Raw genomic sequence first — 288,358 nt, forward strand, 5'->3', positions numbered from 1 at the left:
ACTTGGAAGAAAATTCTTCATTTAGTTAATACATCTTCAATGTGTGCCAGACACTCATTGATACAGTTTAAGGTAGTTCACAGGACCCATATGTCAAATGATAAACTAGCTCGTTTTTATCACCATATAAATCCTATATGTGACAGATGTAAATCGAATGTGGCTTCTTTAACACATATGTTTTGGTCCTGTCCTCTTTTGGAAAAATATTGGAAAGACATTTTTAACATTATCTCAACAATATTGAATATTGATTTACAACCTCACCCTATCACTGCAATTTTTGGATTACCAAGGATAGAGTCTGGCCATTTATCTGCTTCCACTTACCGTATGATTGCCTTTGTTACATTAATGGCCAAATGATCCATTTTGCTTAAATGGAAGGATCCAATACCCCCTACTACTTTTCAATGGTTCTCTCAAACTATAGCATGTTTAAACTTGGAAAAAATTAGGAGTGGTACTGTTGATCCTTTGCTTAAATTCGAAGATATTTGGAGTCCATTTATCCAATATTTTCACATTATATAGATCCCCTTTCAATAACTTTCTAATTTAAAGGAACGGAGTTGACGACATAATATTGCTCTGTTTTTACTGAGAAATTTCAGTCCAGTCTTTTTTTTCTTTTTTGAAATGTTTCTGTTTAGTTTGGTTTGATATATTGTTTATAATTTCTCTTACTGATTTGGGGATTTTATTTTTTTCTTTCTTTTATATACATAATAAATCTTTTTCTTTTCTTTCTTTTATATTATATTCATTTACTAAGAGAACGTGGGATCTACAGTTTTTTTATATTTTATTGTTCTTTATGATTATCTATGCTATGATTGTTCTCCTGATCTCTTTGTATTACATGTACAAACATTGATGTTATATATTAATCTGTATTAATTTGAAAACGAATAAAAAGATTGAAAAAGAGTCTCTTAAATTTCCCTAATGTATCTGCCCCCACAACCTTTGCTTGCAGTGCGTTCCAAGCACCCACCACTCTCTGTGTAAAAAACTTACCTCTGACATCCCCCTTATACCTTCCTCCAATCACCTTAAAATTATGCCCCCTCGTGTTAGCCATTGTCACCCTGGGAAAAAGTCTCTGACTGTACACTCGATCTATGCCTCTTAGCATCTTGTACACCTCTATCAAGTCACCTCTCATCCTCCTTCTCTCCAAAGAGAAAAGCCTCAACCCATCCTCATAAGACATGCTCTCCAATCCAGGCAGCATCCTGGTAAATCTCCTCTGCACCCCTTCCAAAGCTTCCACATCCTTCCTTCCTTTGTCCTTTCCAACCCCCCTTCACTACCACATAAAACATGTTTGATTCCTAAATTTTCTCACTGCCAGTGGAAGATTAACTCTGTTCCCCTCTCCACAGAAGCTGCCCGACCTGCTGGGTATATCCAGAATTTTCTCTTTTTATTGTTGTTGGTGCAGAGGGTGGAAGGGATTGGGCAGGAGAAGCAGAAAACTTGAAGCTGGGGAGAGGAGACAAAGATGAAAGACCTGGAAGAGGTTCTCCTGGGATAGGATCTCTCACCTCCTCTCCATCACCCGGGCCTTGGCATTGAGTGTGGAATGCCTTTCAACCATTTGCTTCTTCAGTTATGTTTCTTCCTCTCTGTGACCAAAGTGTTTCTCAGTTTTAAGTACCTCTCCTTTAAGTGGCACCAATAAAGCTGAATTTCCCAGACAGACGTATGGGTGTAAAGTATAGTGGTGCAGGCTGAACACCTGATTCACTTCAGTGAGCTCAGGACCACACACCTAGTGATGTGGACTCCACTCCTATCCGACCCTCCTGTCCACTATTGACAGCAGTCGCTCAGATCTGACAGAGGTCCACACATGTCATGTTTAGCACGGGCACGTTTGGGTCCACATGATCTTGGTGGTTGATACTGCGTTTCAGAGGTGGACCATGACCATTTCCCCCTTGCACCCTGGGTTTTGCCCAAAACATCTCACTGCCCTGTTGCACTATTGATGACTATTTTGGATTGGTTTTTGTCCAGGTGCTCTCCCTTGACCTGATTCACCCTACCAATGGTACAAATTCCAGAAGCTGTCACTCTCAGTGGTCTTTGCCTCTCCAACATGGCATGTGAGTTTCTAGGTTCACTCATAAGGTCTGGATTGCACTTGCCTTTCACCAACAGTTCCATAGAAAACCAGTGGCTTTCAGAGGCTGCAGAGGGTTGTAGACTGAGCCAGCTCCATCATGGGCACCATCCTCCCCACCACTGAGGACATCTTCAAGAGGCGGTGCCTCAAGAAGGCAACATCCCCCATTAAGGACCATCCCCACCCGGGACATGCCCTCTTCACGTTACTTCCATCAGGGAGGAGGCACAGGAGCCTGAAGACCCACACTCAATGTTTGAGGAACAGCTTCTTCCCTTTCGTGATCAGATTTCTGAATGGTCCATGAACCCATGAACACTACCTCATTATTCCTCTTTTGCACTATTTATTTAATTTTGTAACTTATTGTAATTTTTATGTCTTGCACTGTACTGCTGCCACAAAACAACAACTTTTACGACATATGTCAATGATAATAAACCTGATTCTGATTCTTCACTTCAGCTTATCTCTGACACGGAAGTCGTAGTTGGGCTGGAAGTCTGATCCCTGCACAGCTGGCTTCCCAGTGCACTCCAGCTGTCATGGACTGGTGAACTCAGGAGAAGGGCTGGGTGCATCTCACATCCAGCTCTGTCTGGTGAGAAGAACACAATCCCCAGCCAAGGAGGCTTGCCAATGAATTAGTAGCAGGAAACAACAAACAATCCGCTGGAGGAACTCAGCAGGTCGAGCAGCATCTGCAGAGAGAAATGAATTGTCGGTTTCGGGTCAAAACCCTGCACCTGGATTGAGAATGGGGAGGGGACACGGTCAGTATAAAGAGGAGGAGGGAGTGTTGATACAGGATCCAGAGGTGCGGAGAGCAGTAGACATCACAGAGGGGAAGCAGTGAGAGAGGGACTCACAGAACTCCCATCAGAGAGAGGAGGAAAACTTCTTCAATGTTGCCATACCTTGAAGGGACTTCACAGTGGAGTAGTAAAATGGAGACACAGGAGACTGCAGATGTTGGAATCTGGAGCAACAAACAGTCTGCTGGAGAAACTCAGCGGATCGAGCAGCATCTGTGGGGGGATAGGAATTGTCAATGTTTCAGGTCAAAACCCTGCATCAGGACTGAGAGGGAGGATACGGGAATTTGTGCTTCTTACTGTTCTGTGTAGTGTGAGTGATGAGGTCTTAAGTGGTTGTGGCAGGAAATTTCCTTACCCAGCAAGCTGGTAAATGCATTCATGGTTGTTAGAAATGGTGATCCAGATTAGGATTCTGTGGTTGTAGTGTTGGAATCCACTCCATGTTTTGTAAGTAACAGTCTAATCAATGGATGATTGGCAATGGGCAGCAAGAAATGCACTATGCAAATTAAGATCAAAGGTCAGAAATAGAGATGATTCAGTAGCGCAAGCTGTGTTGATGAGAGTTGGTGAAGCAATGTGCTTAAACTACTCTAAATTGCGTGCAATCTAAAGTGTATTTATTTACTAATGACCTAAAAAAGCAGTTTACTCCTTGAATTAATACCTTGGGATGGATTTTCCATTTGGTTACACTAATACTTTCAGTGCCATTTGCTTAAGAATTTGAGGAATTTCAAGGGAAGATTATGCCCAGTGGGAATTAAATTTCCACAAGCTTTCAAATTGCTTTAGAAAGTCCCACTGGAATATAGCCCCAGCCTCAAACCCAGCCATGGCACCAGATAGAATTAATCACTCGAGCAAGTTTTCACTAATTCTGCCCATCTATGACTCTGCAAGGTGGTTTTTAAAATTAAGCTTTTTTTAGGTTCAAGAAGAATAATGATCACATTTTGAAAGGTTTCATTTTTTTCTTTAAATTACTAAGAAACTGCCTCCCGCATCTCAAAATAATGTCCTTCGTAGTCTGTGAAAGCAAATTTCAGATATTTAAAATAGCCTTACCTGCAGGCAGCAGACTAGACACCCAGAATGAACCAAACATTTCTGTTTGAGGCAAGCCCATTTTCAGTTATTCTGATCAAACTGCACTAGGTTAATATTCTGTAAAGTATCAAGGAGTATGCTTAAATGCAAGATGTTTTAATTAAATTATTATTGTCCAGAAGCAAATTCCTGTTTGGTAATAATGTCAGCATATTTGGAATGGATTTTGGAGACAGGAAACAGTTTATCACTTCAACTGTATAATATTTTTAGTGCTACCTACCCATTGCTGAACTACTTCTCAGGAATGTAAAGGCCAGGCAGCTGAAAATAAGGATGCAAATGGTCATCAAATAGAGGAGAGAGGCACAAGAAAGAAGAATTGCTCTGGCTGGTAGGTAATGCCTTTTGGGGTAGCACATGGTCAAGGACTTTAACAGGTATCTCAGTGTTTCAGGCATAATATCAACATTAAGTTACTAATGTGTTTTCATGAGCTACATGTTGAATGTGAGATTCACATTGAGTATGTTTTCTGTTTGGGTAAGTGATCATTATATTTGAGTGAGCCACAAAAACATAAGATGCTGAAAGACTCAGCCAGTCAGGCAGCTTCTGTGGGAAGAGAAACAGTCCATGTTTTGTGTCTGTGACCCTTTGTCAGAATTGGGAAAAAGAGAAATCCAAGTGGGTCTTCAGTAGGAGAGAAGGCGAGGGAGGGATATGTAGAAAAATGAGAACGTCTGTGATAGGATGAGGCAAAGTGGCTTAATAGGAATAGTCATCAGCACATTAAACTTCTAGGTCTTCGTAATGAGTTGTTAATGGAAAGGTGGAGGGACTTACCCCGCAAGTGAGACTTATCCATCTGGGATAAAAAAAAGGAAAATGCTGGAAAACAGTTCAGGCAGCATCTGTGGAAAGAGAAACAGTCAATGTTTCAGATGAAGGACGCTTATAGTTTCAGATCTCCTGCGTCTACAATATTTTGATTATCATACATTTTAGTCAAGGCTTCCCCTTATTCTGTACTAGCATTTATATATGGGAAGCTTGTCTAGAGAGTGATCCAGAGCAGCAACCCTGGATAATTCTCATTCTTGTAGTTTAGGGTTGTCAGTGTCAAATTTAGGATCTCTTGTAACACTCCAATGAAGACCAACTAATTTAATGCTCACTTAAAAAAGAGGAATCTTCCAAATCCTCTTTTCTCTGCAATGTGCTGTCTAAATTGGTCGAGCTATTGGACAATCCACTGGAATCAACCATTTCACCAAATTTTCATATATTTTTGGGTCATAAAGTAATCTGCAATACTATATTCTGCATTCTGTTTTCTTTTTATTACCTCGATGTAATTACGATGGAAAGATCTGTCTGGATGGCACACAAGCGGAACCTTTTCACTATATCTCGGTACATGTGAAAATAATAAACCGATACCAATACTAAATAGTAAACTGACTGTATGGAGATTTTCAATGAGTTTTGAACGTTATCTTCTTCCTGTGGCATATAAAAGCACAGTCCACTAGAGGGAGCTGGCATTATCTTAGTGAAGTTTTTATATCTTAGAACACTTCATTACACTCGCTCCCAAAATGACCCTGAGGCTTCCTTTAAAAAATGTCTAAATTTTCTGGCATTTCTAACTCGTTGATCATTATAGTTCAGTTGGAACTAAAGCCAGGAAATTAGGATTTTGTAACATGAATATTATCAAGATCCTATTTATTTCCATTTAAATATAGACATGATCCCTTTTATGAAAAGATTAATGTTTCCTCTTAAGTATAAATGCCATTGACTTCTGTTTCCACTCTCCTACCACTGTTTCTGTCTTTGCCCTTAAAACATTTTCCAGCTCTATGCCAAACTGTTCACAAAATGGTTGACCCTTTTTGAGTCCTGATGCAGGGTTTCGACCCGAAACGTTTACATTCCTTTCCTTTCACAGATGCTGCTTAACCTGCTGAGTTCTTCCAGCAGATTGTTTGTTAACCCTTTCTCACCCCAGCTTGAACATTGTGACTGTGTCCACAATGTGCCCTCCTCTACAATGGAGAAACCAAACACTGATTGGCTGATAACTTTGCGGAGTGCCTGCGCTCAGTCCTCGGGAGATCCTGAGCTTCCTGTTGTCTGCCACTTTAATTCTCAGTCCCACTCTCATTACAATGTGTCTGCCTGTGGCCTCCTCCACAGCCACAGTGAGGTCCAACATAAACTGGAGGAACAACATCTTATCTTCCATCTGTGCATTTCCAACCTTCTGGAATGAACATTGAATTCTCCAGCTTCAGACAAACTGCTCTCTCATTGTCTCCAGTCATCAACCTAATGTTCCCTTCTCACCCCAGTTCCATAAAGTGCCTTGCTAACAGTCAGTACTCATGCTCCTTATCATCCGATCCGTCTTAACCAATTTCCATAGAGTCTTTTGTCTTACACCTCTCTCCTCTCACCAACCCACCCTTTGAAAACTATAACTCCTCCTCTCTCCCCCAAGTGCTGAGGAAGAGTCTCTGACCCAAAACATTTCTAGTTTCTCTTTCCACAGATGCTGCTTGACTGGTTGAGTTCTTCCAGCACTTCCTATTTCTGTTCAATCCATGTGGGGTTCCTACTCTCTTCATCTCAGGCTAAGGGCTTTTTATCCATGGAGTGTAAGAGGCAGAGGGGTGATCTTATGGAGGTTTATAAAATCATGAGGGGCATAGATAAGCTGAATGATCACAGCCTTTTTCCCAGGGTAGGGGAGTCTCATACTAGAAGACATTTATTTAAGGTGAGATGGGAAAGATTTAGAGGGGATCTGAAGGGCAACTGCTTCACACAAAGAGTGGTGGGTATATGGAACGAGCTGCCAGAGGAAGCTGCAGAGGTGGGTACAATTACAATGTTTAAAAGACACTTGAACAGGTACACGGATCAGAAAGATTTAGAGGGATATGGGCCAAACATAGGGAAATGGTTTAGGTGGGCAACTTGGTTGGCATGGACGATTCGGGCTGAAGATCCTCTTTAAATCTTTCCCCTCAAACTTTAAACCTATACCCTCTTGTATTAGACTCCCCTACCCTTGGAAATTAGGTGACCACTCACCTAATCTATGCCACTCATTATTTTATAACTCAATGACTGTATGTATGAATCTAAATGCTGCCAGCTTCCAGTTCCATTCACTCTGTATATTTTTTCCTTCATTTTATGTTGCCTGCAACTGAAAGCCTTGGACATTTCTTTTTCACCTCCACATTAGAATATCCCAATGCTCTCCTTTTTAGTTCACCTTCTCCAACCTTAATAACTGAAGCTTGTCCAAACCTTTTCTGCAAACATCTTAATCACATCAGACCTTACTCACCCAGCAACCCTGCCTCCCAGTCCTCTTATGCCTCAAATTTAGAATGTTTACTTTTGTTCATAAATCTATCCGTGGCTTTAACCCTTTCATCTCCACCATCATCTTGAAGTCATACAATCCTCCCCTGACCAGATGGTGCTGGAGTGTGGTGACTCGTTGAAAACTGTTGTCTACAGATCCACTCATTACCTCTATTATAATCGTTCTACTCTTTTAAATCTAAATTCTATGTCTCTAGGAATTACCCCTAGTATGATAAAATGGACTCTTGACCTCACAATCTACCTCATTATGACCTTGCACCTTATTGTCTATGTGCTCTGCACTTACTCTGTAGCTGTGATACTTTATTCTGCATTCTGTTATTGTTTTACCTTGTACTACCTCAATGCACTATGTAATGAATTGATCTGTATGGATGGTATGCAAAACAAGTTTTTCACTGTACCTCAGTACATGTGACAACAATAAACCAATTCCAATTCCAATTCTCCTCCTTCAACACTTGGGATTGTCCCTCCATACTATTGATGCTCCTGACAGATTTACTCAAAACCATAATATTCATGCAATTGCCCACATTATAAGAAAACTTCTATGTTTATATGGAATTTAATTAAAGGTTCCCTGCATCCTCATTTATTGTTGCATTCAAGGTGTTTCTGGCTTTGGACAGTAGAATGTAAATTTTAGTTTCCAAGTTTGATGTTAATGGCCGCTATAGATTTTGCCATGCCTGCTAAGCCAGTAGCTAACAAATGGACACTTCAGAAACTAAGCAAATACTATTTGAAATTTGTTCATGAACTGCAAGCAAGTCATGCAAATTCACCAAGTCACTGCTTGACCAAACTTGCAGGTTTTCATCTCACACACTGACATTCAATAAGTCCTAATATTAAAGTAGGATAACTACTCAAATGTCAAACCAGCTTGGTTTCTGTGATATTATCCATAAATTACAGAAGCAAATCTTTTAATGCTACAAATAGTAACATATTTTGATAATACTCATCCCATGGCTAATTTTTTCCAAAATGATTTTTACATTTACTCTTTTTTTCATTTTAATTTAACTTTTTAGTCTAAACTCAATTAATGTCACCTGGCTTCCAAAGCTGCTGTCTGTCATGTGGTTGTCACCTAGAAACCCATAGCACTAAATGGACCACATAACAATGACTGTGACGTTTCCACTGCTTTTCAAATTTAGTGCCAGTGAAATCAACGGATGCAAGAGACGACAGATGCTGGGATCTGGAGCAAAAAACAAACTGCTGGAGGATCTCTCTCCCTGTATCCCTGGTTCATTCATCCCTCCCCACCCATCCCTCCCCATCCCCAGGCACTGTCCCCCATAACCGTAGGAGGTGTATCACCTGTCCCCACACCTCCGACCTCACCACCATCCAGGGACCTAAACAGCCCTTCCAGGTGAGGCAGAGATTCATATGCCTCCCTCTAACCTTGCTGACTGCATTCGGTGTTCCTGATGTGGCCATCGGCGAGACCAAGCACAAAGGCATGTGCTTTGCTGAGCACCTGCGCTCTGTCCACAATGGCCACCTTGAGCTCCCAGTTGCAACTCATTTCAGCTCCCCTCCCCATTCCTACATCGACCTGTCTGTTCTCTACCTCCTCCACTGTCAGGGTGTGGCCAGACACAAACTAAAGGAACAACAGCTCACATTCTGCCTGTGTAGTCTACAACCCAATGGCATGAAAATTGAATTCTCCAATTTAAGGTAACCTGCACCCCCTCTGTTCCTTCCCATTTCCTTCCCATCCACCCAGGCCCTCTTGCACACCTCCTTCTTTTCAAACCCCCATCCCCCTGTTACCCAGTTTCTTTCCCCTTCCCCAGCTGGTTCCATCTGCCTATCACCCACACACTCTACCCTCTCAGTCCCCTATCCCCTCCCTCCACTGTTCCCATCTGCCCAATGTCCCTCCCTTACCAGGTTTTAATCATCACCATCCTTCCTTATCAGACTGCATAACCTGCAGCCCTTGGGCATAGGATGAACTTAATTCAAAGCACGGTAGTGCAGTGGTTAGCGTAACGCTATTACAGCACCAGCAACCCTGGTTCAATTCCTGCCGCTGTCTGTAAGGAATTTGTATGTTCTCCCCGTGTCTGCGTGGGTTTCCTCCGGGTGCTCCGGTTTCCTCCCGCATTCCAAAAGACATACAGGTTAGGAAGCTGTGGGCACGCTATGTTGGCGCCAGAAGTGTGGCGACGTGAGGGCTTCCCCCCAGCACATTCTCAGTAACACAAACAAGACACCAATGCCACAGAGTTCAGAAGTGCAAAGGCTGCACCTCATTATAAAGATACCTCTGCCTCTTTCCCATCTCCTTCTTCCAATCTATGACTCCTTCCTAACTCATCAAATATCTTCTAGAGCTAGACTGACCTGAATTACATTCTTGTAGGGAGATACTCTTTCCACACACCCCCCACCCAACCATGCTTCTCCTTATCTTCCTTTTCCCAGCCTATCTCTTTTTTCCTTTCTCTCCTTACCCTTGACCCACACCCCAGTGGATCTGCTCTCCCCACCTCCCCAGTTGTTTGACAACCTAAGCAGAACAGGAAAGGTGAGTACTTCAAAGTGTAGGTACTTTTACTTACATCTTGATTTGTATTTCATCCCAACCTCATCACTCTACCTTCTAAAACTATTCCACCACATGAGTCTTCATACTAACTCATTTTGCAGGATTGCCCATGCACACCCCATCCATTTATCCATCACCAATACTCCCCTTCCCCAGTATGCCACGTCTTTCCCCTCTCTCAATGGATGCTGACCCACACATCTACCGTTCTTGCTCATAGGCACGGTAGTGTAGTGGTTAGCGTAACACTATTACAGAGCCAGCGACCCAGGTTCAATTCCGGCCACTGTCTGTAAGGAGTTTGTACATTCTCCCCATGATTACCTGGGTTTCCCTTGGGTTCTCCGGTTTCCTCCCACATTCCAAAAAGACATACGGGTTAGGAAGTTGTAGGCATGCTATGTTGGTGCTGGAAGCATGGCGACACTTGCGGGCTGCCCCCAGAACACTCTATGCAAAAAATGTATTTCACTGTGTGTTTCGATGTACATGTGACTAATAAAGATATCTTAATCTTAGGTCTCTTTTTCCCTGTAAGGGTATAGGACTTGAGGGAGAAGCAACTTTCTAAGCCATGACATAATTAAAGCCAGCAGAAAGGAAAACTCTGGATATCATCGGAGTCTTAACATGCTTTAGCATTAGAGATGGAGCTCTCTAACTACCTGGTGACAGGCCACCTAATGTTCAACCACGTGGCATACAGCTGTTGTTGACTTGATGTCCGCAGCATGTGAAATAAGATCACATAGATGATGATCATTTAAAACATTCTTAAATCAAAGAGACTGGATCTTGAAAGTGGTGTTTAATACCCTGCCATTACTACACTGTACAAATTGCGCATTTCTATCCCATAGTTTCTGTATTCAGTGTTTTGTGTTCTCAGTTCTCACTCTTTGACTTTATGATGTTGGAAGCTGCTTCATAGAGATCGTCATGATTTTTAGTGATGCCCCAATGATTTTTTTTTCAAACCTGCTGCATAGTACTTGGAAATGGTACAAGAATAAAGATTTGTAATTTTCTTTCAGCTTATGTATATCAGTTCTATCTTCTTTCTTTTCCTTAACTCTGCTTCCTCTCCTCCTGTCCAATTCTACCTTCCCCACCACATGTCCCATCCCTCTTCCCTGTTCGCCTCATCCTTTCTTCCTCATCCCCTCAAATTTCTCACACCTTCCCCTGTGTTGCCTTCCCTTCCTCTGTCCCACCTCTTTCCTATCTTCCTATTACCCTGTCCTAACTTATTAAATAATTTCAGGCACTAAGTACAGTCTTAGTCTTCATTCCCTACGTAAAAAATGGATTATTCATCTGATGTCTCCACGTTGCTCTGTAATTATTCTTCAGCTTGCAAGGAGAGTTCTGTCCAAAAACAAATCTGAGAAAAATGCAGCTAAGCAAATCCAGAATGAATTAATACTCAGATGGAAATATAGATTTGGAAGATGTGTTTGCTCAAAAAAAAACAGATAGTAAGCAACATAAAGAGTACAATCTCCAACACCTGGAATTGTAGAACATGCAAAACAATTTATCTGCTTTCATTTACCCATGCATAATTTATCAAGTAGCATCAACAAATAAACCAACAAAATTTTGCCTCAGTCAGCTTTTTTGGTAGTTTTCCGAACAGTAAGAATAACACCTGAAATATAAACATTTCCCCTCTGATCTAAATGCAGAAGGACTGCAAACTAAGCCAATGTGACAGTAGGATAAAAGTGACTGGCAGAGTGCCTTCGGCCAATGCCTTTCCCCTGCAAGACTTTATTTCAAAGTCAATGTGATAAATCAGATGAAAATTGAGTCTTGCCAAGTTTGCAATGTGAGTCTCAAACCACTTGTTTTATTCTTTGGTTCCTTGGAGTTTATTGCTCATATGATCCATCATGATTTAATCTCAAAGAGTCCTAAGTATGATCAGGTTACCCAAATCCAGATAGACATCCACACAATAGAACTACCCATTACATGGTGATAAACTGCATTGCACTAAGTATTCCTTTCATAGGGATATCAGGAAGACCGATGGGGAAGAAAAGTGCTGAGATGTGGTCTAATTAAGGTGTAGTTTTGTATTGCAGGATGATTTACAGACGGCAGAAGATACCACAAAAGTTTTAACTTTTATCTTTGATTCATTTCTATGTGGTATCAAATGCATTTTTCATTACTGCTTTCTTATTTCCTGTCTCAGCTGACCTTTTTTTTACCCATTTATTTTCCTTTGCTAATCCCTCTGAATAAAACTCCCAACTCCCATCCAATGATGAGCCCCAGATATGACAACTACAAACCATATCCAACATAGGCAACCCATAATGGGAATGTCCTCTGCTACCTCCCTGAGAAGTGATTATCATACTCAACTCCTCCTTTGATATCCATGGTGAACTGCAGCTGTGCACACTAACCCAACACAACACTACTAGTGCTAAGGCAATGCTGCACTGTTAGAGGTACAACTATTCAGTTGAGACATTAAACCTGGAGCTTTGTCATTGAAAAAGAGCAAACCACTTTCCCTGGCATGCCATAACCAACACTTATAAGATAAGATAAGATAAGAACTTTATTAGTCACATGTACATTGAAATACACAGTGAAATGCATTTTTTGCGTAGTGTTCTGGGGGGCAGCCCACAAGTGTCGCCACGCTTCCGGCGCCAACATAGCATGCCCGCAACTTCCTAACCTGTACGTCTTTGGAATGTGGGAGGAAACCGGAGCACCCAGAGGAAACCCAGGCAGACACGGGGAGAACGTACAAACTCCTTACATACAGCGGCAGGAATTGAACCTGGGTCACTGGCGCTGCAAAGCGTTACGCTAACCACTACACTACCGTGCCTGCTATCAATATCTAATCAGCAGGTTTTTTCTGTATATCATTTTGCTATTTGTTACAATTCCACAGATATTGGTGAGGCCACACCTGGAGTACTGCACACAGATTTGGTCCCCTTACCTAAGAAAGGGTATAATAACATTGGAGGCAGTCCAAAGGAAATTCACCAGGTTAAATCTTGGAATGAGAGGAGTGCCCTATCAAGAGAGGCTAACTAGGTTGGTAAGATCATAAGATCTTTATTAGTCACGTGTACATCAAAACACACAGTGAAATGCATCCTTTTGCATTGTGTTCTGGGGGCAGCCCGCAAGTGTCGCCACACTTCCGGTGCCAACATAGCATGCCCACAACTTTCCTAACCCGTACGTCTTTGAAATGTGGGAAGAAACTGGAGCACCCGGAGGAAACCCATGCAGACACGGGGAGAACGTACAAACTCCTTACAGACAGCGGCGGGAATTGAACTTGGGTCGCTGGCGCTGTAAAGCATTACGCTAACTGCTACTCTTTTAGAGTTAAGAAGAATGAGGGATGATCTTGTTGAAAGATATAAGCTCTCAATAGTTCAGGACAGGGAAGATGTCAAAATTTTCCATTGGTGGTAAGTTTCCAATGAGGGGTCACAGTTTCAAGATAATGGGCCTGTTATTTAAAACTGGGGTACAATAAAACACCAATAATCTGGCACACTCAGGACTTTGATGCTGGATTAGCAGATTTTCTGGACTATTGGATGTTATCTTTATTATTTCAACACTTTCAATTCAATTTTTTTAAAAAAGTAAAAATGTGATTTTAAATTATCAGTGAACCAAGTAAGTTGAAAGGGAGTGTGGGAACCAGGCCTCCAGCAAATGGAAAGGTAGCAAGATAAATATTACCTGGTTAACCAGATGCCAAACCATTGCAATATTAGGTAGCAGATCATCTGAGTTTTATTGTACATTGAAATTTCTTCTTGCAGGTGGTGAATCTCTGGAATCTTCTACCCCAGGAGAGTTGTTGAGCCTGGATCATTAAAAGTATTTAAAATTGAGGTAGATACATTTTTGAAAGATCAGGGAATTGAGGGCTTTGGGGATCTGGCACAGAGGAGCAGTTGAAGCCTGTGGTAAATGAACCATGATCATACTGAATAGTAGGGCAGACTCAAGGAGGCATACTCCTGCTCCTGTTTTCTTGTGTTTGTGACATCTTGTGTGAATAACCACCATTTTACCACAGTCAGCATTTTTGGTAATTTTACAAACAATAAGATCAACACCTGAAATACAAATTCTCACACTTGGAAAAAGTTCCTTCACTGTCGCTAGGTGAAAATCCTAGAACTCCCTCCCTAAAAGCACTGTGGGCATTCCTACACCTCAAGGACTGCAGCAGTTCAAGAAGGCAGCTCACCTCCACCTTCACAAGGGCAACTAGAGATGGGCAATTAAACGCTGGCTCAGCCTGTGAAGCCCACATCCCTTGAATGAAAATATATAAAAAATAAACTGGCTACCACTTTTCCTGCATTATAACAGTATCTAAACTTCAAAATTACTTCATTGCCTGAAGCTCATAGAAATTCAATTTCTTTCTTGCCATCAGAGCACTTTTAGTTTGATTGCTTTGATCAAGGATTTTACACAGAGCCACCTGAAGTAATAGCAGTTGATCAATAAAATCATTCAAAAAGCAGTTAACCTACTTTATAGCAATTCTAAGGTGAAATCCAAGCACCATAAATATTTTTGTAAATTGTGAAATTGATATTGGTGAAAGTCCAATGAAATATCAATCATGATGAAGCAGAAAGAGGTTCAGTGGTTATTGTTTCCACATGTCACAGTTAGTTTGTGTTGAGGTTCCAACACAGTTGACTGACCCAGTGTATAGGTTAAAGCATGTTTAATGACAGTGAGTTACTTCCAAAGCAACATCAGCTCACGTTCCATGCAGTCATTTATTCCAATCGAAGATTCAATTCAGATGGTTCAGCCTCTGGCCTCAAAACTGGCCAGAGCCTCAGACACTGACACATTTAGAAGAGCTGCTGCCTCACAGCTCCAGAAACTAGGTTCAATCTTAACCTCCGGTGTTGTCTGTGTGGACTTTGCATGTTCTCCCTGTGACCATGTGGGTTACCTCTTGGTGTCATAGAGTCATAGTAATACAGCATGGAAATAGATCCTGTGGCCCAGCTGGTCCATGCCAACAAAGATGCCCCATCCAAGCTAGTCCCATTTGCCAACATTTGGCCCATAACCTCCTAAACCTTTCCTATCCATGTACCTGCCCAACTGTCTTTTAAAAGTTGGTGATGTAACTGCCTCAACCACTTCCTCTGGCAGCTCATTCCACATACATAGCACCCTTTGTGTAAAAAAATTGACCCTCAAGTTCCTGTTAAATCTTTCCCCTCTCATCTTAAACCTATGCCGTCTAGTTCTTGGTTCCTCAACCCTGGGAAAAAGACATTCACCCTATCTATGCCCCTCATGATTTTATACATCTCAATAAATTCATTCCTCAGTCTCCTATGCTCCAAGAAATAAAATCCTTGCCTGTCCAACCTCTCCTAATAACTCAGTCCCTCAAGTCCTGCCAACAATCTTGTAATTTTTTTTCTGTTCTCTTTCCAGTTAAATAACATCTTTCCTGTAGCAGGGTGACCAAAACTGAACACAATTCTCCAAGTGGGGTCTTACTAGCATCCTGTACAACTGCACCATGACTTCCCAAATTTTATACTCAATGCCCTGATTGATGAAGTCAACATGCCAAAAGCCTTCTTCACCACCCTGTCTACCTGTGACTCCACTTTCAGGGAGCCATGAACTTGAACTCCAAGGTTTCTCTGTTCTACACTGAGTGCTTTGGTTTCATCCCACATTCCAAAGATGGGTGGGTTAATTTGACACTGTCAATAGCCTCTACTGTGTATGTGACTGGTAGAATCTGGGGGGAGTTGATAAGAATGTGGGGAGAATAAAAAATGGGATTTATGTAGGATTGGTGTGAGTGGATGGTTGATGGTCGGGAAGGGTCTTTTTCTGTGTGCTTAGATGACTCAGTGACTTTAAGATTCCTGCTATTCAGTGGCAAGTCCAGAATTTCAGCCTGAAATGTTTCCCTAATCATTCCAGGGAATTAGCACCGTGGGGAGTCCAGCAATGGGGTGTAGTCAGCTGGCAGACTGTGAATCACATGTGCATGCATTGAAGTTGCTGACACTTGTCTGAGGTGATGCAGGTGATTTTGCCACATTAGCAAGGTCAGTAAAATTGCATTGGGTTACAATGCTTGCAAGTGGGAGGTAACACTTTTACCTGCGGGTGAGGAGGTTGGGATTTCAATTCCCACAACAGATGTCGAAGTGCAAAAACCACAGCAGGTCCTCCAGTTGGACCTTTAATGTTGCTGCTGATTCGGCAATTAACAGAGGTGGAGCTATCAACAAAGCATCCTTTGTTGAAGGCAGTTCTCTTAACTAAACAGCAGTATCTACTACAACCATGTTTAAAAACCGTACACAATTCTTAAAGGTACCTTTGCACTATGTGCACTACACTGCTTCCTCTTTGGAAAGGAATTAAATCTATAAAACTGTCAATTCTTTACACATATAAATTAATTGATTAGATTAAATACTCACTAATGAGTACACCATCACCAATCCTCCTGATCCATCTCCTGCCCCATAGTTGAAATCCATGGGCTCTGTAGCGCAATGTGCAGCGTGCTGGACTACTAATGACATGTGACCAAGTAACTTGAAGGTTTTGGGTTCAAATCCCACCAGAGTTGATATTTCTTTTGGGCAGGCACGATAGTGTAGCAGTTAGCGTAACACTATTACAGTGCCAGTGACCCGGGTTCAATTCCCGTCTCTGTCTGTAAGGAGTTTGTACGTTCTCTCCATGTGTGCGTGGGTTTCTTCCAGATGGTCCGGTTTCCTTCCACATTCCAAAGACGTACAGGTTAGGAAGTTGTGGGCATGCTATGTCGGCACTGGAAGAGTGGCGACACTTGCGGGCTGCCCCCAGAACACTCAGTGCAAAGATGCATTTCATTATGTGTTTTGATGTACATGTGACTAATAAAGATATCTTGTTTTATGTACTTGATCAACTTTTCCTTGGGTATCATGTGCATGTACCAATTGATCTACTTGAGTCTTTTGTTTTCTGTTGTCTATCTTCCCCATATAGTTCCTGACCCCCACCACTTCTATAGTCTTCCACTTTTCCATTTGTCTATTCCCTTTGTCTAGGAGGCCAGAATACTCAAACAGTGTCTCCCGTTTAAAAATATCTCTCTCAGCTTTCTGGCTGTCGGCTTCTCTTCCTTTCCTCCACCTCTCCTTTCAAGTTAGGGCGCCATATTCTAAATTAGCAACTGACTCATTATAATGCAGACATGATGACAAAGCCACTGTTTTAATGTGCAGTATTCAATGGAATTGACCAGATGTAATAAAATACACTGCCCAAGGCAATACGGAATTGCAGAGTTGTGAATGCAGCCCAGTCTAAGGAAAATCAGCATGTCCCTGTTGACCCTCACAAATCTTGTAGATGCACCATAGAAAGCACCCTATCTGGATCTATCAAGGCTTGGTATGGCAACCGTTCTGCCCAAGACCACAAAAAACTGTGAGAGTTGTGAACACAGCTCAGCACATCATGAAAACCAGCCTTCCCTCCATAAAGCAACAAACAATCTGCTGGAGGAACTCAGCAGGTTGAACAGCATCTGTGGGAAGAAAGAAACTGTCGACTTTTTGGGTCAAAACCCTGCAGCAGGACATCCACAGACACTGCTCGACCTGCTGAGTTCCTCCAGCAGATTGTTTGTTGCTCCAGATTCCTCCATCTGCAGTCTCTTGTGTCTTCCCTCCATAGGCTCTGTCTACATTTCTCACTGCCTTGGAAAAGCAGCCAACATAATCAAAGATCCCTCCCACCCTGGACATTCTCTCTTCTCTCCCCTCCTATCCGGCAGAAGATACAAAAGTCTGAAAGCACATACCACCAGGCTCAAGGACAGCTTCTATCCCGCTGTTATAAGCCTATTGAATGGACCTCCTATACAATAAGTTGGACTCTTGACCTCACAATCTACCTCATCATGGCCCTTGCACCTTATTGTTTACCTGCACTGCACTTTCTCTGCGACTGTAACACTTTATTCAGCATTCTGTTATTACTTTTTCCAAAAGCCATGGAGCAAATAAAGGATGTTATAAATTACTTTACAAATTTAGCAACTTGTAAATATCTACAGTTTAGCATGAAGTGCAGATGATAAAATAAAGTTAATTTATTAATCTTGTCAAAACACCAGCCCTGACAGATCTAACTACCATCAGAAAGTTATTGGAACACTGAAAGTGTACTCGATAGATCAAGGTTAGGGCTTGAGAATGGAAGTCTGGCCAACTGCCACTTAAATTCTTGGTGGACTGTTATTTGAAAGCTTTATTGTTCTTGGATTGCCTTCATGGGGTTTTCATTTTGATGTAGGGATCAAGCCAATGAATTCTGACCACACCATATGGTTGTTTTTGCTAAACTGGAGCAGCTGCTTCAGGGAGTCTGGGCGATGATTTATTTATTCTATCAGCAGCATGCATAAAGGCCAGGCACTGGCATACCTGTGTTCTTAAGGTGCTGCTGCACCCACACCACTGTGCTCATGCATATTGTAGTCACTGAGCAAACCCAAGAGTTGCCCTGGAAACAAAAGATAAGGTAATGGAGTGGGGAGAGGATTCTGAGTGACTAAGATTTCAAGCACAGGTTTGTCGGGAGACCTCAACAGATTGAATGCATCCAGGCAAATGAGTGTGGGTGTGGAGAAGGAAGGGGTTGATTTGCACAGCTCATTTCAGTTTGGTTGTACCTTTGATTCGGAGAGAATACAATGGGCTAATTACTCATCCACAAAGCGTCCCTGCTGTTTTACTGCTCTTCTATTTAGCAAGGCTCCAGGCTACACGTCAAGGATTAAGACTATAGTTTCTCATCCAAAGTTACATGGACTTCATGTAATTTTCAACAAGGCTGTGATTCATAGAGGTTTGACCGATTATAAAAATGAGGAAAAAATTACAAATCCAAGAAGTTACTCAAAGGCCTATTTGAGCAATTAGTATGATGATATTTGTTAATTTTTAAAAAGTAGCTCCAGACTCCATTCAGCTGCAGTGAGATTTCCCTTTATTCTTTCTCTTTTTATTTTATTATCACGGACACATCAAAGATAAAATTATAATGATGTTGAAAGCTAAACAGCTTCAAAAGAAGTGAATGGGTTTACATGCAGGAAGTATCCTATCAGTAGACAGAGAGAAGGCTTTCTCTGTTCACCACAGCACGATGCATCAAATAGGACACAGTCATGATTTGCTGCAAACTGGAAAGGAATTGTTCCCATTGATAAAGGCTCTGGCTAAATAGTGGGATGAACTTCAAAAAATTGTGGCAGAGTTGCAGACAAGAGAAAGCCAAAATTGCGGATGAGTTATATTTACTTTTACTAACTGGTAATCTGCAAATGCCTTGGCATATTTGTTTTTAACAAAAGCAATATTTTTTACACTTTGTTAAAACATTTAAAGCATGGCATGAATTTATGTCTGTGGAGGGTTTTATCTTTGAAGCTACCATTACTTTCCAGTACACATCCAGTACACATTGATAATTCCAATTATCAATTACCAATCAATTCACTGCTCCAATCCCAGATGTGATTGGTTTGGCTCATGAGTTCTGCTGTGAGGTCTATGGTTGGTGAGCACTTGGGGGGTGGCTGAGAAGGAGGTCAAAGGTCCCTGAGGTGGCTGAGAGAGAGGTCGGAGAATCTGAGAGTAGTTAGGTCAAGAACCACTGAAAGAGCCAAAAGGGAGGTCAGCGACCCTGGTAGTGGCTGAGAGGAAGGTTAGAGACCCAGAATTTATGTAATATTGCAATTTTGTATAAAATTTTGATGATTATTTTAGGAATATTTAATGTTAATATTTCCAATATAATGTCCTCCTGGAGGCAGTCATTCTGAGTGTGTGAGAACAATGCACTCTTCAATTCCCTAAAACATTAAGGGAAAGATCTACATCAATCAGTGAAATATATCGGAGGCTGTGTCCTTCAGTTGGAAGAGCTCTGGTAAGTTTCCAAGTTTCAGGTCCCTGTTTAGACATTGTCTTTAAATCATATGGGCAGATCTTTATCTGCTCTGAGATTGCAAGTTGTTTGCGTATTAACCCATTGCTGTTTTTCCTAGAGTGGTCTTCCAGGCCAGCAGGGGGCCTCTTCCAGGGTCACTGGCTGGGTGTGCTAAGAAAGTGCTTTGATCACTGATAGAGCTCCACTCCTGCTCCTGCACCCAGAACTATCATTGTCTTTGATATACACAAATAAACTACAGAGGACATGTTTAAAAAAACTGTTAAAAAGTTAAGATCATTAAAAAATTAAAGACTAAAAACACATAAACATGCATTTATATTAAAGATATTTAAGCTGAATTAATGAAATCAAATTAAAACATTTTTACCAATCTTCCCCCAGGTAACTGATTTCTCCCATTTATATCTCCCATTTCTAACGAAAGAGAATCTAATCACCTATTCAGTAACATTACCCATGGCTGAGTTTGCCGGTATCAACATCCTGGGGGTCACCAAGGACATAAACTCAACTGGACCAAGCATATAAGCACTGTGGATACAAGAACAGGTCAGAGGCTAGGTATCCTGTGGCAAGTGATTCATCACCACACAGCCTTTCCATTCCAAATAGGGTTGGTAATGCAAGGTACAGTATGAAACAGGAAATTAGAAGTACATGTAACAAAGATAATACAATAATCATGAGGACTTTAAACTACATAAAGACTGGGCATACCAAAGAAGATTGAGGGGTGACCTTATAGAGAAGAATAAAATCATGAGAGACATAGATAGGGTGAAGACACATAGCCCTTTTTCCCAGAGGACATGGGTCTAAGCTGAGAGGAGAAAGGTTTAACAAGAACGTGAAGAGCAACTTCTTCACACGGAGGGTGGTTCTTATATGGAATGAGCTGCCAGATGAAGTGGTTGAGGCAAGTACAATAACAACATTCAAAAGATATTTGGATAAGTACATGGATAGGAGGGGTTTAGAGGGATATGAGCCAAATGTGGGCAAATAAGACTAGCTAGGTGGGTACCACAGTTGGCATGGAAATTGGGTGGTAGGGCCTGTATTCATGCTGTATTACTCTATGGGCACCCATATTGTGATGGATCAACTCATTGAGTGTGTGAGAGATGGTTTTCAAAATCTGTATGTGAAGGAACCTCTGAGGGAACAGGCTATTTTGGATTGACTCTTCCGTATTAAGAGAGAATTAATTGGTGTTCTGGTAATTAAAAGGTCTTTAGGGAACAGTGATCATAATATGACAGAGTTTTGTGTAAACATTGAAAGTGATTTAGAAGCTAGAATCTGAATAAAACAAAAGCTTTCCCTTGGGCATTGAAAACAATTCTAAGTCTGTTAAAAAAAATCACAAGTGAAGAACATGGGTGGTGAAGCAGATCAAACATGATCCAACCCCATAGACTCACTGGTGAAAGAACTGGAGGAGAGACCAGCACTACTGCATTCGCCCAGAGAATTGACAAGGCCCAGAGCACTCCAGCTGAGGCAACAGAAACCAATGCCATAAATCATTCGAAAAGGAATTTCTAAACACTAAGAGACAAGAAAGTTTTGCCATTTGAAAAATACAGTTCTGTTTGTTGGAAATGGATTAAAAAGGATTATGACATCTTTAAAAAGATACATACTCCAAGGATACGGTTTATTCAAATTCACTGTGTTTTTATTTTGCATTATCTGCTATTCTGCTGTTCCTCACTTACCAAATTGCATGTTGCTTTTTGTAAATGTTATAATGGACAGTTATAACATTGTGAAAATTTTCAAATGTTTTATCTGAGCATTGGATTGACAATAGAATGGGGAACTTTCAACAATAAACATTGACATTTACTGTCAAAACTCCGGGCGATTAATTCTGCCTGGAATGAAAAGCCAGAATGGAGCTGAGATTTTAGTATGTTGGGGGGGTTCCATAGGTGAGATACAGAGAAAGTATTTCATCTGGAGAAGGAATCAAGGGGAGATTTAGAGCAAGACCAGCCTTGTGGAATGAGCATAAGACTGACGGGCAGGTGATGTGATCCCTCTGGAGAACAAATGGGAAGAATGTGTGATTGGAAGGCAGAGCACAAAGGAGCATAGCAACAGAGCATCATCATTACAAAGTAAAGTATGAGGTCAGAAAATTCTTTGAAAGAACATGAAAACTGTCAGGTAGAAGCAGGTCCTGAGCCACAGTGTGTTGAGGGCTAGTTGGCAGTCCCATAGAGAAATAATGGCTAACTGCAGTGCACACATCAGTGCGTTCCTGGCTTACTAACCTGCACACTTTAGTGTAGAAGTGCAGAATGTACTGGAGGTCAGATCCTAGTTCATCTGACTTCCCACCTTGTCCCAAAACTCACCACTGAGACCGGGCAGTTCCCAATTTTGTTGAGATCAGGTGACAGATTCACTCTGCATCTGGCACTTAAGTTTTATGCCAGCAAAAACTGTGTCCCCATTCATTGGAAAGGGATTTCCAACATTTTGTTTTATTTTCTTTTAACTGGTATTAGCTTTCAGTTAATTTAATGCAATTGTGTTTAAAAAATATATATGTATTTGTGTGTTTATATTGTTTCAGTGACTTTTATTGTTTAAGATAATTTGAATGTATTTTCATTGCTTACCTCTGTTGATACCTCTTCCATTGATAGTTCTGATCATCAGAAATATTTGGAGATGGTGGAAAAGGTTTTCTGACAGAGGATGGTGGACCAGGTCTTCTGGTCCTCCGTAGGTGTTAACAGAAGCTTAGTCACTCTCTGCAGATGGCTATGCCTTACAGAATGTTTGCTGGTGCATGAGATATGTGCAACTCTAGGGATCTAATGGGAATTGAATGCAAGGCGTGGGTCTTATCAAGGATGATCCAGTCCAGTGCAGGAAAGCTCAGCAAAAAAAAAATCAGCTGGTAGAGGGAGTGGACTTTGAATGTAGATTTTGTGTATCTACATAACTCACTCTTCAGTCTTTATGTTCATCACAACCATTGAATGCATGAAAATAGAAGTATTGGAATTGGTTTATTATTGTCACTTGTAACAAGGTACAGTGAAAAACTTGTCTTGCATACCGTTCATGCACATCATTTCATTACAGAGTATATTGAGGTAGCACAGGGTAAAAACAATAACGGAATACAGAGTAAAGTGTCACAGCTACAGAGGAAGTGCAGTGCAGGCAGACAATAAGGCACAAGGTAGATTGTGAGGACAAGAGTCCATCTCATTGTATAAGGGAACCATTCAATAGTCTTATCACAGTGAGATAGAAGCTGTCCTTGAGCCTGGTGGTATGTGCCCTCAGGCTCCTGTATATTCTGCTTGATAGAAGAGGGGAGAAGAGAGAATGACCTGGGTGGGTGGGTTCTTTGATTTACGCTGGCTGCTTCACCAATGCAGCGAGAAGTATAGATAAAGTCCATGGAGGGCAGGCTGGTTTCCGTGGTGCTGGGCTGTGTCCATAACTCTCTACAGTTTTGTGCAGTCCTGGGTAGAGCAGTTGCCATACCAAGCCATGATGCATCCAGATAGGATGCTTTCTATGGTGCATCGACAAAAGTTGATGAGTGTCAAAGGGGACATGCCAAATTTCTTTAGCCTCCTGAGGAAGTAGAGACACTGGTGAGCTTTCTTGTCCGTGGCGTCTATGTGGTTGGACCAGGACAGGCTACTGGTGATGTTCACCCCTAGGAACTTGAAGCTCTCAACCCTCTCGACCTCAGCACCATTGATGTAGACAGGTGAATGTACACCGCCCCCTTTCCTGAAGTCAATGACCAGCTCCCTTGTTTTGTTGATGTTGAGGGAAAGGATGTTGTCATGACACCATGTAACTAAGCTCTCTATCTCCTTCCTGTACTCCAAATCAGTGTTATTTGAGATACGGCCCACTACGGTGATATCATCTGCAAACCTGTAGATGGGGTTAGAGCAGAATTTGGCCATGTATAGGGAGTAGAGTAGAGGGCTGAGGACGCAGCCTTGTGGGGCACCAGTGTTGAGGATGATTGTGCTGGAGGTGTTGCTGCCTATCCTCACTGATTGTGGTCAGTTGGTGAGAAAGTCAAGGATCCATTTGCAGAGGAAGGTGTTGTAGTGCAATAATTGTTCTGCTGGTGCTTGTGCTACTGTCGCTGTTGTTACCGTATGGCTACCTACATCTATTTTTCTCCCTTTAAGTATAACGCCAATGTTTTGCCTTAGCATCCCAGGTGTGTGTGACTGCATCTGACCATAGGACCACAAGAAGTAAGAATAGTCAGCCACTCAAACCTTCTGGTCTGCTCTGCTATTTAACAGAATCATGGTTGATCTGACATCTCTCATACCTAGTTTCCTGCTCTTTCCCTATTTCCCTAACTGATTAGAATTCTATCTACCTCAGTCTTAAACATACGGAAGGATTCTGCTGTCTGTGACAAGGAGTTACACAGGATATATCCAAAGGATCAAGATGGACACATTATTTGTAAGATATGGTTCTGTTACCACAACTATGTCAGCTTATTGCTTGACTAGTGCATGAGACAGTTTTCCCACTTCAGCCCCTATATGTTCCTGGGGAGGATTTTGCAAGGTTGACTGTGCTGGGATCAACTTTGCCGTGACTGAATTCTATGCCTAAATCCCTTTGGTAGTTTGTCTTGTTTTGATTTTTCTCCCTTTAACGTAACAATAATGGTACAACTGAATGACTTTCTAGTCCATACCAGAGGGCATTTAGTTATATATGAGATTGATCAGACTGTGTGGTAACCAATTAATTGCTCTACTTTCATTCCTGAAGGTTCTCTCAGCCGTCGTTGGCAGACTTTTGGATTGTAAAATCTTATGTAGTAAGCTTAGGTGCCCATTAACACCATGGGTGATGCATATTCACTGAAGCTACACCTACAGCCCAGGGTCCATGTAATTTGTGAGTGATTGATCCATGTACTATCTCCCCAAAGCCTTTCTGGGACAAACAAGGGTATGATGAGATAACCTCAACTGATTGTAATGATGTAGGATTCACGGTAAAGGCAACTGAGACACCATTAACTGCAAGCATTTCGTTGACGTTGGATGTCCGAAACATGCAGAGAGAAGGGTTTTTGTGGGATTCATTGAAGCTGGTTGTAGGGCCCTTATGGCAACATAAGAAATAGAAATAATAGAAGGCCATTTGGCCTCTTGAACATGTTCACCATCTAAAAAGCTGTTGGAGGACCTCAAGTGCAGATTTCACCTGATTGCCATCTCTTCTGATTCTTTTAAATGTCCAAAGTTCTGTTTACACCATCTTTGGAACTATTTGTCACCTGAGCACCATCAGATTGCTGAACAGAAGTAAGAGTATTCACAACCCTCTGAATGAGGAAATTTCTCCTCACCTCAGTCCTACATTGCTGACTCACTACCTCAAGTGTGTGGCCCCCAGTTGCAGATGGCTTATTCTAAGGAAACAAGTTTCAGAACCCACTCTTAAATACAATGAAATCATCACTTAATCTTCTAAACAATGATTACAAGTCAACCTTACTCAAACATTCCTCATATAGCAATCCCAGCCTGTCAAGAATTGACCTTCAGTGTACTCATCCAAAGGCAAGATTGGAGACTAAACCAGCACTTGGTTCTCCAGCTTTGATCTCATCAAAGTCCTGTTTCTTTGTGGAATGTCAACAACCAAGAAGGAGAACCACCAGAGGAAGTAGTATCATTGGCAGGGTACCATCTTTGCTGGGAAAATGACAAAATCAGGAACAATGCATCACTGCAGAAAGTGATGTCATTTGACCAACCACAAACCACTCCCCCAGACATTTATAGAGGGTGCTGCAGGATTTGATTTGAAGACTTTATCTAAATCACAGCAATACATATTAAAAATACAGCTTTGAAATATGACTGACCCCTCCTGTGCCACAGGGATGTCAGAAAGAAGCCCTTATGAAAAAGACTTTTTTTCTCCTAAGATCATATAGGTGGCATTTGTTTTGCTTCGAACTGATTCATTTCAATCTTTCCGAACTTCACAACGTTAAATCCCAGCTTCATTTCGAGGAATTACACATAAGATTCAATAAAGTTCACTTTCACAGTTATTTGTGGCCCAATTTTCTTTAATGTTGTCTGAATCAGATACCAGTATTCATTCAGCACATCTTCAGGACAGCACAATGAAAACAAACGCTCCTCTTATAATATCCAGGGAGTTATTATTGTAAACAATATTTTTACTGGAATATATTTGAATGCTTGCCTCAGCAATCTCACCAATGTATAAATAATATTCCTAATGACTGCTGAGTTAGCCAACAATCTGACCATTATCTGAACTACATTTACCATTGTATCATTGAATAAATACTTAAAAGAGGCAGAATCTGAAGGGCTCTGGTGAAAGAGTAGGGTAGTGCTGCTAACGGATTGTAGTTTCAAAGAGCTAATAAGGGCACATTTGGCTCCAGTGGCCTCCTTCTGTGCTATAGTGCCATGATAGACCTGAATCCCATAATTCCATAAATGTGGAAAATTGTAACTAATCATGTCTTATTTTGAAACAGCTGTTTGAAACATCAATTATCAGTAAAGCTCTAAATGATTGAGTTTAATTAGCCAGAAAACATTTCTTTTAAATAGATTGGGATTGTTGTCTTAAATTTGTTAAAAAAAATTGCATCACCAGGAAATGAAGTTGAATATAATAGCCTAAGCAGGAGATAAAGCTTTATGTATGTTACCCTGAACCTGCAGTTTTGTTACTCTGTGTTTTCATTAATAAAGTCCACACTCCCAAATAATTCTTAACTGCTTTATTAACCTGTACTCTCTACAACGATTTGTTCACAGATACTTACAGGTCCCTTTGTTTAATTTGTATACCCTTCCACACATTCTTATCAAAATAGTGAGCCTGTAAATGTGTTCCAAATTTACTGATTATACAAACTCTTCCTCATTTGTTTCTTTAGATGAGTTCTATATGACACTTTGCAATATCCACTCATGGAGACTTAGATGAAATAAAGGCCCTCCACTGACGAATGTTGTGACAGCAGTGCCATTTGAGATGTGACACTTGTTCGACTGTTATTCTTAAGTCTGTTTTACTCTCTCCTTATAAAGAGCTGGATAGTGCTATTGAGAAATGTAAATTAAGAACCATCATGGCAGCAGACAGGATGCAAATTGCTTTCAAACCCTACTTTCAATCCCTGATTATATTTTCTAAATATGTTAAGTAGGGAGAAAAAAAAAGTTTGAGAGCTATCATGCTGAAGCAGCAGTGATTCAATATCCCATGGTTAAAATTGTCAATCAACTTCCAGAAGATGTTGCATTAAGGAGCAAACCCTTTTTCACAAATCTACTCTAGCTAGAAAGAAAGCAGTTCCTGTCACTACTTCCCTTTAAAACATGAATGATACTTCACACATTTCAGCTGCAGCTACCAATGTAATCAATATGACAGATCGTCAAAATCTCTGCAACTTATTAATGCTCAGGATGTTCATGTTTTGGTCTGTCAGTCAGCCAGTCTTTATTCTGAGATCTGCCTGAAGCTATACTTTGTGTCATCCATTGAAACAATCTCAAATATTCAGACAGTAAAGGAAATTTGGATGGTGCAGTGTATGCCTGCAACTGACATTGAGTCCCAGACTTCATGCTTACAATTTCCTGGCAATGCATTTCTGATTTTGGGAGTTCAAGGTACCACGAGGTTCCCTCTGAGTAATTCTTCACCAGGGAGGAAAAAAACTGGATGTGAAGATGCTCTGGCAATTCAGATGCACGTCTGAGAGTCAATTCTACAGAAACATTGATTCAGGATAAATGGAAGATTACCTGCCAAATTCTTTTACCCTTAAGAGACATTTGAGCTATGGAATAAGGTAATGGAAAGAATATGTTCTTATATAACATCAGTCATGTCTTCAGAGCATTTAAAACCATTTTACAGTCTGCAAAGAAACTCTGTGAGGTGTATTCTACATTACAACAGTGACTACCCTTCATCACTAGTGCAAAAAAAAGATAAGTTTTCTCCAGGTTTTGGTCAATAGTTATTCATCGTATAAAAGAGAGAAAAAAAACATGTTTACATGGCATCTTTGACATCTTCTTCAGAATATACAGGGTGTCTCTACACAAATGGTACTTTTCAAATGATGAGAACCAATTTTAAGACAGCAAGTTCCCACAAATAGCAAAGTGATAATGATCATCTGTTTTAGATATACTGAATGAGGTAGAGAGGTAGAGCTAAGAAAAACTCCACTGATCTTCTTTGAAGAAGTCCACCAAAGAGGCTAGACAATCTCGTTGATAGGTGGCATCTCCAACAGTGCAGCACTTCCCCAATACCAAACCAGAAAGTCAACTCAGATTTTTAGGCACCAGTGTTTGGGATGGGATTTGAACCACCTTCGATTTGGAGACAAGAATGTTACCAGCTGAACCACATCTGATTAGATCAAGGAGAGGATCTTGTCATTTTTTGTTTGTGGGAATTTACGATATGGAAGTTGGTTGCTACATTTCTCTCATTAAAAATGATTCCATTTCAAAAATCCTTCAGGGATTCATAGAAATTTGTGGTATTGAAGGAGGAAATCTGGCCAGTTGTGTTGGCCAATCTGGGTACAGAGTTCACTGGGTGTAAAGTACCAAAGGGTAAATGGAAGTCAAGAAATTTCCTATAAAAGTGGCTACTTTTTCTCTTCCCTCCTTTTGACTGAGGCTAGAGTGGGACTAAGAGATTTGTGGGTCATATTAAACAGGTTCTCATTAAACTAGTTTCTTCATTTTTAAAAATCAACTTAATGGTATAAATATTGGCCTGGATGCTACAGATAACTCCCCTGCTCTTTGAAAATTGTCCTGGAATCTTTTATTTCCAGTGACATTTTGAATTAAAGTTGCTTTTTGCAATTTGCTTAGAATTGTGCTAAAAATTAGTTGAATGATATAATTTGCAATACGGTGCCTAACAGTTGTATAAACATATAGTTAATTACATTGAAGCCAATAAATCAAAGTTTATGGATGTGAACTTGCTCAGTGGCTGCTATATTTGTGCACATTTTACATTTGCAATTAGAGTCACATTTTTTGTCCGTCATCCTTAACAATGACATTGCTGGTTGTGAAATCTTATTGTGAATGAGCTGGTCACGCTGCTTTTTACATTACCTAAGACCATATAGTAAAGAAGCAGGAGTAGGCCACTTGGCCATATGTATCTGCTTTTCCAGTTAAAGGATCACAGTTGATAAGTTACCTCAGAACCTATTTCTACACTAAATCTATTTCCCCAACATCTAAAAATCTATCAATCACTGTCTCGAACGTCCACAGGCCTTTTGTGGAGAGAATTGCAAAGACTGACTACTCTCTGGAAGAAGAAATTTCTTCTTATCTCTTCCTGAATAGCCAATCCCTTATTTTCAGACTGTAATCTCTCATCCTAGACCACCCATCCAGGGGAAGCATCAACTCAAATTTGTCAAGCCTAATAAGAATTTTGTACATAACAATGAGATCACCTTGCATTCTTGCATGAATAAAGACCTTTCAAAACCATCTCATTGACTGAAAGTGTTTTGGAATATCCTGAGATCAGGAAGAGTCATTTATACATAGTCTCTTTCTTTCAGTTATGCAGGTAAAGACAGGTTTCAGTTAACATCTCACATTTTTAACATATCTCTCTTAGTCTTGCACCAGACTATACCCCATTTCCATCGCCCAGCTGTTACCAGGAATGATCTACCAATTGAGTGATGATGAGAAGAGAAGATGGCTCTTTGGATCCTTTGTATTCACAGAGGAGTAAGGCATAAATTAAGGTCTGTCGACCAATTGTTCTAATATTAGGAAAGGGAAAACTGATGTTTTGGGAGGGGATTAGCAATACTCATCTAAGTTAAGACTTCATGAAAGATATTCATTACAGTTTTAGAAGCAGCAAGCATTAGCATTCAAAATTCCTCCTTTAGGAATTCTGAATTACTCTTTAAATTCATTATGCTTGCGCTCTTCCGATAAGGTTCTACAGCTGAGACTTTTATAGAAGGTAGATTATATAAAACTTAATAGCAAATTAGTTAGCTAGATTGAAAATCCGCTTGACAATAGAAACCACAAGGTGATGATAAGTGGACGAGGCAATGAGTGAGCACAATGATTAGTGGAGTTCAGTAGTAGTCTGAAGAGTATTGGGAAGATTGATCACATTCAAAGGGATCTGGACACATTAAGTAGCTGGACGAAGAAAGGGAAGATGAAATTTAATCTGGAAAATGCTAAGTATTACACCTAGTTATTTCACTTGAACTGTGATTGCAGTACAAGAGCATGAAATTAGTAGACCTCAAACAAGACCGATGGCAAGAAGGCTGGAATAGATTGCCATTAAAAATCATTAATTCAGTGTCCATGAATTCCTTTTAAAATTATCATTATTAAAGAGAATAAAGGTCATCGGAATAAATAGAACTGTAGATGATTAAGTACTTCCTAGAGTACTCAGATTCTGGTCACATCGGACCAAGGGGAATATCAACTGTAAAATGCAAGCGCTTAGCCTTGAGTAGGAGAGACTGAAGATTTTCATTCACTTACCTTTGGGAGTTGAGGATGAATTTCACATGATGTTACCTTCATCAGAACTGTACTTTTCGATGACTTATGCTGAAATAATAGGAACTGGCGAGTCCACAATGACAGAAACTGTTATTGTCCGTTAGAAGGAACAGGCACAGTGGTGCAGCTAGTGGAGCTGCCATCTCACAGCTCTAACAACCCAGGTTTGATCCCAGCCTCCGGTGCTGTGTGGAGTTTGCACATTCTCTCTGTCACCGCGTGGGTTTTCCTTGCATTCCCCAGTTTCCTCCCATATCTCAAAGACATGTGGATCAGTAGGTTATCGGGTCACTGTAAATTACCCATAGTGTCTAGGTGAGTGATTAAACTTGTGGGGAGTTGATGAGAGTGTGGGGAAAATAAAATGGAATTAATGTAGAATCAGTGTAAATAGATGTTCAATGGTTGTAGATTTGATGTGCAAAAGGTCTATTTTCATGCTGTGTCACTATGACTGGCCTTGGGGAAGGGTGGGGCAGGGGGGAAGGGGTGGGTAAAATAGCCCTATACTTCACTTCAAACTTTATACCAACTTTTTAAAATTCATTGACAGACTGTGGGCATTAAAGAAAGTGCCAACATTTATGCCTATAGATGTTATATTGTTAAGTATGTGCTATATCATCCTAACTGCATTGCTCATGGTGCACCATATTCCGCACAAAGATGACACACAGTGTAATTCGCAGAGCCTATAGCATGAAGTTGCAAGAACAAACAAGTTTTTGAGCCACAGACCTTACTCTGGAAATCTAATTAACAAACAGTGCTTTGGGAAGCAAGCAAGACGTAGCAGTCATCACCAGCTGCTCTTGTGACGACATCAGCTCTTGAAACTTCCAGTGAAGATTCTCTTGCAATGCTATTGGACAGGGAGTTCCAATATTTAAACTAGTTTCAGTAATGGAACAATGATTTATTTTCACATCAATATGGTATGTGATAAGAAAAGAAACTTGCAGGTGGATGTAATCATAAGCTTATGCTGTCCTTGTCCTCCTAAGTGGTAGAGCTTGTAGGATTGAGGGTGTTGATAAATTCTTACTGAGTTGTCACAAAGCACTTTGTGGAGATTTCACATTGCAGTGGGTCAATATTGGGAGGAGTGAATGTTTAGGGGTATGGATCAGTTGCCAATAAAGCAACCAGTTTTGTCTATATGGTCCCCAGATCATTAGTTTAGGTCTCTGGATTATTTATCCAGTTACAAAACATGTAGGCAATATTTCACATTTATCCATCATATCTATGTCTGGGATAAAGGAAGTATTGGTATGTTTCAGATGAAGCAATCAATGCCTGAAGGCAACAAATGTTGGAATACACAACATATTCACCTGTATGTTATTGTCTCTCTTAACAATATCAAGGGAACTGGCTGAAAAAAAAATCCCCTGAAAATGCTTAAACTCATAGTTCAGAAGATCAAGACAAGATTATGAACTAATAAGTGGCAAGTAATATACACACCTGGCAATCAGATAACAATCTTCAACAAGGAAGAATCTAACGATCACTGCCATCAGTGAGTCTCCTACCTCAGGGTCACTATTGATCAGTTATGTAAATATTGTGACTACCCAAGCCAGTCAGAGACAGACATCTCTCCAATCACTTATGAAAAGCCTGTGCCAATGGCTTACAGTGGATTGTTTACACTCAGTTCAATTTTAGCAAATAACCATTGCAAATTCTCAAAAAGAAATTAATTTGAAGTTTGTTTTTGCCAGAACTAGTTACTTTGGGAGCACAATTGATCACAGCAAAAATCATTGTGAGCAATGCATTTTTAAGAGTCAAAATAAATGAAAGAACAGCTTTGCAGAATATTGCTATTTGTATTTCTTAGCGGTGTTAAAATTCTATTGATTTCTTGAAGAATTATTACTGAAAGAATGAGGAGGTGACTTAGATCAATACAGTAAAGTTTGGCTGATATATTTTTCTCAGGACTATTTTGTTCAAAATGCTTTTAAATGGCACAAAAAAAATTGGAGGTTCTTTCCATGTGTGAGAATTGATAGCACATAATGAATGACAATTCAGTGAAAATTTGATTCAAAATTGGTGTTTTTTATTTGAGAAGACCACAAAATGACCCTTATGAGAGAGGAAATGTCATATTTGTGCACTAGATGCTCTTTTCTCAAATATGTTAAGAAAAATTGAGAAGGATTTAATGGAGCCTTACCTAATATCTATTTATCATCAAACACCAACATGTTTTATACTAATACTAAGAGAAAAAAAATGCCCTGTTGGTCAGTACCTGAACTATCCTAACAACTATGAACTCATTGATGTTTGTCTCCTGCTTAAGTATCATCACAAACTGCTTAAGCTGATTGACCTTCACTTGCCCAGGTCTCAAAATCTGGAATTCCTTCCATAAACCTCTCCCCCTTTACACCTCACTCTTCACTTTTAAGAGACTCCTTAAAACACGCATTTTTGACCAAGTCTTTTCTCATCTTTCTTAATATCACTTTATACGGTTTGGTGTACAATTTTGCTTGAGATGTTTTACTACATTAAAGATATTGCATGAGGCAGTTTCTATGTGATTCTTTCTTGAATATTAAGGTTCCAAGGGCTAGGCATTGTCACTGTCATTGTTAAATTACTGGTATCACTTCCAGTACAAAAAGCCATGGGCATCGTAGGCCATTTGGCCTATCAAGTCTGTGCCAGTTCACAGATCAAGCCTATTCCCATACATCCTTCCATTCCCATTAGCTTCCTCCTCCTCTCCCCCAGATTCTACCAGTTACCTATGCACTAGGGGCAATTTACAGTGACCAATTAACTCACCAATCCTTGCGTATTTGGGATGTGGGAGGAAACCGGAGCACTTGCAGGAAATCCACATGGTCAGGGGGAGAGAATGTGCAATCTTCGTACAGACAGCACCTGAGGTCAAGATTGAACCCGGATTACTGGCATCGTGAGGCAGCAGTTTTGCTGTCTGTGCCACCCATCGAAGATAAAGGTTCTAATAATAAAAAGAATCCCTTTTGGATTGCTTCCTCAACATTCAGTCCTTTGGACACTTTAGATGCAGGTTGTATCCCAATCTATATAGAGGAACATATGGAGTTTAGTTGCTTTACTTTTAGTCCCATGGGTTGCAGAATAATAATCTATGACCCTTCAATTGTACTTTTCAATGAAGCGAAAGGAGGAATGACCAGCAAATCCATGTGACATTGCCAGAATACTTCAGATACTTGGATACAGGCACCTGCAGAACTCTTTATGCCAATAAGTTATACAGCTGCTAACTGAGAAAGGCAAACTCAGTCTATTGAATGCAACAGACTGCAAGGAGGTCTACTCAATCTGTTAGGATGAATGCTTTTGTGAAACTTTGCAGGTACAACAAAAAAACCAAGCAATTGAAAATCTATTGTGCATTGCGAATCACCATGTTGCTCATATTTATTTTATATTTTTTGGGGGATCTGGGTGGCATTGGCAAGACCAGCATTTGTTTCACATCCCTAATTTCTCTTGAGAAGGTGTTGGTGAGTTGCCTTCCAGAACCACTGCCCAGCTGATGAAGATGCTTCCAGAATATTGTTGGGTTGGGAGTTTCAGGATACAAAACCAGCAATGACAAAGAACCAGCAATAAATCTCCAAATCAGGACATTTTTGACTTGGAAGGGAACTTGAAGGTAGTGGTGTTCCCATGCACTTGCTGCCCTTGTCCTACTTGGCGGTAGAGGTCATGGGTTTAGAGATGCTGTCAGGATAGTTTAAAGAAGTAACTTCAGTGCATTTTATAGATGGTACACATTGCAACTACCGTGTCCTGGTGCTGGAGGAAATGAATGTTCATGATAGTGCTTGGGCTAACAGTCAAGGTGGTTGCTTCGTCCTAGATGGTATCAAGCTTATTGAGAGTGGTTGCCTGGAACTTTTGTTGTGCAAATACTACTTGCCACTTATCATCCCAAGATGGAGTGTTGTCTAAGTCTTGTGGAATGTAGGCATGGACAGTTTCATTTGCTGAGGAGTTTCAAATGGAATTTAACAACACACCATCATTAGTGATCTTCCCTATTTTTGACCTTGTCCTTGATTAAGCAGCTAAATATAATTGGGCTCAGGAAATTTCCCTGAGGAACTCCTGCAGTGATGTTGTGGGGCTGGGATGATTGACCATCAACAGTTACAACTATAACTTACTTAGTGTAAGGTATTACTCCAATCACTGGAGTGCTGATGCCCATTTTACCAGTTCTGTCTTGATATCAAGCACAATCACTTCCACTTTACCTCTTGGTTCAACTTTTTGGTCCATGTGTGACCCAAGGCTATGATGAGGTCAGGAGCAGTGTAATCCTGGCCATATCCAAAGTGAGCATCATTACTGGGGAGTGAGTGCTGCTTGATAGTGCTTTCAATGACATCTCTCACCACCCTGCTGAATATTGAGTTATGTGGATTAGATATGTCTTGATTTGGACCTTTTATGTTTTCACCTATCTCAGGGAAGCTCTGCTGCAAAGACTGAGGCACAACAAGAACTCAGCAACAGAATTTTATTTCCTCCGGAGGTGTTGAATTGCCAGAGCTGCCTCCATAGCCAGGAGCAGGAGTATGCCATTTGAACCCTTGACTTTACTCTGCCATTCTGTAAGATCTGATCTGATCTGATCTGATCTGATTGTAACCTGAACTCTACATTCTTATCTACCCATAGTAATTTTTTGCCACCTTCCCTATCAAGAACCTACCTAGTTGTGGCTTAAAAGTATTCAGAGATTCTGTTTCCATCATCTTTTGAGGAAGAGAGTTCCAAAGATTCATCATCCTCCAGGAGAAAAATTATGACTCATCTTTGTCTTAAATGGGGGGATCTCTTGTTTTTAAACAGTGACCAATAGAACAACAACACAGGAACAAGCTCTGTGGCCCACAATGTTGGGCTGAATTAATTAAGCTAATGACACCTAATCCCTTTTGCCTGCATGTATTCCATATCCCTCCATTCCCTGCATACTCATGTGCCTATCTAAGAGCCTCTTAAATACCTCTATTGCATCTGCCTCCACCACCACCCCTGGCAGCGCATTCCATGCACCCACCGCTCTCTGTGTAAGAAAGAACTTGCCCAGCACATCTCCTTTGAACTTTCCCCCTCTCATCCTCATTCCAGACTCTCTCACAAGAGGAAACTTCCTCTCCACATCCACTCTTTGAAGACCCCTCAGGATCTTATACATAGAACACAGTACAGGCCCTTTGGCCCACGATGTTGTGCCAACCAATATAAACCTCAACCCCATTCGATCTATTCCCCCTCTCTACTTCACCTCCCATAACCCTCCATTTTTCTTTCGTCCATGTGTCTATCTAATAGTCTCTTAAATGACCCTATTGTATTGGCCCCTACCATATTGATTTAACCAAGTTACACTTCTCTAAACTCTAGTGGATACAAGCCTAGCCTGTGCAACCTTTACTTGTAAAATAACCAGATCATTTCAGCTATTAGTTGAGTAAAACTTCTCTGAGCTGCTTCCAATGCACATTGGTTATCTCCCTTCTACCTTTCAGTCCAGATGAAGGGTCTTGACCTGAAATGTCGACTGACCATTTCCCTCCACAGATGCTGCCTGGCCTGCTGAGTTCCTCCAGCAGTCTCTTTATTGCTCTGAATTCCAGCATCTGCAGTCTCTTGTGTCTGCACTTAGAGCCTTCCTCAGATAAAGAAACCAATTCTGTACACAATACTCCAGATAAGATATCAATAGCCATATGTAATTGAGGTATGACTTCCCTATTTTTGTGTTGAATCCTCCAAGTAATAAATACAACATTCTGTTAGTTTTGCTAATTAGCTGCTCTATAGGCACGGTACTGTAGCGGTTAGCGTGACACTGTTACAGTGCCAACGACCCAGGTTCAATTCCGGCCATTGTCTGTAAGGAGTTTATACATTCTCCCCGTGTCTGCAGGGGTTTCCTCCGGGTGCTCCAATTTCCTCCCACATTCCAAAGACGTATGGGTTAGGAAGTTGTGGGCATGCTATGTTGGTGCCAGAAATGTGGCGACACTTGCAGGCTGCCCCCAGAACATTCTACACAAAAGATGTATTTCACTGTGTGTTTTGACGTACATGTGACTAATGAAGATATCTTATCTAACTTTTGTTAATTGTGCTCTACAACACCTAGATCCTTCTGCATCTCTAAGCTCTGTAATGTCTCACCATTTTTTTAATGTTCCTGGCAAACTGTACAATTTCACATTTTCCCACATTAAACTCTATTTGTTACACTGTAGTAACAAAAGTGATGATGACAATTAAATTTTACATCCCTGCCCTTATCCAAGATAAGCCAAAAAGTTACAGCTGATCTCAGCTTGAAAGCAGCAAATTAAATTGGTAAATTGGTTTATTATTGTTATGTATACCAAGGTGCAGTGAAAAACTTTGTTTTACATGCCATCAGTACAGATCATTTCATCACATTAGTGCACTGAAGTAGTACAAGGGAAACAGAATGAAGAATAAAGTGTTACAGTTACAGAGAAAGTGCAGTACAGGCAGACACTAAGGTGCAAGACCATAACGAGGTAGATTGTAAAGTCAAGAGTCCATATTATCGTACTAGGGGACCATTCAATAGTCTTATAACAGCGGGATAGAAGCTGTCTTTGAACCTACTGGTACATACTTTTAGGTTTTTGCATGGGAGGGGGGAGAAGAGAGAATGTCCAGGGTGGGTGGGGTCTTTGATTATGTTGGCTACTTTACCGAGGCAGCGAGAAGTGTAGACAGAGTCCATGGAGGGGAGGCTGGTTTCTGTGATGAGCTGTGCCCACAGCTCTCTGTAGTTTCTTGTGGTCTTGGGCAGAGTAGTTGCCATACCAAGCCGTGATGCATCCAGATAAAATGCTTTCTGTGGTGCATCTATAAAAATTGGTGAGGGTCAAAGGGGACATGCAAAATTTCTTTAGCTTCCTGAGGCAGTAGAGGTTTTATTGGCCATGATGTCTATGTGGTTGGACCAGGACAGGCTTTTGATGATGTTCACTCCTAGGAACTTGAAGCTCTCCACCCGCTCAACCTCAATGCCATTGATGTAAACAGTAGCATGTGAACTGCTCCCCTTCCTGAAGCCAATTGCAACATTAGGGAGAATACAATCCTGATCCTAATTTTATCAAAAATCAACAATGTTAGAAGATATTCTCAATCTTTTTGCTGTGCCCCACCCAGAGTACAAGATCTGGGGTCCTGCATTTACATAGTTATCCGAACAACCATATCATGAAATGGATGACATTGATGTAATCCAGCAGAAGACTCCAAGATATATCGCAGAGAAAAATCAGCACTGAACCATTGAAAGAGGTGACTTAAAACATAGCCAAGAGGTAAATTGCAAAGAAGATCTTAAAGGAGAATTGAAGTGGACAGAGAGAGTTTCATGGAGGAGGCTAAGGGCCTAGATTGGTGAAGACACAGTTGCCAATGGTGGGATTTGGTAAGGATGCCATGTTTTGGACCAGACACTAGAGGTATTGGAATGTCAACTTCTCAAAGGGTTAGACAGCTGGAGAAGCTATAGAGATGGAGGGATTTGAACTTGAGAGTGAGCATGCAGGAACCAGGTGCCGCAGGTCAGAGAGCACGAGTGGGCTGAGTGAACAATGTGCTTTGATAGAAAGAGCCCAGTTTAAATGATGCACTTCCTAGCATCGCTTGTTAACCTTACAAATTACACAAGGCAGGCTGCCGGAAACAATTTGGAGAGGACTTTGGAAATCTAGCACTCATTATGTCCACTAGAACAGTCATTTTTGGTCTCTGTGAGTCTCTGTAGAACCTTAAAATGAACATTAAGATGAAGATTTTGCTGACTTGAAGCAAAGGTGAAAGTAAGGCAATACTTCTGGAACCAATGCAATCAGTGCAAATGTGTTAAACTGACTCCGCTGGTGATATGACCACTGATAAGAAATGTAAGTTACTTTCACCCTGCCTCAAGTTGACTCCTTGAGCGGCATTGGCAAATGCTAAAATGTAGAATTTGGTTGATATCTGAAAAAAAAACAGATGGAAGTGCATAGCAGGTCAGTCAGATAGTTTTGGGTACCTTAGTTCAGTGCTGACAAAAAGACGTAGAGCTTTTTAATACATTTAGCAAAAATGAAGCAATATGAAGAAGACAAACCCAGATGGGAAGCATTATTAGAACATTGCAACAGATCACCCTTGACAAGCAGTAGACAGAATTACTGAAGAAATTAAAGGCAATGGTCCAGCAAAGGGCATTTAACAGCTAAAGAAATGAGGAAAATGGAGGAAAATTGGAGAAGGATCAGTTACTTAATGAAACCTTGCTTGAAAATGATAATTTACTTTAAGTCCAGAGACACAGAAATTAATGTTGTTAAAACTTGGATTGATTTGTGAGGGAATTGTGTGCAAATGAAGCAATATTAAAGTGGCAGACAACAGGAGGCTCAGGATAAAACTTATAGGTGGAAGAAAGATGTTAACTATAGAGTAATGGTCTCCCCAATTACTTGCTCAAACCATTTGCTAGGTTGAATCTTTTACAGTATCCAAAATATATTGGGCAGAATAACTGTCATGTGTTTTATGATTCCACTTCCTATCATTTGGCAGAGTTAACAACTTTTATATTTATACTGAGACTTTGGAGCCATCTTGTGGTGGCTGACATGGCTGTGTGACTATTGGCTGTTGGGAAAAGATCAGAAAGGGTATTGTTTGATGAGATGGTCCATCGTTTGATTTTGGTTACTGCAGTCACAATGAAGGCTTTTGATTTGAGTTTCCATTGGCATAAAAGATGTTCACATCTTCCTTGTATCCAATGCAGGCTGTCCATACGTTGCACAGGAGGTCCAGTTCAAGAACTGGCTCTGTGACATCAATGATAAGGTCTTGGTTCAGGATTTTATTGCTGTTCCATTGAGACCTTCATTGTTCCTGACTATTGCACCGAGCATATTGTTAGAGCCTCTTCCACAACAGTTTCCCTATTTTGAGCTGTAGTATTGGCACACCTTGCATCTAGCTGTGGATCAATTTCTGGGTTGGCAGAGATGCATTGAAAGCAGTCTAATCATGTCCATCAAAGGCAAACAGCCATGGTACACAGAAAAAGTGAATCTCTGGAAACTGAAAGAGAACAAACATAAAAATGTGACAAATATGACCAGATGTCGGCCCCTTAAACCTACTCCATCGTTTGAAAAGACCTCAACTCCACTTTCCTGCTCATTCACACTATGCACTGATGCTCCTTTAGACCAAAAATCTATCTCAGCTTTAAATATATTCAATGGGGTAAAGAATTCCAAAGATTCATGTTGCTCTGATAAAAGAAATTCTTCCTCATCTCCATCTTAGGTGACCCATCACTGTGAAGTTTTGCCCCCTACTTCCAAATTCGCTCATGAAAGGAAACGTTCTCTCAGCATCTGCCCCCTCAGAACCTTATACGTTTCAACAAAGTCCCTCTCATTCTACTAAAGCCCAATGACTGTAGCCTCAAACTTCTCAACTTTCCTCAAAAGCAAAGCTCTTCTTCCCAGGATTCAATTTAAGAGACTCTTAGATAGACATATGAATGACAGAAAAATAGGGGGTTATGTGGGAGGGAAGGGTTAGACAGATCTTAGAGCAGGATGTTGGCACAACATTGTGGGCCGAAGGGCCTGTACTGTGCTGTAGTGTTCTATGTTCTATGTAACCCAACAAACCTTCCCTAAACTGTTCCAATAAAAGGATAGCCTTCCTTAAATAAAACTGCATGCAGTACTCTAAGTGTGGTCTCAGTGCCTTGTTCAGTTGTAGCAAGGTTATCCTACTTTTACAAAACAAAACCAGAAAATGCTGGAGATACTCAGCAGGTCCATCTGCATCTCTGGGAAGGGAAACAGAGTCAATGTTTCTCAGGTTGCAGACCCTTCGTTTGCACTGATGACTTTCTGATTTCCCTACTTTTATACTCAATCCCCTTTGCAATAAAGGCCAATGTTTTATTTGGTTTCCGAAATACTTGCTGCACCTGCAAGTGAACTTTCTCTTTCCCATTTATGAGGACACCGAGCTCCCTGTACCACAGCATTTTGTAGTCTCTCTCTATTTAACTAAAATTCTGCTTTTCTTTTGTCTTACCAAAATAGATAATCTCACATTTCCCAACATCATACTCCATCTGCCAATATTTTTCCCACTCACTTAACCTATCTATACCCCTTTGCAGCCTCTTCACAATTTAATTTCTCACCTATCTTTGTATCGTCAGCAAATCTGGTTCCAAACAGGTGCTGAACCAGACCGTAAAAGCACTGAGGAGATCCTCTGAATTCTATTAGTGTGACTCTGAACATATCTGTATTAAAGGACTTAGAAAGCCTAAATCCATGGATATATTCAAGATTTTTTATCTTTGTATTTGTTCACATGACAATAAAACAGCTTAATTTAGAGGGAATATTAATGTCATATAAGCACAGAGAATGTTTATGAAGAATAAATGTAAGCCTGTTTTGGAAAATAAAACCGTCAATGGGACAAAAACAAAGGAGGAAAGAATTAAAACAGCAAATTAAATCTGAACCATTTTCTGATCCTCAACTTTAAACTTCAAAACACAGCTGGAGAGAAGGGGATTAATATTAAAAGGATTAGTATATATCATACAGTCTTTGTTGTCTTTGAGTTTATATGGGACCCTGATATATCTCACCTTGATAGTGAATGATAAAATTACATTGAAAAAGTGGATTTACATCATAAGAATAGGCTTTACACATCAATCAGAACAACAAGCATTCAGTGAGAAGAATAATCTGCCTTTAATGCCTTAGAAGTAACTAATTCATTTCTTTCACACAGATTTTCATTCAAATTGAAAATAGGACATAACTTTGATGAGTGATCAGTCTTCTTGACCCAGTGTGGTTCTGCAGAGAGTCGGATTTTTAAAAAAAGTGCCATAGATTGTTAACATTGAATCTCTCTCTTTTGCAGCATTTATCTTATAGGTGTTGAACAAAATACAATGTGTGCCGTAACCTGTTTCACCTCCAAGCTTGCAAAGGAAGGTAAGCCCTTTGGATAATGGTGATTGATTGCTGGCCGTGGTGGGCAATTTTTCTGAGGCAAACCGGCAGCTGGTGAGATACTTCACTGCTGGTGTGAATCCAGGTCCTTCATTCCATGGAGGAGGGGTAAGGAACAGTGAGAGAACATGGGCTAGAAATGTACTAAGTCAGCATTGTGAAGACAGAAAATGTTGAGGTTTGGTGTTTATTTGACTGGTGACGGCAAGCTGTGAGCACCATATGGGCACCCCATGGTAGTGTTGAATGGTGAGTGCAAGAAATTAGCCCACTGTCACAGTGAACACCCTGTGGATTAGAGTTGAATAATTGTCCTACTACTTGCGATATCAATGAAGCCCAGAGTGAAACCAAATGTAAAGGGTTTCTAGTCATGCATGTTCTGATATTCTCTGCTATAATACACAGCTTTACTCCATGTGCTGTCTGAATGTATTGTGAGCTGCTAAAAGCAAAACCTTGTTTTAGCAAACCTAAAAGCAAAAAATTGGTCCTGATGCAGGGTTTTTCAACCTGAAACGTCAACAATTTCTTTACTCCCATAGATGCTGCTCGACCCACTGAGTTCCTCCAGCAGATTTTTTGTTGCTAAAAGCAAACACTCAGCCAAATGAGCAGCAGCGCTTAATCAAAATAAATTATTTGTCACTGACCACTCCAACTATGAGTTAATGTGGGCAGGCAGCAGTTAGCATATTACAGCGTCGGCAACCCGGGTTCAATTCTGGCTGCTGTCTGTAAGGAGTTTGTACGTTCTCCCCGTGTCTGCGTGGGTTTCCTCCCACATTCCAAAGACGTACGGGTTAGGAAGTTGTGGGCATGTTATGTTGGTGCCGGAAGAGTGGCGACACTTGCGGGCTGCCCCCAGAACACTCTACGCAAAAGGTGCATTTCACTGTGTGTTGTGATGTACATGTGACTGATAAAGATATCTTGCCTTAATTCAGGAGAAATGTAGGCTGATCATAAATAGTATTACCACAGATCCACAAGAGATTCTGCAGATGCTGGAGTCTGCATGAAGGGCCTCAACTCAAAAAGTCGACTGTTTATTTCCCTCCATAGATGCTGCCTGACCTGCTGAGTTCCTCCAGCACTTTGTGTGTTATCACAGATCCCGTTGTGACAAGCTCCTGCTTATAGTGGGTGGCTTATTCACATCCTGACTCACTGAAACCTTTCCTCAGAAGGCACAAGTCAGGAGCCTGGACTATTGAACTAGGAAGAAAAGTTCAAAATCTGTCGAGGAATTTAAGTTCAGCTACTTAAATAAATCAAGAATGAAAGGTTAGTGTTAATAATGGTGACCACAACACCATTTCATTGCTGCTTGAAAACCTATCGGATGCACTAACATCTTAAAGGATGGAACTTGTCATCCTTAACCATTGTGGCTCCTGAGTTACTTGACTGCCATCGACTCTTGACAGCTCTCTGAAATTTTATAGCATGCCATTAAGTTCAGGGATTAATTAGGGATTGGCAATAAATGCAGTACTTGCCAGTGATGTTCACACTGCTAGACAGCCAAGGAGCCAGGACTAATTGTTTGAAACCCTTTGTGAAAGGCATGTTTCTTTTAAAAGTTTAATGATTCCCCAAATACCTACCATTCTCATGTTGCACTACACTGCAGTTGCATGTCAAACATTCTGTCTTACCTGTGATTTTTTATGCAAATGAAACTAGCAGGCATTTAGCAACCAGTGGAACTCCCGAAGTATTACCTTTTAAGGGATTCCAAACTCATTATATTAATAATTTGCATTAAATCTATAATTTCCAGGGACTAAAATTTAGTCAGTACGTTTCAGAATTAATTTTTGAATAGAATAATTAGAGTAATTAGCTGATGTACAGATGGGAATTACAGGCAAATATATTAAGAATCATCTCATTCAACCAATATAAATCCAATCCAATACTAACCCCTGAACCAACATCATCAAAACAAATCATTTGTTTAATTTATCTCATTGCGTTTTTGTGGGATCTTGTTTAAAAATGTTTAAAAGTCATTACATTAAGACAGTGACAATCCATGAGAATTAATTCACTGTTACAGTGCACATTAGAATGATGTGAAAATAGATAAACAAGTTCTTTCTTCCTTTTGTGCTCTAGTGAAATCTTCACCAAATGTAGGGGGAAAATTCATGTGCGGAGCAAAGAGAAACATCCCCAGTGGGGAACAATAGGTTATGTGCCTTAGATGTTGAAGTGGGTTATTTGTTCAGTAATGGTTTATTGTCCATAAGATATGGGAGCAGAATTAGGCCATTCGGCCCATCTCCTTCCTTCTCCTTGTAACCTTTGACACCCTTACTAATCAAGAACTTATCAATTTCAACTTTAAATATACCCAATGACTTGGCCTCCACAGCCGTCTGTGGCCATGAATTCCACAGATTCACCACCCTCTGGTGAAAGAAATTCCTCCTCATCTCTGTTCTAAAGGGACATCCTTTTATTCTGAGGCTGTGCCCTCTGGTCCTAGACTCTCCCACTGCTGGAAACATCCTCTCCACGTCCATTCTATCCAGGCCTTTCAATATTCGGTAAGTTTCAATGAGATCCCCCCCTCATCCTTCTAAACTCCAGTGAGTACAGGCCCAGAGCCTTCAAATGCTCCTCATATGTTAACTCTTTCATTCCCAGGATCATTCTTGTAAACCTCCTCTGGACCCTCTCCAATGCCAGCACATCATTCTGGGGTCCACAGCTGCTCACAATACTCCAAATGTTGTCTGACCAACACCTTATAAAGCCTCAGCATTACATCCTTGCTATTACATTCTAGTCCTCTCAAAATAAATGTTAACATTGCATTTGTCTTCCTTACTACCGACTCAACCTTCAAGTTAACCTTTAGGGAATCCTGCACTAGAACACCCAAGTTCCTTTGCACCTCTGATTTCTGAATTGGCTCCCCTTTAAGAAAATAGTTTACGCCTTTATTCCTTCTACCAAAGTGCATGACTGTACACTTCCCTACGCTGTATTCCATCTGCCACTTCTTTGCCCATTCTCCCAACCTGTCCAAGTCCTTCTGCAGACTCCCTGCTTCCCCAACACTACCTGACACTCCACCTATCTTTGTATTATCTGCAAACTTGGCCACAAAGCAATCAATTCTGTCATCTAGGTCATTAATATAGAACGTGAAAAGTAGCGGACCCAACATCGACCACTACAGAACACCACTAGTCACTGGCAGCCAGCCAGAAAAGGCCCACTTTATTCCCACTCTTTGCTTTCTACCAGTTAGCTAATCAGTAATCCATGCTAGTACCTTTCCTGTAATACCATGGGTTCCTATCTTGTTTAGCAGCCTCATGTGTGGCACCTTCTCAAAGGCCTTCTGAAAATCCAAGTAAACAACATCCACTAATTCTCCTTTGTCCATCTGCCTGTAACTTCCTCAAAGAATTCCAACAGATTTCTCAGGCAAGATGTTCCCAGAAACCATGCTGACTTTGACCTATTTTAGCATGAGTTTCCAAGTACCCTGAAACCTCATCCTTAATAATGGACTCTAACATCTTTACCAACCACTGAAGTCAGGCTAACTGGCCTATAATTTCTTGTCTTTTGCCAACCCTCCCTTCTTAAAAAGTGGAGTGAGTTTTGCAATCTTCCAGTTCTCCAGAGCCATTCCGGACTCTAGTGATTCTTGAAAGCTCACGACTAATGCCTCCACAATCTCTTCAGCTACCTCTTTCAGAACCATTGCCATGTGTCCTGTACTGGATGCATGGGTTCCAGCTCTCCTTTAAGGAGTAGATTAGACTCCATGAGCTTATTGCCACATACACCAGGGTGCAATGAAATTCCTTGCTCATGTGAAGCTTACAGAGTAAAAATATGATAGTTGTTTTGATTCTGCTATGATTGACAGGTCATGTTCTGTATTAATGGTAAGGGAACATGCTCCCCTTAATTGTCCCTAGTTAGCGAATAGCCTGCTAGACCTCAGCATATAGGCTCATGCATGATCATGAAAGGAGCTCAGCACATTGGGGATTATACTCCTACCTGAGTAAGTGTCCACTTGAGACAAAGAGTAAATAAGTAATTAGTTCCACATCTCTATCAGGACAGACCAACGCACTGTACAGCCAATGAAATACACCTAAAGTAATATCGCTGTTGTCCAGAAATGAATATTGAGATAAAGGGGCATTTTTCACCTCCTTAGACCTGTTCTGTCACATGTCAGTGCGGACCTTGTGGGCTGAAGGGCCTGTTCCTGTGCTGTAATGTTCTGTGTTTGATGAGCTGGTTTTAATGGTGCTCTGGGAATGAGCAATCTGATTCACCATGTAGAATGGGTGTTTCCTTGATTAATTTACAGTCAGCTCTTTCATAAAAGATCTCATCTGTTCCCATCCAACTTTATATCAGGTTAAATGAGTAAAGATGAGAGAGAACCTCTGGCAAAATGCAGATTTGTCGGCTCAAATATCCCGAATCATCAGTGAGAGAGATCAGGAGCTTGTCTGCCCTATGTGATTTTAATTTATTAGTTTTGCTATTCTTGGCAATTTTTGAAAACACTGAGAAAATTGTTCGTCTTTTTGCTGACTACCTGCTCCTCATTGGTACTGTTTTGACATATTGACACTTATTCGATCAGTTATTACTTTAGTTATTTTGAAGATTAGTGATTACGTGAGTCAGTGCCCATTGGTAGTAACATTTCCTCACTGACAATCAACACAGGCGCACCTCAAGGATGTGTGCTTAGCCCACTGCTCTACTCTCTCTACACTCATGACTGTGTGGTTAGGCACAGCTTAAATGCCATCCATAAATTTGCTGATCACACCACTATTGTGGGCAGAATCTCAGATGGTGATGAGGAGGCATACAGGAGTGAGATAGATCAGCTGGTGGAGTGGTGTTGCAACAATAACCTCGCAATCAATGTCAGCAAGACCAAGGAATTGATTGTGGACTTCAGGAAGGGAAGGTTGGGAGAACCCACACCAGTCTTTACTGAGGGGTCAGCAGTGGAAAGGGTGAGCAGCTTCAAGTTCCTGGGTGTCAATATCTTAGAGGATCTATCTTTGGCCCAACACATTGATGCAATCATTAAGAAGGCACACCAATGGCTCTACTTCAATAGGAGTTTGAGGAGATTTGGTATGTCACCAAAGACTTGCAAATTTCTGCAGATGTATGATGGAGAGCATTCTGACTGGTTGCATCACCACCGGGTATGGAGGCTCCAATGTGCAGGATTGAAAGAGGTTGCAGAGGGTTGTAGACTCAGCCAGCTCCATCAAGGGCACAGCCCTCCCCGCCATCGACAACATCTTCAAGAGGCGGTGTCTCAAGAAGGCGGCATCCATCATTAAGGACCCTCACCACCTGGGACATACCCTCTTCACATTACTACTATTGAAAATGAGGCACAGGAACCTGAAGATCCACACTCATCATTTCAGGAACAGCTTCTTCCTCTCTGCCATCAGATTTCTGAATGGTGCATGAACCCATGAACACCACCTCGTTATCCCTCCTTTGCACTATCTATATTTGTAACTTATAGTAATTTTTGTGTCTTGCACTGTACTGCTGCCACAAAACAACAAATTTCACGACATATGTCAGTGATACTAAACCTGATTCTCATTCTGAAATGTGGTTTATAGAGATCTGAGGTTTTGAGATAAAATGTGAATACACGTTAAAATGCGTTACCCGAGCAGCCATATTTTTAGGGATGGTGTCTTTGAATGTTGTGTGTTGTCGGACAGTGCTGGGTTCAAGATTTTAATAGAGTAAACAGGTTATTGAATATGCCTGTAGTAACAGGTGGCACAGTGGCACTTGTAAAACTGCTCCCTCACAGCACGAGGGACTTGGGTTCAATCGCAACCTCTGATTCTGTCTGTGTGTTGTTTGCACATTCTCCCTTTGATCTTGTGGGTTTCCCCGGGTACTCTGGTCTCCTTCCACAACGCAAAGGTATATGGGTTGGGAGGTTAATTAGCCAATGTAAAATTTCCTGTTATGCATCAGTGAGAGACTCTATGGGGAGTAAATGGGAATGTGGAGAGAATAAAGTGGGATTAATGTAGGATTAATGCAAATAGGTGCCTGATGGTCCGCACGGACATGTACTGTAGGACACTATGACCATGTAGCAGGTTGTATTTGGAGCTCTTCTCACTCCAGTTGCTTTCAGTATGAAAGCATCCATACAGTGCCTGATCTCTTGTAGATGTATGAAACTAATTACACTGTAGAGCAGGCTTTATTGAACTCTTTGTAATTATCTTTTAAACTTTGTGATCAAGTCGGGTTGGGAGCACCAGGGCTACATTTTCTTCCTGTTTCCTTTAAACATGTTGCCTCCTTTATTATAATGAATAACACATCAGCCAAGAATATGGATCAGATACAGCAGTTTTTAAGCACTATGTGATCCAATATTGATTTTAACATAGATTGTGCTGGAGAACATGTCTAAGTGAAATTGCTCCATTTGGACTGGGTACCTTTGTGTTTGTCTGCAGTTTTTCCAGTGGCAGCGACACACCAAATGTCTTCATTATGTACATAATTATGTCAGTGCCGACCTGAACTGGATCAGAAAATGGCACACCATATCTCTTGTGGACTAAATACAATACAGCTTGTGGCACAATGTGCTACCTTGTTGTCTTTATTATTATTTAAAGTGACCCATCTCTCACATCATGATACCTAACTGGGAACCTTCAGAACTGACTTCAGACATGGAGAAGGAGGGCCAAAAGGCAAGTTTCTGTGCTGCATGGATCTATGACTCCAGGATGTGTTCAAGAGAATTGCCACTCTTCTGGTCCAAGCAGTGGTGTGCAGATCACCTTGAGAGATCGAGCAAGCAGAGTCATTCTTTCCCCATTGCTCCATTTTGTGGTGATTGCAATTCCTTGTGGAGACATATGTGCCCATGTCTTGCCAGGTATTTCTTATAGTGTGTCTCCTGCCTGAACCCTACTCTCCCCCCTCCCTGGGACAATCATCTTCCTGGCATGTATCATGTCCTTTTAAGTGAATATGGGAGCAGTCACCCTCTCTACTGCAGCTCTATTCCCTCTCAGGACCATAATGCTACAGTGGGACTATCATGCAAAGTGTAACTTCTCTGAATGTTGCCCAACAAAGTTCTAGTCTCATCAGGAACTGCATAGATTGTGTTTAAGTCCTTGTTTCTGGGTGTAACCACTATAATGCTATTTTACACTGGATTTTCCCTACTTTAATGTTTTTTTGCAAGGAACCTGTTTAGGTGTTTACAGTAAACACACCCATACTTTACTGCATCAAAAATACTTTCTCGGCAACCATATCAATTTTCCCAATAGTATGACAAATGTTTGTTGTGTATTGGATATTTCAGAACCAGAATCAGAATCAGGTTTACTATCACTGACATGTGTCATGAAATGTGTTGTTTTGTGGCAGCAGTATAGTGCAAGACATAAAAATTACCATAAGTTTCAAAAATAAATAAATAGTGATAAATAAATAAGAGGAATAACAAGGTAGTGTTCATGGGTTCATGGACTATTCAGATATCTGATGGTGGAGGGGGACAAGCTGTTCTTGAATCATTGAAAGTGGGTCTTCAGTCTCCTGTACCTCCTCCCTGATGGTAGTAATGTGAAGAGGGCATGTCCCAGGAGGTGAGGGTCCTTGATGATGGACTTTAATGTCATTGTTCCCATAAACTATGAATAAAAGAAAACATTCCACAAACAGCAACTTGTACATAATATTTTTATATTATTTACCTCACAGTTGTCCACGTTTCACCTACGCAGAACAATTAGGCAGTAACAGAATAGACAGTTACTTTTCCAGCACCTGCTAATTTCTTCCATGGTCAAAAAATACAGGGTTGTATTTGTGTCTACATTGCAATGTTCCTCAGTTACAATGGAATCCATAAGATACTGCCTACTTGCACAAGAATCAAATATTAATCCAGGTGCAAGTGCAATGGGTTTCCATTTTAATAATAATTTACAGTTATATACAGCCCAAATTATGCAAAGGATTTCAAGAGTTACTTTTTAAGAGAGCACATTAAATGAATCTATTCAGTTGAAAGGTTGTGTGCAGCTGTTTCCTTCAGGCATAAAAGCCTTTCAACCACCATATTCTATGTGCTTAATTCCGACATTTCCTGCATTGGACTGAGTACCCTGGCCAAGTCAATCTATTATTATGATGAATTGTAGGAGTATTTCTTGAACCATCTCTTAAATCTGTGAACATTTTAGCCAATTTATTATGCTGTGGCTCATGATTCCTCGTGGAAATGGAAGATCAGCCAACAAGCTCCCTTTGGACTGCTATGCCCATCTGTCTTATGCCAAACTTCACTGCTCAGAGTATTTGTGAGAGTCCTTGTGTGAGACAGGGAGTGCCATTTTTGACAATACAAATTTTAAATTTCCAAATTGTCTTTCAGTTCTTATGTCGGTAATATAATAAATATAAAGAAACCAAGTTACTTCATTAGGTCACCTCTTTAAATATCAAGCTATTTGCTGTTCCATAACTTCAAGCTCAGTGAAATGGTTAATAAGGTCAGTGGAAAATTAAGCAGGTTTAAAATAGAAGATCTTGCCAATATCATAACAGGACAGAATGGATATTCCTGAGATGTCACTCATTCTAACCTGACCCATATGTATCTAATGAAATCTTCAGGAAAAAAAAATGGCCTTGCTATTTTTGGGACTTCCTTGGGAAGATTAAAGCCCCTCAGAATAGAAATGTAGAACAGCAAGAAAAACATTGAGGAGGCTTGCCAGATTTCTTCAGGCGTTATTTTACATTCAACCCAAGACTATTGGACTCAAATCTTAGTCAGGTTGGCTCCAGAGTAAATTAGCAACAGGCCAAACTACATCAGCAAAAAATAATTGGCAAGTCATCCTTGTCTTCATTTAACAAGAGACCCAGATGATGGCTGCGCAGCTTCTATTTTGGAGCCCCACCTGATAATTTCCTGTGGAGCATGAACCTGTGGAAATAAGGTTTTTGCGGAGCAGAGGATATTTGAAGCAGTGAACAAAATGGTTCTTTTCCAAACTGGTCAATTCCATATGGAATCAAGCCTTATCAATGCCTTCTTGTAGAAGTATTTTGGACTCACAGTGTTAATCACCACAGGGTCTTCTCAAACTTCAGCTGTGAATTTGTCAGCAGAGTCCTGAAGGGAAGGTGTGAAAGTTGTGTATTTGCAATTCTCTCTGCAAATTCTGTGGATCTTCAGCCAGAATTATGTTAAACAATCAGGAGAACCCATCCAAAACCATATGTCTCTTAAACACCTCAGTTTAACAGACTCACGTTTGGCAGCACAAGTATATTATTGTTTCAATAATTAGTTATGGAAAGCACAGCCCTTGCCTTGGGAAGGTTGTGGACCAGATTTGGAGGATATTAAAAGTCAACCTGAAAGAACAGACTGAAATCAAAGAAGGGTCAGACTAGCCAGGAGTAACTGGATACCCTCCTTGAAGCTCTAAAAGTCATTTCCTTCCCAATGTTAACTAATAAATGGATTTATTGTTGGTGAGGGTACTAGCTCATTACAAAAAGCTTCACACTATAACTAGCTATGGCTTACCTGAGACTGCATTGGATAATAACAAAAATTAATTGTGGTATGCTTGTCTGTTTTTGCCTCTCCTCTGAGATTAAAAAGGGCTGTCAGTGGAGGAAAAGGTAGGAATGGAAACATCTGGACAAAAATAGGACAAGTAAAATGCACAAACTGGAATTTGCCTGCATATCAAACTTTACAATTGATGGGTTTTGGCAGATACATCCCTAGTAGGATATGATTATTGAGAGAAAATACACAAATTTTTATTTCATTTATTCAGTGGGGTACTGATTGATTCCATTAAAAGAATTAAAACATACTTCATATATGTCCAGTCGTAGAAAATATTCAGGTATATCTATCTGTGCAAACCTTTGACATAGGATCTGACATCTTAAAATTACTGTGGGAAAGTTGCACTATCAGAGATACCATCTTACAGTTGAGACAAAAATCTGTTAGTAGCAACAATGCATTTTTAATGGTATTTCTCCCCTACCCCTCCATTCTTAATTTCAGTTTCTCTCTTTTATTATTATCTCTCTCTCTCTCGCTCTCTCTTGCTCTCTCACTCTGTCGTTCTCTCGCTCTCTCTCAATAGTTAGTGTGCTGTATAATTTCTCCCAGTGGTAAATTGGTTTATTATTTTCACATATACTGAGGTGCAGTGAAAAACTTTGTGTTGAATGGCATCCATACAGATCATTTCATGACAACAGTGCATTGAGATAGTACAAGGGAAAACAATAACAGAATGCAGAATGTGTTACAGTTACAGACTGTAAGTGATGACTTAATATAGTCATTGACCCATTGTTTAAGCTTATAAATAATACAACTGAGCACAGAAGAATTAAATCCCCATAAACAATGATACAGAATGACAATTGCTAGTGAGGTAGAAGAAAGCCAGAGATCCACGTGACATATTTTGGGAAAGAGATTGAGTTGGCCTCCTTTCAACTCTCTTCCAAGCATGCACCAACTTTTAGTTGTTCATCTCTTTCAATATACCAAATACCATAAGGTGGCTAACACAAGAAATTATAAAGAATTGGAGACACTGAGGTTGGAGAAATTAGATGTTCTATGCTCCTAATTTTTCTTTGCATCTTAAAAGATTGTGTTAAAGTTACTTCTCTATAATTTGGCCTCTCTGCATGTTTTTTGTTCTTAAAATTGTGTGGAATCACCTGTTTAAGTTTAATGGGAATGTCTGTTAAAATACATACAAAGCAATTAAGTAGAAAGAAATTATTATGCCATTCAACAAGTAGACTGCTGTTTCCACTTGCCATTATTCTGTTTCATTGTAAAATAGATCATATTGTAGTATTGGATTAGGTCCAAGTTGGAGCGTTTTCATTTGGGTAAGGTGCATGTATTGAAATCTGAGCAGATCATCTTCTCTTCTTATGCTGCAGCTTTATATTTGGAAACTTCATAAAGGTCAGGAGTATATAGAGCAAGAACTGAAGGGAGGTAGTTAATCAGATGTCTTACTGGCCTTCTTTATCACTTGCAGTTTCCACTAAGAAGATTAAAAAAGTTCTTGAATATTGGTGGGAATATAGGAAGTGTGACAAAGGTAACTAAGCCTCCGAAGGAAGAGAAGCTCAGGTTGTTTGATCTCTGTATGACTCTAGACTAAATAAGAATGCTCTAAAGAAGGAATTCTAATGGCTTTAGTTTTGCTTAAACTTTGTAGATATGATTGTTGCAATGATGAATAATGAATATAACTAACTTCTTCCGGTCTTCATCGACTTCAACTAGTGGCTGCTTTAGCTTCCGTGACACAATAGGATGGCAGTAGTGTGAAACACTCCTAATGATAGTTCTCCATGCACTTGTAATAAGAAGCCTACAACCTGTTAACCATTCACTATGACCACTACCGAGATACCCACGGGAATTAACACTCCACGGTTCACTTCCATTTGAAAATTACTTTTGCGTTGACTGAACCAGATAAAAAATGACTAAACTCATGGTGACCATTCCAGGATTATGTAAATACCACAAATATTTTGATTCTTGACAGAATTGTGATATAACCAGAGTTACCAAGGAAATCACTGAAAAGGTATGCTGTTATTGTACTTATAAAATTCTAAGATACTTATAATATATTAATGTCAGCCATGACTCTGTCATCAACACCGTCTTCTCTGAGTCATAAAGTTCTAAATTCAGGAGCCACTTCCGAGATCTGAGCACAAAATTCCTGGTTAACCCTGTCAACGGCTATAAGATTCTGAGGGGGATTGACAAGGTTATTGGTAATGGGTTTATTATTGCAACATGTGCCGTGATGCAGTGAAAAGCTTTTGTTTGAATACCATCCAGACAGATCATTCCGAACACAAACACATCAAGATAATAAAAAGGAAAACAGAATGCAGAATATAGTGGTACAGTTTCAGAAAACATACAGTGCAAGCTGAGAGGAGATTTCTCACAGTAAGGTGTTGAGAATTAGTGCTTATTTAAGATGGAGGTGGAGAGAAATTTCTTCTCTCAGGAGGTTGAGATACTTTGGAATTCTCTACCGCAGAGTCAGAGTCTTTGAATATATTCAGGGTAAAGACTGACAGACATCTGGATCAAAAGGCTGTAGGGAGAGCATGGGAAAGTGGTGTTAAGGCCAAGATTGGATCAGCTTTAATCTTAACGAATGGTGGATCAGGTTTAAGGAGCCAACTGCCTAACTGCTGCTGTAATTTTCTTTCATCCACCATTCCGATTGGCTTTCCCACGACAGGGAGTCATTGGGGAACAATTCGCAGCATTGAGTTGAAATATGACTATCATACTTGCCTTGATAACCAACTGTGGAGATATAAGAGCAGATGCTGCAATCTGGAGCAAAACACAATCTGCTGGGAGAACTCAGTGCGTCAGGCAGTATCTGTGGAGGGAAATGGACAGCCGACGTTTCAAGTCAAGACCCTTTATCTGGACTGTTAAACATTTTTTTCATGGTTGATCCTTCACCTAAAGGTTACTTCCCCACCACATTCCTGTGTCCCCTGATTCCTTCACTTCCTTCAATTCCTTCAATTCATAGACCTTAGCCACAACATACTTAATGACTGATCATCCGTAGACCTCTGGAGTATAGAGTTCTGAAGGAATAAAACTCTCTGAGTAGAATTAATCTCACTATCTCAGTCCTATATGGTCTAGCCTCTATCCTATGACTATATATCCTGATTCTATTTGTTCCATTCCAAGAAACAGCATTCACTGTCATCTCTCTTCTTTTACACCTGTGAATATTAATCCATTCCTTAAAATTGTTGGACACGTTCCTCACCTCAGTAGTTCGTCTGAAGTGGATAAGCACCTGAATGGAAAGATTTCAACCTGAAGTCGAAGTCAAGCTTATTGTTATATACACAAGTACATGTATGCACAGGCGTAATGAAAAGCTTACTTGCAGCAGCATCACAGGCACATAGCATCAGATAAGTTGCATTCACAAGAAAAACATAAATTAATCATAAATCAGACACAACTTTTACAAGAAGGAACACAATTAGAACAAAAAAAAGTCCGTTATAGTGCAAAGTGGTCATAATGTTGCTATGCTGAGGTAATGATTAGGGTTGTGCAGGTTGGTTCAAGAACCGAATGGTTGAAGGGAAGTAGCTGTTCTTGAACCTGGTGGTGTGGGACTTCAGGCTTCTCTACCTCCTGCCTGATGGTAGCTGCAAGAAGATGGCATGGCCCGGATGGTGGGGATCTTTGATGATAGATGTTGCCTTCTTGAGGCAGCGCCTCATGTAGATACTTCAGATGGTGCGTAGGGATGTGCCTGTGATGTATTGGGCTGAGTCCACTATTCTCTGCAGCTTCTTATGATTCTGTGCATTCAAATTGCCATACCAGACCACAATGCAAGTTTTTTTTTACTCCACTGATGTTCCATAGTTTGCTAAGTATCTCCACATTTTCTGTTTTTATTTTGGATAAAAATTGGGTTCTTGTCAAATAACAGATTAATTGCTAGTGTAACCATTCCACTAGCTGGAAGAAACAGTGCATAAAATCAACAATTTTAGGAGCAACACACACAAAATGCTGGAGGAACTCAGCAGGTCAGGCAACATCTACGGAGGGAAATAAACAGTCGATGTTTCAGGCCAAGACCCTTCATCAGGACTGGAAAGGAAGAGGGCAGAAGGCAGAATAAGAAAGTCGGAGGAGGGGGAGGAGCACATGTAGGCTGGTGATAGGTGAGTTCAGGTGAGAGGGGGAGGGTGGGGGTGGTGGAGGGGGGAAGAAGTAAGAAGCTGAGAGGTGATAAGTAGAAGAGGCAAAGGGCTGAAGGAGCAGGAATCCATGGAATAAAGGGAAGGATGTGAGGAATAGATGGGCAAGTCATGAAGCCGGGAGAACCAGATGCAATAAATGACACCCTCGAATTCACAGGTGAGGTGCTGAATGGGGCCCTGAATGGTGGTGAGGGAGGAGGTGTAGGGGCAGGGGTAGCACTTAGTATGGTCGCAGGCAGAAGTGGCGGGAGGGTCATCTGCGTGGAGGGACGAATAGACAAGGGGGTCGTGGAAAGCAGAGGGGGGAAGGGGAAGATGTGATAGTGGTGGCATCCTGTTAGAGGTGGCGGAAGTTGCGGAGAATGATGTGTTGGATGCGGAGGTTTGTGGGGTGGTAGGTGAGGACAAGGGGGAACCTGTCCCTGTTATGTCGGGGGGGGGGGATGTGGTGAGGGCAGATGTGCGGGAAATGGAGGAGATGCGGGTGAGAGCAGCATTGATGGTGATGGAAGGGAAACCCTGCTCACTGAAGAAGGAGGTCATCTCTGATGTCCTGGAGTGGAAAACCTCATCATGGGAACAGATGCGGCGGAGGCAGAGGAACTGGGAGAAGGGGACGGCATCCTTGCAAGTGACAGGGTGGGAAGAGGTGTAGTCAATGTAACTGTGGGAGTCAGTAGGTATGTAAAAGATGTGGTAGTTAACCTGTCTCCGGACATGGAGACAGAGAAATCCAGAAAGGGGAGAGAGGTGTTGGAGATGGACCATGTAAACTTGAGGGCAGGGTGAAAAGTTGGAGGCAAAGTTGATGAAATTGATGAGCCCAGCACAAGTGCAGGAAGCAGCCCCAATGCAGGCGTCAATGTAGCAGAGAAAGAGTTGGGGAGCATTACCAGTATAGATTTGAAACATGGACTGTTCCACTTAGCCAATGAAGAGTCAGGCATAGCTGGGACCCCTGCCAGTAGTACCCACGGCTACACCTTTAGTTTAGAGAAAGTGGGAGGAGCCGAAAGAGAAGTTGTTGATGGTGAGTACCAGTTCAGCCAGACGGAGGAGGGTGGTAGTGGAGGGGAACTGGTTGGGTCTGTTGTCCAGAAAGAAGCCGAGAGCCTTAAGGCCTTCCTGATGGAGGATGGAAGTGTACAGGGACTCAACATCCATTGTGAAAATGAGGCTGTCAGGACCGGGGAACTGGAAGTTGTTGAAGTGACGGAGAGCATGCGAAGTGTCATGGACATAGGTGGGAAGGGGCTGGACCAAGGGGGACAAAATAGAGTCAAGATATGAAGACACGAGTTCAGTGGGGCAGGAGCAGGCAGAAACAATGGGCCTACCGGGGCAGTTAGGTTTGTGGATCTTGGGTAGGAGGTAGAAACAGGCAGTATGGGGTAGGGGAACTATGAGGACGGAGGCATTAGAGGGGAGATCTCAGGAGGTGATGGGGTCAGTGATAGTGCGGGAGACAATGGCCTGATGTTCCTTTGTGGGGTCAAGGTTGAAGGATAAGTAAAAGGAGGTGTCCGAGAGTTGACATCTGGCCTCGGCAAGGTAAAGGTCAGTCTGCCAGACTACAACAGCACCACCCTTGTCCTAAAACAATTTTAGGAACTGTTTTAGAAGGATCTAGTCAATATTACACATATCCCTGTTGATAAATATTCCTCTCCCTGAAGTCAGATGTCAGCTATGCTTCAATGACACTTCCCAAGCCTCACTTGACTTTCAAATCTACAAGGTTACAATGTGATCTCACCACCAGCCACACCTTGCCCTTCCCACCCATTTCTGCTTTCTGCAGGGACCACTCTCTCTGTGACTCCCTGCTTCACTCATCCCTCCCCACCCATCCCTCCTCCTCCCAAGGCATTTTCACCTGCAAACATCTGTAGTGTAACACCGGCCCCTACACCTCCTCCCTCAATGCCATCCAGGGACCTAAAGAGCCCTTCCATCTGAGACATTCACATGCATCTCTTCCAACCTCATCTACTGCATTTGGTGCTCTCAATGTGGCCTCCTCTACATTGGTGAGACCAAGCACATACTAGGCGATCGCTTTGCCAAACACCTGTGCTCTGACATCATGTCCTTCTGGAGCTCCCAGTTGCTGGCCATTTTAATTCCCCTCCCTATTCCCACACCGACCTGTCTGTCCTGGGCCTCCTCCACAGCCAGGGTGAGGCTAAATGCAGACTGGAGGAACAGCACCTCATATTTTGCCTGGGCAGTCTACAATGAACATTGAAGTCTCCATTTTCAGGGAAGCTGCTCCCCCTTCTTCCCTTTTCTCTCTCCTCCTGATCTACCCAGTTCCTCCTACACCCACCACAGCCCTGCAGCCCCCTTCCCCACTTTAGCCTGTTTCTTTCCCCTCCTCTGTCCACTCCCATCTGCCCATCACCCCCACACTTCTCCCACTGGATCCCCTCCCCATACTGTTCCCATCTTCCCACCCCACCTCTTTTATTTAGTTCCATGCTCCATCTTCCATCATCTGCAGCCCTTTGTTACCTCCACCTATCACCTCCCAGCCTCTTGTCGGTATTTCCCTTCCCTCCTCCATCTGTCAATCACCCATCCTCATCTGGATCCACTTATCGCTTGCCAGCTCTTGCCTCACCCCTCTCTCTCACTTCTTTATACTGGCCATCTCCCCTGCACTCTTTCAGTCCAGATGAAGGGTCTCAACCCGAAACATCAACTGTTCATTTCCCTCCACAGATGTTGCCTGACCCGCTGAGCTCTTCCAGCATTTTATTTTTTGCTGAGTTTTCCACTGTCAGAGGAGCTGTCTTTCAGGTAAATCATTAAACTGAGGCCAAATCCACACTCTCATGTTGATGCACTCGATCTGCTGACACTAGTGAGAAAAAAACAAGAGCTTCTTCCCAGTGTCCTAAAGACTATTTAAATTGGTAAATTGGTTTATTATTGTCACACGTACTGCGGTTCAGTGAGAAGCTTGTCTTGCATACTGTTGATTCAGTTCAATTCATTACACGGTACTTTGAGGTAGGTCAAGGTAAAACAATAACAGAATGCAGAATAAAGTGTTACAATTACAGAGAAAGTGCAGTGCAGGCAGACAATAAGGTGCAAGGCCATAACGTGGTAGATTGTGAGGTCAAGAGTCCATCTTATTGTACTAGGAGACTGTTCATTAGTCTTATAACAGCGGGATAGAAGCTGTCCTTGAGCCTGGTGTTATCTGCTTTCAGGCTTTTGTATCTTCTGCCCGATGGGAGGGGGGAGAATGTCTGGTGTGGGTGAGGTCTCTAATTATGCTGGCTGCTTTACTGAGGCAGTGAGAAGTGTAGATAGAGTCCATGGAGGGGAGGTTGGTTTCCGTGATGTGCTGAGCTGTGTCCACAACTCTGCAGTTTCTTGTGGTCATATTTGCCTCTCATTACGAACATTACAGCATTACCTCTGAGTTCTCTGTGGAAACTTGTGGACTATAATTTGGTTGCTACATTTCCTAAATTATTCCACTGATTATACTTCAAAGATACTTCGCTGGCTGCCATGAAGTTTCAAAATTAGCCGGGTAAGTTCAAGTATTTATTTTTACTGAGACCATGATAGAAAAGAAACATTTTATTGCTTGTTATCTGCAGGCTATTTTGAAGTGTATTCTATCTATTAAAAGCTTGCTGAGATGCTCTTAGTGCAATGTAAAGAACTTGCATTTGTGAGTCACCATAACATCTGCACAATGTAAGGAAGCCAGACGTCATGGTGCTACGTTGTAAAGTAACCAAGCATGTCTCTTTTGTGAGCCTTGCAGTTGGCAGCACTGGTCCATGGTCCATGCAGGCTGCATGGTCCATGATTTGGATTTCTGAAGCTATGTGCTGGAAAAGAGGCACATTTCTACATTGTGTGTAATTGTACAGCATTGCCAAGGTCGACACACTGAAAGCTGCAACATTTTGTTTTGTACTGAAGAGCGACAGATTGCAAATCCTTTGAAATTAATTGAACTGTTGGGGCTGGATGAGTTCCATGAGACCAATAATCATGGCTTTGCAAAACATATGACTAGAACATCAATTTGAATAATACTTCATCTGGATACGAACATGTTTTTGTAGAGATTTTCATGTTCATTGTATTCAAAGTGCCCTTTATTTTGCCTCGAACATGGCGTTAGTATTGTGAACAGTAGGATGGATTGGAGTCCAAAATCCCTAATGTCCAAAGGAGCACATGATCCTAGCACACTACAGTAATGACAGAGGAGTCTAAGAGGCAAATCTCTCCTTGGGGCTCATCAGGTTAACTTGGGCAACCTATGTGTCTGAGGTCTCATGCTGCTTGGCCTGAGAAGGGTCTGATTGTACCTTCAACCGCATCATGATTGAGAGATAAGATCAGGAGATAGTGGTGAGAAGATTGAGGAGAGAGTTTGACGAGGGCATTAAGACAGCTAACAGAAACTTGTAGTTGTTTCTGTGGAGCCAGGAAGAGGAGTTCTGATCCTCCTGCTTGGATGTTTATAGTGTTATTCTTACAATAAAAACTACTGGTGATACTGCTCAAGACCTCAATGTCCCAGTTTATGCACCCCGACTGCAGCCAAACAATTTGAATTTATGTAATGCCACTAACACAGCAAAATGTTGCAAGAGCAGACAAGGTAAATAAGGTGGTGAAGAAGGCATATGGGATAGCTGGAGCACAGAGCTTAAGAGTAGGGAGATTATGGTACAATTTTACAAAACATTGGTTAGGCTACAGCTATTGGAGTTTTTTAAAGAAATCACAGGTAGGGTGGATAAGGGAGGGGATGTTTTGTATTTAGACTTTCAAAAGGCCTTCGACAAGGTGCCGCATAACAGACTGATTAATAAAATGAGAGGTCATGGGATTACAGGTAGGATAACAGAATGGGTGGAGCATTGGCTGGTTGGCAGGAAGCAAAGGGTGGGAATAAAAGGATCTCATTCTGGTTGGCTACCGGTTACTAGTGGTGTTCCGCAGGGGTCAGTGTTGGGGCCGCTTCTTTTTACCTTGTATATTAACAATTTGGATGATGGAGTAAATGGTTTTGTGGCTAAGTTTGCAGATGACACCAAGATAGGTGGAGGAGTAGAGAGTATTGAGGAGACAGGAAGGTTGCAGAGAGACCTAGATAGTTTAGGAGAATGGGCAAGGAAATGGCAGATGAGAGTCAATGTTGAGAAATGTGCTGTTGTACACTTTGGAAACAGAAATAAACGGGCAGATTATGATCTAGAAGGAGAGAAGATTCAAAGTACAGAAATACAAAGGGACTTGGGGGTACTCATGCAGGGTACCTGAAAGGTTAATCACCAGGTCGGATCAGTGGTAAAAAAAGTGAATGCTATGTTGGCATTCATTTCAAGAGGTATAGTGTATAAAAGTAAGGAAGTGTTGATGAGGCTCTACAGGGCACTAGTGAGGCCTCATCTGGAATACTGTGCACAGTTTTGGGCCCCATATCTTAGGAAGGATGTGCTGATGTTGGAAAGGGTTCAGAGGAGATTTACGAGGATGATTCCCGGAATGAAAGGGCTTACATATGAGGAGCGTTTGTCGGCTCTTGGACTGTACTCACAGGAGTACAGAAGAATGAGAGGGGACCTCATAGAAACATTTAAAATGTTGAAAGGACTAGATAGAGTAGATGTGGCCAAGCTGTTTCCCTTGGTGGGTGAGTCCAGGACCAGAGGGCACAATCTTAGAATTAGAGGGTACAGGTTTAAAACAGAGATGAGGAGAAATTTCTTTAGCCAGAGGGTGGTGAATTTGTGGAATTCCTTGCCACGTAAAGCATTGGAGGTCAGATCATTGGAGGCATTTAAGAAAGAGACATATAGATATCTAATTAGTTGGGTATCAAGGGATATGGGGATAAGACCAGAAATTGGGGTTAGAATAGATTTTTTTTGATCCCCCCCCCCCCATTTCTGATTTCTTTTTCTTTTTTCCCTTTTCTTTGGAGCAGACTAGATGGGCCGAATGGCCTTCTTCTGCTCCCTTGTCTTGTGATCTTGTGATCTGAAGTTCCGGTTGCCACTCATAGGAAGGATGTGATTCCACTGGAAACAGTGCAGAGGAGATTCACCACGACTTAGAGTCATAGAGTAACAGAGAGATATAGCAAGGAAAAAGGGCCTTCAGCCCAACAAGACCCCACCAACTCTTAACCATCCATTTACAATACATTAATTCTGCTTCATAATGCAGCATTTCAATTATGAAGAGATTCTGTAGAGGCAAGGTTTGTTTTCCTTGGACCGAAGGAGGCTGAGAAAGGACATTATAGAAGTATAGAAAATTAAGAGGGGGCATAGATAGGGTAGATAATAGGAATCTTTTCCCACAACAGAGGTATCTAAAGCTAGAGGGGATCACTTTAATCACTTTGCATTAAAATAGACTTTTTTTTGTTCTAATTGTAAAAATTGTGTTTAATTTATGTTTTTCTTGTGAATGCTGCTTATATGATGCGAAGAGTTTGTGATGCTGCTGCAAGTTAGCTCTTCATTGCTCCTGTACGTCCATGTACTTGTGCATATGACAATAAACTCGACTTTGACTTTAGGGTAAGGGGTGAAGGGTTTGGAGGCTCTCTGAGGAAGAACCTTTTCACCAGAAGGTGGTTGAAATCTGGAGCTCACAGCTTGATGAGTAGTGGAGGCAGGTACTTTCTTAACATTTAAAAAGTATCTGGATGAACACTTGAATTGCCGGGGCAAAGCAGGCTACAGACTAAGTGTTGGTAAATGGGATTAGTATGGGAGGTACTTGATGGTCAACATGGATATGGTGGGATGAAGGACCTGTTTCTATGCTGCATGACTCGATGATGCTAGGTTTAGGAGACCAGGAGGAGAAATCCTTTCATGTTACAAACACACAAAATGGAAGAGACGGCACATTGTACTCCACTTCTGAAATGCACTTCCATTGATGTGAGCCACTACTGTCCTGTACATTTAGCACAAGTAACCAAGGGTGAATTTCAACACCTATGTCTTAAATGAGTGGAATTTCAATGTTCTGAGGAGCAACTAAAGAGAGACCATTAATTCTACCTCTTCCGTTGTTGTCACTTTAGCATTGCTTTTGGCACTACTTTAGCTGGTCCTACTGTACTTTGCACCATTCCATTGTATTTACTATTACCATGTATACTGTTTACTACATGAGCTTCATGCGAGCAAGGAATTTCATTGCACCCTGGTGTATATGACAATAAACTAATCTGAATCTGTATCATTCCGAATTCTACACAGATCAGGCCTGGCTGACCTTCACAACAGAAATGGTTACTGTCACATCTGTTTCAGGCCTCTTTGCTTGGTGTTCTGATGCGGTGTTGAACAGTCTTCATAAAATATTACTCTCTCAGTAGAAGTTGCACCAAAGTCACAGAACAGTTCTCTCAGATGTTGCCTCATACCCCTGACTGCAATGCTTCCTTTGATTCTGTCGAACATAGATGAAATTGTTCCAAGTCCCACTCTACAGTAAGACAGGAGATTGTGGGTACTGACCTGGCAGCGTTTCAATACAATCTCTGTGACATGCAAGGTCCCAATATTACATAGGGAGTTTCATAAAGTCCGTGCTACTCGCCTGGATTCTGTGAATCTCAATCAGCCAACTCATGATAAATCCATACCTCATTACTGCGGACAGTTTCCACAGCTGCCACTAATCTCTTTATGAATTGTTTTTTTCAAACTTTGTTCTAGAGTGATAATAATGAGGCTTTGTAATGAATAAGATTAAAATTGAAAATGCTGGAAATACTCAACATGTGGGACCTTCTACACCGTGCGTTGCTTCAGGAAGGCGAAGAGTATTGTCGAGGATGCCTACCACCCTGGCCATTCCCTTTTCCCTCTTCTACCTTCTAGGAGAAGGTGCAGGAGCTTGAAACCTTGGACGTCCAGACTTCAGAACAGCTTCTTGCCCACTGCTATTGGATGTCTGAACTAATCATCTCTTTCACATCACCTTCCCAGTGGTGCTGCCATGTTCTCGGACTCTTAACTCTACCTCTCTTGGTTATTTTGTTATTGTTATTTCAGTATTTCTTTTTGCACTGCTTCAGACTGCACTACAATCTTTACACCATTCTGCTGTTTTGCACTTGTCATTGTATTTATTGTTGTATTTATTAATACCATGTACATTGTTTACTCTGTGAACTTCATGTGAACAAGGAATTTCATTATACTCTAGTGTATATGACAATAAACTGATCTAATCTAACCTGGTCATCTTCATAACAGAGCTAGTTACTCTCACACCCATTTCAGACCCCATTGGCCTTCATCAATGCTGAATTCTGTTGCTATGATGAACAGGCTTCATATAATGTCAAGCCATCAAGTCATAGCATTGAAAACACAATGCCCTAATAAATCACCTCACTCTCCTGACATCAATGCTTCCTTGACTTTGTCTGACCATGAGTCCCAAGCCATGGAGAGAGAAACAGAGTTATGTTTTCAGATTGATGGCCTATTATCATAACTGGACCTGTAATGAGTACATTCATTAAACAATAGCTTGGCTTAATAATGAAATGTGAGCATAACTTCAAGATAAAATGATTCACAATGCTATTTATACTTCAATTTGTACATTTCTTTTTTGCTTTAATGAAACAACTCATAGTTTATGACATAAGTAGCTTTATGCTATGAATGTTGACTTAAGATAATTATAGTTTTGTAAGAGTAATTGAACCCGTCCTTTCATTTATTTTCTGCCCATCCCACACATAAACAATTAAATTCTGTTCCACATTTTATCTTCTGGCTTCCATTTAAAGATATGGCAATTTGCCTGTGGATATTAAAACTTTAAAACTTTATTTATACAGCACGGTAACAGGCCCTTCAGGCCCAATGAGCCTGCACCGCCCAATTAAGCCCATGTTAAGCTACTAACCTGTACGACTTTGCAATGTGGGTGGAAACCAGAGCACCCAGAGGAAACCCACGCAGTCACGGGGAGATTCCCACAGTAGAGGTGTCCAAAACTAGAGACCATAAATTTAAGGTGAGAAGGAGGAGGTTTAAAGGGGATCTGAAGAGTACATTTTTCATACAAAGAGTAGTTGGTATCTGGAATGAGCTGCCAGAGGAGGTGGTGGAGGCAGGAACAGAAACAACACTTAAGAGGCATGTGGACAGGAACTTTAATAAGCAGGGCATAGAGGGGTATGGAATTAATGTAGGCAAGTGGGATTAGTAGAGATAGACATGATGGTCAGCATTGAAGTGATGGGCCAGAGGGCCTGTTTCTATGCTGTATAACTCTGTGACTCTATGACTTTAAAGGCTCCTACTCCCTTTCTTTCCATGTTTTATTGCTATAATAATAAACTGCACCACCAATGCATAAGCTAGATACAATTATAAGTTTAGAGAGTGTTACAAATCATTTTATTTTAATCTGTCACAACATCAGAGTCAATCTGTAGGCCACCATGGCTGTTACGGGATCTAAAGCAACAAATTTTGCATTATCAATGATTCTCGGGCAAGTGAGCCAGTGGCACATGGCTCCTCTCACAGCTTCTACCTGTATCCAGAGTACTAACTAGACCCAAGTCTACAATCTTGACTCTGTCTCGTCCCACCCTGCTTCCTGTAAAGACTCCATTCCATTCTCCCTGATTATCCGTCTCCATCGTATTTGCCCTGCTGTTAAAGACTTTCGACACAGGTACATCTGAGTTGTTTTTCATTTTCCTTAATCATGTCTTCCACTCTACCATAGTTGACAGAGCCTGTGACTGCATCTCACCTTTGTTCTAACCCCCTTTCCTTCTGGGAAGAGCAAAGATAGATCTCCCCTGGTCCTCATCTTCCACTCCACCAGTCTCTATATTCCTCCACAATTTCAGCTAGCTTCAGCAAGGTTCCACCACTTCTTCCCCTGCCTTACTCATTCAACATTTTTCACTCTCTGGTCCACCCTCCATCCCCACCAATGACCTCCCTTCTTACAGTGCTTTTCAATGCAGCTGCAAGAGATGCCACATCTGTCCTGAAACCGGGAAACTAGGGCTTGGGACATGTTGAGAAGAAGGGGTGTGTGTAAGAGGACCAGAGTGGATCAGGAGGAGAGAAAAAGGAACAGAGCAGGTGCAGGTTACCTGAAATTGGAGAATTCAGTGTTCATGCTGTTGGTCTGTGGACTACCCAGGTGGAATATGAGGGACTTTTCCTCCAGTTTGTGCTTGGCCTCACCCTGGCAGTGGAGGAGGCCGAGGATAGACAGGTCGGTGTGGAAGTAGGGAGAGGAGTTGAACAGGCTTGTAACTAGGAGATTAAGATGGCCATTGCAGATAGAACACGAGTGTTCCACAAAACGGTCACCTTGTCTGTGCTTGATTCGCCAATGTTGAGGAGGCCACATCTAGGGCACTGAATGCAGTGGATGAGGTTGGACGAGGTGCATGTGAATCTTTGTCTGACCTAAAGGGCTGTTTGGGTTCCTGGGTGATGGTGAGGGAGGAGAGGTAGGGACAAGTGTTGCACATGGCAGGGGAAAGTGCCAGGGGACGGGAGGGATGAGCGATCCAGGGAGTCACAGAGAGCAGGAAACAAAAAGGAGAGGGAAAAGGTTTCTCCAGCAGTTTGTTTTTTTTGTTCCAGATCTCGGCATCAGCAATATGTGGTGGCTCTGTAGCATTAGTTGAGTTTTTCTCTTTCCATTAGACCAGCCTCACCTGCTGTGCATGTCCTACAGCCCAGCATTTCACACCTTTTCATGTTCCTTTATCCCTCTCTCTCCAACTGCTCCCATTAACATATCTCACTACCACCCCCACAATAAGAGTTTTCCCAAGGCAACCCTGGCCTCACCTTTACAGAGATATTCCCTTTATTCTGTCCATTCCTTCCCCATCCCCCCTGCAAATTTAAACTAACTTCTTTTCTCTCTTTCCCAATGCTGATGAAGGGTCTTGGACTTGAAATATTGACCCTGTTTCTCTTTCCACAGATGCTGCCTGACCTGCTAAGTATTTCCAGCAGTTTCTGTTTTTATTTCAGATTTCTGGCATCTGCAGTCTTTGACTTTCATTAGCCTGAGACTGCTTAGCTTTTAGAGATCAAACAATTTCCACTTAATAGATTTTTTTAAAGATATTTATTTATTAGTCACATATACATCGAAACACACAGTGAAATACGTCTTTTTGCGTTGCTAAGAATGTGCTGCGGGCAGCCCGCAAGTGTCGCCACTCTTCCGGCACCAACATAGCGTGCCCACAGCTCCTAACCTGTACATCTTTGGAATGTGGGAGGAAACCAGAGCACCCGGAGGAAACCCACGCAGACACGGGGAGAACATACAAACTCCTTACAGGCAGCAGCAGGAATTGAACCCAGGTCGCTGGCGCTGTAATAACGTTTCGCTAACCGCTATGCTACCATACTGATAGACTTTTTCATTATGTAGACACACCACATTATAACCAAAGCTGCAACAACAAGGCTTTGTCATTGCCATCAGAAGTCAAAGCTTGGTAAAATTAATTTGTAATCAAAGTGGTAACTGCCATGTTACTTGTTAATTGAATAAATTTGCAGTAATGAGGTTTGAGTTTGTTATATTGGTGTGACATGATGTCAGATTTATAGTCACACAGAATGGAAACAGGCCTTTTGGTCCACAATGTCCACCAGTGGGCCATCATCTGCATCAATCCCATCCTCCAGCACTTGGCCTGTAGACTTCTATGCCTGGGTGATTTAAGTGCTCATTTAGAAACTTCTTAAACACCATCAGTGACTTTGCTTCCACCACTCCCTCCTGCAGTGTATTCCAGGTACTCATGCATTGGACTGGAATTCTCTGCCTGCTAGTCAGCAGTTAAACAGGGAACTGTGAGCTAGCCACAATGTATACCATGGTGTATCCCGTACTCTACTGGGAAGACGTTGCAAGTCAGGTGTGTACGCATCTGACCTATGGCTCTGCTCCAGCCAGCCCAGGGATGTTCTGTAAGTTACTGAGCTAGGAAGCTGGATACACTTCAAACTGGTTCTTCCTGACCCTATTCATTTGAATGGGGTTGTCCACCTTCATTTATAAGGTATGTTCTGGTAAATTTGTACTTTTAAAAATTTATATATTGAATGGCAGGGCAGGCTTGAGGGGCCAGGTGGCTTAGTCCCTCTGTTATTCTCTTGTGTTCATGTGTACATTAGCAGTAGAAAATGATGTCATGGAGATCTTTAAGGTTCTGCAGGGCAGGGGCACATGTATATTCAGAGCATGTGACCAAATTCCTTCCAAATTCACCCCCCCACTCCTTCCCTAACCTGCAATGATAGTCATAGACCCCCTTCTGAGCTGTCACTGACAAGGAATGGACTTATTATCATGAATGTTTCAGTGCTGTGATGATGAGCTATCACTGCGGTGAGATCCATTGGTGATTTTTTTCAATGCAAGGAGAAATCCCAACGTAGTCTGGCACAGGCAAAGCTTCAATAATAAATGCTTGTTGACTTTCTCTGTTCTTTCCTCCTTGTTTTACTGGGAGCTAAAAATGCAGAAAAGCAGAAAAGAGCATTGTGCATATCGATGACATCATAAGGTACAAAAGATGCCGAGGAGATGCCAGGGTAAAACATGCCTGGGAATGTCAAGTCCAATATTGTGATGAGTGGACTTACACTGGAAATAGGAGCAATCTGTTTAAAAACTATGCAAACCAATTTTGACATACATTTTAAGCATGTAAAATGGGATCAAATGGGACAAGTTTCCAGCAACCATATTGACATGGACAATATTTTCAGAGACTTTTCTCCTATTCTGAAATATCAGTCAACTTGAGTGCAAACAGAGAACAGGGCACAGAGACCAGTAAGCCCACTATGTAGCCTTGATGGTTTCTTTGTCATTAAACTGAATGATTGGAAGATTGAGACCATTGCAAACTGTAGAGGAAAATCTTTGCAATCAAGTCTTCAACTGGTGCTCCAGCTGAGTGAAAACCTGGGCTTAGAGATGAGTGTCTGATAATTTATAACCATTTGTCAGTAATCTTATCATCCTGGCTGAGAAAATTGTCCAAAACACTACTACCATGTTCAGCCTGAAGAGTCAAGTGGATCATCCATCTCAGCTTTCTCCTGACATCCCCACAATCACAGAAACCAGTCTTAAGCCAATTTGAATCGAGAAACAGCTGAAAGCATTGGGTATAACAAAGGCCACAGGATGAGAAGGTATCCCAATTGAAGACCTACACTCCAGATCCAGACATAATTCCAGCCAAGTTGTTCCAGTACAACACAGACATCTAACCGACAACGTGGAAACTTTCCAATAATCCTGTTCATAAAGACAAGAACAACTTTAATCTGGCTAATTACCAACCAATCAGCCTCACTCATCAGCAAAGTGATGGATGAACTCACTGACACCGTTATCGAGTGGCGTTTGCTTATCAATAACCTGCTCACTGGTGCCCAGTTGATGTTTTGCCTGGACCTCTCCTCTCCAGATCTCATCATAGCCTAGGTCCAAAATTGAACTGCAGAGCTGAATTTCAGAGGTGACATGAGAATGATGGGGTATTCTGGCAACATTTGATCAAGTGTGTCATCAGCAGCCCTAGTAATACTGAAGTCAATGGACATCAGAGAAAGGACAATCCAGTGATTGAGTCCTACTTGAACAAAGGAGAATGGTTAGTCATTAGAAGGCAATCATCCCAATCTCAGGACACCACTGCAGGAGTTACACACAGTAGTGTTGAAGTCCAACCATCTTCAGCTGTTTCATCAACGATCTTCCTTCCACCAGAAGGTCAGGTGATGATGTTTGCAAATGAATACATGACATTCACTTCCATTCACAAATGAAGTTGTCCTTGCCGGCATGCACCAAGACCTGCACATCATTCATGCATGGGCTGATAACATGAAAATAACATTTGTGCCATAGAGTAACCATCTCCAACAATGACCATCACCAACAAGAGAAAGTCCAATCACCTACCCTTGACATTCAAGGGCATTGCCATTGCTGGGTGATTCCACTATTAATATTCCTGTGGAAGTTACCATTAACTGGAAACTCAGCTGAACCAGCCATATCAATATCATGGATACAAGGGCAGGTCAGATCCTGTGCATCTTTCAGCAAGTGACTCACTGCAGAGCGTAGAAGGCACAAGTTAGGAATGTAATAAGTATAACTCCAATAACATTCATGTAGCTCAACACCACCCAGGACAAAGTAGTCCACTTGATTGGCACCCTATCTACCACCTAAACATTCATTCCCTCCAGCAAAAGTACACAGTGGCTACCGTGTGCACTATCTACAGAATGCATTGCAGTTATTTACCTGGGACATCCCGACAACATCTTGCAAATCTTCAACCTCCTTCACCAAGCAAAACAGGTACATGGGAGCACCACCACCTGCAGGTTCCCCTCCAATTTGCACACCATACTGCCCGACTCATCACTGGATCCAAATCCTGGAACACCCTACCCGATAGCATTGTAGCAGCACCTTCACCAGAGGGACAGTAGTGATTCAAGAAGGTGAATTACCACCACATCCTCAGGGGCAATTCATGACAGGCAATAAATTTTGGCCTTGCCCATGGTGCTTGGATTCCAAAAAGTAAATAAAATATTGTGACAATGTTCAATTGGAGGCACTTGCTTTAAATCAGAAGGCTTTAAGTTCAGGTCTCAGTCTGACAACATCTATGTTGACACTCCAGAATAGTATGGGGTGAGGGCTATACTATTAGTGGTGATGTATTTTGGAAGAGATATTAAACTGAAACCCTCTCTGGTAAATGTAAAAGTTCCCATGGGATTATTTCAAAGAACAGCTGAGAAGCTCCTTCATATCCTGGTAATCATTGTCTCTTAGCCAGTAACACTCAGGTTATCTGGTCACTAATGACATTTGTAGGACTTATATGGGCTGTTACTACATTACTTTAGTAAATGGAGTTCAAGAAGTAGGTTTTTGGCTGTAGCCCTCTTTAGGATGTCCTGAGGTTATGAAAGGAATTGTAGTTGCAAGTCTTTTTGCCCGTTTTCAGTTAACAAATACAATTTTGCTCAAATCTAGAGACACAAGAGACTACAGATGATGGAATCCGGAGCAAATAATGATCTGCAGGAGGAACTCAGCAGGTAGAGCAGCATCTGTGGGGGGAACAGAGTTTTGGGTCGAACCCGCTCAACAAACATCCCCGCGCCCCCCCCCCCCAATCAAGACTGAGGGTGGAACGGGGAGGTAGCTGATGCAAAGAGGAGAAGGGAAGTGATGACACAGGGGCCAGATGTGATTGGCATACTGAAGGGAGAGGGGTGAAAGATGATGGGCTGAGCGAGTCGGGAAGGGAAGGCAGAGGCAGGTGGATGAGAGATGGAGACACGATGGGGGGAGGATGGTGGAGGGAAGTCTCGAATCTACTTGCAACAAAAGCAGTGAATGAGGTTAATACAATGGATATAACTTACATTTACTGAGGACATATGATACAACTCCATCTGTGAGATTTATAAAGATGATTCAAGTTACCTGACCCATAACAACAGGCATCTATTGGTATTTTTTTTGGGATTGTTGAGGATTAGTTTCAATAGCAATTTTATTTGCTAGCATTGACAAAATGGGTCAAATGGCCATAAAGTTCACTGATTCTTTGATTCTGTGGTAAATGCTCTTTGCAGGGCAATGACTTCTGTCATTCCCCTGTTTCTGTTCTGGTTATTCTAAGCTTTAAAATAATTAATTGTAGCACTAAAGAGAATATTCATATTAATAAAAATGCATTGATGACACCGGTTTCCAGGCTAGTCATTGAGTTCTACTAAGGATTAATAGATTGATAACATTAAACTCAATGTGTATCAAACAAGCAGATTCTTTCAGATGATGGACTACAATATAGAAAAAAATTGTATGCTAATATAGACTGACAAAAGAAAATGAAAGGTTGTACCTATTTGAAAAGGAATGAATGAAAGAATCTGTCTGTGACTATTAATGTTTAACTGAAAGTTCTCAGTTATATGAAGCTGTCCTAATCAAGGCTCGTTATGTTCTATGAGGCACGTCAAGGGCATTTGATTACAAACCAAGCTAAATTGTTCTAACTTTTTGTAAATCCGCTTGGACTACAAAGGTTGATGGTGTAGTTCCTTAGTCTCAACAGGGAGAGGAATGGAGAAGTGACTGATTTCGATGGGAGGGCTCTTGAGTTGTGAAGAATGGCAAATCTGAGAAGGTGAACAGTTAGGCTCAATGGAGTGGAATTATTTCCCCTTCTGCTTCGCAACCTCTGCAAGCTACAGCATAATCCCGCCACCAACTACATCTTCCCCTCCCCTCCCCTTTCCACTTTCCACTCTCTCTGTGACTTTCTGATCTGCTCATTCCTTCCCACCCATCCCCCTCCCTCCCAAGCACTCTCCCCTGTAACCGCAAGAGGTGTAACACCTAACCCTACACCTCCTCACTCACTACCATCCACGGCCCTGAGCGGCCCTTCAAGGTGAGGCAACCTTTCACATGCAACTCACCTGGGACCATGTATTGCATCCGGTGCTCCCATTGTGGCTTCCACTACATCAGTGGGACCAGATGCAAAACTGGGCAACTGCTTCACCGAGCACTTTCGCTCCATCCGTTGTGGCTCTCTGGATCTCACTGTTGCCAGCTTTTATAATTCTTCTGGCCATTCCCACACCGACCTGTCTGTCCTCGGCCTCCCCCACTGCCAAATGGAAGTTGGACGCAAACTAGAGGAACAGCACCTCATATTCCACCCAGGTACCCTGCAACCTGGCAGCACGAACATTGAATTCTCCAGCTTCCGGTAACCACTCCTGCTCTGTCCCATTTCTCTTTTCTCTCCCCTCTTGAATTACCCAGCCCCCATCACACACCTCCCACTGGTTCCCCACCTCCTCTACTCCCCTCTGTCCTCCCCACCTCCATCCCCTTATTCCATGCTCCACCTTCCTCTCCTATCAGATCCCATCACGTTCAGCCCTTTCTCACTTCCACCTATCACCTCTCAGCTTCTGACGCTATTCCCACTCTCCCCTCCCCCATCTGCCAATCACACCCTCCCCCCCACTCCTGGATCCACCTATCACCTGCCAGCTCTTGCTGCACCCCTTCCCTCCACCTCTTTACACTGGCTATCTCCCCTCTTATACTTCAGTCCAGATAAAGGGTCTCGACCTGAAACATCCACTGCTCCTTTCCCTCCCCGGATGCTAGCTGACCCATTGAGTTTCTTCAGTGTTTTGTGTGTTGCTCCAAATTATTTCCCCTGGCTGGTAAACCTAAGTTGAGGGGCATAACCTAAAAGTTCAGGAGTGAAGTTAGGAAACATTTCCAATTGAAAAGGGTGACAGAAATTTAGAACTCTTTTCTCAAATGACAATTAATGCCTGCTCAATTGTTGATTTTAGATCTGAGGTTGACAGAATTTTGGCAACTAAAAGTATCCAGGGGTAGGAAAAAAAAACAGTATTTGAAGTTTGGTTATAGGTCTATCTTGATCTCAGTGAATGGAGAAAGAGGATCATGGGCCAGATTGTCTACACCTGGCCCTATGTTCCTAAAGGCAGCATAAATAAGTAAGAAACCATAATGGCCCTGTTTGTAATCTTCTGTCCATGATGTTAGTTGACTGATAACTAAATGGGGTTTGCACTCTAATTTGCTGCAGTTAACATTTCAGATCAAAAACCCTTCGTCTTCAACATTTTCTGATTTTATTTTAGAACCCAGTTTTGTTTTGAGTTTCAGCTCCACATTGAGTGATTGTCAGGTCAACAAAAAAACATTTGTTAGCCAAAGTAATTGGCAATAGAAAGCTATTGTTTATAATATTAAAATCACTACAATGTTAAAATTGAAACAGTGTGCTCACCAACTTTGATATGTGTTCATTTTCCCAATATTCTAGCATGCTCTATTTGAATATTCTTCACGGTTATATAATTGCTTTATTATTGTCACATGTACTGAGATACAGTGAAAAACCTTGTTTTGCATGCCATCCATACAGATCATTTCAAAACATAAGTACATTGAAGTAGAACAAAGGGAAACGCAAGAACAAAATGCAGAATATAGTGTTACGGTTACAGTTACAGAGGAAGTGTAGTGCATGTCAACAATAAGGTGTAAGGGCCATGAAGAGGTAAATTGTGAAGTCAAGACATTGTGCTGCATACACACGCAATATCCATCAAGGCACAACACATTTTCAAGATCTTTCCCAGATCTATGAATATAATGATTCAGGAGGAAGATTTTGGGTGAAATTTTAACCCCACAGAACCCTTCACTTTCCACCTCCATAACCCCTCAATGGATGGCTTGGCGAAATCCCACCCACCTGAAGTTTTATTTGAGATACAACAAAGTCTGGCCTAATAATTTAAACATGTTAATGAGGTTAAATAGCCTCTGATTAAATGTGCATTGTGAGTTTAACTGTTGGTTTCTCAACACTCGGGAAATCTGGCAGCTGAAGGGAGACATGGACAACTTCTTCGAAAGGTGAGTGACAGAAGCAGCAAAAGGCTCCCCATCCCTCCCTCCAGCTGCTCCTCATCAACACGTCCCCAGCCCATGAGACCTTCCCCATTCAAAGCTCCCTGCTAGGGATCAGACATGCAGGCTCATGAGGTTTGCTCAAGAGACCAACCGGTTGATTTGAAACCAAGTTTGTCAATGAAATATGAAACAGGAAATGCTGGAAATACTCAACTGGTCAGGCAGCATCTGTGGAAAGAGAAACAGTTAATGCTTGCAGGTTTAAAACCTGTCCAGTTAGACACAGCACAGAAACAAGCCTTCAGCCCTCACGTCCTTGCTGACCAAACTGCCCATTGAAACTAGTCCCATTTACCCATGGTTGGCCCATCTCTCTAAACCTTTCCTATCCATAGTTCTGACAAGGATCTTCAACCTAACATGTTAACTCTGCTTTTCTTTCCACAAACGCTGTGGGTATTTCCAGCATTTTCTGTTTGTATTTTAGATTTTCCAGCATCAGTAGTTTCTTTTTTATTGTCATTATCCCAACATCAAGCCTGCAGTGGACAAAAGATAAAATTAGGGAGTTTTAACTTCTGAAACTCTAGCCTTTTTGCCCCCTCACCAATGTAATCTCCCTCAGTTAAAATCCAGTTCAAATGGAGGTGTCCAATCTCCAGAGGAGATGTAACAAAGTCAGTCCAGGACTGAACCACCACAATCCTATGTTTTATCAAGAACCTTTCTCTCAGGAAAGTAGATAAGTCTTTCAGAATCAGAATCAGATTTATTATCACTGACTTATATGACGTGAAATGTGTTGTTTTGTAGAGAAAATAAAAATAAGGTTTAGCCATAGAGTGGGATGAATTAGAAGATTCTGTCAAAGAGATGGCAGAGTGTGATGAATCAAATGACCTCTTTCAACTCCACATAATTCAAAGCAATTGGACTCCAATTGCATACATATTTGATGTTCCTCCCTGAATCAGACAAACACCCAGCCAATCCAGCAGTTAAATAGCTGGGAAAGGAAGGGAAAATAACACCAAGTGATTCATTTGGATTTTAATTTCCTGAGTCTGGGAGTTAAAATTGCTCCCGTTTATCTTCCTTACTCAACAGCTATTTTTCGGCCTAGTTTTAAAGCCCTGGAAACCTTTCTCTGCATTAAAGGTTGTTCTGGGAACACAAAATGCGGTTACCAAACCACTTTAAGAAGGTATATTCTGAGTCGAGAGATTCCAGTCATGTTTGGTTTGTATTCCTTTGCAATGTTTGTTATGGAGTAATTTTACTGCTGATGTTGTATAGAGAATTGATTTTCACAGCTAAATTACATAAATTCTCACTGTGGGAAAAAATGAAAAAAATAGTATTATAGTCGCATTTCATGAAGGAATAAAGGATTGGCTTGGATTATGCAAATGATTCATTGTTGCATTTCACAGGCCTTGTACAAACATCATTCACATATTCCACCAGGGCACATTTTGAGCTCATTCTAGTTATTTTATTTTTAAGGCAGTTCAGAAGTTCTGAGGCTGAAGCACACGTTAGAAGTTGGAACTGCTAAGATATTCCATCCCCTTTCTTCATTTGCTCATTTGTCAATAGTTGCATCTTCTCCCTTGAATATTGGGTCAGTTGGGAACCACAGACTTGTACCGATGATCACTCTCGATGACGTGGAACTTGAAAACATTGGTGGCACATTTCCCTGCCCCACTGGAGAACTTGAAATCTTTTCTGGCATTGGAGAGAAGAAAATTTCAACAACATCTTCCCCCCTCCCCCTCCCCTCCCATCAACATCAGTCTGATTTCAAATCTACAATGCAGAGATGATTGGACGGAGTGCCACACTGGTCTTCTTGTCTTCATTTAAATTCTTTTGATGAAACAGATAGAGTTAACGTCCATAAACCCTATACCTAATGGTTTGCCCGGATTGAAATGTGTCACTTTACAGTAAATTGTAACACTCTGTTCAACCTTACAGAATCAGATTGTCCTCACAAACAAATTGCTTTCCATGAATAACTTTGACAAATATAAATAATTTCAATATAGGATATCTCTTTTGGAGGTGCAATTGTTGACATTAAACTGATGATTTGTCGTGTGTACAAATTGTTAGCCACAGTAGCTACACTGCAAAATAAGCTCATTGTTGGTAAACTCTTTGAGTTAGAACATAGAACATTTCAGCACAGTACAGGCCCATGATGTTGTGCCGATATTTTATCCTGCTCTAAGATCTATCTAACCCTTCCCTCCCACATAGCCCTCCATTTTTCTATCATTCGTGTGGCTCTTAAATGTCCCTAATGTATCTGCCTCCACAACCTCTGCTGGCAGTTTGTTCCATGCACCCACCACTCTCTGTGTAAAAAACTTACCTCTGCCACTCCACCTTATACCTTCCTCCAATTACCTTAAAATTATGCCCCCTCGTGTTAGCCATTTTTGCCCTGGGAAAAAGTCTCTGGCTGTCCCCTCGATCAATTCCTCTTATCTTGTACACCTCTCACCTCCACTCCAAAGAGAAAAGCCCTAACTCACTCAGCCTATCCTCATAAGACATGCTCTCCAATCCAAGCAGCATCCTGGTAAATCTCCTCTGCACCCTCTCTAAAGTTGTTCCAAGTATACGATACAGCGAGAGATAACTGCAAGTTCATACCTTCTATATCTTCTACATTTTATTATTCAATTAACTTTTGTTGGTCTGAATATTGGAAGGGGGGCCATTATTAAATACACTTGAAACTCGCCTCTAAAAGCTAACTGAAAATCAAAACAAATCTGCAGATGCTGGAAATCAGAAATAAAAAACAGAAAATGCTGGAAAAACTCAGCAGGTCAGGCCACATCTGTGGAAAGAGAAACAGATAAAGTTTCGGGATGACGACCTTTCGGGATGATGAAGGGTCTTGGGCTGAAATGTTAACTGCTTCTCTTTCCACAGGTGCTGAAGAACAGCTTTCAACAGCTGGCTTGCTGAGTTTGTCCAGCATTTTCTGTTTTTATTCCAAAACTAACTGCATTTGTCAAACCTGAAAATTCTGTTTGTCAGTGTCATGCTCCTGCATATTTTGTTTTCAAAGTGATACATGACTCACTTTTATTTCTGAGTTCAGGGATTTAATGTTCTTAAACAAGTTATTGAAATTTACAAGGGGAACATAAGGAAATAGGAACAGGAGTAGGCCACTCAGAACCTCAAGCCTGCCCCACCAATCAATATGATCCTGGCTTATTTGCCCCTGGCTTCATCTCCTCTTTTGTGCCAGTTCCCCAAAGCCCTCAACATAAGAACATAAGAAATAGAAGCAGGAGGAGGCCATCTGGCCCATGGAGCCTGCTCCGCCATTCATTAAGATCATGGCTGATCTGGCCGTGGACTCAGCTCCATCTACCTGCCTTTTCCCCATAGCCCTTAATTCCCCTATTTTGCAAAAATCTATCTAACTGTGTCTTAAATATCTTTAATGAGGTAGCCTCTACTGCTTCCCTGGGCAGAGAATTCCACAGATTCACTTCTCTCTGGGAAAAGCAGTGCCACCTCATCTCCACCCTAAATCTACTCCTCTGAATCTTGGGGCTATGTCTCCTGTTTCTAGTCTCACCTACCAGTGGAAGCAACTTTTCTGCCTCTATCTTATCTATCCCTCTCATAATTTTATATGTTTCTATAAGATCCCCTCTCATTCTTCTGAATTCCAGCGAGCATGGTCCCAGGCGACTCAATCTCTCCTCATAGGCTAACCTCCTCATCTCTGGAATCAACCCAGTGAACAAATTCCCCGATCTTCCAAAAATTTAATTACCCCCATGGATTGAGTCTGCACAACCCTCTGGGACAGAGAATTCCAATGATTCACCACCCGCTGCGAGAAGAAAATCCTATGTACCTCAGTTTTAAATGACCATCTCTTTATCTTGTAACTATGTGCCCTGACTTGAAACTCTCCCACTTCTCCATAAGAAAACATCTCAACATCTACTCTGCCATGGGCCCTTCAGATCTTATATGGCCTACACCTGCTTTTTCTTTCAAGTTACAAAGAACATCTGTCCATTAGTCATAGTGTTATACAACACTAAAATTGGCCCTTTGGCCCAACTCATCCATGCCAACCAAGGTGCCTATCTAAGCTAATCCTATTTGCCTGCATTTGGCCCATATTCCTCTAAACCTTTCCTCTGCATGTACCTGTCCAAATGATTTTTAAACATTGTAATTATACCTGCTTCTACCACTTTCTCTGGCAGCTTGTTCCATATGCCCACCAATCTCTGTGAGAAAAACTTGCCCCTCAGATTGTTTTTAAATCTTTCCCCTGTCACCTTAACCCTATGCCCTCTAGTTTTAGACTCCCTTATCCTGAGGGAAAGGCTGTGACTATCTGCCCTATCTACACCCCTCATAATTTTATAAAGCTCTATAAGGTTATCCCTCAGCCTCCTTCACTCCAGGGAAAACAGAGATTGCCTATCCAATCTCTCTTTATACATTAAGCCCTCCAGTCCAGGCAACATCCTTGTGAATCTTTTCTGCACCCTCTATAGCTGAATTGTATCCTTTCTATAGCATGGTGACCAGAATTGCACACAATTATCTAACTGTGAGCAAACCAATGTTTTGTACAACCGTAACATGATGTTCCAACTCATGTGCTCAGTGCCACAGCCAAAGAAGGCAAGCGTTCTATACGCCTTCTTTACCATCATGTCTACCTGTGTTGCCACTTTCAGGGAACTATGCACTTGTACCTCTGGGTCTCTCTGTTCAACAACACTCCCCAGGGCAATGCCATTCACTGTGTATGTTCTGACCTAATTTAACTTCCCAAAATGCATCACCTTGCACTTGTCTGAGACAAATTCCATCCACCATTCCTTTGACTATTTTCCCAATTGATTAATATCCTGTTGTAACCTTAGCCAACCTTCTTCACTGTTCACTATACCACCAATTTTGATGCCATTTGCAAACTTACTAACCATGCCACCCACATTCTCGTCCAAATCATTAACATACATGAGAAACAACAGTGGACCCAGCTCCTTGTGAACTACAATGTTTAAATGACGGACTGTTTTTTCTTCTTACCTCCACCTTGACTTGTACTAAGGTCTGGAAGATAATAGAGACTACAGATATTTCAGTGGATGAAATCAATGCTGTTCTGAATCAGCTAATGAGTTCCCAAACAACTTGACTTGCCCTTGTTGTGAGAAATGGTGTCTATTCCAAGTGCTCACTTAGAAGGGCAAAAACATTCCCACGTTCCGTTTGAATTGGAACATTGTGTGAAATGCATCCACAATTTTCTGCTACATCTGTGAGGGATTCTGTCAAAAAGGCATGCTCCAAAAACCAGTCCTGTTATACCTAATAGTATGTGCAATAAGTGAAGAAACATGCTCACAACTGTTGAGTTTATAAGGGCTGCTGTGATATCTCCAAGGTATATCATTCTTCAGAAGTTTATTCCCAGACAGAAGTGCTAAGCAGAGTACAAAGTAGCAAGAGTATGTTATATGTTGTCTTGGGGATTCAGCTACAATATAGTGTGTTTAATGCTACTGACCTTGGATGAGTTTCTAGGCACATTTGGAATCTCCTTTGTGTTAAGTTCAAACATGGCAACAGTCCTATATTGTACAGGACTTCCTGTACTGAAAGGAAAATTAGCCGTCCTGTATGGCATTAATATGGAATGCAAACTTTCCAGTAAAATCAATAGATACTGTGGAGATAGCATCAGGAATCCCCAGGAGAGCCACAGCTCCTGAAGAGGAGTAGCCAGTGATATCACTTCCTTGTTTCACCTGAAAGCCCACACCATGTGGTGACCAGGAAGAGCATTGTGGAGCAGGCAGCAGAAGACTTGAGAGAAGAACATAATGCCTAGTCCCCAGGGTCCCCAGTACCAAGAATGAGTCTATGGAGCCCATTTGATGCTGGCCAGGTTCTCAGGGCCCACTGATGCCAAATCCTTGGCACCACTCGATGTCATACTGGAGTCCTTGGGGCCCACAATGCCAGGCTTGGGGCATTAAGGTCCTGCCAGTGCTGAGTGTGAATCCTCTGGTGGTGGAGGTATTTGTTGATACCTCTCACTTGGACTACATCATGCATTCTTTTCATGGATGTTTGAAGAGACCAAGAAAAATAATGGCCATTTTTTTACTATTTGTGATTCCCACCCCAAATTGAACATTGTTAAAACTGCTATTTGAGATTGCAATTACTTATATTACCAAACAATTGCTTGTGTATTCTGTTGCCCTGATACTGATGTATGTTCCTAACCTCAGTCAGAATGACCTGGGTTACAACTGATAGCAAAAAGAGGATCAGATAGTGACGGTGCCGGGAAACCTGAACCCTATTGGGCCAGTGCTATCGAGGTTCCAGAGTCCGTATATATTTTTACACCATCTCTAGACCCAGGAATATCTAACTGGTGAGACTGTTACCTTACATAGGAACTGAGTTAATGTACACAGGTCTGTCACTTTTTTAATGCAGTTACAGGGCAGGTGGTTCAACAAGTTCCTTAAACAAAGAGTGAAATGTTTTAAATGTATAAGCCTATTTTAAAATGTTCCTGACTTGTCTTACTGTTTTAATCTTAAATGCTACACTAAAATAGTACAAGCTTGAGAAGCAAATCATGAAGATCTTGAGTCAAAACTAATGCTAACTACAAAGAATTTATTACAGCAGGACTATATTTAAACCATGCAGAATTTGAAAGTCTGTGGACTAATTTAGACTTTAATGATCTGTTGGAAGCAGGTTGTTAGCCTTGAGCAGAACAAGTACATGAAATCCACCAGGAACAAACTAACAAAGCAAAGTGCTTAAAACAAGTAGGGCCAGAACATTGATTATGAAGTAAAGAGAACAAAGGAGGGGTTGAAAATATCTAGAGGAACGTGTCACTGAAGCAAGTGACATTGTGACAGAAGTTTAGACAGCAATTAACAAGAAAGGGAAAGTGGAATTAATTGTGGACTTTAGGAAGGGGAAGTCAGGAGAACACACACCAGTCCTCATTGAGGAGTCAGTGGTAGAAAGGGTGAGAAGCTTCACGTTCCTGAGTGTCAACATCTCAAAGGATCTATTTGGGTCAACACACTGATGCAATCACGAAGAAGGCATGCCAGTGGCTCTACTTCATTAGGAATTTGAGGAGATTTGGTACGTCGCCAAAGACCCTTGCAAATTTCTGCAGATGTACGGTGGAGAGCATTCCGACTGGTTGCATCACTGCCTGGTATGGAGGATCCAATGTGCAGGATCGAAAGAGGCTGCAGTGGGTTGTAGACTCAGCCAGCTCCATCACAGACACAACCCTCCCCGCCATCAAGGACACCTTCAAGAGGCAGAGCCTCAAGAAGGCCGCATCCATCATTTAGGACCCTCACCACCCGGGACATGCCCTCTTGACGTTACTACCATCGGGAAGGAGGTACAGGAGCCTGAGGACCCGCACTCAACGTTTCAGGAACAGAGTCTTCTCCTCTGCCATCAGATTTCTGAACGGTCCATGAACCCATGAACACTACCTCGTTATTCCTCTTTTGTATTATTTATTTATTTTTGTAACTTACGGTAATTTTTATGTCTTTATGTCTTGCACTGTACTGCTGTCATAAAACAACAAATTTCATGACGTATGTCAGTGATAATAAACCTGATTCTGATACCACAATCACTCAGAGAGCAAGCCACCGAGGTTTCAAGGAACAGACTGTGTCTTTACTAAGATTTGCTTCTTCATACTGGCTGCAAATTACTTAACAAATCTGTCATGCTGATAATCAATATACCTGTACCCATAGTGGTTTGTTGTAACACAATCAACTCTCTCCAGTTCACTTAACTTAAATTCAAATTGACAAATTTTACAACAAAAAATTGCTGGAAGTACTCAGCAGGTCAGCTCACATCTGCCAGAGGAGAAACAGAGTCAACCTTTCAGCTTAGTGACTCTTTGTCAGAACCTTTCATGAGTTGTGACAAAGGGTCTTCAAACAAAAATGTTAACTCTGTTGCTCTTCCCACAGATACTGCCTGACCTGCTGAATATTTCCAGCATTTCCTGTTCTGGTTCTGTCTTAGTTTTCCAGCATCTGCAGTGTCTTTTTGATTTTGACAAATCTTACCTCAGGCACAGGTCTGCACGGGGGTAGAGTAGTAGTGGGTAAGGGTCTTTCACCACATAACACTGGGGTACAATAGATAAGATATCTTTATTAGTCACATGTACATCGAAACGCGGTGAAATGCATCTTTTGTGTAAAGTGTTCTGGGGGCAGACCGCAAGTGCCGCCACACTTCCGACACCAACATAGCATGCCCACAACTTCCTAACCTGTATGTCTTTGGAACGTGGGAGGAAACCAGAGCACCCGGAGGAAACCCATGCAGACACGGGGAGAACATACAAACTCCTTACAGACAGCAGCCGGCATTGAACCCAAGTCGCTGGCACTGTAATAGCATTATGCTAACAGCTACACTACCATGCCTGCAGTGTGTCTGAGCTAGACATGCCTGCAAGTAGCTGCACCCAGTCAACTTTTGTCATGTCATGTCTTATGATATTTAAATCAACCTTCCCCAAATTCTGGTGGGTCTGTCACTCTTTAATGTTGGGCTACAGTACTACTAGGCAGATCAACTGGTGATTACTTCATCACCATTTATAGGATTGTATGTTAATGAGTGCAATAGTTCCTGTGTTCAAAGGTGATAATACATCAAAAATACTTGACTGGCCCTCACAAGCAATGGAACAACCTGCAGTAGTAAAAGGTGCTATGTAAATGCAAGATTTCCTTTCTTTCTGATGTATCACATGAGATGAAATCTTTTGCGACGTAAGCAATTGCTGGATGAAAAGAATTATTAATCTTTTCTTCCAAGAGTGAACTATCTTAACACTGGTTGTGAGAGCCTTTAACCATATCCTCCCCAATTATCTCACTCCCTCTGTGTCAGACCTAGAAGAGGATTCCGCTGGGGCCACCTTCCAGAGTCTCCAGATTATCCTCTCCCACTTCCATCACCTGCACCTCAAGCATGCCTTCCCCTCTCCTCACCCCCCTCCCCTCTGCCTTCATCATTCCGCATGAGAAACCTTTGCCCACTCAGCAGTCACTCCCAATAACCCTTTCCCTTTCCTAAATGACACTTTCCCATTCACTTGCACATCCGTCCTTTCCAACTTCCTCTGGGCACACCTCTTATCCTTTCCTTCTCCCTTTGCCACCTCCGATCTCTCCTGTGCATTCATTGTTTTGTGTCATTTAATTTCCCTTTCCCTCTGACCTCTCACATGCCCTATCCCCTCTTACTGCAACTCTTACTTTTGTATTTATTCAAAAAATATTAGAGTTCTAATTTTTCCCAGTCCTAGCACATGATCTGAAGCATTAACCATGTTTCTCCTCTGGCAGATGCTGCCTGACCTGCTGAGTAGTTCAGTACTTTTTGTTCTTACCTCTGACTTCCAATATGCACTCTTGCTAGGGTAGTCACCATGTATATTTATTACACAACCATAAACTATAAGACAGAGGAGCAGAATTAGGCCATTCGGCTCATCGAGTCTGCTCTGACATTCGACCATGGCTGATTTATTTTTCCCTCTCAACCCCATTCTCCTGCCTTCTCCCCGTAACCTTTGACGCCCTTACTAATCAAGAACCTATCAGCCTCCGCTTTAAATATACCCAATGACTTGGCCTCCACAGCCGTCAGTGACAATGAATTCCACAGATTCACCACCCTCTGGCCAAAGAAATTCCTCCTCATCTCTGTTCTAAAGAGATGTCCTTCTATTCTGAGGCTGTGCCCTCTGATCCTAGACTCTCCCACTACTGGAAACACCCTCTCCACGTCCACTCTATCCAGGCCTTTCAATATTCGGCAGGTTTCATTGAGATCCCCCCTCATCCTTCTAAACTCCAGCAAGTACAGGCCCAGAACCATCAAATGCTCCTCATCCATAAACCTCGGGACCCCCCTCCAACGCCAGCACATCCTTCCTTAGATATGGGGCCCAAAACTGCTCACAATACTCCAAACGTGGTCTGACCAACACCTTATAAAGCCTCAGCATTACATCCTTGCTTTTATATTCTAGTCCTCTCGAAATGAATGCTAACATTGCATTTGCCTTCCTTACTACCGATTCAACCTGCAAGTTAACCTTTAGGGAATCCTGCACTAGGACTCCCAAGTCCCTTTGCACTTCCGATTTCTGAATTCTCTCCCCATTTAGAAAACCATCCTTATTAAACCATCCATATTACTTGTTTCAACAAGCTATCTTGTGTTGAGTCAAAATTCATCATTGTATCTCCTGAGATACATCACACTTTTAAAGCTATAGATTCATACAGCACAGAAATGCTCCTTTCGGCCCACCATTTCCATGCTGACCTTTATCCCCATCTACACCAATCCCATTTGCTTGCATAAGGACCAATTAAAGACAGTTCCGGACTATTTTTTTCTTTTCATTTCATTCAAGTCAATAGTTGAATTTATTGTATGTGCACAGGTGCAATTAAAAACTTGTTTGCAGTAGCATTAAAGGCACATAGCATCATTGCAGCATTCACAAGAAAAACCTAAATTAAACATAAATGATACCCTTGAGCGCCTGATTCAGTCTGCCTAAGCCCTTGTGTATACAGTTAGGATGGTTTTCTCAATTCCTGCCCTCAACAAGCATCTACCTCACTGGGCACCAATGTAGTGAAAAAAGGGGAAGAAAACTATTTCTCTCAAAGATCATCCCTTTTACGTTGTTTTAAGATTTACCAACTCTCTTCTAGTGGAGTAAAGCTGAGCCAGAGCCATACTTCTAGCTTTATTTTCCTATTGTGGTACAGTGAGGTGGGCTTCCTTCAGAGACCTTTGCTGATCAGAAGACCTTCCTGTTGATAGCTGCTTAAGCTTCAAATCCACCTGCACCCAGTCCTGCTCTCTCAAGGTCACTGACAAACCATCAGGGTCAGTCTTTTTTCAGTCCAAACTGCAGTCGACTTGATTACCTGCTCCTCCTGTAAATGCTGGGCTCCAGTTGCACAGAAACTACCCAGAGCAAACTGGAAAGGGGTCTTATTCTTATCTAAAACTAGCATTAGGCTTCAGAAGGGGTGACAAAAGTTGGTCCAGGGTGGGATGGTCAAATGTTTCTACCAACATGACCTATAATACCATTTTTAATAACTCCATTGGTTTTGCCTGCATATTCTGCTGGGTTAGCAAAGGTTGACTTTATGAACAGTATGGAATATTACTGGAAGCAGAAATCAGTGGAGCATAGGTACATTTATTGCAGTGAACATCCCATTTTTAGGTTGCTGGTTTCTCAGACAAGTTTGTCCTTATTGTACTGATTTGGCAGTAAATGTAAGCATCTCATTTATCTTTTAAATTGCCTTATTTCATTGGCACACATAGAGTTATTGGTATTAGTTTATTATTGTCATATGTAAATGAGATACTGTTAAAAACTTTTGTTTGCATGCTATCCAGACAGATCATACCATACATAAGTACATCAAGTTAGTAAAAAGAAAAACAGATGCAGACTATAGTGTTGCAGTTACAGAGAAAGTGCAGTGCAGGTAGACAAGTAAAGTGTAATGGCCACGACAAGGTAGACTGCAAGATGAAGAGCTCATCCTTTAGAATACGAGAGGTCCATTCAAGAGTCTGATGACAGCAGGATAGAACCTGTCCTTGAGCCTGGTGGTACATGCTCTCAAGCTTTTGTATCTTCTGCCCAGCAGAAGAGGGGAGAAGAGAGAATGACTGGGCTGGGAGGGGTCCTTTAGTATTTTGGCTGTTTTCCCGGGGCAGCTGGAAGTTATTTGTAAGTCATTGGAATTTTACTGGTCAAGAGTATTGAAGAATTGGGGTTGACAGGTGGATGAAGTCAGCCATGGACTTGTTATATGGCAGAACAGGTTTGAAAGATAGAGTGGTCTGTTCAATGCCCTGTGTTCATTTGTTCTCTAATTCCTCCCATTCAAATAGAACTCAAATACTTTTCCAATCTAAAATCATTATTTTTAATTCATCTCTATTAAATTCCATTTGGCATGTGTTTGTTCTCATTAGTATTGCCTTTACATTATTGATATGGACTTCCAATGCATGTTATTTAATCAGCATACAGTTTTCATGCTTAAATTTAAGATTTATTTTAAACACAGCTCACCCAGAACACATTTATCCTACCTTTGCAGCAGAATTTGGTTAAAATATCACAAGTAGGTTCAAATCAATCCTTGTCAAAAAAACAGTGAGGGTTGAAATGACAAATTCTGCAATTGGGTTTGTTAGAGTCATTTTCACTGTATTCATAACATACCAGTGGGAAATCTAAACTCTCAGAGTGCTTTACTTAATTACGTTTATTCACAAGGGTTGCTTCAAGTCTCAAGGATCGTAATAGTAGCTTTGAATTGTGAGTGCATTTAATCTTCTGGGAGCAGGAGGTGGAACTTGTTACTTTCTAACAGTCATTTTATTTAAATAACTGTTCAGCAGCAACGATAAGCCTTGCATAGCAACCAATTTAAAGAGCTACTTCTGAATCTTGTCAAATAGAGAATCTAGCCGGAAACAAATTGAGTGCCTGTGTTGTAAACTCAGACAATTGTTCTACCTACTGACAAGAGTCTTGAAGATAAAACAGGGCTAATTCTTGTAACTGAGAGGAACGGTTCTCCAAAATAAGCTGCCTTGGACTGTACCTATGACTCTGTGATTCTATACTCAGAGAATCACAGAATCATGGGAACTTACAGTACATGGGAGGTCAAATGGAACATTGTCAGCCAAAAATAGAGACATTTTATTTGCTCCCACTTCCCAGCTTTGGGTCCCCAGTCCAGCAGGTTAGCTTCCCAAAATATATCGCTTTGCACTTGTTTGAGATAAATCCCACCTGACATTCTTTGGCCCATTTCCCCAGTAGATCTAGATCCTGTTGAAATAGAATATAGAAGATAGAACAGCACAGCACAGAAACAGGATCTTCAGCACACAATGTCGGTGCTGACCATGATGCCAAATGAAACTAATCCCATCTGCCTGTACAGGATCCATATCCCTCCATTCCCTTCATGTTCATGTGTCTATCTTAGATAACCCTCTTCACTGTGCTGTTTTGTGGATCAGTCTTTGTTGTGTTAGTTCATCCAGCATGGTAATTGTTAATGAGCCTCACTTGCTCCTTCTGTGACTATCTAAAGTTCTGACTGATATTTTTCGAAAGTTTGTTTGGGTGGAGAAATGGCAGATGGAGTTTAATCCAGCCAAGTGTGAGGTGTTGCACTTTGGGAGATCACACGTAAAGGGGCAGTACACAGTAATGGCAGGACCTTTAACAGTGTTGATGTGCAGAGGGATCTTGGGGTCCAAGTCCATAGCTCCCTGAAAGTGGCCGCACAGGTCGATAGGGTGGTAAAGAAGGCAAATGGCGTGCTTGCCTTTATTAGTTGAGGCATTGATTTCAAATGTCAGGAAGTTACGTTGCAGCTTTATAATACTCTCGTTAGGCCGCGTCTAGAGTATTGCATTCAATTCTGGTCATCCCATTAGAGGAAAGATGTGAAGGCTTTGGAGAAGGTGCAGAAGAGATTTATCAGAGGTTTACCAGGCCAATTTTAAAGAGAGATTGGACAAACTTGGGTTGTTTTCTCTGGAGCGGCGGAGGCTGAAGGGAGACCTGATAGAAGTTTATAAGATTATGAGAGGCATAGATAAGGTAGACAGCCGGTATCCTTTTCCCAGGGCTGAGATCTCTAATACTAGAGGGCACTTTATTAAGGTGAGAGGGGGTGTTCAAAGGAGATGTGAGGGGCAAGTGTTTTACACAGAGAGTGGTGGGTTCCTGGAATGCGCTGCCTGGGGTGGTAGTGGAGGTAAATACGATAGAGGTATTTAAGAGTCTCTGAGATAGGCACATGAATGTGCAAAGAATGGAAGGATATGGACATTGTGTTGGCACAAAATCATGGGCCAAAGGGGCTGTTCCTGTCCTGTTCTATATTCTATTACTACATCATCTACATGGTGGATACTATCTGAGTACAAATCTTAGGACCGTAGAATCATTACAGCATGGAACAAGAACATTTGGCCAATCGAAGCCATGCCAGCTCTCTGTAAGATCATCCAGTCAATCCCATCCCTGCCTCTGAAATGCCTTCCTTCTTCCTGAATGCGGCTTCCCATCAATCACAGTGGAAAGAGCCCCTGACTGCATCTCTTCCATATCCTGCACCTCTGCCCTCATCCCCTCTCCTCCTGGACAGAGCAAGAACTGAGAACCTCGAACCTTTCCTTCCACTCCACTGGCCTCTGTATTGAAAGGATCATCCTTTGCAATTTCTGCCAGCTCCAACAAGATCTCACCATCACATGCATATTCTCCTCCCCTCTCAGCGTTTCAAAGGGATCCCCCTCCCACACTATCACTGATATGTCAGTCCTCGGCCTCCTCCACTGCCAGGAGAATTCCAAGCGCAAACTGGAGGAACAGCACCTCATGTTCCGTCTTGGAACCTTGAAGCCTAATGGCATGAATATTGAATTCTCCCACTTTAAGTAATACCCTCCCCCCACTTCCCCCCACCCTCCCCACACCATGCTTCTCTTCTTCCCTTTCCTAGCCTCTTTTTTCTACCTTTTTTCTCTCTCGCTCCTTACCTTTGACCCATCCCCCAGTGGATCTGCTCTCCCCTCCTCCCCCGCACCTGCCTATCACTATCTCTTACCTGCATCTACCTATCACCACCTAGTGCCCACCCCGCCTCCCCTCTTTTGTCTATCTATCACTGCTCTGCCTTTCCCTCCTATAAGTTGGGCTTTTCCTATCTTCAGTCCCGAAGAAGGGTCCTGATCCGAAACATTGACTGCCTGCTTTTCTCCATGGATGCTGCCTGGCCTGCCGAGTTCCGCCAGCATCATTGTGTTTTTCATCTAGATTCCAGCATCTGCAGTCCTTTGTTTCTCTTCTTTCGAAGGGATTGTTCCCTTTGTGACTTCTGGGTCCACTCATCTGTCCTCACCAACCATCCTGTGACACCTTCCCATGCAACTGCTGCAGTTGTTGTACCTGTACTCACCTGCTCCTTTCCCACCATCCAGGGACTCAAAACTTGCCCTTCTTCCAATCTGGTGTACTGCAGTCAGTGTTCACAATGTGGTCTCCTCTACACTGAAGAAACCAAATACAGATTAGACTTTGTGACTGCCTGTGTTCACCCTGCAGGAGTGACCCTGACCTTCTGGTATCCCACCACCTTAAATCCCAGTCCCACTCCTATTCTGACCTTTCCATCTGTGGCTTGCTGCACTGTTACAACAAGGCCCAACACAAGCTTCTGTCTGAGTGCTTTGCATCCTTCAGGACTCATTATTGAATTCTTCACCTTGCTCTTTTTTTTCCTCTCTGTCAGAATTGACCACTCTTGCCTCTCATCATTTCAGCTAAGTTTTTCTTTTTTTTGTTCTTTTCTATTTGTCTGCTCTGACCTGCAGGGCATGTCCCACAGTTCTAGTATTAGCAACACATTACACAGACAAAAAAAGCATAATCTAATCTTAACTCCCACATTACATGATTTTATCCTATTGGAAATATTCCCTTTGTCCTACCCACGTCCCCCACCAAACACTAACTTGTTTTCTCTGTTTTCCAGTTTTGATGAAGGGTCCTAATATGTTAATTGCTTCTCTTTCTACAAATACCACCAAGTGTTCCTAGTATTTTCTGTCTGTATTTCATTTTTCCAGCATCTATAATTTTTATTTTCATCCCATTCCTCAGCCCTGTTCAAGCAGACCAGCAAATTACTGGGCAGGAATGGTAGTGTAGTGGTTAGCGTAATGCTATTACAGCGCCAGTGACCCGGGTTCAATTCCGGCCGCTGTCTGTAAGGAGTCTGTACATTCTTCCCGTATCCGCGTGGGTTTCCTCCGGGTGCTCCCGTTTCCTCCCACATTCCAAAGACGTACGGGTTAGGAAGTTGTGGGCATGCTATGTTGGCTCTGGAAGTGTGGCGACACTTTCGGGCTGCCCCCAGAACACTCAACTCAAAAGATGTATTTCACTGTGTGTTTCGATGTACATATGACCAATAAAGAAATCTTATCTTATTTGTTTCCTCAGATATCTGTCTAATTCTCTGTTTTGATCAAAAAGGTGTAACTGCTTCCACCAGCTTTTCAGGCAGTGAGTTTGAGACCACAAATGTTCACTCGGGGTTTGTAAAAATGTTATTCCTTCTGTCACTACTGTTTTTTTCTGCAAATCACTATTCTTCCAATGCCCTCTTTAAGAGGTGATATGGACACATCAACTCCATAATATAGCATAAGAATGTCAGAAACAGTTGCAGGAGTATGCTCTTCAACCCTTTGTGGCATCTCCAGCATTAATATGTTCCTGGCTGATCGTTTTTTTCCAGTGTTACTTTCCTGCTCTAACCCCCTATCCCTTCACATCTAGAAATCTTTAGATATCAACTTTGAATGTACTAAGCCACTGAGATGCTGCAGCCCTCTTAGGTAGAGAGTGCTAAAGCTTCCCCACCCTTTGGATGAAGATATTTCTTCTCATCTCAGTCCTGAATGGCCAATGTCTTACGCTGAGACTGCGCCTCCTGCTTCTAGATACCCCAACCGTAGGAAACATCAACTCTGCATCGAACCCAACACATGTATTAAAAAACGTTTGTGGTGTCAATGTGATCATTCTTCTAAACTCAAGAGCATATAGAGCAACAAACAAACTGCAGGAGGACACAGTGGGTCAGGCAGCATTTTTGGAGGGAAATGGACAGTCGATGTTTTGGCTTCAGGCCCTTCATCTGGACTGATGAAGTGTCTCAACCCAAAGTGTTGACTGTCCATTTCCCTCCACAGCTGCTGCCTGATCTGCTGAGTTCTTCCAGCAATTTGTTTGTTTCTTCAGATTCCAGCATCTGCAGTCTCTTGTGTCTTCAGGAGAGTCTGGGCCCTGGCTGCTTAATATCTTCTTATAAGCCAAACATGCCACCTCCATACAATAATGTGGCGAACCTTCATGGCAATACCTCCTTTAAGAGTTTATCCTTCTTCAGCCAGGAAACCACAAGTTGTCAAAATATTCACAAAAGGAAAATGAGAAAAACATGCCAAAGAATTAACGCGAAGAACTATCTGAAGGTTCAGAAGTCAAATCTTTATGTCTGTGCTCACTTCTAAAAATGCATTGTGTATTTGAAGACAATAAATTGAGTGATAGATTTCATAATGAAAATCTTATGCTCAATGCATTCATGAATTAATGGGAAGTAACAACCCTTGAAGTGCAAACCACCTGCCACTACAGAAAATGGCAATATCATGCAGTGAAAGAATCAAATATTAAGTTCAGAGGAAGTAATTTATACTGAATTTCTTTTTTAGATTGATACACAGTGTCACTTGATTGTTTTTAAAGAATCCCATTCGGAATTTTAAGCACCTTTCAATTTATGTCCATTTAACTGCTGCAAAAATCCAAATGAGAAATCATTTTACAGCTCTGTGCTCCTTGGTGGATACGTGTTGGAAATTCATGTTGAAATCTGCATGCAATGGTGTTCCAAGAATTAGATTCAGCTATTAGGGAGGAATGATGATATATTTCCACATCAGTATAAAGCATGAGGTGGAAGGGAATATCAGTGGAGATGGTGGTGTTCCCGTTATTGATTGGTAATTGGTTTATTATTGCCACATGTACTGAGATACCGCAAAAAAATTTGTTTTGTATACCATTCAAAACATAAGTACATCGAGGTATACGAAGGGAAAAGCAATAACAGAATGCAGAATATAGTGTTACAGTTACAGAGAAAGTGCAGTGCAGGCAGACAATAAAGTGCAAAGGCCACGACGAGGTAGATTGGGAGATGAAGAGTTTATCTTTTAGCATATGAGAGAGTCTTATAACAGCGGGATAGAGGCTGTTCTTGAGCCTGATGGAACACCTTCCCAAGCATTTGTACCCTCTACCCTTTGTACCTTTGATTATGTTGGCTGCTTTCTTGAGGAAGCGGCAAGTGTGGACAGAGTCCGTGGAGGGAAGGCTGGTTTTACTGATGGACTGAGCAAATTAAAAGCATCTTTGGAAATTTTAAGTTTATGATCGGCTCTATATAAGTGGTAGTGCTTTTTTTTAACTTTTTCAAGATGAAGAGTTTGCACTTGTTCTCTTTTTTTATTTCACAAATGTCAAAAGTTGCAACTTGAAGTGTGATATTTGCAACAAGTGCAAGACATACAGAACAACGGGCTAATTATTTAAATAGTACTAAAACAATCAAAGAAGAACTGTCATATATTTGGAGAATATTTAGCATTCATTGAAAGAAAAGTCATAAAAACAAAAGTTAAGAAAGAAACAAACTCATTTTGAAGTTAAATGTGCTAGTGTGGCTAGTTAGCTGACCATGTAATAGAATTTACTTTGAGATCTGTGTCTCAAAGTGAAACCAGTTAACCAATTTTATTATTTGACTCTTCCGGCCATTCGATGTAAAGTAAAATAGACCTTCATTCAAAGTTCCACATTTTAAACCAATCAGTGTGATTTAGAACAAAATATAATTGATTAATACATCTTTCCATTTCATCCTGTGCAACAGTAATCAAAAAAGTAAAATTAAGCTCCATAAGTCAAGCTAAGATGAAGAAATTAAAAACTAGTGTGTTCATTCACTATCAAATCAGTGAAAATAAATTGCTTCCACAGATGATTGACTAGTTTAAATTATTCATTCATTAAACCATATTTATATAGATTATACTGATTTAGATTATGTGACTTTTATTTCGTAAGCCATGCTTGCGGTACATAAATTTAATTGGATTTAGTTTTTAAATAGTGTGGTAAAAATAGCCATAGGTTTCCTTGAATTTCGAGAAAAGTTGCATAAAACCAATACTAAGCCCTCTACATTTGGACAATAACAAATCTTTTTGAGATTAGCTCACATAATGCATTTTATTTTACCCCCAGGAACAAAACCAGCACAGATAAATAACTAAAATAGTAATTCAATATATTTCATTAAATATTTAACATTTTTATGTGATGATAGAAAGTCTCATCAAAATATTTAACATGTAAAACTGGTTTTCTGAAACCAGGCTTATGTACTAGAATAGAATAATGGAAGTTCAGAAAGTGATTAAAAGTGAGTATTCAATTAATTTCAGAATTATGTGACTTCTCTTGCATGTAAACCAGAGACCACCACGTGGTTAGGATTGCTATAATTTTATTTCAAAACGATGATTAATATTCCAGAAATAACTCAACAAGCAGAATTGAAATTGTGATGTAGCTTTATATGAAGTGTGTCAAGCAGGACAATCATTCATGCCAACAAAATCCATGACAGGCTAACTGAGAAAATGGACAAATAATTTACCTTGACTTTATGTGTAGGTCTGGTTTATATGCACAAAGGAGGTATCGTGGGAAGTGGATTTACCTTTTTGCAGACCCTTCCTTCATTTTATGTTCCCTACCTTTTGAATCAAAATCTAATCTGTGAAAAAAAACTGACATTAACTTCCCTACTATTCTATCTTAGACATTTATGTTTAATCTTTTTCATTAAATAAATAAATATAGGTCCCTTCCTCCTCATATATTGGGCCAAATAGAGAGTCTTGTCATTTTTTCTTCATTGATAGGATGTCGGCAGTATTTAATCTCCATTCCTAACTACAGTACCATTATGATAGTACCATGATGATAGTATTAGGCTTGCAAGTTACCAAGCTGAACTGACATATCTCTCCCAGTGCTTGAGAATTTTGGAATCATATCTCTAAAGCTACTTGTTCTTCCCTCAATCACTTCCAGTCTCAGGCAATATATTGAGCGGTTACTTTTGGGGCTTTTTCAAAACATTCACACTGTGGAAAGGTAAAGCAAAATCAAGAAAAGAAAACATAGATGAGCTTACCAAGCAAGGAGAGAAGTAACTTTAAGTAAAACAGTGCCTTTTGTAACTCATTTTGGGCATCACCTGCAGGTGTTGAGTGAGGATTGGTTAAGGATGGAAAACAAAGAGTAGGAATGAATGGGTCATTATTTGGGTTGGGAGGCTGTTAATAATTGTGGTGCTGCAGGGATTAGTGCTGTGTGCAGTTCTTCAAATCTACATCAGTTATTTGGATGCAGGGCAGCACTGTCATGTGAGGAGGTGTGAGGTTGACTACATTCGTAAAGCTTAGAAGAATGAGAAGGGATCTAAATGTCCTGACTGGGCTGCAGGGACTCTTGGACGGGATGTGTACAACCCAGGGTCAGTTTCCAGGGCAAGAGATTTAGGACTGACATGAGGAGAAATTTCTTCACTCAGAGGGCAGTGAGCCAGTGGAATTCATTACTACAGAGGGCTGCAGAGGCCAATTCACTGAATATATTTCAGGAGAAAGATACATTTCTAATGCCATCAAGGGGGTGGAAAGAAAGCGGGAAGGTGGATTGAGATAGATGGCCAGCCATGATCATTTGAATGGAGGAACAGGCTCAAAGGGCTACTTCTGCTTCTATGAAAGGTGCTGGTATTCAGAATTCAGGTGTCCTTATTCATGAATCACTAAAAGTTAACATGCAGATACACCAAGCATTTAGGAAGGTAAATGGTACTTTGTAAGAGGATTTGAGTACAAAAGTAGAAACATTTTAAAACTACATCAAGTACATTGTGTACAGGTTTGGTGTCCTTACCTATTGAAGGATGTACTTGTGATTGTGAGGACCTAATGAAGGTTCATCACATTGATTCCTTGGTTGGTGGGTTTGTTGTATGTGGAGAGATAAAACAGATTAGGTCTGCACTCTCTTTGGTTTAGAAGAATGGGATCTCACTGAGATGTACAGAATCCTTATGGGACTTGACACAACGGATGCAGGGATGATATTTCCCTTGGCTGAGGTGTCATTGTCTTAAACCAAAAGGGACAAAGATGAGAAGACATTTGTTCACCCAGAGAGTAGTGAGTCTTTGGAACTGTCCACCCAAGGAGGCTCGGTTACCGAGTGCACCCAAGACAGTAATCTGTTCATCTTTAGGTATTAAAGAGAACAAGAGATATGGGCTTAGTGGAGGAAAGTAGTGTTGAGGTAAAAGATCACCTTTTGAATGATGGGGAAGGCTCAAAGGCTTAATGACCTACTGCTTTTATTTCTGTTCTGGTGAGAGGAAGGTGGAACACAATCAATAGAAACTTTCAAATGCACTCTGTACTAACTCAGTGTAACTGCACTGTGTAATGAATTGACCTGTACGATCGGTATGCAAGAGAAGTTTTTCACTGTACCTCGGTACAAGTGACAATAATAAACCAATACCAAGACCAAATAGTAATGGAATAATAAGTTGGGACAAGAAGCAGATCTGAAAGGGCAGAGGGGAAAGAACAGGAGGTAGGGACCAACTCTTTCAAAGTGTTGGGGCAAACATAGTGGTCCAAACACTCTGCTCTGGTTTGCCTCTCTCAATAATTCTGTTTATGGGATCTTGCTCTGTAACCCGCAAAACTCCTTTGAGGACAATAGACCGGCCGTGAAGTAATATAAGCCTTTGAATTACAGCAATTTCTTAGGTTTTAGTGTCCAAACGACTCTCTCATTTAAATATAATACCCTATCCTACTACAGGGTCTGTGCGGAGAGGTGGTTTGATTGCAGTTGGAACTGTGTGTGTTCTGGTCTTAATCCACGTTTAAAGTGTACTTGTAACATTGAAGGGAGGAGGGGGATGAGAGTGAGAGAAAGGGAGGGAAATCACAAATAAAAAAAAGTGCCGGGTTGTGGAGCCAATCATTATTCGAGCGTCACAGCCTCTTTAAGCATTAATCAATCAGACTGGGTGGACGGGGAGACTGACGGAGGTAAGGAATAGCGCTGACATCACCGGCGACCGTCTTTACGGACAGGGTAAGGAAGTGCCGTAGGGAGAGAGGGGCTGGGGGAAGACGGTGTCAGGTTGTGTTCGCCACTGACAGGACACCCGGACCAAGAGATGTGGATTTCAGCTCTTCGTGTAATATCACTGAAGGTCGAGGGGGCAGGGTGACCGTCCAGTTTGAGCGAGGGTGCTCTTCTTGGCGTGGTTTGTCATCTTTGCCTTGCTCTTTCTTTATTATGGAGGCGAACTCTTTGTTAACCGCTGCCGGTGAGAATTCCGACTGTGTTACACAAAGGATCCTTGAAAGCACCTCTACAGTTTAATATTGCCCCTGGACAGGATTAATTATTCAGTGTGTGTGACAATTGTGGACGTTGTATTTCATTGGTTCCAGTGTGTGGAAAATCCTCTTCATGGTGGGATACTTCAGAACGTATTACAGTTTCTCTCAGGCTGTGAGTGTGTGCGTGTAAGAATGAATGACGAGGCGGAGTTTATAGTACTACGTTCCCTTTTCGTTGATGACTTCCCCCCAATCTTAGCGTCAGAGTGGGAAGGTCTGAGGGTTGAGATTTGGTTTGTGGAACCTGAATAGGATCATGTGGTTCTATGCCACCCCTTGGCTTGCTCTTTTCTCTCGGAGACAGAAGCTGACTTGTTCAGCGACAAAGCGTCTTTACAAATTATGGCCAGAACTATTTTTAAAACACATGCTTTGAATGGAAGAATTTTGTATCTGTACAATATGGAATTTAACATCCTTTGGGGATGGTAATCTTTCACGCTTGCCTCGTAAAGGCAAGTCCAGACACTCGTCCATTGAGATGCCTGAACAGACAACGTAGTGAAAAGAGACACGAGACTGATAGAACGTTTGTTGCATTTAGTAAAAGGGGAGGTTAAGGAGGGACGTTAAATGTTGGTGTCGTCAGCGACTCTTATCCTGGTATTTATTATTACGTGGTACTTACTTACCGTGGGTACTGTTCATTCTGTGAGCTTTACGTGAGCATCTAATTTCATTGTACCCTGGTGTCTCTGACAATAAACTAATCTGAATCTGTGAATAGATACATTTCGCAGTTTTCTTTTACAAATCTCCACATCCCCACCAGAAAAGGACAAACTGCACTTAGTGGTTACTACTACGAGTAGTTTTCCAGCATCACTTTTATGCCACTATTGTTTGTAAATTCTATCCTTCCTTTGAAGTATTTTTAACTGTCTTGATATTGCAGGGTGAAATGTATTTCTTCAGCTTTGCTTGTCTGCCAGACGATATTAGACTACAATAGCTAACAGCCAAAAGCACAAAATGCTGGACAGACTCCTCCAGTCAGGCCACAGCTGTGGCATTTTCCGTCTTTATTATCGATTTACACCATCTGCATTTTTTTGATTTCCATTATTTAAGAACGGCCTCTTCCCCATGAAACTGGTCCAATTCACTGGTCAAAGTTGAGACCAATTGAATGCTGAAGTGCTATTTCAGAGTCATTAAATAGGCTTGGATTACCTTGTAAATGTGAGTTGTTTTATCATGGAAGGTTCCTGCTCAGCCATCTTTATATGAAGTTCATTTTTTTAAAAAAAAGTAAACAGAAACTTTTGAGAATTCTCAGCTTGTCAGAGAGGATCAATGGAGAGAAAAGTTTCAAATCTGACTTATCATCAGAACTGGAAAACTGGAGATAAGTAAGTTTTAATCATCCTTTACTCAGTTGTAAAATATCTTTGAGCAAATCACCACAGCACATGACCATTGACTAGCAAATGGCAACTTAGTTTATGATGGAATTCTGAGTAGGTTTTCATTGATAGGAAGTTAACTGATAGAAGTGTTTTAGATGATTAGATATTGCTTCAATGATCTGGTTAGTGTTCAGTAGCCTGTGGGCAGAAGTTAATTTCTATTTTAATTTATAAATGGATAAGAACATAATCATATAAGAGAAAGAACCAATTGGAAGCATCGCATCTGCTTCCCCCATTCAATAAGATCATAGCCTCTGCACCACTTGGCTAGTCTCTCCACCTGCCTCCTAATTCTCTTGTAGTTTAAGAATCTGTCAGTATCCTCCTTGAACATATTCAATGACTCCACCTTCATAGTTATCTGGCATGAGAACTCCAAAGATTCATACTCTTTCCCCCACTGCCTGAGACACGACATTCCTCCTCATTTCCATCTGAACTGGGCAACCCCTTATTCTGAGACTATGTCCCTAGCAAAAGGTGCCCAGACTAGGGGAAACAATCTCTTAGCATCTACACCATCACCCCCCCCCCCACCTCAGAATCTTACACATTTCAATAAGATCATCTCTCGTACTTCCAAATGTCAATGAGTATCTGCTCAACTTTTCCTCGTACGTCAATCACTTGACCCCAGGAGTCAACCTTTTGAACCTTCTCTGCTTGACCTTCACTGAGCATATCCTGTCTTAAATATAGAGACCAAAACTATGCATGGTATTCCTGGTGTGGTTTCACCACTGTCTTGTAAAGTTCCATCAAAACTTCACTACTGTTAACATAGAACAGTACAGCACAGAACAGGTCCTTTGGCCCACAATGTTGTGCTGACATAGCTAATCCCTCCTACCTACAGAATGCCCATATACCTCTATTTTCCTTTCATTCATGTGCCCATCCAAGCCTCTCTTAAAAGCCCCCAATGAATTTGCCTCCACCACCCTATCAGGCAATGCATTCCAGGCATCCACCACTCTCTCAGTTAAAAAAAAAACATACCCCTCACATCTGTTCTGAACCTACCCCCTCTCACCTTAAATGCATGCTCTCTGGTATTGGATTGCTCAATAATGGGAAAAAAAATATTGCTTGTCCACCCTATCTATGCCCCTCATAATTTTATACACTTCCAACAGATCACCCCTCAGCCTCCGCCGCTCCAAAGACCCCAAGTTTGTCCAGCCTCTCCTGATAGCACATGCCCTCTAATCCAGACAGCATCCTCGTAAACCTCCTCTGCACCCTCTCTAAAGCTTCGACATCCTTCCTATAGTGAGGTGACCAGAAATGCACGCAATACTCTAAATGTGGCCTAACCAGAGTTCTATACAGATGTGTCATAACTTCTGTACTGTTATATTCCATGTCCTTGCAATAAAGGCCAACACCCCATTAGCCTTGCTGATTACTTGATGTATCTGCAGGGTAACTTTTTATATTTTGTGTGCTAGGACCCCAAATCTCCTTTCCCCACAACATTTTGTAGTCTCGCTGTGTTTAAATAATGTTTTTTCATTCTTCCATCCAAAGTGGATAACCTCACATTTCCCACATTTTAATCCATCTGCCAACTTCTACCCTACTCGCTTAACCTATCTCTTCATGGTTCCCTTGTGACCTTTTCATAACTTGCCTACCAATCTAAACTATGTATTATCAGCAAACTGGGCTACGATATACTCAGTCCCTTCAATAGCTGAGGCCAAGACACCAGTGAATGATGATCCAAAAATGACTCCTGATCCACTTATCTTGTCTCCATGATCTCTGTTAATTAAACATTACTATATGTATTGCTGCCATTCCCATGCCTTCATATCAAGTGTAGTAACATTTTATGTGGTATTGAAATGCCATTTGCAAATCCAAAAACCCAATGTCTTCTGGTGTCCCTTTATCCACTCTGTTACATTTTCCAAGAACTTGGACTAATTTCTCAAGCACGATTTACTTTTCATAAAACAATGCTTTCTGTCTCCCTTCTTCAACTGTTGTGTTACATGTGTGGTTTCCACTTCTCTGGAGCCTCTCCAGAATTACACCCAACACATCCACTATCTTTGCTGCTACCTCCTTTAAGATCCTCAGATGAAGGTCATCATTTCCAGAGGACCTGTTGGCTTTTAGCACCATTAGATTCTAGTGATAAAGATTGATTTTAATTTTTCCTCCATATAGCCCTTTGGTAACCTATCATTATTGGAACTTTTTTTATCAGCTCCTTCAATGAAGACTAATAAAAATATTTAGAATCTCTGTTATTTCTCTATTTCCAACCATCAATTCCCTGCTTTCATCCTCTAAGAGACCAATATTTACTTTTGTGGCTCTCTTCCTTTTTATATACCAACAGAAGCTCTTACTCACTGCTTGCTTGTTTACTCTCAGGCTCTATCTTCTCCCTCTTTATAATTGTTTCAGTCATCCTTACCTAGTTTCTGAAGGGTTCCCAATCCTTTAGTCTACCACCAATCTTTGCAACATTGTACCTTTTCTTCCAGTTTAATACTATCCTTAACCTCTGTAGTTAGACACCGATGACTCATCCCTCTTGGAGAGCCTTTCTTTCTCACTGGAATATCCTTCTATTTTGAGTCAAATCGCTCCTTAAATGTCAGCACTGCTGATCTACCATCTCAACCTTAATCTATTTCCCCGGTCCACTTTAGTCTACTCTGTCCCATGCCATTATAATTGCCTTTATTTATGTTTAATACACCAACTTTGGAACATTTCTTACCTTCAAACTGAAATTCCTTCATGGTATAATTCCTCTGTTGTGGGGGAACTTTTACGATGACATCATCGTCTCATATACAATAGCAGATCTAAAATAGCCTGCTCATTGGTTTGTTCCTCATTGGAAATGTTAAGAAACTGTGATTTAATGTTTTTTTTTCTTGAATAAATCATTTTATCTGATGCCTGCAGAATTTAAATGTACTTAACAGAATGAAAATAGCTGTCACAAATTTCACGCCCACTAACCAGAGGCACAATGGAAAGTTTCTTCCCACACTTTTTGGGTATCAATGCGTTTAGGGGTGAGAATTTCCTTCAGGATTTCGTTCAGTCTGGTAACTTAAATGTACTTTTATTAAAGTCACAGGCTCACATGGTGTCAGGTTCATTTTGCAGAACACTGTGTTAGCTTCTTGCATAAAAAAAATGGAAGCCTTCTCCTTAATACAGTAATGAATGGGTTCCATTTTTACAGAGGTCCATAAAGTCGATTTTTGTCTGTAAGTCAGAAAATACACACAAATCACTTGATATAACTATACCTCCACAGTATTGTAATGGATGGCATCTAACACACATTAGACTGATAAGAAAGAACAAGTATTAAAAATGGAGAGGGAGAGGAAACTAGTCCTGCCTTTCATGGGAATGAATGTGTGTATGTATTTTGGACTTCTGAATTTAATAATATTATGGGAGCTTGTTCGTACGTTGGGGTGACCATAAGTCAGGAGTTCTTAACCCGGGGATGGTCTGTATCCCCTCTCCCCTTGAATATTGTGCCTGTAGACCCCTTGGACTTCCATCAGCTATGTTTTGGAAGCTTGCAGTCCATTGCATTGCTTGAATTAGACATATGACTGGAAAGATCATTAGGAATAATAAAAAGCCCACTAAATGTTATTAATATTTAGAAACATTAAAAAAATACTAAAAATGGGAATTGCAATTTTTAAATGTTATATTTTTTATTAAAATAGATAAATTAGGTCAACTAAAACACAAAATATTTTAAAATAATTAAAAGATTGAAATCAAACACAAATAATTAAACAAATAGAATTGCCTCATTCTTGCCTTTCTTGCCTGGCGCTGCATAATCCCTGTTCAACTGAATGGTGTCACAGATTTTGTACTGGGTCAGTGTCAAAGCCGACCCGCGCTTCTGGAAAGAATCAGACAACAGCAGAACCAAAGAACTTATGATAAATGCTTTATTAGCTTTCGCTAGTGGGAGTGGGGGAATACAGAGAGAGAGTAAACCACGTAGCCCTAACTCTATACCGAAACCCACTCAAAGAGGACTCGGCTACAGCATACCTTTATACCCATTTTCGTGGGAAAGCTAGGTAAGAAGTTACTCTTACACAGGCAATTGTTTACGTAAAGTTTCGAACATAACAAGATATAGGTTTAAAAAAAACTACTTCTTCCCACTTGCACTTGCTATTAAAACTAGACATAACTAAATCACACCATAATGAGATCGTTCTTTACCTTGAGAATCCTTTCACAGTGAGAACCACACTAAAAAGCAAACTACTAACCCTTACACTGCCTGTCGTTAACCCTTGCATTCCCAGCTATCTGTTACATCAGAAACGAAAAGGTGGAAATTCTCAGCAGCTCACATAGCATCTGTGGAGGGAAGCAGAGTCAGCATTTCATGTTAATGTTAACCCTTTGCTGCCTGTTTCCAGTGCTTTCAGTTTCAGATTTCCAACATCTCACCTGTCACAGGTCCTGAAAAGCTCCGGAGATTCTCTGCAAGTTCATGTTTGTTTAAACTTATGAGGATGTTGCCAGGACTTGAGGACCTGAGTTATGAGGAAAGGTTGAATAGGTTATGACTTTATTCCCTGGAGTGCAGGAGAATGAGGGGAAATTTTAAAGGTAAACAAAATTGAGGGGTATGGATAGGGTGAATGCATACAGGCTTTTTCCCCTAAGGTTGGGTGAGAGCAGAACTAGAGGACGTAGGTTTAGGGTGAAAGGTGAAATATTTAAGGGGAATCTGAGGGGAAACTTCTTCACTCAGAGGTGGTGCGAGTGTGGAACGAGCTGCCAGCAGAAGTGGTAGATGCAGGTTCAATTGTAACATTTAAGAGAGGCTTGGATAGGTACATGGATTGGGGGGGGGATGGTTTGGAGGGATATGGTCTGGGTGCAGGTAGATGGGACTAGACAAGATCAGGTGGCATGGACTGGATGGGCTGAAGGGTCTGTTTCTGTGCTGTAGTACTCCATGACTCTATGTTCCAACCTGAACTCCGTGCAGAGGAGGAATGCAGCTAGGTAATCACTGGCGGAACTTTACTTGTAAATTCAAGGCTTTAGGGTGTCCTGAAGCCTCCAGGCAATTACACCAAGGAATGCCAGCAGTCTTGTATAGAAATGTTGTCAAAATTAGGGCAGTTTATTTTACTGATACTCATTGCTGCTATGACACTGGAGACAAATTCCCTTTCTCCTATTCAATATAATGCCATGGGGTATGAGTGAACATATAGGGCCTTTTGACTAGCTAAGCAGATGAAACATTCTAATTTCATCACTGCTGCATTTTAACAAAGATATGCTCTTTAAATATAGAAGCATCAATTCACCACGTGATTTGCACTAAGTGGGACAAAATTGAATTAGAAATGGCTAAAATATTTACATTGCAATTCAGTAAGTGATTTAGTGGTTATTTTAAAAAGCCTTCTATCAGCTGCTGTGTGCTTGATCAAACAGCCACATTGTTCACAAATAAGTGGAATAGGAAGGCTAGAAGACAAAGTTCCCCTACCAATCTGCCCCCACTGTACAACACTGCCCTCTAACAATAAAGGTTTGTGTTCAATAAAGCATTCTGACTGGTTGCATCACAGCCTGGTATGGAGGCTCCAATGAACAAGATTGCACAAGGCTGCAGACAGTTGTAGACTCAGCCAGCTCCATCACGGGTACAACCCTCCCCGCCATTGAGGACGTCTTCAAGAGACGGTGCCTCAAGAAGGTGGCATGCATCACTGAGGACCCTCACCATCCAGGACATGCCTTCACCACGTTACTACCATCGGGGCGGAGGTACAGGAGCCTGAGGGGACACAGTCGACGATTCAGGAACAACTTCTTCCCCTCTGCCATCAGATTTCTGAACGGTCCATGAACTACCTCGTTATTCCATTTTATTGCACTATTTATTTATTTTTGTAATTTATAGTAATTTTATGTCTTTTCACTGTACTGCTGCTACAAAACAACAAACCACGTTATATTTCAGTGATAATAAATCTGAAAAACATGGAACACTTGAATCTTGGGAGCTCCTCTCAGCAAAATTCACCATTGCCTTCAAGATATTTGTTAGTCACATGTACATAGAAACACGCAATGAAAAGCATCTTTTGCGTAGAGTGCTCTGGGGGCAGCCCGCAAGTGCCACCGCACTTCCGACACCAACATAGCATGCCCACAACTTTCTAACCTGTACGTCTTTGGAATGTGGGAGGAAACCCTCACAGATATGGGGAGAACATACAAACTCCCTACAGACAGTGGCTGGAATTGAACCTAGGTTGCTGACGCTGTAATATTGTTATGCTAACCACTACACTACCGTGCCTGCCTGCATGTGATAGCATAGCCTTTGATCGATTAAGGAAAAGGTATTTGAAGATCAGAATTTCAGACCTAGCACAATACTCATGGTCCACCAGGGAACAGTGGCCTCCATTATGCTTCTGAAACCTGTACCACCTACAGCGGACACCACAAGGCACTGGAAAGGTATTGTTTCTGCAAAATCCACTAATACGATGAGGGGACCGATGTCGTAAGCATGGTAACCCTGGTTACACACAGTTGGCTCAACTGGTCATTTGCAAGCCCAACAACAGACCTCTGAAACAAGCATTCCTCTCTGTTCACCTGATAATATATTTTCTGTGACAGAGTACTCAAAGCCTTCTTGAAGAAATCCTGGGAATCTCTGGCCCATAACCACCCAAAGTAAAGAAGAAACATTCAACATGATAACGAGAACCCTGAATCAATGCATCAGGAAAACACAATAGCCCTGCATAAACAGCAGAAGGAGCACACCAGCTCACAGACTATCAACCTACCTGTTTTGCCAGGCACTTCCTGCCCTATCTGTGGAAGAGCCCAGAAAGCGCCCATTGTTTTATCTGCCACCTCAGAGCCCAGAGAACCAGAGTGGAAGCAAGTCATCCCTGATCTGCCTTAGAAGAAGATATTTTAACAAAAAGAGTTACATGCTGTCCACATGAAGGCACATATATTGGTGCTCATACAGTTACCTAACCTGGAAGAGTCCCCATGAACATTGGTTGCAGATTTTATCTGTTAGGTACTATATGAAATGCAGTATTAGTTTATTATTGTCACTTGTACTGAGGTACAGTGAAAAACTTGTCTTGCATACCGTTCATACAGATCAATTCATTACACAGTGCATTAAAGTAGTACAGGGTAAAAACAATAACAGAATACAGAGTAAAGTGTCACAGCTACAGGGAAGGTAGACAATAAGGTGCAAGGTCATAACGAGGTAGATTGTGAGGTCAAGAGTCCATCTCATCGTATAAGGGAACTGTTCAATAGTCTTTTAGCAGTGGGATAGAAGCTGTCCTTGAGCCTGGTGGTACGTGCCCTCAGGCTCCTGTATCTTCTGCCTGATGGGAGAGGGGAGAAGAGAGAATGACCCGGGTGGGTGGGGTCTTTGATTATGCTGGCTGCTTCACCAAGGCAGAAAGAGGTACAGACAGAGTCCATGGAGCAGAGGCTGGTTTTTGTGATGGGCTGGGCTGTGTCCACAACTCTCTGCAGTTTCTTGCAGTTCCGGGCAGAGCAGTTGCCGTACCAAACCATGATGCATCCGGATAGGATGATTTCTATCAATCAAAGTTGGTGAGTGTCAAAGTGGATATTCCAAATTTCTTTACCCTCCTGTGGAAGTAGAGGCACTGGTGAGCTTTCTCGGCTGTGACATCTATGTGATGTATTGTACGCAAGGTGTAACTTATAAAGCAACCCCAGGGTGCCAAAAAGAACCCCACAGCCAATTAAGTACTTTGTAATGCAGTCTCTGTTATAATATAGCTGGCCAAAATACACACTGGATCCCATTAACAGCTGTGAGATAAATATCCTTATAATTAATTGACATTAATTAATTAATTGAAGAATACATGTTGGCCAGAACACTGGAACAGCTTTCTTGTTTTTCTTCAAACAGTGACATTTTTTAGGTCTGCTATAGGGCAGATTTTGTCTGAATTTTGGCACCAAAGTGATTTTATTCTTCAGTGGGGTATGATAGGACAGGAAGGACGGCACTTAATGTCCACCCCTGCTTGCCCTTGAGAATGAGCTACATTCGTGAACCACTTTGGTCTGTGTGGTGAAGGTACTGCCTTAGTGCTGAGGTAGGGAGTTCCAGGATTTGTCAAAGTCAAGTTTATTGTCATATGCACAAGTACATGTGTGCACAGGTGCAATGAAAAACTTACTTGCAGCAGCATCACAGGCACATAGCATCAGATAAGCAGCATTCAGAAGAAAAACATAAAAGAAGCATAAATTATTCATAATTTTTAAAAGAAAGGACACAATTATAACAAAGGTCCATTTTAGTCCAAAGTGATCAAAGGGGTCATTGTGTTGCTAAACTATAGTGATTAGGGCTGTGCAGGTTGGTTCAGGAACTGAATGGTTGAAGAGAAGTAACTGTTCTTGAACCTGGTGGTGTGGGACTTTAGTCTTCTGTACCTCCTGTCCGATGGCAGCTGCAAAGAGATGGCATGGCCTGGATGGTGGGGATCTTTGATGGATGTTGCCACCTTGAGGCAGTGCCTCCTGTAGATACTATCAATGGTGTGGAGGGATGTGCCTGTGATGTGCTCTGCAGCTTCTTATGTTCTTGCACATTTGAATTGCCGTACCAGGCCATGATGCAACCAGTTAGGATACTTTCAACAGTACATCTGTAAAAGTTTGTTAGAGTGTTCAGTGACAAGCCAAACCTCCTAAGAAAGTAAGGACGCTGGGATGCCTTCCTTGTGATTGCATCTATGTGCTGGGCTCAGGATAGGTCTTCTGATATGTTAACGACCAGGAATTTAAAGGTGCTGACTCTCTCCACCACTGATCTCCCAATGTAGACTGGCGCATGTTCACCCTCCTTCCCCTCCCTGAAGTCAACAATTAGTTCTTTAGTTTTACTGACAATGAGCAAGACGTTATTGTTGCGGCACCCACTCAACCATGTGTCCTATCTCGCTCCTATACGCTGAATCATCACCTGTGATTCGTCCAACAGTGGTGTCATCGGCAAATTTGTATATGGCATTGGAGCTGTGCTTAGCCACACAGTCATGTGTGTATAGAAAGTAGAGCAGGGGGGCTAAGCACGCAGCCTTGAGGTGCACCTATGTTGATGGTCAGCAAGGAGGAGATGTTGTTACCAATCCTCACTGATTGAGGTCTCCCGATGCAGAAGTTGAGTAGCCAGTTGCAGAGGGAGGTACAGAGACCCAGGTCTTGAAGCCTGCTGATGAGTTTGAATGGGATGTTTATGTTGAACGCTGAGCTGTAGTCAATGAACTGCAGCCTGACGTATGAGTTCCTGTTGTCCAGATGATCTGGAGCAGAGTGAAGAGCCAGAGAAATCACATCTCGGTATTTCATCTCCATGTTGCTGATGCAACGGTACTGTATTTTGAAGTCAACATAGGAATCTGCAAGTAGTTGCATTCACATGTGCTTGCTTCCTTTTGGTATTGGTAATGGTTTATTATTGTCACTTGTACCGAGGTACAGTGAAAAACTTGTCTTGCAAACCGTTCGTACAGATCAATTCATTACACAGTGCGTTGAGGTAGTACAGGGTAAAAACAATAACAGAATACAAAGTAAAGTGTCACAGCTACAGGGAAGTGCATTGCAGGTAGACAATAAGGTGCAAGGTCAAACAAGGTAGATTGTGAGGTCAAGAGTCCATCTAACTGTATAAGGGAACTGTTCAATAGTCTTATCACTGTGGGATAGAAGCTGTTCTTGAGCCTGGTGGTATATGCCCTCAGGCTCCTGTATCTTCTGTCTGATGGGAGAGGAGGGTGGGTGGGGTCTTTGATTATGCTGGCTGCTTCACCAAGGCAGTGAGAGGTATAGACAGAATCCATGGAGAGGAGGCTGGTTTCTTTTGACCTTTTGCTGGTTAGAATTGCTGGTTTATGAAATGTTGTTGAACAGCCCTTGGTGAGTTGCTGCAGTGCATCTTGCTGATGGTTCATACTGAATTCAAGGTGCCCCATGTCGGAAGGAGCGGTGGTGGATGTTTTTCCACTGAATGAAGGTGAATTCCTTGACTGTTGCATGAGGTGCAATCATCCAGTCAAGCAGAGAGTATTCTGTCATATCCCTGACATACCTTGCAGGTAGAGGAAAGGATATGGGGAGTAAGGAAGGAAGGAACTTGGCAAAGAACAGTGACAGATTAAAACACATGACCTCTGCCTTGGCAAGGAGAATGTTACTGCAGTGACTTGAGTGACAGCTGCTATTTACCAATCTCTCACACTGTGTTCAAAGGGAGAACAGACTAGCCAATCTGTGTTGCAGTATTGCAGCTGTCTCTGAGCTTCACACCTTTGAAGTGGATATAGTGCTCAGAATGGAGAATAGGTGAATGCACCGTTTATATTTACGGTGAAGTACAATTTATAATCCAACTGTTCAAAGAGATTGTAGGCAAGCCAATTGCAAATGGATGCAGAGTATTCAGGCAGACTCTGGCTGTGCATATTTAAACTGACTAATTTTAACTTTCCTTAGACTGATGCCAGTTTTAATGTCAATGTCACTGACCTAGCATTGACTTTGAGCTCTGTAAGCCTCTGCAATGCCCCTTGGTCTACCTCAAAGATCTCTTCATTGAGTTTCTATTGAGGGCAGGATTGTTTGAGCTAGGTCACTGCACTCACAGTGACAGGAAGGGCAGATTCATCTCCTCTTCGTTAAAGTGGCCACATTATCCATGTTGTGTTAAAGTAAGTAAGGCATTTGTGCGTAACTGTTGTTGCTTTCTGTTAGTCCATAATAAAATTCCTACTCTCTTCTGAGTTCCTGGTGTCCTTAAATTATTACTGCAGTCAGAACTCTATAGTCTCCCCAGTATTGTTTGAGGACACCCCCAAATACATTACAATTGGTGAAAATAATTTTCTTAATTGCCAGTGCAGACTGGTGCTCTGGGAAAAGTAGTCAAAAAGGAATTACTGTTGTCTCTCCAAGGGACTGCACCTCTTTGCAGTCATTTCAGGACCCTGAGAAAAAACTCAGTGGCAATGAGAAAGAACAGGCAGAAACAGCCCCAACTGGACTTCCTACAATACATGAGTCACTTCTTTTGCATGGGACTGACACACTAGCTCAGTGGGCAAGAGTGCAGAGAGCAGCAGTGGCTCTTGAAAATGGTAATGTTTGTCTGCAATATAATGAGACATATTGGGTCTGGATACCACAGGAGGCTTGAACACAGTGGCAGAATAAAGATGGTGGCTCAAGTGCAGAGAAGCATCTTAGATAGCAGGAGACTGACACAAAAGTTGCTGAATCGTTCACACCATATATGGAGAGCATTGAACTGTCTTTCCGAAATAACAACAATTTTTCAGGTGGAAGACCCTGTCAAGAATCCAAAGGCAATAATTCTTTTTGTGAGGGAATGAAAGATAGTGATTTTACTTGTGGAAGTTGGCTCACACATACCAACTCTGTAGCTATGAAGATATCTCATTTGAAGAGGTATTGCAGAGGTTGGAACAGTTCATTAACATTCAGTTCTCTGCCATCTTAAACCATAGAACCAAAGAGTTATACAGCACAGAAATGAGCCCTTTGGCCCAACAGGTCCATGCCGACCAAGATGCCCATTCAAGCCAGTCCCATTTGCCAGTGTTTGGCCCATAACCTTCTAAACTTTTCCTATCCATGTACCTGTCCAACTGTCCTTTAAAAGTTGTTATTGTACCTGCCTCAACCACTTCCTCTGGCAGCTCATTCCACATACATTACTACCCTCTGTGTGCAAAAAAAAACACACAGTTGCCCCTCAAGTTCCTATTAAATCTTTCCCTTCTCACCTCAAACCTACGCCCTCTACTTCTTGATTCTCCAACCCTGGAAAAAGACTGAGTGCATTCACCCTGTCTGTGCCCTTCATGATTTTATGTGCCTCCATAAGATCACCTTTCTCTTCCCTATGCTCCAGGGGAAAAAGTCCTAGCCTGTCCAACTTCTCTCTCTAATTCAGACCCTTGAGTCCTGGCAACATCTTTGTAATTCTTTTCAGCACTCTTTCCAATTTAGTAACATCTTTCCTATAGCAGGAACGGAACACAATACTTCAAGTGTGGCCTCACCAGCATTTTGTACAAGCCACACCGTGACCTCCCAACCTTTATACTCAATGGCTTGACTGATGAAGGCCAGCGTGCCAAAAGCCGCCTTCACCACCCTGTCAACCTGTGACTCCATTTTCAGGGAACTATATACCTGAACTCTAAGGTCCCTATAAACATGGCACATGAAGTTAGAAAATACGGGAAATCATGGGAGATTGTACTGCTGTGCTGGAAGAGTTATTAAAAGAAACTAAGTAATCTTTATGGAGACACAAGGGACTGCAGATGCTGAAATCTGGAGCAACAAACAATCTGCTGGAGGAACTAAGTGAGTCAAAGAGCATCTGTGGGGGGGGGGGGGGAAGGGACAGGAATTGTCTATGTTATGCAAGTTTTCAACCTGAAAAGTCAACAATTCCTGTCCCCCAACAGATGCTGCTCGACCTTCTGAGTTCCTCCAGCAGATTGTTTGATGAGTATGTTTTATATCATGTTCAGAGGTTCATTTGTGGTCGATTTGCCAAAATAACCCTGTATCAATCGAGGCTCAAAGGGCTTTATTTTTGATTTGGCATGTGGGATCATGACTTCAATAGAGATGTTGCCCAAGAAATGCCAAAGAATTTCTTTTCATCCTTTGCCAGCCATAGATTTAATAGTGGACGAAGGTCAAACCATCCCCCAGCCTCCCAGATTCTATCATCCTTAGTTCTGATGAGGGGTCTACAACCCAAAACGTGGGTGGTTTCTCTATCCACTGATGCTGCTTGGCTGGCTGAGTTCTTCCAGCATCTCTGTTCTTGTTTCTAATTCCAGTATTTTTATTTGTTTTCTACCCAAAAATCTATCATGGGTTTCATCCCTGCCAATTTGTCAACACATTGCAGTCTTCGCATGTAATTGTTTATTGACTACAGCTCTGCCTTCAATACAATAATTCCAAGCAAGCTTGTCACCAAACTCCGAGACCTAGGACTCGTCACCTCCCTCTGTAACTGGATCCTTGACTTTCTAACAAACAGACCGCAATCAGTGAGGATAGGCAGCAATACCTCCGGCACAATTATTCTCAACACTGGTGCCCCACAAGGCTGTGTCCTCAGCCCTCTACTCTACTCCCTATACACTCACAACTGTGTGGCCAGATTCTGCTCTAACTCCACTTACAAGTTTGCAGACGATACCACCATTGTAGGCCGTATCTCAAACAGCGATGAGTTGGAGTACAGGAAGGAGATAGAAAGCTTAGTGGAATGGTGTCATGACAACAACCTTTCCCTCAATGTCAACAAAACTTGTTGTTGACTTCAGGAAAGGGGGTGGTGTACATTGCACCCGTCTGCATCAATGGTGCTGAGGTCGAGAGGGTTGAGAGCTTCAAGTTCCTGGGAGTGAACATCACCAACAGCCTGTCCTGGTCAAATCACGTAGAAGCCACAGCCAGGAAAGCTCACCAGCATCTCTACTTCCTCAGGAGGCTAAAGAAATTTGGTTTGTCCCCTTTGACTCTCACCAACTTTTACCGATGCACCGTAGAAAGCATCCTATCTGGATGTATCACGGCTTGGTATGGTAACTGCTCTGCCCAGGACTGCAAGAAGCTGCAGAGAGTTGTGGACATAGCCCAGCGCATCACGGACACCAGCCTCCCCTCCTTGGACTCTGTCTTTACCTCTTGTTGTCTTGGTGTAGCAGCCAGCATAATCAAAGACCCCACCCACCCGGGACATTCTCTCTTCTCTCCTCTTCCATCAGGTAGAAGATACAGGTGCCTGAGGGCATGTACCACCAGAATTAAGGACAGCTTCTACCCCACTGTGATAAGACTATTATACAATGAGATGTATTATGACCTCACGTCACTTGTTGTGACCTTGCACCTTATTACACTGCACTTTCTCTGTAGCTGTGACACTTTACTCTAGTCTGTACTGTTACTGTTTTTACCTGTACTACATCAACGCACTTTGTACTAACTCAATGTAACTGCACTGTGTAATGAATTGACCTGTACGATTGGTTTGTAAGACAAGCTTTTCACTGTACCTCGGTACAAGTGACAATAATAAACTAATACCAATGTAAGTGAGTCTAGCACGACCAACTTAAAGGAGAAAGTAGAGATCATGCAATTAAAATAAGCACTGTGACAAAGCGAAAGAGTCAAAGTACAGTGATCCGTGAGCAAAAATAAGGCACAGAACTGGGACATAATCTAGAACTGGATGAAACAATCTAAGTCTGTTGTCCAAATTGATATGTAGTCTGCATTGGACATAAGATGAGAAGTATTCAGATGATCAGAGTAAGAGACACACTTGAAATAAACTGAAAGGATATATAATGGCAAATCCATTCCTAATGTAAATATAGGATGCACTACTGTTGAGGAGGTATAGAACAGCAGTGAGTTGAGCCAGGATATTCCAGTTCATGGAGCTCATGCAGCATTCAAATCCAATGCACTTTTGAGGAGATTAAAATGATGAAGGAAATCAGTCAACAGACTGAATCTGCCATGACTCTGCCTATTTGTGAAGGTTGACACACTTGTTTTCCAAGAGTGATTGCACTCTGATATATCAATGTGTGGTTTCTAAATAAGTCATGTGCGTGGATTCCATAATGAAGTCATCATGTGTGTGTATATCTGAGGTAAACATCACATGTTCTGATTAGTTGCTACTTGTCCATAATAAAGCAAATATCCTTGTTCTAAGTTCCTGGTGTCCTTAAGTTATTGCAATTAGCGCTTACAAGCATATCCAGTATAGTTCAAGGTCCACTGCCAGTACCTGTTCAGACTGGCCATGTCCTTCAAGACTCCAGGGAGTCCTGCCATTGGTTCTTGAATAAATTCCATTTTGAGCAGCTTTCAGTCCAGGATTTATTAATTCATTGTCACCATTGAAGTTGACAAGACACAGGTACCAGGTCTAGAAAGGGCATCTTAATATCAAGGAAGGATTAGGGGCTCCTTACTCAACCACTGGACATAGTTTTGTTACCTATTAATTGAAGGTGGATTGCAGAAACACTCTTTGCCCACAATTTCAAAAAAATCTGTGAATTTAACTTTCACTGTTTACCAAGACAAAGCTACAATGAAGGAGGATTTGTACTTGTATAGAACCTTATAAGAGCTACGGGCAACCTGAAGTCCTTTACAGCGAGGAGATTCCTTTGAAGTGATGCTATGTTGCAGTTATGGTGATGAATTGCTCACAGCAAATAGTGCCGTAGCATCTTCTACATCTTCCTGAGAGGGTGAATGGGGGCCCCGCATCGAAGGAAGGATGTGCTGGCCCTGGAGAGGGTCCAGAGGAGTTACACAGGAATGATTCTAGGAATGTAAGGCTTAACGTATGAGGAATGTTTGATGTCCCTGGGCCTGTACGCATTGGAGTTCAGAAGGATGAGGGGGGAATCTCATTGAAACCTACTGGATACGGAAACGACTGGATAAAGTGGACGTGGGGAAGATGTTTCCAATAGTAGGACAGTGTAGGGTCTGAGGGCACCACCTCAGACTAAAGGGATGTCCCTTTAAAACTGAGATGAGGAGGAATTTCTTCAGCCAGAGGGTGGTAGATCGGTGAAAATTGTTGCCACAGAGGCCTATAGAGGTCAAGTCATTGGGTGTAATTAAGGCAGAGATTGATATGTTCTTGATTGGTAAGGAGGTTAAGGGCTACGGAGGAGAAGGCGGGAGAATGGGGTTAAAAAAAATCAGCCACAATTGAATGGTGGAGCAGACCCGATGGGCCGAATGGCCTAATTTTGCTGCTATATCTTATGGTCTGATGGGCTCACTTTATCCCTGACGTGGCAGTGCTCCTTCTGTACTTCACTGGAACCACAGCCTGGCTCACATCTCTAAAACAGGATTCGGGCAACTCATAGAACAGTGATTGTCACCAAGTTCTGGTGAGCATCCTCTTGCACTGTTTTAAAAATGCTGTCAGATATACTGAAGATTCCCAGAGAGAAAAATAACATTTTGCAGATGCTGGAAATCTGCTCTAAAAATGGGAAATGATTGAAGTGTTTCTCAGGTAAGGCAGTTTAGAGAAATAGAGCGATGCATTTTAGGTTCTGCCAGGAGTTGCACACACAAAACCAACCTATAACTGCTAATGGATAAATGGATATGAAAAGTCATCATAACTTATTAGAGGCTTCATCTTTGAACATGTATTTGTTTATGCTTAAGATCATTAGACCAGGAGTAGGTCCTTCTATCCTTTAAACATGTTCTACCATTCAATTAGATTGTCACTAATCTGCATCTCAACACGATTCACATGAGATCCTAATCCCTTTATCAAACCAGCATCCATCAATATGAGTTCTGAAATTCTCAGTTCCACTCAGTGTCTGTGGGGGAATGGACTTTATGAAACCTGTAGGTTTTGCTCTACATGTGAAGAAATGCTTCTGAAACAGTAAACAGCCAAGCTCCAATTTAAGGCTGTGAATCACTTTTTTTGGGGGGGATTGCCCCAGGAGAATATCATGTTTACTAATTACCAAATTCTTCAATCATGTTTTAAAAAAAAATCATGTCAGGCCTAGATAGCAAGTGGAACATTTTTACAGCACAACTATAGGACTACATTTGTATGGAGAAGACACAACTTTACTGCAGTAAACTGAATTCATGGCAGAGTCTCCTGATAATTAAAGATAATTCCTCAGCAGAATGCAGTGAATGGAGAATAGTCACAAACTGTCAAAGTAGAATTAATTGCAATCACTTACAGCTTTAGAAAATCTGATAAAGGGACTTTGGTCGGAAACATTTTTCTTCCCACAGGTGCTGCCTGACCTGCTGAGTATTTCCAGCATTCTCTGTTTTTATTTTAGTATCCGTGCATGATTGACAGTGGATGCATCCAATCATCTCCAACATGCCTGGGACTTCTGCGACATTTTGGAAGCTGGGAAATTTTATGACTTGCTGTTTTCTGAATTTGTGCATTTAATTGTGAAAGTTATTTTCAATATAAATTCAGAAGCACGTTAGTGTAGCGGTTAGCATAATGCTATTACAGTGCCAGCGACCCAGGTTCAATTCCCGCTGCCATCTGTATGGAGTTTGCATGTTCTCCCCGTATCTGTGTGGGTTTCCCCCGGGTGCTCTGGCTTCCTCCCACACTCCAAAAGATGTACAGGTTAGGAAGTTGTGGGCATGCTATGTTGATGCCGGAAGAGTGGCGACACTTGCGGGCTGCCCCCAGCACATTCTCAGTAATGCAAAAACATGTATTTCACTGTGTGTTTCGATGTACTTGTGACTAATAAATAACTATCTTATCTTAATGGCGTAATTCATTATATTACATGGACATTTGTTGGTAATACAGAAATTGTGAGCCCAGCATCAGCTCCCTGTGACTGCTTAAGAGGGGCCAATTAGAACAGATGACTTCATCTTTCATTTTGATTTTTAAATAACCTTTAACTTCATGGGCTAAGGGAGCTAAACTTATGGCAGTACACCCTCCCAGCATATTGAGGTTTTGTGTTTAATGATACATTCTCAGGAACCACAAGCACAACAATAAAGAGCAGATGTTACAGTCACAAGTTTGTGGAAGTGGTTAAGAAATCTTTAGTAAATAAACATCACTGACAGTAATATTTAAATACAAAGTCACAAGTTATTTTGGGTAGAGTGCCAACCCATTTGATCTCATCCTTTCATATAATTGGTTTAATCATTTCCACTTTTTGTCATTTTCAACTATCACACTGATGGCATAACCTTGATTAAAAAGAACAATTACGGGAACTGTTTACATAAACTGGAACTCCAAGCTTAAAACAAGATGGCTCAGAAGAGTCACAATAGAGATAAATAAGATTGCTAACTGGGATTCACAATGGTAAGAGGATTCAAGCTCACTGTGTAAGTGGGATTCATGTTCCTTTATAGAAAAGCAAATGTGTCTACCTGAAACATGAGCTGCATTCTAGAGAGCACTAGCAAATACCCCCCACCACAAAGGACATTGGTGCCCGTCCTTCTCCCTGCCTGTCTGAGGTTGTTGGCGGGTGAGTGAAGGGCATGGCAAGTAGAGCATTTGATGGACGTGGCTTTCTTTGACATTGACCCTGTGTATGAGGCAATGAACATATTGCAGCACTAATCTCGGTCCTAGAAGCTGTACCTCTGGCAACCACAGCTGTTCCTCCTCCTCCTCATTTGCCGTGGGCTTGGACTGAGTTCTTGCTTCTAAGGGGTTGAGGACCTCCCCCTTGTCTTCATTGATCAAAGTCTCTGTTGCTGCACTGGGAAACCCCAGTTACCATTCTCAATTATCTTCTCTTCCAGCAAGCTGAATAATCAAGTTCTGGCCACATTACATCTGCCCTCTGAGAGGTGCAGGTATGGCTGTATTGAGCATAATCCAGTTTAAACCAATGCTTGCCACTCAAGAAGCTCAAGGACCATGTTAATCCACTACGCCAATCAATAGTGCAGTTAGCGCTGCCTCAATGCTGAAATCAGTCAGGGAAGCAGGAATGATGAATCTTGTGTGTGACAAGTGCCAGGTCTAATAAGTGTGAGTTAATCATACATCTTGATTCCAGCATATTTCCTGATATGGCCCAGCCTAGGTTTTGTTACCTTGCTGTCCCTATAGGATGAAGGTCTAATTTATTTTAATACCTTGTTATTTCATACTCAAAGCATTTTTGTTATAAAGTGTAACAGCTGGAGTCAAATCACCTGATAATAGTTTAATTGCATGGCACCTTCCTGTGTAGAGGATCATTGAAGGTGAGGCCTGGATGATTGTGCTGGTCAGCATGTGATTGTTTGAGTGTTGCCAAGTCCCAGAGAAGAATTTTATTGAGATTAGAAGCCAATGTCAACTAGGGGAGCCATACCTCTTACTCTTCTAAAATTGACAAGCAGTTAGATGCTAGGCTTATGCTTAAATGTTTCCTTCACAGCTAATGCAGGGACATTTCAAAGTTTGCTACAGTTTGCAAAATAGAAAATTAAGTCTGAAGGTCATGACATTGTATGGTGAAGCGTAAAGTTGCTGCAACATTGGCAAAATTTTGAAAAGATTTTGTCCAATAATGTGAAAACTCCACAAATGCATCAGCGTCTGAGAAATGGCAAGAAAGGTGAATGTTTTGGATATAGTTCATTCAACATCTGAAACGTTTAACTGCTTTTGTGTCCTCTTTCTGAATGCTTGGTAAACCTGCTATGCAATCTCAGAATTCACCATCATATTTTCAAATCTCATTTTATCTGTGATTTGAGCTGTTTTTATTGGAAATTGGCCAAGTAAATCTCTGAGTCTGTCAGATTTGTGGCAACTGTTATCACACCCCTGACAATAATGTTTTTGAAATATACAGTAATCTTTACTGAGTATTGATTACCCCATTTGGCATTCACCTGAAGGCACTTTTAACTTTCCTACATCTGTCATCCTAATTACTGTGCTTGTGATCATCCAAGTTCCATGTAAAGAGCTGGTCTGGCCTGACTCAGCATTGCTCCAGTTCTGAGGTACTGCCCATTGCAGGCACACCTCATCGTAGGAGCTGGCAGCAGGAGATGAGAGATCTGAGAATTGCACTTTATTAACTTGCTAACATTGGGAGCTCTGACGTGAATCTTAAAGGAAACTGAAAAGCAAACACACTAAATAAAGAATTCTCTTTTCTTGGTAAGTTATCCTTTGTGATTCTGACTTTAGACTTAGAAATCAACCTTGTGAATATGTTGTTTCTTTCAGCTTTCTGCTGTCCTGGTAGAACTGCGGTGTATTTTTTAGTGAACTGTATTTTAACCCCTAATTTAGAACTAATGGAAACTTTGTGTCAAACTGTTGTGGGGTTGCACTTGAGCTGGTGAACTTCTCTGCACCTGCCTAGCAATTGACAGGGTAAGCAAAACAGAGACGGCTTCCAGCCTGGAATGGAGGTGAAATTGGAGAAGAAGCCAAACCGAGAGGCGGTCTGCAACGTCGGTGGTCCCTACCAGGATATTGTTGGATCCTAGAATGATACTGCATAGAAAGAGGCCAGCTGTGCCCTTGTGCCTGCAGCGATATAGAGTGAGTAGAGAGGGAAATGAGGAAAGAATGGATAATGACAAGAGGATAGTGAGAGGGATCCAGGTGGCAACTTGGCACCTGATACTAGGTTGATTATGCCCGTCAGATCCACCAATCTGATTTGACTGGAAACACCAGTGTTCAGCTGCCTAAACTGACATGAGTCCTGGATTTCCATGCACGCAGTGTGATGGGAAGTCTTTCCTATACATGCTGCACCAGCGATGGATGGATTGCAGGACACTGGACAAGTCTGGTGCAGGTCGGGGTCGTGAGAAAGAGAGTTGGGGGCGGGGTTGTAGGTTACAGGGGGATGTTAGAGCATGTGTCATGGTTGGTGATGGGTCCGCACTGTGGCAGGGTCCACCATGGGTCCTAGTGCTAGGTGATCGGTGAAGTGTGGGTTAGATAATCAATGGGGGAATCAGGTAAGTCTTGTGAGCTTGAAGTGGGGTAGGGATCGAGACCTTTAGGCATGGTGATGATGGGCTTTCTGAAAGAGAGCTGGTAAATAAATAACTTAAAGGGACCTAACTGAGTTGCAATCATTGTGCTGAGTTGGGACCTGATTAAGGAGGGTCCCTTTAAATGATACAGCTGCAGAGCAAAGCAGCACTTAGAAAGCTTGGTTGAGAACAGGTGCTCTTTGGATCAACGTGACCTAATTTCTCCAGGCAGAGCTTGAGCCAAATATTGAGCAGTAAATCTCCAGGTTTCGACAGGGTTCCATTCCTTAGAAGGGTTTGTAAACTGAACTGTTTGTACGTTGGAAATGAACAAAAACAGTGTGTGGTGGATGAAGGCAGAAGCAGCTATGATGGGAGACCGAGCAGGCTAGGGAAGAATGGCCGCCAGCTGGCCTCACCGACTCGGTGAGTGAGTGAGCGAGTGAGTCTGCTCAGTGTTCCCGGCCCTGCTTGGCTCCACCCAGCCCCCGATTGTTGAGGTTCGGGGTGGGGAGAGAAGATATGTTGGAAGTACCCTGTTCCCACCCGGCAAAAGATGCCTGCAGCCCCACAGCATCCGGAAAATCCATCCCGCCAGTCTCCCATATACTTGTTTGTATGTACGGGGAGTTCATAAATCAGGTGTTCATCACCTGAGGGGGAACTGTATTAGGAATGAAATCATTATGCATGTGTTGGACAGGGAAAGCAGCTCAGTGGGCAAGTGCAGTTCACAACAGGGAGTGCCCTGTCAAATTCCTGGATTGGGACAATTTGGTCCAGAGATTGGCTCTGGGAAACATGGATTTTCCACAGCGTAACACCAAAAATTAACAGCATCATGTCACCATGTCTCAGGGCACACTTTGCTCACATCGCTGCTGTAATGAAAATGTTACTGGGCTGGAAATTCTCTTCTCTTAAAATCAGATCACATTGGTGCTGCTCAGGGGGATCTGCAGGACTTGCATGTTGGGCATTGTGTGTGATAGAATCATCAGTCCCAGGTAATGAACTGCATTCTGCACAGAAACCACATCTTAGTTGGAAAGACGCACAAGAAGCACAAACTTTGCACTCGGGTACCCAAAATAGTATTTCAATTTCCCAACAGGCACACAGAGATACTAATCACTTTCAGCAATTGTTTCCTAAACTAAAGTTGCACACAAATAGTTTACCAAGCAATTGAATTTCTGTCCCTACTGCTTCAAGTGCCACTCCTTTCCCAAATAAAAATGTTTTCATTTTCTTAAATGAATACAGTGGTCCTTAAAATTATTGAGCATATTCCCATAGTTCAGGTTTCACTTTACCACATGGGGAGCTTTCAGATCAGATCACCAATTTGCATGCAATGAACTATAATGGAGCCAAAAATTTGAGTTGGTTATAAATCACAACAGAGAGGTATCTGCACCTGTTTGTTTTTAGACACTTGACTTGGTAACAGGCTGCTGTTGCCACACAATGAACAGGAAATCTTATGACAAGGGGTTGGCATGTTGGTGCTATTAACTTGTATTTCATTGATTGAGAGATGAGGCTGGTCATGCTATAACTTGTTAGGTGTAGAAAATGGAAACTAAATTGAGATGGGATGAGAGGTGTGAACATTTCTTGCAGATACTGTATATGTGTGTGTATGTATGTACATGCACTTGTGCATGTGTGGTTTGTGCTCACATAGGCCATATACTATACTGGTAATCCCTGGTACTTTACCCAAATTTGTGAAGGAAGGATAGGGCTGAGAAGCCATCAGCCTTACTACATATGAGGCCCAGTATCACTTAGTATTAGATAATGTGAATGCATTTCAGCTGATGCTGATTTCCGTCAGGAAGATGATGAGGTCAAGGTAGGTACCCTGGCAACGTGTCAATGTTTATAGGGATTCTCGCACTCAGCAGGATTAGAAAGCTACCAACAACAACAACTGAGTTATAGGCAGAAGATAGACAGCCTGGGCCTTTGCTTCTTGGAGCATAGGAGACTGAGGGGTGATCTCATCGAGGTATATAAAATCAAGAAGGGTATAGATAGGGTGAGCGGTCTTTTTTCTGGGGTTGGAGAATCGAAAGCTAGAGGACATAGTTTTAAGGTTAGAGGTCTAATGAGAACCTGAGGGGCAACTTTTTTTTTTACACACAGCAGGTGGTAGGTATATGGAACCAGCTGCCAGAGGAAGTGGTTGAAGCAGGTACATTTGGTGCATTTAAGAAGTATGTGGACATGTACGTGGATGACAAGAGTTTAGAGGAATATGGGTCAAGTGCTGGGAAATGGGATTAGCTTGAATATACATCTTGGTCAGCATGGACATGTTTGGGCCGAAGGGCCTTTTTCCGTGCTGTACAACTCTACGACTCTACTTGTGTTTACATTGTGTTTTTCATGTGGCAAAACATTCAAAGGCAATTTATAGAGTGTTATCAAATGAAATTTGATGCCAATAATGAGATATTGGCACAGATGACCAAAAGCTTGGTCAAAGATATAGGTTTCAAGGAGTATTTTAAGAGGAAAAAGTAGAGAGAGCAAGACGTTTAGAGAAGGAAGTTCAGGGCTGGCATTTGAAAGTGAGGTTACCAACGGTGGAGTGATAAATTCAAGTCACAGGAAGGTTATGGGGCTGGACAACATTACAGAGGTAGGCAGAGGGAAGCTATGGAGGGATTTGAAAATGACACTGAGAATGTACGAAGTGTTGCATTTTGGTAAGTTGAACCAGGGCAGGAACTGCACAGTAAATGGCATTGCCCTGGAGAGTGTTGCAGAACAGAAAGACCTAGGAGTACAAGTACATTGTTTCCTGAAAATGACAATACAGGCAGACAAGGTGACGAAGAAGGCATCTGGCATGCTTGCCTTCATTGGTCAGGGCATTGTGTACGAGACTTGGGAAGTCATGTTACAACTGTCCAAGACATTGGTAAGACCACACTTGGAGTATTGTGTGCAGTTCTGGTCGCCTAGCTGTAAGAAGGATGTGGAAAGGGTGCAGAAATGATTCACGAGGATGATACCGGGACTGGAGGGCTTGAGTTATAACAAGAGACTAGATAGGCTGTGGCTTTTTTCCTTGGAGTGTAGGAGTCAGAGGGGTAACCTTACAGGTGTATAGAAAGTCATGAGGGGCATAGATAAGGTCACAGTCTTTTTCCCAGGAGAGGTGTGTGTAAAACTAGAGGGCATAGATTTAAGGTGAGAGGGGAAAGATTTAAAGGGGACTTAAGGGGCAACTTTTTCCACACAGAGGGTGATACATATGCAGAATGAGCCACCAGAGGAAGTGGTTGAGGCAGATGCAATTACAATATTTAAAAGACAGTTGGGCAGGTATATCGATAGGAAAGATTTAGAGGGATATGGGCCAAACACAGGCAAATGGGATGAGCTCAAGTAGCCCAACTTGGTCGGCATGGACAAGTTGGGCTAAAAGGACCTGTTTCCGTGCTGTATAACTCAATGACTCTAATGTCGATATGTTCCTGAACTGGAAACTCATGTAGGTCAGAAGATAAAAGGTGAACCTGACCTGCTAGGAATAAGGATATGAGTAGTAGAGTTTTGGATGATCTTGGGTTTATGAAGGGTAGAAAGAACAATCAACTCTCTAAGGTTTCTTCAACAGCTCTGCCTAAACCCTTGACTTCTATCATCTGGAGGCAGGCGAACACCACCATCAGTAAGTCCCACAATATTCTGACTAGAAATATACTGTCATTCCTTCAACGTCATAAACTTAAATCCTCCTGACAGCACTGTGGGAATACATTCACCACACAAACTAATGTGGTTCAGGATGGTCTTGCCAGCAACCCCTACTCACAGTGAATGAATTCTAATGGGATATTATTGCACATTTACAACAGCATGCACTTGTTACCTCCATTAGTAACTAGTAATGCTTAACCCCAATTAATGAACCTATCAAACTCCGATTATTCATATGTGCCTGTAATATTTTTAAACTTCTTGCACTGTATTTGGAATAAGGTGACAACTATAAATAGTTTCACGACTGTCTTTTTGTCATGCCTTTATATCCTTGACTTGCCATGTTGCAGATGTTACTTTCTGCTTTAATTTTCAATTTTGCAAGGTATTTTTTTCCATGATATGTTAAATTCTTATCATAAGTTTTGTAACAATCTTTCAATCCTGAGCCTCTTACAATATATAAACACTTTATGTCTGGTGTCATCCTGTTGCTTTCATATAAATATGCAGGTACATTGCTAGTCCTAAATAGGGCATGAAAGTTCTTTCCCACAGAATGCTGGCTGTCCTTGTTAGTCCTTGAGAGGCTTTTCATTGTAATCTGTCATTGATGTCTTTTATACCATCAACAAAAGCACCGTGCTGCTTTTCTGCCAGGTTGCAATATTCAATACAATATAGAAATTTTAAAAGATTTACTACATAAAGCTTTGAAAATCTAGGCTTAAACAAATACTGTGTCTTGGTTTCATGAAACAATCTTTTGGCCTGTTTTTTTTTAAACAGTGATGTGAACTGTATAATATATGCCCCGTTATACTTGCCGTGAGTTTGTGTTCCTGGACCTCACCACAGATTGGCTGACAGATGTCCAAGGGAGTCAGTCCAAGAATAAGGAAATTTGCTGCAAATGTACTGCAGGAAATGGAACTGTCATGTTTGTTATTCCACTACTGCCTCTTGTTTGAGGCAAAGAGATTAACGTGGGATGACATTAATGTCAGTATTGTCAAGACTGTTCTTCCTCCGTAACTAATCACCTGCCTGCTCTACTTTTAGTGCTTGGCATAAAGGTCTCACTAGTGAGTCAAATGAGCTGCCATAACAAAGCAGAGATTTCACTGAAGAGAACTGAAATTTGATCAAATGGTACCATTGTTTTCAAAGCACAAGAACAGTTAATGTAGACCTGAATAGAAACCATATGATTGCCCCTATCCAGACCATAATAGTCTGTACATCTGAGGTTATTTTGTGACACCAAACTGCTAATAGTGCATACCAAGAAACTGGAAATTTAATTGCAAGTAATTTCAGCAGAAGATCAGTTGACCTTTTTCTCTCGTTATCCCTTGGACTTGCATTACATCGCTTCTTCTTGGGTAGTTCTTCAGGACTGAAGATGATGTGTTTCCGCTCCAGTTCTGTGGGACCTGAGATGGCAGATGAGCTCAATATGGGACTGGGAGGAACTGGCAAAGATGGAGTAGAAGATGCTTGACAGGGTGGGTAGATGGGTTGTTTGGACCTCTGGTACTCCTTCTACTGGGCAACTGTGTGCTTTCGATGAATGGACAAGAGGTTCTCAATGTCATTCCAAATGGTCCTTCTCTGTTTTGATCATAGAACACTACAGCACAGTACAGGTCCTTTGGCCCACAATGTTGTGCCGACATCCTGCTCTAAGATCTATCTAACCCTTCCCTCCCACATAGCCCTCCATTTCTCAATCATTATGTGTCTATCTAAGAGTCTCTTAAATGTCCCTAATGTATCTGCCCCCACAACATCTGCCTGCAGTGCGTTCTACGCACCCACCATTCTCTGTGTAAAAAAAACTTACCCCTGACATCCCCTTGTACCTTCCTCCAGTCACCTTAAAATTATGTCCCCTCGTGTTAGCCATTGTCAACCTGGGAAAAAGTCTCTGACTGTCCACTCGATCTATGCCACTTATCATCTTGTACACCTCTACCAAGATCAGTCATGGGCTGGGGATTCCAGGAGCAACAAACAATCTGCTGGAGGAACTCAGCAGGTCAAGCAGCAAAGGAATTGTCGACATTTTGGGTCAAAACCCTACATCAGAATCAGGATGCTGTTCGACCCACTGAGTTCCTCCAGCAGATTGTTTGTTGCTCCAGATTCCAGCATCTGCAGTCTCTTGTGTCTCCTAGGGATTCCAGGAGTTGGTGGGGATGTTACACTTTTTCAAGAAGTCTTTGTGAACATCCTTAAATTGTTTGCTCTCTTCGCTTGGTAATTTCTGGCTGTGATGGAATTTGGAACAGAGTGTCTGCTTCGGTAATCTGGCATCAAGCATGAAAATGATGTGATCTGCCCTCCAGAGGTATCTGAATATAGTTAGGGCTTGAATACTGGTGATGCTGGCCTGGCAGAGGATACTGATGTCAGTTCACTCTTCCTGTCAGTGGATTTGGAGGATTTTGCGAAGATAGCATTGCTTATCTCTGTAGTTATTTGAGGTCCCTGCAATAGATAGTGTGTGCCTCAATAGCAAAGAGGAGGGTGGAGATCACTATTCCCCAGAAGATCATAAGCTTTGTGCTAGGTTTAAGGTCTTGACCTTCAAATGTTCTTTATCTCAGATGGCTAAATCTGTACTGGTACACTGAATTTATCATCAATGTCTGATTTCATTGTGAGGTGGCTGCAGAGGGAGAGGAAGTGGTCCACATTTCTCAAGGTGTTATCATGGATTTCTACTGTCAGAAAGTTTTAAGCGCTTTACAGCAGAGGGAAGTTGGAAAAGATCACCTGTTTTGCAGATGTTAAATGCAAGGCCCAATCTTTTATATTCCTCAGTGTCACTGACAGTAGCTTAGAGTTTGTCCTTGGAACATGCGTCATAGAGTAATATAGCACTGAAGTAGGTCCTTTGGCCCAACTCGTCCATGCTGACCAAGGCGCCCATCTAAACTAGTCCCATTTTGCCCGTGTTTGGCTCATATCCTTCTAAACATTTCCTATCCATATACTTATCCAAATGTCTTTTTGTTTTGTGCAAATGCCATCTGCATACTGCAACTCAAACACTAAAGTTGGGGTGACCTTGGTTCTGGACTAGACGAAACCTCGGTTGAACAGTTCCCCATTTGTCCTGTAGATTAGTTTATGCCAGGGGAAGATTGTTGGAAGTGAGGGGCAGTATTGAGGCAAGAAAAATTGGGATGGTGATATGGCCTTACCTGATACCAGTCTGCACTGAGGTTGGACTTGTGGACCTATTGGTTAAGATCATGGCTGGTATACCACTGTGGAGCAGATGCAAGATGAATTTCTATGAGTGGTCACATCTGAGAAAGACAGGCCACAGTTCTTCTCATTTGATGAAGTCAAAGACTGTAATGAGGTCAAAAAAGGCCATATATAGTGCTTGATTCTGTTCCTTGCATCTTTCTTGGAGTGGTTACTTGACAAAGGTTGTGTCCATTATGCCCCTGGATGGGTGAATCAACACTTTGATTAGGAGAACTGTTCTTTATGGCACTAGGAAGAGACGGTTGAGGACGTCTCTGATGATGACTTTCCCTGTGGTAGACAGTATGGAGATCCTACCGTAGTTACAACAATCAGATTTGTTTTCATTCTTGAAGATGATCACAATTATGGCATCACTGAAGTTATGCCCTCGTCTTTGCAGATATGGGAGATTAGGTTGTGAACTTGTGACTGAATTTTCTCTCCGCAAAGGCTTCGAATGGTTACTGACTGCTCCTGAAACTGTTGTTTATCCGTCGGCATAAAGCCTTTTGATTTCTTATCAGTCAGGGGTGGAAAGGAGGTTGGAATGGACTCAAGGGCACACATATCAACAATGGAGTCAAGGTTGAGGAATCCTTCAAGGTGTTCTTTATAGCAGGTACTGACTACCTCCTATCATTGATATGCTTACCTCTGGTTTTAACTCTCAATGGGGGAGACTGTTAGGTTTGTGGTTGCAGGTGGCCTTGTCAGCGTGGAAGTATCTTCACGTGTCATGGGTGTAGAAGTCTCGCACCAGTGTACAAGTTGCCTCTCCTATCAGCCCCTTCAATTAAGTCCTGAAAAATTGACTCACTGTGTTTTACTGTATCTTTCTGGAAGCATAAACTTGTACTTTAATTTAACAGAAGCCTGACCTGCTCATTTTCAGCTAGTACAGAGACGGATATTTGAATTGTGTTGAAAGCAAGGACTTTGGGAAATGTGTTACAAAGGGAACAAGCCTTAATTTGTCTTCAGCAGCAGCAACAACATGTGAGATGGGATGGCTTGGTAACATAGTGGTAATGTTTTGGACTAATATCCAGAGGCTTTGATTTACAATCTAGTGATATGAATTCAACCCTCACCAAGAGCAGTGGGAAATTTATGTTCCTTTGTTGAAATATTTCTGGTTCGGTGATGTTAATCGTGAAACCATCCATTGTCTTACGTACTTTTAGTAAGGTTATTTATCTACCCTGTATCTCAACTATGACCTAAAATAGTCTTTCAGGCCCAGAGCAATTAGGATTGGGGAATAGCTGGTGGCAAAAGGTTGCATCTGATATACAACATCTTTTTTTAAAGTTACTGGGAGTTTTCATGAAAATTAAAATTTTAGCTGTTTTTGCTTGACTATCTTTGCAGGAGACCTGTTCCCTCTGGGACCGAAATAATATATAGTGAGCAGTATATCTTGTTCTAAGCAAGTACGTAATGTCAAGTGGTACCTATTGTGCAGAAAGTTCCTTAACATGTATATGTACAAAGAGGCAGACATGTATGTAATATGCATAAAAAGTTCACAGCACCACATTACTACAATGTACAATTTATCTAACAATACAAAGCTGCCAGTGACAAATAAATAATGATCCTAAATTGTGGTCTTGCATCTATTAATGAGCTTAGTTTTATGTGAGTTCTCCAGTCATGGAGAAAAAGCAACTTGATCCATTGCAGCGAGACTTTGCATAGCAAAAGGTTTTCACATCATATTGGGATTTTTGGAGCAGTGAAGGGATTGGTGGGTGGTGAGATGAAATGATGAGAATACCCAAGAGCAAAACCAATGGCTGTAGTAGAGGCATCTGCGCAAGAGCCAGGGAACCAAGCTTGTGGAATTGGTATCCAGGAATCACTTGGTGAGAGAAATAAACTGTGTATTGGTATCCAAGAGGAAACCAAACCTTGTTGGGCCTGTTGTAAATTTTCACATAGCTGCCCTAAAATCCAGGACCCATAGATATGACAAAGTGTATGCTCCTGAGCACACCAAGAATCAATAGGTAGTTGCTTCATGATTGGTGAATAGTGTGTGCATGTTCTTCTAATTCAATATTAATGTTGGCATCATTATTAGTATTGTCAAGGCAGATATTATCATTTAAAAATGTTAGGATAGACTAAACCTGTTTAGATTTACTAAATCTAATGTGGAGAGACCAGCCCCTCAAGCAGTAGCCAAGAAATAAAAGAGGCCTCTTTTTCTAGGAGATTCAACTGGAGGAAGTGTTTTGTGTTCAAGTAAAAGTAAGTTAGCAACTAGATCTCCAAAGAATTTCCAAATGTTGGAGGGGCACCAATCAGGAAGGAGAATAGAAAAAAAGTTCAAGACCATTGCAGTTAATTCATGATGAACGTTGTCAAAATTTGGTCATCAGGGAAACCACCATGTACTGATTAATTCAGGGGTAACATGTAACAGTACCTGTAACATTATAAGAATAATTAGTTTAATTAAGAAATATAATATAAATAAAGTCACCATTAGCAAGCTTGGAAATGTTAATAGCTCCTGACTAAAAATTACATTCATCAGTGCAAAATAGACATTATAAAGTCATTGGGGTGAGGTGTTGTACCATGGAGTCTCTAATTATGGTGACCTCAGTTGAAATAGTGTTGAATAATAAAACCAAGAGCCAGAGAGTGATGTAGGTGAACTCAGTGAAACTGAAAAGGGAAAAACAAAGGTGTAGTTTCTCCTCTGATATACAGTTCAAAACTAAAACGTTAAGTTTAATCATCAAAGAGTAAGACAAGATAAAGCATCTGTCACTTCTGAGACTGAGGGAATATGGGACTGTCAGTGGCCAATCTGTGAGCAGTTGTAATGTTCCCCAACAAAGTTTGAACTGCTGTTTGGCCCAGTCTCTGATCTAAAATTAACCTCATTTGCTTTTTACAAGACACTGTGATTACATTAAAAACATGTTTTCCAAAAGAACTCTAAAACTCAAAATCAGTATGTCAACAGTGCTAAGCAACATCTTTTAACCTTCCAAAAACATTATTGTTAGCAAAAGCAACTTCTAAGATTACTCCCCAAAACACCCATTTGAAATTCCCAATTTAAGTGTACATGAAGAAATGATTTCCTCAAATGCCAATTTCTCTCTGAAATGTGGGAATAGAGATACCTTAACCTGGATTCCACATGGTCAGTGTGGTCTTTCTCACTCTCCCATATCAATTCCAGAAGAAATAAAAGAACACAAACTTAAAACTCAAGTAAGATAAAATAATATCCATGCTTGCACCTTTTAAAATTAGAAAAAATAATTCATTTCAATTGTGAAAATTTCTAACATGCAACCCAAAGAATAAAGAAAAAGCAAAGGTGGATAGGTGGCACCCCCAAACACTCGCACATTCATATAACTTCTTAAAGAGTTATTGTTTCTTAAAAGATAAGAGGTCTTGCACATTTATTTCACATAAAGTAGTCGAATCTTTCACTTGGCCACATCTTATTTCGGCTGGATTTGTTCAAACATCTTCCAGCACAGATTTAACAAACAAGTAATAGCTTTTCATTCACTCACTCAGCTCTTTCTCTTTCCCTCTTCTCCAAATCAAAGTGAACTCACAAGTTGCCACTCTGCTTGCACACTTTCAAACTCACAGATCATTCACACTTTAAACTGTTTAGTAAATGACTTACCCTTAAAAGGTTAAACAATTAATAAAACATCTTCGAATACAATCATACAAACATTAAAGAAACATATAAATTTTAAGACTTTAAAACAAAGGAAGTTATTGATGATGCACAAGTAAACATTCAACATTTTTAAAGTGTGACATCCCTACATCAACCAAAACTCCCAACAATTTCCAAAAGTTCTCACATTCCAAATTTTGATCTGTGATAGGACTCAGATTATAAGAACATCTTCAGGAACAATGACCCACCTTACCACAGTTGGAGCAGTGGAATTGGGTACGGTACTGGGGCATTTGCACACTCAATACCATCTTCCTGATAGGGTAAAGGTATACTCCTGCATTGTGATATTTCCCTTTTGCAATCTCTCTGTTCCCCTCCACCCTGACCTTCATTTCCCTGCATGATGCCCTGTGTACTTTCTCGGAGGAGAAACATTCTATCTGCTCCTGAAACCTCCCGTGATTTAGAACCTGACTCCTGCATCTCCTTCATCCATGCTTGGATCATTCTGCGCACTACCCATGATTTGTTGTGGGTCTCGTCAGTAGGGTCAAAATTATCACAAGCCTGTTAGGACTCTTCAGTTGAGTGTGAGAAGAAAGTATAAGTCTAGCACTCTCTTTATCTCAGATAAATTTTGTCTATTTAAATATGAAACATCAATTTTGTCAAACTGAAGTCACAAATGGTGTACGTGCTGTTGGATGCTCCTTCTTTCTCTGTTTACACCTGTTTAACCCTGTTACCAGGTTTCCCCTTTTAAATCCCACAACTGCTAAAACTGCATTTTTCATATTGTCTAAAAAGCCTCCACCCTCGCCCTATGGGAGGAGAGGAAAGCTGAGAGCACACATGGACTAAGACAATCTTTGATTCTCCACCATCATTAAAGCTGTGTAACACTCCTTGCTTGTGGACAATATCAAATAATTCATGTGGGTTCTAATGAGGCTCAAAGACCAGAATTTTTCCTGCTATCTCTGCTCCCTGCATGACTAAAAATGGGGTCTCATAATGCACTGCTCCTCAGTCATTGGGAAGTGTCCTAGTTTGTCCCCAAGGGATTCATCGGTAGTGGGCGAGGTTGCTGAGACTGCTGGGACTGTTGGGTTGCTCTGGACATCCATGATCCTCATCCTGACTAAACCCACTAACTGTTTCATTTAGTGAAGCCTAATCTATACATCTTTGCTGTCCTCACCATAACCTTCCTTTGTTGTATAAGCACACATGTATCTCCTCTAAATGCTAAGCTGCTGTTTCAGTGTTTCAGTTTCCTGATGGTATTTAGAATAGTCGGCCCCTTCTTTTGGCCTGATTATTCTTATAAGACCATAAGACATAGGAGCAGAATTAGGCTATTTGGCCCGAGTCTGGTCCGCCATTCGATCATGGCTGATTTATTTTTCCCCCTCAACCCCATTCTCCTGCCTTCTCCCCATAACCTTTGATGCCGTTACTAATCAAGAACCTATCAACCTCTGCTTTAAATCTACCCAATGACTTGGCCTCCGCTGCCATTTGTGGCAATGAATTCCACAGATTCACAACCCTCTGGCTAAAGAAATTCCTCCTCATCTCAGTTTTAAAGGGACATCCTCTTATTCTGAGGCTGTGCCCTCTGGTCCTAGACTCTTCCACTACTGGAAACATCCTCTTCATGTCCACTCTATCTAGGCCTTTCAATATATGATAAGTTTCAATGAGATCCCCCCTCATTCTTCTAAACTCCAGCAAGTACGGACCCAGAACCATCAAAAGCACCCATACATTAACCCTTTCATCCTTGGGATCATTCTCGTAAACTTCCTCTGGACCCTCTCCACAGCCAACACGTCCTTCCTTAGATATGGGGCCCAAAACTGCTCACAATACTCCAGATGTGGTCTGACCAACGCCTCATAAACCCTTAGCATTTCACCCTTGCTTTTATATTCTAGTCCTCTCAAAATGAAAGCTAACATTGCATTTGCCTTCCTTACTACTGACTCAACCTGCAAGTTAACCTTTAGGGAATCCTGCATTAGGACTCCCAAGTCTCTTTGCACCTCCAATTTTAAGATGAGATAAGATTTCTTTATTAGTCACATGTACATCAAAACACACAGTGAAATGCATCTTTTGCGTAGAGTGTTCTGGGGGCAGCCCGCAAGTGTCACCACACTTCCGGCGCCAACATAGCATGCCCACAGCTTCCTAACCTGTACATCTTTGGAATGTGGGAGGAAACCGGAGCACCCGGAGGAAACCCACGCAGACACGGGGAGAACGTACAAACTCCTTACAGAATTCTCTCACTGTTTAGAAAATAGTCCACCCCTTTATTCCTTCTACCAAAGTGCATGACCATTATGGAGGATTTTTTTTTACAGCTGCTTGCAAACCATGATATTTACTTTCTTTTTATTTCCTCCTCTAATTCTTTCTAGACAGTTGTTTGTCTTGAAGCCCTGTCTCAGCTCGAACCTGAAACTGACTCATAATTCCATCTTCCCTCTACTTTTCTCTTGCTCCCACCAAGATTTATGTTTGAATTTTTCATTCATACCTTCTTCCATTTGTTAGTTTCAGCTCCCTATTCTCATAGCTTTGAATTCCTGTAGTACATGTGACTGCAGTTGGTTTACTTAATTCTTTGGCTCTTTCAACCTGATTGGCTTGAGCCCACTCCCAGAGCATATCCTCTGGGGATCCAGTCCCTGATGGGTCTTCCTTAACTAGAACTTCTACCCATTTTGGGCCATTTTTTAATTTAAATAGTCTTGCAGGACTATCCTCCACAATCCCTTGACCTCAGTGATTGTCTGATGCTTGGGCCGTCATGGTCGCTGCTTGCTGTAATGTGACTAACCCAGCCTTGAATGCATAATTTAGGTGATTTAAGTTGGTGGTTCAGCTAGGAATGAAATAAAATCACTTCATATTGAGCCCACCCAGGGATGTTAAATGTTGCCAATTAAATGGTGCACATGATAGAACACACCAGACATTCCTTGGCATATCTCCTAAGTATTACTTTGATTTTATGACCAATTTCATGGCTATAAGTAAACTCCTTTTCCATATTTTTCCTTGTTCCTTTAATTCTGTCAAATTTCTGCTGGCATTGTTCTATAATCACTTTAACACTTCAACCACCAGTTCTGTAATTATCAGGATGTGTGTTCATAGCAGGCCATCCTTCTCCATTTGTCTGTGCTCAGGGTCAGCTCACAGAGCTGTCTTGGTACAACTCGACTTTCTCACATTGACGCAAATTAGTTGTCCAGGCGTTGATCTTGTGACCATGCCCCACCATGTTCCTTTGTTCTGCTATGCACTACACTAAGATAAGATAAGATAATAAGATAAGATATCTTTATTAGTCACATGTACATCGAAACATACAGTGAAATGCATCTTCTGCGTAGAGTGTTCTGGGGGCAGCCCGCAAGTGTCATCTCACTTCCGGCGCCAACATAGCATGCCCACAACTTCCTAACCTGTACGTCTTTGGAATGTGGGAGGAAACCGGAGCACCCAGAGGAAACCCAGGAAGAACGTACAAACTCCTTACAGACAGCAGTGGGAATTGAACCCGGGTCGCTGGCACTGTAATAGTGTTATGCTAACCACTACACTACCGTGCCACTAACTTTTCAAAGTAGATAAAACATACAAAATAACTAGCGTGCTTTTTTAAAAAAATGAAATAAAAACACAAAAAATACTTGAAAGCACCACGTACCTGGCTGTCAAAGCTGCCTTTGTCATTAATCTTCATAATTTTTCAAAATTTATAAAACATAATAACCAGCACACTTTTCAAAAATTGATATAAATAAAACCCTAAAATACTTGAAAGCGTCACCAGCCAGGTGTTAAATTGCCTTTATCATTATTGTTTCTAACTTTTTGATATATCAGAAGCATTCATCACTGCTAACACTTCTTTTTAATTGAGTAGAACACCTAACACACTTAAAAGCATTTAATTTAAAGCATTCTGTATTAATTAACCTTTGTAGCCATTCTCTGACATGGAAATATAGTGGAAACCCATCCGTGTACCAGACACAGGTTTCCAAGGTGAGCTGGTGAAACACCCCAGTGACTGCTCCTACTCCTGATTCCATGAGGAGTGCAAGGCCAGAGTGAAGTCAAAAAATACACTGGTGAATAGGACTTCCATGTTCCCGCGGAAATCCCAAATTTGCAAAGTGGAATTGTTGATATTTCCCTGCAAAATCTAGGCCAGGGTCAGGCTCCCCGAAGAACCTTCATGACCTTGAAGTAACTTTAGGTGACATTGAATAAACCTATTGGCAAATTTTATCTTGCCTTTTTTGTAATGGGATCTATTTGATATCTTCTAATCCATTTTTCATAATTAATGTTGAGTGTGGTCATGGTGGCACCAATCCCTTTGTGTTAGCCTTATTGTTCGATTCCCCATCAGATAGATTACATTGGGAGAGATACAGTTACACCTTCTGCAGTTTCATCTCTCCAGTCACATGACTAAGCTAATTAATTCTTTCAAGATAGAACAATTGTTCTTCTGCAAAACTAAATGTCAGGTTTGCTGAGAATTGAATTAACTGCTTCGACTACTGAGATCTGAACAAATTTCAGGGCAATGACGGCCTTCAAAGATTTTAACTGACCTTAGTAGTTTGTTGGATTGCACTTATCTTTGCCCTGCATGAAAGATAAAATCAATCCTGTGTCACAGGCCGTAATCTAATTGCAATCACATTGTACGGTAGCTAGTGTTAAAAACTTTTACTTATTAAGGAATTGTCATTGTCTCTGCTTCTTTACTCACACCTTTAAAAAGCTTCCTCAGAAACTACTTTTTTGACTCCAACTTTCCTTACTCTTGCCCCATCCTCATCCACTCCCCATTCCTTTAGCAACTGTTCCCCTTCTTTGAATGGCATTGGGACGCTTGGTGCATTGAGTCAAGAAGCAGGAGTGCAACATATCAAGGACCAGGGTGTTTGGAATAAGCAAGCTCTCAAAGATAAAACAATTTTGTTCAGATCATCAACTGTTTTGTTTTATTGCCGTGTGTCACATTTTGGACCCTCCTTATAAAAGTGGCATATTTTACAATGAGCACGGGATGAAAGGAAACAACCCATTGATGTAATCTGATTTGTTCCAATTCTTATTCAAATATTTCATTTCATTTTCATTATATGGCCTATGTGTCAACACTGTTTTGTTCTTTCTCTAGTTGCTAACATTAAACAGGTGCTATCATTACCTGTTGTCGATTGTATCTTGTCCCCAAAAGTTGGTTCTTCTGAAGTGAGTGTGTAGTTTGTTTTCTGCATCCAAGAAAGGATGTTCCTGTCTTGGAGTAAGAGTGGCACCGGTTCATTTTGATTCCTGGGATAAGTGGGTTGTCTGAAGAGGAGAGACCAAGTCAGATTGGCCACGGTGTCTAGAGTTTAAGGGAGGTGAACAGAAAGATTCTGAAAGGGATTGTCATTGGTGACGCTATGGGGTGATTTCATCTGATTGGACGATCTAGAACTCTGGGGGCATTGCCTCAGGATAAAGGACTGAGAAGTGGAGAAATTCATTAACACAAAGGATTGTAAATCTTTGGAACCCTCTAACCCAGAAGTTTGAGTTATTTACAAGATATCTTTATTAGTCACATGTACATCAAAACACACAGTGAAATGCATCTTTTGCGTAGAGTATTCTGGGGGCAGCCCGCAAGTGTTGCCACGTTCTGGCGCCAACATAGCATGCCCACAGCTCCTAAACCGTAAGTCTTTGGAATGTGGGAGGAAACCGGAGCACCCAGAGGAAACCCACTCAGACACAGGGAGAACGTACAAACTCCTTACAGTGGCTGGAATTGAACCTGGGTCTCTGGTGCTATAATAGCATTACACTAACCGCTACACTACCGTGCCTGCCCATGACAGATATTTGGCCACCAAGGAAAAGCTTGGAGATGGGGATCAGATTTGAGCTACCGTGGTCTCACGAAAGGCAGAAGTGGTTTGAAGAGTCCATTATCTTGCGCCTGTTCCTATATTATGTTCTTCTTGTATTTCCTTGTGGCATAAAAGGAGGCACCAAAGGCAGTACATTAGCATGGAGGAAGTGCAAGTGACTAGCTCCTTCACCTGGAAGGACAGTTAGGGTCTCTAGGTGGTGGGAAGGGAAGATGTGAAAGGGCAGGTGCTGAATCTCCTCACGCATAGGAGAGCGCCATAAGTGAGCTGGCAAATTTGATACAAAGTTGGCTTGGTGGTCGGAGCAGAAAGTGATAATGAAGGGTGATTTTTCAGATTGGAGACCTGTAACCAGTGGTGCGCTACAGGTTACCTATAGAATCTCTTGGGATTTTGCCTCACTTTGCGTGCCAGATCTTTCTCATATCCTCTTTTTGCCCTCCTAACTTCTCTCTTAAGTGCACTCCTACATTTCTTGTAGTCATCAAGAGATTCACTAGTTCCCAACTGCTTATGTGCAATGTATGCTTCCCTCTTTTTCTTAACCTCCATGTTGCCCGGACTGGAGGGCTTGAGTAATAAGGAGAGACGTGATGGGCTGGGACTGTTTTCACTGGAGCGAAGGAGACTGAGGGGTGACCTTATAGAGGTTTATAAAATGATGAAGGGTGTAGTTAGGGTAGAGAATTACAGTCTATTTCCCAGATTAGGGGAGTCTAGAACTAGAGGACATAGGTTTAAGGTGAGGGGGAAAGATTTAAAGGGGATCAGAGTGTGACTTTTGTGCAGAGTGTGGTGGGTGTAGCTGCCAGAGGAGGTGGTAGAGATGGGTACAATTATAATATTAATACAGCATTTGGACAGTACATGGATAAGAAAGTTTGAGAAGGATATGGGGCCAACTTCAGGCAAATGGGACTAGCGTAGGTGGCACTTTGGTCAGCATGGACGAGTTGGACCGTAGGGTCTGTTTCTGTGCTCTCTATGAACCTCAGATGCAGAGTGGTCGGTGAAGACAGAAGAGTGGTCAGGAAGCCATGAAAGGGGGTGATCCCTTTGAAATGCTGAAAGGATAAGGGAGGGGACTATGTTTCTGATGGTGAAATCTTGTTGGAGCTGCCAGAAATTGCAAAGGATGATCTGCTGAATGCAGAGGCTGGAATGGAGTTGTCAAACACACACAGGTGATGGTAGAAAATCAGAAACTCCCTTCCTTGGATGGCAGTCAATGCTCGCTCAGTTGCTAATTTTAAACCTGAGATTCATTAACCAAAGCTATTGGTGGATTTGGAGAAAAGATGAGAATATGGAATCATCAGAAATCATCCATGAACTCACCAAAAGCAAAAACAGGAGGTATAAGTGTCCCTGAGAGTGTTTGAGGTAACAGAAGCCACATGGGCTCCCAAATGCCATCCATTCACCCACTTTGGAAAAGTACATGTTGTGTAGGTGGCTGTGATACCTCTTTTCCATTCGGCTCATGCAGGAAGATTTAATTCAGCCAACATCTGTGAAAGCATAACCCCAATGGGACACACTTTTCAGGAAAAGGAGAAAATCGAGGAGAGAAGCTTGAAACACAAATCAAATGCACCCCCAAAATGTATAATATTTTAAGATTTGCCTGCAGCACTGACTTGAGCCAAGTAAAATAATTTTATCGACTCTGCCCAGTGACACATTTGACTCCAAGGTGAATTCTGACTCCTATCGAATTGCCAGGGAACAAACTACGTTGAGTCCTTGAATGTTACTGAGGAAGGTCACCTCGAGCAGCTTTGATTCGTTTGGTAACATGCAATTTTGTTAATGAGCATGTGCAGACAGCTGTTGACTGTAGAATATTCATAAGCGTGTTCAGGGTAATGAGATGAGCCAGAACAGTTTTGATTGAAGTCTCATGGAAATGAATGTGCTATTGCATTAAAAGAATATGTGTTCTTTTTCTGCACTGAGCTGTCTTGCTAGCTGACCTTCGGACAAAGTTACTCTTCTGTCCAGTGTCGGATCACCATTTATATTGGAACTCCATTCCTTGTCACTCAGTTATTGTTTTTTATTTAACTTTCAAGTGAAAGTCACACACCTCTCAGGGTTTTATCTCCTGGCTTGTCCTAATTTACCAGAAGTTAAAGGGAGAGGCTGACTTGTTTGCCCAGACCACTGATAAGTTGAAATGAGCTGGTTTAAATCGACCTGCAGTTTAGTTTGCTTTTTTTCATCTCTTAGGGCTGTGGTCACATTTTAATTTTTAGCAATGATTTTGTGAATGGGTTGATTTGTTGAGAATGCACTGACTTAAATGAATTAAGTAAAACTATGTGTAGTGAGATAATCTCTCGATTGACGTCGTACAACTCCTCCTACTGTGTGAGTGTTTATATTGATCAATGCTGAGCAGAAAATACCAGTCTACTCTCACTGATGTTATTATACTCTTTCCATTTAAGAAGCATTAAATCAGGTATAGTTTTAACAGCAAAAAAAAACTAATGCATGTCTCTTTAAATTCCAGAAATGTGCATGCAATTGATTTAGAGACAGAAAAAGTCATGTATGGTCTTTTTTAACTGCAACTCAAAAAACAATTGACATTATTTGCTTCTTCTAGTTAAGAAAGAAGAAGAGGAAGTTGAAGATGCCACCACCAATGCCAGCTCAGGAATATGTCCCTCCAGATGGTGGATGGGGATGGGCTGTGGTCGTTGGAGCTTTCATTGCAATTGGATTTTCTTACGCATTTCCCAAAGCCATCACAGTGTACTTTAAGGAGATTCAGACAATCTTTAATGCCTCGTACAGCGAAATTGCATGGATTTCTTCATTGACTCTCGCTGTCATGTATGCTGGAGGTAGGATGATAAACTTCTACTCCACGGAAATTTGCAGCTCGCTCACACCAAGCCTTTACAACGTGAAAGATAAAACCATTTGACACATGTTCAGTTGAAATACATATGTGCATGCTGAAATTATATGAGGGATGTAAATCCAAAAACAATTTGTACTCATGCAATACCTTTAGTAGAGTATTCATTCAAAAGTGCACCAAGAAATGTGGAGTTCATTGAGGAAGTTATAATGATACAACACTCATATTGCAAGTTTATGAGAGCATTTGTAGTTACATATAGTTTTAGATTTTGAGCACATTTGGAGTTAATGATTACTAAATTATACTCCTGTGAAGTTAGTCCTTCATGAATTATCAGTATTGGTTTTAAGCCGCACCCAGTAATGTAAAGAATGATAAATGTAATAAGCTTATGATGGCTTGGTTCAAGTTGATACTTTATGATTCACAAATTCCAATGACTTTTCAAATTGCACAGGGCATTTTTTTTTGTTGGGCAATTCATTTTTAGTTTTAAGTTGTACTAGTAATTAATAATATTGTCTAATCTCAATCAACTGACATGAATTCTGGTTTTGCATTACTCCATTGTCACCAGCCACATCTTGGACGCTGAGTGACATTGGGTGAATAAGTGTGGAGCACAATGCCAAGAGATGAGTTATTATGTCAGCTACCAACAGCCATGAGGCTGGATCGCCAGTAGCATACCCTCACCTATGACTTGTCACCAGTGGCTCAGGTGATAGACTCTTCCCTCTGAGTTAGGAGGTTGTAGATTCAAGCCCCACACATGTGATTTAAACACAAGAATGTAGGCTGACCTTCCAGTGAGAGGAACTGATCCACTCTGGGAGGTTAAAGTCCTGTCTATTCTGTCTGTTAAACGTCCCCTGGCACTATGTCAAAGAAGAACAAGGTTATGGGTGGTGTCATATTATCAAAGCATACAATCCAGACATTATCATGTTGCTGTTTGTGGGAGCTTGTAGTGGATAGATTGTTTCCTGCATTAGAACAACGACAATATGTTAAAAGGTACTTCATTGGCTGTGAAGGTTAAGGTGTTTTATAATTGAGGTGTTAAGGTTTTAAGATGTTTTGGAAAGGATTACATATGATTCTATTGGATACATGGCTCAAGAACAAGCTGTTCAGCCCAATCCAGTGTGTTCCAGTCTGGGATTTATACTCTACTTGATCCTCCTCCCACCTTTCCTCATCAGGATTACCCTCTATTCCATCTCTTGCACATGCTTTCCAGTCACTCCTGAAATACATCTGGACTATTTGTTTCAGCCACTCCCTGAGGTAGTTAGTTAGTTGCTCCTTCTCATTACTTCTGAAGAAAGACATTTCTTTTGAATTCCCTGTCGGATCTCTTGGTGACTGTCTTATATTGATGTCCTCTAATTATATTCTTTCCCACAAGTAGCAACATCCTCTCCACATCCATTCTCTTTAAACCTTTTACTATTCCAAAGACCTCTATGGCATCATCCCTTAGCTTTTTTCTGTTAAGAAAGAGACCCAATTTTTTCTTCCTTTTCTGATTTGTGTACCCTTACATTTCTGGTACCATCCTTGCAAATCTCCGCACCCTCTCCAGTGCCTCTATATCTTTTGGAGACACAAGAGACTGCAGACACTGGAATCTGGAGAAACAAACAATCTGCTGGAAGAACTCAGCAGGTCAAGCAGCATCCGTGGGAGGAAAGGAATTGTTGACGTTTCAGGTCAAAACCCTGCATCAGGACTGAGAGTGGAGAGGGGAGATGGCCAGTACATACTCCACTCTCAGTCCTGATGCAGGGTTTCAAATGTCGACAATTCCTTCCCTCCCCCACACAGATGCTACTCGACCTGCTGAGTTCCTCCTGCAGATTGTTGCTCCTATACATCTTTTGTAGGTTATAGTGACAGAACTGCAGACAGTAGTCCAAGTGGTGGCTAACCAAGGTTCCATAGGAAGTTCGGCATAACTCCCCTTATTTTTAGTTCTATCCCACTAGAAATAAGCACTCATGCTCAGCTTACTTTCCTAATGGTCTTGCTCAGCTGTGATGCAGCTATTTGTAAACAACGCTACATGAAAGCAAGTCTACCTTTCTTTGTGGTCAATGCTTGTCTCATTGACTGTTATCTCCCTAGTTTACACTCTGGATGTGTGGACACATGGATCGAGTTTCATGTTTTTGGCTATGGAAGTGAGGTTTTCTTGGGCAGTTTGCAGAAAATTCCAACATTGAGCCACATATACTACCCTCTTCAAAATATAGCTGCTAATGAGAAGCATGTTTCAATATCTATTTTCTATCTAAACACTCCTTGGACATTGGTTCCAATCAATATATAAATGTAGATCTATTTTGATTAATGCTGCTGGGAAATTGTTAAGCCCTTTCCCCATTACTATTCGCCACTTGGTTCAAAGGAGCTATTAAATATCTTGCAACATGAAAACCACGAAACAACAGGGAAATGGTTTCAGTCAGCTATTGGTTATGCACAACCAGAAAGGTTTAATTGGTTAGTGATCGGCCCAGATTTATTGCTTCTTTACGGGATGTATGTTGACAGTTTATATGAAGAATGTGTTATCTTTTAACTTGGATGAAATGTTTGATAGCCATTCTTAGACTTTTTATTGTGTCTGACTTTTTCCTGTCAGCTTTAAGTGTATTCACAAGCCCTACCACAACTGGTTACCTTCTGGAAAATTGGTTCTAACATAATCCATCCAGGTCAAATATTGGCCAAGTGTATAAGTAAACCTTTTTTAGTTAGAGCAAGCATTACGTAGTTTGAATGGATACATGAAGAACAGACTGTATTTAAATGCAGTTGGGACCACTACTGGAACAGGAATTGATTTTGGAATCTCAAAATGTTACCTGGAAATGAGCCACTATTAACATTTATTTTGAGTAATGAATTTCCCAAAATAACCCATGGGCTAAATCCATTGCTATTTGTTCTTTGCAACAATATCTCCACAGAGTTAAAATGGAGACAGCTGGGAGACTGACAACCAGAAGGACCACAATTTCTGCAGGTTTGATTTAATCTCAGGTGCAAACTTGCTTTAGAATTGTAGTGAAATTCCCATCACTTGGTGTTTACAACCCTTCTCATCATTTCTCTCTGCTGCGAAAAAAAATAGAAAATGTGGGGAATACTCAGGAGGTCAGGCAGCATCTGTAGAGAGAGAAATGGAGTTAAAGTTTCAGGACAATGAAAGGTCATTTTTTTCAGTTCCAGCATCTGCATTTTTTGCTTATCAATCTTCAGATTTTTTGCCAGTTTTCTAACAGATTCAAGTCAAGAACCCATAAAATGCCTCTGAGAATCTCATAAACTAAACATCTGGTATTTGGTGATATTGTTGTACAACTGGATGCTGTAGGGCTTTCCAGACATAGTTCCGTCTCCAGCCTCCTGGCTTTGGGTGTCTCAACAATCAACATGTTGGTTACTTTGAAAAGCTGATAATTCATTCCTTTGCTTCAGACATGCCTTGCATATCCCGTTGAATCAAGGTTGATCACCAAGGATGTATTGGGTGTCAGTTACAGACTGTGACCACACCTAGCCCTACTGTTAAGAGCTTATTGTGACTTGTTGATGTTCATTTAACATGAGGCAACAGATGGTGTCAATAAGAAGTTGTGACAGTGGGAGTAATTCATTCTGAGTGGCTTCAAATATGCAATAAAATGACAGCTGCATATTTTACTCTGCTTCTGAAATTTGGACATACTGAAACCAATCAAACTTAGAAGCAGAGTACAATACACAGTCCTACTGTAATGTGGATTTAACACCACCAGCAGAGGATTAACATCTAGGTAATGTGGAGGCCTCACCCACCAGTACTATTGTTTGACACTCTATCCCACAACTGCGCCAATGCTGACACTTAAAGCTATTCTATGCTGTTATGCAAGATAGGGGTTGAAGGCAAGGCTTGGGCAGCAATCAACAGGAAATCTAGTTAGAACTATGGACAATTCATAGGATGCCAAGGACTTTACCACCTCTCCATTTGACCACTATTGTGCCTGTACCTCTGGTGGGTCCAATATGTTGATGGACCAGGTCACACCAAAGGATAATGCTAGAAGAGTCAGAAGTGTTGGCTGATAGATTTGATCCCTAATATTTTGGACCATTGGCTAGGTCTATAGCAGAGCTTTCCCAAATGTCCCAAATAGACATTGATAAGCACTTCGGAGGGTTAATTGGGCTAAGGTTGTCTAAGACTTGTTTGATATTCATTATGGACCACTCCACCCCACCCTCTTCTACAATTTTAAACCGAGTGATGCTTGGCTTTTTTAAGTTGCTTAAAGAGAGTGTGGAGAATCAGAACCAAATGAAGGTCAGACTAGGCTGATTCAAAGGATATTAATTGGATATTATAAGCTGGAGTTATAATATTTTCAAGTTCCTGGGTGTCAACATCTCAAAGGATATATCCTGGGCCCAACACACTGATGCAATCATGAAGAAGGCTTACCAGTGGATCTACTTAATTAGAATTTTGAGAAGATTTGGTATGTCACCAAAGGCTCTTACAAATTTTTGTAGATGTACGGTGTAAAGCATCCTGACTGGTTGCATCACCGCCTGGTATGGAAGCTCCAATGCACAGGATTGCAAGAGGCTGCAGAGGGTTGTAGACTCAGCCTGTTCCATCACAGACACAGCTCTCCACCATTGAGAACATCTTCAAGAGGTGGTGCCTCAAGAAGGTGGCATCCATCATTAAGAACCCTCATCATCCGGGACATGCCCACTTCTTGTTACTACCATCAGGGAGGAGGTACAGGAGCCTGAAGACCCAAACTCAATGATTCAGGAACAGTTCTTCCCCTCCGCCATCAGATTTCTGAATGGTCCATGAATCCATGATCACTACCTAATTATTCCTTTTTTTGGACTATTTATTTATTTTTGTAATTGATAGATTTTATGTATTTGCACTGTACTGCTGACGTAAAACAACAAATATAATGTCATATGTCAGTGATAATAAATCTGATTCTGATACTTTGTGATGCTGATCATGAAAATATCTGATCTTTTGAATAATATCACACATCCCATGGTGAATCCAATGCAAGTGGGACGAGCTTAGCTTCAACTTGCTTAGATGGAAATGTTGGTTGGCATGGACCAGTTGGGCCGAAGGGCCTCTTTCCACACTCTATAACTCTATGACTCTAATCTTGAATACACAACCTCTAAGGAATTAAATATAATGGTTGCCTTTTCTAGAATCAGAAAATTTCCAAAACATCTGGTTCTTTGTATTTCTCCAAAACCGATATAATTGGAAAAACAACCAATAAGACGTATTGGTTGTGAAATGGAAGTAAACGGCTTTATGATAATTGTGTTCTGGTCAAGTTTTTGTTCTCTGCAAAACATAACCTATGCATGTATGATATATCTTAGGACCCTTTCTACTCTGTATAAAAGGGTGTATTTTCTTTGGACCTTCAAGCCATTGGAATGGATAGTGGCAGCTCCCATAGCAGAGGGATAATCTGTTGGGTTAGTTTTACACTCAGGATACCAATTGTTGCCCAAAGGTATATTTCCCATGGTAGGTCTGAAAAATGTCAACAGAAAAGCCTTGTGGCATGTAGATTGTAGTTTGCCAGCCTTCTTTTCTTTTTTTCATGAGTGCTATAACAAATGACATGTTTTTTTCCTCAGAGCAGTTTTATCTTAAGATTTTACTTTGATCCTTTTTAAATTGTACATGAATCACATTGCAAGGAATTCATGACATTTTAGAAGGGATTTCAGTGCAGAAGTTTCTCATGCAATTTTCTCTTTACTTTCTCATGGAACTATGAAATGAGAAGACCATTTCCTTCCACTAAGCGTGACAGAATACAAACGCTATTTGATGTTTCCATCGAGCTCTGCAGATTGCTTTTCTCTCGAGATATTTTTCCAGTGAGCAATTGGGAAGCAGCAGTTGCCTAAAGTTCTGCATGAATCAAACATAGGAGGAAACTGCAGAATTCAATCTGCCAAGCACAGATGAGTCTCGAGACATTTGTCACTTTAGACACATAAGTGGTTGGCCAGGAGGGGAAAAGGGCTGTGCAGTTCTCTGATTTTTTTTACACCAAGCTTTGCTACTGATGGGCCAAAGAGGGACAAAGAAACATTATCATTTGTATTTGAATAGCACCCTCCTAAGCTCAGGTTGTGTCAAAATTCTTCACAATCAAGTGTAGCCACAGTCGTAAAGTAGCCATTCCTTTGCCCACAAACAACAATGTGATATTGACTGTATAACCTGTCTAAATAATAGTGGTTGTCCTAGACCAGAAGAAGAACTCCTCAATTCTTCTTCCCATTTGCGTAAACCCAGCTGAGACAGGAGTTGGAGAATTGAGTGACCAACTCCTCTGGAAGCTCTGTGTCACTGAAGCATCCATTTAGATTGTACAGTCAAGAATCTGAGGTTGGGTTTATATTCATAACTTTTTGATGTAGCAATTGAGAGACACAGCTGACATCCTTAGAACATGTTTTATTGCCACTGAGGAACTGGAGAGGAATTACTAACATAACATCCCTGAATTGACTGAAGGCATGAAGGTAACATTAGTTTTTGTTGCTCTGGGAGGTTGAAGAGATGGGATAGGATGAGGAGCCAGGGGATGGATGGTGTGGCCACGCAGCTAAGTATGTCCAGTCAAAAAAGCAGATCAATATTATGTGAGTCTGATGTTATGTGGTTCTTTGTCTTTGGTAGGTGTGGTCTGGATCTGCCTGCACTAAAGAGGCAAACTCTCACTTCATCTAACTTAGACATGCTTGTTTCAAGGCATGGAGAAAACTACTTAATGTTTCAATATCTCTTTATATATAGAAATAAAATCAAGTGGCAATGTATGCATTTGCTGCTGGTTTGCTATTTTTTCAACAAAAGAATTGGTGGACGGGTTTTGAATTTGCTCCTTATTAATGTCATTGATTCAATCAATGTAGGCAAAACAATATTGCTTGGGAAGAGTAGAGTGCCAACGACCGAACTTAGGGGGAGTCGGCATAGCTTTGTGCACGGAAAGTCATGCTTGACGAACCTTTTTAGTCCAAAATGAGGGGGTATAGATTTAGGGTGAGAGGGGCAAAATTTAAAAGGGACTTGAGGGGCAGCTTTTTTACACAGAGGGTGGTGAGCATATGGAACGAGCTGCCAGAGGAGGTGATTGAGACAGGTACAAAGGTATCATTTAAGAAGCACTTGGATGGGTACATGGAGGGGCAGGGTTTAGAGGGATATGGGCTGAATGCAGGAAATTGGGACCAGCTGGGTGGACACCATGGTCAGCATGGATTCATTGGGCCAAAGGGCCTGTATTGCACTATGATGCTATTAAGAGAGAGAGGAAAAATGGAAGAAAAATAAAAGTTAGTTTTAAAACCTTCAATGACAGTTAATATCTGAGTGAATAGGATACTAGACCTTCTAATTGTTAATTTTCTGAGGTAGCAAGGTTGATTGGGAGTAACATTTACCACATTATTAAAGGATACTCAATGCTCTGGAATGTAACTTGAACCAATAATCTACTGACTGGGAGACAAAGTTTTGCCTGCTGAGCCATTGATAATTCTGAGTGCAGGATGCCTGAGTTATGCACATTAAAACAAGATTAGCACCAATGCAGTCAATTCATGCACTGGGCCACACTTTGGGGATGAGAGACTGTAAAATTAACAATAGAGGCACAGGAAACTGTTGGAATCTGGAGCAATAAATAAACTAATGGAGGAACTCAGTGGGCCAAGCAGCATCTGTGCAGGGAAAAAAAATGTTAATGTTTTGGGTTGAGATGGTACATCAAAACTGAGAGTGGAGAGGGATGATGGCCGGTATGACAAAGTAAACATAAATTGACTTTTAAGTTTAGTGCCTAGCTGATTTAACAAGTTACATTTTCATAGCATTCTTAAACTATTGCTTGAGTATAGTATGAGTCCTCAACTAAAGTCCATCAATTTCATTCCGTTCAGTATGACAGTAGAGTGGAGAGTGAGGCTTAATTTTAGTGAAGCCAGTTGTGGAATGATACAATTAGGGCAGCACTTTACAATATTCTCATTTAACCTCATGTCCACTGCTTACCTGAACCGGTTTTGCCGTTTATATATAAATAATGTTAAGTGCTGCTAATCTCACCATTATTCTGATAGTGAATATGACATATTGTATTAAATTAAAGGCTGGTATGAAAATGAAAATTGTTAAATCAGGAAAGGACCACTGATCTTAAAAATCAACTTGCATTTCATTTTATACCCTCATCCCCAAAGTGTGGTGCACTGCGTTAATTGACTACATTGCTGCTAACCTAGTTTAAATGTACATAAATCAAGCATTAATAGTGATCAGCTGGGAATACTCTTGTCTCCAGATTATTGATTCAAATTACATTCCGGAGCGTAAATTCTGGGCTGTCTGAAGGAGTGATGCACCGATAGGAGGTGGCGTCTTTTGGATGTGGCCTTGTCTATTTTTCCAGGTGGATATAGAAATTCCAAAGTATAATTCACTAAGTCAGATTATTTAGTGATTATCACATTACTGTTTGTGGGTTCACCTAGTCTGCAAGTTTGCTGTGACGTTACAACTATGACTAGTAAAATATTAATGAAATGTACTGAAGCCACAAAATAGACAGAATGGATGCAGGCCTTTAAACTGGCAAAATTAAAAAAAAGACAATGGAGAGATCATGGGAACTGGACTAATGAGAAATCTTTCCCAGAGATGGCAGAGGCACGATGGGCAGAATTTCCTCTACCTGTACAATGAGTCCAGATACTACAGATATGAGACCATGATCTTGTTTGTTTTTTAAGCGATCGTACTGTGTTGATCTATAAAACAGCAGAGAAACCCTTTGGATTATAAGTGCTATGGGATATCTAGAGGATATGATAAGACTTTGAAAGAAAAATCTAATTAATCCTACTCTCCTGCTCTTTCCCCAGAGCTTTTCAATTGTTTTCTTTTTCAAAGGTATACCTTTGTCTCCTTGGGAAATTACTATTGATATTCATAGAGAAAAGAACTCTACTAACTTCCCAAAGTCATATCTAGACTTCTCCAAATGTAAAACACAGAGGGCCTTCGTCAGCCAGGGCATTGATAATAAAAGTCAAGAAGTCATGTTGCAGCTGTATAAAACTTTGATTAGGCCACATCTGTCTGCAGTTCTGCCACATTTAAAGGAACGATGTGAAGGATTTGGAAAGGGTGCAGAGGAGATTCACCAGGATGTTGCCTGGATTGGAGAGGATTAGCTATAAGGAGAGGTTGGACAAACTTGGTTTGTTTTCTCTGGAGTGCTGGAGCATGATAGAAGTATATAAAGCATGGATAGGGTAGATAGTCGGAATCTTTTTTCCCAGGGTGAAAATGTCAAATACTAGAGGGCATAGCTTTAAGGCGAGAAGGGGAAAGTTTAAAGGAAATTTGCAAGGCAGGTTTTTTTACACAGAGAATGTGGGTGCCTGGAACAGGCTGCCAAGGGAGGTGGTGGAAGTTGGCAACATTTAAGAGACATTTAGAGAAACACAGCAACAGGCAGGGAATGGAAGGATATAGACCACGTGTAGGCAGGTGGGATTAGTTTAAAGGGGTAATTTACATTGGCCAACTAACCTACAAAGTCACATGTATTTGGGATGTGGGAGGAAACTAGAGCTTCCAGGGAAATCTGTGGGGTTGCAGGGAGAACATGCAAACTATGTGCAGAGAGCACCTGAGATTAGGATCACCCCTGGTTACTGTGCACTCTTCCAGCTGTGTCACCGCACTGCCTCAGAGTTGGGAAGAAGGTCAATATTGATCCAAAATGATTGCAATGATTGAATTTGAAATGCAGTATTGAACTCTAGTCACCAAAATACAAAATAGGTAATACAGCTATTGAAATGTTACATATTCATATGCTTGAAGTGTGGATGCATTTCCCTATAAGGAGTAATTATACTTGTGCATGTTCACAGTGGGAAGGACAGTCGCTGTTTTAAGAAGTTTAAAGAATCTGGATAATAGACCTTCAGGAGCTATCTCACCATGACTAGTGCAATGAAACAAGACTGCAGATTAATGGATGGAAATTTAGAGTGTAGCAGTAATCTGCTACTGCACACCTCCAGTGACCTGGGTTTAATCCCAATCTCTGGTCCTGTCTGTGTAGAGTTTGCACATTCTTCTTATGACTGTGTAGGTGAAAAGTGCACTGATAAGTTAACTGACTACTGTACATTATTCCTGGTATGGGTGGGTGGCAGGAGATTTAGTGAAGTATTGATGAACATGTGAGAGAGGATAAATTGCAGAGAAATAAATGAAGGGACTGACAGGATTGCTTTGAAATCCGGCATAGGTTCAATGCACTGAATGGCTCCTTTTATGTTATAAGAAAATATAATACACTATATAAAAGTTGCCCCTGGAGGCAAGGTGAATGGTCAGGTCTTGGACCAGATTCTCAAATGGAATCAGTATTGATTCCTTCAAAAGCAACTCTCAAAAAATAACATTCTTATTTAATTCATTCAAGAGATGTGGGCTTTGCAGGCTGAGCCAGCATTTAATTGCCCATCCCTAATTGCTCTTGTGAAGGTGGTGGTGAGCTGCCTTCTTGAACCCCTGCAGTATATAGTTTGCAATACAGTTTATAGGTGTTTTGAAAGATGATTTTGCACCTACTATTCTCAAGGTCTTCACCAATGCTTCATATTGGCCTCTGTTATAGATTAGTTGATTAAAGTTGATTGCTATAATTAGTGATCAACTCTTATCTGTCCTGTCATGAGCTTGCCTGGACAGTAAAAGACAAATGCAACATCCCTTTATCAATTGCAATTTACCAGTGCTCATGTCATTTGCAGCTGTAAAGGAAATGGATTGTGTGTTCCACCTACTTATTTTGAATTATGAGATGACAGAGGAAAGGCAAACAGAGGTGAGTTTAGTCGTGTTTTCCTCATGGCTGAATGAATTGTCTTCCAGTTCCAGCACAGGATTGTTGCTTCTCCCACTACCTACCTGAAACACTGCACATCAGAAATAATTTCCCTGGTGATATCCCTTTTAGGAACATGAATAATGAATAAAATGGAGATGGGAACTGGAGGTTGTCCCTGCCAAGAGCCAGCACGAGAGGCCTCTGGGGAGAGAGAGGTGGGGATGGGGGGCTGGTTCAGGTCGGTGGATTAGAGAGAGGGAGGATTACAGAATACATATCAACAATGCACGAGTTGGCTTTGCCATAATCATTATGATCTCCCCTCTCCCCTTGTATATTATCTGATTCTACTTTACTTTGATCTTCCTGCATTATAATGAATGATCATGAAGGTCAAGAAAATATAAGACTTTATGTATTTGCAATAGGCTATTTGCCATGATAACATGCTGATTTAATTCACCATGTACAGCCATATCTGTGAATGAAGGTCATCATTCACCACAACCTTTTGCACTATGGCCCTACTGGGGCCTCATCCATATGGGATATAGAGCAAGTGAAAGGAATAGCATCATCCATGGACAATAGACTAAATTCTTCATGTTGAAGAGTTGAATCCTTTAGTTCACACCATACACAACCAATTTGTATTTTTAAACTGTGCTATACATGTGCAATATATTTCTATGCACCTTTGTTTTGTGTTTTCTTCTTCCAATATTATCATGGCTCAAAGCAATTTTATTTGTGTCATGGGCAGAAGACAAAAACTGCATAAATGACCTCTTGCTGTCACATCACCATCTCATGTCTCATGCAACCTTGTGTCCCCGGTACTGAAGGTCATGACAGAGGTCACTGTAACTAATTGAGGTTACTAATGAAGTTTAATAATTGGTATATTTCTAAAAATATAACTATTGCAATAAAAACTTAATTTGTAAAGTACTTAGATGACTGTCACACTTTTAGTTGGATTCTCTAGGTCATAAAATCTCTTGTGGAGTGGCAATGATTTAAATTTTACAAGCTCTGTTCATCTCTCCTAATGTATATGTTGGGATCCAAGGATAGATTTTATGTGCACTCTTTAAATATACTACATGTCTATATGAGAAATTTGATTTTATCTACGTCATGCCCACAGCCTAGAACAAACTTTCGGTAAATTTATACCTTATATTCTTTCACCTGGCAGAGTCTGCATCTTAAGCTATTTGTTAAAGGGGCAATGTCTTCATAAGTATCAAAAATACACTAACCATTGTTGAGTGAATGAAAGAAGGCAGACAAATGGAGAACCATCTATGTTACCACCTGAGTCTTGGTTCTGTGGCTAGCACTGTTGCCTCTCAATGGATGAATCATGGGTTCAAATCCGACTCCAGAGATTTGAACATATAATTCAGGCTGACACTGCACTATTGGAACTGCCATCTTTCAGTCGAGAAGTTAAACTGAGACCCCTTTTGCTTTCTTGGGTCGACCTGAAAGGTCCCATGACACTTTTCAAAAAAAGAACAATGGAGTTATCCCTCAGGGTTTGGTATAATGTCCATCCCTGACTAAATGTCATTAAAACAAATCACTGGTGTTTATGGGAGCTTGCTGTGTGCATATTTGCTGCCACATCTTCCTGCATTAGGACAGTTACCAAACTTCAATGTACTTCATTGGCTGTAATCCCCTACATCATAAAATATGCCTTTGAAACACATGGCTTCTATACGACAATGGATGGTATTGAGAACCACATTGTATTGGGAGCACACAAAAGCCCTGTGTAAGGAGGGGAAGGAGCGGACCACCTCATAAACTAACCATCCACCATCAGCCGCCTCCTGACATATCTCTGGAAGAGTCTTTTCTTCCCACTTTGACCTGATTAGTCACCTCAGAACCCACAAAACCTTGAGTGGAAGTCATCCTTGATTCTGAGGGACTGCCTGAAAATAGAAGCGGTTTGTGGGAGCTTGCCACATTCCTGATTTACAACAGTGACTTCACTGCAAAAATATGTCACTTAATGTGGAATCCGTTGGGATGTTCTGAAGTTATGATACGTGCCTAAGTAAATGCAAGCACTTCCTTCCTTAACTGCATTAGGTACAGTTTTAAAGGCAACTAGTAAGCAGTTGCATCAGTTTCTTGTGCATCTGTCCTTTGGTCTGAAAACCTGATGTAAGTCTTAGCTTTATGCTTCATATGTAATAACAGTTGCATCTTTTCATAATAACTATGATACCTATAACCTCCATATAAATAAATTATAAATCTTAATGATCAAAACTACAGTGCCTTAATCGGATAAATACTAGGTTGAGCTATAACTGGACTCAGATAATGCACCATGTTTTGAAATGTTTGTACAAATTAAAGAAAAAATTATTTTTACAATTGCTCTGCTTTACTCTTGAAATCATAATTCTTTTATATTATTACTTTTTTGCAGCTAAATGAATAAAACTGCATCAATATTTACTGACTTACAAATTTATAGTGCAGAGAGCCGTAATTGATTCTGATGTTGTCAAGGCAATTTATTTTTAATGGCGTAACATTTAAATCTATTCATTCTTTTTAAAAATCACTTGACAGAGGTAGCTCCATACATCTGCAAACCTAAAATAAAAACAGAAAATGCTGGAAATACTCAGCAAGTCAGGCCTCATCTGGAGGAAGAGAAACAGAGTCAACGTTTCAGGTTGAAGACCTTTCATCAGAATTTAAAGGAGACAGAAGAAGCTTATTAAGCTGCAGGGAGGGTGGGCAAGGGGGGTATCTCTGACAGAGTAAATCCAGGGTAACCATGGAGGTAAGATGTATCTGGTTAATGAGTGAATGGGAGCAGTTGGAGAGTGAGAACATAGACAAAAGAACATAGATAAGAGAATGTAGGAGTTTTAAAATGCAGAGCAGGAAGATATTCCCAGATTTTACATTTCCAGCAGTTTTTTCTGGATTTCCACACCTGCAAACCTTTTTGTTTTCTGCTCAATTTATTTGGTAGCTGGTTAAAAATCAGTACCCTTATTTCTGGGCACTGTAATGTGGATAGGTACATGGAAAACCCACTGTATTAGAAAATATGGATGTTTATTAATTAACATTCTTTTGTAAATTAATCTTTATTAAAAAGTGTGTACTGATACTATCAACATGAATTACAGCCCATTCAAAAGATCACTTTTCAGAACTTTGCTGTTGTGTCCTTACAACTGACAGCTATTCCAAAGGCTTGGCTGGGGTGATGGAAAAGTTATCAACCCTAAATATAGCTTACATTAGATAGTACTTGTTCAGCTATATTTTATGTACTGATAAAGGCACCCAATTAAACTCCCGCTATCATGGCAATTGAATTAATTTCACCAGTTGCTGTTATTTATATTTTACAGTTTAAATCCATTTGTCAAAAATACAGTGAAATTCTGTGGTGTATTTTGGCATGAGCAACAAACAAAACAAAATTGCAGATGCTGGGAATCAGTAACAATACCCGCAAAAGCTGAAAATACTCAGGGCAAGCTGCATTTTTTAAAAAAAGAAACAAGAATTAAATCAGTTCTGAAGGGTCATTGATCTGTGATGTTTATTCATTTTCTTTCTCCACAGACACTGGCTGACTTGATGAGTATCTCCAACATTTTCTGCTTTTATTTGTAGAATAAATTCTTGTTCTTTCACTAGAAGAATATCCAAAATGCACATCTCATCAAGGCATCTCTTGTGGTAGAAACCCAGAACTGTAGAATTATCATGTGGTTTCCTCATGGTCCTTGAACAACTGTTTTAAGAAATATTGGAAGTTTTAGAGTCCCCAGAGATACACAAATGCATTTTCCTGATTACTGAATGCCTTTGACTGAAACTTAATCAGGCAATATTGATTCACAGCTATGTCATGTAGATCCAAGTAGAAAGATTACAATAATCCTTAAGAAGTGTTCAAGGCAAATTGTCACAACACAGCAAAAATTGTGGCAAGAGATTTTGATACATTGTCTTGGTGGCTTCTGATAGACATTTGCTTAAAGTCAGCTTCAGATTTTTATAGTTCTTTGACCATTGATGGAAGCAATCTATCCAACTTGGGAACATTGAAGAGTTGATCTCATTTATGCAGATGAAACCTTAGCCATGTTTCATGCTTTTGCTGAGTGGTGTGAGATTATATTTCAAAGCAGAGTTTATTGTTACATGCACAAGTACACGTGTGCACAGGTGCAATGAAAACTTGCAGCAACATCACAGGTACGTAGCATCATATAAGCAGCATTCACGAGGAAAACATAAATTATACACAATTTTTACAAGAAAGAACACAATTAGAACAAAAAATAAGTCCATTTCAGAGCAACGTGATCACAGTGTTGTTAAACTATAGTGATTTCTTGATGAACAGTGTTTAAAGCCAGTTTGTTCTTCTGTGAGCTTGACCCAACTGAAAGGTTTGTCTTTGAGTGAGTTCTTCACTCTATCCCTAAGCCTCATTTACCCTTTGCAGTGAGGACTTCCTGGAAGACACCCTCATTGACCTTCTTTGTGCTGGTTGAAATGCTAGAACCCACTTTATTTATCATTATCAAGATTCTAGGTCTGTGGTATTGATTTCACCATGTTTGTACTCCCTTTACAAAATCTGTGGAACAAACTTATTACCTTATGAGATTCAGAATGTTACACAAGTAGACATCAATTACTAGATTTACTCACAGGGCGAAATGAGGTTTTGCTCACAGATGAAATACAATTTGGAATACAACAGAATTGTTGGAATGCTTAGCTTACTTAATGGATATTTCTTTTGAGGTGCAAATGTTTTAATATAAATGAATGTGACTCAGAGCACAAGACAATTAAATATCACACTCACTTCCATTTTGGAGCCTCAGGTTAGCTGCACTTATATTGATTGCCTACCATTCTGATTCTGTCTCAGGGTGTTGCATGTGCTAGTTCGTATTTTCATTTCCACAAAGCATTTTTAAAAGAAAGATGTATTTCTATAATATCTTTCATCTCTCTTTCAAAATGCCTTGAAGTAATGACGGTTAATGTAGTACTTTGGAAGTCTTGCATTGTAACAGGTGCCAACTTGGACACAACCATCTCCTGCATAAAGTAATGTGATATTGACTAGATAGTTTGTTTTAATGAGAGCAGCAAGGGATTAATTTTTGGCCAGGAGTTTGGTGATAATTCTACTGGTCTTGAAGTAATGCTATGGAATCTTTACCCAGCTAAAGGAATGGGCAGTTTATTAGACCAAAGACAAAGGAGCATAAATCAGTCATTCGGCCCATCGAGTCTGCTTCGCCATTCTATCATGAGCTGATCCATTCTCCCATTTAGCCCCACTCCCCCGCCTTCTCACCATAACCTTTGATGCCCTGGCTACTCAGATACCTATCAATCTCTGCCTTAAATACACCCAATGACTTTGCCTCCACAGCCGCCCGTGGCAACAAATTCCACAGATTCACCTCTCTCTGACTAAAGAAATTTCTCCACATCTCTGTTCTGTCTCCACATCTCTGTTCTGTCTCTGCATCTTTTAAAATAAGTCCTTCATAATAAGAATTACTGCCAAGGTAATCCTTTGCAGTAATTCTTAAGTTCCTCTATTTGTTATCTGAATATAACATGTTGACATGACGAGAGTAAGAATAGTCAAGATATCAGTTTAAAAGTTCAAACACTAGTGTCATGAGTGCTGAGCCCTGATGCAACTCTTATTTATGGAAACCAACTCATGCTCATACACAGTTAACAATGGCACCATGAAGAGTTTGACCTGTTTTGCCAACTATGCAGAACAAGAACAGACTCCCATATCGCCAACTGCCTATCACAAGACCAGTTTTTTTCCCACTTTACGTTTCAGCAAATACTGACTCTTGTTAATCTAAGTTAGAATGCCCTTGAAACAAAGTTCAGCGTAGCCATTCTATGATATAGAAACAGCAGCCAGTTAATCAAAAATGCTCTGATTTTCTTCTGTATTCTAGATTGCTAGTATGTTTTAAAGATGAACATAACTGTATTTACTTCCTATATCTACTAGGCTTTTTAAATACTCTGGATATCTGCAGGGATTATCTATTTTCAGGCTGGTTGTAGAAGTGGCTAATGGGATATATTCTACCACAATAACACTTCCAAAGCAACGGTTGCACATAATTATAGTACATTACAGCACAGTACAGGCCCTTCGGCCCACAATGTTGTTCCGACATTTTATCCTGCTCTAAGATCTATCTAACCCTTCCCCCCCACATAGCCCCCCATTTCTCTATCATTCATGTGGCTATCTAAGAGTCTCTTAAATGTCCCTAATGTATCTGCCCCCACAAATTCTGCCGGCAGTGCATTCCACGCATCCACCACTCTCAGTGTAAAAAAAAGTTACCCCTGACGTCCCCCTTATATCTTCCTCCAATCACCTTTAAATTATGTCCTTTCATGTTAGCCATTGTCGCCCTGGGAAAAGTCTGACTGTCCACTCGATCTATGCCTCTTATCATCTTGTACACCTCTATCAAGTCACCTCTCATCCTCCTCTCCAAAGAGAAAAACCCCAGCTCACTCAACCTATCTTCATAAGATATGCTCTCCAATCCGGGCAACATCCTGTGTCACAAACCAGCAACAAAAGAAACACACTGAGCATGATTCAGTGTTAAAAATTATTTTATTAATCACTACTTATGATAATACGTAAAATAAAAGTAAAAATGTTAGTATGTTAGAATTCAAAAATGTTAAACCTCGAACGTTAACCCCAAAACTAAACTCTTCGTGTGTGTGTGTGACAAAGTCCAAAACTCCCAGTTCCTGAATGGTTCTTAAAGTTCAGTTCCGCAAGCCATAAGGTGAAACATGAGCAAGGGCTTCTTCAACAACCACCGTTGTCTGAAGATAAGATGTAGATGTAGAAAAACATAGAGAGAGTACATACGAAATCCAAATGTTCCACGATGGAACCCAAACGACACTTCAGTGTTTACTCGGTAGTGACTTCCTCACCCCGAAAAGCATCCGAACCGTGGTCGTCCACACACAAATACCTGTTTCCTTCTACAGGTCAGCAACAAAGTGAACTCCACCGGATTACTTCCAACTTCCATACATGGATTTCAGTGGCAAACACAGTTATTGTTTCTCATCCATCGATAGAGAAAACAAGCAGGCTGGTGTCTCTCTCCCTTCTCTCTCTCTCTCTTTTTTTTTCTTCTTCTTCTTCAACAACGTCATTACGTCCTTTATCTTCTATTGACGTAAGCACGCCCCACACACACATACACACACACTCTCTATCTTAAAGGGACTTTCACTGAGTCCGTAACACCTGGCAAATCTCCTCTGCACCCTCTCTAAAGCTTCCACATCCTTCCTATAATGAGGAACACAATACTCCAAGTGTGGTCTAACCAAAGTTCTATAGAGCTGCAACATTACCTCGTGGCTCTTGAACTCAATACCACGACTAATGAAGGCTATTGACATTATAAAACATTTTTGTCAAGGAAGGTAGAGTTAGGAGTGTATGTAAGAGTGTAGGTCTCCCAATCCAAAAAAAAAAGCAGCAAATGATAATATTTTTCACAAGGTTATCCATGGACATGTAGTGGCACAGTTGGCGTAGCCAGTGGAGCCGCTACCTCACAGCTCCAGCGACCTGGGTTCGAGCCTGACCTCAATGCTGTCTGCATGGAGTTTGCATGATCTCCTTGTGATCACATGGATTTCTTCCAGGTGGTCCGATTTTCTCCGACACCCCAAAGATTCATTGGCAGGTTAATTGGCAACTGTAAGTTGTCCCTAGTGTGTGGGTGAGTGGTAGGAACTGGGGGAGTTGAAGGGAATGTTGGGAGATTAAACTGGGAACAGCGTGAATGGGTAGTTGATGGTCAGCATAAACTCAGTGGGACAAAGGTCCTGTTTCTGTTGGTCACGTGTACATTGAAACACAGAGTGAAACGCATCTTTTTGCATTACTGAGAATGTGCTGGGGAACAGCCCGCAAGTGTCGCCACTCTTCTGGCGCCAGCATAGCACACCCACAACTTCCTAACCCGTACATCTTTGGAATGTAGGAGGAAACCGGAGCACCCGGAGGAAACCCACACAGGCACACAGGGAGAACGTACAAACTCCTTACAGACAGCAGCGGGAATTGAACCCGGGTCGCTGGTGCTGTAATAGCATTAAGCTAACAGCTATGCTACAGTGTTGCTATTTGTTTGTTCATGTTCTCACTCTCTAACCATCCTCATGTCACAGCTTTTAAATTCCTTTGTTCATGTTCTCTCTACCTGCACCTTTTAACCCATCAGCTGGATGACCTTTACAGCCTATTCCAATGACAACCTTGGCCTCACCTTATCAGGGGTATTCCCTTTGGTCTCTCCGTACGTCCCCTCCCCTCTGCAACTTAAACCAGCTTGTTTTCTCGCTTTCCCAGTTCCAACGAAGGGTCGTTGACCTAAAACATTAACTCTGTTTCTCTTTTCACAATGCTGCCTGACCCGATGAGTGTTCACTGAATTTTCTGCTTTAATTTCAGTTTTCTGGCATCTGTTCATAGCATGTGAAATAGGAGCCTGGGCCGGCGACTGCACCGTGGGGTCAACATTAACAGGGCTGGACAACGTGGAAATTGATATTGTGGAGCTAATTTTTGTGAGTGAGGCTGAGGTAGATTGGACATTTGTTAAGGTCATGTATGATAATTTGTGATAAGCTGGGACAGGTGCGGTTCAAAGACTATGCAAACAGACCCTTCAGCCCATCTCCTCCATGCTAACCATCAAGTACCCTTCTACACTAATCTCATTTTATCCCCTATACATGAACCCTATCAACTCACCACCACCTCTACCCTCCTAATTCTCCTGCCACCTTCCTACGTGAGGGTCAATTTATGGTAGCCAATTCATCAAAAATAGATGCCAGGAACAATTCTGATAATTTAGGATCAATTATCCACCTTCCTTTTAAAATCCAGCAGAGATTTTGCATTTCACATATCCTAACTAATTCCTCTACTAACAGTAGATTCTCCTGACCTCTTTGATGTCGGTGCTTCAACATTTTATGCCCTCTACTTCCTGATGCAAACCCTGTCTAATTTATCAATCCTAATGGAATTTCTCTGAAATCCCCTCTCAATTCTTGGATCATTGAGCTGATCCCAGTAGATACAAAGCAAAAATGGGGTGATTGTTTTCGTGACAAATTGGTTTCCCACTTTCCTACCTTCAGTAAAGGATCCAGTGGGAATGGGCTCCATCATCAAGGTGAGGAATTATTTTATTAAATTCAAAGTCTGGATCACTTGTGCATCTTTCAATTTCTTGAAGGGGGCTGGAATGACCCACTTCACCTGTTAGACCAGGTGTGATAAGAATGAGGTGATGCATTTTGAGAGATCTAATAAAGGTAGGTTATAGACCATGAATGATAAGGCCATGGGGTGCATGGAGGAACAAAGGGGCCTTGATGTACAAATCCAAAGATACCTGAAGGTGCCAGCTCAGGTAGATAGGATGGTGAAGAATGTATATGGGATGCTTGCCATTCATTAAATGGGGCATAGATTATAAGAGCAGGGAGGACTTGGTGCAATTCCATAAAAAATTGGTTAGGCCACAGCTGAAATATTGTATGCAGTTCTGGTTGCCACACTATAGGAAGGATGTGATTGCACTGGAGAGGGTGTAGAGGAGATCACCAGGATGTTGCCTGGGATGGAATGTTTCATGCATGAGGAGAGGTTGGCAGGGCTGAGTTTGTTTTCCTTGGACCTAATTAAAGATATATAAAATCATGAGAGGCATAGTTAGGATAGATAATAAGAAACCTTTTCCCATGGCAGAGTTGTCTAAAACCAGAGCACGTCAGTTTAAGTTGGGGAGTAAGAAATTTAGAAAGGATCTGAGGAAGAATTTTTTCCTCCCAGAGGGAGGATGTGATCTAGAACGCACTGCCTGTGAAGGTGGTGAAGGGAAGTACACTCACAAGATTTAAGAAGCATCTGAATGAACATCTGAATTGCTGAGGCATTGTAGGCTACAGATCAAGTGCTAGTAAATGGGATTAGGGCAGAATAGCTCTTGATAGTCAGCATGGACGTGGTGGGCCGAAGGGCCTGTTTCTGTGCTGCTTGATTCTATGACTCCGTGACCAAGTCTGGGCAGTTGCTTTGTGTTTTCAGAGAGAAGAATTGACTTTGTGGACTTACCAGTTAAACTGATGAATAGCTTTGAATAGGCCATAACAGGGGCTAAACGATATATCTCTGTTTAAATTGGACTGTTCGGTGAACAGCTTTAGCTGAAATTGCTGTGTTGGTGTTTAATTAGTTGCTGCACCACAGGACTGATGTATAGGACTTTATAAAGGGGGCTGTAATTGAATTGTATTTCAATAATGGCAATCATTGATTTGTGAGGTGTTACATTACAAGCAGCCCAAGTGAGCTTGCATTTTCATGCAAAGTGATCAAATGAAATGTGGCAGTTATCAAATGTCCTCTTATGACTTGATCCTGCGGAGCAACTATAGTTAACAGAGTTAATTGAACAAGCTTGAACTCTGCTATTTCGTGGATCTTTATTCTGTGAAGGTGTGTGTTTTGCCATAGCAACTGGGGTTAACAGTGAGGTGGAGATCGCAGTAGAAATTTTATTCCTGACTTTGCTTTTGTACTTTGAATCAGTTGAAAAAGTGCCAAAGCCTTGAGCAGTTTATGTAGCACTCCTGCTGTTTTCTGAACCAATGTATCTATTTTCCTAGTAATCATATTAAGCCAAAGGAATTCATGCAATGAACTTCTGCCAGCCACAGTCTTACTTATTTTTTCATACTTCTCTATAAAAGAACAGACTGCTGGGGTTGTTAATGGTGCAGTGTATCCTTGGGGGATAAAAACAAAGACTGTGGAATCTACGTAGGACCTTTTACGACTCCACAGATAATCTGAAGTGCTTGACTACCAACAAAGTATTGGTGAATTAGGGTCACTTTTATAAGGATGGAAATCAAGTTCAAGTTTATTGTCATGGGCATACATACCAAGAAACATAAATGCCATGAAAATTAGCTTTTTGCAGGAGCAGCACAGTCATTAGAAACATGACAAACATAAATTACATACACTTAAATTGAAATAAATTATACATAACTTACATGGCACAATAAACAAAAATAACATAACAACATTAGTGCAAGTTGAGAGAAATATAATCCGAGGTAGAAATGAGTGTTTTCCAGGTTGGTTCAAGAATCTGATAGCAGTGGGGAAGAAGCTGTTGTTGATGCAGCAGCCAATGTGTGTTCAGCAAGCTCCCACACACAGCAGTGTAATTGACACGTTATCATCTGTATTACTGACGTTGATCGAGAGAAAAATATTGTCTAGAGGGCAAATATTGTCCTCTGTTCTTTTGTATGGTTTTGTAGGGTCTTTATATTTCTTTTCAGTGGTGAAAACATTTTAAAGCTTACAGGTGGCGTTTGCATGATCTTGACCAGGGGCCAGCCTTGAGCAGTGGGCAGATCAGACGGTGCTGTATGGTTTGCATCCCACCAGAGTTATGTGTCTGAGACCTGGTGGAATATCTTCATATTGCCTGTTAGCTTTGACCTGCAGGCTTAAGTACCCCTTTGACCGTGCACCACTCCTTCAATACTTCACTGAAGTATTGCCTAGATTTTTGTGCTCAACCCCTAATAAGCGCCACTTGCACTTCAGAGCCAGGAGGCAAGGGTAACTGCAATCTATGATAAAGCCATATGAATAGTTTTTGAGCTTTAGTTAGTTACAAGATGCATTACTGGAAATAAGGGCTCTAGAAATTCATCCCTAATCAGTAGCAGAAGCATTATCTTAGTGTCAGCATGTTGATCTCTGACTCTGGAACTCATTCCATCCACCCCATTCATGATAGTTATGTCTGCATCCCACCCTCTGGAATCTTCGTCCTAACACTTCTTCCTATCCTCCTCCATTTCCTGTTTTATAACCCATTTCTTTGACCAAGCTGAAATAAAAACAGGAACTTCTGGGATGCTGGATTTTGTTTTTATTTTGGATTTATGGCATCTACAATGTCTTGCTTTCCTTGACCAAACTTTTGGCCATCCTTTGCGATATTATGTGCATTTAGGTTACTGAATAAATTATAACATTATAAATTATGAATAAAGGAAACTAGGCATAGTTTAGGTAGGCTGCTGATTTTCTGTGAAACACTTGGCAAAGCCATTGTCAAGCAATTCCACTCCACTTCTGCAGCTCGATTTGATTCCTCCTTCTTTCTTGTGATGTATATTAGCAAGGAGCACTCTCCAGAAATAAACAGGTCTGCCCAAGGTCAAGAAACAATTTAATGATGTGATAAAGAATCACATTCAACTGTAAAACATATAGACACACCTATAATACTTAAGGAGTATTTGAATAACTTTCTATCCAATTCACAGGCTAAGCACTAACTTTCTAGTCTATGATCTTTTAGTGTCTATGGCTCTGATTGAGGATTCTGTACATTTAGATTCAACTGTGGAGATAGACAACACTGTGTTGTACCAAGCCCTAAAGGGCTACGTAAAGGAGAAAACAGCACCATGTCACAGCTCCAGCTCACACAGGTTTATTCAGGTATAATTGAGGGTTAAATTCCAGATTATAAAATACCGTGCCAGATTTCAGAACAGGTAGGACAAAAGGATGTGGACACAAGGGAGATGATCCAAAATAGATTTGCTGAAATGAATTTAGAAGTGAGTGGTTCCACCAGCCCAGAAAGATGAAGAGGCCAGTGTGCTTTACACAGAAGTTAACAAGGGGGTCCAACAGAAGTCTTTAAAATTATGGAAACATTTGAAGAGAGAGATGTCAGGAAGGAGCTTCTACTTGTGGAAGACACCACAACTATAAGATGATCAGACACAAATACAATAACGAATTTGACCTTTCCAGAGAACAGTTTGAATATGAAACCTGGTATGCAAGGAACAGTTGAAGTAATTGACAGAGAAGTGTTTAAGATCAAGTCATATAAGGACATATAGGGAAAAGGAACAGAAGGACATGTTGATGGGTTCAAATGAGGGATGGGCGAGTCTCACAAGCACTGATATGGAGCTGATGGGCCAAATCATCTGCTTCTGTGTTGTTAGAACAAACAGCTGCATTCAAGGGTACTGCATTGGCTTTTCCAATCTAAAGCAGTGGCACAGTGAACATTCTCAGTAAGTTGTAAATGTATCGTAACAGGGAGTAGGATTTCAATGTTGTGGAAAAGGTTAACTCTTCAGCTATCAACTCTTTGACATTGGGCAATGAAACATCCCGAGGTACTTCACAGGAGTGTCGTAATATAAAGCAAGGCTTGATGGAGGAGGGTGGGCGAGTGAGATTGGTGGATGGGAGTGGAATCCTGAGCAGGTTAAGGACTGCATTCAAGATCTGCGAATTGTGCATAGCCATAGAACCATAAAACAACACAGCACAATACAGGCCCTTCGGCCCACCATGTTGTGCTGGCCTTCAAACCACGCCTAAGACTATCTCACCCCTTCCTCCCACATATCCCTCTATTTTAAATTCCTCCATATTCTTATCCAACAATCTCTTGAACTTGACCAACGTATCTGCCTTCACCAGCACCCCAGGCAGCGCATTGACAAATTTGCTCAGATTCTTTGAGGATGTGATGGAAGCCTGTGAGATGTTGTTGTGCCATCAGTGAATTATAGCATCACTTAACAGCATTGCTAAGTTTTCATGGATTGTCCTATTCCAGAGTTGCTGAGCTTTCCATGCAAGCTATTCAGTGTCCTGATACCAGATTAATGATAATTCATCCATTTTACCCTTACACAAACTGGGTAGAGCTTTTTGGATTTCACATCTACTTAATTTGTAGTGACTAAGAGGGAATTATGATGCACTCTATTGCTTTTGAAAGAAAGATTTGGTTTTATATAGCACCTTTCACAATTGCAATGCATCGTGAAACACTTTACAGCCAGTGAAGTAGTTTTGAAATGTGCTTTTTGTTGTAATATAGGAAACATCAACCAATCTGTGCCCCGTAAAGTCGTACAAACAACATTTAGATATTAACCAGATAATAGTCTCAGCAATGTTGATTGAGGGATAAATCTTCATCTATAGTAACCTTGGCCCATGTCCAGTCAGTTATCCTGTGCAAGTGCTTGATTAATTCTAGCTGCCGTAACCATATGTTCAGTTTGGATACTGGGCAGTCATTCAAAGAATCATCTCCAGTGCAGTGACCACCTGTAGGTTAGCTCAATGTAAACTTCTTTGTATTCGATTTAAGGTGCCTATCTCTTCACATGGGAAGGTTCACCAAAAGCAGCAATTCAGTGTGGTCAACACCATTTAACATCTGAATTCAGGAGCAGTGCCTTTTTTTCCAGAGAATTGATAGAATGCGAAATTTGGTGTCACATTTGAGGTAAATTGGCAGATAAGCATTTAAAGGCAAGTCTCAAAAGAACATCTCGGGAAAAGGGTGAGTTCCTCAAAGATTTTTGATCTTACCCACTGTGAATAAACTATTGAACGGTTCCCTTATAGGATGAGCTGGACTATGACCTCACGATCTACCTTGTTGTGACCTTGCACCTTCTTGCACTGCACTTTATCTGTAGCTGTGATACTTTTACACTTTTACTCTACTGTTATTGTTTTTACCTGTACTACATCAATGCACTCTGTACTGCCTCAATGCACTCTGTACTAACTCAATGTAACTGCACTGTGTAATGAATTGACCTGTACGAGCGGTATGCAAGACAAGATTTTCACTGTACCTCGGTACAAGTGACAATAATAAACCAATACCAATTTTCCAAATGACACAGAATGGGACAGCCATATTTTTGATCCAGATGTATAATAAATTAGTAGATTGTTGGCACATGTCTGGTATATCGATAAAGATTCCTACTGTCTTTGCAATCCAGTGACCATAGCAAATGTACATTCATTAGGGCTTTAGACAGGGTAGGATCATGATTAGCTAGCTGCCTGTGAAAGAACAGCCTTATGGCCAGTGGATATGAAGCAAATCAATGAACTAACAACACAGCTGGGGATAGATGGGTATGATCTGATAGCCACAATAGGGACATCATTACAAGAAGATCAAAGCTGGGAGCTCAATATTCAGGGATGCTTGACTTTTAGCAAGTTAAGGCAGGAAAGATAAAAGGTGGAGACACAGAATACTGCAGATGCTGCAACCTGGAGCAACATACAAAATGCTAGAGAAACATAGAACATAGAACACTACAGCACAGTACAGGCCCTTCGGCCCACAATATTGTGCCGACATTTTATCCTGCTCTAAGATCTATCTAACCCTTCCCTCCCACATAGCCCTCCATTTCTCTATTATTCATGTGTCTATTTAAGAGTCTCTTAAATGTCCCTAATGTATCTGCCCCCACAACCTCTACCGGCAGTGTATTCCATGCACCCATCACTCACTGTGTGAAAAAACTTACCCTTGCCATCCCCCTTATACCTTCTTCCAATCACCCGAAAATTATGCCCCTTCGTGTTAGCCATTTTTGTCCTGGGAAAAAGTCTCTGACTGTCCACTCGATCTATGCCTCTTATCATCTTGTACACCTCTCTCAAGTCACCTCTCAACCTCCTTCGCTCCGAAGAGAAAAGCCCTGGCTTGCTCAACCTATCCTCATAAGACATGCTCTCCAATCCAGAACTCAGCAAGTTAGACAGCATTTATGGAGGGTAATGGACAGTTGACATTTTGGGTCAAGATCCTTCATCTGGACTGACCTGCTGATTTCCCCCAACATTTTGTGTGTTGCTGAGGAAAGAAAAGGCAGTGGGGTAGTTCTGCTAATAAGATATGATGAAGATACAGGGTCAGGAGATGTAGACTCCATTTGGGTGGAGGTTAACAAAAAAAGCAAGGGAAAGAGGACAAATCAAATTGGAAATGGTAAACATGAGAATTAATGCATAGAATGCACTTGTGTTGTTTTAAAGAGAGGAATATGTTATGGAGCCAACCAGAGATGAGGTTATTTTGGATTTGGCATTCTGTAACAAAAATTATGAGAGGCATAGATAGGGTAGGTAGCCAGAGTTTTCCATGGTAGTGGTGTCTAAAACTAGAGGGCATAGGTTTAAGGTGAGAGGGAAAAGGCGATCTTAGGGGTCAGTTTTTCACAGGAGTAGTTGGAATCTGGAATGAGGTGCCAGAGGAGGTGGGGAGGCAGAAACAATAACAACATTTAATAGGATCTGGACAGGTACTTGAATGAGTGCGGCATAGAGGGATATGGAATTAATACAAGCAGGTGGGATTAGTATAAATAGACGTGATGGTCGGCATAGACACGGGAGGCTAAAGGACCCATGTCTATGCTGAACAACTCTATGACTCTATGATTAGCTATCTAGAAGGAAGCAGTAAATATGGATAAGGGGATCATTTTCATATTGACAGCACATAACCAGTAGAGTGTGACCAGGATCACTGTTGTCACTGCAACAGAAGAAGGAAGTGACTTTACCGTAGCTAAATATATGAAGTACACAAAAATAGCAGGGGAGGCAAGTGGAGGGGAGGGTAGAAACAGTTTATAGAGATAATGATAGGTTAAGTGAGTGGGGTAAAAGTTGGCAAGTGAACAACAATGTGAAGTTGTTCATTCTGGAAGGAAGAGTGATAAAACAGCTTGTTGTCTAAATGGAGAAGGACTGTAGGATGCTGATGCTCAAAGGAATTTGACTGTCTTTGTACAAGCTAGCAGACTGGCGCATCATGTAAGGCTAGTGGAGTGACGGCTTCTATTTAACGGGGATGGGAATATAAAAGAAGGAAAATCTAACTACAGTGAATGAAAGTCCAATTAAAGAACTGTAGTTGCTGGAAATCTGAAATAAAAACAGAAAATGCTAGTTTTACTTAAGTAGGTCTTACTACCACTGAACAAAGTATGAGCAACAATACACCTGAGCACTGTGTACAGTTTTGGTCCTCTTATTTAAGGAAATACATATTGTCACTAAGGGCAATTCAGAGTAGGTTTTCTAGACTGCTCCTGGGTTTGGAGGGTTTGTGTTACAAGGAAATGATGAACGGATTGGGTCTGTACTCATCGGAGTTTAGAAGAATGAGAAAGAATCCTAATCAAACTTGTAAGGTTTTTAGGGGATTAGAGAGGGTAACTGCTGGGAAGATGTGTCCTCTCATGGGAGAGTCTAAGACAAGAGGGCAAAATTGCAGAATAAGAGGATGCTTATTTAAGATTAGATGGGGAAGATATTTCTTCTCTCAAACTATTGCGAGTCTTTGAAATTTCTTGACCTGGAAAGCTAGAGATTTTTAATCAAATCAGGTAAGGGAATCAAATATTGTGGGGATATGGCAGGAAAGTGGATGAAAAAAATTGGATCAACTGTGATCTAATTGAATGGTAGAACAGGCTTGAGGGGCTGAATGGCCTCCTGCTGTTCCTCTTTCTGATGGTCGAAGGCAATGGGGGACTTTGGACCAAATATCAGCCTTCTATAAAGGGAGGCAGTTACGACAAAACTGAGGAGAAAACAGAGCATTTCACCAATGATGTTTTGAGGTAAAGAGTGGGAATAAAGGCCTTTTCTGGTTGGCTGCCAGTGACTAGTGGTGTTCCACAAGGGTTGGTGTTGGGTCTGCTACTTTTCACGTTATATGTTAATGATCTGGATGATGGAACGAGAGTGATTGATGAAGGTAGAGCTGTGGATGTTGTCTACATGGATTTTAGTAAGGCAATTGACAAGGTCCCTCATGGGATGCTCACCCAGAAGATTAAGATGCATGGGATCCATGGTGAGTTGGCCGTTTGGATTCAGAACTGGCTTGCTGTAGAAGACAGAGGGTAGTGGTCGATGGGATTTATTCTAGTTGGAGGTATGTGACTAGTGGTGTTCCTCAGGGATCTCTACTGGGACCTCTGCTGTTTGTGATGTATATAAATGACCTGGATGAAAATGGACATGGATGGATTAGTAAGTTGATGATACAAAGATTGGTGGTGTTGTGGATAGCGTAGAGACTGGCAAAGGATACAGCAGGATATAGATCAGTTGCAGATATTGGCGGAAAAATGGCAGATAGAGTTCAACCCAGCCGAATGTGAAGTTTTGCACCTTGGGAGATCAAATGTAAAGAGACAGTACACTGTTAATGGCAAGCCCCTTAACAGTGTTGATGAGCAGAGGGATCTTTGGTGTCCAAGTTCATAGCTCCCTGAAAGTGCCTACACGGGGCGGTAAAGGCAGCATATGGCTTGCTTGCCTTCATTAGTCAAGAGTCAGGAGGTTATGCTGTAGCTTTATAAAACTTTAGTTAGGCCACATCTGGAGCATTCAGTTCTGGTCGCCCCATTATAGGAAGGATGTCAAGGCTTTGGAGAGGTTTACCAAGATGCTGCCTGGATTAGAGGGCATGTGCCAAAAGGAAAGGTTGGACAAACTTGGGTTGTTTTCTCTGCAGGGTGGAGGTTGAGGGGAGATCTGATATAAGATTTTGAGAGGCATAGATTGACAGCCAATATCGTTTCCCCAGGATTGAAATGTCTAACACCAGAGGACATGCATTTAAGGTGATAGGGGGTAAGTTCAAAGGAGATGTGTGGGGCAAGTTTTTTACACAGAGAGTGGTGGGTGGCTAGAATGCACTGCCTGGGCTGCTGGTGGAGGCAAATACAGTAGGGGCGTTCAGGAAGCCCTTAGATAGCCACATGAATGTGAGGGAAATGGTAGGACATGGACATTGTGTTGGCCGAGGGATTAGTTTAGTTGGGCATTTTATTACTAACGTAATTGGTTCAACAGTACTGTGCTGTACTGTTCTATGTTCTAATACAGGCTTGTTTTAATCCCTCCTAACAATTCACCCCCAGCAATTTTTATCTGCATTCTGGATCAGACCATTGGTAACTCAATGCTTTCTGTTAGATGCGGCACCTTGCCAGACATCACAATATGATAGCCTCTGCTTTGATCAGCAGGAAGTCATTTAAAAAAGAGCTGGGAAATAACCCCTTGGTTCAAAGTACCAAATGTTCCTGCCCCAGGAATCAACTGATTTCTTCCAACAGGTTGTCACATGTTAAGGGCAAGTATTAAGGGTGGGAGGGAAGATGGTAGGTGGAGATAACTTGAGCAGAATTGGATAAAAAGGAAGAAATGATTTTGAGGCAGAGGTAAAATATTGAGGATAAACAGTACTTTAAAGACAGAAAAACTGCTGGACTGCTTACAACGGTCTGACACTCTGCCCCTTCAATCCTTTGTGTCTTGTTCCCTGCACTCTGGCATTGAAACATACACACACACATACACACATGTGCACGCACATGCACACACGTACACAGGTATGTGCATATATATACATACATTGGCACATACATATAGACAACACATATACACACATACATGCACACAGATACATACACAATACATAGCTACACACACACATATATACACGTGCTCATACACACACATATCTACATATGCGCACACATTTGTTTGTATTTATATGGCAGCTCTGATATCCCTTTCATCACTTGAAAGTGAAACAAAGCATTTCACAGCCAAAGAAGTATGTTGAGAAACACAATCATTGTGTGTGATAATAACTTTAATTATGTTAGTTAAATAACAGTGTTGTTCAGGGCACTGGGAAAATCCCCCTGCTGCTCAATAAATAATGTCAGTGGTTCTCAAGCACACACCTGAGAAAGCAGATGAATCTCAGCCAGCTCCCCAGACAATGCAGTCCCACATTAGAGCGCCAAACTGAATTTCTACACACACGCACACACACCTCAGGAGTGGTTCCTAATCCCAGGACATGGCGTAGAGGTTAGAGTACAACTGTAAATCAACAGATTATAATGCATCCCAGAGAGTGTGCAAGAGAAAATCCCACTCAGCTGCTCCCCTATCCAGAGATTTAAGGGCAATAAGCAGATGGAGGGACTACTGTCTGTAAGCTCACCTCCCTGTCACCCACTAGTCTGACTTGGAGGTACGTCATCACCAATGGAGTAGATTGAGAGGTTCCTTATTCATATCATGGGGTCCATTCCTGTCGTTCCTTACATGACACCACAGTGGGAACTCCTTCACCACTCAATCTACAATGGTTCAGGAAAGTGGTTCACCACCACCTCTCAATTGCAATGAGGGAGGGTCAATAAATGTTGGCAGTGCCAATGGTGGCCTAGATACCCACAACTAAGGATCACTCATTTTATCATTGGGGTACTGACAGCCATTTATCATTGCCCCAGCTTTGTTTGACAGCACCAACATCGTTTCAACCTGGGGGAAGCTGCAGCACCTGTCATAACTTTCATTTCCATGCCCTGTCACCTTCACCCTCACAACTGACCCTCCCACCCAGTCTTTCTTGTCACCAGTTTCATTAGTGCCAAATTGTTCCAAGCCTGGATGGTTGCCAAGAGTCTCTGTTCTTTGGCATAGACTCAGTGTTAATGAGGTCAGATTCTTTCCACAGTCACACGCGCATATTGCTAAAGTGCCATGAGCTCATAACCTGCAGAAACTAACTGTTGAAAGCACTAAATTACGGCCTCACTGGAAACAATTTGTTTTTCCAGAATTGCTCTTACTTTTAAATTGGATTTAAAACGTGTGGTTCTAGGCTGTAAGTCAGACAAGGATATGTAGCACGAAAACTCTTCACCATTAACCTTTCATCACACTGCTGAGTGCTCCCATACCGGCTTTGAGCAGGCAATGAGGAATGGGATCCAGAAATAGAACACAGAATCAATTCTGTTTATGATCCACTGTATATCTTCGGTGTATCTTAGCATTAGGCATTTGTACAGAAATAATTGCTTGCTGATACCAGATGATTTGAAAGTACCTGAAACTTGAAAACTGCAGAAGTAACAAATCTGCAGTTACCGGAAACCTCAAGGCCACAATATGTCAGTGGATACAGTATGTGAAAAGTAATAATGCGCATTAGATTGCTGCTCTGGTGGAAGGGTGGAGGAGACTCTGGCAGTTCCATGCAGCCTAAGGCAGGTACACAAAGTTAAATGAGGCCATGTACATGCATACTTAATGTTATAAGATTAACATGTGCATTCAACCATAACTCAAGATGTTTTTATTGGAAGTTTTCTTTAGGCCCTGCTTGCCCCACCTGTGACGCCCCGGGCTGTAATACTCTACCTCTCTACAATGCACAAAGTTAAAGGAGCTGCGTGGAAAGCCCTCGATGCTTCTGTACTTGGCCTTACATGTGCTTGAGACAATACTGATCTCCTCTCTGCAATTCCCCAATGATTCAGAGAAAGGAGTTCATGGTGCAGTTGGTTGGGGCAACGAGCTGCAATAATCAGTAGAGTGGACTTTCACCTTAATTCTGCTGGGTTCCATCATCTAGCTAAACTGCTTGATTGACAGTTAATCAAATGCCATTTGTTGGTCTATATATTTACTTGATAACATCCACCATAATCTCACTAACAAATTCAATCAAGTTATTCCTGTGCAATTTGCCGTAGGAAATGGTTCTCCTGGAGTGGACAATACCTTTCTGAATAAAGGATTATTTTATTCTTTATAATGATTTCCAATAACTTCCCTGTCACCTATGTTACACTGACAGGATTTTAACTTCTTTATCTTTTACATTCTTGAACCATAATATAAATCTCCTTTCAAAATCCTTCCAACTCCAGCATTAGTTATGTATCCAATGAGAATTTAATCACCGCAGTCAATGCCTCTACTTTTTCTGGCATTGCTGCTTTATTGATGGGACGTGGATATCGTTGGCAAGCTCAGCATTTATTCCACATCCCTAATTGCCCTTGAGGAGATGGAGGTGAACTGCCTTCTTGATCTGCTGGAGTCCATATTTTGAAGATATTGGGACCCTGCTGTTGGGGTGGGAGAGGTTTGATGAATTCTCATCAGTTTGAAAGGGATTTGAGCCAGATGCAATGATTTTCAACCTAAAAGCTGAGAAAATCAGAATAAAGCTGCAGAGGCTGAAAATAAAAAAAAGCAGAAAATGCTGGAAACACTCAGATGGTCAGGTGACATCCATGGATTAAAAATGTTGAGGATTCTTCACAGTTTCTGCTGCTTTCAAAGAGATTCGACTACTCTTTTCCTCCTTCTTCCCTCCCCTTTGTGCACTCCAAACGGGCTGTTCCCTTTGCATCGCCTTGGTCCACTCTTGCATCCCCATCCCAAACACTCCCCATCTTATGTCACCATCCCATGCAACTGCAGAGGGTGCAGCACCTATCGTTTCGCCTTTTCCCTTCTCACCATTCAGGGACCTTAAACAGTCCTTTGAGCTAAAACTGAGATTCATTTGCACTTCTTACAATCTTGTGTATTACATTTGATGTTCACAGTATGGCCTCCTCTGCATTGGAGAAGCAAAGCACAAAATTGGATGACCACCTTGTAGAGGACCTACTTTCAGTCCGTAGGGGTGACCTTGAGTTTCCAATTGCTATCACTTTAATTCTCCATTCAACTTACTCTTTGACCTATCTGTCTGAGGTGTCCTGCACAGTTATAGCAAGGCCCAATGCAAGTCTGAGGAACAGCACCTCATCTTCCATCTGGGAGCATTGCAGCCTTCTAGGTTCAATACTGAATTCCATAAGTTCACTAACCTGCTTCTCTGTTTGTAACAGAATTAACCTATTCTGCTGTCAGTCATCCATCCATAATTCTGACTCAGGTTTTCTCTCTCCACTAGTGCAGTTTGCTCTCTTGCTACCCTCATTAACCTATCAACCAGTGGTTTATCACCACGACGACCTTTGCTTCGCCCAATTACAGGTATTCCCTTTGTCCTATCCATCTTTCTCCACCCTCTCTCGAGTTTAAAACTAACTTGCTTTCTATCTTTCCCAGTTCTAAAGGTCTTCAACCGGAAATGTTAACTCTGTCGATCTTTCCGCAGATGCTATCCCACCTCCTCAGTGCTTCCGGCATTTTTGGTTTCTATTCCATATCTTGCATTTCTTTTACTGAAAGCTTTGAAAAATACAAAAAGGAAAAGCTTTTGGATTCATTAAACCTGGGAGGAGATAGTGTTGTGTCTTGCAATGCAATTATTGTTCCTAACACACTGCCGGCACTGATGCCAGCTGATGAAGAGAGGGTTGTTGTAAGCTTTTTGATTCTGATTTCATTCCTCTCAGGTGGGCAGATGGTCTGAACTTATTTCCCAATACCTGGTGCCTTTGTCACCACAGTCCAAGCCAGGTTAGCTTTGTGTATCAGAAGTAATTAAGGGACTGGAGGAAGTCAGATGGCCAAAGTGAAGCTGGGTGGCTTGTAACAGCTGAACAAAGTGTATTTGTGAATGTTACAACAAATTTCACGTACAAACTTATGAACAAACAAATAATAGCAGGAGCAAGCCTCTCTACCATTTAATAAGATCATGGCTGATCTAATTGTAACATCAATACTTCATTCCTTATATGCCTGCAGTAACCAGTCACCCCCTTGTTTATCAAGTATCCATCTATCTCTGTCTTAAAAATATTTAATGACTGCACTTCCATTGCCCAGGTTTCCAAAGACTCATAACTCCCTGAGAGAGAAAAAGTACCTCATCTCTGTTTTAATTGGGAAACCCCTATTTTTAAATAGTGACCTCTAGTTCTACATTCTTCTACAAGAGGAAACATCCACTCCACATCCTCAATATCAGGGGTCTTATATGTTTCAATTAAGTCTCCTTTCACTCATCTGATCTCCTGCAGATTCCTTTTCTGATCTGCTTCTCGTGCAGTAAGATGTCTCTTTAAATAAGGACACTGGAACTGTGCACGGTATACAACAGACATGGACTCATCAATGCCCTTTACAACTAACCTCCCTACGTCTGTATTCAGTTTCCCAGAAATAAACGACAACATTTTGTTGGTTTTCCTAATTACTTGCTCTACCTGCATACGGGCCTTTTGTGAATCATATACTGGGACATCCCAACTCCTTTGCATCCCAGAGCTTTGTAATCTCTCATCATTCAGATATTATCCCTGTCAAAAAGGGCAAATCACATTTTCGCACACCATTTTTCAGATCTTTGCCCTCTCATTAAATCCTTTTGTCACCTCCTTAAACCTTCTTCACTCCTTATTTTTCTCCCTACCAACTAGAATTTTGCTTCTTCCATCTGTCACTTAAATAAATTGTAAGATGTTTGGGCCCACTTGTTACATTCTACCAATCTCTCTGTTTTCTGTTACCCAACTGATCACTTATCCTACACTGTTATCTCCTACACTGTGAATATTTATTTTCTACAATAACCTTTGTTGTGGCACCTTCTCAAATTCCTTCAGGAAGTGTAATTATACCATGACCACTGCTTCCTCTTTATCTACAGTACATATCCCTTCTTCAAAGAAGTCCAATAAATTGATAAACATGATTTCAGTTTCACAGGACCATGTTGACTTTGCCTGATAACCTTGATTTTTTTTAAGTGCCCTGCTATAACATCTTTAATAGTACCTTATAACATTTTCCTTATGAGAGCTGTTAATCTAAATGGCCTGCAATTTTCTGCTTTCTTTCTCAGAGTTATGTAGCAGCAAAGCAGGCCCTTCAGCCCATCTAGTCTGCACCGACCAGCAGGTACCCATTTAGACTAATTTTGCACCTATCTCATTTATTCTTCGCACTTTCCCTTCCACTCCCCCTATATTCTACCACTCACCTACACGCTAGGGGTAATTTACAGTGGCCAATTAACCTACCAACCAGCACAATGTAGGAGAAAACTGGAGCATCTGGAGGAATCTCACGGTTACACAGGAGAAATGTGCAAACTCCACACAGACAGCGCTAAAGATCAAAATTGAACCCAGTCGCTGGAGCTCTGAGGCAGTAGCTTGACCAAATGAACCACTGTGCCACCTCCTTTTGAAGAAAGGCAATTGGAAATGTAAGCTTCAACATTTCCATGATAAGTTATGCAATTATTTTTCAAATGCCCTCCTTCTGAAGCAATGCAGTCTTCCTTGGCAAGAGTAAGCATATCTGGTACTTTCTGTTCTTATTTCACAACTGAAGCATTTACAGTTTTTTGATTCTTAGCAAATGATTGGTGATTTCCTTTGTTTGCAAACAAATAATGCAAAACTATTCTTTTTCCACGGCATTGCTTAAGTGTGAGAAAAGGTGGGTCACATGGCTACCGACCAAAGTAAAATGAAAATATACCAGAAGAAATATTCCAAACCAAAAGCCTCTAATGCCAAGAAGGACACGGGCGGAGACACCACCACCTACAGGTTCCCCTCCAAATCGTCTACCATCCTAAACTGGAAAGATAGCTCTGTTCCTTCATTGTTGCTAGGTCTAAATCCTAGAATGCTTTATCAAACAGCAGTGTGGGAGGATCTTTACCAGAAGGTCTGCTACTGTTCAGGAGGGGTGTTCACCACCATCTTACAGCTTCATGACCTTACATCAGAACTACCCAGTGCTAACGCACAGCTTAAAAAGCTGGTTATCTGTAATTATTGAATTCATTATTGAGCGTGGTGTCATTCCTAGATGGCAAATGAGATGCAGTTCCTCACTCTTATATTGGGCTTTGTTGGAACAGTCTAAGAAGTAAAGGACAGAGATCAGAGGAGAGTGAGATGGAGACTTAAAGTGACAGGCAACAGGAAGCTCAGGATACCCTTGTGGACTGAACAAAGGTGTTCTGCAGAGTGGTCGCACAACTGATTTCTCCAGGGTACTGGAGACTGCAGTGTGAACATTGAATGCATCACTCTAAATTGGAGGGAGTACAACTTAAAACGTATTTGTTTTTGAAACATTTCTTCATTATAATGAAAGATCGTTGACCTCACTGCCTGATCTGCTGAGCACTTCCAACGCCTTCTGCTTTTATTTCAGATTTCAAGTATCTGCAGATTTTGTTTTGCTTTTCTGTCACTGAATATTTTGAGATATTTTAACATTAACAAAGAGGTGACAGGGTGTAACTAATACCAACAAGTGAAAAGGTAAACTTTGAGAAGTGTTGTGATTAGGTCTTGAACTTTTAGGGGTTTTCTTGCTGCTGTTCTCCCAGGACACCAATGCTCAATACAAGAGGGCATGGCTTTAAGGTAACGGATGGGAAGTTCAAAGGAAACGTCAGAGGGAGGTTTTTCACCCAGAGGGTGGTTGGTGCATGGAACGCGCTGCTGGGGATGGTGGTGGAGGCTGATACGTTGGGCAAGTTCAAGAGATTGTTAGATAAGCATATGGAGGAATTTAAGATAGAGGGATATATGGGAGGAAGGGGTTAGATAGTCTTAGGAGTGGTTTGAAGGTAGGCATAACTTGGTGGGCCAAAGGGCCTGTATTGTGCTGTATTGTTCTATGGTTTTATGGTTCAATTCCATATCGTAAACTTCCAGAGCAGCCTGTTCAAAATCTCACATCAAATTTTTGCCACTGAGGTCAGGAGCCTTTTAATGTAGCTGTGTCATCACAAGATACTAATCCCTGAGCCAAGACTGCAGTAGCCAAAGTGAGTCAGACCTTGCATTGACCACGTGCCAGCTTTACAGGATTTCCTGTAGTCAACCTTGTCAATTTATGAATCTGGGTTTGCAGCTAATGTAGGATCTGGCACTGAGCTTGCTAAATCCAGAGGGAGGAGCCACCTGTTAGAGGATTGATAAATTAAACCACTTCACCCCAAGTGGTTGCCTATTTGAGGCATAAATTGGATATAATTTTAAAGGATGCCGGGAAAAGACTGTTTTAGAATCACTGCAGAGAGTATTACCACCTTTTGGTGGAAAGAATTTGCTTTTAAATACAGAAAAGCTCTGATAATCCAGTCTCCTTGGCACTTTGGAAGTGTTAGACTAGCAGATCTTCCGGACCTTTGGATGTTCCTCATTTTAATACTCAAACACACTTTTATTTCTGAGGCTTTTATTCCTGGTGCACGGTCCCAACTAGAAACGTCAAGCACTCCTCCATCTCCACAGGTGCTGCCTGACCCGCTGAGTTCCTCCAGCTGTTTGTATTTTCTCCAGCTTATCTGCAGTCTCTTGTGTCTACACATTTATTTCACCTTTTCTTCATAGTACGTCTAAATATGATACATTTTCTAGTGAATCCTTTCAGTTCAAAGAGAGTGTGAAATATACAAGCATTCCAGATCCAGGTTCCAGCTTCAAACTTCCCCACCTTCCTGAGTCCTGGTGTTTTGGATCTCAACCCCAAGTTCAGCTACACACCCGGCTCAGAGTCCGAACCCTGGCTCTGGCCGCATTCCAGATGCCTAGCTTTGCCCACATACCACACTTGCACTCTGGACTCTCAGCTCACATTCTGGACTAATGAGTGAGCTAAATACTGGACCAGAATCAGGTTCATTATCACTGACTTGTATGACGTGAAATTTGTTGTTTTGAGGCAGCACCTCTTGAAGATGTCCGCCATGGTGGGGAGGGTTGTACCCGTGATGGAGCTGGCTGAGTCTACAACCTTCTGCAGCCTCTTTCGATCCTGCGCATTGGAGCCTCTATACCAGGCGGTGATGCAAACAGTCAGAATGCTCTCCACTGTACATCCATAGAAATCTGCAAGAGCCTTTGGTGACATACCAAATCCCCTCAAGCTCCTAATGAAGAAGAGCCGCTGGCGTTCCTTCTTCATGATTGCATCAGGATTTCCAAACAGATAAAATAAGATAAGATTTCTTTAATAGTCACATGTACGTCAAAACACACAGCATCTTTTGCGTAGAGTGTTCTGGGGGCAGCCCGCAAGTGTCGCCACACTCCCGGTGCCAACCTAGCATGCCCACAAATTCCTAACCCGTACGTCTTTTGGAATGTGGGAAGAAACTGGAGCACTCGGAGGAAACCCACACAGACACAGGGAGAACGTACAAACTCCTTATAGACAGTGGCCGGAATTGAACCCGGGTCGCTGGCACTGTAATAGCGTTATGCTAACCGCTACACTACCATGCCTTGTCAGATCATTGGAGTTTTACTGTAATACTTTAGATAACATCAGGACATCCCAAAACTCTTTTTATAGCAAAATAACTACATTTGAAGTGTAGTTATTGTTGTAAATTAGAAAAAAAGTGACAATTTGTGCAGAGCAAGTTCCCACTTGCATTTTACCTTTATCCTTCTTTCTGTAAGGTGAAGTGTGGTGACTCCCTGAAATTTTGCCTTGTATCATTTTCATGTGGCGCTGCCAAAACAGGGTTACTAAAGTGCAGCATTGACAATTCTAATGATTCTGTTTCCACTCGAATTCCTAATCAACTGTGAATTATTGAGTCAGGTCTGACATGTTATTTATACTGCATATTGTGGCACATACCCAATTTAGCACAATACTACTGACCTCACCTTGCTTTGAAAATTGTGCAGGGAAATCAGATCTGAAACCCACATTGCTGCGATCCATTTTAGAATAAACAGGCCATGTACTTAAGGAAGCAAACCATTTGTAGATCAGGATTACACTGGGGTAAGAATTTTATATCAGAGCTTTATGCTGCAGCCCTGTTGTATTGTACATTCACAAGTTAATCCAATAGAAAATAAACATTTAAACAAAAGCATTAACTTTAAAATATGTGCTGTTGTGCTTGGTGAAATTTGGCACTGGGTTGAGCAGCTGAATGTTAAAAACAGTAAATTTCGCATTTGCATAGATGGGAATTTTGTGAGAATTCTCACTCAGTGGCATTGGAACCACTGTGGTTCACAACACAAGAGGTAAGAGATAAGATATCTTTATTAATCACATGTACATCAAAATACACAGTGAAATGCATCTTTTGCGTAGAGTGTTCTGGGGGCAGCCCACAAGTATCACCACGCTTCCGGCACCAACATAGCATGCCCACAACTTCCTAACCCCTACGCCTTTGGACTGTGGGAGGAAACTGGAGCACGTGGAGGAAACCCACGCAGACATGGGGAGAACTCCTTACAGACAGTGACCGAAATTGAACCCGGATCGCTGATGCTGTAATAGCATTACGCTAACCGCTACAGTACCGTGCCTGCCCTACACGAAAGGAGACCATTTGGTACATCATGTCTTTTTCTGCTCCAGCAGACCAAATCTATACCTATGCCCTTCTGCCTCTCCTCATAGCCCCAAACCTGCCTCAAATATTCGTATTGGCTCCAATGTTGAGATTTTCTGTACAGGTGCCTCTGGAATGTCTTCCTACTTCTTGAACCATGGCTTCCCCTCTGACATTGTGATCTAAACCCTTTGACCGCATTTTGTCCACTTCCCATGCCATTGCTCTCAACCCCTCACGCCTGGGACAAAAAGATTGAGTTTCTCTGGTCCTTAACTTTCACCCTATCAGCCTTCGCATTCGACAGATCATTCTCTGAAATTTCCACCATCTGACACATCTTTCCTTCATCCCCCCCCCACCCCCCCAGGGAGATAATTCAGAAATCAGAGAGTCCCAGTGCAGGATTCCCTAAAGATTAACTTGCAGGTTGAGTCGGTAGTAAGGAAGGCAAATGCAATGTTAGCATTCATTTCAAGAGGACTAGAATATAAAAGCAAGGATGTAATGCTGAGGCTTTATAAAGTGTTGGTCAGACCACATTTGGAGTATTCTGAGTAGTTTTGGTCCCCATATCTAAGGAAGGATGTGCTGGCATTGGAGAAGATCCAGAGGAGGTTTAAGAGAATGATCCCAGAGATGAAAGGGTTAATACATGAGCAGTGTTTGATGGTTCTGGGCCTGTATTCACTGGAGTTTAGAAGGATGAGAGGGGATCTCATTGAAACTTACTGAATATTGAAAGGCCTGGATAGAATGGATGTGGAGAGGATGTTTCCAGTAGTGGGATACTCTAGGAACAGAGGGCACAGCTTCAGAGTGAAGGAATTTCCCTTTAGAACAGAGAAAAGAGGGAATTTCTTTATCAGAGACTGGTGAATCTGTGGAATCTATAAATTCGCCAATGATACCGCTGTTGTTGGCAGAATCTCAGATGTTGCTGAGGAGGTGCACAGAAGTGAGATAGATCAGCTGGTTGAGTGGTGTCACAACAACAGCCTTGCACTCACCGTCAGCAGGACCAAGGAATTGATTGTGGACTTCAGGAAGGAGAAGTTGGGGGAACACACACCAGTCGTCATTGAGGAGTCAACGGGGGAAAGGGTGAGCACTTCAAGTTCCTCGGTGTCAACATCTCAGAAGATCTATCCTGGGCCCAACACATTGATGCAATCATGAAGAAGGCATGCCAGCCGCTCTACTTCATTGGAATTTCGTGGAGATTTTGTATGTCACCAAAGACTCTTGGAAATTTCTGCAGGTGTGCGGTGGAGAGCATTCTGACTGGTTGCATCACCCCCACTATGGAGGCTCCAATGTGCAGGATTAAAAGAGGCTGCAGAGGGTTGTAGACTCAGCCAGTTCCATCACAGGCACAACCCTCCCCACCATTGAGGACATCTTCAAGAGACAATGCCTCAAGAAGGCAGCATCCATCGTTAAGGAGCCTCACCATCCAGGACATACCCTCTCCTCATTACTACCTTTGGGGAAGGGGTACAGGAGCCTGAAGACACACACTCAATGTTTTAGGAACTGCTTCTTCCTCTTCGCCATCAGATTTCTGAATGGTCCATGAACGCTACCTCATTATTCCTTTTTTGCACTATTTTTTAGGTGCAAGGTCATAACGAGATAGATTGTGAGGTCAAGAGTCCATCTTATCATGCTAGGGAACCATTCAATAGTCTTATAACAGTGGGATAGAAGCTGTCCTTGAGCCTGGTGGCACGTGCTTTCAGGCTTTTGGATCTTCTGCCTAATGGAAGAGGGAGAAGACAGAATGTCCAGGGTGGGTGGGATCTTTGATTACGCTGGCTGCTTTACCGAGGCAGAAATAAGAAGAGTTGGAAGAGTTTCAGTGCAGAGTTGGTTTCCAAGAAGTGGTGATTTGCTTGCAATATGATCTCTTCTACACTAGAGAGCCAGGTGCAGAATGGGTGACTGTTCTGTGGCTCTGGGCTTCCAGTTGCCTATTATTTTGATTCTCCATCCTGCTCCTCATTCTGACTTTTCTGTCTTTGTCCTTCTGCTTTTATCCTATGAGGCTAAGATAGATTCAGGAAGCAGTGCCTCATCTTTGGATTGGACATGTTACAGCCTTCTGGAATCAACAGCTGGTGGCAATGTGCCCAGTTAGATGGATGGATTGATGTTTCAGCCTTGTGTCTTGCTTTTCCAACATTCAGTTTATTCCCCTCTCCTGGTGATCTCAGATTTATCTCCTGCTTGTACAATCAATATGTGCACCTACTTATTTTACTTACCAGCCTCCAACAATCTCTTCTAGCTAACATCACTGCCACTTGCATCATTTAACCTCTTCTGCTCTCCCAACTTTACAGACCTTCTCTTCAATTCTCTCCAATCCCCTCCTTTTCTCTCCCTCTGAAAGCTTTCCTGATTCTGATGAGAGATGATCGACTTGAAACCTTAGCACTGTTTTTTCTCTCTCCACAGATGTATTCTGACCTACGGAGTATTTCTCTTTTATTTCAGATTTCCAGCATTTGATGTGTTTAATTTTTGGCTTCCAATCAGCTGAGACAGTGTGTCCGCAATTTAACTGGTGAAGTTTCACACTCATCCACTTGCTACAACACAAGGCAAAAATTAGACCAGCAACTTTGTGATGGTGTAAGCAGTTTTCACAAATAACTCCCTTGCTCAACTCTCCTGCATCAGGGTTTATGTGCAGTTCAGCCAGTTCAGCAGATTGTGTGAAACTACTTAAGGCTGCACCATTAAAAAGTTGGTGGCTGACCTCTGTGTCTTTCCTTTAAAGGTGCAATCACTCTTAGTCTCGAACCATTTATTCCAATAATTTAGAATCAATCTTGAACCATTTGTGTCTGGGCTTTGCTAGTGTCATGGTTACATCATTGGACTAGTAATTATGAACCCCAGTGGGCTGTGAAAAGTTGGCTAAGTAGGGGTATGGAGGCATGCCACACTCCACCACCAATAATCACCTTAAAAAAAACCTTAAGTCTGTGGATGCCCACACACTCAGCATCCCATATCATTAAGGACTGGTTTGTCTGTCCTTCAAAACGTAGTCAAACTTAAATTCCTGGCACATCCCTGTTATGTCTGAGCTGATAACTCACAGAACATAAATTCAAATTTTACTCTGGAAGGTTAAGAATTCTGTCTGGAAATTAAAGAACTTGTGTCTCTAATAGTGGCCATGTCAAATTGTCAAAGAAAGGCAATTGTTTTCTCTTTATGCCATCGAGGCCTGTTCTGGTCTACATGTTCCATGGTGAAGATGTTAGTTGTTCTGTGAAAGAGCCTAGCAGGTCACTCTATTTTATTAAGCCTCTAACTAGTGATCAAGGCAACCCATTGTCAACTTCTTATGGGTAATAACTGCTGGTCTTGCCAGTGACATCCACATCATAAGACTGGATGATGTCCCTGGTGCTGAAAGTATGGACTTTATTTCCATTCATCAGTTGTATCATTGTCTTGTACTGTACATGACATCCCATAGGTGTCATCCAATGTTGTTCGAGATTTAAAACATCATACCCCAACTATTTTTTCTGAATGAGGCAAAGCTTTAATTGGAGCATCCTTATTCTTTATTCCTGTTCGAAATCTGATCCAGGGGAAAAAGATGCAGCACAAGGAAAATGCAAGGTAAAGCTATGCTAAGCCCGGATTTGAGCAGATATGCAACTGGTGAATGGTCATTAGAAAGATACTTCTCTTGACGGTATTTCCATTTATCAGTTAAAAATGAGACTTTGTGCTCATTATTGTGAGGTGGTGAAATGGTCACTTTACTTGACAAACAATCAGAGTTGGAGACCGTTGATGTAGAGACATGAGTTCAAATATCACCATGGCAGCAAGCAACTAGATAAATATGGGAATTTGGAAAAAGTTAGTTTCAGCAACAATCGCTATGAAACGATTGGATTGTTGTTAAAAACTTGACTTATTCGCCACTGTCATTCAGGGAGGGAAATCTGCCTCCTTACCCATCTGTGCTACAGGTGACAGCAGACCCACCAATGTGCCTGACATCTCACTGACTCCTCTGTTCAAAAGCAATTAGGGATGGACAATAAATGTCAGCATTGCTAGGGATATCCGCATTCTGTGAATGAATAAATTAAAAATATATGTATTTAGATTGTCTCTGTAATGAGCATTAATTTTGAATGACTGAGACACTGATGGGATTTTGGCCACTACAGAACCAGGTTTTAAGTAATGAAACTCAATAGTAAAAATATCAGAAATGGGAGCATTATCTCGCAACTTCCTGAAGGGCCAGAGAGCACACACAGTTTTGTTCAATCTCTTCTCTGAGGTCGGGGAAAAAGATTTTCCTGTTATTCTTCCAATGCACACACGTGGTTCTTGGTCTCCGAATCCTCAGAGCTGGACTCTTCTCAGTAGTGTAACTCCTTCACTTTAAACTCACTGGGATTATGTGCGCTAAGTTCTTCTCATTTTTTTTTTGAGGGGGCGGAACGACATGCCTAAATGAAGCAAGGTCTGGTAAAGAGAACCATTATGCAGGTCAGCCCTAATCTATTGGCAGGATAGTCTCCAGGGGATGAATGGTTGACACCTGTTGTTATTCACCACAGCTCCCAAATAGGAGAGCTGGCTCTCCACCCATCTTTCTGCTTGGGAAGCAAAATAATTTCTTGTTGGCCGGGAATGAGGCGTGACAATAAAAATAAGAGCATAGTGCATAAAGTAGAAAGGATTGCATTTGCAGCATATATAGTGTTTTTCACATCCCTTTTCTCAATGCCCCACAGGACTTAACAGCCCATGATGTTTAAAGTCGTCATTATAGTGCAGAAGACACAGGTTTCAATTGTGCACAGCAAGCTCCCACAGAGGTCAATGTCAAAATGATCAGATAATGCTGATTGGCCTGTACAACTACGGATGTTTCCCCTGTAGTTCTTCGGAAAAATTTCATGTGGCCTTTCTGTGTTCATCTAAAAAAAAACACTGGGAGCCCTAGGTTTATCTTCCTACTCTAAAATTCAGCACCTCCAACACTTATTCAGTATTACACTGGAGTGCCTGGTTAAATTTTTGTGTTTAAGTCCCCTGCAGCGGGACTTGAAGCTGTAACCTCCTGAGTTGAGTGTGCTACGAATTGAACCAGAGCTGTCCCTGGAGCCCTGTTCCTGTTGACATTCACGTCTCTGGCATATTGAGAATTTGATGCGGGAAAGAGGTGAGGGTGTCTCTCATTTGGCCCCGACAATGATATCAAATAGGCAGTCAGTGAGAGTCTAATCAAGTAATTGAACTGCACAGTAAATGTAAATTCTACTGCTACAGGGTTTCAAACATGTACCACTGGATCACGAGTCTAGGCCTTTGGATATTAGTCCAGTTGATTTGATTTCAGTGGGATAATTCTCCAATTAATATGATTGAAATGGTTTCCACATAGAACATAACATTAAATATATCCCCTGTTGATGCTTCAAAAGCTACTCAACCAGCTCAATTTCACTGAACATGGTGAAAAATAATTGAAGACATTTGGTTTGATGTATGATTTTGCATTTTCTTGAATATTCATCAAGACTATGAATAATTTGTACTGGCTTTGAACAGCGGACAATCTTTTTTCTTGTGAAGGAATGTGACTTCTTTCTCCTTTCTCTTTGCTCCCTGCAGGGCCCATAAGCAGTGTCCTGGTAAACAAGTATGGATCCCGTCCCGTGATGATTGGGGGAGGATTATTATGTTCAATTGGAATGATAGCTGCGTCATTTTGCAATAGTGTTCCTGGGCTTTTTATGTGTGTGGGCTGCATTACAGGTGAGTAGTGGCAACATTAGTCAAAAGACATACTTCATTCATGCTGATGTATTTCTCCAGAGTGGTTGCTAGAACATTTCACCAACAGTATCAATCTATGTCTTGATTAATATTTACAATTGAGAATGTTCTTGTTGGCTCTGGACAGTGAGAAAACCCAGGCAATTTCTGCCTAACTACCCAAATTGTCTCGAAGCATGATTGCCATTCTTAAATGACAACATATATGGAACAGCGATAGATTAAGAGGGATTGGCTTTTGAACAAAAGATAATATTGCAGTAGAGAGTTAAATTAAAGGATGAAATTTGAATAGAGAAAATACAGAATGGTTTAATGGAAGAGTTAACCAAATATAAATAGGCCAAAATATTAGACCTTGTTTTAATATTGTTCCTGCGAATATAAGGCATAGGAGGAAGAACTCCATTGGTCTGCACCTTTATTCAGTCAAAATAGAATTAGTAGTTAGTTAGTTAGTTAGTTTAGTTTATTATCATATGTACCAGGGTGCAATGAAATTCCTTGCTCGCTTGAAGCTCACAGAGTAAACAGTATACAACCATAAATACAGCGACAAGCGCAGAACAACATAATGGTGCAAAGTATAGTACTGTAATCTGAAGTAGTGCAAAATGAAATGCTACAGTGACAATAACAGAAGACGTAGAATTAAGGATTCGGTCACAGCATCATCAGGAAGGGTATGTGAAGGTGGTGATTGGTTCAGAAGTCTGATAGCAGTGGGGAAAAGTCTGGCCATCTGAGCTTTCAAGCTCCTGTATCTACTCCTAGAAGATAGAAGAGAGAAAGAAAATAGAAGCGAGACAGATATTTGAGAGTGAATAACTTGCAGAGCTATGGGGAAAGATTAGGGGAATGGGGCTGAGGGGCGATAACAGTTCAACAATTATGTGATTCTATAACTTCTACTTCAACTCTATTTCCTGTTCTTTTCTTACATCCTTTGTATCCCTCAGTGTCAAACATTCCTCACTGAAGAATATTACAATCCTTATTTTTAGTTTGTGGAGAAACGCCTAGCTGTAAATGAAAGAGTTGCATGCTGGCTGGTAATTAATGGGGCGAAGGCACAAGATATAAGGAGCAAGTCATTATGGGGTAAAATGTTGAATTGGTCGCTAGTGCTGGAATAAAGGTCATATTGGCGCATTGGGGCAAAAGTATTCCTGACATGCTTAAAGTTTGCACCGAACCATTCAGTCCGCACCAAACCCTCATCTGACAGACAGAACATTTCACCAAAAGACAGACAGAAACAGTACAGGGCAGTCTGAAGCTGCATGCACATAGATCCAGAAATGTGATTTAACCCTCCCAGACTTTGTCTCGTTCAGCAGAAGTGACCAAGAATTCATTTTCACATCTGACGTCCAGTAACTACTTCATAACAGTATCCTTTCCAATTCCAACCCAATCCCTTTTGGCTCTGTAGTTAGTAAGTAAATCAAGGGATGTGGGATTAGTGCAGAAAAGTGGTACTGAGGTAAGAGACTAGTCGCGATTTTATTGAATGACAGAACAATCATGATGGTCTAAATAGTCTACTCCTTCTTCTATATCTTAATGTAAGCAGTACATATTTTACTGATTTTTGTTCCCAGTTTACAGGTTTACAAATGCATTGTATTCCTTATATTTTTCCAGGTCTCGGACTGGCTTTCAATCTTCAGCCAGCCTTAACTATGATCGGGAAGTATTTTTACAAGAAACGTCCCATTGCTAATGGAATCGCAATGGCTGGTAGCCCAGTGTTCCTGAGTACCTTTGCACCTCTGAATCAGTACTTGGTCAATGTCTTCGGTTGGAGAGGCAGTTTCTTTATCCTGAGCGGCATACTGTTGAACTGCTGCGTGGCCGGATCCTTAATGAGGCCACTACAACCTAGAAAATCCACCGCCGCGAAAGATGCCCAGCTTACTGCTGTAAAGAAGGATGAGAGCAAAGACGTGGGTGATGGCCTGTTGCAGGAAAAGAAGAAAAAGAAAAGTGTCTTTGACGTAATTAATGAGCAACTAGATCTGAGCCTCTTCAAACATCGGGGATTTCTGATCTATCTATCAGGCAATGTCATAATGTTTTTTGGCTTCTTTGCCCCGATTGTGTTTTTGGCTCCTTATGCCAAGCACATGGGAATAGATGAGTATTCTGCAGCATTCCTGCTTTCTATTCTAGCTTTTGTAGACATGTTTGCAAGGCCCAGCATGGGGCTGCTTGCAAACTCCAGATGGATCAGACCAAAGATCCAATATTTCTTCAGTTTTGCTGTCTTCTACAATGGCTTCTGTCATGTCATGTGCCCATTGGCGAGCAACTATACAGGCCTAGTGGTCTATTCAGTTTTCTTTGGTTTTGCCTTCGGAATGGTGAGTGCTGTTCTTTTCGAAACTCTGATGGACCTGGTTGGTGCCAAGAGGTTCTCCAATGCCGTGGGACTTGTCACCATTGTAGAGTGCTGTCCTGTACTTCTGGGACCACCACTGGCAGGTAGGAATCCTATACTGTCGATTTTTCCGAAAAGTCACTGTAGCCCATTGAGTCTGCCAAGTTTGTCCAGTAATTTCAACCATTACTTATTCTTAGTATTTTTAGGAAGAAAGAAACTGAAGGAAGTAGGGGGTGGGAAGAATCATAATAAATGATACAAATTGCAGAAAGTAGATACAACAAGCAAAATTAAATACAAACATATAACAGAAAAGAAGGCATGGAAAAATGAAGGTTTAGAGAACAGGTAAAGGGAAAGTGGGAATATATGAAATCATAACTCTTTGTTATTCTATTAATTCAAGTTATCGGGTACACTTCCAATAGGTTTTATGCAGTTTTATTCTAAACATCCACAAAGGTGTGCAGATGGTCCGGCACGATCTATCTAGCCTGATCTGACATCTATTATTTAAATATTTAAAGGTACAGGACATTTTCTAGGGGGACTATCTCCACGCTTCCAAATTCCAACTGAAAATCAAAAACCTGCAGACGCTGGAAATCTGCCATAGAAACAGAAATTGCTGGAAACACTCAGCAGGTCAGGCAGCATCTGTGGAAAGAGAAATCATTCACATTTTAGTCTGGGAAACTTCATCAGAGCTGGGAAAGAAGTTTTGGAGTATAGCACAATGGTAAATGTTTGTGAATCTAACAAGGTATTCAGACTTCATGGTAATTACAGTTCATTCAGATTCAGGTCTCAGGGAACTATAGCGTCAGAAAGGTATGTGCCAAGAAATGCATCCTAGGTGGCTAGTCCTTATCGATCAATGTGGAATGGAATGTACCTCAGATAACCTGCTGACACGAAACTAATGTGTGTTTAGCGTGACTGCTCAGACATGAATTACAAGGCACAGGAGCATTACTATCTGCTTTCTGTGACATGGACCTTCAACTCTGATCCAAAGTCATTCTCTTTCTAAAAGTTGAGGTTTCATTGCTACCATATCATGCCTAATCCTTTAAAATATTGAACCACCTGGGAACGTTTGTGATTTAACCTGCACAGTTAAGAGATAAGTTTCATAAAATAAATGGATTTTAAAAGGAATGAACACATGAGCCAGTGGCATACGTACTTTGAAAATAGGCATTGCATCTGTTATTTATATTGTTGATTCTCACATCTAGCTACTACAACACAGAAGGAGCCAGCAGCCCATCCAGTCCAACAAAAAATTTCCACCAGTCCTCTTCTCCTCCTTATTTCCCTGCAACCTTGCAGCTTCCTCTTTTTCACATGCCCATCAACTCTCTTTTGGTTCTTTTGACAAAGCTACTTAAAAAAGCTACTTAAACTAGAGGTAACTTACGGTGGCCAGTGGACCTCCTTTGGGATGTGGGAGGAAACCAGAGCATCCCAGGAAAAAACACGAGGTCACGGAGAAATGTGCAAACTCCACAAAGGGGTCAGGGTCAGTGAGGCATCAACACTAAGTGCTGCATCACTATGATGTCCTGCTACTGTCAATAGTTTATTTTATGGAAGTGACATGTCTATGCCCTGAAATAGGCTCTCCTTAATATTCAACAAAAAACAGAAATACTGGAAGAACTCTGCCAGTCTAGCGGTACCTGTGGAAAGATTTTGGGTCAGTGATCCTTTGTCAGAACTGGGGAGAAACTTGTTTTCCTTTATTAAATATTCTTTGAGTTTACATAGAACATAGAACACTACAACACAGTACAGGCCCTTCAGCCCACGATGTTGTGCCGACATTTTATTCTGCTCTAAGATCTATCTAACCCTTCCCTCCCACATAGCCCTCCATTTTTCTATCATTCATGTGGCTCTTAAATGTCCCTAATGTATCTGCCTCCACAACCTCTGCAGGTGGTGTGTTCCATGCACCCACCACTCTCTGTGTAAAAAAAAAAACTTACCCCTGACATCCCCCTTATACCTTCCTCCAATCACCTTAGAATTATGTCCCCTCGTGTTAGCCATTGTCACCCTGGGAAAAAGTCTCTGACTGTCCACTCGATCTAAGCCTCTTATCATCTTGTAAGTAGTTTTACTACTTTCAAATTATGATCTTTTCAAATGATGAGTGCAGTCACCCTGCTTCTCTCCTGCTCAGTGGAATAATACAGGAAATTTAGGAAAAGCAAGCAAGGCTGTTTATGCAACAAACATACTAATTTGTGCTTTAACCCAGCAACATTCTGAAGGTTACCTTCAGTTTAATGTTTTACCATTTCTAATTCAATGAGGTAGCTAACTGCAGCAGTTTGTCATACCACCACTTTATCTCCAATAAATTTGAGTGGACTTTGACTGACTGTCATTTTTGAATGACAGTCGTCTCACATTCCCACCCTCACATTGATAATACAGGGGCTGAATGTCTTCAAGTGCAGCATGATATTGGGGGGACGCAAAATGGATGAATGCACCCATGAAGCTAGGCAACTGAATGCATTTACTCAACTTCAGACACTGCAACTCTTACTGTATCCATTGTATATGTGCAGTTATATGTGGGCGTATCTGTGTATATGTCAGTAGGGGTGTGTGTGTTTGTGCACGTTTTCAGGATGTGTGCGCGTTTGAGTGTGTGAAAGAGTATGTTAAAACTTTTGCTAATCATCTACTTGTGATTACTTTAGTAGAGCAGCAATAAGCTCTTTATAAACATCTTGCAGCATATTTTAGTTAAGGTGCTGAAACTAGCTGTGTTTATATCACATCAAAACACAGCAAACCATCTTGAGGCAATTCATGTGATTGCTATCAAGTTGATACCTAGTCATATAAGGAGGTGTTATATGACCAAAAGCATCATACAGGTAGGTTTAGGGATGGGGAGTAAGAGGCAGGAAAATGTGCGTCTTGGGGCTGAAGCTGCTGAAGGCACAGCTATCAATCATGGACTAATTACATTTGGGGACGGCCAAGAAGCCAGAGTTGGAGAACAGATATCTCAGAGGTTTATAGGGTTGGAGGAGCTTATGAAGGTGGGAGGGATAAGGCCATGAAGCAACTTGAAGACTCCTTTACTATCCAGACACTGCCTTAACTTGAGCTAATAGGGTGGCAATGTGGTGCAGCTACAGCAACCTGGGATCGGTTCTGAACGAGGGTGTTGTCTGTGTAGAGTTTGCGGACCTCTCCTTATGGGACTGCCTAGATTTCCCAGGTACTCCAATTTCCTTCACCCCTACCCCCCCCACCCCACCCCACCCCACAAAATGTCCCCGTGCATTAATTGGCTCCCGTAAATTACCCCTGGCGACTGGAAGAATTAGGGCACATTGATGGGCATGTGAGAGAGAATAGGTTTCAAGGAAATATGTGGAGGAATAAAACTGATAGGAATACACTGAGAGCCACATGGACTTGATGGGCTGCATTGTATTGGTATTGGAATTGGTTTATTATGGTCACTTGTACTAGGGTACAGTAAAAAAACTTGTCTTGCATACTGATCATACAGGTCAATTCATTACACAGTACAGTTACATTGAGTTAGTACAGAGTGCATTGAGGTAGTACAGGTAAAAACAATAACAGTACAGAGTAAAGTGTCACAGTTACAGAGGAAGTGCAGAGAAAGGCCTCCTTATGGTGCTATGAAAATAATATACCAATATTAATTCATATCCAAAACACAATTCAGGTCAGCGAGAATAGGAGGGTTGAATGGGAGTTGACAAGAGCCATAACACTGAAGCAGAGTTTTGATAACCTTAGTAGGCAGAATGAAGAAGAGTTTTGGATAGTCAGATCTTAAGCTAGCAAAGGCTTTGGTGAGCCTTCTAGTAACAGAAACTCTGAAGCATTGATGGGGTCGGCCAGTGTTGCAGGGGCAGAATTGCCAGTCTTACTGATAATGCACACATTGGATATGCCATTTATCTTGGGGTCAAATGCAGCACCTAGGTTACAAATAGTCTGCTTCAGCTTCAAATACTAAGGGGAGGGATGGAGTCAATGGGTAAGCAACGGAGTTTTTGACAGGGGTTGAAGACAGTGGCTGACAGAACAAGGTTTGATCCCACATCAGTACTACCCCGTGTGATTCTAAACTGGTAACCTGGTTTATTATCGTCACATGTACCAATGTACAGTGAAAACCTTTGTTTTGCATGCCATCCCTACAGATCATTTCATTACAACTGTGCATTGAGGTAGTACAAGGGAAAACAGAAACAGAATGCAGAATAAAATGTTACAGTTACAGAAATTGCAGTGCAAGCAGACAATAACATGCAAGGCCATAAAGTAGATTGTGTCCATCTTATTGTACTGGGGACTGTTCAATAGTCTTATAACAGTGGGATAGAAGCTGTCCTTGAACCTGGTGGTACATGCTTTCAGGCTTTTGTATCTTCTGCCCAATATGGGAGGGGGGGGGGGGGGGGTTGGTGTGGTTTGGTAAGAGAGAATGTCTGGGGTGGGTTCAGAATGCTCAGCACCTTTTTGAGTTTGCATGCCTTCCAGCTGCCAGAACATTCAAGAGCAAAAATATATCAAGGTCCGTGTAACACTGGAAGCTTTTTTGTGTCACTCATGCCATAAATTTAATTTTCTTGTAATAATGACATATTTTACCTTTGATATAACTCTTAATAGTTTTAGCTGATGAGACAGACGGCAAACCAAATTAGAAAATGAATCTTTTTCTGATGCCTGGTGTATATTGCTGAGCTTTGAAACATAATGCAATCTGTTGGAAACAGAAGAGGTTTTGCAAGGGACTGCTTTTATATTGGTGGTGTGGGAAATCTCACTGTCTATACAGTAGGAGCTGATGCTGCAGCTGGGGTTGTAGCTTTGCAAACCAGATCCAGAAAATGAAAGAAAGACCTGCATTTACGTAGCACCTTTCATGGCATCAACACATCCCAAGTTGCTTTCCAGCTGAAGAAACACTTCTGTAGTATGGGCCCGCCCCAGGTTATGAACTCCTGCCTTACAGACAGCCCGTACATCCGAACAAGCATTTGGGAGACCAGCAGTATAAATGGGGATGGATTTTCCGAATGCTGCGGGGCTGTAGGCATCTTCTGTCAGGTGGGAATGGGGCAATTCCGCATGCCTTCTCTCCCCACAGGCCCCCGGAGGCTGGGTGGAGATGAGTGGAGCCGGGAGCTTTGAGCAGACTCACTTGCCCACACACCGAGTCAGTGAGACCGCCATTCTTCCTGCACCTTCTCGCTCTCCTGTCACCGCTGTTTCTGTTTATTTCCCACTTACGAACAGTTCAGCTTACAAAAGTTCTCAGGAATGGAACCTTGTTGTAACCTGGGGACTTCCTGTATAGCTGCTGTTGTGGGAAACAGTGCAGACTAATTGTGCAAGCTCCCACAAACTGCAATGGATTAGATTAGATTAGTTTATGGTCATATACACCATGATGTTGCTCGCATGAAGCCCACAGAATCAACAGTTTATGTGGTAATATTGAATACAAGAATAAATACAGCAATGAGCACAAAACAACAGATTGGCGCAAAGTATAGTAATTCAATCTGAAGCAGTGTAAAAACAAATACCAAATAACCGAGAGAGGTAGAGTTAAGGGTCTGAGAATGTGGCAGCACCACCAGGAAGGGGACTGTGAAAGAGGTGATTGGTTCAGGAGTCTGATAGCTGTGGGGAAGGAGCTCTTCTTGAGTCTGGTCATCTGGGCTTTTAAGCTCCTGTATCTTCTCCCAGAAGGTAGAAGAGAGAGAAGGTTACATAACATTAGTTTTGGGTTATTGGTTGAGGAAAAGGTATTGGCCACAGCACTGAAGGTTTCTTGCCATGGGATCCTTTATATGCAGCCCAGACCGTCAGGACAGCTCATACAAGAGGTAGCATCTCCAACAGTTCAACAGTCCCTGCATCATCTCCTCAAACCAGAATGTGGTTATGTTATGTTAACTGGTAGCATGCGCAATAGAATATTCCTTATCTTCCCCTTTGCCTTCCAGTGTGAAGACGTGCCCAAGTCTTAATGGTGCCTTCTGAAATCTTAGAATTCACAATGGAATAGTGTCTCAAAGCTGTGCCATAAAATATTGTCCTTGAAAGTAAATGGGGGCCACTGTCCTTGCACGCAATTTCTAAGCTCATGTCTTCCACATAAAGGTGGAAATTTGACCCTCTGTTAATGTATCTGTCATGTCAAGACAAAGCCACTGCAGGTAAGTAATGCTGAAAGTGCCAGATTGCAAAATGGCACACCTGGCCTAATAATGCTAGTGCAGGATGATCAATTTGCCTGACACCAGCACAGCAACAGTCATGAATTCTTTTTGACTGTAACTGTACCTGGGTATCTGTGCTTGACCTCCTCAGGTTCTCTCTCAACAACACCATCCCATGACTCTTTCCACTCCTGCAGGAACAGTAGTGCAATGGTTACATTACCAAGGAAGTAACCAAAGAGCTGGATAAACAATTCTAATGTATGAGTTTAAATTCCACCATAGTAACTCAGGGGTATTTAAACCAATCAAGTAGAAGTTAGTATTTTAAAAGAAAAGTAGTCTGAGTATGGGATATAACTAGGAATTATAAGGGAGGACTCTGGTGCATTGACACATAGATGCAATTGTAAGGAAAGCACATCAGCATCTTTACTTCCTTAGGAGGTTAAGGAGGTTCGGCTTGTCACTGACCTCTCTAACAGACTTCTACAGATGTATTGTTGAAAGTACTCTGACCGGTTGCATCGTGGTCTGGTACAACAATTCAGATGTGCAAGAACGTAAGAAGCTGCAGAGAGTAGTGGATTCTACCCAAAACATCATGGGCACATCCCTTCCCAACATCGGTAGTACCTACAGGAGATGCTGCCTCAAGAAGGAACATCCATCATCAAAGATCTCCACCACCTGGGCCATGCCACATTCTCACAGCTACCATCAGGCAGGAGGTACAGAAGCCTGAAGTCCCACACCACCAGGTTCAAGAACAGCTACTTCCCTTCAACCATTCTGTTCTTGAACCAACCAGCAAAACCCTAATCACCAGGACCACTTTGATCACTTTGCACTAAAATGGACTTGGTTTTTTTTTGTTCTAATTGTGTTCTTTCTTGTAAAAATTGTGTATAATTTATGTTTAATTTATGTTTTTCTTGTGAATGCTGCTTATCTGATGCTATGTGCCTGTGATGCTGCTGCAAGTAAGTTTCTCATGGCACCTGTGCACACGTGTACTTGTGCATATAACAATAAACTCAACTTTGACCTCTAAGGTATGGTTACGTAAGACTATTTTGTGACCAGTCTGTGACCCAGCTTTCCCAATTTTATACACCAATCCCCAGCGTGCAGAGGCTTTTCAGAGGCAGTTAAGAATCGACCACATTGCTGCGTTCTGGAGCCACATGAGATTTTCTTCTCACCAAGACATCTATAAACCAGGTCAGGTCAAGTCAAGTCAAGTATGGTGAGGTACAGGTACAATGAAAAACTTGCTTGCAGCTGCATAACAGGCATGTTGGTACAGACAACACACAGAATATAAGTTATACATAAATTATACAGGACAGGGGAGAGCAAAAAAAATTCGGTGCAAAAACAAGACCTTAGTGCAAATAAAAGAGACCAGTCTCCAGTCGTGCAAGAGGTGGTCCATAGCCTTCCATTGCTGAGGTAAGGTTACGGTTGTGCAGGTTAGTTCAAGAACATGAATATTGTGGGACTTCAGACTTCTGCACCTCCTGCTCACCATCTAGTAATGTCACAGTTGTCGTGAAAGCCTCCGGTACTTTACTTACCCGCAGGGATTTTGTCCTGACATGAGACATATGTCACCAGAGGGTCAAATTTCCATCTTCATGTGGAAGATATGAGCTTAAGAATTCACATGCTTGTGTGCAAGGAGAATTGGCCCCATTCATGTTCTGTACTTTCAAAGATCATATTGTGCCGTACAGCTTTAACGCATCATTCCATTGTGAATTCTAAGATCCAAGAAGGCACCTTTGAGACTTGGGCATGTCATCATACTGGAAGGTAAAAGGGGAAGATGGGGAATATTGTATTGCTACTTTGAGGGTACTACAGTATTGATGATGGCTTCTTTAAAAAAAGAATCCAGAATTTTTAATTAATTCCGACTGGAACTCTCCAAATGAGGGCAAGACCAAATGTAAAAAGACATAATTAAAATCTTTTTTTTTATAGGAATTCCCTATCTCTATAATTGCTTCAAATCTTACAGTCTTCTGCATCTTTCCAATTCTGGTTTCTTGATCATTCCTGAAATTAGTTTCTTCACTATTGGCCACCATGCCTCCAGCCACTGCCCTGGGCTCAGGAATTCCCTCCTGAAATTTTTCCACCTTTCTGTCTCTCTCTCCTCCTTTTTGATGCTCTTGAAAACCTACCTCTTTATCGAAGCTTTTGATCTTTTGTCCTTGCATCTCCTCAGGACTGTGCCAGATTGCCTTGGATAGTTTTTCTGTAAATTCCCTTGGGGTGTTTTGCTATGTTAAGGGTACTAAATGAATACAAGTTGTTGCTGCTGTTGCAATGACAGAATAGCACTTTAGATGTTTCCAGCTTGTACATTTTGACCCAGTTGAAAGTTGACTGAACTGGGTCAGAGGATGTCACTTTGACACAGTCATATAGTAGGATGCTAGAGTTCAAACTCTGCACCAGCTGGGGAAAAACACAACTTGACAGAGCTGTGGCAAGGAATGTCTTATCCAGTGCTTGAGACAGTTAATAGAACGATAAAACCCTAAAGTTTCTAACAATTCCAGTAAAGTAATTTGAATGTGTGGATATACTTGCACATTTTATCAAGGCAAGCAACCCACCAAGTCACTCATTGAGCCTTATTTCACGGCGTTGTATAACTGGAAGTACTAAGGCCAATTTAAGTAATGTACACTTCCATTCAGTCTCTTAACATTTATAAAACTCTGCAAAAAATTACAATCACACATCTAAGGAGGAATTCCTTTGTGTGTCATCTACAGCAAAAGTTTAATAATATGTTAGAGCTAATATTGGCTAGAGGACACGCATAATACTACTGTACTAACATTTATTTGAACAAGTGCTTCATGGGCTCTAAGAATGCCATCTTGTGGTTATGTTGTATTAATATGCTTTTTCCATGCTGATAACTTTTTCTCTATATTTTAATTAGTTTTCTTCCTTTCATTTTCAAACTATAAATGCATTTTGAGGTGGAAGATAAAAGGGCTAGGTCCATAAAATAATATACTGGGAATTATATATTCATTCACTCTGAAAACTCACCACTGAAAACTGAAACTGTGCGACTGTTTAGTCAAATTTGCTACCATCATTGAAGATCTTGCCCCCAAAACACCGCAACACCTCAGTTGCAGAATTATCACAAAGCTCAGTCTACAATTTGTAGTCTGCATGGACTTCAGTAAAGCCTTTGACAAGCTCCCGCATTGGAAACTGGTCCATGAGGTTAGAGCCCATGGGATCCAAGATTGGCTTGGTTGGAGGATGCAGAGGATAATGGTGAAGGGTAGTTTTTGTGACTGGAAGTGTGTGACCAATAGTTTACCACAAGGATTGGTGCTGGGAGCCTCACTGTTTGTTTTATACATTAATGATTTGGATGTGAATATAAGAGGTTTGATTCATAAGTTCACGGATGTTAGTGGTGCTGCTGATAGTGAGAAGGATTGTCTTAGGATTCAGGAAGATATTGATCATTTGGTAAGGTGGGAAGAGCAATGGCAGATGGAATTTAATCCTGATAAATGTGAGGTGATGCACTTTGGGAGGATCAATATGAATAAGGAATACACAATGAATGGTAGGGCCCTCGGGAGTATTGAGGAACAGAGGTCCAAGGATCCCTGAAGCTTACAGCACAGATGGATAACATGGTAAGGAGGTCGTATGGAATATTTACCTTCATTAGCCAAGGCGTAGAATATAAGAGCAGGGAGGTTATCGTACTGCTACATAAAACATTGGTTCGGTCACAGTTGGAGTGCTGTGTGCAGTTCTGATGCCACAGTACAGAAGGACGAGATTGCACTGGGGAGGGTGCAGAAGTGATTCATGAGATTGTTGCCTGGGATGGAAGGTTTTAGTTCTGAGGAGTGACTGGAATTGGCAGGGTTTATCTTCCTTGGAGTGGCTGAGGAGGGACCTGATAAAAGTGTGCAAAATTATGAGGGGATTAAATGGGGTAGGTAGGAGGAAACATCTACCCTGTGCAGAGATGTTAAAACTAGAGGGCATAGGTTAAGGATTAAGTGGTTTTGAGGGGATCTGAAGAGGAATGGAAGCAGTTACTCTCATAATATTTAAGTAGTATCTGGACAAACCAAGGCATAGAAGGACTTGGACCCAATGCTGGAAATTGGGATACTTGGTGATCAGCATGGGTATGGTGGGTCAAAGAGCTGCTGCTGTGCTGTTTGACTCTATGTCATAGAGTCATACAGCATGAAAACAGGCCCTTTGGCCCAACTGGTCCCTGCCGACCAAGGTACCCCATCCAAGCTAGTCCCATTTTTCTGTGTTTGGCCCATAACCTTCTAAACCTTTTCAATCCATGTACCTGTCCAAATGCCTTTTAAAAGTTGTACCTGCCCCAACCACTTCCTCTGGCAGCTCATTCCACACAGAAACTACCCCTTGTGTAAAAAAAAAGTTGCCCCTCAAGTTCCTCTTAAATCTTCCCCCTCTCACCTTATACCTATTCCCTCTAGTTCTTGATACCCCAACTCTGGGAAAAAGACATTGTATTCACCTTATCTATGCCCCTCGTTCTGAATCCATGACAATGTTGTTGTTGAGATCTACACACGCTAGTAGATATTATAAACCTGCACAGTGAAATTTCTATGCAAGTTATTGCAAAATCACAGTCCTTTGGATCAAAATTATATAGAACATAGGAGGCAGAAACACGAAGGTGGTTACTTAATACATTGGCAGAGCACAGCTAATGCATATTGTATAAATCATGTGAACTTCCCTTTCATGTTGAAGGGGCCCTCTAAAGCCCTCACTCACCCTTTCTGCACTTTGGTTGTAATAAGCTTGTAGAACAGATGTGGTGAGCCACAGGGAGCCAACCTCTTTACTAAAAGCCTCATCCTTTCAGATTGCACACCGGCGATTGTTCCAAGTTGACAGACTGCTCCTGAAACTGAACCAAGGCACAAAGGTTAACAATAATGGTTCAGTCTCTGTCTCCACTCAGTACTCCAGCCTTGAGTACCAAGGAGTTAGGATGATGCACGCAGTTGCATTGCATATCTCAGATATGGATCTTCAGGCTGCTGGCTCAACCAATTTGCTGACATATTTTGCAAATGTATTCTTGGCATGCGGGTGAGACTAATAACAGGACCTTTATTACACATAGTTGTCCCAAAGGGCATGGCAACGTAGTGTTTGTTGCCAAACGAAACATTCAGAGGTCTGGTCTACTGATCAGGAGATTTGAGTTCAGATCTCATCATGAGAGACAGAGAATTTATACTTCAACAATTAAATAAATAGAAGGGGGCTGTGTGGAGTGGGAAAAGTGGAGGAAGTTATGGAATAACGAGGAAGGGAAATTTGCCACTCTTACCTGGTCTATTTGTGACTTCAGATCTTTATCATGTTCTCATATTTCCTTACTACATAGGAGGCCATTCAGCCTCTTGAATCTATGCTGGCTCTTGGACCATTTCCATCAGTCCTATTCCCCTGCTTATTTCCCTGTGGCCTGTTCTCTCAACCCATCTACACCCCACTGATTCAACTGATACCCACCAACACCACTGGTACTTTCCAATATCCAGTTACCCAACTAACCAGCACCTCTTTGGGACACAGGAGGAAACTGGAGCACCTGAGGGAAACCAGGAAAAATATGTAGACTCCACAGAGACAGCCCCCTCAGCCAGGCTCAAATCCTGGTCACTGGAGCTGTGAGGTAATATCACAATGAAGTAAATAATCAGATTCATATTCCTTACTCTCTGTGTGCTTTTCAAACTGTGTCTTGAAGATTCTGGCCTATAAGGCCAAGGCTTCATCTCTTACTGTCCCAGGCAATTATTTACAATAATTAGAGAAGCTATCAGAAGTAAAATCTTAGGCCAATTAGATGTATACATTCACTATAAGAAAGACGTGATAAAAATAGCCACTAAGACAGGGAAATAGCTTTTTGTTTTGTAATTAAAACAAGACTGGGAAGAACTTTAGGCCTTCTGAAAAGGCTTAGGGGAAATCAGGGAAGACTATGAATACTCTTCATCTCCATCCATACTCTGCTACACTTTTTTCTTAAAAGTTCGGAACTTCAACTTATGACCCATTGGACCAATCCAATAAATATATTATGATCAATGTATCTTACAACAGGATGAATTTAGATGCTTTTATCATCAGTCTTTTCTTTTACTTCTTGTATAAATATTCAATCTCCCACTACCTGTAAAGAGGCCATGACGTTGCAGGGAGCAGTGCTGGGATAACAGTTATTTACAACACACGTGAATGATTTTGAGGCAGGAATTGAAATGTATTGCCGCCAACTTTGCAGATGATTTAAATGTAGGTTGAAGGCATTCTATGAATAAGATACAGTTTACAAAGCGATGTTGATAGGTTGAGTGGGTGGACAAAAGTTAAGTAGAGTATAGTGTGGGAAAATGTGAAGTTCTTCACATTGGAATGAAGAATGAACATAGAACCTAGAACATTACAGCATAGTACAGGCCCTTTGGCCCACGATGTTGTGCCGACATTTTATCCTGCTCTGAGATCTATCTAACCTTCCCTCCCACATAGCCATCCATTTTTCTATTATTCATGGGCCTATCTAAGAGTCTCTTAAATGTTCCTAATGTATCTGCCTCCACCACCTCTGTCGGCAGTGCGTTCCACGCACTCACCACTCTCTGTGTAAAATAAACTTACCCCTGACATCTCCCTTATATCTTCCTCCAATCACCTTAAAATTATGCCCCCTCATGCTAGCCGTTGTCACACTGGGAAAAAGTCTTTGACTGTCCACTCGATCTATGCTTCCAGTCATCTTGTACACCTCTCAAGTCACCTCTCATCCTCCTTTGCTCCAAAAAGAAAAGCCCTAGCTTGCTCAGCCTCTCCTCATAAGACATGCTCTCCAATCCAGACAGCATCCTGGTAAATCTCCTCTGTACCCTCTCTAAAGCTTCCACATCCTTCCTATAATGAGGTGACCAGAACTGAACACAGTACTCCAAGTGTGGTCTAACCAGAGTTTTATAGAGCTGCACCATTACCTGGCAGCTCTTGAACTCAATACTCTGACTAATGAAGGCCAACACACTATATTGCCTTCTTAACAACCCTATCAACCTGCACAGCAACCTTGAGGGATCTATGGACATAGACCCCAAGGTCCCCCTGTTCCTCCACACTGCTAAGAGTCCTACCATTAACCTTGTATTCTGCCTTCAAATTCGATCTTCCAAAGTGCATCACTTTACACTTTTCTGAGTTGAACTCCATCTGGTGCTTCTCAGCCTAGCTCTGCAAGCTATCAATGTCCTGTTATAACCTGCAGCAACCCTCTACACTGTCACAACACCACCGACCTTCCTGTCATCTTTGGATTCACTAACCCACCCTTCCACATCCTCATCCAAGTCATTTATAAAAAGCACAAAGAGCAGGGGTCCCAGAACAGAATGCTCCATCTACAACCATCCTCTGTCTTCTATGGGCGAGCCAATTCTGAATCCACACAGCCAAGTTTCCCTGGACCCCATGCCTCCTGACTTTCTGAATGAGCCTTCCATGAGGAACCTTATCAAATGCCTTACTAAAATCCATGTACACCATATCCACTGCTCTACCTTCATCAATGTGCTTGGTCACATCCTCAAAGAATTCAATCAGGCTCGTGAGGCACGACCTGCCCCTCACAAAGCCATGTTGACTGTCCCTAATCAGCCTATACTTCTCCAAATGCCCATAAATCTTGTCTCTAAGAATCTTCTCCAGTAATTTGCCCGCCACTGAAGTAAGACTCAATGGCCTATAATTCCCAGGGTTATCCCTCCTCCCTTTCTTAAACAAAGGAACAACATTTACCACCCTCCAATCATCTCACACTACTCCTGTGGCCAGTGAGGGTGTAAATATCATCACCAAAGGTGCAGTAATCTCTTCCCTCGCTTCCCGTCATAACCTTGGATATATCCCGTCCGGCCCCTCTTCTAACCTCTCCTAATGTATTCCAAAAGTTCCAGCACATCCTCTTTCCTCATGTCGATATGCCCTGGCGTATCAGTCTGTTGTATGCCATCCTCACAAACGTCAAGGTCTCTCACACTGGTGAATACTGAAGCAAAGTATTAAGGACCTCCCCTACCTCTTCCTGTTTCCTTTTTTATCCCTGATCAGTCCTACCCTCACTCTAGACGTCCTCTCATTCTTCACATACATGTAGAATGTCTTGGGATTTTCTTTAATCCTACTCGCCAAGGACTTCTCATGCCACATTCTAGCTCACCAAAGTCCCTCTTGGCTACTTTGTAACTCTCCAACGCCCTGTCTGATCCTTGCTTTCTAAACCTTAGGTAAGCTTCTTTCTTCCTCCTGGTAAGATATTCTACGTCTCTTGTCAACCATGGTTCCTTCACACTACCATCCTTACCCTGCCTCTATGGGCCAAATCTATCCAGAAGCCCATGCAAGTCCTCCCTAAACAACGTCCACATTTCTGTTGTGCACTTCCCCAAGAACATCTGTTCCCAATTTACACTCACAAGTTCCTGCCTAATAGAATCATAATTCCCCCTCCCCCATATTGTCTGGTCCTATCCCTCTCCAAGGCTATGGTAAAGGTCAAGGAGTTATGGTCACTGTCTTCAAAATGCTCTCCTACCAAGAGATCTGAAACCTGATCAGGCTCATTGCCTAGTACCAGATCAAGTATGGCCTCTCCTCTAGTTGGCCTGTCCACATACTATGTGAGGAATCCTTCCTGGACACGCTCAACAAATTCTGCTCCATCCATCCCCTTTACACTAAGGAGGTGCCAATCAATAAGATATGTTTATTAGTCACATGTACATTGAAACACACAGTGAAATGCATCTTTTGCATACAGCATCTTCTGGGGGCAGCCCGCAAGTGTCGCCATGCTTCTGGCGCCAACATAGCATGCCCAGAACTTCCTAACCCATACGTCTTTGGAATGTGCGAGGAAACCAGAGCACCGGGAGGAAACCCACGCAGACACAGGGAGAATGTACAAACTCCTGAGAGACAGTGGCCGGAATTGAACCCGGGTTGCTGGCACTGTAATAGCGTTACGCTAACTGCTACACTACCGTGCCTGCCCTGCTACACTACCGGCCTGCCCTAGAGACAATCAGGAGTTCATGACCCCAACGTGATTTGAACTCGCAGCCTTCCTTGAAATCACTCATAACAACAACCTTGTTATTTTTGGTCTTCTCCAAATTCTGCCCCTCGATCTGTTCCTCAGTGTCTCTGCTGCTACTGGGGGGTCTGTAGGATACTCCCAATAGAGTGATCGCTCCCTTCCTGTTTCTGACTTCCACCCAGACTGACTCAGTAGATGATCCCTCCAGGACATCCTCCCTTTCTACAGCTGTGATACTGTCCCTGGTCAGCAAAGCCACTCCCCCACCTCTTGTACCTCCGTCCCTGTCCCTTTTGAAACATCTAAACCCTGGAATATCCAGCAGCCATTCCTGCCCTTGTGACAGCCAAGTCTCTGTAATGGCCACAACATCATAGTTCCACATACTTACCCATGCTTTAAGTTCATCATCCTTGTTCCTGATACTTATATTAAAGTAGACACACTTCAGCCCATCCAACTGACTGCAATTTTGCCCCTTCAACTGCCTATCCTTCCTCACAGTCTTTCAACATGCTGTATCTACTTGTACACTAAATGCACCAACTTCTGACCTATCACTCGGGTTCCCATCCCCCTGACAAACCAGTTTAAACCCTCCCCAACAGCTCTAGCAAACCTGCCCGCAAGAATATTGGTCTCCTTCCAGTTCAGGTGTAACCCATCCCTTTTGTACAGGTCGTACCTTCCCCAGAAGAGATCCCAATGATCCACAAATCTGAAACCCTGTCCCCTGCACCAACTCCTCAGCCACGCATTCATCTGCCAAATCAACCTATTCTTTCCCTCAAAGGTGCGTGGGGCAGTCAGCAATCCAGAGATTACTACCCTTGAGGTCCTGCTATTTAGCTTCCTACCTAGCTCCCTATATTCCCTCTTCAGGACCTCATCTCTTTTCCTACCTATGTCATTGGTACCAAGATGTACCATGACTTCTGGCTGTTCGCCGTCCCCCTTCAGAATGCTGTGGACCCGATCCGAGACATCCCTGACCCTGGCACCTGGAAGGTAACATACCATCCAGGAGTCTCCTTCATGTCCACAGAATCTCCAGTTTGCTCTTACTATTGAAGCCCCTATCACTACTGCTCTCCTCTTGAGAAAACAAATTATTATTTAAATGGAGAAAGACTGCAGAAATGTGCAGAATAAAGGGATTAGGGCCCTCCTACCTGAGAGGTAAAGTTGGCATATTGATGCATCATGCAGTCAGGAAGGCTAATGGTTTTTATTTCAAGGGGGCTGGAAACTATGTTCCTACTATATCTTACTATAAATATATAAAGCCTAGTTAGACCACACCTAGAGTACGCTGCATAGAATTTGGTCCCCTCAGTTAAGGGGAGATATATTATTACTAGAGGCAGTGAAGGTTTGATAGGATTGTCCTGGGAATGAAGGGATTGTTTTTTGAGGAATGGTTGAAAAAGTTGGGTCTGTACTCAGAGTTTAGAAGAATGAAATCTCCTGGAAACATAGGATTCTGAGGGGACACAAGAGACTGCAGATGCTGGAAGCTGGAGCAACACACAGACCACTGGAGGAACTCAACGGGTCAGGCCGCACCCTTGGAGGGAAATGGACATTTGATGTTTTGGGTCAAGTCCCTTCATCTGAACTGGGTTAGAGAGGGTAAATTCTGGAAGGATTTTCCCTCTTCTGGGAGAGCTGACGAGCAGTGCCTGGTGTCAGAATAAGGGGGTGCACATTGAAGACTGAAATGAGGAAGAATTTCTTCTCTCAAAGGATTGAGAGTCATTGAAATTATTTACCTCAGCAGTGGTGCAGAGGCTGAATTCTTGAATATATTCAAAGCTGAGATAGATTTTTAATCAGTAGAAGAATAAAAGGTTACGGTGATGGGGTGGAAGAGTGAACTTCAGAAATGTTGGATCAGCCGTGGTCTTATTCAATGGTATAACAGTCTTGATGGGCTGTCTGGCTCACTCTGCTTCTAATTTTTTATGGTCTTATGGAAGTGAAATAAGCAGGAGCACATCCTTCCCCAATCTAGGAGGGATGACAGAAGCCATCTTACAGCAGTGTTCCTCACTCTTTTGTCCTCCCAGCTTCATTCCTACAGGACGTGTGACATTTCTATGAAAATATGAAATCAAAAGAAATCACCTTGTGCAAACTTCCTGCACTTGACTCATTACTAACACTTTTACAATGCAGGAACTAGACTCTCCATTGTTTTATACAGAGTCTGATGCTGTTAAAAATACCTCCTTTATATTCCAGTGTAGATTCAACAGCAGCAGAACAACATTTAAGCTGCAAGTAGATTCTATTGCAGTCAGTGGTAAAACATATTTTAATAAAATGACAGGATTAAAATGCTTAAAAGCTCTAGAAAAACAATGAAGTATATTTAAGCTAATGCAATTAACTGAAAAAAATAATTACTTGCCTCTTACCTCCCTTCCTTTGCAAATGAATGAATGGAGTCTCTGAATCTGCACTGAATTTGAGTAGCTGCCTGTCAATGGGTAGATTTCCCACTTCATCTGCTGGGAATGGCAGGATTGGTGCTGTGCATCTTGAGTCCACGCTTGTACCACAGAGGCTATTGCGTTAATCTCACACCTTCTCCCCGTAAAGCCTGCAATATTTTTCTCTCAAACACCTCTCAGCAAGAAGCTGAGATTAGCAGTAGTTATCAGGAGCTAGCACCCAGTGCTGGGTGACCAAAAAACAGAATGGAGTATTAAGACAAGTACATAAAGAAAGACATTTTCTGAACAAGAACATTTGGAACAGTGAAACTTCTAATTCTTAAATATGCTGGGGAATGAAATATCTTCCCTTAACAACACCTCAGATGCTTGCTTCAATTTCTTTTTCCACCTGACTGATACAAGACTCACAATATAATGTGAATAAGGCTAGGAAATCCTTTCAGCCACAGCCGCTTCATTTCCTTCAGTGTGGTACTTAAGACCCATTCGCCATTCCACATTACATGTTTGAGTGGGTCTTATGCCTGCAGAATAAAGCACGTCAGTCATCTGAGTGCATGTGAGGACTTGACAACCTCTTTGCACTCAGATGAAGTGACATGCATTTAAGTGACATGTAATGACCTCGGAAAAACTAAGCAAGTGTTGTCATTGGACAGCTGGTTATAACTTCACGGTCTGTCAGCAGTTCTCATTTTCTTGGGTTATTAGGATGCTGATCTTCCACTTTGAAGATAGCTACAATGTCTCTGTTCGAGCCCCATAACAAAGCTGCATTTTTACAACAGTAGTTTCATGAGGTATGAGCCGTTAACACTTAGGAAGGAGTACTTAACATTTCAGACACACGATGTCAATGTCAAATACTCCCAGGTCAAGATCAGCAGAACTGATGTCAAGCAAAGTTCCATCTCTTCTATCAGAATAATAAATCAATTTATTGGAAGTTTTGTAAGAAATTGGAGCAGGAGTAGGTAATCTAGCCCTTCAAAAGTCTGCTCTTGCCATTCATCAAGACCGAGGCTTATTTCTATATCCAGGATTATTTTCCTGCACTATCCCCATATCCCTTAATTTCCTTAATGTCCATAAATATATTGAGCTCTGTTTTGAATAAACATAATAACTAAGCCTTCACAGCTGTCTGGGGTACTAAGTTCCAACGGTTCAAAACCCTCCAAATGATCAACTTCCTCATTTATCTCATTCCTAAGTGGCCCATCACTTATTCTCAAATTGTCCTCCCTGGTCCTGATCTCTTCTGTCAGGGGAAACATCCTCCCTCCAACTAGCAAGCCCTTTAAGAATTTTGTAACTTCCAATGAGATCTCCTCTCAACTCCTGAGAATGCAAATCTAATCTGCTCCTATGGCAAACCCATCTTCCCGGGAACCAGACTAGTGATTCTTTGTTGCCAGAACTCTATGACAATATAGAGACACAAGAGACTGCAGATACTGGAATCTGGAGTAACAAACAATCTACTGGAGGAATCCCTGATGCAGGATTTTGACCCAAAAGATCGACAATTCCTTTCCCTACACAGAGTCTGCTCGACCTGCTGAGTTCCTCCAGCAGATTGCTTGTTGCTCTATGACAATATCTCCTTTTTTAGGTGAGGAAATCAAAATTTTGCACAATAACTTTATATAATTGCAGGAAGAAATGTTTACTCCAACATTCAAATAGTATTAAAGGTCAACCTACTATTTGTCTTCCTAATACTCTGCTACATCTGCATGTTGGCCCTCAGTGACCTCTTTTCAGGACCTACGTCCCTTTGAACATCAACATTACCTAATCTCTCACCATTTAAAAAAATCCTCTGTTTGTGCACTGAACTAGATTACCTCACATTTTCAGACATTATTTTCCATCTGCAGTGTTCTTCCCAGATCACCCAGCTTCTCCCTATACCACGAAGCCTCTTTATATCTTCTCTCTATTCACCTAATTTGTATCATCAGCAAAGTTGATCCCTTCAACAGAATCATTGATATGGATTGTGAATAGCTAGAACCCTGCAGTGCCTGACTAGCAATAGTCTACCAACCTGAAAAGATCTATTCATTCCCCCTCTGTTTTCAATCTGATAACCAATTCTCAATCAACGTCAGTATATTGCTCCCACTTCCATGTTTTCCAATCTTGTAGACCAATGTCTGATTTGGGACCTCATCAAAAGTCTTCTGAAAATCTAAATGCAGCATATCCGCTGGTTCTCCCTTATCTCTTACGCTAATCACACCCTCAAAGACCTCAATGGAACAAACATGATTTTCCTTTCACTAATTATGTTGACTCTGCTCAATCCTATTATTCAAGGTGTTTTGCTACTGTATCTTTCATTATAGCTTTCATATTTTCCCTATAGCTGATGTTAAGCTAACATATTAGTGGGTTTTCATTTCCTTTCATCTTCCTTTAAGATAAGATCTCTTTATCAGTCACACGTACATCGAAACACACAGTGAAATGTATCTTTTGCATAGAGTGTTCTGGGCGCAGACCGCAAGTGTCGCCACGCTTCCAGCGCCAGCAATAGCGTGCCCACAACTTCCTAACCCGTACATCTTTGGAATGTGGGAGGAAACCGGAGCACCTGGAAGAAACCCACGCAGACGCAGGGAAAATGTACAAACTCCTTACAGACAGTGGCCGGAATTGAACCCGGGCTACTGGCGCTGTAATAGTGTTATGCTAACCGCTACACTACCGTGCCTGCCTTAGGTAGTGAAGTCACATTTGCTACCTTCCAACCCATTGGAATAATGTCAGAATCTATTGAATTTTGAAAGATGATAACTAAGCACTCATTACCTCCAGAGCCATGTCTTTCAAAATTCTGGGATCTAGATCTTCAGGTCCTTGGGATTGCATAGAATCAGAGCAGGGAAACAGGCCTTTCAGCCCACCGAGTCCACACTGACCATTAACCACCCATTTACGCTAATCCTACGTTTATCCTATTGTTTTATTCTCCCCACATTCTCATCAACTTACCCCCCCCACCCCCCCAGTTTCTGCCCCTCACCTACACACTGGGGGTAATTTACAGCACTCAATTAACCTACCAACCCACACAGATTGGGATGTGGGGAGTAACTGGAGCACCAGGAAGAAATCAGAATCAGATTTATTATCACTGACATACAGTATGTCATGAAATGTGTTGTTTTGCGGCAGCAGTACAGTTACTATAAGTTACAAAATATAGTGCAAACAGAAAGAAAAAAGAGATAGTGTTCATGGGTTCATGGACAGTTCAGAAATCTGATGGCGGAGGGGAAGAAGCTGTTCCAAAATCGTTGAGTTTGGGTCTTCAGGCTCCTGTACCTCTTCCCCGATGGTAGTAACGTGAAGAGGGCATGTCCTGGATGGTGAGGGTCCTTCATGATGGATGCTGCCTTCTTGAGGCAACGCCTCTTGTCACATGTTATCACAGGGCGAATGTGCAAACTCCACACAGACAGTACCCAAGGTCAAGATCAAACCTTGGTCTCAAACTGTGAGGCAGCTGTTCGCCTAGCTGCACCACATTGCTGCCACTTATCATCTTTTATTCTCATCAGCTTCTCTAGTACCATTTTTATCTAATATTTATTTCCTTCAGTTTCTCATTTTCACAAAAACTTGATCCTCTGATATTTCTTGTCATTTTTTTTCTGTCTTCTTCCATGAAGACATACACAACATAGTTGTTTAATACCTCTGCCATTTCCTCTCCTGTGCCTGTCATGCTTTGTGTTTCTATTTGCAGAGAAAAGGATTGAGTTCTAACCAGGCTCACTTCCCACTGGAATCTCAGTTGGATGGATACTTCCCATAACTCCGTGCCAGGAGGTTTAAACCCCACCCAAGAGACTTGAGCATAAAATCAAGGCTTTCTTACCAGCATCATTCAGGGCAGGAATGGCATTTCCGAGACTGTTATAATGAAACAGTTGCTGTAATAGCCACCATTCTGAGCCACCAGTGTTACAACAGCAGATTAAATGGCAACTTTTGAGACTGATTGGCAAACTTGAGGAAAGGTTGTACTGTTGCTTTCCAAGTGAGATGAGAAAATGGTGACTGATAGATTTTTACTAACCAAACAAAGTGTTCAGAGATCGGAGAAAAGACAGGTGTATGGAGATCATAGATCAGTCATAAGTGACAGGATCACAGAATAGCCTCAAAGGGCTGAATGGCCTCATCCACTCCCTATCTTCCTTGATGCTGATTCTACACTCATTCATTCTGAGGTTTTCCAGGATGAGGCAACAAGTGTAAGCATTTATTACAATCACCCATATCTGGCATTAAAACGTCAGCCTACATCACGTGTCTTATGTTTCTGCATTGCTTTCTATATCCTCAGAGCATCCCTAAGCAGTTCCCATCTCGTGAATTACTTTCTGACTGGTAGTTGCTGTTGTTTGGTTTGGCAAACGCCGTTCAAAATTTGCACATAGATAGGGTCCTACAAATAGTGAATCTCCAGTTAATCCGTTGTGATGGAGCTGGTTGGGGAATACGAATGTTGATATCTTTCTGCGAATGCAATGTTACATCTGAAATAAGGCTCCTTCAACAATACAAAACTTTCTCAATATCAGGACAGATTCCTCATGACCCCTGATCGTTCCCCTAATCTCTGATTACCAAGTACTGTGTCTCAAATGACCAATTTCTTCTATTTTTCTTTTATCCCGACCTCCGATCAACAGCCTGTGACCTCCAATGACCTCGCTGCTCCCCAATCTTCCATCTCCAATGTCACCTGATGGTTGATGCCCCCTGACTTCTGACTACCACCTGTCCATCTCCAACTCCATTCTGCTTTATTGCTGTCTTACAGCCTCTAAACCCTCAGACTGATATTACAACAGAAGAGGGTGGGAACATTCAGAAGAAATTATTAGCTTTTCACATAAGTGATCTTTCATCAGACTTGGAGAATCACTTGATCAGGCTGGCTGGATCCAAGAATCTATCCCCAAAAATTCCGACTGGCTTCTATCATTGTTCTGTTGGGTTTCCAGGAAAGCTGTACTTCTTGGCCACCAGGCTGTTGAATCTGCCCCAGCTTCCCGCTTTATTGTCGGGGTAAATGACTCCATGCTTGGTTTGGGACAGGGAATGTTATGCAACACAAAGGTGTTCATAAAATTTTTGGACTTTATGACACATTTCTTCTGTGATCCCTTCTATATAAAGCTTTGGTTAGACCGCACTTGGAGTATTGTGTGCAATTCTGGTCACCCTATAGCAGGAGGGATGTGAAAGCTTTGGAAAAGGTGCAGAAGAGGTTTACAGGGTGCTGCCTGGATTAGTGGGCATGAGCTATGAGGAGAGGTTGGACAAACTCGGGTTGTTTTCTCTGGGGGCTGAGGGGAGACCTGATAGAGGTTTATAAGATTATGGGAGGCATAGATAAGGGAGACAGTCAGAGGCATAGATAAGGTACCTTTCCCAGGGTAGAAGTGTCAAGTACTGGAGGACATGCATTTAACATGAGAGGGGGAAAGTTTAAAGGAGATGTATGGGGCAAATCTGTTACACGGAGAGTGGTGGGTGCCTGGAACGGCTGCTGGGGTAGGGGGGTATCATGGAAGCAGATACGATAGTGGCGTTTAAGAGGCTGTTAGATAGACACACAGGTATGCAGGGAATGAAGGAATATGGATCATCTGCAGGCAGAAGAGAATCGGCCACCGTCTGTAAGGAGTTTGTATGTTCTGCCCATGACTGCGTGGGCTTCCTCTGGGTGCTCCAGTTTCCTCCCACATTCCAAAGACATAGGGGTTAGAAGTTGTGGGCGTGCTATGTTGGCGCCGGAAGAGTGGCGACACTTGCGGGCTGCCCCCAAAACCCTCAACGCAAAATGATGCAGTTCACTGTGTGTTTCGATGTACATGTGACTAATAAAGATGTCTTGTTTAGTTCGGCATTGTGTTCAGCACAGGTATTGTGGGCTAAAGGGCCTGTTCCTGTGCTGTACTGTTCTATGTTCATTCTGATGTCATCTACATTGGTTGACTGTGTTATCACTGATGTTAACTATAATGCCAATCAGTAAACTCAGGTCTGGGTTCATAAATATGTTCTATGAGCACTTTATCCATGGAAGCTACACTCAGTCTATTTGAATAATGCATAGCCTTCTGCTGGAAGCTTTGAAACAGTGAGAATTCATTGGTTCAACACTAAGATAATCGTTTCTGTTTTGCAGGATGGTTGGTGGATATAACTCAAGATTACCGGTACATGTACTTGGTATGTGGAAGCATTGTGATTGCAGCAAGCATCTATTTGTTTATTGCTAACGCCATCAACTACCGATTGCTGGCAAAGGAGAAGAGAATGGAGGAGGAAAAAGCAAAAGCATCTCCGGATGATGCAGAACTAAAAGACGTCTGTGAGAACGTGTCGAGCGGTGATGCCGACGATATTGAAATCAATCCCCAGATGCTGTTGGAAAACTCCGCTGAGAAAGAAACTAATATTTAACCTAACCCACTGATCTGTTTTTTCCTATCTCCCAGTGTTCACTTGAAATTGAGTGTCAGAGTATCTGTCAGTCTCTAGGTAGTTATCCAGGGCTCCAACAGGGGTCAGTATTTTCAGCTGCAAATCATTAACTAAACCTTTATAAAGTATGACCCTTCTGAGTCCTGAGTATTACCCCAGTTTAGAGTTGTAGTCATAGATGTTTCTGCAATTTTCCCTGTACCGTTATTGCAATATGTCATGGTTTAACAGGGAAATGAACTATTCAAAAGGGTCAATGTGCAAGAAGAGAAATTCTCCCAACATTTCAGTGGGCGGCACGGTAGCGTAGTGGTTAGTGCGACGCTATTACAGCGCCAACGATCGGGGTTCAATTCCCGTCGCTGTCTGTAAGGAGTTTGTACGTTCTCCCGTGTCTGCGTGGGTTTCCTCCGGGTGCTCCGGTTTCCTCCCACATTCCAAAGATGTACAGGTAGGTTAATTTGGGTTTAAAAAAAATGGGCAGCGTGGACTCGTTGGGCTGGAAGAGCCTGTTACCACGCTGTAAATAAAAAAAAAATCAAAAAAAAAAAATCAAAAAAAAAATTTTCCATCCAAATGGTCACCTACTATTATGCAGACATTTTATATCCACACCAATATTGTCGCAGATAGGCAATTTTAATAATGTGTCAGCAAAAAATTTTGCAGCCAGTAGTTCGTTCCTGACCAAGCACAACTTGATGTTACTATGCACTAATATTTTTTATATACATACATAAACAATCCAAGGTATCTCTGCTAGGAACTGCATAAATTAACATAACAACAGACTGCAACCTGCATGCAAAAGCGACAGCAGTATATGCTAAGCACAGAAGAGGGCACTAGACTAAGAATAATCGAAGATTAACTGCCATTCTTCTTCACGAAGACATGACCCTTCCTAATCAAGTCTCTACAGACTCGACTACAGCCTTTCATTAAGTTTGACTTTCAGGAAAACCTAATGAAGAGCGAAAGGGCCTCGCCGGCACCGGTCTCTTGTTCTTAGATTAAATAGATTAAAGTCTGGTAAACAAACCAAATTGAGCTCTGCCACTCAAAAATGATTTTAACTAGATGGAAGAGAGAGCTTGAGGGACATAAGCTCTTAAGCCTAGACTTTCTAATCAATGCTGATTTAGCACTGGCAGTGACCTATTTATTTTTAAAATAATGTCAATCAGAAAATCTAAGCTTGAGTATTCATCTGCAAATGAAATCAATGTTAAATTAACCTTAGGTTTTGAAGTTCCTCAGTGAAATGAATTGGGCAATGACCATCTAATTATCAGTGTCAGTCAGCAAGAGGACTCCATCACCTCGTATTTTAACACCAGTTGACTCTCTGTCAAATTTTGTCTGATAATCATCTGTGGGGCATTTTGCTATGTTAAAAAAATGCCAAAAATTGGCAAACACACTCAGAAACTACCATAGAATTGGCATTAAATATACAAAAGGGCACTGATGCTCTCTTTAGATTGGTGCTGAGATATTTTTTAAACTATAGTTACTTTTGCCAATTCTGATCTAAGGGTGCTAACCAGAGACACTGGGTGCCCATCAGCTAAAATATTCCATTACCTTTTACCAAAGTCTCTTGCCTTCACCAAATACATCTCACAGGTAAAACTAGTATTTTTTCTAAGTTGTTTGTATTGTAATTCAATTAAATTAATGTCAGGGCCATTAGTTTTGGAATTAACTAAGGTTTATAGTTTGTATTTAAATTTTATATTCTGGTATTTTCAAGATACAGGACAAAATTTTACAATTCTTTTAACCAATAGTAATCTATTGTGGAATAACATTTGCACTCAGCAAATAAATGATGAATGACGTAACTGGAGACCTGCATTGTAAAGTAACTTCAACTCATTGGGAGTAAGGAGTTGCAACAGAGCAACTTGGTGCAATCTTCCCTTTGATTTCCACTCCTTGCGAGTGGGAAAGTGTTTGCACTTCCCTAACAGCAATAAAACTGGGAGTGACCTCCCACAGTGTGAAGACCATCGTCTCAGTACTGTTATTAATCTTCTGCACTGGTGCATGATCCGAGTAAGATAATGGCTGCCATTAACCTCAGGCACTTTCTAAATTTAACACTGTCCCTTCTTGACCTGGAAAGTGCCAGAAATGCCTGCAGAATTTGAAATTACATCTGACTGAGATCAAACGATTTCGGTTTCTGCTGCCGTTTAAGGACACACTGTGAGAGCTAATTGTGCCAGGTTGATACCAAAGGGAATGGGTGGAATGCAAGTTTTCCCCCGCCCAATGTTGCTTCCAGTTGACTTCAAAATTGTGGGGGAGGCACAAAACCAATGTTGCACCTGATCCCAGCATTTAGGCTAAAATGTGAGTCTGTAAAATAGAGTTTTACTGTTCCAAGCAAGTGAGAAAAAACAAGAGGGTATCAATTTAAGCTGAGAAGAAGGTGTTTCAAAGGGGATCTGAGGGGTAAGTTTTGTTTACACACAGGGAGTGGCTCATAACAGGAACACACTGCCAGAGAAGGTAGTGGAACCGCATACAATTACTACATTTAAGACAGATACTTAAATAGACAAAGTATAGAACGATATGCCCCTAATTTAGACAAAGGGAATTGGTGTAGATGAACAAAAATGAACATAATGGCTTTCAAGGGCCCATTACTGTGATGAAGAAGTCCATGACTGAATCACTCTAATCACAAAATGTTTTTCAAATTCAAGAACTTTGTACATATTTGAAGGTAAGATCAAAATAGAGAAAATTAATATCCTAATCATTATCTATTAAATATTATTAAAATTCATGGAGATTTGGTAGTATGGTATTATATTATTACATAGTAATCAAAGGTTTGGAGATATGCATTCAAAGCACTTCATGGGGAATTTAAATTGTTAATTATGTAATCTGCCATAAAAAGCCAATATCAATAACTGTGAAACTACTGGATTATCATAAAAGTCCAATCAGTTGGCTAATGTTCAATCTGATATCCATATCCATCCTGATTGATATGTGACTCCAAACCCAGCTTGATTATTAACTGGCATCTGAAATAACCTTGTATTAAACGGTTACTGGAGAATCAATTGCAAATCACTCAGTTGGACTGGGAGGTGACAAACTTCATTCCAGTGGTTCAAAAAGGTGGCCCCACCTTATCACGAGCACACAGGAGCAAACAATAAATGTTAACCTTGCCAGCAATATCCATATCCCATGGTAACATTGAGGATAAATGCCTAGAAACTCATTCCTAGTTGATCATGCTAAACTCTTTATATAGTTTTGTCAGCATGTTGTAGTCTGCCTTTGAAATTCATTCCATTGACGTCAGTGTGCAGTGCAATGCCCTGATTAGATTACATTTAACACTACCATCCAGGAATGAACACAGAACATTACTGCACAGTACAGGCCATTCACCCATGATGTTATGCCGACATTTTATCCTGCTCTAGGGTCTATCTAACCCTTCCCTCTCACATAGCCCTCCATTTTTCTATCATTCATGTGTCTATCTAAGAGTATCTTAAATGTCCCTAATGTATCTGTCCCCACCACCTCTGCCAGCAGTGCATTCCATGCACCCACCACTCTCTGTGTAAAAAACTTACCTCTGATATCCCCCCTATACCTTCCTCCAGTCACCTTAAAATTATGTCCCATCGTGTGAGCCATTTTTGCCCTGGGAAAAACTCTTTGACTGTCCACTCGATCTATGCCTCATCCTGTACACCACTATCGAGTCACCTCTCATCCTTCTTCACTCCAAAGAGAAAAGCCCCAGCTCCCTCAAACTATCCTCATAAGTCATGCCCTCCAATCCAGGCAGCATCCTGGTAAATCTCCTTTGTTCTAGGCCAGTGATCCTTATTGAAATATGTGGATCCTAATACTTACAGTTGTACTCACTTGGTGCCCTTTGGTTAGAGAAAGAAATAGTTAATCCAGTGGAAATTATTTCACTTAAGAACATACCGGCACACAGGAAGAACACAGTATGGTCTCTATTTTTCAGTAAATGTAAATGCCTATTGTGCAAGTGTAAACTTTGTGGAGAGCATCTATTCCTATTGTCTGGTGTTTGTGTGAAAATGTTTTAATTCCTCTCAATCTCTGGTGAAGTTGTACTGAAGTCTAGTGAAAACACGTTGCAGGCAGAGGAATGGAAAAGACTGGACAAAATCCAGAGACCATTTTGGCAGTACATAGTATGAGGATAGCAACATATCAAAGGATTCATTTCTTATCTTTCATCACACTTGCTTTTGGATTCACTATTGTTCAAACAAGAAGCAGCTGCTGGTTAAATCTTCCAGTAATGTGCAGTCACTGAGGAACGAGAGAGGGAAAAAATAATCTTTTGATCGCTAGTGCTAAACAGATGAGGAAGGACTGACCTTCAGTGGTACTCACCACCTCACATTCAGTCCCGCCAAATACTGGGAAGCAAATATAGCGGCAATCGATACTTTAGCACACAACGAAAGATAAAATTCTCTCCTGACTAAGTTTATTTGAGCTTTTTGGGAGTGGTTTGCTTTAAATTGCATCAGTGTGCACTTTTCTGAGAGACTTGATTCCATAACTGTTTGAAAATGTGATTTCATTCTTAAAGATTTCCACTCTAAAGCCTGGTGAGTTAATTACATAGCAACTCTATAAGCCTAAGTAAAGCTTTCCGGCTGCAGGATACCTGAACGTCATCAATTCAAGAAATGTTTAGCAGCAGCGGACCAATGTGTTATCCTTCAGTTACAGGCTCACACTTAGACTTACAGTTCAATAAGCCACACCGAATGGTATTAACCTCTGTTACTATTGGACAGTTAGCATTTGCTTCAAAGAAACACCAGTTCCTAGTTAGGCTGCATTTTTGGAATTAAATAGAATGAACAATGAGCTTAGTATAAGCAAAGCCAAAGGTGATCAGCTTACTACTGAGTGACATTTCATTCACCAGTTGAACTTGAGAGGAGGCGGGTACAATGGTGTTGATGGGAGTCATGTGTGAGTTCTTTAATACTTGCACAGTGATGATGCAAGATAATGAGATGACTATGTAATGCGTGCAATAGCTGCTCCAAAAGTTTCAATTAAAAAACAAATACTCTTTTAACATGAGCATACATTGTTTTCCATGTTTTTTAAATTATTGAAGTGTGCAAAATATTTAATTGTTTTACGTAAGTATTGGTGTTATATTAGGGGGCGATAGGTTTTGAACTTACAATGATTTCAGATTTAGAGTGTTACTGTGCAATTTGTCAACTCCATAGTAAAGTGCAGAGGGTGGGTAATGCAATTGTTATGAATTAATTAGATCTGTGCAACAGTATTGGCTGTGAAAAGGCTTCCCTTTATTCATGGAATGGCTTGGCTGAATGCCTAGAAATGGACTCAAACACAGCAAAAGCTGCTCAGGGTGCCCACTTAAGACCAGCTTTAATAAAATGAAACTTCTCCCGGTGCAAATGTATTTCCAGTTTCCTACCAGGAAAAGTATCAATGTTTTAAGATCAAACCAAACTGAAGCCTACCAATTCAGTATATTGGTAAGGACCTCCTCCACAATCATGTATCAAGGTCTTCCTGACCCATGTCATGCCGTCCAGCTCCAGAATAGGTCAATGAACGATCCCATTCCAAGTACAACAACCTTAGTCATAAGTATAAAGTTAGTTATCTGCACTGCCTAGGACAAGTGTCCAATTTGCTGGCTGAAAGCTGAACATCGTGAAGCAAGCTTTTGCGTGACCAAAATGATCACAGACTTTTACATTTCTGTGTCTTTTAACTTTCCTTATTTTTTAGCTGTGATTTATGTCTCTGGGATCAATGTGCTGCTGAGGAAAAAACAACGTACTGGATTACTGGAGCAGATATGATCTTTAGGGTGGAGGAGAAGGATGTATCATGTCCACAGAGAACTTCACCTCCCTTGGGCAGAAGCAGTATTGATCTGTATTGACTACAAATTATGCCATCCTAACCATCTCCCCATTCAAGTATCACCATCGTGTCACCCTTCTCTCAGGCCCAATAGTTTTGTTGTCGTTAAGTCAGTGCAGTTCCCTTGACTCTAGATGCCTTACCAACTTTAGAATGTGCCTTATCATTTTTGCTAAATGGCAAACAGTGGAATCAAAGTCGATGGCAACTACTGCTACATTTTATGTTGCAGTAAGAGGCAATTCTGTGACATAAAGGAACCAGTAATCTTATCATCGTGAATCCCTCTTCCCTGAGATGTTACACTGGGTTTCTCAAAGGAAGCTTGCAGTCAACAGCAAAGCTAAATCATTCCTGCCAACAAAGCAGTGGAAAAGCAAAATACTGCAGATACTGGAAATCTGAAACAAAACACATTGGAGAAACCAAATCCAGATTGGGTAACTGCTTTGCAGAACACCTCTGTTCATTCCATAACAGTGACCCAGAGTTTTAAGTTGTCTGGCACTTTGATTCTTCATCTCACTCCCACTTTGATGTTCCTATTTTTGGCCTCTTACACTGTTTCAGTGAAGCCCAATGTAAGCTTGAGAAACATCTTCCAACGAATATAGCCCTCAGGGCTCAACTTTGAATTCAACAATTGCAGGTAACCAGCCTTTCCAATTTCCATCAGAGATTCTCAGTTCTGATGCATGTTCAACATTAACTCATTCGTCTTTCTCCACAGTTGTTGTCTGCAATGTTAAGTATTTCCAACAATATCTTATTTTTCATACTTCCAGCAACTGCAATGTTTTGACTAGCACATTCCAGTGCTTTCCCCTCTCCTCTGTTCCCTTTCACCTCCAGAGAGATCAGTACTGATTAACATACCTTAACAAGTCTCGCTCATCAACACCACCAGTTATGTCATTCAGTCTCCACCTAGTCACAGACATTCTCTTTGTTCTCTCCATCCCTGTCCACTCTTCAATGTAAATCACGTTCAAGATTTTAACTTTTCCTAGTTCTGATGAAAGGTTTAACAGTTTCTTTCTTCATAGATGCTGACTGACCTTCTGAGTATTTCAAACAATGGTTTTGCAATCACAAAACTGCTGTTGCACAATGTTTGTCCTTTTAATGCAGTCTGGTAAGTTATTGTTAACATTGCTAGATGGGACAAATCATACCCTAAGTCCTCCAACTGGGCTAAGGATTAAACTGGTCAGATGGTGTTACATATGCATTTTGTACTAGCCTCTTTTCAAGTTGTATTAGTGACTTTCCAAGTCATAGTGTGTATTCATTTTATCCTACAGCAGAAGTGGGATAATAAGGCAGTAAAAGATTGAGGTCAATTACTGTTTCATAATATAAAAGTAGAGATTGTGAAATGCATAACATGAATCACAGTTTGTATTCCAATTCTTTATTCTGTATTTGTCCAACAATAATACGGACTACAATGGCCACTAAAATCTTCACTACTGCAAGCATTGAAATAAGATGCATTTGCTTCATGGCCTGACTTGCAAACAATGGGTGGAATAATCAGCCTGGGCAAATGTTCCAGTAGAAACCTCTGCACTGATGAATTAAGAATGAGAACCGGTGACATGATCTGTTCCAGTCACGGTTGTTATCTGGGAATTCCCGCCGCGATCAAAATGCCAATGGCCCTTGGACCATCTGGTTGGCGAGAGACAGTCTACATTCTCCAACTGAAAGAGGAAGACTTTTAGAATGAGAGGACATAGGATACAGACAGAGTAGAAGTAACCTCTTTTATACAGGAGCTACAAATCTGTGGAACGCATTATCACAAATAGTAATTCAAACAGATGGTGCACCAGTGTTTAAGTAGAGGCGGCAGAGGGCAGAAGGAATAGAGGGATACATGAACAGGCACACGACCAAGAAAAAATCTGCTGGAGGAACTCGGCAGGTCAGGCAGTGTCAAAGGAAATGGACGGTCAACGTTTTGAGTCCAGACCCTTGCGTCTACGTGAGATTAAGACCACTGATCATGGAACCGTACAGCACAAAACAGGCCCTTCGGCCCACCATGTTGTGGCGTCCGTCAAACCACCCTCACACTACCTAACCCCTTCCTCCCGCATATCCCTCCATCCCACGCTCCTCCACGTGCCTATCCGACAAGCTCTTGAACCTGTCCAAGGTATCTGCCTCCACCACCGCCCCAGGCAGCGCATTCCATGCACCAACCACTCTCTGGGTGAAAAACCTCCCCCTGACATCTCCCCCGAACCTCCCGCCCGTAACCTTAAAGCCATGCCCTCTCGTCTTGAGCATTGGTGCCCTGGGAAGGAGGCGCTGACTGTCTACCCTATCTATTCCTCTCAGTATTTTATATACCTCTATCATGTCTCCTCTCATCCTCCTCCTTTCCAGTGACTATCACTGGAAAGTTCTATCATGTAGCTGATAGACACCAGAATGGACTGAACTGGTCTCACCCCTTATAATTTCATTGCAACACATGTTTAACTAGCAACCATTTTAACACAGCATCTGTCACATCAGGCTGCCTAAATAGCAAAAAGGCATATTTAAAAAAAAATCTCCTCACCATTAATTCTCTCTGCACCTTAGGCTTGGTAGCCTTTACCAACTTCTCAGGGTGTTCAGGAATGGGCAAAAAATTCAGGCTTGCTGGCAATTTCCACATCCCAAAAACAGTTTTTTATTAATGGATTTCTATAAATATTGCATTCTAGTTCTAATTATTTCTTCTTTAACTAAGACACCTCTTTGGAAGTTAAATCTTAACTATCCTTTTCTGATCCATGTTTGTGAGGTGATTAATGAGACAAATACCACCATGTAAAGCTTCAGCTAAGGCGTTGTTGTACGCATTGGATAGATAGAGACAATCTCTTCAGCAGCCAGAATTAGAGCCTTCAAGCTAGTTTATGAAAATGCTGACCTCAGGAAATAAAAAGAACTGTTGAAAGGTAATTTCTGTAAATAAGTTAGTGCAGTGATTCGGAGAAGTTATTCTACAATATGTTTCCTTCCACATATTGTGAATATAATCAGTATGTGCGTGTCCTTGTGAAAACTATCTAATTTTCTCTGCATATTTATATCTAAGTACAAGACCACATGTGGTTTGGGTTTTGTATGGCTATTGTGTTTTATCCCCTTACAGCGGTATGTATGGAGTTGTTCTAATCATCCTAAATGTGCTGTTGCGTTGGTTTTCCTTTCTGATATGTATAATTCTTTTAGGCAGTGGATGAAATTCAACAAATTACACATGTACTTAAGATCAAAAAACCTCAGCATTTGTTTTGGGAGTAATCTAGCTTTAAGAATTTAGATAAAATGGAATTTACTTTAGCCGTTTAGGAATAGCTCCCGCTCTCTCTGATTGCTCAGGGACTCAACTCAGGTTGTTGGACTTAGAAGGACCATTGGGGATTAAATTATAGGAATACTCATCCAGATAAATTGGGAAATCCCAGTGGGGTAAATTATATGCAACCCTATTGGGGTTTGGACATATAGTTTACCCTATCTGTTAAACTGTATAATTAAATCCCTTTAGGATAAATTATACAGGTCATAGTAATGCAATTCTAAGGTTAGGGTTCAGTCTTGCTGACAGGTTAGTACATAGGTAAGAATTTTCTTCATTCGCGTGACCTTGGATTGTCCAATGTTGGGGAAACCAATTGCCATTCTTAGCAATGCTGTCCCATATGTTGTCAAATTTGGAAAAAAATAACAGATTGACATTCTGTACATCTCTTTTTTTGTATTATCACTGACTTAAATGACATGAAATTTGTTGTTTTGCAGCAGCAGTACAGTTCAAAGACATAAAATTACTATAAATTACAAAAATAAATATAGTGCAAAAGAAAGGAATAATAAGAAAGTGTTGATGGGTTCTTGGACCATTTAGAAATCTGATGACAGAGGGGAAGAAACTGATCCTGAATCATTGAGTGTGGATCTTCAGGCTCCTGTATCATCTCCCTGATGGTAGTAACAAGAAGAGAGCCTGTCCCAGATGGTGAGGGTCCCTAATGACGGATGCTGCCTTCTTGAGGGCCTCTTGAAGATGTCCTCTTCAGGATGTCCTCTTGAACATCTCCCTCTTTCAATGTAAAGTTCAATATTTAATATTTTTACAATGTGGAGATGGGCATGAGATATGGAATAGGCTCCCGCATGAGTGCCATTCATGTCAGTTCGTAAAAGTTCCATAAAGAGACAAGGATTGGAGGGATATGGAAGCAGGTGGTGAGTAAATATTGTTTAGGCTAAATTGAACTGATTGTGCTAACCAGCTTGATCTTGTAACCTTTTTGTATTCCTATGGTTTTCCAAGCCAGGATATAGAGTAAGGAAATTACCTCTCGAGTGCTAATGTAGCAATAATTGTAGATTCACAGTTTATCGCCAGTAATAAATTTAGACATACTTTTTGGTGGAATTATAGTAGTTATAATACATATCTTTATTAAATAATTCACAGATTACTGACATAAGGCACGTTGCCAAATTACATGCATTCTGTAAACTAAGGGTGTTGAAACTTTCTTTGCCATCTACTGCACCTTTCCTAATGATTCATGGGAACATTAGAAAGTTCTGTGTTGACAGCAGAACCAACCCTAGGTCTGACAATAGGCATAGCAAAGTCCTTGAATCAATGTCAGAAGCTCATGGACTTGTGTGAGTATGGACTGCCAACTTTACTGACCTTTACCCATTCAAACTCATCGACCTCCATGGGAATCTGAGTACAACTGGCAGCTCCTAGCCCCTGCTACCTCAGTTTCGGGGGGTGGGGGGGGGTGCTTTCATCTATTACATGTGGACCACCAAAATGTCGATCGTTCAGCCAAAAGACTCTTCCCCCCAGGATGGGAGTAGAGGGGGATGGGGGAAAATGAACTGTATGACTGTTGGAAGATCTCCGAGAGCCATTGAAGGTAATCAGAGACAAAGGCACAACCAGTCTGTGTGTTGTAATGAAATACCCTGAAAAATGTGACAAAGAAAACATTTAAAACTATATCATGTATTTAATCATGAAATACTTTTGTTCCTTCTATCCTGTGTACTACTGATGAGACATTTGTGTCCTAAAGCAGCCATAAATGTCATTTGTTCCCAGAAATACTCAATAAAGGACATGCAGGCCTCCTCTGCTTGTTAATTTCACCTCAGAAACTGAGTTTCATCTGTGCAGAGACACAGCTATGTGGCCATTTCTAGCTTCATTTTTTTATCTCCGAGTTCATTTTTTACCTTGTGCAGTGAATTGTGTTTTGCCTTTATGTAAGAATATGCAAGCCTTTCAAAGCTTTGGCATTTAACACCACCCTTATTTACAGATTACATACCAGTTCTTGTGAGATACTAAAAAGTAATAAAAATGTGGTCAAAACAATGTAACCACAGAAAAGCGGCTCTGTATTGGTTTATGATTTACATTGTTTTATTGATCATTTTATCACAGTTACCTTTTATTACTGATGTGCTATGTGTGTACTGAGTGAGTTTTGATTTTTAATATTAAAATAATATATTTGTCTTCACAGTTATGATTTTTGTTCACTCGGGTCTTTTGGAAGTCAGGTAAGATTGATGATTCTTGTCATTGGCTAGATCTGATATTTGAATAAATATTTTGATTTTCTGCTCTGCCTCAGTGCTGCAAATTTATTTCCAACAAGGGGAATCTCTTGTATTTCAATCACTTCTTTCATACTGTGGCGTCATGAAAGTTGGTCACAAAGCCACACTAAAATGGGACCTGTGCACTTCCTGCGTGAAGAGCTTGCAGCATTGCTGCATTGGAAGTGAGTCAGAGGTTAGAAATCTCTCTCCAGTGCCGCCACAGAACAGCAGCAGCAAAGGCTGCCACAGAGGAAAGGGAGAATGTTGGGGCGGAGTGGTGCAAAGATCTCCTCTGTGCCTGGGCACTCCACAGGGGATGACTTGTGCTGACTGACTCGAAGGTCAAATGGAAGAATGATCAGGGATTGGATGTGGGGGAATGCAATTCTCACAGCACACAGTTGGATGTGGGGGGAATGCAATGCTCACAAGCTCACATTTGATTTGCATAGAAAGCTTCAGACAGTTAAAGAACCGTCAATGATGCAAAGCTTCTATGCGAGACAGTGCAGAACCTTTAATTGATGTCTCATCACACAAATGTGCAGAGAATGGAGGGATATGGGCATTGTGTAGGCAGAAGAGATTAGTTTAGTTAGGCATTCAATTACTAGTTTAATTAAAAACATGATGATGCAGCAACCGTGGAGAAAAACAGGTGGTCAACGTTTCAGGTCAGGACCCCTCTCCAGGACTGAAGGTAGGAAAAGGGGAAGCCCAATATATAGGAGGGAAAAGCAGAGCAGTGATAGGTGGACTAAAGAGGGGAGGCGGGGTAGGCACAGGGAGGTAATAGGTAGATGCAGGTAAGAGATGGTGATAGGCAGGTCCAGGGGAGGAGGGGAGAGCAGATCCTTTGGGGGATGGGTCAAAGGTAAATTCAGAGAGCAGATCTGCCCTCCCCTCCCCCGCACCTGCCTATCACTATCTCTTACCTGCATCTACCTATCACCACCTGTGTCTACCCTGCCACCCTTCTTTTGTCCACCTATCACTGCTCTGCTGTTCCCTCCCATATATTGGGCTTCCCCTTTTCCTATCTTCAGTCCTGAAGAAGGGTCCTGACCCGAAACGTTGACTGCCTGCTTTTCTCTGCGGATGCTGCCTGGCCTGCTGAGTTCCTCCAGCATCATTGTGTTTCTCATCTAGATTCCAGCATCTGCAGTCCTTTGTTTCACTAGTTTAATTAGTTCGGCATAGCACTGTGGGTGGAAGGGCCTGTTCCTGTGCTGTAGTGTTCTATGTTCTAATCACTGAGAGATGTGTTTGTCATTTTTCTTTCAGTGTCATAGACTCATGCAACATGGAAATAGACTCTTCAGTCACTGAGTTCATGCTGACCATCAAACACCCATTTACACTAATCCCATTTTATTTGAACATAGAACAGTACAGCACAAGAACAGGCCCTTCAGCCCACAATGTTGTGCCAAACTAATTAAGCTATTGACACCTAATTAAACTAATCCCTTCTGCCTGCACATGGTCCATATCCCTCCATCGCTTGTATATTCATGTGCCCATCTGAGTCTCTTAAATGCCTCTATCATATCTATCTCCACCACCATTCCTGACAGTGCATTCTGGACACTCATGACTGTGTAAAAAACTTGGTCTGAACATCTCCTATGAACTTTCCTCCTCTCACCTTAAATGCATGCCCTCTAGTATTAGGCATTTGGACCCTGGGAGAAAGATATTGGCTGTCTATGCCTCGATCAGGTCCCCACTCAGCCTCTGCCATTCCAAAGAAAATAACGCTAGTTTGTCCAACCTCTCATTATAACACATACCCTAAATCTAGACAGCATCCTGCTAAACCTCTTCTGCACATTTTCCAAAGCCTCCACATTCTTCCTATAATGGGGTGATCAGAATTGAATGCAATACTTCAGAGTCATTACCAATTTTATAAAACTGCAACATAACTTCCTGACTTTTGAACTCATTTCTTCGACTAATAAAGGCAACCATGCCATATGCCTTCTTTACCACCCAAACAATTTGTGTGGCCACTTTCAGGGAGCTATGGACTTGGATACCAAGATCCCTCTGTATATCAGTGTTGTTAGGGGTCCTACCATTAAGTGTTCTCTTACATTTGATCTCCCAAAGTGCAACACCTCACACTTGCCCGGATTAAACTCCATCTGCCATTTCTCTGCCCACATCTGCAACTGATCTCTATCCCACAGTATGCTTTGGCAATCCTCTACACTCTCCACAACGCCACCAATCTTTGTGTCACCTGCAAGCTTACTAACCAACCCATCCATGTTTTCATCCAAGTCATTTAAACATATCACAAAGAGCAGAGGTCCCAGTACAGATCCCTGCGGAACACCATTTCCAGCCAGAATAAGTCCCATCGACCACTACCTTCTGTGGACAAGCCAATTCTGAATCCAAACAGCGAAGTCACCATTAATCCCATGCACCTTAATCTTCTGGATGAGCCTCCCATGAGGGACCTTGTTTATTCACCCCACATTCCTATCAATTTTCCCTCGATTTGTCCATTACTTCTACACTCGCCTACACAATTACAGCAGCCAATTAAACTACCAATGGAGCATCCAGGGTTAAGCCACGTGGCCACAGGGAGACCGTGCAAGCACCAGACATACTGTGCCAGAGGTCAGGATTGAACCAGAGTTGTGGAGCTGTGAGACAGCAGCTCTCCCAGCTGTGCCACTGTTTGCCCTCTCCAATCAGCAAAGGCTGTGCCTTCCCCCCCCCAAAAGTTCTAATTTCAACTGGTGAAGGACCACGTGCTGCATGACCTGTGATCTCAAATAGTGTATGACTGGTGCTTGGAGAGCACAATTTACCCAGGTAATGTCACTTTAATCAGTGACTTGCAGCTAAAAGATGTTAACAAAAGAATCCAATTTTTAGGCTTGCATCTATATGAGGTTCTTATATACAACATTGTTCTCCATAATATAGAAATGATGTTAAAACAACACAGTGGATACAGCCCAGAATTAATAAGGATGCCAAGCAACAAACATTCTGCTGGAGGAAGTCAGCGGGTCGAGCCACTGCCTCACAGCACCAGAGACCCAGGTTCAATCCTGACCTCATGTGCTCCCTGTGCAGAGTTTGTACATTCTCCCTGTGACCGCTTGGGTTTTGTTTACATGTATCCTCCCACATCCCAAAGGTGTGTGGGTTGGGAGGTTAATTGTCCCAAGTGTGAGGATGAATGATAGAATCTGGTAGGGAGAATAAAAAAATGGGATTAATGTTGGATTGGTATTAACAGGTTGTTGATTATCAGCTTGGTGGGTCAAAGGGCCCGTTTCCTTCATGTTCAATCCAATGAATCACAGTTGTTTCACTGTGAAACTAATAACAATTTAAAGAATTTTGCATGTGAATATTTTAAGGAGGAAATATGGAATTTGCTGTCAGTAATTCTTGTTCTTTTATCAGTTATGGTGCCTTCGTCATAGAAATGGAAGGAAATCACTTGGAGTGCTGCACTTCGAAAGATTTTATGAACTGGTCTTGCTATAAAATGCCGTGAAAAAGTTACACTTCAACGTATGAAGAATAAGTGAGATTTGAATGACATATTAAGCCATAATTACTGCTTAGCAAACTGTCTAGGTTTTAAAAATAATTTAATGCTTGTGAATTGTAATTCATTCTTTCACATAAATATTACCATGTAGAATACAAACATTTTTAAAAAGTAATTTAAAATACTTACATTTTTGTAGTTTTATTTATTCACAAGATGTTGACGTCACTAATGGAAGATACTGGCCTTCATTGTCCATCCCTAAGTGCCCCCTGAGGAGCCACATATAGACCAGAAGGGGTACGGCTGGAGGATTTCCTTCCCTGAGAAACATGGGTGAACTAAGTGGGATTTTAATGACAATCCATAATTGCAGAGTAGTTATTATTATTGATGATAGTTTTTTTAATTCTACATTTGATTATTTATTTAATATTAAATTACTACTTTAATCATATGTGCATATTTTAATCTATTTAGTGTCCTGTAAAATACTTGATAAAAATTGCCTCATTGGTTTGCAAGAATTCTTTAATGCTGTTCAGTCAACATACTAACGCTGACAGATACCAGGGATCCTTCAGAATGAAGCCTGGCCTGGCACTGACATTGGAAATTGGGAATTCCATGTCACAGGGATCTCACAGTTTGTGCAGGATGGGGTTAATTAGGGGCAGGTCCTCTCTCAATAGTCATCTGGCACATTAAGGATGTTCTCAAGAGGTCAAATTTAAACATATTTGCATAACCCCCTGGGCACTTTCCTTCCAAATCAGTAGCGAGCACTGTCATTGACTGCAAAATTCAGCCCTGGGATTATTGAGAGATCTTTTACCTAAAATATTCAAAGTATTTATTTGAGTTCTGTCACATTTTTCTTTTTATCTCTACAGTATAATTTGAATAGATGGGGACAAAATCCATCAGTACACATTAGCAACAAAGTAATCGTGTTATTTATCCAAGTACATCTAAATCTTTGATTTCACCCAGTCTGTTTTTTCAGGAGAAATGATCCCAAAGTTTGCTGGTTGTTACAGGTCATTACCTAAAAAATAGTTGGAAATCAAGGTATACATTGGAGGGAGGTTTACTGATATTCTGGCAGGCTGTAACTGTTCAGTTTTTATTTCTGCTGTTGTTTTCAGTGACCAAAGAAAAGTAATCTGCTTAACAGAAAATAAAGTCTTACAGTTCTTCACCCACTATCACATGACATCTTCTCCTAAGGAAAATATGCCATAGTATATGTCCTGTAGCAGGAAGAGGAGGGGAGAGCTGAGGGGGACTGAAGGCTAAGGGAGGGGGTGGAAGAGGTAAGGGTACTGACAGAGAGGTACTGAAGGAGAGAGAGGTTCAGGGAGATAGTTGCAAGGGAGGGATTCTGCAGCCTGCATCTGATCAGAGTGCATCTGTGTGTATATGTAGGCAAGTGCATGTATGTGGTCAGAACAGTGTGTGCACACATGCGTGTGCGCGAACACACACACACAGGAAATGAGAGACATTGGCCTGATGTCCAGTGGTCATGGTCCAGAGGGAGGTATGAGGATATGTCTGGGATCCGAGGTTGGCCCCAGTGAGGTTGAGTTCAGTTTGACAGACCACAGCAGCATCACTGGTGTTGATAGGTTTGGTTCTTGGTGCAGTACATTCATAAGGGGTAGGTTAGAGTGAATGAGGGGAGTGGAAAAATCAAGGCAGTTAATATCACATCAGCAGTTAGCACTGAATATATTCAGAGGGTAAGAGGCCATTGGGAGAGATTCCAGACTAGAAGTCAAAATCTGGAAATTGTGAGAGGGGAGGAGCTATTTAGTTTATTCATTTTTTGCGATGAGGGCCAACATTTACTGCCCATCATTAGCTGCCCAAGGGAACATGTTGGCAAGCTATCCCCTTGAATCAAAAAGTCAAAATTGAGATTGTCATCTGCAGTAGTCCATGTGTGCACAGGTGCAGTGAAAAACTTACTTGTAGCAGCATCACAGGCACATATAAGCAGCATTCACAAAAAAAACATTAACTTAACATAACTTTTTTTAAAAAACAAGAAAGAACACAATTACAACAAAAAAAGAACTAAGTCCATTTTAGTGCAAAGTGATCAAAGTGGCCATAGTGTTGCTAAACTGTAGTGATTAGGGTTGTGCCAGTCTTTATTCTTGATGCTACTTCTCCAGTGATGTTGGGAAGGGATTTTCAGGATTTGGATTCAGCAACAGTGCAGGAACATTGATATATTTCTGGTGTAGGACTTGGTATTGATATTGGTTTATTTTTTTCACTTGTACCAAGGTACAGTGAAAAACTTGTCTTGCACATCGTTGGAACAGATCAATTCATTACACAGCGCATTGAGGTAGTACAGGATGAAAGCAATAACAGAATACAGTAAAGTGTCACAGCTACAAGGAAGTGTATTGCAGGTGGACAATAAGGTGCTAGGTCATAACAAGGTAGATTGTGAGGTCAAGAGTCCAGCTCATTATGTAAGGGTTCAATAGTCTTATCACAATCTGATCTCTATTCTTGGTGGTCAAGGTTCAGACCTGCTGCTGGAGTAGCTAAGATGGGTAACTGCAATAGATGGTGCAACCAGCAGACAGTGCACTGGTAGCAGAGGGAGTGAATGGCTAGGATGGTGGATGGAGTGCCAAGCGAATCAATTGCCCTGAAATGGTGTTGAGCTTCTTGAATATCGGAACTGCGTTCATCCAGGCAGGTGGTGAATATTCCATCATATTCCTGGCTTTTGCCTTGTTGATGATGGAAAGTATTTTGAAACAGGATACCCAGCCTATGACCTTTATATAGCCACAGTATTTAGGTTGTTGTCCCAGTAGAGCGTCAGTGTCGACGAGGGCATCTCAGGATAATAATGCCATTGAATTTCAAGTACAGATGTTTTGATTCTCTCTGCTGGAGATGCCATAGTCTGGCACTTGGGACGTGTCTGAAACTTCTTAACAGAGTTTGGTAGGTACAAGAAAACAGGTTTGCAAACAAGGAGAGAACATTTTAAAAATGATGCATGTTATATATTCAGAATAATGGAACTAAGAGTGCATCATACTGTATGTACATTTTTGGTGCATTTTATAGACATATGTTACACAGAAACAGGTCTCAGCTCTCTGTGTCTGCACCAAGCACCCAATTACACTCATCCTATTTTTTCCTCTCACGTCCCTTTCAACTCAATCTGACTCTCCTGTTACCCATCTACACACCGCAGGCGATTTACACTGGCCATTTAACCTATCGAACAGCATGCCTTTGACATGTGGGTGGAAACCAGAGCACCCACGGGAAACCCATGCAGTCACTGTGAGCACGTACAAACTCCATACAACAGCACAGGAGGTCAGGATTTAACCCGAGTCTGTGCAGAGGTGGACCAGCAGCACTAACTGCCACGCCACTGTGCTATGAAATTTGTGAATGCTTAAAAGACACTTGTGGGAGGCAACTGAATGTAACTACAGGGAAACTGAGTAGAAATTCTCATATAGGATCCTGAAGGTGGGATTGTCAAAGAATTACATATTCTCATGAAATTGAGCTACATATCTATATGAATTGTCGTTCTTAAACTGTAGCAGTCGATAACTGTTAGCAGCGAAGGATTTAGTTAGTAGAATTTGTGGACACCCACCAGATGTTCGTCTTTGACCCCAGCTTCACCTTGTCCAGGTACAGACCAGTGATTAATTTCCACTTTTTTTTAAAGTGGTATGAATCATGCTGTTCATTTTTTTTTATTTACTGTTGTTAGCTATTTATCATTCTTACTTACCTGTAGCACATTGTCAGGATACCCAGCACCTTTTAAAATGTGTTTAGGTTTGCTATTCATAAAATGCTTTTAGCTAATATGTTGCCTTGTTCCTTCCTTGCCACTATCATTTTGTCTTTGTATTTACTGCAAGCTAATTATTTAAATTCAGCCAACACAGGTCATTGGATATGGTTCACACTATGGTTTAATTGAATTTTACAATGGTTTTTGTCTTATTGTTAAACTGAAATGTTCTCTGCTTAACATTTACCCCCTAGCCTGCACTGCTGAAGTAATTGCCTGATAATTATCAAAATGCTGTCTGTGGAGCCTTGCTGTGCATAAATTGAATTTTAAAACTGGGTCATTGCCAGACTGTGATGTACAGTAAAATTCTGATAATCTGACACCCTCAGAGCTTCGGTAGTCCTCAGCTAACAGATTTTCCATATGATTGGATGTTCTGCTTACTACTCAAACACAAATTTATCTCACTACTTTTACACGTTACTCAGTAGTATAATAAGTTTTCCAGAGAACCTTTCGAGTTTAAAAGGGAGTGCAGAGAAATATAGACCCGGGCGCAGGCTGCAAACCTCATGTTCCTGACCCTTGGAGTTCTCCCTGGGCCTCTGATCCCAGCCTTGGCCACACTCCCAACCGCTTGCTCTGGCTCCACCTTCAACTTGCACTCTGGACTCTTGGGTCACATTCTAATATACGAGCCAGATTCTGGACCAACAGGATGTTGAAATAATTTGATACCAGTTATTTTTGGACTATTTACTATTCAAAATAGAAATAAGTTTGCCAAGTCTACACTGCAAGACTCTCACGACTTAGGTTGTCTGGAAGTTGTGGAAGGAGCTATACGAAAGCTTCCACCAGTTCAAGGATCCAGGTAAAACGTGCAGGACTTACATATTGTCTAAACGTGAGTATCTAGCACCTACATTAGTTATTGACATGCTTATAGAACATAGAACAGTACAGCACAGGAACAGGCCCTTTGGCCCATTATGTCCGTGCCAAATATGATGCCAAATTAAACTAAATCTGATAGATGATCCATATCTCTGCATATTCATGGGTCAATCAAAAAGCCTCTTAAATGCCACTATCGTATCTGCTTCCACCCTACCCCAAGCAGCCTGTTCCAGGAATCTACCACTCTGTGGTAGGGCAAGGGCTTTTCTCTTTGGAGAGAAGGATTGAGAGGTAACTTGATAGAGGTGTACAAGATGATAAGAGGCATAGATCGAGTGGACAGTCAGAGACTTTTTCTCAGGGCAACAATAGCTAACACAAGGGGACACAATTTTAAGGTGATTGAAGGTATAAGGGGGATGTCAGGGGTAAGTTTTCTTTTCCCCCCACAGAATAGTGGGTGCATGGAACACACTGCCGGCAGAGGTTATGGGGGCAGACACATTAGGGACATTTAAGAGATTCTTAGACAGACACATGAATGCTAGAAAAATAGGGGGCTATGTGGGAGGGAAGGATTAGATAGATCTTAGAGCAGGATAAAATGTCAGAACAACATTGTGGGCTGAAGGGCCTGTACCGTGCTGTGCTGTAGTGTTCTATGTTCTATGTAGAAAAAAACTTACCCCCTCTCACCTTAAATTCATGACCTCTGGTATTTGACATTTCTGCCCTGGGAAAAAGATTCTGACTGTCTACGTCTCTCATAATTTTATAAACTTCTATCAGGTCTCCCCTCAGCAATCAGGTCTCCCCTCAGCATTCGACACTCCAGAGAAAACAACCCAAGTTGGTCCAACCTCTCCTTATAGCTCATACCCTCTAGTCCAGGCAGCATCCTGGTAAACCTCTTCTGTACCCTTTCCGAAGCTTCCACATTCTTCCTGAAGTGGGGTGATGTGTGGTAAAAGATTCAATTTTAATGAAAAGTGAAAGATTTAAAAAATGGAAATTTCAAGTGGTAAATGGAAATTTCAAGTGGAGTTTGGGGATTGTATGGGCTACTCTAGCAGAAGCTTGTGTAGCCTACTTCAGTGATCTAAGGGAGATGTCCCCAGCCTGTATCATCTAGGACTAAAATTCTACCTCTTTAAATATAACTCTCCTTCAGAATACACCCACCATCACAGAATCTAAAATATTATCTAAGCCCTTGCATCAGTGATTAATCAAGCAGGTCACCATTAAACACAATATAAATCATTGGCTGCTTTCTAGATTACCACGCCCTAGATACTGGGCATGCTCAGAACTAAATATTGCCTTAAAAGGGAAATACACCTAATGCTCTTGAAGAGGAAGAGTGCTAACATGAATGAACAATATGATGACAACACAACAGCAATCTTCCCTAATGACCAAATCATCCTGCAATACCTACAGAGTCTTTTGTATTGCATAAGTAAATACATGAGATACACCTTATCAACAGAATGTACTTTACTAAAGGCAGTAACTATCAACTAATGATAAAACAATGTATCTTGGTCACACACTCAGTTTTGAGTACACATATTTCATATTGCTTCATGACATAGAAGGAGGCCACATCAAGTCTATACCAGCTCAAAGAACAATCCCATTTCCCCACTAATTTTGCTGCAATCTATTCTCCTTACATTCCCATCAACCACCCCTCCCCCTACCCCCAGGGACAATTATCCTGTAAACCCACACGTGTTTCAGATGTGGAAAGAAGTGAGAGTACCTGCAGGAAACTCAAGTGGTCACAGAGAGAACGTGCAAAGTCCATCGGACATCTCCCGAGATCAGGATTGAACTCAGATCACTTGAACTGTGAAGTAGCAGCTCTAGGAGATGCACCACTGTGCCACCCAACTTCAACAACTAATCTCATTCCCAGTACCACCAATTTCAACACTCCTACCATGATGCCCACTTGATGACCAAACCAACATCCAAACCCTCACCAACCTGTGATCTGGTCCCTCTCCAATCAGCATTATCTCTTTTCCAATTGTGGACTCTCTCTCCAACACCCAACATTCCCTTGGGCCTCTGCCCACCCAGGACTTCTCAACCCATCAATGCTTCTGCCCCAGACATGTTTGAACCCTGAATTTACCCGATTCCTCTTGCATCCTTCACGTGCAATAGGTTTTTATTGCGTATGACCTGTTCAATAGAGTACAATGTCTTCTATTGGATCTTCCAATAGCCAACCCATGAACAAACCACTACTAGCCTGTCACAGACTGTCTAAACAAGTGCCAACCAATTCCAAAGATGTCACCCCAATGGGAGGTTAAGAAAAAGTAATGCTCTCAAATATTTTGTATTACCTTGTTTTTTCTTATATATATGGGATATGTTGGAGGATCCTGGAATAAAAGCAGATGATTATTACCACTCCAAATTGATTGCCAAAAATAGTGGCTTTAGTTTGTGCCCGTTGTTGTCCAGATTGAAATGTAAACTTAAAAAAAAGTGCTAAAAGGGAGCTGGCAATATGTTAAGTGACATAGTGAGTGGTCCTCCAATCTTGTAGTGAATGGCATTAAAGCATACAACTCCAGAGCAAATCTTGATTAGTTTAGCTCACAACCTAGCAGAGGAGCTCACATCAGTAATTGGTGCTTATGAAGCATGCAAGTTAAGAGTCAGTCTCACCACATTGTGGCATTGTTTAAGGGTATTTTGGACACTGTTCTAACTGCAAAACTGTTCCAATGCATAGTGATTAATTGGAAAAGGCAAACTGCTCTGCAAATCCACCTGGTTCTTTTTTGCTGTATTTCTCAACATCTTCTTTAGAATGCAGGCTTGTGGGGTAAAAATGAGCCCTTTTCCAAATGGTTTAGTTGTTCTGTTTCCCACATACTTCTAAGATTTACAGAATGTTACAATGTTGAAGGTCCCTTATAAATGAAACTTTTTGTTGCAAACATTCTTGATAAGACTTTCACCTTCCAGACTATATTGGAACTTTGGGATCTGATCTAACGAGCTAACACTGTGATTATAAGATCCTGTGGTATAATTTTTCTTTGGGTTTCGTTTACTGAGAGGATCTTTGGGGTTAATTTACAGAAAGACAAATGGTGTCCTCTTAATTCATTGATAACTGCTTGAACAGATCTTTCCTTATTGGTCTATGAGACAATATTCTGTGGTAACATAAAATTAATTTGGTTTCTTTTTCTATCTCCTTATGTATCCCCTGCACACACCTGTTACCTACTCCTTCCTCTTGCTCCTGTTCTACCTACCTTATAAGGACAATGCTTGAAGGATCCATGGTAGAAATATAGAAAGTGGAAAAGATTCCTTACCTTAAGTTGTGGGTAGGTAGTATGCAGTATCGTTTTCCACCTACACAGCTGAGCGACCATTCCTCATGATGGATCAAACAAGGGTTCACAGTCTTTAATGAGGAATCAGACATTCAGGATAGGAACAAGGAAAAGTTTTGTCATCCACATGGTGGTGAATCTTTGGAATTCTCTACCCAAAGTGTGGGAGGGACTCAGCCAATTAAAGTTTATTCAAGAAAGGAGATTGATAGATATTTAGATATTAATGGAATCAAGAGAAATAAGAGTTAATGAAAGAAAATGGGGATGAAGTAAAAGATCAGCCTTGTTCATATTGAATGATGGGCAGGAAACAGAGACTGAATGGCCTACTCCTGCTTATTTTTCTTATACTCTCAGTCTTTCTCCCTCCTCTTCCCTCCCCCTTTATCACTGGCCAATCATGTAGGGCATCTTTAAAGAAGCAATAAGCCCTCAGATGGAACAAGAGGTCTAACACTTATTTAAAATGCCAATTGACTATGCCTGATAATTTGGTATACCTAATCAAGGGACAAAATTGCTCATTTTCTTTTTATTCTGTTTCAAGCCCACAAAAGACAGCCCAATTGCTATATCTAAGCATCTCCAAAACACACTGATATTCCATGTTAAATCATCTCTGACCTGAAGTTTACAAAGATAGAAGGTGCAAAGTAAATTTTGCAGACAATCTTTCAAGCACCACAGAATTTGTACAGTGGCAATGTATGTAAAAATGAGTTTCTATAGTGTGGAAGAGAATACTTATGGTTTATGATGATATTTCACCTCTGATTTGTGACCAATTAGATTATTTATTGATCTACAGCTGACTTGGGTGTTTGACCAATAGAGATGCCATTTGCTAATCATGGTTTCAATAGAACAAAGCATGTTTATTACTTGTGTTATACTAATAAATGGAGAATAAATTTAAGCAATATCTCATCTGTTTGAAGAGCTGACCACACAGGCTCCAGTTGTTCATTTCAAGTCTGCACTGCTGATTTCTGTAGCAGGACACAGCAGTCATCTTTAATCTTGCTTTTCACTGTTTTGTTTCGCTTCAGCTCAACAGGGTCCTTAATTATTGAACCGTGGGCAGGAATAAATTAGCTGAGAAAGTAGTTTTAAAATCAGCCAGTGTATGCGTAAGTTAGCTTAGTTTTATCTGGGAATATCTGCTGCCAGATGAATTCCCAAAGTGGCATTTACCTATCCCCTATAGCCCCTTCGAATGATCCCAGAAATTCCAGCAAGGCTAAATGTTTGGCAGTATCAGTCAGTAATTCTAGTGCAATACCAAGATAGTGCTGCACAATTAATAGTGCTGAAATACTAAAATAAAGTCCTTTCTAACCTCCTAGGTAGATCCAAAGGCTACATAGAGCTATTTTGAAGAACAGGCAATTTGCATAAGGAAAAAATAATTAATGCAGACAGAGCAAATAAAGTGCCACAATGTATTGCAGTGACAATATAATATAAAGCAAAAAACACTGCCTTTTCCTGGTACAAGATGCTGGTATGGTATCTTCTGAAATAAAATGGTAAATTTTGATGAAATAAGTGATGGGTGGTAAAATGGCCTTGAGACTGAGAAAAGTGTCAGGGCAACGATGCAGCCTTGTTGGATACCAGTTGTAGACCTGTCGATTAGTAGCATGCCATCATGAAGCAGGTACAGGATGTAGACATACTTCTATGGGCAGCTGAATTTGAAGAGGGCGCAAAGATCCTTTGTGATTGATGGAGACAAATGCCTTAGTGAGGTCAAACAGGTCATGTCTAGTGGCTAGTGGTGCTCCCTGCATTTTTCTTGGAATTATCACATGGTGAAGGTCATGTCCACTGGGCCTACATAAACCAATTTGGGAAGCAGCTCCTACAGTGGCCTGATCAGCCATCTCAGAACCCACAAAACTTGGGTGGAATCAAATCATCCTCAATCCCCAGGGACTTCCTAAAAAGAAGACAACAAAGAAATATTCTAAAACTGGTGATGGATTCTAATCTTTAAAAGGTCTGTCACCCATTTTCCCATGGTTCTGCAATAGGCATTTTCTCCTTTTAAGTCCATGAACAAGTTATAAATGGGTTAAAAGTGACAGCTCACCTTTAGAGAGTAAATATCAGTCCTAAAATCAAATTAGCATTAATGGCACTCAACTGTAAGGTGTGACATGAAGGACAATTTCTACCAGTTCTACGTGTATATAAGCTTGGCAAAATAAAGCTGGAGGTAACTATGGTTAGTGTACTGAATGATTGAGGATCTTTCTTTAAGCTTCTATGTAAAAACAACAATCTTTACCTCTTTCTGTATGGTGCTAGTTGAGGTATAGAGAGATTGAGTCCAGAAGGCCCACGCAAAAGGGGTGTTATAAGAGCTGCCAACCTGTTTGGCAAAAGAGCAGCCAAAGTCGATACTAATGGTATTTCATATTTAATATCAAATCACGAACTCTCACTTTGAATTCAGACAATGTCCCATTGGAACATGTTTGGAAATAGAGCTATAAAGAAACTCCAAAAAGAAAGCATGCTTATGGCAGTTGTGACTTGCTTCAATCTCTCAAGAGACCCCATAGTATACTCCCTTTCTGTTATTTTATATCACATAAAAAATTAAAGAATATAAATTTAGTGAAGCTCCATGTAACATTGTAAAATTGTTTAAAATCAGTTATTTATTTATAAAGTACAAGGGTTTAGAAACAACTCAAATTCAGTTCCATTTTAGTGAGATCAGCCTTTCTGTTAAATCATAAAACTGAATTTATTGTTAGATTGACACTTTGAAAGAAGGACTTGCATTTATACAATATCTTTCACATCATGCCTAATTGCTTAACAGTCACTGTAATCTCTGTTGTAAAACCACCAGCCAATTTGCACACAGTAAGCTCCCATGAACGACATTTTGCAAATGACTAAATACTTTAGAGTCAGAATCAGGTTTATTATCACTGACATATGACGTGAAGTTTGTTGTTTTACAGCAGCAGTACAGTGCAAAGACATAAAAATATATAAATTACCAAATAAATAAATGAATAATGCCAAAAGAAAGGAATAACGAGGTAGTGTTCAAGGACCGTTCAGTAATCTGATGGTGGAGGGGAAGAAGCTATTCCTGAATCGTTGAGTTTGGGTCTTCAGGCTCCTGCACCTCCTCCCTGATGGTGGTAATGAGAAGAAGGCATGCCACGGATTGGTATTGGTATTGGTATTGGTTTATTATTGTCACTTGTACCGAGGTACAGTGAAAAGCTTGTCTTACAAACCGATCGCACAGGTCAATTCATTACACAGTGCAGTTACAATTGAGTTAGTACAAAGTGCATTGATGTAGTACAGGTAAAAACAATAACAGTACAGAGTAAAGTGTCACAGCTACAGAGAAAGTGCAGTGCAATAAGGTGCAAGGTCACAACAAGGTAGATCGTGAGGTCAGAGTCCATCTCATTGTATAAAGGAACCGTTCAATAGTTTTATCACAGTGGGTAGAAGCTGTCCTTAATTCTAGTGGTACGTGCCCTCAGGCACCTGTATCTTCTACCCAATGGAAGCAGAGAGAAGAAAGAATGTCCCGGGTAGGTGGGGTCTTTGATTATGCTGGCTGCTTCACCAAGACAACAAGAGGTAAAGACAGAGTCCAAGGAGGAGAGGCTGGTGTCCGTGATGCGCTGGGCTGTGTCCACAACTCTCTGTAGTTTCTTGCGGTCCTGGGCAGAGTAGTTGCCTTACCAAGCCATGATACATACAGATAGGATGCTTTCTATGGTGCATCGGCAAAAGTTGTCAAAAGTAAAAAGAGTCAAAGAGGATAAACCAAATTTCTTCAGCCTCTTGAGGCACTGGTGAGCTTTCTTGGCCATGGCATCTACGTGATTTGACCAGGACAGGCTGTTGGTGATGTTCACTCCCAGGAACTTGAAGCTCTCAACCCCCTCGACCTCAGCACCATTGATGTAGACAGGTGCATGTACACTGCCCCCTTTCCTGAAGTCAATGACCAGCTCTTTTGTTTTTTTTTGACATTGAGGGAAAGGCTGTTGTCATGACACCATTCCACGAAGCTCTCTAACTCCTTCCTGTACTCCAACTCATCGCTGTTTGAGATACGGCCTACAACGGTGGTATCATCTGCAAACTTGTAGAAGGAGTTAGAGCAGAATCTGGCCACACAGTTATGAGTGTATAGGGAGTAGAGTAGAGGGCTGGTGAGGGTACTTAATAATAGATGCCGCCTTCTTGAGGCACCGCCTGTTGAAGATATCCATGATGGTGGGGAGGGTTGCATCCGTGATGGAGCTGGCTGAGTCTATAACCCTCTGCAGGGAAACTAAGAAGGTCATTAGGAAAGCAAAGATGAGTTACGAAAGGAAGCTGGCGGACAACATTCGGAAGGATTCTAAGAGTTTTTTTAAATACATAAGGAATAAAAGAGAGACACGGGTTGACATAGGACCAATTGATAACGGTGCAGGAGGTATTATAATGGATGATAGTGAGATGGCAAGGGAATTGAATGAATATTTTGCATCGGTCTTCACCGTGGAGGACATAAGCAATGTGCCCATTAGTCAGGAGTCTCACGAATTGGAGCTGAGTTCAATTGAGATTAATAGGGAGAAGGTGCTTGGAAAACTAAAGGGGCTTAAGGCTGATAAGTCTCCCGGACCGGATGAGGTGCATCCCCGGGTTCTGAAGGAGGTGGCTGTGGAGATAGCGGAGGCGTTGGCGATTATTTTTCAGGAATCGATAGATTCTGGCATGGTTCCGGAGGACTGGAGGGTAGCGAATGTAGTTCCGTTATATAAGAAAGGTGGGAGGCAGCACAAAGGCAATTACAGACCTATTAGTCTGACGTCAGTGGTGGGAAAATTATTGGAGTCTATCCTCAAGGAGGAGGTTACCGAATACCTAGAGGCGCAAGGCAAGATAGGACCTAGTCAACATGGTTTTGTGAAGGGGAGGTCCTGTCTGACCAACCTATTGGAGTTTTTTGAAGAAATCACAGGTAGGGTGGATAAGGGAGAGGCGGTAGATGTTGTGTATTTAGACTTTCAAAAGGCCTTTGATAAGGTGCCTCACAAGAGACTGATTAATAAGATGAGAGGTCATGGAATTATGGGCAGGGTAGCAAAATGGGTGGAGAATTGGCTGGTTGGCAGGAAGCAAAGGGTGGAAATAAAAGGATCTCGTTCTGGTTGGTTACCGGTTACTAGTGGTGTGCCGCAAGGGTCGGTGTTGGGGCCTCTCCTTTTTACCTTGTACATCAATGATTTGGATGATGGAATAAATGGTTGTGTGGCTAAGTTTGCGGATGACACCAAGATAAGTGGAGGAGTAGGGAGCATAGAGGAAATAGAAAGAATGCAGAGGGACCTAGACAGTTTAGGAGAATGGGCAAGAAAATGGCAGATGAGATTCAATGTTGAGAAATGTGCAGTTGTACACTTTGGAAGTAGAAATAAGCGGGTAGATTATTATCTAGAAGGAGAGAAGATTGATAGTGCGGTAGTACAAAGGGACTTGGGGGTACTTATACAAGATACCTTAAAAGTTAACCACCAGGTTGGATCGGTGGTTAAGAAAGCGAATGCTATGTTGGCATTCATCTCGAGAGGTATAGTGTATAAAAGTAAGGAAGTGTTGATGAGGCTCTACGGGGCGCTAGTGAGGCCTCATTTGGAATACTGTGCGCAGTTTTGGGCCCCGCATCTTAGGAAGGATGTGCTGACGTTGGAGAGGGTTCAGAGGAGATTTACGAGAATGATTCCAGGAATGAAAGGGCTTAAGTACGATGAGCGTTTGTCGGCTCTTGGACTGTACTCGCTGGAGTACAGAAGGATGAGAGGGGACCTCGTAGCGACATTTAAAATGTTGACAGGTAAGGATAGAGTAGATGTGGCTAGGCTGTTTCCCTTGGTGGGCGTGTCCAGGACCAGAGGGCACAATCTTAGAATTAGAGGGTACAGTTTCAAGACAGAGATGAGGAGAAGTTTCTTTACCCAGAGGGTGGTGAAATTGTGGAACTCCTTGCCACGCACAGCAGTGGAGGCCAGATCAGTGGGGGTGTTCAAGGAGGAGATAGACAGATATCTAAATAGTCAGGGTATCAAGGGATATGGGGATAAGGCTGGCAAATGGGATTAGAATAGTTTTTTTTTTCTCTCTCTTTTTTTCCCACCCCATTTCTTTTTCCCTTTTCCTTGGAGCAGACTCGATGGGCCGAATGGCCTGCTTCTGCTCCCTTATCTTGTGATCTTGTGATCTTGTGATCAGCCTCTTGCCATCCTGTGCATTCAAGCCTCCATACCAGGTTGTGATGCAACCAGTCAGAATGCTCTCCACTGTATATCTATAGAAATTTGGAAGAGTCCTATCTTCTAAATGGAAGAGAATCTCATCCTATTACTGCAATTTTGGGTTACCAATGATGGATTCTGGCCACTTATCTGCTTCTGCTTGTCGTATGATTGCTCTTGTTACTTTAATGGCCAAGAGATCCATTTTATTTAAATGGAAGGATCCTATACCTCCTACCACATATCAATGGTTTTCTCAAACTATAACATGTTTAAACTTAGAAAAAATTAGGAGTGGTACTGTTGATCCTTCGTTTAAATTTGAAGAAGTTTGGAGTTCATTTATTCAGTATTTCCATATGATATAAGCTGACCTTTTTAAAATCCCTTTCAATAACCTTTGAATATAGAGGAGCAGAGCTAACAACATAATAATGTTTTTTTTTGAACCGAAGAAACATCAGTCCAGTTTTTTTTTGAAGTTTTTGGTTTGCTTTTGTTTATCATTTTTTTTTGATCTGGGTGTTCTCTTTTCATATAATTAAATCTCTTTTCAAATTTTTTTTGTACCATGCTCACTGATACACTGATACATGAAGGTCCAGATTATATTTTTTACTCCTTGTGAGTACATATATTAACTGTTATTATAGTTATCCCGATCTCTTCGCACCATATATATACTCATTAATGTTATGTATATTAATTTGAATTAATTTGAAATTCAATAAAAAGATTGAAAAAGAAAGAAATTTGTAAGAGTCTTTGGTGACATCCCAATCTCCTCAAACTCCTAACGAAGTAGAGTCGCTGGCGTGCCTTCTTTGTGATTGCATCAATGTGTTGGGCCCAGGATAGATCCTCTGAGATGTTGACGCCCAGGAACTTGAAGCTGCTCACCCTTTCCACCGCTGACCCCTCAATGAGGACTGGTGTGTGTTCTCCCGACTTCCTGAAGTCCACAATCAGATCCTTGGTCTTGTTGATATTGAGTGCGAGGTTGTTGCAACACCACTCAACTGGCAGATCTATCTCACTCCTGTACGTCTCCTCGTCAGTGGTGTCATCTGTGAATTATAGATGGTGTATGAGCTATGCTTAGCCACACAGTTATGAGTGTAGAGAGAGCAGAGCAGTGGGCTAAGCACACGTCCTTGAGGATCGCCTGTGTTGATGGTGTGTGAGAAGATGTTACTGCTGATCCACATTGACTGTGGTCTCCCTATAAGGAAGTTGAGGATCCAGTTGTAGATGGAGGTACAGAGGACCAGGTTTTGAAGCTTGTTTATTAGTACTGAGAGAATAATGGTGTTGATCACCGAGCTGTAATTGATAAATAGTAGCCTGACGTACAGTAAGTCTTGCGGTTGTCAAGGTGTTGCTTGGTTCAATACAACTGAGCAGGCTAGATTTTTTTCAAACTCCTGGAGTGGACCTAATTCAACAAATATCCAGCTCAGAGGTGAGAGAGTTACCACTGATTGACTTGTAACACTGCAAGACCAACAACAATAATTGATGTTACCATGTTAAAATAGGTTAACACTTCAAAAATATCCTTGGCTGTAAGGTATTTTGGAACAACCTGAGGTTATAAAGTGCATCATAGTATGCATTAAAATGCATCTACTTATTGGTTAATCCAAAAGCAAAGGGTGCTTGGAGACACGAGAAATTGCAGATGCTGGAAACTGGGGCAACAGACAAACTGCTGGAGGAACTCAACGGGTCAGGCAGCATCTGAGGAGAACAACTGACAGTTGACATTTCAAGTCGAGACCCTTCATCTAGAATGGAAAAAGTACTTGATGGTTGGCATGGACCTGGTGAGCCAAAAGGCCTGTTTCTGTGCTGTATGACTCTATGACAAATGCAAATGCAGGAAACCCAAAACAAAAGGGAAAATGCTGTAAACCCTCAGCAGTCCATGCAGCACCTATGGGGAGAGAAACAGAATTAACGTTTCCGATCAATCAACAACGAGACAATGGCAATGTGATAATGAAGTATTAGCCCTGTTTCTCTCTACTTCTCCATTAAACTCAAGTTGCAGAGATATGTAGAGCTTTATGAATTGAGAGTAGTGGCTTGCCTTGAGCTATGCTGCCCTCCTGCTGCTTTTAGTGATCTAACTGGGAGAAAATTACAGGGCAGATTTTTGCAAGTACTGCGAACTTGACTATCAGAACATCGTTCTGTTTCAGTCACAGTGAATTGCAACATAGATCTAAATCTTGGTTGTTATAAATAGAGATCCACCTTCAGAGTAATCAGTTTATACTGTGTTGTCTGAATAAATATTTTAAACAAGAAGTACTGTGATTTGTCATACAAACCTGGAATAGAACAGATAAATGAATGGTTAATTTAAGTGAATTCTTCACCAGATACACCATTGCAAAACAAAATTGTCCTGTAATCCCCTCAGCTGCCGGATAGGTCACCACAATGTTTTTTCTGTGTGCTCCCATTCTTTGTTACGACGGAGGAGCCTGTTTATAATGACTACCCTAGGGACTGCATTAGGGGTCTTCAAGGAGGCCAGTCAGAATGACTGTGGCATGCTGAATATTTATGTCGCAATTATGCAATTTGCTTCAATAATTGAAGTAAGTTACCAACAGCAACAAACAATTTATGTGGCACCTTTAGCATCAGTCTAGATCCCAAGGCACCATGCAAATCAGCCTGAGATGTCCAGTCAAAAAGGGAAATGGATTGAGAGGTTTTTTTTAAAACAAAGCATGGAAATGGAAGTAAAGTGCTTTGCAGAGTGTTCCCCTAAAGTAGCGTTGAGCTGAAAAGCTGTCTGGGTAGAACTAGGGACTAGGAGACTCATTGCAGCTTTCTGATACAGAGATCAACACATTGCATTTTAATTTGAAAACTAACAAATGAGGAGCATTGCTTTTGATGGAAAAATTCATAGAGTACATCAGCAATCACATCCCTTCCAGACACACAAGAGGGACTGCAGATGCTGGAAATCTGGAGCAACACACACAAAATGCTGGAGGAACTCAGCAGGTCAGGCAGCATCTGTGGAGAGAGATGAACAGTCGATGTTTCGGGCCGAGATCCATCATCAGGACTGGAAAGGAAGAGGACAGAAGCCAGAATAAAAAGGTGAGAGGGAGGGGAGGAGCATGAGCTGGCAGGTGAGAGGAGAGAAAGGTAGGTGGGTGGAGAGGGGTAAAAGAGAATGATGTGAGAAGCTGGGAAGTGATAGGTGGAAGAGGCAAAAGGCTGAAAAAGAAGGAATCTGATAGGAGAAGACAGTAGACCACGGAATAAAGGGAAGGAGGGTGCAGGTCATGAGGGCACATCCCTACCGATCAGTTTATTGGTATTGGTATTGGTATTGGTTTTTTATTGTCACTTGTACCAAGGTACAGTGCTAAACTTGTCTTACATACCGTTCGTGCAGATCAATTCATCACACAGTGCATTGAGGTAGTACAGGGTAAAAACAATAACAGAATACAGAGTAAAGTGTCACAGCTACAGAGGAAGTGCAGTGCAATAAGGTGCAAGGTCACAACAAGGTAGATTGTGAGGTCAAGAGTCCATCTCATCGTATAAGGGAATTGTTCAATAGTCTTATCACAGCGGGATAGAAGCTGTACTTGAGCCTGGTGGTATGTGCCCTCAGGCTCCTGTATCTTCTGCCTGATGGAAGAGGAGAGAAGAGAGAATGACCCGGGTGGGTGGGGTCTTTTATTATGCTGGCTGCTTCACCAAGGCAGTGAGAGTCCAAGGAGGGGAGGCTGATTTCCGTGATGTGCTGAGCTGTGTCCACAACTTTCTGCAGTCCTGGGCAGAGCAGTTGCCATACCAAGCCGTGATGCATCCAGATAGGATGCTTTCTATGGTGCAACAATAAAAATTGGTGAACGTCAAAGGGAACATGCCAAATTTTTTTAGCCTCCTGAGGAAATAGAGTTGCTGGTGAGCTTTCTTGGCCGTGGCATCTACGTGATTGGACCAGGACAGGCTATTGGTGATGTTTACTCCTAGGAACTTGAGGCTCTCAGCCCTCTCGACTTCAGCACCATTGATGTAGACAGAAGCATGTGCACCGCCCCCTTTCCTGAAGTCAATGACCAGCTCTTTTGCTTTGCTGACATTGAGGGAAAGGTTGTTGTCATGACACCATGTCACTAAGCTCCTTATCTCCTTCCTGTGCTCTGACTCATTGTTATTTAAGATACGGCCCACTGTGGTGGTATCATCTGCAAACTTGTAGATGGAGTTAGAGCAGAATCTGGCCACACAGTCATGAGTATATAGGGAGTAGAGTAGGGGGCTGAGGACACAGCCTTGTGGGGCACCAGAGTCGAGAATAATCATGCTGGAGGTGTTGCTGTCTATCATTGAGTCTGTTACATTCCTCTGCTTTCCTATGAATGACTAGCTTGAACTATGAACCAGTCAGTATAAGTTTTGGCATAGGTCGAATTAAAGGTATTCTGCTCAGTGCCCTCTGGCCCTGTCACTGAAGAGGATGGTTTCTCTCGGTCCACTCTCTCAAGTCCTTTAACCTCAGAAAATTTACCAATTTGTTCACTCCTCATTAAAGGGAATGTAAACCTTCCCTATTGTTGCTGGGTTCTGTGATTTAACACTTTCAACTCAAGCATCATTTTGGTTGATCTGCATTGTCCCCAGCCCAAGGGCTGCTCATAATTGAATGCAGTATCCTAGCGAAGGTCTCACCATAGCTCTCTGCAGCTTCCAAATCTTTGTATTCCAGCTCCCTTGAGGTGAAATGTTGCATACCTTTTGAGTAGTTAGCACTGGGATTTTGTTCCAGTGTTTCATCTGTTTATCATGCTCTCCCTAATGGACCATTGAAACGTTCCTCTGTTATGTAACTTTCCAATTGACAAATACATTCAGTACTTTGTAACCCCACCCACCCCACCATCTCAAAAACAGTAAGTGCTGGAAACATTCATGGAGTCATACAGCACAAAAACAGGACCTTCAGTCCAACTGGTCTATGCCGACCAAGATTCCCATCTAAACTAAGACACAAGAAACTGCAGATGCCGGAATCTGGAGCAACACACAAAGAGTTGGAGGAACACAGTGGGTCAGCCAGCATCTATGAAGAGAAATGCACAGTCGACGTTTTGGTTCGAGACCCTTCATCTGGCTGATAGGCAGAAAGAAAAGGGTGGGAATGAAGGAATCCTGTTCTGGTTGGCTGCCAGTTACTAGTGGTGTTCAGCAGGGGTAGGTGTTGGGGCCGCTTTTTTTTACACTGTATATCGATGATTTAGATTATGGAATAAATGGTTTTGTGGCTAAATTTGCAAATGTCACCAAGATAGGTGGAGGAGCAGGAAGTGTTAAAGAAACAGAAAGGTTGCAGAGAGACTTGGACAGTTTAGGAGAATGGGCAAAAAAATGGCAGATGAAATACAGTGTTGAAAAATGTGTGGTTGTATGCTTTGGAAGAGGAAATAAACAGGCAGATTATTATCTAGATGGGGAGAAAATTCAAAATTCAGAAGTACAAAGGGACTTGGGGGTCCTCGTGCAGGATACCCTAAATGTTAACCCCTAGGTTGGGTCGGCGGTAAAGAAAACAAATGCTATGTTGGCATTCATTTCAAGAGGAATAGTGTATAAAAGTAAGGATGTGATGATGAAGTTCTATGGGGCACTGGTGAGACCTCATTTGGAGTATTGTGTGCAGTTTTGGGCCCCTAATCTTAGAAAGGATGTACTGATGTTGGAGAGGGTTCAGAGAAGATTTACGAAGATGATTCCCAAAATGAAAGGAATGACATACGAGGAGCATTTGTCAGTTCTTGGACTGTATTCATTGGAGTACAGAAGAATGAGAGGGGACCTGATAGAAACATTTTGAATGTTGAAAGGACTGGACAGAGTAGATGTGACTAAGTAGTTTCCCATGGTGGGTGAGTCCAGGACAAGAGGGCACAGTCTCAGAATTAGAGGGTACCCATTTAGAGCAGAGATGCGGAGAAATTTCTTTAGCCAGAGGGTTGTGAATTTATGGAATTTGTTGCCACGTACAGCTGTGGAGGCCCAATCATTGGGGGTGTTTAAGGCAGAGATTGATAAGTATCTAATTAGTTAGGGTATCAAAGGACATAGGGAAAAGGCCAGGAAGTGGGGCTAGATGGGAGAATAGTTTAGCTCATGGTGAAGTGGCGGAGCAGACTGGATGGGCCAAATGGCCTACTTCTGCTCTTTTGTCTTGTGATTTTGTGATCTTGTGCTCACAGTGAGGTCCCACAAGCAGCAGTGGAGTAAAGGCCGGATCATTTGTTTTAATTACATTAATTTAAAAGCTATTCTATCTGATACATTTACATAATTTAAAAAATACTAACAAATTGTTAAAAACACTGAACAAGTATTCTGTAAAGAGAATGTAGTTGCAGTGGAGAGAGTGTAGAGGAGATTTACAGGGATGTTGCCTGGCATGGAGTGTTTCAGTCACGAGGAGAAACCTGGATAACCGAGGAGGAGGGGGCTGAGGGAAGACCTGATAGTGGTGTTCAGAATCATAAGGTTGAGAGCAGGAAACTTTTCCTGATAGCAGAGGTATCTAAAACTGGAGGGAAAAGATTTAGAGTAAGGGATAAGGGGTATGGAGGGAACTTGAGGAAGAATATTTTCAACCAGAGGGTGGTTAAAAGCTGGAAAGCACTAACTGAGGGGGTGGTGGAAGCAGATATTCTCACCATATTTAAGAAATATCTAGATGAGCCAAAGTATAGAAGGCTACAGATCATGTGCTGGTATTAGTAAAGATAGGTACTTGATGGTCAGTATGGACATGATGGGCCAAAGGGCCTTTTTTCTGGGCATGACCCTATGACTCTATTAAGTATAATGTCAACTATTTACCTGCACATTATCTCACAGGACTGGTTACTCCATTCAAATGAAGGGGGGTGGTGGTGGCTGTTCAAACACTGGACCTGTCTGGTGCGAAGTGCACCTACACCCTTTCCTCACTACCTCAATGCCCCATTGCTGGCCCAATGGTTCGCTACTCCAAGAATTGGAAGTTTCTTCTCCGAAGAGCCACATCACCAATAGCCTGTCCTGGTCAAACCCCGTAGATGCCACGGCCAAGTAAGCTCACCAGCACCTCTGCTTCCTCAGGAGGCTAAAGAAATTCAGCTTGTCCCCTTTGACACTCACCAACTTTTATCGATGCACCATAGAAAGCATCCTATCTGGATGCATCATGGTTTGGTACGGCAACTGTTCTGCCTGGGACTGCAAGAAACTGCAGAGTATTGTGGACATAGCCCAGCGTGTCACGGAAACCAGCCTCCCCTCCTTGGACTCTGTCTTTACCTCTCACTGCCTTGGTGAAGCAGCCAGCAAAATCAAAGACCCTACCCACCCGGGTCATTCTCTCTTCTCTCCTCTTCCATCAGGTAGAAGATACAGGAGCCTGAGGGCACATACCAACAGGCTTAAGGACAGCTACTACCCCACTGTGATAAGACTATTGAACCTTTGTTGTGACTTTGCACCTTATTGCACTGCACTTTCTCTGTACCTGTGACACTTTGTACTGTTATTGTTTATGCATTCTGTACTAACTCAATGTAACTACACTGTGTAATGAATTAACCTGTACAATCGGTATGCAAGACAAGTTTTTCACTGTACCTCAGTACAAGTGACAATAATAAACCAATACCAATACCAATATTGTTTAGGGACTAGGGAAAGAGGTGAATGTTTCTCCCAATAGCAAAAGTGGGTTAAGAGGTGTTCAAAATTGTGAAGAATGGCAGTAGGATATATTTTAAAAATTCTACTACCTGGAGGGTCTGTAACCAAAGGATTTAAGAGTTAAGGCTTAATATAATTGGCTAAAGAATCAGGAGCCAGCTGAGGAGAAATATGGTTTTGGCAGAAACCAGGTGTGCTCTAGGTTGCTTGAAAAGATGATAAGTGTATTCTAGAGCAAGTTTCAATGGGGAATTGGATAAATACTCAAAGGGAAATAATTTACAGAGCCAGGGGACAGACGTCCACCACTTCAGCTTTATCGATTCCTCCATCAAGTAATTTGTGTAAACTCTTTTCCCAGAAATCCTTCAGGTTCAGCTCTTGGCAAATGAGCATCTGGGTGATTAGGGATATTATCCCAGAGTACAAACAGTGTTTGTTTTGAATATTCATTTTCTGCTCCAGTTTGTCTAGTAATCCATCATCATATCTGATGTCATCCACGCTTTCCATCTGTTCTACTAACTGACCAGAAGTGTCAAATAGTTTAAGCAATTCAACATTACCGTTCTATCAAGGACCTAAGGCTTTGACTTTGCTACTTGTAATGCTGCTATAATTTATAATAATTATCCTCGCACAGGATTGGAAGGGTGCTGAAATTATCAAGGGACTGAATTCCCTTCATTGAGAACATACTGAAGTATGGAACATACTGGAGAACATACTGGAATTGTATTGTACTTAAATTATTGAGAAAGGTTGCCGCACAGGTTCATAAGGTCATAAGGCGTATGGTGTGTTGGGCTTCATTATTTGGAGTACTGAGTTCAAGAGCTGTCAGGTAATGTTGCAGCTCTATAAAACTCTGGTTAGACCACACTTGGAATATTGTGTTCAGTTCTGGTTGCCTCACTATAGGAAGGATGTGGAACCTTTAGAGAGGGTGCAGAGAAGATTTACCAGGATGCTGCCTGGATTAGAGAGCATGTCTTATGAGGATAGGTTGAGCGAGCTAGGGCTTTTCTCTTTGGAGAGAAGGAGGATGAGAGGTGACTTGATAGAGGTGAACAAGATGATAAGAGGCATAGATCGAGTGGACAGTCAGAGACCTTTTCCCGGGGCAACAATGGCTAACAGGAGGGGGCATAATTTTAAGGTGATTGGAAGAAGTTGTAGGGGGGGATGTCAGGGGTAAGCTTTTTATGCAGAGAGCAGTGAGTGCGTGGAATGCACTGCCGGCAGAGCTTGTGGAGGCAGATACATTAGGGACATTAAGAGACTCTCTAAAGAGACTAGCTACAAAGTGCAGCTCCAACAACATTATGGCTACAGTATGAGCCATTAACAAAATGCACTGCAACATAACACCAAGACTAGTTTGACAGCAAACTTCCAACATTGAACATCCACCAGCTGTAGGAGTCAGGGCAGCAGACATTTGGGAACACCACTACCTCCATTTAAAGAGCAAAAAACTGTAGATGCTGACTGTTTGAAATAAAAACAGAAACCTGTTCTGGTGAAGCATCAGGGATCTAATATGTTAACTTTGCTTCTTTCTTCTCCGATGCTACCTGACCTGCAAAGTATTGTCAGCATTGTTGGCTTTTGTTTTTACCACCATGTCCAAGTTCTTTTCCAAAAAGCACAGCATCTTGAATTGGAAATAAAATGTCAAACCTACATTGTCACTGGGTCAAACTCGTGGAAATCCACACTGAACACCATAGAAATACTTTCACCACATCCACAGTATTGGTTCATAAAGGTGGGTCCTCACCACTTTCTCAGGAGAAATTAAATGATAATAAATACTGAATTAGTGATCCTGACTCTTGGCAGTCTATTTCCCAGCCTAAATTTGAATGATGGTGAATGTCATATCATCAAAGAAAAAATGTCGGGCTAAAACTGCTTCAGAGAATCAATGCCTCACAGCATAAAATTTGACCATTTCGGAGCATCAGGTTCTCATTGCACAATGTGGAGGAATGAAACTTACATTATACTCTTAGCAAATACTAGGCAAGTGCCCAACGTACTTGAATTGCAAATGTACAGGCGTCCACTTGAACCAGGCCACTTGAATATGCAAACCAGGTGCTAATGCATTTTTCAGGACTCCTGTCAAAATCAGTCATCAACCAGTAGGTGCTTGTGCCACACATGTTTTGTTTAGTTTTCCCAAACTACAAACCTGTTTTCTCCAAACAATCAAAGTAAAATTTGTGTCGAGGTCTGCTGGAGACTGTGAAGTGACTTCTCTGTATTGTTGGGTTGATGGACTCAGTCAGAGTTATGGTCTTTATAAAATCAGATCAGCTTCCCACTGCCCTAAGATCACCTATTCCAACCCTTCCAGGAGTCTGTTACAGGTCTGCTTAAGGTCACTGTTAGAATGATCTAACCGCTCCACATGATAGACACATGAATGATAGAAAAATAGGGGGCTATGTGGGAGGGAAGGGTTAGATAGATCTTAAAGCAGGATAAAATGTCAGCACAACATTGTGGGCCTGTACTGTGCTGTAGTGTTCTATGTTCTATAATGGAGGAACTTTGGAAATCAAAAACCTGCAGATGCTAGGAATCTGAAAGAAAATAAGACGTGCAGGAAATACTTGGCCAGCATCTGTGGAAAGAAAAACAGAGTTATTGTTTCATATCAGAGATACTGGAACCCAGAAGTTTAGGCCCTTTGTGTTTTTACAGGCACAGGTCATTGAGCTCCTCAAGCCTGGTCTACCATTCAATGATATCATGGCTGATCAGCATTCTAACTCCATCAGCCTTCCTTGACTCATCGATATCTTTCTTCCACAAAAGAAGGACATCAGCCTCAGCCTTAGGATCTTTCATTGGGTTGGACCTACTGCTCTTTGTGGGAACATGTTCCACACACCGACAGTGTTGTTTGTGGAGAAGTGTCCCCTGAAGAGCCAGTCTCTTCCTTTGTTGTCCCCTCTTCTCTCATATCGATCATGTAAAAATATAGAATGGAAAATGAGCAGTGAAAGGGTCTCACCTCACCCAATGATACACAATGGCCTCTGACTTAAAAGGACACTGCATGTGTCACTACTATAATATTTCTGCCTGTATTGAAATTATCCATAGTTGCGTCACTGTGATAAAATGCCCATCTTGTGCTGTCTTTCTGTGACAGTCTCACGTCCATGATGAACTGGATGGTCCACACCCTGGTGGTTTCAAGCAACTGAAACTCAAAGTCCACTCTTGTAATTCTTGGGCTGACACATTCAGTGTGTGTTCCAATTGTTATCATTGCTATTCTTTAAGTTAACCATCCAGTTCCAAACATGCTTCAGGTCCCTCATTCAATGTGGTTGAAATTGGCAATCATCAACACTAAATAAGCATTGTACCTCAGAGAAGCAATGAGTAATTGTCAACAACAACAGTAGAAATATCATAGGGTCAATTTTTTTTATGTCAGAGGCCAGTGTTTAATCTTGAGCAAGGCAAAATCCTTCCTCTGCACCTTTGCCATTCTGTTCTTGACCTGACCAAAGTGAACTTGTGTTGCCAAGCACTGAAAATGTTCCACAGTCAGTATTAATACCTCCTTCCTCAAGAAACAAGCAAAAAAATTCAATAAATAATTTTAATGTAAGATCATACCATCTGAGCTGTTAAGAACCCAGATAAAAATAAAATGAATGTAATAACACCATTGCAGAGCAATGATATCATGATGTTCACCACTTATGTGGATTTCTTTGCGCCATGGTGTGCTTTATCTAAAGAAAGCCCTGGGTTATCAGAAGCAGCCTGAGCTCTTCAGGACTCCTGCAATGTAAACAACCTGGTTTGCCTGGCAACATGACATCAAACCTGATGATATAAAACCAGACATGCCAAGATCAACTAATTTCAAGTTGTTTTGAGAAGGAAAACCAACTTTCTTCTCATTCTTTTGAAATAAGTATTTTTTCATGCATTTAAATCAATGCTAAATCTATCAGATTTGCTTTCCCATAAACATTCGCCTGGAAAGGCATAGGAATTATAGAACATTTCTGACATAGCCTATTGTGTCCGTGACAATTGATATAGAGCTACCCAAACTTGTCTCACCTCCCAGCACTGGGTCCATAGTTCTGGAAGTCATGGATCTTCAAATACAGGGGTGAGAGGTAGGAGATTTGAAGGGGAGCTTGGGGGTGTTTTTCACACAGAGAGTGGTTGCTATCTGCAGTGCACTGCCAGAGGAGGTGGTGGTATCAGATACAATTACTGTGCTTAGGAGACATTTAGACAGACACAATTAGGTAAGGAATCAATGTTGATAGGCAAAAGGGTCAGCATGAATGTAGTGGACTGAAAGGCCTGTTTCTCTGCTGTACAGCTCTATGACTTTGACTATGACATCTAAGTACTGTTTAAATGATTTGACAGTACCATTCATTAAAGAAGTGAGTTCCAAGCCACTCTCACCTTCTGGATGAAAATTTCTTTCCTCATCTCCCAGCTGATTTTTCCATCTGTTACTTCAAATCAACACCTCCCAGTTTCTGACCACACTGCTAAGTGAAAGTGATCCTTGTTATTTACGTTATCTAGGCCCATCATAACTTTATACACCTCAATTAAGTTTTTTATAAGACCCTTCAGTTGCAGAATAAAAACAGCCCTTGGGTTCTTCATAGTTAATTTTTTTCCATTCCTGGCAATATCTTTGTAAATCTCTGCATCCCCTCCAATATAATCACAACTTTTGTGTAATGTTGTGGGAAAAAAATTCTGCAAGAAGTAGTATTCAAGATGTGGTCTAACTAGTTGTGTGTAGTGTTCCAGCATAACCATACTACTTTTGTACAGTGTCTCAACTAACAAAAGAAGCCTTTCTCAGTGCTATTTTAGCCACCTTATCCACCTATCCTGCTGTTTTTAAGGAGCTGTAGATATCCACCTCAAGAAGTTTCTGTTCCTCAACACTACTCAATATCCACTACCCATTCTCTTGCCCTGTTGTATCTTCCCCTAATGCACTACCTCACACTTCTCTGGATTAAGTTCCATTTTCCACTTTTCTACCCAACTGATCAGATCATCTATATCTTCCTGCAGTTTTCGGTTTTCCCACACACTGCCAACCACACAACCAATTTTTGTATCAATTGCAAACTTCTTTATCTTAGCCCCTCCACATTCATCTGCATCGTTAAAACATACTGCAAAAAGTAAAGGGTCAAATACCAATCCCTCTGGAAACCCCACCGCTAACACCCTTCCAGTCACCAAAACACCCACCATCTATTAACCATTTGATTCTGAACCAATTTTAGATCATATTTGCCATGCAAATTTGTTTTCTCGGGACTTTTAATTATTTTTTGATTAGCCTGTCTTGTGGAACTTTATCAAAAGCTTGGTTATTATCCAAATAGACTACATCAGATGGATTGCCCGCTTTGATTCTCAACATTACCTCCTTAAAAATTAATTTAAGTTAATTAGAAGCAACGTTCTCGGAACCGATCCATGCTCATTGTCCCTGATTAACCTGTGCTTTTCTAACTGAATTTTTCAACTAATAAGGTTAAATTAAGATGACGCAAAAATTGGTGAAGTTGTGGATAGTGAGAGAGCTTGTCAAAGGATACAGCACTTTATAAATTTGTAGCAGATATGAGCAGAGAAATGGCAGATGGAGTTTAATTTGGACAAATGTGATGTAATGCATTTTGGGAGGTCAAATGTAAGAGAGAAGTATATATTAAATGGTATGATACTTTGGAGCATTGATGTATAGAGAGATCTTGAGGTGCTGTCCATAACTCCTTGAAAGCGGCAACACAAGTGGATAAGGTGATGAAGAAAGCAGATGGTATGATTGCCATCAGTTGGGGCTTTGAGTATAAGCATAGGGAAGTCATGTTGCGGTTGTATAAAACTTTGATTAGGCCACATTTGGAGTATTGTGTGCAATTCTGGTTGCCGCACTATCAGAAGGATGTGGAGGCTTTGGAGAGGGTGCAGAAGAAGTTCAGCAGGATATTGCCTGGATTAGAGAATGCTAGCCATAAGGAGAGGGTGGGCAAACTCAGATTGTCAGAGGCTGAGGGGTTACCTGGTAGAAATTTATAAAATTATGAGAGGCGTAGAGGGGAGATAGAGTCTTTTTCCCAAGATGGAAATATCAAATACCAGAAAACACAGCTTTAAGGCAAGAGGGAGAATGTTTAAAGGAAAGTTACAAGCCACATTTTTTACATAGAGAATGGTAGATGCCTGGAACTTGCTGCCAGGAGAGATGGTGGATGCAGATATGACAGTAATGTTTAAGAGGGGGTCAGACAGACACAGGAACAGGGAAGGAGGGTTATAAAGCATGTGTAGGCTGATTAGATAGGTTTAGTTTGGTATCATAGCACAGACACTATGAGCTGAAGGGCCTGTTGCTGTTCTGTACTATTCTATTGTTCTATTGGGTTGCCTGGCTGAGGGAGACTGCAGTAGTCTTACCCAGGAGAGAGAATCCCCACACAATGGAGCAATGCTGAAAGAAATTTCATGGCTTCTTGTCAAGTGATCTGCTCACCACTGTTTATACTTGCAGAGTTTTGATCCTCATAGTAAACGTTCCTTTTGGCAGTGGTCTGAGTCCTTTCAGCAGGGTGCACTCATGCAGAGATGTAGCAGGCCAATGAAGCAACAGTAGTGTAGCAGTTAGCGTTATGCTATTACAGCGCCAGCGACCTGGGTTCAATTCCGGAGTTTGTACGTTCTCCCCGTGTCTGTGTGGGTTTCCTCCAGGTGATCCAGTTTCCTCCCACATTCCAAAGACGTACAGGTTAAGAAGTTGTGGGCATGCTATGTTAGTGTCGGAAATGTGGTGACACTTGCGGGCTGCCCCAAGAACACTCTATGCAAAAGATGCATTTCACTATGTGTTTCGATGTACATGTGACTAATAAAGATATCTTCACTTACCTTGTCTTATCTTATTGTACCTGGTATTTATTCATTCATGTGTTATATCCAGTGTGGGTGGGCCTACACTGCAAGATGTGAGCAGATTTTGTGCATCATCTCTCTCAGCTGATTGCTACGTTGATGTCAAGGATTGGAGTGTGGAGAGAGGCACTTAGAACATAGAACATACATAGAACATTACAGCACAGAACAGGCCCTTCGGCCCACAATGTTGTGTCGACATTTTATCCTGCTCTAAGACCTATCTACCTCTTCCCTCCCACATAGCCCCCTATTTTTCCATCATTCATGTGTCAATCTAAGAGTCTCTTAAATGTCCCTAATTTGTCTGGCCCCCCAACAACCCCAGCCTGCAGTGTGTTCCACACACCCACCACTCTCTGTGTAAAAAATTTACCTCTGACATCCCCCTTTTATCTTCCTCCAATCACCTTAAAATTATGTCCCCTCGTGTTAGCCATTGTCTCTGACTGTCCACTCAGTCTATGCCTCTTATCATCTTTTACCCCTATATCAAGTCACCTCTCATTTCTCCAAAGAGAAAAGCCCTAGCTTGCTCAACCTATCCTCATAAGATGTGCTCTCCAATCCAGGCAACATCCTGGTAAATCTCCTCTGCACCCTCTCTAAAGCTTCCACATCCTTCCTATAATGAGGTGACCAGAACTGTACACAATGCTCCAAGTGTGGTCTGACCAAAGTTCTACAGAGCTGCAGTAGAACATGCAAAACCCTTGTTTTGCATTTTTCTTTTCAGCAGCTCCTTATAGAAATCATCCCTATGTTCCGATCAATTGTGAGGTGAGGCTGCTGTACCAATCCCTGGGAGTCTCCTGCTTCCTCCTGTTCCTTTTTCATACCTGCTCTCAGGTCTTATGACCTCAGGATCAGGCCTCCTCACTGTACTTTCTCTGTCACTGGTTTGCAATATTAAACACCACGATGTGTCTGCATCTCCACAGCTTGCACCAGATTGTGCCTCTGGATGGATGCAGGCAACAGAATCTCATCTTCCACTTCCCAGTCCTATCCTGGCTCTTGTTTTATCTGTATCCAGCTGCAACAGTTGGAGGGAACAGAGTGTAAGTGGCCACAAAAGTAAAGGTAGCCCTTTGTTCTCGAGGATCCATGTGACAGTGGATACCCAATGCAAATGCTGGAACCTGGTCCTAATCTAGTATCAGCTCCATCACGGCCACAACCCTCCCACCATCGAGGACATCTTCAAGAGGCGGTGCCTCAAGAAGGTAGCATCCATCACTAAGAACCCTCACCATCTGGGACATGCCTTCTTCTCATTACTACCATCGGGGAGGAGGTACAGGAGCCTGAGGACCCAAACTCAACAATTCAGGACAGCTTCTTCCCCTCCTCCATCAGATTTCTGAACCATGCATGAACCCATGAACACTACCTCGTTATTCCTTTTTTTGCACTATTTATTTATTTTTGTAATTTATAGTAATTTTATATCTTTGCACTGTACCGCTGCCACAAAACAACACATTTCATGTCATGTAACTCCATGATAATAAATCTGATTCTGATTCTAATGCAGGGTTTCGACCTGAAACATTGAGAATTCCTCTCCCCCCACAGATGCTGCTCAACCTGCTGAGTTCCTCCAGCAGATTGTTTGTTGATCCAGGTGACAACGTCAGCCACTGCAAACATCCAGTAGTGTGGTCTCCCCAGTTATGTATGCTTCCAGCACTGGGAGTGAATCCCTGTGCCCAAGAAATGACCTGCCCCTGAAACCAATGTAGATGAAATCATTTTTTCTGGAATAGAGAGCCTAGGGACCTTACTGGTAAACAGAGAGTTAAAGCCACATTGACAGAGAGAGCAATCTGGGCACAACAGATCCAGATCATTACATTGAATTGACGGTGACCCTACACAACCTGAGACTACAAGGACATTGTCAAGAAGTTGTGATGCACCTCCATAGAACTCTGGTTAGGCCGCACTTAGAGTATTACGTGCAGTTCTGGTCACCTCACTATAGGAATGATGTCAAGGCTTTAGAGAGGGTGCAGAGGAGATTTACGAAGATGCTGCCTGGATTAGAGGACATGTGTTATCAGGAGAGGCCGGACAAACTTGGGCTCTTTTCTCTGGAGCAGCTGAAGCTGAGTGGTGATCTGTTGGAAGTGTATAAAATTATGAGGGGGCATAGATAGAGTGGACAAGCAATATCTTTTTCCCATTATTGAGTGATTCAATACCAGAGGGCATGCAGTTAAGGTGAGAGGGGGTAGGTTCAGAACAGATGTGAGGGGTACATTTTTTCACTCAGTGAGCGGTGGATGCCTGAAATGCATTGCCTGAGAGGGTGGTGAAGGCAAATTCATTGGGGGCTTTTAAGAGGGGCTTGGATGGGCACATGAATGAGAGGAAAATAGAGGTATATGGGCATTCTGTGGGTAGGAGGGTTTAGCTATGTTGGCACAACATTGTGGGCCGAACAGCCTGTTCTGTGCTGTACTGTTCTATGTTCTATTGTTCACTAAGGTATGGTATCACTGAGGATTCTCATGGAGTAGAGACTTCAGCCCTGAGGTCCCCAATTTACTCTGAGCACACAGCCATGACCATAGCAATACCTAGAACGTAGAACATAGAACAGTATAACACAGGAACAGGCCCTTCAGCCCACAATGTTGTGCCAAACTAATTGAGTGAATGACACCTAATACCTTCTGTCTGCGCATAGTCCATATCCCTCCATCCTCTGCACATTCATGTGCCTATCTCAGAGCCTCTCAAACACCTCAATCGTATCTACCTCCACCACCACCCCTGGCAGCGCATTCCAGGGACCCACCACTCTCTGTGTAAAACGAAACTTGCCCCGCACATCTCCTTTAAACTTTCCCCCTCTCACCTAAATTGCATGCCCTCTAGTATTAGACATTTTGACCCTGGGAGAAAAACGCTGGCTGTCTACCCTATCTATGCCTCTCATAATTTTATAAACTTTTATCAGGTATCCCCTCAGCCTCCGCTGCTCCAGTGTAAACAACCTCAGTTTGTCCAACCTCATCTCATGGCTATAACTCTCTAATCCAAGCAGCATCACGATAAACCTCTTCCTCACTCTCTCCATAGCCTCCACATCCTGCAGTAATGGAGTGCTACCAGCAGGGTGAGCACTGAGGCACCCACTGAAAGAACATCTCAGCAGCCCAGGGGTGGAAAAATCACTCTGTGAGTTACAGAGCACCCAGGGGACCATGGAAGGTGCTTGAGCAGCTTGCATTCTGTGCTGAATAAACCCAGTTAGGTATGGCAATATCAGCAGAATGTCTCCTTAAGCCATGAGAAAAGCAACATCTGTTGCTTGTTGAAAATCAAAAACAATGACAGATTCTGGAAATTCGAAATAAAGGTAGAAAATACTGAGAATACTTAGCAGGTCAGGCAGCATCTATGGAAAGAGAAACAGAGTTAATGTTTCAGGTTGTGGAGGGTCCAATGAAGGGTCTTGGACCTGAAACAATAACTCTCCATGGTGTAGCGGTTAGCGTGACACTATTACAGCGCCAGCGACCCAGGTTCAATTCCAGCTGCTGTCTGTAAGGAGTTTCTACGTTCTCCCATGTCTACGTGGGTTTCCTCCAAGTGCTCCGGTTTCCTCCCACATTCCAAGGACGTATGGGTTATGAAGTTGTGGGCACGCTATGTTGATGCTGGAAGCATGGCGACACTTGCGGGCTGCCCCCAGAACAATCTATGCAAAGATGCATTTCACTGCGTGCTTCGATGTACATGTGACTAATAAAGAAGTCTTATCTTATCTGTCTGACCTCTGAGTGTTTCCAGAATTTTCTGTTTTTATTACCACACTGTGTTCTTAGTTCGGCTAAGCCTGTTCAATAATGGTCATAGTATGGAGCTTTCTGCACCAGTTTACATTGGCATGGGTAGAAATGGGCATTATGTGAACACTTGATGTGTGACTGACACAGGGAAATTTAGACATGAACAATGCAAGGAGCTGCCTCGATGTGATTTCTCCCGGAAATGATTTCCATGTGCAATCATCTCTGAGTGAAGCTGAAAATGGATCATGCAGCATCCAAAAAACTGACTTATGTGAACTGATTTCTAGGCTGGATTGTTTTGAATTTAAATGCATTTATTTTCCAGTAATTAACAGGCAAAAAGTTATGGAGAGGCAGCAATGGCTTAAGAAGTGATGAGGAGGCTACGATACAGAATTGAAGATAGCTTCAGAAGTTACAGTTTCATTTGCTTTCAATGCTTTTTTGACAAACAGTACTCCTGTTAAACTAGGTCACTGAAAGTCATCAGTCAATGGAACACAGTCCCCATTTTGCACCTGCTGTCAAGTGCAGCATTGGTTCATCGAAGAAGAATGGTTCTTTTGTTAGGCCCTACTTCATCAGACGATGCATAGGAATACAGAAGACTGGAAACTGAACCAGTGCAGTCTGTCTGACAGCTCCTGAAAAAGAGGTCAAATGATGATAGCTTTTATTCTCTTTCATCAAATTCTTTTCTGAGTTACTTATTCCACAGACCTCCCCATTCTGCTTCTAATTGTTTGAAATAATCCTCACTAGAACATCCTCCTCTGTACCCAATGTGTATACCAGACATTCCCTGTCATAACTTGTGATATGATCAGTTCAGTGCTGGGTTGTGGGATCTTTTCCAGTGCAGAGAGACAAACCCTATTGGGTTCTGTTACTCAAACTCACTCAGGGTCATTACAGCAAACAGAAAGAGGAGGTGCATGGCGATCTCAGCTGAGTCAGGTCACTGTGACCCCAAACCTTGATTTAAGATAAGATATCTTTATTAGTCACATGTACATCAAAACACACAGTGAAATGCATCTTTTGCGTAGGGTGTTAGTTAATTGGTTTTCCCAAATGTAAAAGTTTTAAAAACATCATACCACCTTGTTTTCTGAAAAAAACACACATTGATTCATTCATAAATCACAGTCATACATCCCTTGACTCATTGTCATGCAGTGACTAAAAATGAAGTCAAATATTGGTGTATTTTCTCAACAAACATATTTTGCTGCTGCCAAATTCACTAAGATTAGTATTTGTTTGAACATTTGCATGATACAGTTCACCTGAATACTGCAAACTTCTGAATTAAGAATCCTCTTATTTATGAACGGATGTAATGGACTGAAAACTGAACCAGTGCAGTCCATCTGACAGAGGTCAAATGACCCAATGAGCAATTAGAATTTTCAAACATCCTTTTTTTAAATGTATATACAGGATGTGGGATTTGCGAGCAAGCCTAATGTTTATTGTTCGTGATGGAGTGTCACCTTTGTGAACTGCTGCAGACCATCTGGTGAAGGTTCCATCAGCTACAGAATTCCAGGATTTTGCCACAGCAACATTGAAGGATAGGCAAAACATTTCCAAGTGGGGATGGTCTGTGGATTGGAACTTGGAGGTGCTGGTGATGCCATGTGAGACTTTGCAGTTCAGATGGTGAAAGCACTTCTGCAGTTCTTATCCTTCTTGGAGGTAGAGGTTGTGGGTTTATGAGATGTTGCCAGAAAAGCTTGGACAAGTGGCTACCATGCATTTTGAAGATGGTGCACACTTGGTATGGTGGATGGGGTTATAGTCAGGTTGGCTGCTTTGAACTGAATGGTGTTGAGCTATTTGAGTGTTGTTGAAGCTTGCATTTTGTCCAGGAACATGGGGAGCATTCCCTGCCTTGTGCTTGGAAAATAACTAATATGCATTGGGTAAGCTGGTGGTGAGTCAAGTGCTGATGATTACCAGCCAGCAATCCATTGGTATTGGTATTGCTTTATTATTGTCACTTGTACCGAGGTACAATGAAAAACGTGTCTTGCATACTGATCGTACAGGTCAATTCATTACACAGTGCAGATACATTGAGTTAGTACAGAGTGCATTGAGGTAATACAGGTAAAAACAATAACAGTACAGAGTAAATATGTTTATGTGAATGTTTAAGTTCCTGGCCAATGGTGAACCCGGGATGTTGATGATGTGGGATTTGACAGTGGCAATGCAACTAAATGATGAGGGTGAGGCATAATTCTTTTATTGAGAACCTGAGTCTATTATGGTGCAATTTATTACATGGCACTTATCAACCCCAACCTGACTGTGGTCCTAGGCTTGTTGTAGGCAGGAATGGGCAGCTTCACTATTCTGGTTCTGATCCGCCTTCCACACTGTTATGTGCCTAAGTTTATGGTAAATGGTGACCCTCAGAACATTCGTGGTGGGGACTTGTTGACATCCAACATTCTGGTCAACTCTGCATTGGCAATAGAATGAGTACAAAGTCAGTATATGTAAATTTATAAGAAAAAATATATTTCTTAGTCACATGTACATCGAAACACACAGTGAAATGTATCTTTTGCGTGGAGTGTTCTGGGGGCAGCCCACAAGTGTCGTCATGCTTCCAGCGCCAACATAGCATGTCCACAACTTCCTAACCCGTACATCTTTGGAATGTGGGGGAAACTGGAGCACCCAGAGGAAACCCACGCAGACCCGGGGAGAAGGTACAAACTCCTTACAGGCAGTGGTTGGAATTGAACCCGGGTCACTGGCACTGTAATAACATTACACTAACCGCTACACTACCGTGCCTGCTATGTGTTAATATTTTACTGACCCTAATGTGTAGCTTATTTATAGAAGTGGTCCTCTTCCAAAATGGACACCTTCATCTCAATATCCTCACACAGTCATGGAGAGATGCAGCATGGAAACAAGCCCTTTGGCCCATCGAATCCATGCTGACCATCAACCAAGCACTTACACTAAGCCTACACTAATCCCAACTTTTATTCACCCCATATCCTTGTCAGCTCCCGCCACTCCCCACCCCCCCAAATCCTACCACTCATCTGCATGCTAGGGACAATTTACAGTGGTTAAGTAACCTACCAACCCACACTTTTTGGGATCTGGGAGGGAACCAGTGCAGCTGGGGGAAACCCACATGATCACAGAAAGAACATGCAAACCCCACACAGGTAGCACCGGATTTCAGGAGTGAACTCGGGTCTCTGAAGCTGTGAGACAGCGGCCACTGTGTTGCTCAGTCGCACTACGGTTTGTAATCAATTTGCCTTACCGATTTTGCCATTTCAACTTTATTTTGAAGGGAGCCGTGTAAAGAGCAAATGCTTCTTTGCAATCGCCTGTTGTTTGGAGGAGGTAAAATGATCCTTCAGCTCACCATCCATCAAGGAAAGTCAAATGGTCCTCATGAGTCTGGAATGAGGTTCTTTGAAGAGTTGAAGTTTTCCCTGGTCTGAGCGGAACTCATTCCATCCTTGCCAGAAGCCAGAATATCTCATTCCTACTCTGTATAGCTCAGCATTTTGATTTTTGCTTTGCAAGGCAAGTATTTTGCAAAGGGACCTCAGCTCTCATTTTGCCTTCTTACTAGATACATCAAATCAGCCCTATATTGAGGAAAGGTTTGCAGATGTAAGCTAGAACTGGGTATCATTTTGCATTTTAAAAGTCAAAAAAAAATTGCCTGTCTCTCTGCAAGAAAATGAAGGAGGAAGACAAAGCTTTCAAATCTTCCTCTCAGAGGCACAGTAAGATTCCTACTTTAGAATAGCAACATTTAATAAATATTATGCGTCAAATTATTTATTTATTTCAAGCCTTACCACATTAAATATTAAGTGTCTGTTTAACACAAAAACAGAATTATGGAAAAATCATTTCTACAAGTATATGGGAAGAATAAATTGTAGTTATTTATATTGTAGTGTCAACATGCTGGCTACATCTATGCATCTCATTAGGAAGAGGCAGCTGTGTAACAAATATGACTGCCTGGAACTTTGGCTGAGCTTTGCCTATTTCTTGGGACGAAATGGCCTGCAAGTCTCCCAACATGGTGAACGGGTATCAGATTTTCCATTCAAGACTCATGGCGTTACCAAATAAATTCAAGAAAACAATGCCTGATACCCATGCCAAGAGAAGGAGTCTCTTATGTCCTAATTATCCTAATACATCCTAATGTCAAAACTTAAAATGAGCCCCAAGTTCACTGCAGTGCAGCTGTACCTTCACACTTCAATATATCAGGCTGCTGACTCATGTGCCAGTAAATATTTCAGGTGTCAGTTAGGCCAGAAGCTTTGGAGACTCACATTTAACCCTGTGTAAAAATGCCGTGTGCAGCTGCTCCAAGCTTTCAAGTCACTTTTACACAAGCAGATATCACACAAGCAGAAAATGAGAGTTTTCATTATGACCGAAAGGAAAATGGGTTAGGTTTTGATTGAGCGTTTGATGTCTCTGGGTCTGTACTCAATGGAGTTCAGAAGGATGAGGGAGAATCTCATTGAAACCTACCAGATACTGAAAGGCCTGGATAGAGTGGACATGGGAAGGATGTTTTCATTACTAGGAGAGTAGGATCTGAGGTCACAGCCTCAGAATAAAGGGACGTCCCTTTAAAATTGAGATGAGGAGGAATTTCTTCAGCCAGAGGGTGATGAATCTATGGAATTCATTGCCACAGAGGGTTGTGGAGGCCAAGTCACTGGGTGTATTTAAGACAGAGATTGATAGGTTCTTGATTGGTAAGGGGGTTAAGGGTTATGGGGCAAAGGCAGGAGAATGGAGTTAGAAAAAAATCAGCCACGATTGAATGGCGGAGCAGTCTCAATGGGTTGAATGGCCTGATTCCACTCCTATATGGTCCTATGGTTTTCATATTTTCTCTTGACATAGGAGTTCTTTCAGCCCATCGAGTCTGTGCCAGCTCTAAAAGCATTCCCATCAACCCAATTTTCCCACTTATTTCCCTGTATCTTTTTCTCTTTCACATGCCTATCAACTCCACCATGATCCATCTACCACCCACCTACACTGGGGATAATTTAATCGTCAGTTAGTTAGGGAGAAGTCTGGAACACCCAGGGGAAATGCACATAATCCCCAGGGGGACATGCAAACTCAACACAGACACCCTGGAAGTCAGGATTGAACTTGAGTCACCTGAACTGTGAGGCAGCAGCATCATGTGCTGCACCATTGTGCCACTCTCACGTACAGGGTTATCAGGTATGGCAGCTCCAATTAATTCACCAGATTATTGAGAAGCAAGTCATGTGGTAATTTTTGAATTCAAATCTCAGCAATTAAGAATGGCTGGGGAGAAATTTGCCTTTGGCTGCTCATGCGTGCAAGAATATTTTTCCATTCACTTCAAAGGAACTCAATACTATGGGTAAAACAGGCAGCCATTTTGTGCTTATGACCAAAGATAAATTTCTCGTCCCATTGATTCTAATAAGAGTCACCTCCTAGTTTAAACTAAACACAGTTCAGTATTCTCATCAATGGTTTTAATCCCAGTGCAGGATTATCCTCCATTCACAAACCAAGCTAAGAATTCTTAAATCCTGGTTATTCATTGACTTCCAGATGGCAATGATTCATTAACTGACCTTAGCCAAATCTTGCTCGGAGTTTTTTAACAGTCAAAACAGACAAGAACTATCTAGTAGCATCTAAATATATACAACATAATGTTAATAATAATAATTCATGTAACTTGGTAAAACAATAGAATAATAGCAAGAGCAAAGCAATGAAATATTACTCTTATTATGGTTTGATTATGATGCTTTTCAAGAAATCTGAATTTCTAATTATAAAACATTAATATCATGAAAAGAATGATTTTTTTCTTGTGTTTATTAATGCATATAAAATGCTAAACAGAATGAATAATCCAGTTGTGAGCAGGCTATCTGGTTTGGACTGTGAATGTAAAACACCTATAATGACTAGTATTAATGATGGCGAGGAACTCAATGTAATTAGTGTCACTGAAGAAAAAGTACTGGAGAAATTATGAGAACTCAATGCTGGCAAGGCTTGGTTCTGTGGGTCTGCATGCCAGGGCTGTGAACATGGTGGCTGCAGATTTAGCAGATGCATTATTGACGATCTTCCAGAATTTCCTGGACTCTGAAAGTGCCAGTAGTGGAAGATAGCAAATGTAACATTACTTGAGGAAGGAGAAGGAAAGAAAATAGGGAACTAAACACCAGTTAGCCTAACATCAGGTGTTGGCAAAATGTTGCAATGAATTATTAAGAATGTGATAGCAGTGTACTCAGGAAACCATAATACAATTGGGCCATGGTTTTATGAAAAGAAAATTGTGTTTGACAAATTTAGGAGTTTCGCTTGACACAACTAGTAGGGTAGATAAGGAAATATATTTGATAAGATACTACATAAAATGTTGTTACAATAAAATAAGGGCTCTCAGGGTTAGTTGAAAAAAGTTTAGTTTAGGGACAGAAAGCACAGAATAGATGGGATTTTTTTTTAGAGTGACAGACTCAGGAGTGCCACAGGAATCAGTTTGGGCCCTTGCACCTTATATTAATGAATGAGGTGAAAGGGCAGAGTGTGATGTGCAGAGAAACAAAGGACTGCAGATGCTGGAATCTGGATGGAAAACATTATGGTGCTGGAGGAACTCAGCAGGCCAGGCAGCATCCGTGGAGAAAAGCAGGCGGTCAACATTTCGGGTCAGGACCCTTCTGCAGGACTGAAGATAGGAAAAGGGGAAGCCCAATATATAGGAGGGAAAAGCAAAGCAGTGATAGGTGGACAAAAGAGGGGAGGCGGGGTGTGATGTGTCAGTAATATCCAGGTTCTCTGTCTACAGTGTGAACTTCCAAACTCATGAAAGCTCATAAGCTCCAATAAACGTAACCATTTTTTCCAAAGCCTCCTCCAGACTAATTCTGGATGTTTCTCCATACAACATTGCAAAACACAGAGTAGGCAACCAACCAACTGTCCTTAAAGACGTAACAGTCTTATATAAACAGCTACCCTCTTACAGCCAACACTACAGACACTACAATATTCCAAGCTTGCTAATAAGATAGAGCTAGGTAGTCAATAACCTGTATGGTCATGGAACAAGAGACGGACAGAGGGATGAACCTAAAGTCTATTTTATTCAACAAAGAGATGATAACTGAATGGCTTTCTTCTATGATAGGTGGGAAAGTGAACTGTAAGGAGTACACAGCAAGTTTGCAAAAGGGTACAAGTAGATACAGAAAATTACTAACACTGCTCTATGGTTTAGCTTTTTTACATCAAAAGATGAATGACTATCCAGGTGGAAACAGAACTGAGAGTTGCGGAGATCTGAAATGATAGATATCATTGAATAACGTCAAACGCCATTGATTTGTTATCACTCTGGACAGGTTGGGTTTGTTTTCCTTGAATTGAAGGACCTGGTAGAGGTATACAAAATTATGAGGGCCATAGATAGAGTAGATAACAGGAAACTTTTTCTCCCCTTAGCAGAGGTATTTAAAATGGAGGGCAGAGATTTATCATGAAGGCAGAAGGTTTAGAGGGGGTCTGAGGAAGGTGGCTGGAATCTGGAACTCGCTGCCTGAGGGGATAGTGGAGGCAGAAACTCTCACAATATTGAAGAAGTATCTGGGGAAGCACTTGTATTGTCAAGACATAAAAGACTACAGGTCAAGTACTGGTAAATGGGATTAGTATGGATGAGGGCTTGGTGATTGGCATGACATGGTGGGCCAAATGGCCTATTTTGTGCTGTGTGACTCTATATTACTTTACAGCAGTCCTGGGATATTTATACTTACACCCAGCCCCTTTATTTAACACAACCATATAATTCCTATCGATATCCTGAGGTTGCATTAAACATGGTACAATTATCTTCCAATGTTTATGATGAGTTAGACAGCAAATTTAAAGAATGTATTTGTTTATGAGCTTGCTGATCAGAGAAAATATACTCCAGGCATTGTGATTCTTTTTCCATTGTCCCCTTTGATATTTTCTGTGATTTCATAAATTAACAGGCACACTCAATGATTACATCAGCTTGGTCCATTCTTATTAAGAATGACCTTTAAAGAAGTTCTAAAGTGATGTTTACAGTGGTCAGCATTCTATTTATAGTGGAAACCAACAATATTTGTCCCTGAGGGTAAGTAGTTATGAACAAGCAATAACTTGCTTTCATCAATGGAAGGCAAAGTTGAAAATGTGGGAGGCACCAACAATTTCCTGGCTTTGGTACTGAGTCTCGTGGCATTAGACATAGACATAGAGCAGTACAGCACCCTGGAGATGTTGTGCCAAGCTAATTAAATTGGTAATTAAATGCTTAACGAAACTAACTCCTTCTGCCTACCCAATATCTATATCCCTCCATTCTCTGCACATTCAGCTGCCTAACTAAGAGCCTCTTAAGCACCTCTATCACATTTTCCTCCACTACCACACATGTCAGCACATTCCAGGCACCCACCACATTATTGAAATGAAGTAAGCTAACCACCAAAGCATTCTAGTTCACAGCTCAGCACGCCATGATCTGAGCAATGCATTCTGTACAGAAAGCAAAAGGTGACTGAGAATGGGAGAGCATTACCACTAATAAGGACATTTCACAGTTAAGCTCTGTGGGAAATTACAAATTAATAAATGAGATTTTGGGAAAATGTGCTTTGGTTTACTGTGAAACATTCAGCACAGGGATTAAAGCATAATTAGCAGCAATTAAGCTGCTTCAGAAGCCCACATAGATTTGCTGCAGCTGCAAAATACTTGAGAGCCCCAGTGAGATCCTAACACTGGTTTAACATGGTAAGGCACAGTGAGACTTCACAGCTGTGCTCTCAGACAAAATTTGACTCCAAGCTATAATAAAATGGTTGGCCAAATGAATGAGGTAGGTTTTGAGGAGGGAGTAAGAGGCAGAAATTTATAGAGTAACACAGAATGGAAACAAGGCCACTTGACCCAACTCATCCATGCTGACCAAAATGCACATCTAAACTAATCCCATTTTCCCACACTTGGCCCATATCCCTCTGAACCTTTCCTATCCATGTGCTTGTCCAAATGTCTTTTAAATGTTGTTATTGTACGTGCAGAGACAGAGAGACAGAAAGGTGTAGGGAGGAAAGTCCAAGCAGTTGAATGCACTGATGTTGGTGCAGAGGAAACTGGCAAAGCACAAAAGAGATGGATTGACAACTGCAGCTGAGCACTGCATTGATCTGGAAGAAGAAAGGGAACCAACGCTGGTGCCATGGAAGTTGGCTGGAGCAATCATTTGAGTCAGTGATTTTTCATCCCTAAAATAGAGGCTGAACACAATAGGGCTGGAAGAGCCAGAATCTTCTTTCTTTATTGGCTGTTAGCGCAATCCTCTGAGATTAGGAAATGTCATCATCACAGCCAAGGAGTATCAACGATAAATTTCACTTACATAGTGCTTTTAATTCAGATTCAGATTCAGATTAGTTTATTGCCATATACACCAGGGTGCAATTAAATTCCTTGCTCATATGAAGCTCATAGAGTAAACAGTGTACATGATAATAATAAATACAACGATAAGTACAGCAATGAGCACTAAACAACAGAATGGTGCAAAGTACTGCAGTGCAAATTGAGGGAGTGCAAAAAGAAATGCTAAAGTGACAATAATGGAAGAGGGAGAATTAAGCTTTCAAGAATGGGGATGTGAAAGAGGTGACTGTTTCAGAAGTCTGATAGCAGTGGGGAAGAAACTGTTCTTGAGTCTGGTTATCCGGGCTTTCAAGCTCCTGTATCTTCTCACGTAGGGTAGAAGAGAGAAAAGGGAATGGCCAGGGTGGCAGGCATCCTTGATATATATTTTACAGTCATAAAACTGAACAAAAATGAGGGTGCCAGCCAGTGAAGGAAACATTATGATAGATGACCGCAGGGTTAGGTTTTGTGCAGGATCTTGCAGCAGGAGAGGTGAATGACAGATGCCCTGGTCCAAGAGCTTAGGGTCCAGGTAATGTGGAGGAAATGTAAAAGGTACAGGAGGCCAGACTTGGTAGTCGGATGGAAAAGGTTACAGAGAAGGGGAGGACAAGAATTACAATACTGAAGAGTGGCTGAAGACAATACAGATCACTCAGGATAGTCAGCATGTGAGCAGTGATGTTTAAGGTATTTAAGTACAATTCTCAAAATCATATCTTTTATGTATCTAGCTTCCAACTGTTGACCAGGTAATCTTCTACTGTTAAAAGTTATTTCCTTGAGTAATCTGGCTCACGAATAATACAGAAGTAAAGCTAAAATGGAGATCATAATTCATTGCACAATTCTGATTAAATTAATCATATACTTAGAAATATAATGTCACACCAAGGACAAATAGAATTAATGAGAACAGTAACTGATTTATACCCAAATAAATGGCAGAGAGATGGAAATGTGCACACGAAGGAAGGATAATCTTTGACCATTTCTATTAATAGAAAAACTAGTAAGATAACATAATGTATGATCATTAAAAGCCATTCTAAGTACTAATCTGTAAAATCAAGTCTGCAGTGATCCTGTATTTAATGGCACTTAGAATAATCACATTATTTGAAACTGAAAATCATAAATCAGAAAAAGAGGGTCTTGAATTTTGCTCTGGTCGTACATGTGGTATTTTTCTCTGCAATGGAGCAGAATACATTCTTACGATAAGTATTTGGGAACATATTTATTAGAGTGTGATTGTTGGTAAATTGGTTTATTATAATCACACGTACAAGGTACAGTGAAAAACTTTGTTTTGTATGCCGTCCATATAGATCTTTTCATCACATCACAACGCTGAGGTAGTAGAAGGGAAAAGCAATAACAGAATGTAGAATAAAGTGTTACAGTCACAGAGAAAGTGCAGTGCAGGCAGACAATAAGGTGCAAGGCCATGACAAGCTAGATTGTGAGGTCAAGAGTCCATTTTATCATACAAGAGGACTATTCAATAGTCTTATAACAGCAGGATAGAAGCTGTCCTTGAGCCTGGTGGTACATGCCTTCAGGTTCTTGTATCTTCTGCCCGATGGCAGGGGGGAGAAGAGAGAATGTCCAGAGTGGGTGGGGTCTTTGATTATGTTAGCTGCTTTACCGAGGCAGTGAGAAGTTTGGACAGAGTCCCTGTAGGGGAGGCTTGTTGTCCGAACATTCTCTGTCCTTTATCCATCCTCTCCTCACTCACCACACATTCCCATGAAGAAAGCCCATGTTCCTCCAGCATCGTCATGTTTTTTCATCTAGATTCCATCATCTGCAGTCCTTTGTTTCTCAAGAAAGCCCATGATCCCAGCTTGTAAGTAAGAAATTAAAACAGAAAATACTACAAGGTCTCAGCAGGTGAGGCAGCAATAGTGGAGAGAGAAACAGTGTTAATATTTCAGGTCGATAACCTATCAGCAGAAAAATCATTGACCTGAAACTTTAGCTCTGTTGCTCTTTCCACAGATATTGCCTGATCTGCTGAATATTTTTAGCAACACACAAAAAGCTGGAGGAACTCAGAGGGTCGGGCAGCATCTATGGACGGAAATGGACAGTTGATGTTTTGGGATAAGACCCTTCATCTGGACCAGAATAAAGAGTCTCAACCTGAAACGTCAACTGTCCATTTCCCCCCATAGATGCTACCTGACCCGTTAGGTTCCTCCAGCTTTTAGTGTGTTACTCCAGATTTCAGGATCTGCTGTCTCTTGTGTCTCGAGTACTTGCAGTGTTTGCTGTTTTAATTCCATCAATAGTTTGCTTTGAAACTGGAAATAAGAGCCTTTGCTACCCAGAGCCACCGAAAATACTTCTATTATACTATCTTTTAGAGTTTAAAGACAATAAAGTTAAGAGATGATTTCAGTATATTTATGGCTGTCTCATGTTGAAACATTTAAGCCTGAGAAATAATTCAGCGGATCCAACATCTTCTTGAAATCTTATTTTAGAGAAAGTCTTTTCTTTGATAAGATCAGCTGTTTAGTTTACTCAAGCCACTGTATTTTTGCTGCACTATATCTGCCTTCAAGAGAAGAGCTTCCATGTAATTCAGTCAAATCTTCCAAGTCAATTACAGCCAGGCAGGGAATTTCATCCGATCTGCGTTGGGTCAGTCAGTTCAAAATGTACAATTAGAGAAAGCCATCTAGTTTATGCTGGAGAAAATCTTCCCATTATATCTTTGGTAATGTTAACTCACAGGCTGAGGGAGAATTTTTTGTTTCAGTTGTCAATAATTCCAGGTAAATGGAAACTTATTTTGCATGGTTTACAAAGCCATGAGCACAAATAAATAAAAGAAGCCTTCTCACTCTATTTACAATACGTTTAACACTAGTCAGTAACACTGGGCTTCATAATGGACTAGTAACCCCTGGCCTGAACTATGGTCCAGGTCCATCCATTGCAACCTGCTAAGGGGAATTTAAAGTCAATTAAGTAAATAAAATCTGGAATGAGAAGCTTATGTCAGTAATACGACCATGAAAAACCATATAGTTATCAAAATCAAATCTCTTTACTATCACCATTCAGGGAATCTGTTGTTATAGAGTCATAGAATCATGGTGTCACAGAGAGATACAGCATGGAAACAGGCCCTTCAGCGCACCGAGTCTATGCCAACCATCAGCCATTAATTTGCACTACTCCTACATTAATCCCATTTTTTTAATTCTCCCCACACTCTCATCAACTCTCCCCATATTCTACCATTCACCTACATGCCACTGATAATTTACAACGGTCCATTAACCTATTACTCTGCACTTCTTTGGGATGTCGGAGCACCCAGAGGAAACCCACATGGTCACTGAGGTTGACACTTAACTGCTCATTAACATAGCCCCAGTCAGCCTTATTTCTGTCAGTTGAGCCAGTGCCTTCTCACCTTCTGAATCCTGCCAAGTATCCGTGGGCCATTACCTATTATCATACAATTTTGAGTCAAATTCCTCTAAGGACTACCCACTTGCCATTGACTTACTGTGAATAGATTGAAACGAAATGGTGTAACTGCAGATTCCTCTAAATCCACAAACGGGGTAAGGAAATCAACATCAGTGTCCTCTCTTTCACCACCAAGGCTCCAATTACACTTGGACAGCTCCATTGGGCAGGTTAAATGGCTCACAAGCCCAATACTAGATTCCTGAAATAGGCATTCTATCCTGAACTCCTTCAGAGAGAGAATGCCAAATGGAGAAAGGAAACGATTTAAGGATACTCTCAAAACTCCTTTGAGAAAGTGTAATATCTCCCTTGACTTATGGGAATCTCTGGAGAAGGAGACTATAAGATATCTTTATTAGTCACATGTACATCAAAACACACAGTGAAATGCATTATTTTGCATAGAGTATTCTGGGGGCAGCCCACAGGTGTTGCCACATTTCCGGCACCAACATAGCATGCCCACAACTTCCTAACCCGTACATCTTTGGAATGTGGGAGGAAACCGGAGCACCTGGAGGAAAGCCCTGGCAGACACGGGGAGAACGTACAAACTCCTTACCGACAGAGGCCAGAATTGAACCCAGGTCACTGGCCCTGTAAAGCGTTATGCTAACTGCCACACTACTGAGACTCCAGATTGATGCTGAGGACCTTAAGCCCCTTCATCAAGAGTGCACAGAAGCCCAACGTAAATGTCAGAAACAAGACACCACTTCCCAAACTATCCACCCACCCATCCAGTCAAACTTCTACCCCACTTGTAGCAGAGCCTGCAGGTCCCACATTGACCTCATTGGAACCCAAAGAACTGGAGTGGAACTGGAGTCATCCTCACACCCCAAGAGGCTTCTAAGAAGTAGAGAAGAGTGAGCATTCTGGTCAACGTGAGATCAAAGGTTTGACAGATAATGTCTGGTGCTTCCAATAAATGACAAATAAAAACATACTGCACTCTTTGAAAAGCAGACGTCTCACTCAATAAAATTTTCTTTCCACTGACTAGCGATATAAATTCAAATAATAATTGGTGACGATCACTTTGGGCCTGAGAAGTAATCAGAGGTTTTCCATTCGCAATGGGCAGGGCAGTTATGTTTTGGACGGGTTTTAGTTCAGCTGCCCTCAGATTCAGACTTCCTTCCAACACTGAGTTGAAAGAACGGACATGTTGTGCGGCGAGAGGTTGGTTGCTAAGGAGCAGCAAGCATCGTGATAAAAAAAAGCCACGTCGACTGTTGAAGTGAAAATGGTGATTGTGATGGAGAGTGGCTCAGAATCCATCTCCTTTAACCTCTACTACCTGCCTTCAAATCCAGCTCAGGATAATGGGATAAAATGTTCTTCTAATGGCCCCGTGGGTCTCACACAACTGCAGCAAAGGTGCTCTTCACAGCTTGAGGTAGCGCTGAGTGGATTTCATCTCTATTTAACTCAGCCCGTTCCACCTGACCTGGGAAAGCTTGATGCTAATAGTGGGTACAGAAAGTGGAAAATGGTTTGTGGCCAAACACTCATCAGATACTTGTCTGATGAGCACAAAGGCCATGGGGGAATAATTTTGAGTTTGAGTGATCAGGAGAGATGTATAAAGAGAGGATGAATCAATATTGTCCATTTCACATTATCATTCAAAACCAAAATTGCCCCATCATACCTACCCACTCTCTGAAAGGAGTTTAAGAATAACCATAGATTACAGCCATTATTTCCCAGTTGTACTATTAATTTCCACCAAATCCAATTTGCTTTGTTCATGAAGATAATTTTACCTTGACCCAGAAGGATTTTAAAAGATCCAGTTAAATTCATGAAGGTCTTATATTACGATATGATCACTTAAGGTTGAGAATTCAAAATCTACCATAGTAATCATGGTTCTGCCAGAGAGCACAAAAGGGGAGAGGTTAGATGGAGGATTTTCTTACATCAGATTCAATTACATACTGCAATTGAAGTGAATTATAAATGACTTTCCTTGGAGGTTGAGTAGGGATAGAAGCTGATGAGAAAGTGTACTTGCAGACCAATACAGGCAATGTACCTCTCCACGATGACCTCCACTGCATTTTAAGGACAGAAAGTAATGTTCCCTATTATTTTTCATTGGTGCAATGATCTAAAATTAAAAAGAATTAGACATGTGTAAATAAATAGGCTGTTAAGTAGATAAGCATTTGTGCCAGTAATCTCTTATTTATTTTACTCTGAATCAGTTTTAAATGAGAGTCGTTCCATTTTCTAGGCTTTCTGGTTTAAAGATGCTTGTACAAAAATACTATTGTCAGAATGCCCACAGAGACAATTTTTTAAGCTCATGACAAAATGCTGTTCCGTAGTCTCTAATTTCAAGAATATGTTGAAATTTGTTAATTTGATATAGTCTGCTTTCATGCCCCAAATGTTTGCCATTTCTTTCATGTTTTTGAGGGATAAAAACAAATCAAATTGCCTTTTTAAAGGGTCAAATTGAATCACTGATCTCTGGAGCAACTGACAGTTAATGCAGGTTCAATTCTGACCTCGGGTGCTGTCTGTGTGGAGTTTGCAAGTTTTCCCTGAGACCGTGCGGTTTCTCTATCAGCTGAAGCTGCTGAGTATTTCCAGCAGTTTCTGGTTTTATTGCACTGTTTATAACGTTGGGTGGGAAATGTGACGGTCATTTGTGTACAGCAAATTCATGATGTGACAATGGTCTAGAAACTGACAACACAATAAAAGCCACTTAAATGATTAAGGCACAGAGGACCAATGAATGCTCTTGAGACCTGCTGCTGCAAAGTTCAATAGTGCACAAGATCCAAGGCGTTGCATGCTCCTGAATAGGTTTTGCAGAACCATCCCTTTATGAGCTTGTTCACTGAAAATGGTGAAGTGCACAAAAGGCATCTGCTAAATTAGGTTTGGGTCATTTTGAAAACGGTAGTGGGGTGTCTGCTTTGTGGGGAAGAGAGGTCCTGAAAGGATCAGGGATTGGTAGGGCAGAGGATGTCCAGAGATTGGTTGGTGTATTGGGCCAGTAGGTCAAAAAAGAGGGGTCAGAGTGAAAGGATTGGTATGGGTCCGTTGGGAGGCTAGTAGTTGATCTGGGGGGTGGGGGGGGAAGGTTGACAGATTGGCAAATCAGTAGTTAGGTGGAGAGGGTTGGTAAATTGGGAATTACGGAGAGATTGGCAGTTTGTTAGTTGCACTTGGGAGATGTGAGGGTCACAAACCTGTAGGGAAAGGTCAGAGGAAGGCAGGAGGGTCTGCAGGAAATTCAGGTATGTTCATTGCTTATAGAGGATCTAGCTGAGGTGGCTTCCCATTTGCTGGCACCTATTCAGCCAGTGAACCTTTAAAATAACACTGAAGCAGACCTCCCTACTATTGGGAAGACCTGCTTCTACCTTGAGTAGACTGCACCATCCAAGGACCATACTCATGTGGACAGAACCTTTGGAAGTGGCATGTACTGTGTCTCATTAATGTAAAACCAGCTTGGAAAATCATGGACTTCTTGCAATTGCAGTATGGCCTTAGTTTTCCTTTATCTTTGATTCTTCATAAAAAAATTAGCGCTCAAGGACTCAATCCACTGTTTTGGCAGTGATGTTGGTTAGAGGTAAATTATTGACCAGAGACAAAGGGGGATCCTCTGTTATTCTGCAAAATTTTTGTACATGAGCTTGCTTGTTTACCTCAGGGAGCAGTTCATAATATTATCTGAAGTCCTTAATTTTCCCCTCAGAATTGTGCTAGAGAATCCTAGAATTAACTTCTGATATCTGGTGGGGAAAATTGGTAGTTGTGGGAGGAATTGGTTGGCAGATTGGTACTTGCATCTGGGACCTACAATATGTGGCTCCAGAGTTGAGAGCAACAGAGCCACAGCCAGCATTGTCAAGCTTGTAATTTGTTTGAACAGTACCCAGCCTTTTTGACTACTGCTGCTCAAGTCAAATTGAGTTTATTGGCATATGCACAAGTACGGTGAGGTACAGGTACAATGAAAAACTTGTATCACAGTCACATAGATTCAGACAACACACAGAACATAAATTATACAAATAGTGAAAAAGATACGAGAGTCATAGAGTCATACAGCTCTGAAACTGACCCTTCAGTCCACCATGTCAAAGCCAACCATTATGTACCTATGTACACCAATCCTGTTCACTTGTTCTATTTACCAATGTTCTATTTTATAATAAGCAACTCTTGTCACAGCCAAAGTTACTATTATGATGGAGTGTACACCAAGTTGACGGGTGGACAATGAGCAGAATCCCAGCCAGTCAAAAAATAATTCCAATGAAAGAGGAAGAATCCTTCACCAAAAGTTTCATGGAATAATTGAGAGAGAAAACATCTTTCATTTAAATCCCCTAAAGGTGAAACACTAGATGGTGCTAAAAACTTAATAACCAATCAAGCAGGACAGTTGATAGCTTAAGATATGACACATTGAAACTTGGTCATTACTTAAGCACAAGATATTACTTTCAGTATGTTCTTTCTATTTGAGGAAATGTGCCTGGTTGCCATCTTCAGGTTAGGTTATCAGAGAGTTCTGGTCACAAGGATGACTTCCTGGCTTCAATTTTTTTTTGTGTCAGAGTAGTAGCAAATAGAATACAATCCAGAGAGGTGTAATTTTCGGAAATGGCATCTGTGACTAGTGGGATGCTGTAGGTTGTGAGGATCTCCACAGTCTATAGCTCTGACTTTTAATGAAGGGCTAAGTGTAATACATCCGGGTTTGCTTATGACATGAAACTACATGGAAGTTTGATTTGTGAAGAGGATGCAAAGAAGTGTCAAGAGGATGTTGAGAAGATGACTAAATATGCGAGAACAAGGTAATATGGAAAAGTGTGAAGTTGATCAGTTGATCTCTCTGGTAGAAATAAAAGGAGTATTTTTAAAATGGTGGCACATAGAAAAAGATTGGTGTTCAGCAGGACCTGTGTGACCTTGTGCAAGAATACTAAAAGTTAACATGCTGGTATGGCTAGCAATTATGAAGGCAAATGGTATGTTGGCCTTCATTGCAAGGGATTTTCATGCAAGAATAAAGGCATCTTCCTGCAATTATATAGAGTCCTGGTGAGAATACTGTGTGCAGGTTTGGTCTCTCTACCCTGGTGATGATATACTTGTGAAAGATGGAGTGAAGCAAAGCTTCCCAAGACTGATTCCTCAGATGGCCTTGTGTGGACACGTTAAACAAAGATTGGGTTTATGCTTCTAAAGTTTACAAGAACAAGGGATAATCTCATTGAAGTTTATAAAGTTTTTACTGGGCTTCAGAGGGTGGATGCAGAATTCCTGGCTGCAATGTCTACAACAGCCAATGTCTCAAAACAGAATGGACCAATCATTTGGGACTGCGATGAGAAGAAATTTCTTCACCCAGAGGATAAGAAATGTTGGTATTCTCTGCTCAAGAGTGCTGTGATGGCTCAGTTCTTGAGTGTATTCAAGGCAGACGTTGATAGATTTTTAGGTGTTAAGAAAATCAAGGTATATGGGATGAGTGGTGCTGAGGTAAAACATAGAATAGCAGGGGAACAGGCCCTTTGGCCCACGATATCTGTGCTGAACATGATGTCAAATGAAATCAAATCTCTTCTGCCTGCACATGGTCCATATCCCTCCATTCCCTGCATATTCATGTGCTGATCTAAAAACTTTTTAAACACCACTATCATATCTGATTCCACCACTACCCCTGCCAGCCCATTCCAGGCACCCACCACACTAGCCATCAATCTTTGTTGGTAATAATAGGGAAATACTGGTTTCCAACCAGTTTTGAAATCACTTGACTCATCTGAATCTTGGAATGTGTACCAATCCCAAAGTGAATTGCACAGTTCTGTATGTTTATTTCACTCATAGATGGGATGTGGCCACTCCTAATTGCTCTTAAGAACGTGACACTGAACCATCTTTTTGAACCTCTGTAGTCCAGGTGGTGAATGTATACACGTGGTGATGTCAGTTAGGTCGAGGATTCTGATCCAACAGTGATGATTGAATGGCAATGTACTTCCAAGTGAGGACTCTGTCTTTACCTCTCACTGCCTTGGTGAAGCAGCCAGCATAATCAAAGACCCCACCCACCTGGGTCGTTCTCTCTTCTCTGCTCTTCCATCAGGTAGAAGATACTGGAGCCTGAGGACACATACCACCAGGCTCAATGACAGCTTCTATCCCACTGTGAGAAGATTATTGAATGGTTCCCTTATATGATGAGATGGACTCTGACCTCATGATCTACCTTGTTGTGACCTTGCACCTTATTGCTCTGCACTTTCTCTGTAGCTGTGACACTTTACTCTGTACTGTTATTGTTTTTACCCGTACTACCTCAATGCACTCTATACTAACTCAATGTAACTGCACTATGTAATGAATTGACCTGTATGATCGGTATGCAAGACAAGTTTTTCACTGTACCTTGGTACAAGTGACAATAATAAACCAATACCAATACCAGTAGTGTGTGGCCTGGGGGGATCTTGCTGCATTTGGTGCCTTGTGCCCGTTGCCTTTCTCCTCATGAGCATTTGGAGGAAAGTAGCTGGCTGACAATTGAAAAAATGTCTTAATCTATTTCTAAGAACCTTCAGGTACAGCTCAACATTTCTTTAGCATGAAAAAATGCAAACAAACTTCTTTTTGATGAAGATAATTGCCAATATTCGCAAGATGCAGCAAAGCACAGCAATAAGGCAAAAGATGGAAACTGCTTGGAGTATCTGGCTACTTAAAGAAAAACACACCTCTATGGATGTGAAGGAAATGAGAGAGCTGTGCACAATGTAGGTGAGATTCTCAAGTAGAAATCACAACCAATTTAGCAGTGGTACGTTGCAATCAATTTGCACAGATGTCGATTACACTGCAATCCTCCAGGAACCTTTCTTTGAAGGCATCGTTGGTGGATGGTTTAAACAAATGTAAATTAGAGGCTTAAATTCTTTTGAAGGATCTCTTTTCAAAACTCATTGTGGATAAAGATTCTCTAGTCAGCTCAAGACCACCCACATAACATAGGTAATAAATACCATTTTATATGTTAAGACTTCCTGTGAAGAGCTTGGGTTTATTTTTGATTTCCTCGTGTCTTAAGGAGATTCCACCATACATCAATCCAGCCCATCACACAAGCCATGTCCTCCCAGGATTTAAATGAAGCACACTGCCAGTCAGCACTGTTGTAACATTGCTTCAAAGTCTTTTCCTTCTTCGATCTCATTGAACTTTGCTCCTAGGAAGCTAGAGTTAATTGCCCATCCCTCTATGCATGAGGAGGTTATCTATCATCACAGATCCCCACCATCCGGGCCATGCCATCTTCTCACAGCTACCATAGGGCAGGAGGTACAGAAGCCTGATGTCCCACACCACCAGGTTCAAGAACAGCTACTTCCCTTCAACCACTCGGTTCTTGAACCAACCTGCACAACCCTAATCACTGCCTCAGTAGAGCAACACTATGACCACTTTGACCACTCTGCACTACAATAGACTTCTTTGTTCTAATTGTGTTCTTTCTTGTATAACTTATATTTAATTTATGTTTCTCTTGTGAATATTGTGTCTCTGATGCTATGTGCCTGTGATGCTGCTGCAAGTAGGTTTTTCATTGCACCTGTGCATTCATGTACTTGTGCATGTGACAATAAACTCAATTTTGACTTTGACTTTGAAGTTGACAGCCAATCCTGTGATATAGGATTTGAATTAAATGCAGGTCAGACAAGAAACTGGTGGCCATGTACCTCCTCAATAGTGCATTGTTGGAATTGTACAGATCCAGCAAATTTCCTGGTCATTTTCTGACACCAGACCACAGGTGACCAGATGCATTGAAATCAGGTTCTCAACATCCTACAGGGAATGTGAATTCTTTGCCGCTGGGTTATTAACCCAGAACCATAATCAATGTCATTCTTTCCTTTTGTGCAAGAAAGCAGAGGAACACCCACTGTCAGACTGTGATTGAAAAGCACACACACTCAGGAAAAGAAACTTGCTGCTGGGGCAGTGTGCAGGGTTTGTGGGGTTGTGGCTTGTGGGGGTGGGGGTGGGGGGTGGGTGAGGTGGAAGCACAGATTGTTCAGACAAGGAGAAGGGCCAATCAATTAAAAGGACAATTCAACTGTGTTGAATGTGCTCCTCAAAAAATGGTCCCAATTAGAAACCTGTACAGTTTTGGTCCTAGTGCTTCACTAAGCAATTGACTTTTAATACCCGCAGGACTTCTTAAGATCAGCATTATAAAATGCTTTTACTGGAACGAAACCTGCAGAAAATTGGATACATTCATAGTTATATTATTAAGGGCTTACCAAGCAAAATTTGTGTATTCTCTCTCTTTCTCTTTCTCTCTCTCTCTTTCTCTCTCATGCACACACACACACACTCTCACACACACACACATACACACACTCTCTCTCTCTTACACATACACACACTCTCTATCACACACACGTGCGCACACATTGTCTCTCACACACACGTTTTCTCTCTTTCACACGCACACACACACATTCTCTCTCTCTCTCTCTCTCACACACACGCACACACACACACACACACACACACACGTGCGGGTGTCTGTATGGACAATAATTGCTAGAGAAACAAAGGACTGCAGATGCTGGAATCTAGATGAAAAACATGATGATGCTGGAGGAACTCAGCAGGCCAGGCAGCATCCGTGGAGAAAAGCAGGGGGTCAACGTTTCAGGTCAGGACCCTTCTTCAGGACTGAAGATAGGAAAAGGGGAAGCCCAATATATAGGAGGGAAAAGCAGAGAAGCGATAGGTGGACAAAAGAGGGGAGGCGGGGTGGGCACAAAGTGGTGATAGGTAGATGCAGGTAAGAGATGGTGATAGGCAGCTGCAGGGGAGGAGGGGAGAGCAGATCCACTGGGGGATGGGTCAAAGGTGAGGAGAGAAAGGAAAAAAAAAGTATAAAAAAGAGATAGTCTGGGAAAGGGAAGAAGAGAAGAAGCATGGTTGGGGAAGGATTGTGGGGAAGGAGGGTGGGAATTACCTTAAGTAGGAGAATTCAATGTTCATGCCGTTAGGCTGCAAGGTTTCAAGACAGAAAATAAGGTGCTGTTCCTTCAGTTTGCACTTGGAATTCTCCTGGCAGTGGAGGAGGCCGAGGACTGACATATCAGTGATAGTGTGGGAAGGGGAGCTGAAGTTCAAGGGAGATGTCAGAGGGAGGTTTTTCACCCAGAGAGTGGTAGGTGCATGGAATGCACTGCCTGGGGTGGTGGTGGAGGCTGATATGTTGGTCAAGTTCAAGAGATTGTTAGATAAGCATTTGGAGGAATTTAAGATAGAGGGATATGTGGGAGGATGGGGTTAGATAGTTTTAGGAGTGGTTTGAAGGTTGGCACAGCATGATGGGCCGAAGGGCCTGTATTGTGCTGTATTGTTCTATGGTTCTATGGTTCTATGAAGTGACTTGTAACGGGGAGATGCAGATCGTGGTTACAGACAGAGCGCAGGTGTTCTGCTAAATGGTCACCTAGTCTGCGTTTGGTCTCACCATTGTAGTGGAGGCCATAATAATTGCTGGCAGAGCCAAAGACGTTTACCTCTATCTTTCCATTCTCACCTATCCAGACATAAGTACTCTTGGCAGACCTCCACCATTACCTCTGGTGACCCCCAACAATCCAGTCTTTGCACCTTCCTATTTCTCATTCATTTTGCCCCTCGTCATTTGAAGATGTGGCTTCAATTTCCGCATTCCTCTGTGAGCTGATGACACCTGGATCTAACACCACCCTCTCCCTTAACCCCTCCAAAGTTTCCAAACTTTTAAAGCCAAGTTCTGATGAGCATGTTTCCTGCAAATACAGACTGAGATGACCAAAACTAATGCTCTTGGTTACCTTTCAAAAAACCATCCCTTAGCTTGTTAGCTCACCCTTCTCTCTGACACTGAATTAAACCTTTCCAAATCTGCGTGTGATATTTTTCCCCGAGTTTGACTTTGAACCACATATCTGAATAATAGCCACCTTTTTTCACTTCTACATCACCTGATTCTATTGCTGTCTCTGTGTCATTGCAACCTCTCAACTTGATTGTCCCACCACAATCCTAGAAGCCTCCCTCGTTCTCCCCTCTATAAACATGAAGTCATCCAAACACACTTGCAACATCTCATTCATCAATCACCCCTCTGCTTGCTGACATGCACTCGCTCCCAGTTAAATAAAGTGTCAATGTTAAAATTCATGACTTTGTTTTCAAATCCCTTTGGGGCCTCACTCTTCTCTGTACCTGCAATCTCCTCCAGCCCTCTGACACTCCAACATACCTACACTCCTCCAGTTCTGCCTTAGAATCACCCCTGAATTTAACTGCTCTGCCATTAGTTCTTCAAATCCCAGGTTCAGTAATTCCTTCCCTAAACTGCTTTGTTCTCCACCTCTCTTTCACCTTTTAAGATGGTTCTTATAACCTACTTCTTTGGTCAAGTATTTGTCACATGCCCTAATATTTCCTTGTTTCTAATTTTGATTGATAACACTCCTATGAAGGGCCTTGCAATGATAAAGGTACTTGATAAATACAAGTTGTTGTTAGTTTTGAGCCACAGTGGGACGGCAATATTTAAGATCACATTTCCAATATAAGCCAATGCATTACAATTACTTACAGAGTCAGTTCCTTTATCAATGGTAACATTAATGGTGACATCGATGGTAAAGGGACATCTCATTAGAACTGAGATGAGGAGGAATTTCTTGATTAGTGAGGGCATCAAAGGTTACGAGGAGAAGACAGGAGAATGGGGTTGAGAGAGAAAAATAAATCAACCATGATCGAATATCAGATCAGACTTGATGGGCCAAATGACCTAATTCTGCTCCTATGTCTTATGGTCTCATTTTGGGTCCCCTATCAAAGGAAGGATGTGCTAGCCTTGGAGCTGGTCCAGAGAGGTTCACAAGGATGATCCCAGGAATGAAAGGCTTAAAATATCTAGAGTGTTTGATGTTTCTGGGCCTGTACTTGATAGGGTTCAGAAGGACGAGAAGAGGGATCTCATTGAAATCTACCAGATACTAAAAGGCCTGGATTGTGTGTACGTGGAGAGGATGTTGCCATTAGTAGGAGAGTCGAGGATCCGAGGGCACAGCCTCAGAATAAAGGGACGTCCCTTTAAAACTGAGATGAAGAGAAGTTTCTTCAGCCAGAGAGTGGTGAATCTGTGGAAATCGTTGCCACGGAGGGCTGTGGACACCAAGTCATTGGGTGCATTTAAGGCAGAGATTGATAGGCTCTTGATTGATAAGGGGGTTATGAGTTATGGTGAGAAGGCGGGAGAATGGAATTGAAAAAAGTCAATCATGGCTGAATGGCAGAGAAGACTTGATGGGTTGAATGGCCAAATTCTGCTCCTATATTTTGTGGTCTTAATGTCTCACTAACTCAAAAAAGATGCTCAGAATGGGCAGTGCTTTACTTCTATGACACAGGCTATGGACGATATCATCATCTTGTCCTCAAATGGAAGATACTAAATTACCCATACCATGTAAAAAAAGAGTTAGAAGAGACTCCATTAGATGTGAACTCCTTTGAGACTTCCACTAGTTGAGAATGGTAATATAGAAATATGTCTTTAATTCTCATGGGTCCATTCATGTTCCACTGCAATGAGTAAATTCTTCAATTTCCTTTGAATTATGGATCCCAATTTCTAGAATTTTGGATACCTAAAAGGGGTACAACTTTTATTAGCCCAGACTTAGATGCAAACATATACCACATATGCACTGCCGTTGTGTAGAAATTAAAGTACGTCAGGCCACAACACACCTGCTTGGATATTAAATGAGATTGGGTTTCCTCTGTTAAAATCTTCCTGGAGATGCAAAGAAAACTCAGCCTCTGATGTGCTTCATGGGCTGTAAAAGAAAATCACTCTGGGATTTCCCGAGGCTGTGCAAGTGGCTATATGATCAAAAAAATTACTACAACTTTTGGCTTTTAAAGTAATGTTGTAGTACTTCATTGGTTATAAAATATGAAATACATTTTAAATCTAACCTGCTTTGCTCAGCAGTCCACTTGTCCACGTTTGCATATGAAATGTAGTGTTTCAGAAACCTTGGGCTATGTATATTGATAGAAATTTCTATAAAACAGTTCAACGGAAGGTTGCCACTTCTTCTTGAGCTAATATAAAAACTGAAGTGTAGAAGGGATATTCAGACACTACGCTTTACATTCTGTGATTTATAGGGGCTCCACTTGAGAGCTGAAAGGTGAATTGTTTTCAGTTACAGACTGATTTTGCTCATCCATTTATCTATTTTACTATAAAGTTAGGTTAGTTCTCATTTATTGAATGGATGTACAAGCAATTGTCCAAAGTTAAATGCTGGTGAGACTGTTGTATTCATGCCCTGAAATAAAATACCATTAATAGGAACTCAGATGTCAGATATCTTACTTAGGCCTGTATCATTTTATACGAAGTACTTTACTTTATCTCTTTTTTCTCTGCTGGGATGTGGGTATCACTGAAAGGGATACCATTTCTATGGCCCTTGAGAAAACATTCTTCACCTTGAAGTCAGTCCTACAGTACTGTTTGGTAAGGACATGCATTTAAAGTGAGAGGGGAAAAGTTTAAAGGAGATGTGCGGCGCAACTTTTTACACAGAGAGTGGTGGGTGCCTGGGCCGGGCTGCTGGGGTAGTGGTGGAAGCAGATATAATTGTGGCGTTTAAGAGGCTTTTGGATAGACGCATGAATTGTGTACAGTTTTGGTGACCTGTTAGAGGAAAGAGTGCAGAAAAGATTTATGGGGATGCTGCCAGGACTCAAGGGCCTGAGTTACAGGGAGAGCTTGGGCAGACTAAAATTTTATTCCTTGGAATGTAAAAGATTGAGGGGTGACCTTATAGAGGTGTATGCAATCATGAGGTGTACAGAAGGAGTGAATGCACATGGTCTTTTTCCCACAAAAAGGGAACTAAAGACTGGAGGGAATAGGTTTAAGGTGAGAGGTGAAAGATTTAAAAAGGGCCTGAGGACCAACATCTTCATGCAGAGGGTGGTGTGTATATGGAATGAGCTGCCAGAGGAAGTGGTTGAAGCAGGTACAATAACAACATTTAAAAGACATTTGGATAAGTACATGGATAGGGTTAGAGGGATATGAACCAAATGCAGACAAATGGAACTAGCTTGGTGGGCACCATGGTCGGTATGGATAAGTGGGGCCGAAGGGCCTGTTTACATGCTGTATTACTTTATAATTCTATGAAGGGAGTGGATTGATGTGCAGGCAGAAGAAATTTAGTTTAATATAGCATCATGTTCTGCACAGACATGGTGGGCCGAAGGGCCTGTTCCTGTGCTGTACTATTCTATGTTAACCCATTCCAGGATTTGGACCCTGCGATGAATCACAATCTGGTTTATTATCACTGACATATGTTGTGAAATTTATTGTTTTGTGGCAGCAGTACAGTGCAAAGACATAAAGACACAAAAATTACTATAAGTTACAAAAATAAATAAATAGTGCAAAAGAGGAATAATGAGGTAGTGTTCATGGGTTCATGGACTGTTCAGATATCTGATGGCGGAGAGGAAGAAGCTGTTCCCGAAATGTTGAGAGTGGGTCTTCAGGCTCCTGTACCTCCTCCTTGCTGGTAGTAACATGATGAGGACATGTCCTAGATGGTGAGGGTCCTTAATGATGGATGTCGTCTTCTTGAGGCACCGCCTCTTGAAGATGTCCTCGATGGTGGGGAGGGTTGTGCCTGTAATGGAGCTGGCTGAGTCTACAACCTTCTGCAGCCTCTTTCGATCCTGCACATTGGAGCCTCCATACCAGGCGGTGACGCAACCTGTCAGAATGGTCTCCACCGAACATCAATAGAAATTTGCAAGAGTCTTTGGTGACATACCAAATCTCCTCAAATGATGATGGAATAGCAATACATATCCAAGTCAGGATTGGCCCATGATTTTGTGGTGCTGGATGCCTCTTCCCAGGTTATTCCTATGCTTGAAGATCAAAGTCATGGGGTTGGGAGGTACTGCTGAAGAAACCTTGACAAGTTGCTGCAATGCATTTTGTAGGCTTACACACACTACAGTCACAATGCAGTGCAGTAGTGGAGCAAGTCACGGGCTCTACTTTGACTTGGATGATGCTATGGTCTCTAAGTGCTGAAGGAGCTACATTCTTCCAGTTAAGCGAATAATCTACCACTCTCCAGGTTTGTGCCTTATAGATGATGGAATGTCTGATGAACTGTCAGGAGGTGAACTACATTTTGAAGGATATTAGTCTCTGACTTTCTCTTCTTCTTATTGGCAGGATGTTGACAGTTCATTGGAAAGCAACATACTGAACCACAAAATGTGGGTCATGGGACTGAGTTAGGTTTTACATTTCCTGACAGGAGCAAGGTACCCACCCCGACATCTTTTACAAAATTAAGAATAAAATTCAATGTCATTGATTGCATTCAAAACAGAGATTGATAGGTTTATGGATATTACAGGAATCAGGGGAACGGTGCAGGGAAATGGCGCTGAGGTAGAAGATTTGCTCGGATGACAGGAAACAAGAGTGGCAATGAATGAGTCTTTTTCTGGGTGATAGGCAGTGACTAGTGGGTGTCACAGGGATCAGTCCTTGGGCCCCTGCTATCAACAACAGTTTTGGTGAGGTTATTAACAATGCTAGAAGTATCAAGGGAAATAGGGGAAGGATGGTAATTGGTAATTGGTTTATTATTGTCACACGTGCTGAGGTACAGTGAAAAGCTTTTGTCTGCGTACCATCCAGACAGATCATTCCATACATAAGTACATCAAGGTAGTACAAAAGGAAATTAAAAACAGAATGCAGAATGTAGTGTTACAGTTACTTAGAAAGTGCAGTGCAGGTAGACAATAAGGTAGAAGGGCCATGAAGAGGTAGACTGAGAGATCAGGAGTTTATCTTTGGCTTATAAGAGGTCCGTTCAAGAGTCTGATAACAGTGGGATAGAACAACACACAAAATGCTGGAGGAAGTCAAAGGGTCAGGCAGCACCTATGGAAGGAAATGGAAGGTCAACATTTTCTCCAGCATTTTGTGTGTTATTCCAGATTCCCAGCATCTGCAGTCTCTCTTGTGTCTTCACAATGGGATAGGAACTGTTCTTGAGCCTTGGGGTACATGTTCTCAAGCTTTTGTACCTGCTGCCTGCTGGGAGGGGGGAGAAACAAGAACGATTAGGGTTGGAGGGGTCCTTGGTTATATCGGTTGCTTCCCTGAGGTGGCGGGAAGTATAGGCGGCGTCAATGGAGGGGAGGCTGGCTTGCAGGATGGACTGGGTTGTGTTCACAACTCTCTGCAATTCCTTGCAGCACAGAGTACTTAAGTGGATGATTAGCAATGATCATATCAAATAGTGAAGACCCAAAAAGCTGGATGGCGTATTCATGACACTACTTTCTGTGGTTCAGATCTTGTTGAATGGCTTGAGGGGTCAAATGGCCTATTTGTGCTTCTATTTCTTACATTAGTAAGTTCATATGTTCTTAAAGTGAGACCTGATAACAATGGGTGGATTTCCTTCCCTGAAGAGCATTAACGATCCAGGTTGTTTTTTTTTACAACAATTCAGTAATTCCATGGTTCTCATTACTCTTTTTCTGCCTGGCATTTAGGTAGTGAGTTAATTACTATCATTCTAATCCTGGAATCTGCACTGGTGTGGGTGTATGGAGATTCTCCTGAGACTGACTGGTAGAAATCTGGGAGTTCTGAACGAGGCCACAGGTTTTGAGGTGTGCGGTAGATGGGACTCAGAGCTGGGGGGGATAGATAATTGGAAAGCAGACCTGCAGAAGGGAGCACGGCATTGGCTGGTGGGTGGCCTTGCTCTGAGCAAGAGTGGACAACTGGTACCTGGAGATTGAGGGACGGCTGGGGTGGTAATACAGAGTCAGAGACATACAGCATGGAAACAAGCCCAACTCATCCATGCCGACCAAGATGTCTATCTGAGCTAGCCCCATTTGCCAGCATTTGACTCATATCCTCTAGGCCTGTCCAAATATCTTTTAAACATTGCAATTGTACCTGCCTCTACAACTTCCTCTGGCAGCTTGTTCCATATACCCACTACCTTCTGTGTGAGAAAGTTTCTCCTCAGGTCCCTTTTAAATCTTTCCTTTCTCACCTTAAATCATTGGCCTTTTGTTTTAGATTCTCCTGCACTGGGAAAAAGAGTATGACTATCTACCTTGTCTATACCCGTCATAATTTT

At 41.5% G+C, this 288,358-nt stretch overlaps 1 protein-coding gene across 2 annotated transcripts; it reads left to right on the top strand.

Moving 5' to 3' along the window:
• Positions 1 to 96,204: 96,204 nt before the first annotated feature.
• LOC127578317 (monocarboxylate transporter 2-like) lies at positions 96,205 to 213,808 on the top strand. 2 transcript variants are annotated; one of them, XM_052030213.1, is made up of 5 exons: positions 96,205 to 96,270; positions 137,925 to 138,165; positions 184,021 to 184,164; positions 185,833 to 186,672; positions 210,695 to 213,808. In XM_052030213.1, the coding sequence occupies exons 2-5, from the start codon at positions 137,952 to 137,954 to the stop codon at positions 210,970 to 210,972; spliced, it is 1,476 nt and encodes a 491-aa protein (XP_051886173.1). In that variant the 5' UTR covers positions 96,205 to 96,270; positions 137,925 to 137,951; the 3' UTR covers positions 210,973 to 213,808. The 2 variants fall into 2 exon arrangements, with proteins under 2 accessions (XP_051886173.1, XP_051886174.1); XM_052030214.1 differs by lacking the exon at positions 96,205 to 96,270 and adding an exon at positions 97,812 to 97,936.
• Positions 213,809 to 288,358: the final 74,550 nt, after the last annotated feature.

Source organism: Pristis pectinata, chromosome 15 (assembly GCF_009764475.1).
Source record: "Pristis pectinata isolate sPriPec2 chromosome 15, sPriPec2.1.pri, whole genome shotgun sequence".
Taxonomy (NCBI): Eukaryota; Metazoa; Chordata; class Chondrichthyes; order Rhinopristiformes; family Pristidae; genus Pristis; species Pristis pectinata.

What these genes read in the sequence shown, in the direction of transcription:
- LOC127578317 (XM_052030213.1), top strand. Translation starts at nt 137,952, where the DNA reads ATGCCACCACCAATGCCAGCTCAGGAATATGTCCCTCCAGATGGTGGA. An exon ending in CGCTGTCATGTATGCTGGAG is followed by an intron (nt 138,166 to 184,020) that starts GTAGGATGATAA and finishes TGCTCCCTGCAG; the next exon opens with GGCCCATAAGCAGTGTCCTG. An exon ending in GTGTGTGGGCTGCATTACAG is followed by an intron (nt 184,165 to 185,832) that starts GTGAGTAGTGGC and finishes ATATTTTTCCAG; the next exon opens with GTCTCGGACTGGCTTTCAAT.